The sequence below is a fragment of the Stegostoma tigrinum genome, chromosome 19, assembly GCF_030684315.1.
Source record: "Stegostoma tigrinum isolate sSteTig4 chromosome 19, sSteTig4.hap1, whole genome shotgun sequence".
In the NCBI taxonomy this organism is placed as follows: domain Eukaryota; kingdom Metazoa; phylum Chordata; class Chondrichthyes; order Orectolobiformes; family Stegostomatidae; genus Stegostoma; species Stegostoma tigrinum.
In genome coordinates, this window is record NC_081372.1 from 30,640,836 (window position 1) to 30,929,193 (window position 288,358).

A 288,358-nucleotide genomic window follows, 5' to 3' on the forward strand; every position below is an offset into this window, starting at 1 on the left:
AGTTTGATTCCAAATGGAAAATTGTGCTTAATCACACTTTGTAAAGGATGTGAAGAAGCAGAAAAGATTGATGAAAATGATTGCAGGTACCAGGAATTTCGCTTATGCGGATAGACATAAAAGAGAAAGCTGAAGAGATCTTTGATAAAGATGTTCAAAATCAGGTAAGATTTGGATGGAGCAGATCGGAGGAAATGTTTCCCTTGACAGAAATTTTTAGAACTAGGGTGCGCTAATTTAAGATGACTGATAAAAGAATCAATGGTGACATAAGGATAATGGCTAACATTCAGACTGCACTACCTGAATGTCTGCTGGAAACAGACTCAATCGGAGTATTGTTAAAGAATTTAGATAAACACTTCGTCAGAACACGAGGGCTACAGGGAAGTTTTATATTTAAATTCATACACAGGATGTGGGAGTCGTTGGCTGGGCCAGCGTTTATTGCCACCCCTAGTGGTACTTGAAAAGGTACCTTTTTGAACCACTGAAGTCCTTTTGCTGTTGGCAGATCCACTGTGTGGTCAGGAGGAGTTCACAGGAATGCCCAGGGATGCTGGCCTTGAGAACCTGACACTTGCTTAATCATTTCAGACATTCCCCATTGTAACAAAACAAGTCTCCCACCAGTTGTCCAATCAAGAGTCTGGATCCTCAAAAAAAAATTAAATGCAGCATTATCCCTCTATTCTATTAATTCCTACGTTTGTTTCGCAACATATCAGTGCCATAAACAACGTGATCTGTATTAAGTTTCATTACATTTGCTACACTGGCAACCAGAAATTAAGCATAGCTTTTTGAATAATAAATATTAGTTGCCATTCAAATTGCTTTCACCTTTGTATGTTACTCTCTGAGTTTGCTAGCATGATTCTACTCCAAGTCCGAGCAGCCACCTTTATTCGAGTTAATAATAATAAAAGCCTAATGAGCTGTGCATACTATAAATCAAAGACAAAAATAGAAATTGCTGGACAAACTCAGCAGATCTGGCAGCATCTGTGGAGAGAAATGTTTTGGGTCAATTAACCCTTCCTCAGAATGAAACATTAAGTCTAATTTCTCTCCACAGATACTGCCAGACCTGCTGAGCTTTTCCAGCAATTTCTGTCTTTGTTTCTAATAATACTTAATATTCAATCGTTTGAATAAGATTGGCAGTTGCAGAATAAGATCTTGTGAAGGCTTAGAACACAGATGATACCGCATTATTTTTAAGAAAGGTCTTACCTTTAAATTTAAACAATAAGATTAAAACATATTTCACTTCAAGTATGATTTGAATTTTAACAGATACAAATCTTTGTCAAAATACTCTGTTGTTATAAAATTGCTTCATTAATTAAAACCTTCCTCATTAAAATGCTACATGTTTGATGTTGACTATTAATAACCAAACTCTAAACTCTTGAAGTTCAGTTTATGCTGAATAATTGAGGATCATCTACAAAAATAACTGCAAAAAGCAGACAATAATGTACTTAAGAAAATAATAACACAAATATAACATTGTAAAGAAAGTTAGAAGATTAAGGAGTGATCTAATCGAAGTCTTTGAGATATTAACAGGAAAAGATGTTAGATAAACTATCTTCACAGTAAGAGAGATTCTAAAACAGGGGACATAACCTGACAATTGGGGCCAGACCACTCAGGAGAGATGTTAGGAAGCACTTCTAAACATGACAAGTGGCACAGGTTTGGAATTCCCTTCCACCAACAGCAGTTAATGTTAGTTCAATTGTTACTTTTGAATCTGAGATAGTTTTTTTTTTAAAGCAAAGGTATTAAGGGATTTAGACCAAAAGCATGGATATAGAGTTAGTCTGCAGATCGGCCAAGATCTCGTAACATGGTGGAACAGTCAGAAATCACATGACACCAGGTTATAGTCTAACAGGTTCATTCGAAAACACAAGCTATCGGTTAACACTTGAAGAAGGCCTGAGGCTCCAAAAGCTTATGTTTTCAAATAAACCTGTTGGACCATAACGTGGTGTCATGTGATTTTTGACCTTGTCTACCCCAGTCCAACTCTGGCACCACCACATCACGCTAGAACAGGCTTGTTGGGTTGCATTTTACACACAGCAGTTAATTAAATGGCCTCTACTAGCTCAATCAGAGATCAGGCAGCTTAGCACTACCACCGGGATTGGTGGTCACTGTGGGGGTGGCACCAGGATGACAACAGCCACTCACAAATCAGAGCTGGTATTGCTGGAGTCAGTCAGACAGGTTCTGTCAATGTAGGTGGAGGTCACTGAAAGTCAACAGCACTGATGATATTGGATGAACACAGCAGGCCCAGCAGCATCTCAGGAGCACAAAAGCTGACGTTTCGGGCCTAGACCCTTCATCAGAGAGGGGTATGGGGTGAGGGTTCTGGAATAAATAGGGAGAGGGGGGAGGCGGACTGAAGATGGAGAGAAAAGAAGATAGGTGGAGAGGAGAGTATAGGTGGGGAGGTAGGGAGGGGATAGGTCAGTCCAGGGAAGACGGACAGGTCAAGGAGGTGGGATGAGGTTAGTAGGTAGGAGATGCTGCTGGGCATGCTGTGTTCATCCAGCCTCACATTTTATTATCTTGGATTCTCCAGCATCTGCAGTTCCCATTAGCACTGATGATATGTCTGGCCATTGTTGTTGGCGGTTTGTGGGGGTTGGGGTGTGAATAAGACGCATTTTATTGGCCAGATTACCCAAAGAGGAGGAGTTAGGCCCCCCACAGTCCACTGGGAGAGACTTTCATCACTCTGTCCCTACCCCCAGACAGGAAATGGGGGAAGTGGTTGCTCAGACTCACAAAATTGGCCAATCAGACTTTTGTGGAGGACAGGCTGTCTGCCACCTTTCCCATTGCTGGCAAAATGGTATGGCAACCCAAACAATGTCTTCCTGCAGCAAAAACAAAATACAATGGATATTGAAAATTGGAGATTGAAACAGCAAAAGCGGTGGAAACTCAGCAAGTCCAGCAGCATCTGAAGAGTCATATTACAGTCTCACTGTTGAATACTTATACTTCCCACACTCATTCTTACCCCAGCCCCCTCTCCGCTTCTTCACCTTCCTCATGGCTAACCTTGCATGCCCTCTGCACTGCCAACTCATTCATTCAGGACATTGCCACCTGTCTGTATTTTCACTGGCACAAATCGCTGTGGTGGCCACCTTCATTTCCCTCAATCCCTCTTTCATCCCACCCCAGGAAAATAGGGCAGAGAGAGTCATGACGCAGGATGAGGTGCCCAATATTCAGTTCCATATCCCCCCCAGGATAGAATCCTGTTGCTGACTGAGAAAGATCCACAGAACTCTTGACGTGATGTCCAGCAACCAAAAAAGAAGCGTTGTCCATTGTTTAAAGACCAGGAGAAATAGAAGCAACAGCAGGCCATACGGCTCCTCAAGCCTGCTCTGCCTTTCAACAGGATCGTGGCTGATCTGATATACTTCACATCCAGTTTCCTGGCCTTTCCCCATAACTATTGATTCCCCAACTGATAAAGAAGCTACCTCAGCCTTCAATATACACAAGGGCTCTGCCTCCACAGCTCTCTGTGGCAAGGAGTTCCAAAGACTGACATTCCGCTGAGAGAAGAATTCGTCCTTATCTCAGTCTTAAATCAGTACCACTTCATTCCAACAGTATGCCCTCTTGTCCTAAATCTGTCATGAGGGGGAACATCTTAGCATTTCAGGTGCTCATCAGTTTTGTTACTGTCTTGTTACCCTCAGTGTGAACATATCTTAACATGCCCTAACTTTTACCCTTTATTTATGACACATTAGCTCTTATGTCTCCTGCAGGCATAAGTGGCATCTGCAAGGTCCTAGAGTCCAAGAAGCCAGTCCCACAACATATCTCGTCTCCCACCTGAGGGAAAAAGGGAAGGAAGCCTCAGAGGAAGCAATGGCAAGGTTGCTTTCTGCTCTCCTCTCCAGCTCAGATATTGACACTTCAACAGGCATTTCTTGCTATGGTAAAAGTAAGGAGCACGTGTTGATAATCACAGCATTGCCACATTTCCACAATTGGCTGAAGAATAAATGCCCCAGTTTGCCAGCACTTGTGGGATGACTGGAGACCAAGAACCAATTCAGCCCGGGATAGAGGTGTACCCTACTGTGTCAGCCATTAAAAACTTCACTGACATGCACACTGTTGAGAACTGGGAGGTCCCCTTAAATCAGTGTTAACTCAGCATTCCATATTTGGTACTTGCTATGTGGCATGAGACCTAATCTAACAGTGTTAAATTAGTAAATAGCCTCCTGCAAATTTAAACAAAATCTCAATATGAAAACAGAGAGGTCATAAGAAACATTTAGGTCTTAACACGTGTCAAGAATATATCAGGCTCACCCTACTCCATTATCATGCAGTGTATTGAAAGTAAGGTGGCTTTGGTCTTAGAACGAACGAAAATTAATCTTCAAAAGGAGGTGGGCAAGGGGACAGTGATTATCTGATTCAAAAGTTGATGCCCCATGGCCACTGGCTACAAGGGGTTAGACTGGTAATTGACATAGCATTAATAGCCAGTCCCCAAATGTTGAATATTAGCAGGTACAAGAGGAGCCAAAGAGACAAGATGATCCAGGGAGGTGAGCCACACTACCTCCCTGGGGGAAGACCAGGAGTTCCACTACAACAATCCAAGAGAAAAATAAAGCCTACTGGTACCAAGACAATCCCAAAAGGGTGTAAAATTTCTGGGGCATGGGAATGCACTATCTCTACTCCTCCGTTGTACAGTACAGCTCCATGGTTGGTAAAAAATCATGAGTCATGCATTCTCAATAAACTATCAGAATATTGCTATGAATCATCAACTGCCTATATTAGGTAACTGTGATCACAAACCCCTGAAAACCACCAACAAACAGACATAGATTCTGCAGGTAGTTTGTTGGAGGAACTATACAACTTGGCACAAAGGTTACAAATCTGTGAAGATTCGGCTGCCTCCACAGACACAATGGCAGCTGCTCTTGACAGCCAGGTTCAGCTCTCTCTCTTGTGGCTGAGTCCACTGGCCTGCATGCTATTGCAATAACCATTAGTGTTTACCATCAAAAGCTACGCCATAGGAGAAACAAGGGATCCTGGCCTCACTCCAAGGGTGCCCTTCATCACGAGGAAAATGGGCAGTGCCAGTAGGTGCCCAGCTAGAGGAAAAGCTGCAAACAGACGCTGCCAGACATCTCCGGTTAGCACATTCCAGAGGTAGTCAGGCCCTCCACCTTCACCCTGCCTGGAATTCTTTGGAAATTCAAGCCAAAGAGAGTGTATCTGTCTCTGAGATAATGGGAACTGCAGATGCTGGAGAATCCAAGATAACAAAGTGGAGCTGGATGAACACAGCAGGCCAAGCAGCATCTTAGAAGCACAAAAGCTTGTGCTCCTAAGATGCTGCTTGGCCTGCTGTGTTCATCCAGCTCCACACTTTGCTTTCTTGTATCTGTATCTGGGCAGGACACACACAGAATATCTAGGCCATCTACACCTAAACACCCTGATTAAAACTCCAATGCATAGAGTCTACTGTTGGGCAAGCTCCCTTCGACCCAACTGTGGATTCCATGGGAACACTGAGAATTAGTGGGAAGGAAAGAAAGGAGACCTTCTGAGGGCACATGGGTGGCACTGATGACACTTCATTGTAAGTAAGTCATCACTTTTGTAAACATATGGTCACTTTCCATGATCACCCGTTTAAGCACCTAGAAGATTGAAAGTATTGAGGCTCACAACCCTTAGCACTATATCAGGTTTTATGGTCACAAATGTGAAGTGCAGACTGAGAGAACTTGGAAGGTGTTTGCAATTTAGGCATTGGGCATGAATATTTCCAAGGCATACGCCATTGTTTTTGCATCACAGCCATTAGCTGAATTGATTTCTGACCTTGAATGGGTGGTCAAGAATGCTTTGGGCCATGATTTTTAACTTACTGAGTAAGTTAATGCCTCAGTTTACGCACAGCATTTAGTGCAGAAGAGTCTTTCATCTTTTCCGAATGAATGTGTGTCATGCTATTGCCAATTAGAGGGCCATACCACTCAAAAATGAAGCCCTCTTCCTCAAAGAACGAGACACCTACCCTGCCCACTCCAGATGTGATGGCAGCCATTTTCAGCTCCATTGCACACTGGTTATTTGCATCACGAGGGGGATACTGTAACTGTGTTGCACACAGTGAGTCACAAGCTTGGCCTTCTACCGTTGGTGAACCCCCAAATGTAGACAGACAGTCTCTTCTTAGTACCCCTCCCTGTCAATTCTATCCACTTTGAACTTCTCCATATTCCCACCCAATCTTCACCTCCACACCTTATTACCCTAGCCCCAAGTCATTAAGTAAGTACGCCAGATATAATAAATATAATTAACTTGGAGATTTTTGAAGAGGTAACAGCGAGGATTGATGTGGGCAAGGCTGTTGATGTCACATGCTTGGACTTCCAAGAGGTAATTGATACACACAACAGACCGTGAGGAAAGTGATAATTAAAATGGCAGTAGCAACATAGATACAAAATTGGCTCAGATATGGGAAACAGAGAATAACGGTTGAAGAGTTCATTTTATTAAGCCAGAAGAAGGTTTGAAGTGGAGCTCCCCAGAAGTCAGTATTGGGATCCTTGGTTTTCCTAGTGTATACATAAATGATCTAAATCTTCGCGTAGGCACAATTTCAAATTTTGCCGATGACAGTTTGCAGTTTTACATTTTCAAATCAATCAATATTTAATTCACAACTCATTTTACACGATGGCCAAAATGTGATTTCGAAAAAATAGCAGTAAGTAAATTTTGTAAACAGTTATTCTACCAAATGGCAAAGTTTGGGAACATTGCAAATTATGAAGAGGACAGAACAGACACCAACAAGTTGGTGAAATGAGTGGATAGATGGCAGATTAAATTCAGTGCAGTGAAGTAGGAGGGGATTCATTTCTAAATGAAATAAAATGGCCAGGCAGTATGGAATAAATTGAATATTTTAAGAGTGTGCAAAAAGACCTGGGTATATATGTGTATAAATTATTAACAGGGGCAGGGCAAGTGGAAAAGGCATACAGAATTATGCTATTTGCATAAGAGGCTTGTTAGATCTCAGATGGAGTATTTGTACAGTTCTGGGAGCCACACTTTATGAAGGATGTGAACTTATTGGACAGCATACTGAAGCAGCCTTTAAGAATGGTCCCAGCGATGAGAAACTTAGTTACGAGGATAGATTGGTGAATTCAGGACTATCTTCCTTGCAGAGTAAGCCGCTGAGATCAAATTTGACAGAAGTTTTCAAAATCACAAGAAGTTATGAGCTGAGTAGATAGGGAGAAACTTTCCACTTTTACAAAGGCCCAAGAATGAATAATTGCAGGTATAAGTACATGGCAAAGGAAGCAAATGTGAGGTTTGAAAACTTTTCCCACATTGAGTTTTAAGGTCTGAAATCTTGAAAGTGCATTGATAGCAGTTTCCATTGAGGCATTCAGGATGCATTAAATGAATCTTTAAATAAAAACAATGTACAAGGAAAGGGCAGGAGATTGGTGCAAAGTCAAAATGTTCAGCAAGCTGGTGCAATGATGGGCTGAATGGCCTACTTCTGCATCAGAGCAATTTTGTCTCTGAAAAGGACATAGGTTTAAACTACTAAAATATTAGATTGATTATTTTTAATTCTTCAAAGAGTGTACACTGAACTGCAAACTGAGTACTTTTGGATGGAGGACTACCAGGTGCTGCCAGTGAATCAATTCCCATCCATGTCCCAACCCCGGCTTTCTCCATGTGATCTCCTATCTCCTTTAAGGCCTATCCCACTTTGCAGGCCTCTGATGCTCTTTCCACAAAGAACCCTGTACCTTGCACTCCTGGCAACCTACAGATTCCCCAGATTTCCCATCTTCAAACTTTTCACGGTCTTGGGTTTGGTAGCTCCTGCCCCTCCCCAATTCCCCCATTCTGAGCACCACAACTTTCACTGGATCAAGACCAGGGAAATGAGTGATTAGCACAAGAAAAAGACTTTCTGATCAATATTGGAGAATAAACCTTAACTCTCTGAATTATGTTTGTGTTGGTGTTGTATTATGATCTCTTCAAACGGATGAATTCGTCCAAAACTACCTTGCGAACGAATATATTTTCAAGCAATCAAATCCTGACGAGTTCCGAAGGAAAAGGCGTCCTCTAGTGGCCAGTAAAAGTACAAAGGAACTGAATAATTTCCTTTTTGCCAGCCATTTCAATTATACTCAATTATTAAGAATAACAGCACATTTTTTTAAACGAGTTTATGAATCCGTTAGATGCTATCGCTCGGCAGTTTGCAGCTTTACATCTGCAAATCAATCAATATTTAATTCACAACTCATTTTACATGATGGACGAAATGTGTTTTAGAAAAAAATAACGGTATGTAAATGTCGCTAACAGTTATTATACCAGAAGCTGAACGAGGAGTTCAGCCGACTCAGTGATAAATCATGGGTCACAGACGGCCACAACCTGCTGGCCCGCTGCCACTGCATATGTTATTTGTTTCGCACAAATGACATTCGCCTTTTGTCGATCCTATTATTTTTAAGAACTTGCAGTATTTCTATTTTAGTTGAAAGTGCTGCAGAGCATTAAGACTCAGATTTAACAGTAATGGGCTCATTTAACAATGTGAAAATTGTTAACACAACGCCAGTAAACCCGCCAATTCAGAATGTGACCAGTTTGAACCTTTTCATCGCAGTGTCACTTAACTCCAATTCTTCTAGCCCGTTTATTTATTTGTCCCTAATCTAACTCCAACTCACGCTGCTTTCCAGTTTTACCCGTTTCTTTCTCAACCTTTAAATCTTAGTAGCTAAGCATTAGTCTGGGCATTCACGGAGATTCCCAAGATCCTGTTAAATTTCACCGCGCCACCATTAGCTTATATTTTCACACTTTACACACAGTTCAAATTGAAAGCTACAGAAAGACTGTCTCCACATCACAAGATGATTCCAGTGAAATGTGGCCTAATATTTCAGTTCGCAAACAATCCCCCAGTCACTCCTGACGTTACCTGACTAAAGGTCGTGCCCATTCACAATTATGTCCAGGGCGTTTGGAGGAAAGAAAGGCTACTTTCCACAAGGCTGCACAGAACATTGGTTGTTCAACTTTTGGAATACTGCATTCAATTCTGCCTGCTGTAGGTTGTCGTGAAACCCGAAAGGGCTCAGAAAAGATTTACAAGGATGTGGCCAGGGTTGGAAGGCTTGAGTTACAGGGAGGGGCTGAATAGCTATTTCCCCTGAAGCATAGGTGTCTGAAGAGTCACATTATAGAGGTTTATAGAAGCATGAGAGGCATGGATAGGGTGAATAGACAAGGTCTTTCCCCCATTATAGTTGAGTCCAAATAGGAATAGGTTTAAGGTGAGGAGAAAAATTTAAAAGGCAACTAAGGGGCAACATTTTCACTTACAGGATGGTGCATGAATGGAACAAGCTGCCAGAGGAAGTGGTGGAGGTGGGTACAATTACAACATTTGAGAGACATCTGGATGGGTATATGAATTGGAAGGGTTTAGAGGGAGGTGGGCCAAATACTGGCAAATGGGACTTGATTAATTTGGGGTATCCGGTTGTCATGGACCAGTTGGATCGAAGGGTCTGTTTGTGTGCTTTCCATCTCTATGACTTTAATCGTACTGAAAAAATATCTACGTTAGTTTAGGACAGCGAGATCACTCAGAAAAACTTTTGAAAGTGCAACCGTTGTTATATGGGAAATATAGGCGTAGGGCAAGGCACCACAAGCAGCAGCGTGACAAATATCAAGTCAGCTTGCAGAAGGGCTGTTTGAGAGAGAATTCTTTCATCGTCTTTAAACTACACTGCGCCATCAATTGCAGGGGTCACATGGACATCATAGGACAACTACTGAAACACGTCAAAATAGTACGAATACTAAGTGTCGGTGAGTGCACGTGTCGTCGAGCTCCCGGTGAGCAAGACACCAGGCAGAGTCTGAAAATAATGAATAGCTCACTTCAGTACTAACGCCATCGGTTTGTGCCTATTGGACTGAGGCACTAAATTGGCCCCAAGGCTCTTACTGTGTGAAGTGCATGCGCGTTTACAGGCAAAGTTACTTTGCACGATTGAAAAGGAAAGATATTACATTGTAAGCCTCTCAATCTTCAACTAATTGATGATAATCATGGTAGCCAACTGTTACAACTAGGCTGATTTAGGCAAGTTTTCCCAAACTACACACAATGCTATTTCAATTAACGACTTTTTAAATTCTCCGAAAACGGCATCATATTTCCAGCTAGCTAAATGATGTTCCTGTGAAAATAGATCTGATGAGACTGTTCACAGGACGATACACTGTTCCAAATCCACATCTCGCAACGGTAGCTTCATTTGGTACTGGAGTCAAGCCACAAACCAAAGAGCCAAAATAAAGTCCACAGATGCAAACGAAAATTTAAATTCTCATTGCAAGTTTACACAAAATTCTAGATACCTAAATTTAGATGAACTTTTAAAAAAACTGGACAAAAATACTACTTACTTGGTGGGTACAGTTTATAATAATTGTGCGTAGCAACCTGTTGAAATAATCCAAAATGTTCCTCCTCTTGTGTTTCCCGTCCCTTTCTCCAGTTTCTTTTAATTACTTAGCTACCCCACAACCTAACTTTCCGCTGACTTCAAATGGCAAGAAAATCGCGTGCTTTCTACGGCGCTACGGCAGAATTTCTAGAAAACCAATCTGCCATGTATGAATCCTAAATGATTTCAGGCCTGGCGCTGCTGAAGGTATGAGAGTGAAGCTGCATATCAATGAATTCCAACTTTGGTCTGACATATACCGTCCAGAATCCGAACAGGAAGCTCGGAGCTCCACGAGAACTCTCAGGCGCCCTGCCTGTCCCCGTATCAGCATTTATTGAGCAACCTACCGACCTGCAGATACGTCTGTGCAACCGGGGTCGATGATCAAGTGCTAGGGAATGAAGCGAGCCAGTGTATTTTTTAATACAGCCGCAAGGAACAATCTTATTTCCCCTAGCTCCTCAAAAATACACTGGGTTTTGGAACAGTAAGGACCAGCACACACTGGCTGTGAAAATTGCAGTCGGGCTTCCAGAATCCGAAACAGAAGTCCTTTAGCTGCAGCCAAGGCTGTTTTACAGATGATGGCGGGTTTCTTGTGGCGTAATAGTAGTATACCAACCTCTGATCCAGGAGGCCCAGGTTCAAGTCCCAGAGGTGTGTACTAACATGCTTGAAGGTCGATTCGAAAATATCCACAAATGATAGCAATTGCAACGTCAGCATTAACAGGTAGGTAAACGCCGTCATTCTACTTTGAGTCTGCTCCTGCCCTTGTTGGATATATGTTCCCAATCAGCCTGTTTAGAAATGTTATTACGCCGCTCTGGAGCAGGTGGCACTTGAACCCGAAAGTAGGAACACCATCACTGCACAAGCATCGTTCACCTTTGGATGAAACTAGGCTAAGTTCACACGTTGCGACTATAGTGGAAGCTAAGACCAGGAGAACAAAGTTGGGATTTTTGACTCCAAGATACCCTGAAGTAGTTTTCAAAATTTACCAAATAAACTGCATAATTATTGCAGGGACTTACGGCCATACTTTAGAATGTGTGACCGAATGACACACATTAATCTCCACAACATCGTTCACCCCGCTCCCATCCTAAACGATTAAATTATTTCAATCTTTGGTTTGTTCAGAAGTTTCAAATTTAGATATGAAGATTTTAAACTGAGTTTTCATTCTCAGTTATATATTGACGAATATTGTATGAAAAAAACATAAAAGGATACAAGGGTTATGGTGATAGGGCCAGAAAGTAGAGTTGAGGATTGTTAGATCGGCCCTGATCTAATTGCATTGTAAAGTAGACTCAATGGGTCAAATAATTTACTTCTGCTTCAATGTTTTATGGTCAATTTTGTTTAATTTTTGGACCATTCTAAAGCATACTTCTCACTGTCCTGATCTAGCTATAAATATAAATACTTGATTTAAACTACAACTGAAGAAAGCTACAGAATACTTAAAATGATATCCATGAAACCAATTGATAGAATTATCATTTCCCACATAAAATTGATTGTGACATGAATATGGGTAAGGATACAGCTCAGTGTAATGAATTGATTAGAAGTGAAGCAGTCAAAACAGATTCCTTTTAGCTAAAAATAAGCGCTAGAGGAACTCAGAGGGTCTGGCAGCATCTGTGGGGTCAGAAACAAAGTTAAAACTTTGAGTCCGATATGACTCTCTTTTCAGAACTCCTGGTTAAACTAGTTTTTCTCTGACTGTCAAACAAAAATGATCTCAATTCCTTTCTAGTGCATTTTATGAATGCTTGTCAATATGAAATTTGCTTTCCTGTACTCAACAAAACCTGTTTAATGACTTAGAGTCATAGAAGCATACAAGCCTTTAGATCAACTTATCCATGCTAGCCAGGTTTCCTAAACTGAACTGGTCCCATTTGCCTGTGGTTGACCCATATCCATCTAAACCTTTCCTATCCATGTACCTGTCCAAATATCTTTGAAACATCTACCACTTCCTCTGGGACCTTATTTCTTGTACGCACCTCCCTCTGTGTGGAAAAAGTTGCATCTCAGGTCACTTTTAAATTTTTCCCCTCTCACCTGAAACCTATGGCCTCTAGGTTTGGTCTCCCCTACCCTGGGGAAAGAACCTTGTCTATGATTTTATAAACCTTTATAAGATTACCCCTAAGCCTCTTATATTCCAGGGGAAAATGTCCTAACCTATCCAGCCTCGCCTTTAACTCAAACCCTCCAGACTCAGTAATATCCTGGTAAAGCTTTCCAGTTTAATAACATCCTTCCTGTAGCAGAGTGACCAGAACTGTATGCAGTACTCCAAATCTGGCCTTACCAGTGTTTTGTACACATGACTTCTCAATTCTTGTACTCAATGCTGTGACCAATAAATATAAGTTTGCCAAATGCCACCTTCAGCATCTGTCTACCTGTGATGCTACTTTTGAGGAACCATATACCTGTTCCTGTAGTGTTCAGCAACCCTCCCCAGAACCCTACCATTAACTGTGTAAGTCCTGCCCTGGTTTGTCTTACTAAAATGCAACATCTCGCCTTTGTCTGAATTAAACTTCATCAGCCATCCCTCAGCCCAATGGCCTGGTTGATCAAGATCCCACTGTAAACTTAGACGACCTTCTTCACTGTCCACCATACCAACAATTTTGGTGTCATCTGCAAACTTACTAAGCATGCCTACTATTTTCTCATCCAAATCGTTTATATAGATAACCAACAATAGTAGACCCAGCACCGATCCTTGCGACACACTACTGGTCAAAGGCCTCTAGTCTGATCAACAACCCTCAACCATCACTTTCTGTCTCCTACCATCAAGCCAATTTTGTATCGAATTGGCTAGCTCTTTCTGGATCCTATGTGATCTAACCTTACAACTTGAGCTAGTTAGATCTTGGGAGGGAAATACAATTATCTTCTGACATTGCATTTTGACACATTGTGCAGAAAATTACAAAGTAGCCCATTTTTGAGGTGGGGGAATGTAGGGAAGTCAAAGAAAGTAACTAAATTTGGAAAGAAGGAAAAGGCATCCAAGAGTACATATATAACCTTAAAAAGTTCAGAAATAAAATCCAGGCACTATGCTCACATGGTAGTACTGCCCATCAAACAAATTCTTTTCCTATTCACTTCCAAGGCAATCCTGTCTTCTAATTCATGCATATTTTCACAGAGAAAGCAATACATCTATCCACCAATTTCTCTTCATCTATTACATGATTATACCTGGTGCAGCAAAGGGTTCCTTCCTATCCCCTGCTCATGAAGTGTTGCTGCTAAACAATATTATACAGGTTATAGTGCAACATGTATACATAAATGCTTAGTTTCACCTTTATTTCCCACAATGGTTGCAAGTTGTACTATCAAAGTTACTGACATTAAAATGGAAAGATCTGAAATCCTTCTGGACTAAGATACACAGCAGCCGTGTACAACAGACTTTGTTTCAATTTTCCTCAACATTTGCTGGTATCAAGTTAGGAAACATTACAAACTGTAAGGAAGAACAACCTTTTAATTAGCTACCTAATCTGTGTGAGCAACTTAATGAAGATACAGGGTATCAAAAAATACACTTTGCAAAAGCTAGTAAGAGGAGATAGCTAAATTCTGAGAAAAGGAAGAGGCATCCAAGAGTGATAACATAAATGTCTTTAAAGATTCAACATCAGATACAAAAAAAGTAAATGGACACGAGAAGTATTGGATATGAATTCAAAGACATGATATTGAAATTATATGGTATTAATTAGTGACAGCTTGTGAACTACATGTGTTCAGTGTAGGCTGGATACAACATCCATGGCACAGGTATACCATAGATTCACTTGTAACTTTACAGGAATCAATTATCATAGCTTGAATAAAGGCTAAAAACATTGCCTTTTCTGACTGAAAAAGTAAATGTAAGAGGTCTCAAAGACAAACAAAAATACAAAACATTTGAGGGAGATTAGACAGAAAAAAAAATTACATGCCATATGATGCGGCTCTCCATGCAATCTGAGGCATATTTTACTCTCACAATTCATGGGGGTAGACACCAAAATTGGAGCAGATAATAAAAGCATAGAAGTCAACATCAAAATCTATTATGTATAGCAGTATTGCATAGTTTGTTTTGTTTTAGAATGCTATATGAAATAAAATAATGGTGTAAGAATTGATGTCATATGAATTTGTTTCTGGTGGGTTTTGTCTGCTACTGAAAAGAATACCCCAGATTTGGCATATGATGATTAACCTTGCATCCGTCTTTCAAAGTCCACCGAAAACATAAGCGACAGATTATCATGAAGCTCAATCAGATAATAATAAACAGTAGCAGTCATTAAAGCTAAAAACAGTAACAAACAGTCTAAAAGATAGTAAACGTATATGTAGAAAAATATGAAAATGGAATTATGTTAATGATAACGTTAACTCTGATTTTTTTCTTCACCAATGCTGCCAGACTTGCTGAGCTTTGCCAAAAACTTCCGTTTTTGTTGTTGCTAATGATAGCCTTCTTCAGGTGCCTATATCCATCCCAGATAAGGCAGGGTGAATTCACTTCCTTCCATCAACTTCTCTATAAGGTAAAATGAACTGACTCTATTCATTCTTTATGCAATACTTTACACTGAGATATTACATTGTCCATTGATTTTTCAGATAGTATATTTAATTTAAGAATTACTGACATTAATTTTTAGAAGTCTTAATTTCAGCAGCATTAAAACGTTAAACACAATTTCAAATGATTAAAGATGTTCATTCAGCATTAAAGATCAGTTATAAATGTTTAATATCTGTCAATGTGAAAATAAAACAGGTCGTTGGACAAATGCTACATCCAGCTACACAGAAGATAAAATGCTATATTCAAACTTTATTGCCAATATTCTACAAAATAGCAACAGTTCATATATTTTCAACTTCCAAAGATTTTTTTTATCTGCAGAGTTAATGGTTTAGAAATTAACCATTTATTATTTAAGCACCTTACAATTGCAATGCAACTTAAAATTAAGTAATTATATATAGAATTTAAACATAACCATTTGATTCTGAATATACAGATATTGATGAATACAAACATGGTGGATTTAAACTAATTATTTTTATTTTATGCAGTAATCTGATGTTAAGAGTGAAGTTGCTGTGTGGATTTGCTGTTCCCATTGCAAAAGCAGAAAGTAAAAGCATGCAAAACTAACTGTTAAAAGTAGCACATTTCAATTAATATATGTGATATATCATATATATCACATGGACTGTAAATGGACTGCACGTCATTGAGTTGATGGGTCAACAGTCAGAAAATACCACATGCAAACATGATAAAAATTGGACTGTGATAGCTGAATGGTGCCAAGTTTACGCCAGACATTCCTATCACCAGAACTCATAAAAGACAATTGGCATTTTTATGCTCAACAATAAAAACTAAAGGAAATATTCAGCAATGTGGATATTAATAACTAACTACAGAAGTAGGTTTTAGACATTGCATTTGGAAATTTGATCTTTATTGTCAAAATAATCAAAAAAAAATTAAAGTTACATCTAAAAGTGTAAGAATCCTGTAATGAATTAAAGAGTGTGTAGTTTATTATAATCCCAGCTGCTAGTATTGCTGGTATAAGTTGAACCCCCCAGAATGAAATTTAAGATGACAAGTCATAGTTTCTTTTATCATTGGTTAATGTGGTGGTTAGTCACTGGAATGTATTCACATGAGGTTACATATGTTCTTTAACAACAGAAAATACATTTATTGCACAAATGAAATAAACAAATAAATGAATGAATTTAAAACAAACTTCTAAAGGAAAGTTTCAACCTGTTCCCAACACTATCTATTACAGAGATTCAATCCGAGAGATATCACTGCTATTTCTTTTTTTTTCAACTTTATTTGAGTGGCATTTCACAGTTTCTTCCCTTGTACTGTTGAGATAGTTTTGTCCTACAATTTCTCTCTGTAATGGTGGCATGAACCTCTCACAATTCTTATGACTTTAACTTTTCAAGTTGTAACAATTTGACAGCAGTTATCAAAAATCTGCCAGCTTGGAAGCTCCATTGACTCGAAAGGACTTCAGCTGAGTTGACTGAATCCCCTGAACTACCTTAATTCCTTTGCTAAGGGGAACGGTTTCATGTTTGGCACTGAAATCTGGGTTGTTCTGATCCAAAAACAACTGAACCTCTGTTCCAAAGTAAAACAAAACCAATTGCCTTATTATGTTTACACTTCCTGCCATAAACCCAACAATAGTAACATTTTATTCAGTAATACTACAGGAGTGCTCCCAGACACCGAATTGCCATCATATGCTTTCTTCGAAATTATGTACTTAGGTCACTATTCTATGATGTGGAGGTACCGGTGTTGGATTGTGGTGGGTAAAGTCAAAATTCACAAGATGCCAGGTTATATCCAACAGGATGAAGGAGCTGCATTCGAAAAGTTTGTGATTTCAAATAAACTTGTTGGACTATAACCTGGTGTTGTGTGATTTTTTTGACATAGTCAGAGTTCTAAGTTTCTTCTTAACCTTATACAAAAATAAACTTCGCAGAACCATCCCATATCTATCAGCCTGTTTGGAAATCCAAAATCATATAATATACTGCTTTCATCACAAGTCATAGTTAGTTACTGGAATGTAAAAAGGATGAACTGTAAACTGCAAGCTTCAAAAATGAAGATTCTTATTGATTTCACATTTATTACTAATGCTGGTATTAGATTAAAATGCAAATTGGAAACAAAAATTCCAAGTGCACCTTTAAGCATGGAGTCAATGAAGAAACAGCTAATAAAATTGAAGAACAGCATAGGGCAGTTACATCTTTTCAGAGTTTAAGCTTGGCTCTCTGTCAGCATCCTCCTTTAAGATGGCACTATCAGTGTCTCATCTTCTGACAACGCACATAAAATTCATTTTATTTCATTTATAAGTTTGTATATGTATATTTTGATAAATAGTGTATTCATGTAAAAATAGTATTTCTTCAACAAATAAAATCACTAAAAATAGCATAAATGGTTTTGTGCATATTTAAGTCTTGTTTTTGTTCAAAACAGGACTTCAGCAGCAACTTGTTTCGAAACAAAGTACAATAATAAGCTCAACAGTTCATCAATCCAAGAAAAACTGGTCAGAACCTTTACATTTTAAAATTATATTCTCTCTTTCTTCTTGAAGTCTGTGGTCAGTAACTTTGGAATTCAGTTTGAAAGCCATTAATTATATATCTACTCGCGTAGCCTGACCAAAGATGACAAAGATAGAAAGGCCAAATGTGTTGACTATGCTGATCAAGCTGAAAACCGATGGCCAGGATCCTGAAGTTTCAATGAGATAACCTGCAAAGTATACTAAAGCAACGCCTGTAATGAAGAGAAAATAAAATTAACAATGTTGGTGTCCACAGAAGAAAGGAAGCATGGGCAGTCTCTCAAGTCAACACAAATCACTGTTGCCCCAGTTGTGTTGTTAGTTCTGCTATTTTTGCATAGGACATGATTTTCACATGCTTCGGTACAATATTGCTTTCAAAACTTGAAGTCAATAATCTGAAACTCCTATTCACTCAAGTCAAGACACAAGAGTCCATCTGCAGGAAGTAGGCACAGGACAAGTACAATTCATTACAATATTAAGCTTTAAAGAGACTTCCTTCCTCGAATGGGAGGAAGATTTATTCGCCAGCAGTCAGTGGTAGGAGCCCAGCTCTTCCTGACACATTAATGACTTAAATCTTTGTGGAGAGTACAAGTTCAAAATTTGAGGATAATCTAAAACTTGCAAGTTTTTTGAACTGTGATGTGACTAGTACAGAACTTCAAAAGAATGTTCACACATTGATGGAATGGATGGTGATGGTAGATGGATTTTAATTCAAAGCATGAAGTGGATCATGTTAGCAGAAAGAATGCAGGAAGATAATGTAAAGCCTATAATTTAAAGTAACATGCAGAAGCAGAGGAACCGGGGTGTATATCTGCATATATCATAAAGGCATCAGGATAGATTGAGGAAAAATGTTAATAAAACATATAATACCACATGTTTGATGAATGAGATACAAAATACAAAAGCAAGGAAGTAATAGTAAATGTGTTTTAAACTTTTTCTCCAGAGCTGGACATCACACTTTAGAAAAGGACGGCAACAGGTTAAAGAGAGTGCTGAAAAGAATCACAAGAGCGGTTCCAAGGTTGAGAGTCTTCAAATCCATGGAAAGACTGGAGAATTTGAGATTAGGAAAAGAGAAGGCTGAGATAAGATTTGATAGAGATACTAAAAACCATAAGGAGTTAGGTCAGCATAGATAGTGAGAAACTATTCTGGTAAAAGAATTGAGAACGCGAGGAAACAATTTTAAAAGGGTCACCAGAAGTTGGTTAAATGTCATTTTCAGAGGATTACGCTGTGTCAGGCCTAGAGAGCTTTTGGGCTTTGTTGCCTATCTATGATGCTGCACACTCATCATATTCTCGCATTTGCTACAGGTATATGTTCTTGCCATTGCCGGAACATCTTAGGATCTTTGGCCCCAGTGCCAACTCTAAAACTATCTTTAAAGCTGAGCCACACATCTGGTCAAATGCTAGCAGTCCAAACCTGCCTTTCATTGTGCACATAGTGGAAGAGTAATCGCAACCAATGCATCTCAGAGGACATAGATGGCATAGCTGACACTTCATTGCATTGTCTTACATCTATTGCTCTTCAAGAATATACACACCGTTAACATCATCCCACCTTACAATCCTGTCTAAGTAAGTGTTACTCTTTCTCCAATCCTAAGTGTAGCCCAGTACCTTCTCATTGTTCAGTGTGGGTTCATCATATCCTGAAAGTCCTTCAAATGGTTCAGAACATTCACTTTTATTCACCAACAGCAGAAGCAAACAAAACAAAGTTAGACAGAAATAGTAGGAACTGCTGATGCTGGAGAATCTGAGATAACACGATGTGAGGTTGGATGAACACAGCAGGCCAAGCAGCTTCAGAGGAGCAGGAAAGTTTGACATTTCGAGTCGATACCCTTCTGAAGACACACCGTGTTATCTCAAAGTCAAACAGAAGTTGCTTTTGATGTCAGAGCAGAAACAGAAACAGACTGCTTGCCTTTTGAGCAACAAACGCACAATCAATGAGTGATCACTGCACTCAGCTCTCATCTATTGGAACCAAATGTCAATTCAGTTCTGGCTGACTTGTTCCACTTGATGAGCAGCACTCTCATGTGAAAGGTGCTGTTCCTCCTGCTCAATGTGTCCATACCTTCGTCCTTGAAGGACAGCCCTTGCCCTCCTAGCTCAATAGTCTCCATCATATCTCGGCATTGCCTGCTCCAGTTGTGTACAGGACAGTGGGCTAGGATAAGGGTGCACATTCTGTATGCACTCAACTGCAAGCCCTTCCCCTACCAACCCACCTGAGGTGTCAGTGCCTGGTATCCAAGATGGAGGTCCAGGGGAGCAAGCAGTGAGCTGGAGTTGCCAGGTTTTGTCTTCGGAATTGTCTAATTTCTGGCAAGTGGGAGAATGGGAAACTGTGTATTCATCAGGTCAGATTGAATAATAATGATATTAATACATGCTACTACATGCAATTAGGCCTCTTGTTGCTCACTAGCAAGAATCCCTTCTCGCCGTTCAACACTTGGTTAGAAAATGGGATCTTTTCCTCTTTGTCCTCAGATACAAAGAAGATCCTCACGGCCTATCTTGTGAATTTTCTACATTTTCACCAGTGCACTATCATTCAGGGGCCGGAAAGATTACACTCACTGTAATTGAGAAAAGGAGCTGTGGTGATGTGAGGGTGAGCTTGGTCATGCAGAGAGTGGTTGGGATCTGGAGTGCACAGGCTGAGAGTTTGGTAGAGGCAGCTTTAATCACAGAATCAACAATAAGAGGAAGAATATGCAAGGTTCAAAGGAGAAGCTGGGCGTGTGTTACTAAGATTATTCCTCATTGACATGACAGACTGAATGGCCTCCTTCTACACTGTAACCATTCTATGACTTGTTTGACTATAACTAGTATTGGAAAATTTTAATTTCACAAGAATCCTACATTCCCGTCTGCAATGCACAAATATTGCAACATAATTGTCAGTAAGTAGAGTTTGGCCCTAACAGGAACTTTTGTAAGCACTGTTTGTCTGGTAATTTCAGTATGTGCGCACAGAACATCCACCCTGCTAACCATAAAACATCATGCGCTGGACTGCATGAGTCTGCCAAGGGTGTTTATAAGTGCTGCTCATTGTTTGGAATGTCATCCTAAAAGAAAAAAAATGCTGAATTCAAAGACACAAAAGCGATTTTGCCTTTTCCTGCTCCTCTCTTTTTCTTTCCACCTATTGCTTGGGATCAGGAATGCTGCAGTTAGTCACCCTCCAAAAGTGCAATTCAGGTAGAGTATACATTACTGAAGATTTCTTCAAAAACTAAAAATCAATATACAAGGATTTTTATTGAATTTAATCTTGAAAGTGTTGAAGTCAATATATGAATATATTAGAGGTAGTAAGAACGGCAGATGCAGGAGTCAGAGATAACACAGTGTGGAGTTGGAGGAACACAGCAGGCCAGGCAAATCAGAGGAGCAGGAAAGTTTTCAGGTTGGACCTTTTTTCAGAAATGGGGAAGGGGGAAGGGAGCTCGGAAATAAATAGAGAGGAGGGGTTGGGCTTAAAAGGTAAATGGGTGATGCTAGGTAGGCAGTGGTGTGGATTGGTCAGTGAGGTGGGAGGGTCCACCCCCTCACCTCACTGACCAGTCCCCACCACTGTCTCCTTGCACTCACCTATCACTATCCCACCTAATTAATTTTCTGCAGTTCCTAAAACTACATGACAACACTCAATGTACTTAGTCAAGATAGTTTCCACATTATTAATAGAAACCAATTATTCAACATGACATGCAACACAGGCTGGCACATTCGTACTGAAAAAGACCAAAACTTAGGAGAGGACAGATAAAGGTCTTTACAAATATGAAAGAGTCCATTGGGAATATATTTTCACCGAACAAATTCTCATAATTATGACAGCTACTAAAAGATCAATGTAAGAATTTAGAGGCAATTCTCTATTCAGAAAGCACTGAGAAACTAGGACATGCTGCCACTAGGTGTACCTGAAGCAGAAAGCATTGACACACTTAATAGTCAATTTGATGTAGACAGGAGGCAGAAGGGAACAGAAAGACATAGTACGAGAATTGGAAGAGATAACTGAGAGCGGAAGGATGTTTGTGGAGTATAAACCCCGGCATAGTCTGGTTGGGGATCAGTTGTTATGGCTCCATGTTGCAGCAATTCTGTGTAATTCATGTAAACGGAAAAAATCATTGTGGCCATAAATTTTAAATACAAAAATGATGAGGATCGATATATCAGCTCCGTAAATATATTACAGTTGTGCTTCTGTGGCCTTAAATGATGCAGAATATGTACGTATAAAATCAAACATGCAAAACGTTGGGGTAACCCAAATGTAAAAGTAAAAACACAACTCACCAAATAAAGCTCCACCTGTGTTCATAACACCTATGTAATTAGTAAAATTAAAGTTTTAAGATCTATAGACTTTGAATTTACTCTCCAAGAAGCATAATTAAATTTTGATGATAAAAAGACATGATTAGAAATGATGTACATCACAGAACTAACCAGTATGACAGCATCTGTGGAGACAGAAACAGAGTTACGGGGCTAAATAATACAATGAAGTTTGGTTCACCTATTATCATTCAGTCAGAAAGGCGAAGGGTGATGCATTTAATTAGGTATTAATCGCCCACTTAAGGTTATCAATTGGGTGACAGGTTGGGTGCCCATCTGACACAGCTGCCTGCCATGAGGTGGAGCGGTGGGGAGCATGCTACAATGGCATACAGTGCCCAAATTTTGGGTTCACTCACCTGGTTTCCTGCCCTCAGGTGACCCATAAATTCAGTCCGACATTTCAACTTCATGATTTTTCATTAGAGCAGTGGTGGATCATTCTGCTAAAATGTTATTTAGCTGAACCATTGGAGAATTTAATGCCCGCTTCCTATTAAAAGATTTTGTGGTGGATGAAAGCATTTAAACAGGTGGGGAGTACATGAATAAGGACCCCACTGCTGATGAAATCTAGAATGGAAAAGCTGAATAGATAACACTCCTGCATCACCCCTACTTAAATGTGAAATTAACACACACATTTGGGCCGCAATCGACTACCATCGTTAGATAGACAACAGTGGGCAACAGGGTGGCTCAGTGGTTAGCACTGCTGCCTCACAGCGCCAGAGGTATGGTTTTAATTCCACCCTCAGGCGACTGTCTGTGTGAAGTTTGCAACATTCTCTGTGTGTCTGCGTAGGTTTCCTCTGGGTACTCTGGTTTCCTACCACAGCCCAAAGATGTCCAAGCTTAGTGGATTAGCCATGCTAAATTGCCCACAGTGTTCAGCGATGTGTAGATTAGGTGGGTCGGGGTGGGATGCTCAGTGAGTCGGTGTGGACTTGTTGGGCCAAAGGACCTGTTTCCACTCTGTATGGATTCAATGAACTCATTAGTTGGCAAGTCCAAAATATAAAACCCACTAGGATCATTTTTGCTTTTGTTCGGGAAGGGGTCATGGCGAATGAAGTTATGTCTCTTGTTCAAAAGTGTTTAGTCCCTCATCAAGAGTTGTGAAAGGGCAGCCCACTAACAGCCATCTTTCTGCTGTGGCTGCAGAAACCCCTTGGCCTCTCCTTTTGTCCATTCTGATTTTGAGTGGGTGCATTACTGGCAACAGCCACTTGGCGATGCTGCTGAGCAATAACGGGCAGCTGACCTCTGATCTTGGTGTGGGACCTGTGCCCCCAGCATTCTCAATCATGGAGAAGGCCTGCCACTATCCAGGTACATGCCTAATTGGCAGTTAAATGTGACTGGTCTTTCCAAAAGGAGTGACACAAGGCTCTCACAGGCTCTCTAACTGGTGAGCAAGCTCTCCATCACCTGCACTAAATACTGCCCATCGGCTCTACTTTTATCTCCACAGATGGTGCAACACCCATTTTCAACATTTTCTCTTTATAACTGAGATTTCCAGCAATTGCAGTTTTTTTTTTGTAAATAACCAGTTTAACTATTTTACTAAATGAAAACCGAAAGAACTGCGGAAGCTTCCGGTTCTGAGGAAAAGTCACTTGACCTGAAACGTTAACTCTCATTTCTCTCCACAGACGCTGCCAGACCTGCTGAGCTTATCCTACTATTTCTGTTTTTGTAACTATTTTGCTAATTCAGCAGGACTAAAATTATTAATTAGATATTAGTAAGAAGAAAATGAACATCCCACCAGCGAATGCATGCATAATGGTAAAGGAAAATCTTCCACTTTAAAATTCCACATTTGCACAAGAATGTCTAGTGTGCTGCTGAGGTATAAACTGAATTATGAAGTAATGCAGCCTGGTCTAAAGATCACTAAATGAGTACTTTAGAACTGGCTTTGGGCAGTAAACTGGACAACATTCAATTGGTGCAGACAAAACAGATCTTAAAATACAGAACGATCTTACAAAACTCATTTTCCTGGCATACTGCAAGCTCTTTATATTATAGCCTTTCTCATATTCATTTTAGCTTCCCTGATTCTGAAAGCTATTCTGAGTATGGTAATCACTGTGGAGTTCTTGCTTTTAGATATGAGCACAAATATACAAATGTTTGTTAGATTCTACTTTGCTAATGACAATGAAAAAAATCTACTATCGAGTTACAGGTAGTTGCTTTAAGCTCTGATTCATTTTTCTGGATCTGAACAGTGTAGTCCAGTATATTCATGGCTTAGTTGATCAGTATCAAGATCACTGTTTCCTCCCACAGTCCAAAGATGTGCAGGTGAGATGGACTGGACATGCTAAATTGTCCCATAGTGCCTAGGGATTGCAGGCTAGGTGGATTAGCCATGGGAAATGCAGGGTTACAGGGTGGGTCTGAGTGAGATGCTCTTCAGAGTGTCAATGTGGACTCAGTGGGAATGAATGGCCTGCTTCCCCACTGTAGAGATTCTGTGATTTGCAAGGAAAAGGTTCTTTGGATAGAGACGTCCAGTCTACAATACTGTCATTGGGAGCTCACATAATACAGGTTGTGGGTGCAATGAATTTTCAATACAACATTAGAAATAATTTGACTAAAGAGCATCAACACATCTCTCTGTCTCTCTCTCTTTGCTTCTCTGAACCACCTCATAAAAAGAACGAGTTGAAAACACACCAGATATCTTTGTGTGTTTGGGTGCCGTCAACCCTTTAGTGATTCTAGCATGGATGAAGATAGTGTTTAGTTGAGTTAACAAAATTTCTGTGACTGTTTACAGATTGCATGAATTTTGTTCCACATTACTAAAGAGATGGCTAGGAGTACAATGCATGTCAGGTCTGCTTTCTGCAGGGAAAAAATATAAATGAGACCTAAGGGACAACTTTCTCACACAGAGAGTGGTGTGCGTATGGAATTAACTGCCAGAGGAAGTGGTGGAGACTAGTACAATTATTACATTTAAAAGGCATCTTAAGGGGTATATGAATAGGAAGGGTTTAGAGGGTTATGGGCCAAATGCTGGCAAATGGGACTAGATTGATTTAGGATATCTGGCTGACATGGACAAGTTAGACTAAAGAGTCTGTTTCCACGCTGTACAACTCAATGACTCTATTTCACAGTTCTCGTATCTTCAACATTTTGTTTTTGTCTGACTTCTTTTAGTTTGCAAATTTTAGAAATCGTGCTAATCACTGTTGCTGATTAAGCTGTGGCAGTTATTCACTGTCTACGCCACACTGCCTCTCACTATTTGGTGTTTGTGGGTGTCTTCATGGTTGCAGTGTTGTAATTTGGTTGAGGATAGCCTCTGGTCTAACGAGAAGAGGTTTGTTGAGTAAATAATGTGAAGTTTATTGCAACACTGCAACTATTTACACATTGTGGACTATGACCTACATTATTACAGAGACCACTAGGCATACACTCGCCTCAGATCTGTCTTATACAAGCTCATCTTGACTGATCAAGTCTCTGTAACATCATCACATAGGTGGTGCTTAATACATTGAAAGCTCAAGTTTAGAAAGTAAGTGAACGATGGTTGGGCCTTGTCACTGATCATTAACCTCTGATATAAATTTATTATCGTGACAGAATGTACAGGATATATACAGCTATGCAAAATGTTTTTGTAACTGTTACTTACCAAACAGTGCACCGGCACAGGATGGTGCTAAATCTTGAACATTGACAGTTACCCCACTATGAAAACAAAGAGAACAGCAAAATACTTCAACTTCACATTTTTGCACAATGCGTTCATCTGGAATAAGCTTAAATCTATTCAGCACTAACTCTGCATCAGGTAAATAAAATGTGCAAGCTTCCAAAAAAAGCTCCCTTTTCCATTTATTCAAAAATTCAATTTCAAAACTAGAACTCAATTTAGTAATTCACGATTTGTTACTGTCTGCACAAAACTAACCAGCTTGCACATTTATCACATTCTCAGGCATTCAAAAGTGCTTTACAATCAGTGGAGTTTCTGAAGGGCATTTGTTATTGTTAAAATGCGGCAGACAAATTGAAAATAGCAAGATCCCACAAACAGCAAAACCAAATAATCTGTTTTTTACTGCCACTATTTGAGGAAAAAAATAATGCCATGGAATTATCCCATGTAACCCAGACATGTAAAGCACTTCACAGCTCATGACTGATCTTTGAAATGCTATTTTCTAGGGCAATTATACCAGCCATTTTACACACAAAGGCCCAGAAACAGGAAAGGATTAAATAGCTACATCATCTAATTGAGTGGATTAAGATTAAAATACAAATGTTGTCTGTGATACCTGTCTGCTTTAAAATGAGATGTTTTATATCCATCTCAAAGGCAGAAGCAACCTCAGTTTAATGTAACAACTGAAAGGCAGCACGTCTAACAATCTAGCAATCCCTCTAAACTGCACAGTAATGTCAGATGAGATTACAAATTACAAATTCATATTCTGGAGTGCAGTTTGAGTCTATAATGCTCTCACTCAGAAGCCAGAGTGATACCATTGAGGAAAGACGGGTCAGTGCAGGAATTTAGGACAGCTGCACAGGAAACAGGGAGCAGCACTTTGGATGACGGCAACTTGGCCAGGAGGCCACTTCAGTAATCAAATCTGGAGGTGAGAAAGTTATGGAGAAAAGTTTCAGTGTTAGATGGCTAAGGCAAGAATGGTGATGAGTAATGTTAGAGGTGAAATGAAAAAATATTGAATTGAAAATCAATTCAGATCCTAAAAGTATTCCAAGATTAGAAAAAAATGAAGTTTAGCTATAGAAGGTAAACTGTTAAAGGTATGATCAGGTAATGATAAAACCAGGTAAAATGTTAAAGAAGGTGGTATGTGTACGGTGTTTTCACTACATACTAAAAGTTAATGACTATTGTTTAGATTGAGGAAAATGAAGTTGCAACCTGCGCTTACATAATGCCAGCCAGATGCACAGAAATCTTAAATGCATTTCAGAGGCATCAAAGTATCCTTTTGAAGTGTACTGTGTGTTGTCAACGCTGGGGCAGCCAAATTGCATGTAGCAAATTTCCACAAAGAACTATGAAAACCTTAGCCAGGGCATTGTGAAAAGTTCTCTGCTCACCTCTGAATAATGCAGTAAGATATTTTTACATGCATTTGGCCTGGTACAAGTAAGAGATGCTCTTTGTTTGTTTGTTGGATAGAGTCAAACTCCAATGTTTGCTTGTTTTCTTCATGTGCTATTGTACAGAACTGAACTGCGGTTGTGACAATGTTTTTTAAAAGTTTTTTTTAATAAAGTAGCGTATGTAATAAAAAAAGGATCTTTTATGTCCACATGAGATGGAGCCTTAGTTTAGTGTCTCATTAAAAGTTGGCACCTCTGCCAGTGGAATACTGATAACATAAGGTATGGCTAGAACATACAACCTCTTTGCTCAGCGATAATAAGCCAACCCACTGAGTCAAAGTGAATACCTTAAGTCTACAATATATATTTAATAGATGATCAGAGATCTGAGAATATAATGTAACTAATCTTAGCTTACCTGTGACTGAAGGTCTGAAGTCCTAAACTAGCTGATATACACATTAATGATTGGTAATAGCTGCCTGAGTAACTCAGTAATACGGTAAAGATACTGGATAATCCCATGGCAATCACCTGTTTGAAGGCAAACATAAGAAGCTGGTTTTAACTGCATTCTCTCACACAGTCAAACTATTTTAAGAATGTTTTAAATAAACTACTAGTCATCATACCTGCATTAATTTACGCACCTTAGCAGTGTCAAACCCTAAAAATAGAGTAAATTCTGTAATATCCAAATATAGAATTATCACTACAAGCAAAATTTGTATACATTTTGCATCCGTATTAATATTTTCTCCGTATGTTTTACTTCAATTTGCAGCTTATTTTTCCTTTCTAAAGCTCAATGATAATAATTCAAAACATTTATGACATCAAAACCAAAGCTTGTTTTCCATTGCTTTCTGTGATTCATAGTTTCACAAGAAAGTTCGAGCTAGTTCCTCACTAGGAAAATCATTTAGGCCATTCAGCCCTCAAGCCTGCTTAGCCATTCAATAACATAATAGCTGAACCGAGTGTAACCATAAATCCATATTCCCACCAACCTCCTACAATCTTTCAACTCCTGATTAACTGAAAACTACATTCCGCTGCTTTAAAAAAGTCACTGCACCCACACCCTCACCTCTTCACAGAGACAGGTCCAAAGACACAAAAACTCAAAGAAAAAAATTTGCTTCAACTCTGTTTTAAAAAGGCAACCTCTACTTTTTAAACAGCAACTCCCACTTCTCTATTCTTGCACAAGGGCAAACATCCACTATACATCTACCATGGCAAAACCCTTCAGGTTTTATAGATTTCAATCAAGTCACTCGTCCAAATTGTTTTTTATTCTTCTTAGGACATGGGTGTTTGTTGGCTCTGCCAGCATTTACTGCCCATCCCTAGACGCTCTTGAGAAGATGGTGGTTGGCTGATTTTTTTAAAGACTCTAGTTCATTCAGTGTAAGTACAATCACAATGTCATTGGGGTGGGAGGGTTGGTTCCAGGATTTTGACCCTGCAACACGGAAGGAATGATAGTACATTTCCAAGTTAGGATGGTGAGTGGCTTAAGATCATAAGATGTAGGAGCAGAAGTCCACTATTTAGTCTATTATGTGTGTTTCTAATTCAATTAGATCATGGCTAATCTAATAAATCTCAATTCTACCTTCCTAAGTCATCCCAATAACCCTTGATTCCCATAATGATTAGAAAGCTGTCTATTTCAAGGCTGACACTGAACTTGCAAGGCATTGGTGTTCTAATGTCTTTGCTACCCTTGTCCTTCTTAATGCAGTGGTCATGAGTTTGAAAGGTGCTGCCTAAGAAGCCTTAGTGAATTTCTGAAGTGTATCTTGTAAATGGAATGTACTGTTGCTACGAAGTGCCAGTGGTGGAAGGAGTAAATGTTGTAGATGTAATGCCTATCAAGTCAGCTGCTTAGTCCTGGATGGTGTCAAGCTTCTTGAGTGTTGTTGGAGCCTCACTCATCTGGGAAAGTGGAGAGTATTCAATCACATTCCTGACTTGTGCTTTGTAGATGGTGGACGGACTTTGCCGGGGGGGGGGGTGTAGTTCTACGATTCCTAACCTATGACCTACAACTGTAGGCACAATACTTGTATATTTAGCCCAGCCAGATTCTGTTTGATGTTAACCCCTAGTATGTTGGTAAAGGACCAACATAACCCCAAGCTTAGCCTATCCAACCCGTTCTCATAAGATAACACATCTAATCAAAGTATTTTTCTAATAAATTCATCTCTTAACTGCCTCTACAGCATTTATATCCATCCTTAAATAAGGTGACCAAAACTGTGCACAGTTCTCCAGATGCAGTATCACCAGTACTCTAAATAACTGAGGCATATCCCCCTACTTTTGTATTCAATTCCCTTCATCGTAAATTATAGCATTCTATCATCTTTCTAATTACTTGAACTATCACAGATGAACCAGTTATATTTCATGCACAAGGATCACTCTACCTCTCATGGCTTTGCAATCTTCACCATTTAGATAATATACCTCTGTTGTATCCTTCCTGTCAAAATGGACAATTTCACATTTCTCCACCCTATACACCATGTGTCACATTTTTGCCCACTCATTTACCTATTTGTACAATCTCCTTTTGTCCACTTCACAACTTATTTTCCCACCTATGACTGTGTGACCAGCAAATTTGGCAACCATACCTTCCATCCTTTCATCAAAATCATTTATATAAATTGCAAACTGTTGGGGTCCCAGTATTGATACCTGTGGCACATCATCTTCTCAAACACAGTCTGCTTCCTGTTAGCTGGCCCATCTTCTATCCATGTCATTATGCTGACCCTTACACAGTGAGATTTTATTTTTTGCAATAACCTTATTAAATACTTCCTGAAAAACTAAGTAAAGTTCATCTATTTGTTTCCCTTTAGCCACAGTATGCGTAACTTCCTCAAAGAACGCCAATACATTCGTCAAACATGATATCTCTTTCACAAAACCACACCCGGTCTAACTGATTATCTTGAACTTTTATAAGAGCCATTCTTTAACTTCTCCCATAATAGTTTTTGATATTTTTCCCAAGACAGATGTTAAGCTAACTGGCCTGTAGTTGCCTAAGTTCTCTTTTCCTCCTTTTGCAGGAAGTGGTATCAAACAGGAAGTAAACAGTAGGTATGAATAGGCCTTTTTTCAGCTTAGGAAGATGTGATGAGTGGTGTGCCACAGGGGTTAGTACTGGGATCTCAACCGTTTATAATTCATATAAATTATTTAGATGAAGGGACATATGACATATTGCTAAATTTGTTGATGAAATAAAGACAGGTAGGAAAGTAGACGGTGAAGGAAACACTAGGAGGTTATAAAAAATACAGACAGGTTAAGAGTGGCCAATTATGCAGCAACTATCACTACATTCAAATCTAAAGGGGCTGCCCTTGATAAGACCATAAGACATAGGAGTGGAAGTAAGGCCATTCGGCCCATCAAGTCCACTCCGCCATTTAAATCACGGCTGTTGGGCATTTCAACTTCACTTCCCTGCACTCTCCCCGTAGCCCTTGATTCCTTGTGAGATCAAGAATTTGTTGATCTCTGCCTTGAAGTCATCTAATGTCCCATCCTCCACTGCACTCCGTGGCAATGAATTCGACAAGCCCACCACTCTCTGGCTGAAGAAATATCGTCTCATTTCCGTTTTAAATTTACTCCCTTTAATTTTAAGGCTGTGCCCACAGGCCCTAGTCTCCCTGCCTAACGGAAACAACTTCCCAGCGTCTACCCCTTCTAAGCCATACATTATCTTGTAAGTTTCTATTAGATCTCCCCTCAACCTTCTAAACTCTAATGAGTACAATCCCAGGATCCTTAGCCGTTTATCATATGTTAAACCTACCATTCCAGGGATCATCCGTGTGAATCTCCGCTGGACACTCTCCAGGGCTAGTTTGTCCTTCCTGAGGTGTAGGGCCCAAAATTGGACACAGTATTCTAAATGGGGCCTAACTAGAGCTTTATAAAGCCTCAGAAGCACACCGCTGCTTTTATATTCCAACCCTCTTGAGATAAACGACAACATTACATTCGCTTTCTTAATCATGGGCTCTACCTGCAAGTTAACTTTTAGAGGATCCTGGACCAACACTCCCAGATCCCTTTGTACTTCTGTTTTATGAATTTTCTCACCATTTAGATTCAAGGAAGTTTTAGAAAATCAGAATCAATGCACCAAATATCTCACTAGCCACCTCTTTTTTAACCTGGGATGAAGTCCATTGGGACTCAGGCACTTGTCAGCCCACAACTCCAACAATTAATTAGTGCCTCTTCTCTGGTGATTGTCATTTCCCTCACCTTGTTCCTCCCATCTATTGCCTGGTCTATTGCTCCTTCTTGCATCCTCTTGTATCCTGTACAGTGAAGACTGATGCAAAATATCTGTTCAATTCATCTGCCATTTCCTTATTTTCCATTCTTAATTTTCCAGTTTGACTCACTATAGGACCAACACTCACTTTGTCACCTCTTTGTTTAATTTTTATATAAATTTTTCATATTTCTGAGAAGCTTTCGCTAATACGCTCCCTATTAAAATTTGATCGTTCTTTGCTTTCTTTTATATGCTGTCCAATTTTCTGAGCTGCCTCCAGTCTTTACAATATTTACACTTTTTCTTTAAGGGTGATGCTACCTTTAACCTGGTTAATGTAGTTAATCACCTTCTACCTGGTCCACCACAGACGGCAGGTCCATCCCTTGGAATTTTTTTTACTCATTGGAATGAACTATTCTGTATATTCTGAAATATCTACTTAATATATCTGCCACTGCATCTATATTGACTGATTCTTTAGCTTAATTTGCCAATTCACTCAATCTAGTATGCTTTCATGTCTTCATTATAGCTCTTTTAATATTTGAAAAATAGCCTTGGACCCACTCCTCTGTCCCTGAAACTGAATAAAAGACACAATCATATTACAGTTGATGGTACCTAGGGGTGCCTTCACTTCAGATCATTCATTAATCCATTCCCGATATATTCCCATGTTTCATAAAGAACCTGCTGTTCTCAGAAGCTCTCCCAATAACATTCTATGAACATATACGTCATGACCGATCATCTATTCAAGGAAAACTGGAAATAGATCAGGGCTGTCTATTAGAACAGTAAATTATTTATTTGTTAATGCAATTGAGTTTCTTCAGATTTCCAATGTTTCAGAATAATTTAACAGTGTTTACATTACAGCACTAATTGTTTTGGAAAGTGGAACAGGAACCTCCAAAGCCATTGTTGTGTGTCCAATGTATTCCATTGTAAAGTGGTTTGTGAAGTTTCAGCAGCTAGTTACTCAGATGGTTCCACTATACTGTCTGCACCGATCCTGAACAAATATTATGAAGTCATAGCTCGATGAATTGCACAAAGCCTGAGGGTACAATCAAGTTGTCAGTGAAGGACAAAAATTGGATAGAAACTAGGGGCAGGCAGGGTATTAGGTTAAGGGTATTAGTTAAAGGTTAAGGATTTAGAAAAGTTAGGGTACGTGGGTGAAGCAGGGTTGAGTGTTGGGAAAGTTAGTTCATTCACAAAAAACTCTTTTCTCTAAAAAAGGAAGGATATATAGGAAAGGCAAACAGTCATGGGTTTGGGTAGTATGTTCATATCTTTTTGCTGCAGTGCCAACGATATATGTAAATGTGCTATCCTTAACTAGAAAGTTGATGATTTGATTTCATTCATTTAAGTAGGTCCACAAATTGGTAATAAACAGATCAAGTTATATTGATGTATTGAGGTTGGCTGTGATTAAATTCATCAACTCGATTATTCCGTTAGAACTCAATCTTGAAATGCTGTATTATTTTCAGTAAAAGATTATTTTGTTTTCTGTTTGTTCATACAGTTTCACAAGAAAGGCTGAGCTCATTTCTCACCAAGCTTGACCAGATGATCAGTCAGAATGCCACCAAACAAAGAGAATGGGACTGCAACAGCCCAAGGAACTACATTGAAAACCCAACCCTGAAAGACAAAGACAGAATGCAATCTCAATGAGAACTTTCTTCTTCAAATTAAACCGAAAAATTATTCATTCAATCTTAGCATCTGAATGTCCAAAAAAATTTATAATCAAATAAAAACTCCCAAATTGTCAGCTGCTCACCTGTTTATACTAATGTATTCTCTTTTCCAATCACAAAGGAAGCGCAAGAGAGATTATATAAAGTTAATGCACATCTCAGAATCAAAGAGAAACCCCATCAGAAATGATAACAATACTCTCAATGAGGAGTCTTGTAATAGTTACAAAACCCTACTGTATCAACATGGATAGTTCCCTGGTGTTGTGCTGCTGGTGAAGCCTGTGGTACTGTACAATGGAAATTAGGCATGCGTGCAATGTTAAATAGGATGGTTGTTCTCTTCGTGGCTCCAGAGTGTAAATAGACAAAGGCATTTAAAATTTCAACTCCATAGGTATGTTGTGTAATGCTTTCTCAATATGAGCTGCAGCTGTGTTAACATCTTCCAACATTATGCAAAATTAAAGGAGAATTTAACAAGTACTGTGACAAATTAATGTACCTTCCTGGAACCTGACAATCAACACGAAGCAAAAAATCTATTATTTTATAGTAAAGTACACCAACTTGCTGATGTAAACAATTTCAATTACAACAAACTGTGCCTAGTAACAGGAACATCAACGAAAATAAGATAAAGCCACTGCCAGGCTTAATATTACAAGCCTTTCAAATTCTCTCAGCGAAAATGATGGTTTTGCTTTGTCTCTCTGGATAGGTTTTCCAGCCAATTGTAAAGCTACAGAAGCAGAAATAAAGTTTTTTTTTCAAATGAAAGCAGCCATATTTTGGAAAAAGTACAAAATATTCCCTTTGCTCCTTTAACTTTCCCACTGCCAGGACGACAGGTGAACAAAAACAAAAATAATCTATTTGCTTCAATTTACAATTATATGGCTCCAGTCCCTTGACGGAGAATCTCAGAGGTGAATTTACCGTATTTATAGAGCAAATCTGCTGCCAGTTTTCAGCAGTTATGTTGGGACAAGATCAGCACAGACAAAGAATTAGACTTTAATAGTTTCTAAATAAAAACTTAAAGGTCATTACAGAATGCCCTTTATACACTTGTCAAGAAGTAGGAAAAATAAAAACTGTTATGTGCTGTTCAATGATAGTTTACCAAAACGGTATGTGTGAAGATTTATCATTTCTTAACTTAAAAAATTTATTTCAACTATTCTGTACTTTAAAGATGTGGTCAAGTTTATGCTTTAAATGTTTAATATTTGTGCACAGTCACATATACCCGCCAATTAAAAAGGAACCTGTACAACTATTAGCTTTTTAATCTTGCTCTAGGTTTTCTAACATTCTTCATAAACAATGCAACATTCTTCAAAAGAAATCTGCAGTCAAATCTCTGCTAAAATAACTCTATCCATGTGCTTTAAAAAGTAGTGCCAACAAGAAGTCTAATGGCACATACTCAGGATTTTTATCTTCCTTGAGGGAGAAATGCCAAACCACAAGGGTCTGCTTCCTTTTGATGCTGTGAAGTCGATAAGAGCCTCAGAACCATGGTCACCATTACAGTTTACACCGAACAATAATAAAATGGACAGAACCATTAGAGAGATAGAAATTGTTTCTACTTTAACACATATTTTTGAAGATCCTGTTTTGGTTAGAAGATAGTATCTTACCACATGTAATCAGAAAATTCTGAATGTCTTTTTTTATTAAAATACAATTTACTTAATTCATTTTTACATCTTATAAAAGAACTAGATATGGTTCACAGGCTTGAGATAACACACCTTAGATTCAGGAAACGAATCATGGAAGAATGTTGGCATCCATGACAAAAGGCAGAAAAAAGTACCGCTGATGCAAACATGAGCTACAATGACACCCCTGTTAAAAAGACAAACATTATTAAAAGAATGACATGCAACAGATTAAATAATATAATCGTGACAGAAAAGGGCCACAAATGTAAAGGGAACTGACGGTGAGACTTCATAAAAAAAGTTCACTATCAAAGTAACACCAATGCTGAGGTAGTGAAAACTGTAAATTTCCTCCGAGATACAAAGAAGGGATGAAGTTGCTTTCCTTCTGTAATGGGGAGAAAAAAATTTGTTTGAGACTCCAGTCCACATTTTAATGGAAGTTGTTTTAATTGGAACTGACAGAGGTGTAGGATGAGAAGAAACACAAGAAAAGACACAATGTGGATCCCTCGTTTAATTCTCTAGATGTAATCCATCTACTTAATTTAGGCTGTGAGGAGAAAGCTGCAAGGGACCAGTTTAAAATGAGCATGACATAATCGGAACCATAGATAGGGGAAATGATTTGTACTCCCCATAGAACATAGAACATAGAACATTACAGCACAGTACAGGCCCTTCGGCCCTCGATGTTGTGCCAACCTGTCATACCGATCTCAAGCCCATCTAACCTACACTATTCCATGTACATCCATATGCTTGTCCAATGACGACTTAAATGTACCTAAAGTTGGCGAATCTATTACCGTTGCAGGCAAAGCGTTCCATTCCCTTACTACTCTCTGAGTAAAGAAACTACCTCTGACATCTGTCCTATATCTTTCACCCCTCAATTTAAATCTATGCCCCCTCGTGCTCGCCGTCACCATCCTAGGAAAAAGGCTCTCCCTATCCACCCTATCTAACGCTCTGATTATTTTATATGTTTCAATTAAGTCACCTCTCAACCTTCTTCTCTCTAATGAAAACAGCCTCAAGTCCCTCAGACTTTCCTCATAAGACCTTCCCTCCATACCAGGCAACATCCTAGTAATTCTCCTCTGCACCCTTTCCAAAGCTTCCACATCCTTCTTATAATGCGGTGACCAGAACTGTACGCAATACTCCAAGTGCGGCCGCACCAGAGTTTTGTACAGCTTCACCATAACCTCTTGGTTCCAGAATTCGATCCCTCCGTTAATAAAAGCTAAAACGCTGTATGCCTTCTTAACAGCCCTGTCAACCTGGGTGGCAACTTTCAAGGATCTGTGTACATGGACACCGAGATCTCTCTGCTCATCTACACTACTAAGAATCTTACCATTAGTCCAGTACTTTGCCTTCCGTTTACTCCTACCAAAGTGCATCACCTCACACTTGTCCACATTAAACCCCATTTGCCAGCTCTGCAGCTTATCTATGTCTCTCTGCAACCTACAGCATCCTTCGTCACTATCCACAACTCCACTGACCTTAGTGTCGGCTGCAAATTTACTAACCCATCCTTCTACACACTCATCCAGGTCATTTATAAAAATGACAAACAGCAGTGGACCCAACACCGACCCTGGCGGTACACCACTAGTAACTGGTCTCCAGGATGAACATTTCCCATCAACTACCACCCTCTGTTCTTCTTTCAGCAAGCCAATTTCCGATCCAAACTGCTATATCTCCCATAATTCCATTCCTCCGCATTTTGTACAATAACCTATTGTGGGGAGCCTTATCGAATGCCTTGCTGAAATCCACGTACACCACATCAACCGGTTTACTCTAATCTACCTGTTTGGTCACATTCTCAAAGAACTCAGTAAAGATTTGTGAGGCACGACCTTCCCTTCACAAAACCGTGCTGACTATCCCTAATCGATTTATTCTTTTCTAGATGATTATAAATCCTATCCGTTTTAACCTTTTCCAACACTTTACCAACAACTGAGGTAAGGCTCACTGGTCTATAATTACCAGGCTTGTCTCTACTCCCCTTCTTGAACAGGGGAACCACATTTGCTATCCTCCAGTCATCTGGCACTATTCCTGTAGACAATGACGAGCTAAAGATCAATGCCAAAGGCTCGGCAATCTCCTCCCTGGCTTCCCAGAGGATCCGACGATAAATCCCATCCGGCCCAGGGAACTTATCTATCTTCACCTTCTGAAGGATTTCTAATACCTCTTCTGTGTGAACCTCAATCCCACCTAGTCTAGTAGCCTGTATCTCAGTATTCTCCTCGACAACATTGTCGTTTTCTAGAATGAATGCTGTTGAAAAATATTCATTTAGCGCTTCCCCTATCTCATCTGACTCCACACACAACTTATCACTACTATCCTTGATTGGGCCTAATCTTACTTTTATCATTCTTTTATTCCTCAAATACCTATAGAAAGCCTTAGGGTTTACCCTGATCCTATCCGCCAACAACTTCTCAGGTCTCCTCCTGGCTCTTCTGAGCTCTCTCTTTAGGTCTTTCCGGGCTACCTCATAGCCCTCAAGTGCCCTAACTGAGCCTTCACATCTCATCCTAACATAAGCCTTCTTCTTCCTCTTGACCAGAGATTCCACCTCCTTCGTAAACCACGGCTCCCGCACTCTACAGCTTCCTCCCTGCCTGTCAGGTACATACTTATCTAGGACACACAGGAGCTTTTCCTTGAATAAGCTCCACATTTCTAATGTGCCCATCCCCTGCAGTTTCCTGCCCCATTCTATGCTCCCTAAATCTTGCCTAATCTCATCGTAATTGCCTTTCCCCCAGCTATAACTCTCGCCCAGTGGTATACACCTATCCCTTTCCATCACTAAAGTAAACATAACAGAATTGTGATCGCTATCACCAAAGTGCTCACCTACTTCCAAATCTAACACCTGGCCGGGCTCATTACCCAGTACTAAATCTAATGTGGCTTCGTCCCTTGTTGGCCTATCTACATACTGTGTCAGGAAGCCCTCCTGCACACTCTGGACAAAAACTGACCCATCTATAGTACTCGAACTATAGTGTTCCCAGTCAATATCTGGAAAGTTGAAGTCCCCCATGACAACTACCCTGTCTCTCTCACTCCTATCGAGAATCATCTTTGCTATCCTTTCCTCTACATCTCTGGAACTATGTTTAGTGGAGATGTGAATGACAACATTAGCGCAAAAGTCAATGCTTAATTTAAAAATCTTTGCAAAATTAGTGACTATCTAGCTGGGAATAGATGGAAGATAACAGAAAATTAATGGGCTGAAATGATTGGAGAGGGTAAGGTAGCCCCTGTCTTGTCAGCAGGCTGCTTTAACTGTAGAAGTTGGCTAATCAAGGGTGATGAGTTTCCAAACACAGATATTGTGGAACTTGTTTGGATCACCTTTGCCAGTTAGGGAGCATTTCTACCAACTCTTTCTTTAGAAAATTAAGTTTGGGTTTGGGTGAAGTCAGAGTACAATTCATGAATACGGGCTATACGCATCTGACCAATGAAAAGGGAGAGTTCAATGGGTTGAAAAGCTTCTTCTCACTCTGAAATTTTTACCTACAAATCCACCATAGCACACACAATCAATTTGTCAAATGTTTGAGAAAGGAAGCTACTGGCCATTCAGCTGAACAATGTCAAGTGGTAGAAGGAAGAGATGGTGAAAGATAGATAGAACATTATTCTGCAACAGTTAGATGTCACTCAGTTACTCAGGGAATCAATATAGATTTCATATTTGACAGCTGAGTTTTTGCTGGGGCTTTGAAAAAATAAAGGACAGGAATAAGGTAGAAGGGAGAAAAGATTAAATGACAAAAAGAAATGGGTATGGAACAAGTAAAAAACACTAAGATACATTCAGAGAAATGTAAATTGGGAATACAGAATCACTAGCATTTGTTATCCAAAAACAAAAAACAAAGTGCAGAGCCTATGATCTGTATTTTTTGAAATACAAAAACTCCAGGCAGGAATAGGTCATGTGGCCAATGAGCTGACTCCACCATTCAACATGTTTACTTTGATTCGCTACTTCAAAGTCTCCTTCTTATTCTCTCCCCATATGCTTGACATCTTTAGCTTCTCAAAATCTATTTCTTTCTTAAATATATTCAGCGATGCCACCTTCACTGCTTTCTGTGATAAAGAATTCCACAAGTTCACCACCCTCTGAGTGCTCATCCTCCATTCTCCTACCTTCCAGCTTTCCTTTCTACTTTTCTATTGTTCATTTTAATCCTTGTTTCTCATATTCCTGTCTCCTTTTTTACGTTCCCGTTCCCTGTCACTCTAGTTTGCATTTAATGATGAGTTTGTAAGGCTGTAAAATGTCAAATCAAAACTTGAGGCATTGGACTTGCTGCTTATGTTGACCTCCATTGAAATTATCCAAAATTGTGAAGACTAAGACATGAGAGTGGAAGTGTTGCAGAGAAATAAAACAACAGTTAACTGGAAGCTCACGTTCACACTGGCAGGCAAATGCATCTTTTTCACTACTTGTCATATTCCTGTTAACATACCCTTTCATCTCTCTTGTCACTTTATCAGTTTTGCCCTTTTTTTAAAATTAATTCACAGGATGAGGGTGTTGCTGCCTAGGCCAGCATTTATTGCTTATTCCAGAGGACAGTTAAGACTGAATGACATTGCTGTGCATCTGGAGTCATCCGTAGTCCAGACCAGGGAAGGATGGCAGTTTCCTTTCTGAAGGAATATTAGTGAACCAAGTGGATTTTTCTGACAATCAACAATGGATTCACGGTTATCATTAGACTCTCTTCCTCCTAGATCCCCTCTTTTCTCAGCTTCAATACTTGTTAAAACTGTTGCATCTCATTTTTTCCCTGTTTTGATGAAAGGTCATTAACCTGAAGCATTAAAACTATTCTCATTCTCCAGATGCTGCAAGACACATCTCCACAATTTCACTATTTTTGTCAAAAAGAAAAATAGAGTTTTCCAGAGTTTTTCAGGCCTTGCCACTGCTTAACCCTTGTGTAGTAAAGTAAATGGAGGGCAACTGCATTATCAGAGTCTGTTCTGCATAATCAGAGACAAACATCATTGTTTTTGGGCGGACTTAAAATTGGGGCAGGAGGGTAGTTGGCAAATTTCCATTCCATTTTAACTACCCTGCCTGATTTTTACCAGACGTAAAGGAATTTCAGACATGGAATATGAAACATCCTCTCAGTGAAGCAAACTGTAGGGAAACATTCTGGTTAATTGTTGGCTCACAGTCCATAGTGTAATTAGCTTTGTATTCTTCCTTCATCTTTAAATCTTGACCACCACCTTTTATCAACTAAAAAGAGGGTAAAATGTATTCAATTTTTTTTTAAATGTGGAGAAATGATACATCTCAAGTTTGTATCTAAAGTCCTTTAATGGTTTAAAACATTATGGAAAGCAAAAAAGATTCCAAATTCTGATAGCTGTGCCACAACTGAGCCACAAATATAAACTCTTTATATCAAACTACCCACTCATGAAACAATTCAGATTAGCTACTAGGCATCTGCAGAGTACGTAACTATGTTAATTATAAAGTAAATGCTGCCATCTAGAGACCAGAAAACCTTTTCTGAAGAAGGGAAATCTCATCTCAGTAACCTGGTGTAGTACAAGAAGTTCATAGAACATAGAACATAGAACATTACAGCACAGTACAGGCCCTTCGGCCCTCGATGTTGTGCCAACCTGTCATACTGATCTCAAGCCCATCTAACCTACACTATTCCATGTACATCCATATGCTTATCCAATGACGACTTAAATGTACCTAAAGTTGGCGAATCTACTACCGTTGCAGGCAAAGTGTTCCATTCCCTTACTACTCTCTGAGTAAAGAAATTACCTCTGACATCTGTCCTATATCTTTCACCCCTCAATTTAAAGCTATGCCCCCTCGTGCTCGCCGTCACCATCCTAGGTAAAAGGCTCTCCCTATCCACCCTATCTAACCCTCTGATTATTTTATATGTTTCAATTAAGTCACCTCTCAACCTTCTTCTCTCTAATGAAAACAGCCTCAAGTCCCTCAGACTTTCCTCGTAAGACCTTCCCTCCATACCAGGCAACATCCCAGTAAACCTCCTCTGCACCCTTTCCAAAGCTTCCACATCCTTCTTATAATGCGGTGACCACAACTGTACGCAATACTCCAAGTGCGGCCGCACCAGAGTTTTGTACAGCTTCACCATAACCTCTTGGTTCCGGAACTCGATCCCTCTATTAATAAAAGCTAAAACACTGTATGCTTCTTAACAGCTCTTCAAATTTCACTTTAAAAAAAACTTTTCCAAATACTTAATCACAGCATCCTGAAATGTCATTTCCTACAGATAAAATAAAATCACGAAAGATTATTTGACATGCTACATAATGTTTGGTAATAGCTGAATGTTATGCCTTTGCTAATTGGTATCCAGGATTATGCACGCTTGCAGTGTCGTGATATATCCAGCGTGTGCTGAATTGTGCTGTCAAATATTTGTTAAAAATGCCTGGTGACAAATTGGCAGATGATCAATACAACTTAACTTTTTTGTCATCAATAAAACATGCATTTTATAGCACCTTTAAAATAGAAGACTCAAGGTAAGCATCAAAAGGGATATGATCATCTCAAAAAAGGACGTGATGTCATTTGATGTCAACAGATTGTCAATACTAACAGACCAACCTTCACATGCTGCAATCATTCCTACAACAATTCAAAAGCACAAGCCTAAAGGAAGAAAATAGAACAGAAGGAAGGAAAATCCTTTTAAGTGATGAATGAAAATGTTCCTAGTGGATTTGTGGGTACATATGGTAGCTATGCAAATTAGAATATCCTATATGGTTACTTAAATTAATCGTAGTGTTAATTTCTTAAATGTCAATTGCAGAATTGACTAGATTATCTTTTTCCCTTCATATATTCAGATTTTAATACATTACAAGTCGGGTTTTTTAAAAAATCCCTTATCACTCACCTTTGGAGATACAATGCTCCCCTCCACCTCTGGTCACTTCAACGTTGGGTATATTTTGTACCACTTACTATATTTGTTTACAGAATGTCACAGAAGTCTCTCAGAGAGTGAAAATACCAATTTCTTATTCATAATAACCTCCTGTCACAAGAAGTCATATTTTAGGCTACATTTAAATTCATTTGAAGCTCAAGAGTTCAAGGCCCATTCCAGATCTTGATGCACAATCCAGACTGCTAATTTAACACCATAGCAAGGAAGCAATGCACCATCACAGGTTCCAACTTCCAGTTGAGATGCTTATTCTCATTAGGTCCTTCCAAATGAAACTTAAAAAAAACTAAAAGTGCAATTTGAAGAAGACCAGGGGCATTTCTTAATGTCTTGTGAAATATTTATATCTCATGTTTTGAAAGAAGCTATATGAAAAATAAATTCCCTTTCTTCCTTTCCTTTACTTTCTAGAAAAAAACACTACAGTCACTTACCAGACGGGAGCACTTTTAAATAGTTTTCTCCACGCGACTTTATCGTCCCTTGAATTCATTAGACTGTTGCCCAAACTTTCCAAAGATATAATCTGGTCTACATGACATAAATTATTATGAATGTCATAATGATATGAAGATAGTTGCACAGAGGAATAGAACATCTCAATGACAATAAAATTATAAGGCAGGCACTGTAACAAAATAAAAATGCATATTTACCTTCTCCATTAAGGAAATATTTCCACATACAGTACGCCCACAGAATGGAAGGGAGGCCAGAAAAGTAGAACACAGTCTCCCAGCCATACCAGTCCAACAACACTGAACCAAAAGCTCCGATTATTAATGTCCTACAGAAAAAAAATCAGCTCATCAACATACAATGGCAAATATTCATTCACTGCCAAGACGATTTTATCTCCGAGGGTTGTGTAACTTCTACATCATAATTATATGAAAATTATTTGAATGGGTAAAAAATTGCGCATGCTGCTGTGCAGAGGGACCTGGGTATCCCTGTGCAAGAATCACAGAAGGTTGGTTTGCAGGTACAACAGGTAGATAAGGTAAATAGAATTTTGTTCTTCAGTGTTAGAGTGTCTGAGTTTAAAAGTTACAGTTGTACAGGATGTGGGTGAGGCCACATCCCGAGTACAGCATGCAGTTTTGATCTCCTTCCCTGAGAAAGGATGTACTGGCATTAGTGGGGAGGGGGCAGAGGAGATTCACTAGGTTGATTCTGGAGTTGAGAGGGTTGGCTTATGAGGAGAGACTGAGCAGACTGGGGCTATATTCATTGGAATTTAGAAGAATGAGGGGGATCTTATAGAAACATTTAAAATTATGAAGGGAGTTGATAAAATAGAAGCCAGGAGTTTGTTTCCACTGGCAGGTGAAACGAGAACAACAGAGCATAGTCTCAAAATTAGGGGAGCAGATTTAGGACTGAATTGAGGAGGAACGTCTTCACCCAAAGGGTTGTGCATCTGTTGGATTCCCTGCCCAATGAAGTAGTCAAGGCTTCCTCATTGAATATTTTTAAAGCTAAGATAGATAATTTTTTGAACAGAAAAGGAACTGAGGTTATGGTGAGAGGGTGGGTGAGTGGAGCTGAGGCCACGAAAAGATCAGCTATGATCTTATTAAATGGTAGAACAGACTCGATGGGCCAGATGGCCTACTCCAGCTCCTGGTTCTTATGTTCTAACTTTGGAACTCTCTGCTTCGGAAAATGGTGGAGACAAGGTCGTCAAATATTTTTTAAGACAAGGTGGATGGATTCTTGTTAGCCATAAGAATCAAAGGTTATCAGGGATAGATGGGAATGTGGAATTTGAAACAAACAGGTCAGCCATTATCTAACTGAATGGCAGATAGGCTTAAGGGCCTGAATGATCTACTTCTGTTCCTATTTCATATATTTGTACATAATTCCTCTGTCCAAGCAGTGCTTGCAAGAAACATTTATGGCAATAACAGTTTATCTTTGAGACCGTTGACACAATGACCAAAACTGTTTATTTTCTCAAACAACATCAGAAATTTCAGTTCAATATCATGCCTTGAGACAGTTTTTGGTAACATCAAGTAGAAGAGACTGAAAATATAACGACAGTTTCTATTTATAAACTGCCTTTAACATGAACACAATCCGGCACGTATGGACACCAAAACAAACCCACAGATATTAGGATATGTTACAGAAATCTTAATCAAACCTTTTTAAACAGCATCTTAATAGAGGACAGAGAGGTTTAGGGAGGGAATCCCAAAGCTTAGGGACTTCATGGTTGAGGCATGGCTGCAAATGGTGAAGTAATTAAAATCAAGGATGTTCCTCAAAGATCAGAATTAGAGAAATTCAGATGGCCTTGAGGAGTTTTAGGGCTGAAAGAGATCATCGAGATTGTGAGCAGCAACATAGATGAGGTATCTAAAGAAAAATATAAGAATAAAAAAAGAAAAGAGGCACTGCTTGAGTGGGAACCAGTGAGGGTCACGGTGCACAAGGATGTTCAGAGACCAGTATGTTAAGAGTTAGGAAATGGGCAGCTAAATTTGGGATTACCTCAAATTTATGGTTGATAGAATGTGGGAGGCTGGTCAGAGGGATATTGGGATAGTCCAAGCCTGCAGATAACAGAAGGATTCAGAAGCTTTTCAGCTGCAGATCACAAAATTGTTACAGCACAGGAATGACCATTGTCCTGTCATATCTACACTGGCTCTCTGAGTATTTTAACTTAATGCCAATCTCCTGCCTTTTCCTGTAACCCTTGTACATTGTTTCCACTTAAATATGCATCCAATTCCCTCTTGAATATCTCAACTGAATCTCCAACACTCTTGGGGGGAGGATTGAATTCAATAACCTAACTACTCGCTGTATGAGAACATTTTTTTGTCACTTCACATTTGTTTCTGTTGCAAATCACTTTCAGACTGTCCCCTCATTCTCAGCCCAAATTTGAGTCTGAATAGTTTCTCCTTATTCAATGTCCAGGTCCCTCATAATTTTGAAAACTTCTTTCAAATCTTGTCTTAGCCTCCTCCTCTTCAAGGAAAACAGTTCCAATTTATCCAATCTTTTCTTATAACTGAGTCTTATTCCTGGAACCATTCTTTGTAAGTGTCTTCTGCACTCTTCCCAGCGTATGCAGATAATGTGACACCCACGACTATACACAATACGCCAGATGAGGTCTAACCAGTTTCATCATAACCTCCATGCATTTGTACTGCACGCTTCAATGAATGAAACCTAAAATACTGTTTACTTTATAAACAGCTCTCTTAACCTGTCCTGACACCTAACATATGTACATATACACACGGGTCACTCTGCTCTCGCACACCTTTTAGAATTGTATCCTTTGTTTTACAATGTCAATTCATGTTTTTGTACCAAAGTACCTTGTGATTCTCCACACTGAAATTCACCTGCCATGGTCACTTCACTTCACCAATGTTCATCTGAAGGTCTATACCACACCCCTCCCTATTGACAATTTTTCCAAGTTTTGTGTTGCAAAATGCAAATTTTGAAATTGTCTTCTGCATACCAAGATAAAGATCAGTTATAAAAATCAGGAAAAGCAAAGGTCCAGTACCAGGCATTGGGAATCACACAACAAACTTTCTTCTAACCCAAAAAATACCTGTTAACCATTACTCACTATTCAATATCCGTCAGCCAAATTTTCATCCATGTTGTTATTGTCCTTTGCATTGCATGACCTATAACTTTCCTCACAAGTCTGTTATGTTACACCGTATCAGATGTCTTTTTGAATCCCTGTACACCATATCAACAGCTTTGTCCTAGTCACTCGCTCTGTTACCTCTTTAATAAATCCTAACAACTTAATTAGACACAATTTCCCTTACCAAGTCATGCTAAATCTTCAAAATCAACTCAGATTTTTCCACATGACTATTAATTCTAAACTAAAGAAATGTCTCTCGAAGTTTCCACGTCATCAAAGATAGAACATAGAACATTACAGCACAGTACAGGCCCTTCGGCCCTCGATGTTGTGCCAACCTGTCATACCGATCTCAAGCCCATCTAACCTACACTATTCCATGTACGTCCATATGCTTGTCCAATGACGACTTAAATGTACCTAAAGTTGGCGAATCTATTACCGTTGCAGGCAAAGCGTTCCATTCCCTTACTACTCTCTGAGTAAAGAAACTACCTCTGACATCTGTCCTATATCTTTCACCCCTCAATTTAAATCTATGCCCCCTCGTGCTCGCCGTCACCATCCTAGGAAAAAGGCTCTCCCTATCCACCCTATCTAACGCTCTGATTATTTTATATGTTTCAATTAAGTCACCTCTCAACCTTCTTCTCTCTAATGAAAACAGCCTCAAGTCCCTCAGACTTTCCTCATAAGACCTTCCCTCCATACCAGGCAACATCCTAGTAATTCTCCTCTGCACCCTTTCCAAAGCTTCCACATCCTTCTTATAATGCGGTGACCAGAACTGTACGCAATACTCCAAGTGCGGCCGCACCAGAGTTTTGTACAGCTTCACCATAACCTCTTGGTTCCAGAATTCGATCCCTCCGTTAATAAAAGCTAAAACGCTGTATGCCTTCTTAACAGCCCTGTCAACCTGGGTGGCAACTTTCAAGGATCTGTGTACATGGACACTGAGATCTCTCTGCTCATCTACACTACTAAGAATCTTACCATTAGCCCAGTACTTTGCCTTCCGTTTACTCCTACCAAAGTGCATCACCTCACACTTGTCCACATTAAACCCCATTTGCCAGCTCTGCAGCTTATCTATGTCTCTCTGCAACCTACAGCATCCTTCGTCACTATCCACAACTCCACTGACCTTAGTGTCGGCTGCAAATTTACTAACCCATCCTTCTACGCACTCATCCAGGTCATTTATAAAAATGACAAACAGCAGTGGACCCAACACCGACCCTGGCGGTACACCACTAGTAACTGGTCTCCAGGATGAACATTTCCCATCAACTACCACCCTCTGTTCTTCTTTCAGCAAGTCAATTTCCGATCCAAACTGCTATATCTCCCATAATTCCATTCCTCCGCATTTTGTACAATAACCTATTGTGGGGAGCCTTATCGAATGCCTTGCTGAAATCCACGTACACCACATCAACCGGTTTACTCTAATCTACCTGTTTGGTCACATTCTCAAAGAACTCAGTAAAGATTTGTGAGGCACGACCTTCCCTTCACAAAACCGTGCTGACTATCCCTAATCGATTTATTCTTTTCTAGATGATTATAAATCCTATCCGTTTTAACCTTTTCCAACACTTTACCAACAACTGAGGTAAGGCTCACTGGTCTATAATTACCAGGCTTGTCTCTACTCCCCTTCTTGAACAGGGGAACCACATTTGCTATCCTCCAGTCATCTGGCACTATTCCTGTAGACAATGACGAGCTAAAGATCAATGCCAAAGGCTCGGCAATCTCCTCCCTGGCTTCCCAGAGGATCCGACGATAAATCCCATCCGGCCCAGGGAACTTATCTATCTTCACCTTCTGAAGGATTTCTAATACCTCTTCTGTGTGAACCTCAATCCCACCTAGTCTAGTAGCCTGTATCTCAGTATTCTCCTCGACAACATTGTCGTTTTCTAGAATGAATGCTGTTGAAAAATATTCATTTAGCGCTTCCCCTATCTCATCTGACTCCACACACAACTTACCACTACTATCCTTGATTGGGCCTAATCTTACTTTTATCATTCTTTTATTCCTCAAATACCTATAGAAAGCCTTAGGGTTTACCCTGATCCTATCCGCCAACAACTTCTCAGGTCTCCTCCTGGCTCTTCTGAGCTCTCTCTTTAGGTCTTTCCGGGCTACCTCATAGCCCTCAAGTGCCCTAACTGAGCCTTCACATCTCATCCTAACATAAGCCTTCTTCTTCCTCTTGACCAGAGATTCCACCTCCTTCGTAAACCACGGCTCCCGCACTCTACAGCTTCCTCCCTGCCTGTCAGGTACATACTTATCTAGGACACACAGGAGCTTTTCCTTGAATAAGCTCCACATTTCTAATGTGCCCATCCCCTGCAGTTTCCTGCCCCATTCTATGCTCCCTAAATCTTGCCTAATCTCATCGTAATTGCCTTTCCCCCAGCTATAACTCTCGCCCAGTGGTATACACCTATCCCTTTCCATCACTAAAGTAAACATAACAGAATTGTGATCGCTATCACCAAAGTGCTCACCTACTTCCAAATCTAACACCTGGCCGGGCTCATTACCCAGTACTAAATCTAATGTGGCTTCGTCCCTTGTTGGCCTATCTACATACTGTGTCAGGAAGCCCTCCTGCACACTCTGGACAAAAACTGACCCATCTATAGTACTCGAACTATAGTGTTCCCAGTCAATATCTGGAAAGTTGAAGTCCCCCTTGACAACTACCCTGTCTCTCTCACTCCTATCGAGAATCATCTTTGCTATCCTTTCCTCTACATCTCTGGAACTATTCAGAGGCCTATAGAAAACTCCCAAAAGGGTGACCTCTCCTTTCCTGTTTCTAACCTCAGCCCATACTACCTCAGTTGACGAGTCCCCAAACATCCTTTCTGCAACTGTAATACTGTCCTTGACCAACAATGCCACACCTCCACCACTTTTACCATCTTCTCTGTTCTTACCGAAACATCTAAATCCCGGAACCTGCAACAACCATTGCTGTCCCTGCTCTATCCATGTCTCTGAAATGGCCACAACATCGCAGTCCCAGGTACTAACCCATGCTGCAAGTTCACCCACCTTATTCCAGATGCTCCTGGCATTGAAGTAGAGACACTTCAATCCAATTTCTTGCTTGCCAGTGCCACCTTGCTTCCCTGAAACTTTATTTTGGACCACCCTACTCTCGACATTTTCTATAGTCGAACTACAATTTTGGTGCCCATCTCCCTGCTGAATTAGTTTAATTTCCCCCCCCAGGATATCGGCACCCCTCTGGTTCAAGTGAAGACCATCTTGCTTGTAGAAGTCCCACCTACCCCAGAAAGAGCCCCAATTATCCAAGAATTCAAAACCCTCCCTCCTGCACCATCCCTGTAGCCACGTGTTCAACTCCTCTCTCTCCCTATTCCTCGCCGCACTAGCACGTGGCACGGGCAACAAACCAGAGACAACAACTCTGTTCGTCCTAGCTCTCAGCTTCCATCCTAGCTCCCTGAATTTCTGCCTTAAAACCCCATCTCTCTTCCTACCTATGTCATTGGTGCCAATGTGGACCACAACTTGGGGCTGCTCCCCCTCCCCCTTAAGGATCCCAAAAACACGATCAGAGACATCACGCACCCTGGCACCTGGGAGGCAACACACCAGCCATGAATCTCTCTTGTCCCCACAGAACCTCCTATCTGTCTCCCTAACTATGGAGTCCCCAATGACTAATGCTCTGCTCCTCTTCCCCCTTGCCTTCTGAGCAGCAGGGACAGACTCTGTGCCAGAGACTTGTGCCCCACTGCTTTCCCCTGGTAAGTGTCCCCCCCAACAGTATCCAAAACGGTATACTTATTGTTGAGGGGAATGGCCACAGATGAGCTGGAGTAGAGTCAGGCAATATTATAGAGGTGGAAATATTCAGTCTTGGTGATGGTTATATGTGCAGAAGCTCATCACACTGCTAAAAATAACACCAAGGCTGCAAATAGTCTGGAGTAGGAAGAGTTAAAAAGTGGTAAGGAGTGAGAATGAGAAGGAAGAGTTTGTGGTAAGCACTGAAGACAATGGCTTCTGTCTTTCCAATATTTAATTAGAGACCATTTCTGACAATCTAGTACTGAATAATGGATAAGCAACCTATAGATAGTGGAATGTTGAGAAAGGTGATGGAAAGTACAAACTCAGTGTCATCAATTTATATATGAAAAATGAGTGTTTTCAGGTTTTGTAAAATGGCCTCATATATTTAAAGATAGAACATAGAACGATACAGCGCAGAACAGGCCCTTCAGCCCTCGATGTTGCGCTGAACTGTGCACTAATCTAAGCCCATCCCCCTACACTATCCCATCATCATCCATACACTTATCCAAGGACTGTTTAAATGCCCCTAATGTGGCTGAGTTAACTACATTGACAGGCAGGGCATTTCACATCCTTACCACTCTCTGAGTAAAGAACCTGCCTCTGACATCTGTCTCAAATCTATCACCCCTGTTTGTAGCTATGCCCCCTCGCACAAGCCGACGTCATCACCCTAGGAAAAAGACTCTCACTGGATACCCTATCTAATCCACTGATCATCTTTTATGTCTCTATTAAATCCCCTCTTAACCTTCTTCTCTCCAATGAGAACAGACCTAAGTCCCTCAGCCTTTCCTCATAAGACCTTCGCTCCAGACCAGGCAATATCCTGATAAATCTCATCTGCACTTTTTCCAATGCTTCCACATCCTTCCTGTAATGGTGCGACCAGAACTGTACACAATATTCCAAGTGAGGCCGTACTAGCGTTTTGTACAGTTGCAGCGTGGCATCACGGCTCCGGAACTCAATCCCTCTACCAATAAAACCTAACACACCATATGCCTTCTTAACAGCACTATCAACCTGGGTGGCAACTTTCAGGGATCTATGTACATGGACACTAAGATCCCTCTGCACATCCACACGAGCAAGAATCTTTCTATTGATCCAGTATTCTGCCTTCCTATTATTCTTCCCAAAGTGAATCACCTCACATTTATCTGCATTGAACTCCATTTGCCACCTTTCAGCCCAATTCTGCAGTTTATCCAAGTCTCTGCGCAACCTGCAACATTCTTCCACACTGTCCACCACTCCACCGTCTTTAGTGTCATCTGCAAACTTACTAACCCATCCACCTATGCCTGCCTCCAAGCCATTTATAAAAATGACAAACAGCAGTGGTCCCAAAACACATCCATGAGGCACACCACTAGTAACTGGACTCCAGGTTGAATATTTTCCATCAACCACCACTCGTTGCCTTCTTATAGAAAGCTAGTTTCTAATCCAAACTGCTAAATCTCCCTCAATTCCATGCCTCCACATTTTCTCCAATAGCCTACCACATGCAACCTTATCAAAGGCTTTATTGAAGTCCATGTACACCACATCAAATGCCCTATCCTCATCCACATGCTTGGTCACCTTCTCAAAAAGCTCAGTGAGGTTTGTGAGACACGACCTGCCCTTGACGAACCCATGTTGACTATCTCCAATCAAATTGTTGCTTGCTAGATGATTATAAATCCTATCTCTTATAATCCTTTTCAAAACTTTTCCTACAACAGACGTAAGGCTCACCTGTCTATAATTACCTGGGTCATTTCTACTGCCCTTCTTGAACAAGGCTACAACATTTGCAATCCTCCGGTCCTCTGGTACTAAACCTGTAGACAATGATGACTCAAAGATCAAGGCCAAAGGCTCTGCTATCTCCTCCCTAGCGTCCGAGAGAACCTTCGGAAAAATCCCATCTGGCCCAGGGGATTTATCTACTTTCACACCTTCTAGAATTGATAACACCTCCTCCTTACTAACCTCAATCCTTTCAATTCTAATAACCCGTAACTCAGTCTTCTCCTCTACAATATTCTCTGTTTCCTGAGTGAAAATTTGATAATGAGAAGGGGCCAAGGATAAATCATTCTCTGTGGTGAGAAATGGCAGACCTTAAGATCATTCACTAGTCATGACAGACAAAAATGGAGACAGTTAAGTACAGTCCACCCAGCCAGACAACAGCAAACAAAGCCCAACAAATCCATTGTCTGTTTCCTTGAGTGACCGCTTCACCAGCAATACCAGAGTCTCAGAACTAAATTTTTAATCATTTTCAATCCAGTGCAAATTGGACTTGAAATGTTTATTCTGTTTCTCCCTCCAGCACTTTCCTTTTTTTCAATTTCAGGAAATTACAGCATTGTATCAGAAGTAGAATCTCAATAACGCACCAATCATAGCAATAGTAATTTCTAGCCTACAATGTTTCAAGTAAGTTTGCTTGTTCTTTTTGTAATGCTGGTGATAAACCTATATGTTCAACTCAGTTTTGAGTTAATACACAGTATTCTCATCGGTTGCCAAGTCTGGTCTTTTCTAGCCCAGCCTAGGAACCTGACTTTTGTTATAAACATGAAAGATTAAACTTACCCAACCTGGGAGCCAGTGCACACTGCACTGTTGGTAAATGCTCGATCACTCTCTCGCACTTTATTGGAGAACAGACTTGACAGAGATGGGTAAAATGCACCTAAATTTTCCCAAGAAACATACAAAGTTTAACTTTTCATTCAGTTATTACTTAACTCAAATACAATGATCTATTGAAGTCAAAACAGTTAAAACATTCTCAGAATTGAAGCATTTAGAATATTTTAAAATTTCTTAAACTCTAATTGTCATGGCAGGGTACTCAACACACAAGAGGTAATTTTGCAAGACCCTGCTGCTGCCTGCTGAATCTTCATGCTGAGAACAAAGGTTTGAAGATAGGTTATCATCTCAGGGCTAATTCTGTGATTTACCTTAGCACTCATTTCCAGTTGTGCTCCAAACTGGAATTGTATGCAGTATAATCTGAAATGTTAACTATATTGATTGACCCTATTCAACAGTTTGAGCTTTGCGAGTCTTGCAACAATGTTTGTATTGTTAACATGCACTTTACTCACTTCCAAGATTCCAACATTATCTCAATTTATGAGTTGGGTTATGGTGCAATAAAATCTGGTGCATTCTAAAAACACAAACAGTGATTTTGCTTAAAAATACAAATAAATATCTACAAAAACACTTCTCCTTTTTCTGAAGAAGCGTCTAGACCCAAAGCATCAGCTTTCCCACTCCTCTGATGCTGCTTGGCCTGCTGTGTTCATCTACACCTTATTAGCCCAGATTCTCCAGCATCTGCAGTTCCTACCATCTCTCCTTTAACTCCACTGATGAGTGCATCATGCAGTGTATTACTAAACCATAATCAGGAAGATCACAGATGAAAATTTTTTTTTACTCAGTATAAAATGAGACAGAAAGCAAATCTGCATTGTTCCAGCTCCTGCTATTTAACCACTACCATAAGTGTCAAGCAAGGATACAGCTGTAGTCAATTTATATAAAGCCCAGGGGCTAATACCTGACAAATTCTCAAGCAAAGAATAGTCTTTTGATCAAAGTGCCAGGATAACAATGGAACAATAAACCACCCACTAAAATTAGAGTAAAGGGTCATGAGGGAAACCAGTACTGGAAGCGCAAGTTTAATAGACAATGACATTTTTACATATTTTTTAACTTCCAAACAGCAATGAGAAACATAATGGACTGGATTTTGTTACAAGGTTAATGATGAAGCGAACAGTACAGCAATTCTGCTGCCAACACACGTGCAGTTGAGCATTCAAAACCAGACATTTTCAGAGAAATCTTGATCCTCATCGGGGTGCACTGTTGCAGTTCTCCACAATAGATTCAACACTGAAATGAAATGAAGTCAAAAATCACACAACACCAGGTTATAGTTCAACAGGTTTATTTGAAAAAAAGCTTTCAGAGCGTATCCCCTTCATCAGATGATGTGAGAAAGGAGCACACAGAACACAGAATTTACGAGTAAAAGATCAAAGAATCATACAACTGATGAGGATATATTAAAAAACCTAAAACGTTGTTAAATCTTTAAGCAGTTAGAATGTTTTAATTGATTAATATGTGTGTGTAAATCCCTGAATTTCTTTCAAATCACTTCCCTGAGAGAACTAAAGGTTTTATCAGTGTAAAGAAGAAGTGACATTTTAGGTCAGACAATGCATGTTAGATGTAAGGTGTTGTTTAGAATCTCTTTGTGTGTTAGTTTGGAGCCAGGCTGGCTTTATTTCTAAAGTAGAAATTTATAAAATGCCACATTGACTGACTGTCTATAAATTGTGTGCTTTTTGAACAAAATAGAATGTGCCTGCAAATACAAATTCACTCCATATATGTATATATATGTGTGTGTGTGTGTGTGTGAAAGGGAGAGAGAAAGTGTGTGTGCGTGCGTGTGTGTGTGTTTGTGTGTGTATGTGTGTGTAAGGGAGAGGGAGTGTGTGTGTGTGTGTGTGTGTGTGTGTGTGTTGGGGGAGAGACACTCTCCCACAACACACACACACACACACACACACACACACACACACACACACACACTTTCTCTCTCCCTTACACAAACACACTCTCTCTCCCCCTCTCTCTCACACACACACAGACACACACGTATAAATCTGTGGGGTGTATTCTTATAAATTCTGTGTGCTGTTTGCGTCTTTCTCATTTCACCTGACAAACGGGCTATGCACCCAAAGCTTGTATTTTCAAATAAACCTTTTGGGGTATAACCTGGTGTCATGTAATTTCTGACCTTGTTCACCCTAGTCCGACACCGGAACCGCAACATCATGAAATGAATTGAATGCAACCACGAAACTTGACTTAGTTGCCGACTACCTTTCCGCTAATGACAACAGAGAAATTGAGAGCTGATGTATTTGTGAACGAGGTGTGCTTATAATGTACATCAGCTCATACGTAAAGTTAATGCTGAGGACAAGTAGGAATATGTGCTATCTCATTAGCTCTGAAGATAATCAGTGCTGGACAGCATTTTGAAAATTATTTTCCTTTACTGTTTGTGCTTTTCCTATCTCAATTAATCTTATCTGAATTTCCCAACAGTCACTTTCCTTTCTGTACATGATTTAGGATTAGAAGATTTATAACTACTTTATATTTTCTGCCTTATATTTCCTGACTTATACACTGCAGGCTGGATTTTAGTTCCAGGGTCCCAATCCCAGTAGGTTGGGAAACAGAAAAGGCCAAAGAAGGACCATGAAAGAGATTTTTAAGGAAGGAAAGAATGAAGAGGCCACCTCCAGGAACCTCATCAATCAGACGGCAGGTGGAATCTATAGCGGTTTGAGGCTCTGAGTGGCAACACTTCCAACAGGAGAAGGCAGCGTGGCCACTGCAGATGGCAGACCGGTTGGGGCTGCAGTCATCCTCTGAAGATTAGTGAAAGTACATTGTAAGCTTAGCATCCAGATTGTCACAGCAGGAGGCAAAATACTCCAAAGGATGACCAATGGTGGCAATGGCATTTTTCAGCCCAGCTGTTGCATATTGGGTAACTGCAAGATCCATCCACCCCAGCTTGCTATCTGGAGGCTGTCACCATTCCTAAATGGCCACAGACCTCGGTGGAGGGCAAGTGCAGATGATCTGTGAAGTATGCATTCAATTGTCTAGCAGTCACTGAGGAGCAGCTAAGATCATTGTCAGAAGCCACCTCCTTGAAAAGAGACCAACAGCAGGAATCTGACAGCCATTCAGCATGCAGCCAATCGTGAGAAAGTTCCAGCACATCTTTATCTGCCCATGTCCGACCTGCTTCAGTGAGGCTCTTCAAACGGGTTTGTTAAACAGCCTGTTTCTTGATACCCAGGGGAGGGTGCCACATTGGATATGTCATCAGCTGTAAATATCCACATAGCAACCAGTGTGGGCAATGTGAATACCAAGCACCATTTCTCTGTTATAATAAAACTAAGAACTGTGGATGCTGGCAATCTGAAACAAAAACAGAAATTATTGGAGAAGCTGAGCAGATCTGGCAGCATCTGTGGACAGAAACCAGAGTTAACATTTCAAATGCACTGGACTTAAAAACATTAACCCTGCCTTCTCTCCAAAGATGCTGGCAGACCTGTTGAGTTTCTCCAGAAATTTCTGTTTTGTGTATTTCACCATTTCTTCGAACCTTGCTGCAAAAATAGGGCATGTCACATGCATAATCTGTAACTGCTTTCAAAATAAGAGGTCACATATTTGATACAGAGATGAGGGAGGATTTCTTCTCTCATTGATTAGTGAATTTATGGATATCTTTACTACAAGGGGCTGCAGAGGCAGGGTTGTTGAGATAATTCAAAGTTGAGATAGACAAACAGATTTTTAATTCATAAGGGAATCCAGGGTTATGGGGAAAAGGCAACAGAGTAGAGTTGAGGATTATCAGATCAGCTATGATTTCATTGAATGGCACAGGAACCCAAGTTTGTTACAGGACTAATTTTTTAGCTATTCATCGACAGTAATAAATGCTCAGTTACAAAACTGACAAAGAATGGGAGAATGAATAGAGAAGGAGCTCCAATGACAGAATACCTGGAGTGAGGAACTACTTTAGTAAGCAGAACCTTCAAGCGGTTCTGGTTTATTGCACAAACCACTTGCAAATCGACATAAAACAGACCAATGAAGAGGACTAATACATAGCCAAAGGAATGATGCAGGGAAGAGATTTCTTTTCATGGACACTGGCTCTAGTACTGACTCAGGACATGTAGCTAATGTGATCGATTCCAACCAAACTGAAATGGAAACTGTGACCTGGTGTGCAAAGGGTAAATAGGAGATCACAAAGAGAATAGTGGAAGGAGAGGCACAGACAAGAAATGAAATAAACCTAACATATGTGCGTGTGTGTATAATATATATATATAAAAATGGCTAGGATATAAAGTCTCAAAATAGGAGATTTTAAAACCTGGTTAAAAATTGTGAGAGGAACTACAAAACCATCAGACCATAAGAGATAAGAGAAGCAGGCCATTCAGCCCATTAAGGCTCCTCTGCCATTCAATGAAATCATAGCTAATCTGATAATCCTCAACTCTACTCTGCTGCCTTTTCCCCATAACCCTGGATTCCCTTACTAATTAAAAATACGTTTGTCTATCTCAGCTTTGAATTATCTCAACAACCCTGCCTCTGCAGCCCCTTGTAGTAAAGATATCCATAAAGTCACTAAACAATGAGAGAAGAAATCCTCCCTCATCTCTGTTTCAAATATGCGACCTCTTATTTTGAGATCATGCACGTAGGGTCCTAGACTCCCCCACTTTGGAAAACAATCTACCCTGCCAAGTCATAAAGTCATAGAATCATAGAATTTCTGTGGTGCAGAAGGAGGTCCTGCAGCACATCATGCCTGCACTGGCTCTATTGTTTAGTGCTGATCTCCCGCCTTTTTCCCAAATCTCTGCATGTCATCATTATCCAAAAATCCATCCAATGACATCCTGAATGCCTCCACTGGGCTTACTTCCATCAGAGTTCCAGACAGTGCATTCCATTGTCTCATCACCACGGATGTCTTGACGAATGTGCAGGGTTGGAATATTCCTTTAAGAACCTTGTATGTTTCAATAAGTTCACCTCTTAATCCTCTAAATCCCAATGAGCACAGGCTCAATCTACTCAGACTCTCCTCATAAAACAGTCCCTCTGTATCCATGATCAGCCAGTTAACTTCCTCTGGACTGCCTCCAGTGTATGCCAGTATATCTTTCCTTAGATGAAACAACCAAAACTGTTCATGGTATTCCAGCTGTGCTCTGGATGGTGTCTTGTATAGTTTTAGCAAGGCCTCCCTATTTGAAAACTCTAGCTCCTGTGAAACGAAGGCCAACATTCAATTTGCCTTCCTTATTACCTGCTGAATATGTATGCTAGCTTTTTATGATTTAAACACAAAGAACACCCCAATCCCTGTATGCTGAAGCTTTCTGCAGTTTTTTGCCATTTAAACAATATTCATCTTCTCAATTCCTTCTGCCAAAGCGCAAAACATCACATTTCCCCACATTATATTCCATCTTCCAAGCTTTTATGCACTCATTTAATCCACCTATACCCCTCTGCAGATGGGCCAAGTGGCCTACTTTGCTCCTATATCTTACGGACAATATTCACACATTCCTACTCATTGCTTTGAAGCAATCTATTCATTAGTAGAAATACAGTTTTGTTACCATAAGTAACAAAATGCCACACACAGGTAGGAGAATGGACAATACATGTAGTTCATGAATTATTTTCACTAATTAGAACAGATCTGCAATCTTAATAGACACAATACGCTGAGCTAGCTAGAAAACAGCAATTAACAAAGTTGTTAGGATTTTGAACTACATAGCCAAGGCATTAGAACGTGAATCAGAGAGAGTAGTAATTATACAGTACCTAGTTCTGATCAGTCAAAATCTTGAACATTGTGTTCAGTTCTGTTGGTCTGCAAACAATGAAAACTGTCAAGTATTGGAGACATTGCAGACAAGAGCCACAAGAGTTGCTCCCAAATGTGAGATCTGAATTATGAGAAAAGATTAGATAGTCTTGCAATTTGCAGTTTGGATCTCAAGGGTGAGGTGATGTTGTAGAAGTATATAAAAGGTTTTGCTAAAGTAACAAAGAAAAGTTAGACTAATACATTACCTTAATGTGAGTTGAGGGGAAACAGAAACTAAAAGATACTGCTTTATACCAGTAAAAAAACAGAATTTACATCAGGAAATTTGCCTTCACAAAAAGGGTAATCAACATATGGATTAAACTTTCAGCTTGAGTAGCAGATGTAAAAACTAAAGGATCTTGTAAGAGATAATGGGAGATCCCTAGATAAATGAATTAAGATGGGCCAAGTTTCCCACTCCACTTGTGATATTTCTGTCACTTAGATGATTTTACAGACACTAAAGATACAGCTGCCTGAAGCAAATCAACAGCATATTTCTAAAATGTACAGCTTAAACTCTCAACGTAGGCCATCAGGAATCTCTTCTAAACCTCAGGCGGGGATGTGGTTTTATGAGCAGCCAGCTCATCGAGATGTAATGGGGGAAGGACTGACTAATTTTAACTGCAGGCTTCATTAACAGGTCACCAGTCAACAGGAAATGGCAGAAAGTCCCCGACTTTAGTCTCAGACATTAGGTTTGACTTGGTACATTTTACCAAGTTAAAGATATTCCATAAATGCATCTACATGTTGTTTTTTGAGTCATAATTTACCTTCTTGAGTCTGAATTAATATCAATAACAACAATAACTCATGTTCATATAATGCCTTCTACATATTAAACATTTCAAATCAGTACCATCAAAGTATGGCACTGAGCCATACAGAGAAATATTAGGGCTGATTTGGACAGAGATGGATTTAAGGATTCCCTTAAAGGATCGAGGAGCACAGGGTTCAAGCCCCACCTGCTCCAGAGATGTGTAATAAAGTCTTGAACAGGTTGATTCAGGGGGGAAAAATGTGTGAGCATGGAGGAGATTGCAGAGATAGGGAAGGTTGAGATTAAGGAGGCATGTTTACAAAGTGGCTTTCTTTAGCCATGAGGCAATTTTGGACATTGAGCAGAAGCATGAACAGTGAACTGGACTTAATAAAAATTAAGATACAGGCAACACTGTTTTGAATGATGTTTTCCAGCTCTAGGATGTGGGAAGCCAGCCTAGAGTACATTAGAACTGTCAAGCAAAAGAAATGAATGAAGTTTTCATCAGCATATGAGCCAACGCCGGATTGAAATCAGGAAATATGTGTACTGACAGTTTGGATTTGGCAAAAAAAAACACCACCAGTTCCTGGTTAATCATCAAACTAAAAGTGCAGCCTAGTCCCTACAGTCTCCTGAGAACTGATTCACTTTATTTTAGCAAGGACACCATAAACATCAGGTGGATTTCCTTAGTGCATGAAACTTAAAATGATATTCAGCACAACTGAGGTAAGATGATCAGCAGCTAGAGTTTCTGCTCCCAATTTATTGCCACTTCCCATTTTCTCTTCAACCAGGAAAAATGGCACTTACTTCTCCTTTTACAAAATTCCAGGAAATTAGGAAAGATATTCATGATACTTCAAAAGATTTGATTTACAAAGTTATGTTAACTTTGGTCCTGACAAAACATAAGGTGGCACTGTTGACATTCAAAAATTTGCAAAGATTGAAAAAGTGCAAATTATCAACCTTTTTTTAATGACCAGATAAATGATTTTGATACAAATAATTTACTATTTAGTGTGACGTCTCCATCAAGATCTTGTCCTAGAATTACAATCTCTAAACCAATGTACTTACCACTTCATAAGATGCCACAGCACAATTTAAAACTCTTTGTCTTTCCATCAACACTTCAATTTTAAAAGTCAAATGAAAAAATATTCTCACCAATTTAGCCTTGCAGTTTTATTTGTAACTTTTTGAGAATATAATTTAAATTGTGTGTATTAAAGAGATTGGTGATTTAATAAGCCAGACTACCAAGAGAACTGACACAATCACAAAGGACATAGGTCAATGACTCACCAACAATGCCTTGACAAAAGGAAAATTCAGGCCTTACCTTTCCACACCAAATTTGCTTATTAGCCAATCATAAATCTACTCTGGGTAATTGAGGTAAAGACTCTGCAATTGTTCAAAAGACTTCAGGATGTTTTGACTGAGGTGTTGCCAATACCTGCTGTTCTCAATACGTCCACTTCCTTCCTTCTAATTATTGACTCCAATCCATGTTTGTTGTTGATGCTTTGTCCAACACGTTACAGACTAAGCAATATACTTATATTTTTCACAACTCTTGCTCTGTTCTCTTCAGTTTTCTTTAACTACTCCCTACACTTTTTTTCTGCACCCTGGATTTTGATATTGCCACATATTTTGTGATTCCAAGGATGGGGAAATGATCAGCATCATTAAAATTGTGAAACTGTTAAGAACTCTAGCCTAGAGATAGTAGGAACTGCAGATCCTGGAGAATCTGAGATAACAAGGTGTAGAGCTGGATGAACAAGAAGGTCAAGCAGCATCAGGGGAGCAGGAAAGCTGATGTTTCGGGTCTAGACCCTACTTCGGAAGGGATAATGGTATCAATGTGGACTTCACAAGCTCCAAAATCTCCCCTCCCCCTACCACATGCCAAAACCAGCCCAGCTTGTCGCCGCCTCCTTAACCTGTCTTTTCTCCCACCTAGCCCCTCCTCCCACCTCAAGTCCCACACCTACTAGCCTCATCCCCCCGCCTTGATCTCTCCATTATCCCTGGACTGACCTATCCCCTCCCTAACTCCGCACCTATACTCACCTTTACTGGCTCCATCCCTACCTCTTTGACCTGTTTGTCTCCTCTCCACCTACCTTCTCTGTCCGTCTTCTATCTGCCTCCCCTTCCCTCCCTATTTATTTCAGAACTCTCTTCCCCTCACCCATTTCTGAAGAAGGATCTAGGCCTAAAACGTCAGCTTTCCTGCTCCTCTGATGCTGCTTGGCCTGCTGTGTTCATCCTTCAGCTCTTCACCTTGTTATCTCAGAATTCTGGTTTATGTATGTATACAGTAAAATAAGAAATGTAGAGGTTGTTGTCAGTCAGTCCCTGCTCCTCCAAAGGGTACATTATTGAAGACCTCACAGATAGAAGTCTTTCAAAATCACTTTTTTTTGTGAAATTACACATATATTCTGAAATGTTATGCTTTTCTGAATGGGATGCAACTAAGTCATAATTACTGAATAGCTTATTTGGTCTGGAAAGGCAAATTTGATGATTGTGAATGTCATATATTTCTATTATCATAAAATGTCATTGGCTTTTTAATCAGTTTTTTTATGCTTGCTTATGAAATTCCAGCTTCCATCTTAATCCTATTTGTTTGCCCCAGTCAATGTCCTCCAGTCTGTAAAGTGAAGGATTTCCAGTGAGCTACATTTTCTGGCTTGCTGTCTGTAAGAATTCTTCAATGCAGCTGGCTGCTAAGCCACTGATATCATCACAGTAGGCAGACATTACAGTTCCCTTGTAATTGGCACTAGAATCAAATGAAATGTCAGGAATAGTGAAATCCACATCATAAAGTTTGTGAGCCCTTTGTGACAATTTTATTCCAGGTCAGCAGAGAGCATTATCATTTCACTACCAACCATAGATTTCATGCAGCTGCATTTCTTTTTGTATTCTGAATTTTGTTTTTATCCCTTCTACTTAACGTTTGGGTGTTATAATCACCCACAAAACATCCACCCATTTATTTGTTTAACAGCCCTATTTATACATTCCGGTAGACCTGGTCCAACCAGTATCAGACGTAGCTCCTTCCTGGAATAGTTCATGCCCAGGTTTTCCACATCCTCTCTCTGGACCTCCTCAAGAACTTGGAGAGAAAAAGAATGGAGTTTTGGGACTGTTATGAAAAAGGCAGCAATTGATTTTACACTTTTAATTTGCCATGACATCATGCACTTGTGATTCGGAGTTGGCCACATGGAAAACTAGCAAAGACAAGCATTGAGAAAAAGAGTGCAGCATTCTTTCACTCTATATTATGTTTAAAATTCCAGGAAAAAATCTTTCCCATTCCTCACCTCCACCCCTGATGGTTGCTACTCACCTTGAAACAGGCCCATAAGGAATCGGGATAAGGTTACAAAAGTGATTGGTGTAGAGGTCCAGTGAACAATAAGTGGAGTGAGGGTAATTACCGAGCCCCATGCAGTAGCTGAAAGGAGAAGTATTTTATCACCACCCAATCTGTTTAAAAAAGGAAAAGTTTGTCAGTGCATTTGACTGAAAACATGGCATTTTTACCAAGAAAGCATGACAACAACTAACAACCCACACAATGTGAAAGCATTATAATGGCATCCTGACATATTAATAGTGTTATAGAATTTCCTTGGTGACATGTCCATCTGGGCCTCCTCCAGTGCCACAATGACGCCACCTGCAAACTGGAGGCGCAGCATCTCACATTCCGCTTCGGGAGCCTACAGCCCAAAGGCCTGAACATAGAATTCACTAGTTTCAAAATCTCTCCACCCACAGTCTCATCCCATGTCCAACCCTCCCTCTCATCCCTGCCTCCTTCATCTGACACAACCTGTGCATCTTCTTTCGCACTTATCTGCCACCCTTCCTACTGACCTGTCCCCATTACCCCCTACCCGCATCAATCCATCACCGTGCCACCTACCTACCCCTGGCCCCATCCCTCAGCCCTCTATTTACTTCACAGCTATCTTCCCCCTGCCTAGTCCTGATGAATGGTCCCAATCCAAAAAGTCAACTCTCTGCTCCTCTGATGCTGCCTAACCTGCTGTGCTCCTCCAGCTCCACACTGTATTGAAACTGTAATGCTCTGTCCATGTTATTTATAGACCAAATGCCAATGTGATGCAAGGTGGCGTGTGTATTGATAAAAAAAGTATGTCTTTCTTAAGCATGGTTTACTTTTGAAACTTACTTGCGAAATACAGTATATTCAGGCCAAATAATTACTATCTGTACCTACAAAGAAGTCTGTTGTTTGAGGTTAGACATCCATTAAAGATTTCTCCTGTAGCCCAAGTGCAAAAGCAAAGTGATCAGAAGCAGATTGAAAATGTTGAACATTACTTGATTATGCTGTTATATAGTATATTTTTAAAAAACAAAGGACTTATTACATGCAAGTGTCCAAATATAAAGTTTCCATGACTAAGGCAAGATATCTTTCTCACCTGTCACTAATGTGGCCACCTATGATTTGAGTCAGGCAATATCCCCAGAAAAAGCTTCCGAGCACAATTCCAGACTGTGTCTTGTCCCATGCAAATTGTTCTGCCATGGTAGCTACACAGATAGGCAGTGTTACTCTGACACAGTACACTAGGCACGTGCCCACAAACAAAAAGGCAATCCATGGCTTGGCTTCCAACCTGTTGGAATCAAGAAACGCAAAGTTGTTTCATCATTTTAACGACACCATGAAAACATTTCTGCAGGCACTGTAATGCAAGCTGTGATGTTGACTATTTTCCAACAAATATGAAAGTGAACAGTCAGCTGATTTCAAAGTAAAAACTTTATTATTCGTATACTGAAAATAGAACTCGTATTGTTTATAAAGTAAGGTGGGAATGTCCTACAAAAAGTACCTACCGTTCTCTTCTCCCCAGTCATACTGTTCCCATTTTATCCTTGCAGTCAGTGAAGTGGACTGAAATTCTGCCTCTTTTCTTACTAGTTGTACCCACACTAACAGCACCAGCAGATATCTTGACTGAACAACATCACAGGGAGGTCCGGTTAACTGTACTTACATAATGTCTAGAAGTCTCTACTTATTTCCCTGAATGGGTATCAACAGTAAGAGCACAGGCCAATTTTCTTCTTTCTCTTGGCCATAATATTCAAATTCTATTCAACTGAAAACATCTAACCATTCAACTTGGACAGGAATCAAATAGTGCTCTTCTATTCTGTTCAGTTTAGGTAATAGCAATTACTTTATTCATCGAAGGAGATTGAAATTCTCTTTCTATCTGCTTAATAATTCTCAAAACAGAAGTTTTTTTAATAAAAGTGAAAAATTTAATCACATGCACAGAAACTCACAAAACAATTATCATTGGGGTTCTGAAATATGTGGGAACATTTGCAAAATTATGCTTGTTGTTTAAAGTATATAGTATATAAAGCATAAAGTTCTATTTACTCATTGATTAATTAGGACATTATCTTCATCCAATACAATACATTTAAAAACACCATGAGCCCTTAACATGGCTATTAGCTTTTTGTGTGGCACCTTACTGAGTGTCTTTTAGAAACCGGGTATACTATATCTACTGATTCTCTTTTATCTACACTGCTAGTTACATGCTAACAAAACTTAAATCAATTTGTTAAATGCAATTTCCATTTCCAAAATCAGACTTAAATAATATTGGGAATTTCTAAATGCATTGTTAATGAAATAAATGCATAGAGGCCAGTACCCTGTCGCAAAGTCACCCTTTAATTACAAGTGGAGAGTCCCTGACACTGATCAGCTCCCTATGAGCCAGCTCTCAGAGCAAACAGGATGTCTGACTCTCCTGTTCTTATCTGTCAGCTAGGGCTCCCTGATTGGTCCAGATTAACAGCCACAGTCAGGGAACTCACCCTCTATGAGGATCACCTGGCTGGCCTCATTATAATCACTAAGGTCAACAATTCCTTAACAATAGATTCCTGATGTCAGGCTATCTGGCCTTGTCATACTCTGGAACAGCTAGATCTCCTACAATGTTACGGTGCCAATGTTACTCTTTTGGCAGCACATGACACTCACAGTGGACTCTGCAGTTAAGGATCCCAAAATTAATACTATGTCAGAACTTTAATTTTCTCCTGAGTGGAGGATCCCCCAATTCAGCTGAACCTATCTGCAATCCATTGAGAGTGTTAAAGGTAAGTTAAGAATTCCTCAGTGAGTGTCTTTTTCAATCCAAGCCTGTGCTGCCTAAGGCTTCCAAAACAGAATAACCTCACAACAAACCTCTCAAACTCACACTTCGCTTTGTGCAGAAAATCTTGTTTTAATACCAACAGTGGCCTCTGGGCTAATTGGTCTTTGTCCTCTTCCACAAGTGAGTATTTGACTCCTCCAGATTGTCTTGCTTTCTGGAATCGAACATGTACCTCTTAGGGACTGGAACTATCCTTTGGATTTTACCGAAAAGAATCGATGGTAAGATTTATAGGGAGTGAAATTGGAACGGAAAAATGAAAATGTACCTTGATAAACTCGATTATAATGTGGTTTGGCTTTTGACCCTAGCATGTTCATGCTGTTTACAACAACTTCTTTAAAGGTTTTGTTCGCTCCAATGGACTCAGCACTGTCACAAGTACTATTCTTTAATGATATATTCTGTAACATGATAAAACTGCAAAACAAAGGGGGAGGTTCAATTTAATTGTTTGTTAAAGATGTTTTGATAAATATTCAGAATCAAGTGATATCGCTAGTGCTGTGTTTGGACTTCCTTTCTGGAACAGAGGTCATGACAATGTAAAGTCAGGCAAAGATAAAAGTGGAAGTTCACTGTATTTAAATAGTCAAACTAAGTTTTACATATCATTTGTATTAGTAGAGACATGCACACAATCTACAGCACAGAAACAGACCACAACATGTATGGCAGCATTGTCTTATGATGACAGATTGAGTAGATTGGGCCAGTACCAAGTGGAAAAAAGAAGAATGAAATGTGACCTAATTGAAATATACCACAATCTTAGGGGACTTGACAGAGTAGATGCAGAGCAGTTGTTTCCCCTTCTGTGAGAGTGTAGGACCAGGGGGTATAATCTCAGAATAAGGGGTTTCATATTGAAGACAGAGATGAGGAGGAGGTTCTTCTCTAAGACAGCAGAGAATCTGTGCAATTCTTTATTACAAAGGGCTGTTGAGGCTCATTAATTACAGTGACAGCTGAGGTAGACAGATTTTTAATCAGTAAAGGAGTCGAGAATTATGGGGAATGTGGAGTTGAGGATTAGCAAATCAGACAAGTTCCACTGAATGGTGCAGCAGACTTGATGGGTCAATAGCCCACTTCTGCTCTGCTGTCTTACGGTAACTAGTCAATGCCACCATTTATGCTCCATATAAGCTTTCTCTTAACTCATCAACACATCTTTCTAGTCTTATCTCCTCATAAATGTACCTATGCTATTCATTTAAATCATAGAATCCCTACTTTGTGGAAACAAGACATTCAGCCAATTGAGTCCACACTGACCCTCTGAAGACCATCACATCCAGACTAACACCTCCCAACTCCATTCCTATAAACCTGCATTTCCAATGGCTTTTCCACCTGGCCTACACATGCCTGGACACTTCGGGCAATTTTGCATGGCCAATCCACCCAGCCTGCTCATCTTCGGACTGTAGAAGGAAACTGGAGCACACAGAGGGGACCTACGCAGACACGGGGAAAATGTGCAAATTCCACACAGACAGTCGCTCGAGACAAGAATCAAACTGGTGCTGTGAGGCAGCAGTGCTAACCACTGAATCACTGTGCCAAAATCATAACTTGTGTGGCAACATATTCCACCCCCTATACTATTTCAGCAAAAAAGCTTCACTTGAAATTCCCATTGTACTTAGAATATTTTGTATTTATGACTGATAATTTTGGACTTCCTGACAGTAGGATACTTTTTTGTTACATCCAGTCTACTGTAATCCATAATTATCTTAAAGACCTTTACCAGATAACCCCTGAGTAATGTCTTTTCTGCAGAAAGATCCTGTGCCTGTCCAAGGAACACAATTTCCTCCACTCAGTGGTCGACAGTGGCATCTCTTGCGTTTCCCACACATCAGCCCTCACACCTCCTCCCTGCAATAAAAGCAAAGACAGAATTCCCCTTGTCCTCACATATCACCCCATTAACCTCCGGATTCAACTCATCATTCTTTGCCACTTCCGCCACCTGCAATCTGACCCCACTATCAAGGATATATTTCCCTTCCCACCCTTACCTACCTTCCGGAGCAACCATGCTCTCCGCGACTTCTTCGTCCGCTCCACACTCCCCACGAGCCCCAACAACCCCAGCACCTTTTCCTGCAACTGCAGGAGGTGCTACACCTGCCCCTACAACTCCCCGTTCACCTCCATCCCAGGCCCCTAAAAGCCCTTCCAGATCAAACAGATATTCACCCACACATCCACCAATGTGGCCTATTTATCTGCTGTTCCTGATGTGGCCTTTTCTACATTGGTGAGACCAAGCCAAAGCTCGAAGACCGCTTTGCAGAGCACCTACACTCGGTTCACGACAAACAACACCTCCCAGTCGCGAATCACTTCAACTCCCCCTCCCACTCCCTGGACGACATGTCCATCCTGGGCCTCCTCCAGTGTCACAATGATGCCGCCTGGAAACTGGAGAAACAGCACCTCATATTCCGCCTTGGAACCCTACAACCCAATGGTCTTGAGGTGGACTTTACTAGCTTCAAAATCTCCAAACCCACCCCACACCGCCTCATCCCAAGATCAGCTCCCCCCTCATTGACCTGCGTCTTCGCTCCCACCAATCTGCTACTCCCACCTTACTGACCAATCCACACCACTACCTACCTACAGTCACCTTTACTAGCTTCATCCCTGCCTCCTTGACCTGTCCGTCTTCTCTCCCACCTATCTGCTCCTCCCAACTCACTGACCAATCCCCACCACTACCTACCTGCTATCACTGCCCACGCCACCTCTATTTATTTCAGAGCTTCCTTCCCCTCCCCCATTTCTGAAGAAGGCTCCCGACGGGAAACCTCAGCTTTCCAGCTCCTCTGATGCTGCCTGGCCTGCTCTGTTCTTCCAGCTCCAGACGATGTTATCTCAGACTCAGCATCGGCAGTTCTTACCATCTCTGCCTGTTCAACCTTTGTTGTTGAAAGTATATCATTTCAGTTTTGCTGGGTGTCATACAAATTTAACACTTCTAACACAAAAGCAAACCAGTGTAGATGCTGGAAATTTGCGATAAAAGTAGAAAATACTAGAAATTCCCAGCTAATTGCAGAATCTGTCTAACAGTACTGTTAACATTTCAGCTCAATGAAAGGTCTGTTTTTCTCCACAGATCCTGATTGACCTGCTATTTCAAACCCTTTTTTTGACCATATTAACCCTCCTCGCTAATTTCGTAGATTTACAGATCTACACAAACTGATGTATTTGTGACTTCACAGCATTTAGAATCTTAGAGACTGATGTTTAACTCTGTAATATATGGGTTTTGACTGGTTAAAGTCAGGGCCAAGCCATGTGCGGCATATCTACACCTTCTGCCAAAATGGAATTTCCATTACCAACACTTACTCTCCAGCTTTACGAGTTTTTGGATTATTGTACCTAATTTAAATAACGTATGCAGATAACTTTTTTCTTTACCTTATTTGTGGCAGGTTTCCACATTTGGGAAACGTTTGTTTGATTTCAGTTAGCCTTTATAGATCCCTGCAGATTCTCTGAACAGGACATATTTGTCCAGCGCTCACAGCGTCCCTAATACGTTTAGTAACTTGGCTACAGCAGACATTACATCAAATCAGTGTATAATTTCCTTGGTTGTTTTTCTTGCCCTTTTTGAAACATGGAGTTCTCGGGATTTTTAGTTACCCACCGATCAACAGGACAATCGTGAAGGCGATTGCTATTTTCTCAAAACTATTCAGGAAAGTGGAATTTCAGTATAGGGCTTTTACTTATGGGAGTCCCTCGGTAATAAGTATTTTACTTACTTGGACCAGAATTTTCCATTGGGGTTAGTTGTGGCGTTTGCTAACACACGTTGTAATTCGCCCGAATGCTTGAAGCCCGTGGTGTTGTTCTTAAGGCTATCATCGTGTACAGCAAAAGCCATCAATTGAACTTTCCGAGCAACAAGAGCATCCGATCCGGGAGGGAAGCTAAGCAACAATCATCCGCCACGGAGGCAATTCTACTTGGAGTAAAACTGAAATACAAATTCAATTCAATTTAAAACATTGCTCCTCCGATCTAAAACTAAACTCGGCTGCCTTCCTTTTCCTCCGATCCGGATCTGCCATAATACGTGTCACAACGAAAACCATTTCAGCACTTCCGGGTACATCTAAATAAATTTAGGGACTTCCGCAAAATATGGAAGCAAACGCAGCGAAGAATCACCGCTTCTAGCCACAACGACCTTTGGCAGCGCTTTCTGTCAAATACTAACGAGGCCTTGGCACCAGCACAATGTTGTTCTCTCGGACGTTGCCTAATGTTAACTTGTTGTATTACAACACTGAACATCTCTTGCTTGATCGTTGCCGACAAGAACCAACGAAGTCTCTTACGGCGGGATTACAAAGGCGCGTGTCACAATGAAACTCGCAGATATAGAAACATCCGCTCGGTAACAGTAACATCAACATGTATCACTAGCGCCCGAAGAACTTTTCTCTCACGTGGAACGTTGTTAGGTTTGAATGTCATGTACGTTTTTGTCAATTGGTGGTTTCCAAATTTCCTGGCGGGCAAGTGTTATTATTCCCGTACAATAATTGACACTAGAACCCCGTGCAAATACAGTCCAGGGAGAGATGTCATAACTGTTGCAAGGCTGGGCAATTGTTGAAAGTAGCGTAACCTTCCTTGTAGCAATACATTTGTGTACACACTTCTTAGTGCACACAAGCAACTGCAGTCACCATGCTGCGCAACGATAATTCCCATCTCCATTTTAAATGGGTACACTTTGCTCTTTTTTTAAAAAAAATCTATTTGATTTAGTTATTTTAGTTAAATTGAAAAGCAGACTTTGATAAAGATCATGAGTTCGCATACCGTCACCAGGGGCAGTGAGGGGTTACAGTGCGCATCAATAATTTCTATTATAAATGCGGAGGGAGTGATTTATTGTTGGAAAAGTTTGAAACAAAACATGACAAGAAACAAAAGCATGAAAAGTAGAATCAAAATACGGTGTTTTGTATTCTAAATATGTTAACTGAACTAACGATGCTAATGAGTGAAATAGCACAATCTGATGACGTTGCTGATCCATTGGGATCCTTTCTGGAACCCATTAGGACCCAGTGACTATATTTTGAAAATCCTGACATAAACAGTGTAAATGTAGGCATTTTGGTTTTAAAATTTCGGTGTTTTAGAATGAGTTACTTCGGGCAGATGAATAATGTGGAAAAACATTAACTAATATCAGGGCTGTATTCCGGAAAACCAGGTCAGAATAAGGAGGCCAAATCATTTTCCAAAGAAATACAAAGACTATTGTAACTTAACGCTCATACACACATGCCAACAAACGCTGTTTAAGCCAATGCATCAATAATTGCTGTATTAATCACTATGAAACATATAACTTGTTTTCTCATTAATGAATATAGACCGGTTGTGGAGGAGTCCTGTGTTTTATGTGTATTGCTTGGTGGCGAACTGGAAGAACTGCATTGTGGGATCGAGAACAGGAAGGCAAGATAGGCAATTCAGGCAAGACGAAGATTTGCTAAAATCTGTAAGTTGGTTTTTAAACTGTGCTGGAGCTGTGAGAGCAAAGTAATCTTATTGTCCAGCCATAAAAATGTTTCCTTGACTCCAGCATTTAAATTTGATAAGGGTGTTAGAGGTAACACTTCAAACAAAGGCCTGTGGTGTCATTAAAAATCAACCAAATGGTCCAAAAACATGTAATACCTTACATGGCACACAGTCACAGAAAGAAGGAAGTATAAAGAAGGGCTCTGAAAATGACGAGCTGTTTCAGTGGGTGGAGTGGTTTGGTCAGCCACTCCAAAGACATGTTTGGAGATCTGTCAATGAATGGAACTCCTGAAGCAGACCCTAACTCATAAGACTTCTAAGCAACCAGTCATTGTGAATATGCGTTATTGTTTGGTGGTTTGAGGTGCAGCGCATTTAGTGGACAAGTATCCAAATTATTTGGGAGAAAAATTACTCTAACAAACCAATGAAACCTAAGTGTTCTAAACGTAAAATTAAAATACTTTGCTTATTTCAGCTCAAAGTCTCTGTTGGCTGCTTACCTCTTGCTAGATCCTCTATACTGAAGTATTTATATTCTTGGTTACTAAGACCACTCCTCCCTGTTCACATTTTTGCAATTGTAATGTAATAAGAATGCATGCATAACCTGATTAGGGGTTGGTTAGGAAGAAAGTGCCAGATCTCTTTAAAGAATTTACTTGCAATGTCATGGTTTACTTATATCCACCAGGAAAAGGTGAATAAAATAACATTTTAAGAGACACAGGAGCATGTCAATTTTTGATGGTGAATAGTGAGGAGCTATGTAATTCAGAAGGAGTATTGCCAGAAAAAGGTGTCAATATGTAGAATTCATGGTAAGAAGTGTTCCATGATGTAGTGAGGTTGGAGAGTCCAGTGGAATGTGGAGAAGTGGTGGCAGGAGGACTGGAGAAACTCTTGGTTCCGGGAATACAGTTTGTCCTTGGTAATGCTACAACTGGATCACAAATGAGAGTGATGCCTACTGTGGTTGAAAAGCCAGCAGAAATTCAGGCAACTGAGGTGTTACATGAAGTGTATCCTGTGATTTTTTTTCTGACTTTGTGGTACCAAAATTACAAAGCCACATGTTGAAGCAGAAGGATAATTCAAGGAGGAAAGATAAGCAAGTTGAAGTTCAATTATCACAGACAATGTTGATCAAATGATTGAGAAAGAAACAAGAACAGGTGGAGGACAAAGTGGATATTTTTAGTTCAGAGAAATTAACTGAATTATAATAGAAACATGAAAAACTAAAGCAGCTGTATCAAAAGCCTGCACAGAAGAGTCTGAATGTATCACAAAATATTACTGTCTTAAAAATCACATCTTGATGAGGAAATGGAGATTGTCATAAATTCAGACAGATGAGAAATGCACAGAAGTTCATCACATTGTATTACCAATGGGTTATTAGAAAGGAGATGTTGTGAGTAGCCCATGAATTACCAGTAGTAGGTCATTTCAGAGTAATGAAAACTCAAGCCAAAATACAAAAACATTTTTATTGGTCTGGACTGCAAAATTCAACCACATCCTTTTGCCGGACATGTCATACATGTCAGGTAATGGAAAACCTCAGGCAGCAATAAAACCAACACTCTTAACAACCATTCCCACAACTGAGGAACCTTTTAGAAAGGTCTTAATTGATTGCACAGGAACGCTACTTAAAATAAAGGAAATCAGTATTTATTGACCATAATGGATGTATCTACTAGATTTCCAGAGGCCATTCCATTATGCAGTTTTATGGCTAAAAAGATTGTAGTAGAGTTACTCAATTTTTTTTTCACTAGATATAGACTACCCACAGAGATACAATCAGATCAAGGGTCAAATTTTACATTAAAATGATTCAAGGAAGTAATGGATAGCCCAGAAATAAAACAACTGAAATCTACAGTGTATCATCCAGAATTGCATGGAGTATTAGAACAGTGACATCAAACTCTAAAGACCATATTGAAGGCTTATAGCCAATACTATCCAGAGGATTGGGATAAAGGAATTCCATTTGTACATTTTGTAATTAGCAATGCACCAAAAGGATCTACTAAATTCAGTCATTTGAATTAATTTTTGGGCACAAGGTGAGAAGATCACTGAAAATAATGAAGGAAAGATTGCTGAGTCTGATTTCAGAGACCACATATTTGGACTATGTGTTAAATTTCAGGGAAATACTAAATACAGCGGGTGAGTTGGCTAGACAGCATTTTAAAATAACACAGCACATGATGAAACAGGAAACAGACAAGAACTCAAAAATTCACCAGTTTTTAGTTGAGATGAAGTGTTCGTGTTACTTGCAGTGGTAAGTGAACCTTCAAAAGCAAGGTTTAGTGGGCCTTATCAAATTGCAAGGAAGTTGATTGAGATTAATTATTTGATAAAAATTCCAGATACAAAGAAAAGCCAAAGGAGAATGTTAATGGTTACAACACAGAGTGAAGAACCAAGTTCAGATGATTCTGAATTGGATATTTCTCAAGTTAAACTGAACAATGAGAATGTTCTCAAAAATTGGGATAAATTACTATGTTAACTTCCAGAGGAAAATCAAAATGACGTGAAAGAGTCATTACAATCACATGGGGAGAAATGTCAGAATATGCTGGGTAGTACTAATCTAATTACGCATGTTGTAGTGCTAGGGAATACTGTTCCAATTAAGCAACATCCTTATAGACTTAACCCTCTAAAGTTGGCACAGGTTCAAAGGGACTGAACGCATACTCAACAACAACATAATCAAAGTGAGTGCAGCAACTGCAGCTCACCCATAGTACTGGTGCCAAAACCAGACGGTACCAACGATTATGAGTGGACTATCGCATGTCAAAACAAAGTCTGATTCATATCCTATTCCACATTTGGAAGACTGTATTTCGGAAGGTGGGACAACCAATTTATATTTCTAAGTTGGACTTACTTAGAGGATACTGGCACGTACCTTTATCCAAAAAGAGTGAAGACAATTTCAGCTTTCGTGACATGAAATGGACTGTACCAATTTAATGAAATGCTATTTGGCATGAAAAATGCACTAGCCACATTTCAAAGACTAACCAATAAAGTCATTTTTGGATGACCCAATTGTGTGATGTACATCAATGACCTTGGGATTTTTAGTCACACATAGAAGTAACATTTTCACCATCAATCGGAATTTTTCACTCAACTTCAGATGGCAGACTTGATGACAAATCTGGCTAAGAGTGAGTTCACAAAAGCCCAACTCACATTCTTGGGCCATGTCATTGAACATGGATTGATTGCCCCATGGGATGTGAAAACAAAGGTTAATGGAGAGTTTTTCATACCTTCAACAAAGAGGACAGTCCAATAATTTCGGGGAATGAGAGGTTTTTTATCAGAAATTTGTACAAAAGGTTAGCAGTGTAGTTGCCCCACTGCTTATTGAAGTGCAGAAAATTTCAGTGGACAGCTGACTGTCGCAAGGCATTTGACAGCCTGAAAACTGTGTTAACTCCTGCCCCAGTGTCAACCAGACCTATCACAAGCTTTCAGAACACTGCTCCTTCATCAGGTGAAGTCACTTCAGAAGTGAAGTCACTGCACTGAAGAGCAGTGCTTTGCAAACTGGTGATTTCAAATAAACATGTCGGACTATTATCTGGTGTCATGTGACTTCTGACTTTGGGATAACAAACAGCTTGTGAGGTCTTGGGCTTTTTTTTAAAGTTAGAACAATAGAAGCAACTGGCTGACAGACCAGGATTTCTGTTTTTTCTTAAATTATATTAACTTTTATATTCAGCAGAAGCAGAAACTACTCTTTTCCCATTCTCAGTTACAGCTAGAAGCTAGGGTTTATGTTCTTAATGTGGGTGTTGCATGCAAGAAAATCTGATTTCTGAATTTGCCTTTATGTTAAGGGGTGTGTTTATTGGATGTTATTATATTGAAAGTTGATTAATAATAGTTACAGTATCTATTATTGTTGTTTCCCATCAGTTAAGTTACTCCAACTACTCCTTTAATTTGTTGTACTTTGCCTAGTTTGTTTGAATAAATTGTGTTTTTCTTAACGTCAAATAGTTTGACCAATCAAATTGAATAAAGTTAGAGTCGAGGCTACCTTCTTAATATATTTTGAGGGGGTCTGGTCTGTTCCATAACATCCTGTATCTTTGGTTGAAACACAGCAGTGCAGGACAGGACCGGACCTCACATCCACAAGGAAAGAAAAGGTAGATCAAACTACCTGTCTTCTGGGTAATTTTTACAATTTGATGCATTTATTTCTCAGACCTGAGTTTTGCAGCTACACCATTCTGGCCTGTTTGAGGTTATGCCTGGAGTTTATCTGGATGGTCCTTATACTCCATGCATCTGTATAAAGAACCGTTATTAAGATAACGCACCTACCATGTGGTTGAAAGTTTTACTCACTATTTTTGTCTTTCCCTTTTAACAATACTATTCTATTAGTCCGTTTATAAAAAGCCAAACACTACGGTTTATTCAGACAGATAGAAATGAAAAGTAGAAAAGGTAATTTTTTTTAAACAGTAAATTTGTTAGACCACAAAAAATTAATTTGCATAGTTTTGCACTTCATAAATATAAATAGAGGGGAAGGTTCAATAAATATTCTTGCGAATGATACCACAACGGAGTATGTACTTAGCACATAAGGCTAAAGAGACACACTCTTTTTCCTACAATTGCTGGGTTGCCTAATAGTGGGGAAGCTCAGTTTGTACTTGAGGGAGGAAGAAATAAGGTATGCTGATGGAGTGAGGGGAGTTAAGATGGGAAGATATTTGCATGAAACATAAACACTGGTATTTTCCACTCAGTCGGATTAATCTTTTTCTGCCTGTAATTATCCAAACGATCAATATGTCGCAAGAATAGTGCAAATAAAATTACCATTTAGTTTGAAATTGAACAGAAGGCTGGAGTAGATTTGTAGCAAAGATAAGTTTCTGCCTCCGGACTGGTCTTTGTCTTCAGCCACGAGCAAAAATTTGACCAATCCAGACTGTCCTGCTTTCTTGAATGGAGCACGCACTTCTTAGGCTTCGGTACTGTTTGGTTTTGAATTTTATTGAAAAATACTTATAGTAAGCTTTATAGAGTAAAATTGGAACAAAAAAAAAATTCAATGAAAATGGGGCCTGCCAAATCCAGTTATTACGTGGTTCAGCTTATAGCCCTGTCATGTTAGTACTGCTTGTAACAACTTCTATAAAGGTTTATTTTACTCCCCATTGACTCCACACTGCCACCAATACTACTCTTAAATGTGCAACCAGAGGGGTAGGTTTCAGTCAATTGTTTGTTGAAGAATTTTTGTTAAATATTCACAATTAAGTGACGTGACTGGTGCTGTGCTTGGATTTCCTTTCTGGAACACAGGCAGTGTAATGTAAAGTCAGGTAAAGGTAAAAGTGAAAGTTCACTATATTTAAACAGTCAAATTATGCTTTACATTTGTGTTCATAGAGACACAGTCTACAGCACAGAAACAGACCATAACAAGTATGGAGGGATTATCTTAGGAGGACAGATTGAATAGATTGGGCCATAATCATTGGAATATAGAATGAAACACAACCTTATTGGAACAGCCAATAATCTTAGTGGACTTGACAGAGTAGATGCAGAGTGGCTGTTTCCCCTTGAGTGTGTGTCTTGGACCGGGGACGTAATCTCAGATGAAGGGATTTCACATTTAAAACAGAATCAAGGAGGGAGTTCTTCTCTCAGAGAGCAGAGAATCTGTGTAATCCTTTATTATAAAGGGCTGCTGAGGCTCAGTCATTACATAAATTTATGGTTGAGACAGACAAATTTTTAGTCAGTTAAGGAAACAAAAAATATGAAAAACAGCAGGAAAGTAGATCTGAGGATCAGGAAATCAGCCATGTTTTCACTGAATGGTAGAGCAGACTTGATGAGCCAAATAGCCCACTTCTGCTCCACTGACTTATGCTAGCTGGTCAATGCCACCATTTATGCTCCATCTGAGCTTCCTTTTACCCTATTAATATTCCTTTCTGGCTTATCTCCTTGTAAATATATCTATGCTATACATCATAAATATTATGTGGCAACATAAATCACATTCTTACACTATTTGTTTAAAATAGCTTCTCAAAATCCCCTGTGTACTTATGATTATTTTGTATTTATTACTGAGTTTTGTACTTCCTGACAGTAGGAAAATTTCTTATATATTTACTCTACTTCAATCCTTAATCATCTTAAAGACCTTTATCAAGTCATCCCTCAGCCATCTTCTTTGTTCTTGAAAATGTATGCTTTCGGTTCTGCTGGGCTCCTTACAAGTTTACTTGGTTTATTTCAGAAAGGACAGTTCAAACCACCTACATTTTCATGTAAAATTTCTATTCTGATGTATTTATTTCTGAGACCAGATAGCTTTGCAGCCATACCTCAGTAATGGCTACTGTGCCATTCCAACCAGGTTGAGGTTATGCTTAAAGTTCATTTAATGTTCCTTATACTCCATGCACTTGGACAAATGGACCCATATATGGACTACACAGCTTCCAGGTGCTCAAAAGTTTTACTCACTATTTTTGTCTTTCCCTTTAGCGCAAGCACAAAGTAACAATACTGTTTAATAACAATTTTTTTTAAAAAGGCCAAGCACTGCGGTTGATTCATAGACAAACATAAAAGTGGAAATATTAAATCACATAATTACTTTGCATAGTTTTGAACTCCACATTATAAATAGGATAGAGGAGAATGCACAGTAAATATTCATGGGCGATCCCATAACTGAGTATATACTTATCAGGTAATGCTAAAAAGACAAGATATTCTTTTCCCTAGAATTGATGGGTTGTCTACTAGCAGGGAAGCTCAGTTTCTACGTGAGGAAGGATGAAACAAGATATGCTGATGAGGTAAGATGAGAAGAGGCTAGTTTGAAGCATAAATATTGGCATTGACCAGTAGTCAGAGAAAAGATCCAAACTATCAATAAATAGCAAGAATAGTATGACCAAAAGTACCACTGAGTTTGAAATTAAGTACAAGGTGAAGTAGATTCGTAGCAAAATGACTTTGTACCAACAACAGCCAGCAAAGAAACTGGGTTGCAATTAAAATACACCAGAATCAAAAAAAATGTGACCATGACAGCTGAATGAAATTACAGACCACTGGAAACTTCAGGGCTATGAAGCGAATTAAGACTTTGATCTGTCAGTAGCTGGAGGTAAGTTGGAAACATATTGGTTATTGATTTTATTTGACTTAGATAGAGGTATTCAGGTGCCCAGGATGGGAATGAGAAATGCCAACAGGCAATACAGCCAAATTTGCTGGCTTTGATCCAACAATACTTTCTGTTTATTACTTAATCCATTCAGCTGGACATAAGTTAAAATAAAGTGCCCAAATTTTTCAGCAAAACTTGAACTATTGTGCACTGGAACTTGCTATTCCTTAACCCCACTGATCAATAAATCAATGGATTAAGGTCCATTGTAAACTAATTTCATAGGACAGTGAAAGTAATCAAATTTTTTTTTCAAGAACCAAAAGAAAGGATGCAATAATTAAATCAGTTTTCTGACAAAACCTTGTTAAGATATGCTAGCTTTTAAAAGAAAATGATGAAACTTTGCGCTTTGAAATATTGTCATTATTTTATTTTTAATGCTATGTTATAGTAATTGTATTTACATTTTTACAAGCTTGAGAAATATCTGTAATTAGCAATAGAAAATTAATATAGTTAGAAAATTCTGTATCACCATTCAAGTTTGCAAGTTCTGCATAAGTTAAATTTAAATATTATTTAAGCATTATCTTTTGTAATATGGAAAAACTGTCACTGCTATTTTGGTAAAGAAGATGCAGAATGGTTCATTACAGTACATTAAGAAATACCAGATTCCTAACTGATACCCTTAGCAAGAAGCTGGTTTTCCATTAAAAAGTTTACTTACACAACAACAGTATGAGGTATCAATTTGTTCAGTCACTTGCCGTGGATAAGGAAAACAAATCTATTTGCAATTTGCCCATAAATGATTATTAGTCCCCCTGTTGCACCCCACAGATAAGATAGAGTGCATAAAATGATTTTCTTTTGTTTAAAGTGCAATAGATTTTGAATTTGGGGCACATGAAATATGACAGTTCTTTCCAAAGTTTTTATATATAAAAGCCAATCTACCAAGCTCACTTCATACATGGATTACTAATTTTCTAGACAGTGGCATATTATTAAGCAAGTATTCTGCAACTAATGTGGAAATAGCATGGCTCTAAGACCATCAGAATTCACTATCATCATCAAACACAGCCTTCGGTCATTTTCCTCTTTAGTACAGGGATTTTATAGATTGGAAAATCTTTGTGCTTTTCCATTTCCCAGACAAGGCTGACCGTTCTTTCAATTTAGTAGGCTCCTACCATTGCAAAGTAAACTATTACTCCTGGGGATAAAACATGGTTGGCCTTGCATGCATCTTCAGCTGTAATATGGATGTAAAACATACTACTTTAACAGCAGAACTGTATGAGTCCAATGTATAGAAGCCCCCACTGCAAAATTCTTAGGGTCTACATTTTAAACAAATTAAGGATATGACTAAAGCAGCGAAAACCAATGGCCTGGATACTAGCAGCAAGAATGATGAAACTGTTAGTATTCATTTTAATTACTCATCTTAAATCAACAGTAATTTCTGCTGACAGAGATAATAGGAATTGCAGATGCCGGAGAACCTGAGACAACAAGGTGTACAGCTGGATTACACAGCAGGCCAAGCAGCATCTTAGGAGGAGGAAAGCTGATGTTTCAGGCCTAGACACTTCATCAGAAATGGGAGAGGGGAAGAGGGTTCCAAAATAAATAGGGAGAGAGGGGGAGGCGTATCGAAGATGGATAGAGGAAAAGATAGGTGGAGAGGAGACCGACAAGTTAAAGAGGCGGGAATGGAAATAGGAGAGGAGAGTGTAGGTGGGGAGATAGGGAAGGGATAAGTCAGTCCGGGGAGGATGGACAGGTCAAGGGGACGAGATGAGGTTGGTAGGAAATGGGGGTGCAGCTTGAGGTGGGAGGAGGGGATAGGTCAGAGGAAGAACAGGTTAGGGAGGTGGGGACGAGCTGGGCTGGTTTTGGGATGCGGTAGGGGGAGGGGAGATTTTGAAGCTTGTGAAATTCACATTGATACCATTGGGCTGCAGGGTGCCCAAGCGGAATACAAGTTTGCTATTCCTGCAACTTTTGAGTGGCATCTTTGTGGCTCTGCAGGAGGCCCAGGACGGACATGTCGTCTGAGGGATAGGGGGAGGGTGAAATGGTTCACAACTGGGAGGTGCAGTTGTTTATTGCGAACCTAGCGTAGGTGTTCTGCAAAGCGGTCCCCAAGCCTCTGCTTGGTTTCCCCAATGTAGAGGAAGCTAAATGGATACAGCGGATGCAGTATACCACATTAGCAGATGTGCAGGTGAACATCTGCTTGATGTGGAAAGTCTTCTTGGGGCCTGGGATGGGGGTGAGGGAGGAGGCGTGGGGGCAGGTGTAGTACTTCCTGTGGTTGGAGGGAAAAGTGCCGGGTGTGGTGGGGCTGGAGGGGAGTGTGGATGTACACAGAATTATATGTGAAAATCAATAAGTTGTTGTCAGTGTTTCTACACTTCCGTACAGGCTGCATTATGTGGAACCCCAAAAAGCAATTAGTTAGAAGTCATTGACAAGTGCATCCATTATTAGGTTAATCATAAAAGCACTTGAAGGACTACTGTGACAATGGTAATGTCTCTACCTCAGGACTAGGAGGCATGGGGTCCAGTCCCACCACCTCCAAATGTCTGTCATAATGTCTCAGAACAGATTGATCAAAAAATATCTAAAGGCACTTGAAAAACGTCTTGTTGAATGAAATTTTATTAAATTTTAAATTAAATTGAATGGGATTTTAAATTACTTTGTAGTCCATGATTGCTGCTTAAGCAGGCCCTAAAGGGCTGCTTTGATATTTATTGAGTGCCAAGTTTCTCCATGATATAACATTGGTTTTAAATTTCAGTTGCTATTTTGGCTTCTACTTTTATATAAATGTGCATTTCCTAATATTTTGCCATCTGGAAAACCTAAGCAAGTGGGTCTTGGTTTGTTATCTGTGTTAATACTTCAGTGAAATGAGCTGTTTGCCCTGCTTGATGATATTGTCATCACTGGATGGCTGGAAATGCCATTGACACAGTAAACATCAGGAAAGTGGAAACTAATTCCGAACAATTATTGGGTCTCTCTGAGCATCGTTCTGAGAGTTCAGTTAGGAGTGTCATTGCCATGGTACTGATCATGAATTTCAGTCCATTATAAACATATCAAGAACTTACTAGCTGTTGATGGAAGTTGACTCAAAATTAGCCAATCAGCAGGACAAGTGTGCCCTATTTAGGATTCTTCACTGGCCCACACAGCCATTTACAAAAGTTAAACTCAGGCAGCTTGATTTTAGTCGTTACTGACATCAACGGAATAGAGGGAAGTCAGTTAGGTCCTTGTGCTAGCCATAAACAGATACCCACCCCAATACAGCTTTTGGTCCATGATACTGTAGATTGCTAATCTCCAAGTACATTTTGAATACATTTCAGAGTTTCTTCCTCTCCCACTCCTTCAGTGAGTTCAAGTCTTCCACTGTACTCCTAGTGAAAATCTCAACTCCCCTTTCATCTTTCTACTGACTTCTCATCATCACTAATTTGACAGTTAAAGGAAAAATGGGTTCTTTTTCGAGACCTCAATTAAATCACCCTACAATTCTCTCAGTTCCAAACAGAACAACTTTTGCCTATCTAAGCTTTCCTCAGCAGTCCTGGCAACATGTTCTTAAGTCTCTTCAGTGCATTTACTAATTCTATCACATGTTAATCAGAAATGGACACCATATTCTTGCTGCGGCCTAACCAGCATTTGAAATTCTAGCAATCTTTCTAATCTCACTTTCTCTGCCTCAGCATGTAAAAGAAATTACTTCTATGTGTTCTTAACCATTTATTGTCCTTGACCTGGTATATTCAGAGATAAAGATAAACACTCAAAGACCCTTCTGCTTCTCTACACTTCTCAGTATTCTTCCCCTTCCCTGGTTTGATCTCGCCGATCCCTCCCCTGCCCCCCCCACCCCGCCAACAACCACAGACACAACTTTTGAATCATCTTCAAACTTAATCGTGCCTTAACATCTAAACCATTGGTATGTAATGCCGAAATCAAGGTATGTAGTTCTGCTAAAAGTTAGAGAGAAATTTACACCATAACAATGCATTAGAACGTGAAAGAACTGAAGAGTTTTTAAGAATACTGATCAAACATAAACAAAACTTTTATTTGTAAATTGTTATATCCAAATGACAAACTATGAAATCTAAAAGGAAATTATGTAAATTTTAGACTCTTATTTATTAATAATTATCTTTAAGCGTTCATGGAAGGTTTTGCCACCAAAATAATGTCAACACTCCTGTTTTTGAGGAAAGAATATAACCTTTTCAGTTAATTCTAAACATGTTTCCAATCATTCAAAATTGTACGTTAAAAATAATATTCTGCAACGTACAATGTTTCATAGCACTATCTTTCTCCCCAGTGACCAATCTAATTCACAGAGTACCAAGTTCATTCATCCACATTCTTTCTAAAAAAAAATGTTTCTGCCCTTCATGATTCATCTAATGAATTTAAAATCTTTTGTCTCCATCTCTCTAGCTAGAACAATCCAAGTGGGAATGATTCATTAATATTACAAATTCCTTCTGACCTCAGTCACAAATTGTCTTTTCACCAATTCTTGTATATTTGTATTGTAGTAGTGTTCTGGATTTACCATAATTTTATTTCTACCTTATGCAATGCTAAGTTCCCTCATGTTATTTTCTACATGAAAACTGGGAATAACAAAAAGAAAAATGATTTAAATGCATTTTTAAAGGAATTTTAAAATTAAATTAAAAGAGAGGATGAGATTAAAAACTGAAGTAAATGGTAGGAAAAAAAGCATGTTAATGATTTAAAAATAAGTTCTGAACAAGGTTAAATGATTTTTGTGGAAAGATTGATCAAAATATAGAAAAGCTTTCCAAGAAGACAGCAGATACAACGTTTTAGCACATTCAAGAAGCTAGATACATTATTTTTGGCTGCAGAGAGGGGGACTTAAAAGACACTCATTAACTTTTATGTTTAGGTCAATGAATCATAATTGTTCTTCTGGTCTTGTGTATTCCTCAGCATTCTGGTATGTACTCAAGCAAAAAAAAAACCTCCAGTCTATACACTGCTCATGACAATACAATGCATGACACCATCTTAAACAAGAGTTGCTGAGAAGCCAGATTTTTAAATTTTTCCATTATCTATCCAAATAGTTTTTACAATGGATAAATTGCTAATTATGGGTTTTCATATTTTTGTATTTTAACCAATTAATCATCTTGTACGTTTTTTTTAAATTGTACAGTAGCTGCCTTAATCTGCAAACTATGAGAAGGCCTTACCATTTGTAAGAGTAAGTTGTTATTTAGTTCAGGTTATGGCATTTTGAAACTGTAATCTCTGGGAGCATGCTCAATTTTCTCAGGAAGCTAAAAAAAATTAGTATGCTGCTGCTGAATTCGCTAAAAAGACGTTCATATCTATCAGATGAATTGAGAGGCAAGACAGCATTACTATAAAGATAGAATGACTGGGTGTACAGTCAAACCGCCTATATAATGGTTTATCTCTTAGATATGCATTTCGGGTGATGGAAACAGATAAATGGTACATATTTTAGATTGAAAAGATAATGCATGTTTGCTGAGAAAAAAGTGTTAAAACTACTCAGAAGGGAACTATTTTCCATAAAATCAACTTCAATGGTTTCGCTGCAGAATCTTAAATTCATAACAGGGTTTAGAAGATATATCCAAGATACAAAGCATTCTCAGTGCCGTGGCAAGCTTCCCTGGTATAAGCCCCTACAGTATTAAATTGATTATGAGCAAATCTTAAAAACAAGTGTGGTGGGTGCAGGGGGTTAGGGAGAAGTAGTGAACATTTAAAACAAAAACAGAATTTCTGTTTTTGTTTATGATTTCCAACATCCGCAGGTTTGTTTTTTTTTGTTTAATAATGAAAATCTGCATCTATTTCTGTAAAAACGATCTCATTAGTCTTGGATCAATATTCATCTATGCTTCAGTTACATGTTTAAAATCAATCTAGGGAATATTTACAAGACAGATGTGGAGTTTTTCTTCTAAACTAACAATAAAAAGTTCTGGAAAACTAAATAAGTACCATCAACTATGTTTTCTGAAAAATACCTAAAACACACAATCTGCATTCCTTATCTATAAAACTAATTAAAATAGTTGTCAATGTCTTTTCATTGTACACTCCCAAAGTATTCGCTGATATACGCAATGATAAATTAACATCTTAGGTTTCTATTTAAAGAGCAACATATCAGTAAGTTCAAGACACACAATGCACACACAAAAGAAGGGCTTAAAAGCACAATGGATGAATTTCAAAGCGTAAAGCACTTGTGTATTGGGAAATCAAACTACTCATCTCTGCAAGGAATTGCATTATATACAAACAACTCATATTGAAATGACTCATTGCTACAAAATATACAAAACCTTGAGATTAAATAATATGACTTACAAGCTTGTGCATTTTAGTTTGATAGCATGGCTACTTTATGAAAATGAACAAACATTTGAACTTCTTCTCAAACAGTGGAAAAATTTTAATGAGACTGAGAAAATATAAAATGAAAAGTTAGTTTGTACTAATTACATTCTTAGTATCCATGTTACATCCACAACTAGCTCCAAATCATTTCAATATAAGAAAGATACCATATTAGGAATAAAGACACTAAGGATATTTCGAAAGAAATAAATTATGAGGTCAGTTTCAGATGTAATATGGATATTAATCAAAAACAGGCAGATATTTAGCAAAGTTGGTTTGAAAATATATAAACATACACTTAGGAACCATTGGCATATGAAGCAAAGAAACTGTGAATAGAAACCCCACACAGCAACCAAACGTAAATACTCAGTATTTTCAGTCCAACGTGTGAAGTTGGTAAAGTTATAAATTACCATAAAAATGAATTTAGGACTGGGGTGAATCTTGCACTCTCTTGACCCTTCAGCAGCCATTTGATGGCATTCCCATGTAATGTGTTGGTGATGCTTTGGATTTCATCCCAGCCTTAAATATGATTATTCTTACCCATAAAGTCATATTCACATGTTCTGTCATTTATTAGTGGCCTTATTATAGTTCTCTCTCATATACTGTAGTCAGTAAATGTACAGCAAGCTGCTTCATAATCCTGTTCAGTCCCACCGTATTGCCTTTACTTGGGTTCCTCAATTGTTCCCTTACTGAGGTCTGTCATCTTAGGATATTTAACTTTCTTGTGGTCCAGCTCATTCTGTGCCCATAATAGAAGTTTTAGCAGTTTGGCTAGCTTAGGTGTTGATTCACGATTCTCATAATCCAAAATTGCCTGATTCACCTCACTCCAAACCTAGATTTAAAAAAAAAAGAAAGAGAGTCTGTAGTCCGTTAATTTCAACATTCAAATTCAGTTTCATATAAGACACACAACTGGATACCAGAAGCTTTCTAGTCAAGGTCACATTTTACTGGCAAAATAAGTTAGCATTTTTACACTAATTCATAAATAAAAAGGTTGAATTTTCAAATACTTATTTGGTGGCACAATACTGGAGTCTTGTTGAGAAAAAAAATACAAAGACAAAGACATTCTGTTGAACTATTTTGTCTTGCACTCATCAGGAAACTTGCAAGAATACCAATGTAAAGGGAACAACATTTCATACTTAAACAAAAATAGAAAATGCTGGAAAAAGTCAGCAGGTTTGGCAGTATATGTGTAGAGAAAGCAGTTAACATTGAGTCCAGTCAGCCTTCTCCAGACTGCTGAGCTTCTCCAGCAATTTCTTTCAGATTTCCAGCATTTGCACTTCTTTGCTTTATTTTCATACCGTATAAAATGACAAAATAAAACGCTAACTGGTTGGAACATGGATTCTGATTGGTAGAGGACTGCTACGGAGAATGCAACAATTAGATAGTGACTAATAGTTAACTGTCAAGCTTGGTTTAAATTTACACCAAGCAAGTTGCCTGATTGGTCAAGGCATTGTCCCAAGGAATGAAACAGAAATTTTGTTAAGATTAAACAGATACAATGTGTATACATATTCTGTCTATGAACAGTAATGTGGCACACAAAAATATATTTAGACTTTAGTACAGGCAAGTGCACCACACAACAGCCAGATTCAACTGACAAAGTGGTTGCAAGTGTAATTCTCAGTACAGATGATTACTTAGCAAATAATGTTGTACAAACAGCATATGCTCAGTTATGCCATCCTATAAAAAGTTGGACAGATCCAACCAATTACCACCATATTAGTCTATTCTCAATCACGTTTAAAAACAGTCATTGATGGTGCCATCAAACAGTTCTTGCACAACAAGATTTAACAGAATTTCACAAATACAATTTTCAATTAATTCAAAGGTTATTACATGCAGAATAACATAACTTCATTCGAGTCCAACGTGCAATTGACAGTTTCATGGCAAGTTTTAGCAGACATTTTAATTGCACAGAAGGACATTTGTAAAATTAACAAATATTTCTTAGCATATACAGTTAACCAATCTTTTTATTAAGAATATTTAAATGATTCAACACAGAATTGAAGTTATTACCTTTTGCCTTTGCATCATATTAAGCAGATCCCCAAACGGCGATTCTTCTGGATTATCAAAAGCTAGTAGAGCCAGTGTACGTTCCATCTCAGTCAGACACTCCCGACTCTCTTCTCCCTGCTCAGCAAGCTGGGTCTGGGCAAATTCCAAAGCTGCCTCTGTCTCACGCTGGCGAATCAACTCGATTAAATGCTGTTGCTGAAGAAAGCATATGTAATAATGTTAGGCTAACTAATCAACAATATAGCCAATAATGTTATTGATACACAGTTGTTCAGCAAAAACATTCCAGCTCCAGTAGTTTTCCTCTTAAAAATTAGTTTTCTGGAGGCGCTAATGCTGTACATATTATTTATAAGTAAATCGTAGAGCTACACCTGAAGCTGATATTCATACCTTGAAATTTGCAGCATGTACCCTTTCAGTTAATGATAACTGTTGACCACTAAAAATTAACTTCACTGAAAACTATTTATTAAAAGTGTAGAATCATAGTCCTTCAAGTTTTGAATTTCAAAGATATTAAAAAAAATTAACATGTCCCTTGATTCCTATCTGTCTCAATCCAGTCTTAAGTTTCCCCTATTTACTTTTTTTTAAAATCTCGACTTTGATATTTGAACATTCAATCTCTTTCTCAATTTTATTTTCCAGTTCTTAAATCTCACTTGTCAAGGAGATATTCTGTTGTTTCTCTATTCACTCCAGTCCTGGATTCCCCCTTTCCTATCACTGCATTATCATCAGCACGGTGAGCAAAAATTGCTTTAAAATGCAGAGATATAGGGCCAAGTCTAAAACACCGTTATTTGCCTCGTTATACCAAAACCTGGTCAACAGTGTCCTGCTTAATTTCTAACAATGGTCACAGATTCTTTGCCCAACTTGTCCATGTCGAGCACGTTTCCTAAAGTCAACTAGTCCCATTTGCGTGCATTTGGCCCATATCCCGCCAAATCTTTCCTATCCATATACCTATCCAAATGACTTTTAATGCTGTATTGTACCTGCTACTACCACTTACTCTGGCAACTCAATCCATATACACACACTCAATCCATATACCTGAAAGTTCCCTTTCAGGTTCCTTTTTAAATCTTTCCTCTCTCACTTTAAACCTGTCTTCTAGTTTTGGACAACCCTACCCTGGGGAAAAGACCTTCACAATTCACCTTATCCATTCCCCTCATGATTTTGTAAAGCTTGATAAAGGTCACCCCTCAGCCTCCAATGCTCTAGGGAAAAATGTCCCAGCCTATCCAACCTCTCCTTACAACTCAAATCTTCCAGGCCAAGTAATATCGTATAAATGTTTTCGGCACCCTCTCCAGCTTAATAATATTCTTCCCACAGCAAGGCAACCAGAGTTGTATGCAGTACTCTAAATGTGGCCTTACCAATGTCTTGTACAGCTATAACTTGATGTCTCATCTCCTGCATTCAATGCTCTGACCAATGAAGGCAAGCGTGCCAAACGCCTACTTCACTACCCTGTCTACCTGTGACACCACTTTAACTGAACTATGTACCTACACCCCTAGGGTCACTCTGTTCAACAACAGGGCCCTACCATTAACTGTGCAAGTCCCACCCTGGACTGTCTCACCAAAACACAACACCTCACATTGATCTGAATTAAACTCTATCTGCCATGTCTCAGCTACTGACTCAGTTGATCAAGATCCCGTTGTATTCTTAGATCACCTTCTTCATGGTCCACTAAACTGACAATTTTGATGTCACCCACAAATTTGCAAATGATGTCTCCTTCATTCTCATCCATATCATTTACATAAATGACAAAACAACAGTGGACTCAGCACCAATCCTTGCAGCATGACGCTGTGGTCACAGGTTTTCAGTCTGAAAAACAACCTCTATAACACCGTGTCTTATTTAAACTCTAGGTAATTTGGAGTTGGTGACCTCATTGCCTGTTTTTCTTTGTAGTGGTGTGCATAACGGGTCTACTAATGAGTTTATTGATAGCCTTCTTGGTGAAAAGCCAGGCCTCGAAAAATTCCCGCACTTGTCTCGGTTTGGCTTGCCCTAGGATCCTGACATTGTCTCAACCAAACTGGTGGTTCTCCTTGTCCATGTGTATGGAGACAAATGAGTATTGGTTATGTGTTCTTGTTGCTAGTTAGCAAACTAGCTTCGTGACTCACTTTACCATTAATGGCCAGATCTACCAATAAAATTGGCTTGATAATACAATTGGCTAAGTCTCCCTGGATCCCACGTGATCCAACCTCACTAACCAGTTTACCATGCACAGCCCTGTCTAGGGCATTGCTAAAGACCAAGTAGATAACCTCTACCACTCTGCCTTGATCTACCTTCTCGGTCACCTCTTCAAAAACCTCCACAAAATTTGTGAAACATGATTTTCCACACATAAAGCCATGCTGACTATCTCTAATCAGTCCTTGCCTTTCTAAATGCACATAGATCCTGTCTTTCAGAAGCCCCTCCAACAACTTAACCACCACTGATGCTTGCCACCTGAAGATGAAGTAGAAATGTAAGGCTTAATATATTAAATAGGAATCAAAACCGTTTTAGATCACTGGAAAATATTAATTCATGTTGAAGTAACGAAATAACACTGTAGTTACAAAGTGCTGCAGCAGTTTTTAAAAAAAGTTAAAAACTAACAATTGAAAACAATGCTTGAAAAATGGCCACCAGAAATGCAGATTTCACTTTTATCCAGATTATTTTAATTGAATAGTTTATCTTTAAATCATTAAAGCACCCTGGCCATAATTGTAAAAGATTGCAGCAATAAATTGAAATAAAAGAAAAGCCAGAAAATCAAGAACTTGCGTGAATAAAGCAGCAAGATTAAACTTTTTGTCAGCATTGAAATATTTTAATCTGGACTGTGAATGGGCTCCCAGAATGGCTTGCATGAGATAGGTCAAACAGATTTCCTTAGTGTTTTACATAAAGTGTAAATTATTGCACTTCTGGTACTGACTGTCTGAAAATACACTATTTAAGTCAGCTTTTAGTCACCTTCAACGTAGATGGGTAGCACAACCAATCATAGATTTATTTTTTTAAAAAAGGAGGGCAATAGCAGTTTCAATACAATTGCTAAGTTTATTTTTTGGGTTGACACAGTGGCTCAGTGCTTAGCACTGTTTCCTCTCAGCATCAGGACCTGGGCTCAATACCAGCCTCGGGCGACTGTGCGGAGTACATTCTCCCAGAGTCTGTGTGGGTTTCCTCTGGGTGCTCCGGTTTCCTCCCATAGCCCAAAGATGTGTAGATTAGATAGATTGGCCGTGCTAAATTGCCCACAATGCCCAAGTATGTGCATGCTAGGTGATGAGGTTGGCCCGCTCGCTAATCTGGTTTGTTAGTATGCAGACATTTCATTACCCTGCTGGGTAACATCAGTACAGCCTCTGATGGAATGTTGTTTATGTTTCCCTGCTCGTTATTTAAGCTCTGGGATCAACTGGAGTTGATTAACTCATTGCCGGTTTTTCTTTGCAGTGGTGTATATAGGGTTTAATTCTACAAGTTTCTGATGGCCTTCTTGGTGTAGAAATTCCCATGCTTATCTCTGTTTGGCTTGTCCTAGGATCCTGACAGTGCCCCAATCAAACGGTTCTCCTTGTCTGTGTATGGGTTGTGTCTTTTTGTTGCTAGTTGGTGTTCATGTATTCTCGTAGCCTGTCTCCTCCCTGCCTGTCCAATGTCATGTTGGTCACAGCCCTTCCATGGAATCTTGTATATTACGTTGGTTCTGTCCATAGTGGGAAGGGGGTCTTTGGCTCTTGTAAGTAGTTGGCATAGGGTTGATGTAGGTTTGTGTGCTACTCTGATGCCCAGTGGCTGTAGGAGTCAGAGATAATAGGAACCGCAGATGCTGGAGAATCCGAGATAACAGAGTGTAGAGCTGGTTGAACACAGCAGGCCAAGCAGCATATTAGGAGCACAAAAGCTGACATTTCGGGCCTAGACCCTTAGGAGTCTTGTGGTGAGTTCAGATACGTTATTGATGTATGATAACGTGACAAGTGCATTGAAGCGTATTATATCTTCATGTTATTTATGTGACAGGCACGATCAGGCCCAGCTGTTTAGGTATCCGTTGTCTCTAAATATTTGGTGGAGGTATTTTTCATTTTGGCATAATTCTGGGTTGCTGCAGTGTGTTGTGGCTTGTTTGAACAATGTTTTTATGTAACTCCAATTGCGGGCGTTGGTATGGTTACTTTTGAAATTTAGGACTTGATGCATGCACGTACCCTTTCTGTATACTTAGGTCAGAAATTCCCCGTTGGCCCTGCGTTCTACCATCACGTCCATGAATGGGAGTTGTTTGTAATTTTCTTCTTTAGTGAATTTGATACCAGTGAGGATATTGTTTTTAAGTTGGTGTGTTTCTTCTAGTTTAGTCCATTCAAATGATGACGAAAGTGCATTCCACGTATCAGATCCATAGTTAGGGTTGGATCTGTGGAAGGGTCCTGCCTTCAAGTCTCTGCATCACCGGTTATGCTCTTAGTCCAGAGGTGGGTGCCCCATAGGTGCCCGGTTGATTTGTTGTAGATCTGACCATTAAAGGTAAAGTGAATCATGAGGCTAGTTTGCTGGCTACCAACAAAAACAACCAATACTCACTTGTCTCCATATACATGGACAAGGAGAACCACCAGTTTGGTCGGGACAATGTCAAGATCCTAGGACAAGCCAAGCAGAGACAAGTGCAGGAATTTCTACAGGCCTGGCTCTTCACAAAGAAGGCCATCAATAAACTCATATAATTAGACCCTATGTACACACCACTGCAAAGAAAAACTGGCAATGAGGTCACCAACTCCAAGTGACCTTGGAGTTTAAATAACAAGCGGGAAAACATAACAACACTTCATCGGAGGCTGCACTGATGTTTCATTACCCTGCTGGGTAACATTGTCTACAAACTAACGAACCAATCAAAGCATCCTCAATTTAAGCTACAAATCTACTCAAGAACCTTATAACAGGCTAGATGAGTTAACCATGGTAAATGCAGGGTTATGGGGATGGTTAGGGGCAAGGGGCACATCAGAGGGACAGTGTGGACTCCATGGGCCTGTGTCCTCACTGCAGAGATTCTATGAATTCTATGCTGTGCCTTGAAAAAAATACTATTCCCACTTTAACAAAGGATTTGTTCAGTTTGTGTAAGGAACAACCAAAATCAAGACACAAAGAGTAGATAAGAAACACAGAAGTTATGGAAATATTCAGGTCTGGCAACATCTGTGGAGAGAAGAGTTTCCCAACCCCACCCAGCCTCAATCCACGACAGGATTTTTTTATCCCCTACCCAACCAACCTCCACACGGCTCTGCTATTTCCTCTATCTCTAGTACGATGTCACTAGAAACACTTTCTATCATCTGTTCTTCAAAAGTTCAGATGGCACATGTGATCCAGTACGAGGTCAGATAAATGCCTTCTTCCCTTCCCTTGACACCTTCCCATATAGGTATATTAGCGGGTACCTCCATTGTCCTCAGCATCAAAGGCCACAAATTCTTTACTTCAATGAAACAGAAATTCAAGTACTACTTTCAATTTTAGCCATATGAATATTTGATCTATAAAATAGTATCCTTCCAGGGGACTTATGCACTCAAAATTCAGAAAGTTAGTACAAAACATTAAAACTCACGTCAATTATCATATGAAAAATAATACTTTTCTCTATTACATAGAACATAACAGCACAGTACAGGCCCTTCGGCCCTCAAAGTTGTGCCGACCTGTCATACTGATCTGAAGCCCATCTAACCTACACTATTCCATGTACGTCCATATGCTCATCCAATGACGACTTAAATGTACCTAAAGTTGGCGAATCTATTACCATTGCAGGCAAAGCGTTCCATTCCCTTACCACACTCTGAGTAAAGAAACTACCTCTGACATCTGTCCTATATCTTTCACCCCTCAATTTAAAGCTATGCCCCCTTGTGCTCGCCGTCACCATCCTAGGAAAAAGGCTCTCCCTATCCACCCTCTGATTATTTTATATGTTTCAATTAAGTCACCTCTCAACCTTCTTCTCTCTAATGAAAAGAGCCTCAAGTCCCTCAGACTTTCCTCATAAGACCTTCCCTCCATACCAGGCAACATCCTAGTAAATCTCCTCTGCACCCTTTCCAAAGCTTCCACATCCTTCTTATAATGCGGTGACCAGAACTGTACGCAATACTCCAAGTGCGGCCGCACCAGAGTTTTGTACAGCTGTAGCATAACCTCTTGGTTCCGGAACTTGATCCCTCTATTAATAAAAGCTAAAACACTGCATGCCTTCTTAACAGCCCCGTCAACCTGGGTGGCAACTTTCAAGGATCTGTGTACGTGGCCACCAAGATCTCTCTGCTCACCTACGCTACCAAGAATCTTACCATTAGCACTGTACTTTGCCTTCCGGTTACTCCTACCAAAGTGCATCACCTCACACTTGTCCACATTAAACCCCATTTGCCAGCTCTGCAGCTTATCTATGTCTCTCTGCAACCTACAGCATCCTTCGTCACTATCCACAACTCCACCGACCTTAGTGTCGGCTGCAAATTTACTAACCCATCCTTCTACGCCCTCATCCAGGTAATTTATAAAAATGACAAACAGCAGTGGACCCAACACCGACCCTTGCGGTACATCACTAGTAACTGGTCTCCAGGATGAACATTTCCCATCAACTACCACCCTCTGTCTTCTTTCATCAAGCCAATTTCCGATCCAAACTGCTATATCTCCCACAATTCCATTCCTCTGCATTTTGTACAATAGCCTACTGTGGGGAACCTTATCAAACGCCTTGCTGAAATCCATGTACACCACATCAACCGGTTTACTCTCATCTACCTGTTTGGTCACCTTCTCAAAGAACTCAATAAAGGTTTGTGAAGCACGACCTTCCCTTCACAAAACCATGCTGACTATCCCTAATCAATTTATTCTTTTCTAGATGATTATAAATCCTATCCCTTATAACCTTTTCCAATACTTTACCAACAACTGAGGTAAGGCTCACTGGTCTATAATTACCAGGCTTGTCTCTACTCCCCTTCTTGAACAGGGGAACCACATTTGCTATCCTCCAGTCATCTGGCACTATTCCTGTAGACAATGACGAGTTAAAGATCAATGCCAAAGGCTCGGCAATCTCCTCCCTGGCTTCCCAGAGGATCCAACGATAAATCCCATCCGGCCCAGGGAACTTATCTATCTTCACCATCTGGAGGATTTCTAAGACCTCTTCCTCGTGAACCTCAATCACACCTAGTCTAGTAGCCTGTATCTCAGTATTCTCGACAACATTGTTGTTTTCTAGAGCGAATACTGTTGAAAAATACTCATTTAGTGCTTCCCCCATCTCCTCTGACTCCACACACAACTTACCACTACTATCCTTGAGTGGCCCTAATCTTATTTTTATCATTCTTTTATTCCTCAAATACCCATAGAAAGCCTTAGGGTTTACCCTGATCCTATCCACCAAAAACTTCTCATGTCTCCTCCTGGCTCTTCTGAGCTCTCTCTTTAGGTCTTTCCTGGCTACCTCGTAGCCTTCAAGCGCCCTAACTGAGCCTTCACATCTCATCCTAACATAAGCCTTCTTCTTCCTCTTGACCAGAGATTAAACCTCCTTCGAAACCACGGCTCCCATGCTCTACAGCTTCCTCCCTGTCTGACAGATAATTACTTATCTAGGACACACAGGAGCTTTTCCTTGAATAAGCTCCACATTTCTAATGTGCCCATCCCCTGCAGTTTCCTGCCCCATTCTATGCTCCCTAAATCTTGCCTAATCTCATCGTAATTGCCTTTCCCCCAGCTATAACTCTCGCCCAGTGGTATACACCTATCCCTTTCCATCACTAAACAGAACAGAATTGTGATCGCTATCACCAAAGTGCTCACCTACTTCCAAATCTAACACCTGGCCAGGCTCATTACCCAGTACCAAATCTGATGTGGCTTTGCCCCTTGTTGGCCTATCTACATACTGTGTCAGGAAGCCCTCCTGCACGCACTGGAGAAAAATTGACCCATCTATAGTACTCGAACTATAGTCCCTAGTCAATATTTGGAAAGTTGAAGTCCCCCATGACAACTACCCTGTCTCTCTCACTCCTATCAAGAATCATCTTTGCTATCCTTTCCTCTACATCTCTGGAACTATTCAGAGGCCTATAGAAAACTCCCAAAAGGGTGACCTCTCCTTTCCTGTTTCTAACCTCAGCCCATACTACCTCAGTTGACGAGTCCCCAAACATCCTTTCTGCAACTGTAATACTGTCCTTGAACAACAATGCCACACCTCCACCCCTTTTACCATCTTCTCTGTTCTTACTGAAACATCTAAATCCCGGAACCTGCAACAACCATTCCTGTCCCTGCTCTATCCATGTCTCCAAAATGGCCACAACATCAAAGTCCCAGGTACTAACCCATGCTGCAAGTTCACCCACCTTATTCCGAACGCTCCTGGCATTGAAGTAGACACACTTCAAACCAACTTCTTGCTTGTCGGTGCCATCTTGCGTGTCTGAAACTTTATTTCGGACCACCCTACTCTCAACTTTTTCTGTAGTCGAACTACAATTTTGGTTCCCATCCCCCTGCTGAATTAGTTTAAACCCACCCGAATGGCCTTCGCAAATTTCCTCCCCAGGATATCGGTACCCCTCTGGTTCAGGTGAAGACCATCTTGCTTGTAGAGGTCCCACCTACCCCAGAAAAAGCCCCAATTATCCAAGAATCCAAAACCCTCCCTCCTGCACCATCCCTGTAGCCACGTGTTCAACTCCTCTCTCTCCCTCTTCCTCGCCTCACTAGCAAGTGGCACAGGCAACAAACCAGACACAACAACTGTTCGTCCTAGCTCTCAGCTTCCATCCATTCCATACATTCAAATGTATCTTTAACACCAATGTCAAAACATTGGCAACGACTTCATCAGTCATCCTTACAGCTTCTCTCAAGAACAACATTGGCATTTTGTAAGCATTTTTGACTGATAATCCTGAAGTGACAACAAACAGACTGCTCAGATTTATTTCAATGCTGTTCAGCTGCTATACAATAAACAAGTTCTACTTCTCTACAAACATTATTAATGCACCATTAGATATTTACCATAAAGTTAAGAAAGTGATTTCTTGACGACCAGGTAAATACGATAATTAATTCTTCTTGAGCAGATTTCAATGAAAAACACAATAACAAACAGTTTACCAAAGCTGCTGTCAATCATTCAGCAAACATTTTGCTGACCCAACTACATTCTATTTTACTATTCTTTGTAAGTAGCCACTACTTTTTTAGAAAAAAGACTTGGTCCTGATTTGGCTGAGACATACAGACTAAAAGAAAATGTCCAGTTTTCTGGTCAGAGCTAATTTTAATGGAGATTCATCTAATCATCACTCAGATTATAGAAATATTTTCTATACAAGTGTGTAGATCACCGATTAATCCTTTTTTTTTGTTTGCCTCATACAAATTGGATTCCATCCAATAAGTTTACAGCACAAGACAAAGGTAGAGTGGCCAACGTCTGCTTCTATTGAGTCTGTTCTGCCATTCAATGAGGTCATGGCTAATCCTCAAATCTGTTTTCCTGTCTTTTCCCCACAACTCTTAACCTGTTTACAGACTAAAAATCTCTCAGTTTTGAATACCCTTCAAAACCCATCAACTACAGTGCTCTGTGGGAAATAATTCCGCAAATTCATCATCATGTAGGAAAGAATATTCCTCATCTCTGTCCTAACTAGGTAACCCTTTACTCCGATATGCTACCCTCTGGTCCTAGATGCTCCCACAATGGGAAATAATCTCTCCACATCTACCCTGCCAAGCCCCCTAGGAATCTTGAATATTTCACCATTCATTCTTCCAAACTCCATTAAGTACAGGCCCAAAATACTTAACCTCTCCTTATAAAGCAATCATTCCATACCAGGTGAACTTTCTCTGAACTGCTTCTAATGCCAATATAACATTCCTTAGATAAGGGATCCAAAACTGCTTGCAGTAGTCCAGCCATCATCAACTACTGCATTGCATAGATTTACCAAAACCCCTCTACTTTTATACTCCATTTCATACAACTTGCATTTATAAAGCACCCATAACATAGCAAAATATGTACATGATTCAGAGGAGGGTGGCATTACTGGCTGGGTCACCATTTATTGCCCATCCATGGTTGCCCTCAAGAAGATGGTGGTGAGCTGCTTTCATGAATGTTAGTTATTTGGTCTAGAAAATAATGTCAGAGAGGCCATTTCAGCACATTGCCAGATAAATATATTTCTACTGTTTCAGTGTTGCTAAATGAGAATGGCAAGTGTCTCACAGGGGAACTTGCAGGAAGTGGTGTCCCCACGTATCTGCTGCTGTCGTCTTTCTAACTGGTAGTGGTCAATAGTTTGGAAGATGCTGTCTCAGAAACACTGATGAATTTTTGCAATGCATTTTGCAGATGGTATACACTGCTGCTACTGGAACATCAGTGGAGGAGGGCGTGAATGTTTGTGGATGTGGTGCCAATCAAGGCTGCTTTGTCTTGGACGGTGTCATACTTATTGAGAGTTGTTGGATTTGCACTCATCTAGACAACTGGGGAATATTCCATTACACTCCTGACTTTTGCCTTGTAGATGGTAGACAGGTTTTGGTGAGTTACTTGTTGCAGGATTCCCAGCCTATATTTGTTCTTTTAGCCAGAGAATATTTATGTCTCATCCAATCCAATTTCTGGTCACTGGTAATGTTGATTTTAGGGGCTTTGTTGACAGTGGTGCCAATGAATGTTGGCGACAATGGTTTCATTGTTAGAGATAGTCATTGCACGCCACCTGTATAACACAAATGTTATTTGTCACTCATCAGCCCAAACTATCTACATTTACTACATTTGGACACAGACCACTTCAGTATCTGTAAAGTCAAAAATGGTGTTGAACACTGTCGTCGAAAGTGAACATCTCCACATCTGACCTTATGATGGAGGGAAGTAAATTGATGAATCAACCAAAGATGGTGTGTCATTAGGACATTCTCCTGAGGAACTACTGCAGTGATGTCCTGGAGCGGAGATGACTGACCTCCAACATCCATAATCATCTTCTTTTGTTCCAGGTACGAGTCCATCCTGCAAGAGGTTGCCTCTCATCCCGATTCTCATTGGTTATAGTTTTGCTAGGGCTCATTGATCCCATACTCGGTCAAATGCTGGCTCATTGTCAAGGGGAGTCATTCCTACCTCATCTTTCTGGTTCAGCTGTTTTGTCCACGTTTGGACTGGGGTGAAAGTGACCCTGGCAGAACCCAATCTGACTATCAATGAGTAGATTACAGCTAAGCAAGTGTCACCTGATAGCACTTTTTTTAAAATCCACTCATGGGACGACAGCATTGCTGGTTAGGCCAGCATTTATTGCTCATCCCCAATCGCCCAGAAGGCAGTCAAGAGTCAACCACTTTGCTGTGGGTCTGGAGTCATATGCAGGCTTCTCGAGGTAAGGATGGCAGATTTCCCTTCCTAAAGGTTGCTAATGAACCAGATGGGTTTTTCCTGACAATCGAATATGGTTTCAAGGTATGCAATAGACTCTTAAATCCAGACTTTTTTAAAATTTAATTCAAATTCTATCAGCTGCCACGGTGGGATTTGAACCCAGGTCCCTAGAACATTAGCTGAGTTTCTGGATTAATAGTCTAGCAATAATCCACTGGGCCGTCACCTCCCCAATACCACTAGGCCATCACCACCCTGTTGAAGACGATTTTACTGATTGTCTCCCTCTGCTCCAGGTCCCACATATTCCATCTGATGCTCTCCTCCAACCCCAGCCTGTCCCTGTCTCCTTTTCCTCCAGGTGCAACCTATCTCAAGTTTCTCTTTACACACCTATGTCCTATTCAAATTCTCTGATCACTGATTTCACTTGTTTCCATATCCAATGCAACTCTTCACCCATCAGTCACATGCTTCTTCCCCACACCTTTCCTAACACAAAAGTTCACACTTTCTGGAGAAATGATGAAATGTGACAGCAGCAAGAAGTATTAACACAAGTTGGTTTAGCACAATCTCAAAAATCCACTCATCTCAGCAAATGATGAAATGGCATTCATTTGTTCATCCAGATAGCTTCAATTCATATGTTGTCTCCACTTTGATACATGCTGCCCAGTCAGCTTTAAAAGTAGGTATTTAGTAACCAAGCAATATACATGTACGTTTAATAGATAACCCAACCTGTTCACAAAACTGCAGGTCACAAAGCCTGAGGCATCCATGGAGATTAAATCAACTACTTCATATCCATGTGAATAACACAAGTACATTGGATGATGAGCTGTGTTCACTGCATATATATAACTTGTGTTAGCCTTTCTGGGCCATCCTGCTGCAGATTGTATCACAGGCTATTGAAAGCTGCTGAGTAGGAAGCAATCTTAAACCTGGCTATAATCCAATGTTGGCAGCAAATACTCCATTGCCCCTCCTCCAACAGACCAAATCAGCTACAGGGAAATTTTCCCACATCCTAAGCCAATCACAAATTTTGAACAGTCTATCCTAGGATTCTGAGGTGGTATCCAAGTCCTCAGTTCCAGACACACGCCCAACTCCCAACCTTAAACCCGACCAGTTAAATAGGTCTTTGATTAAAGACCAGCTCCTCTAAGGGCAAATTTCCTGTCTCCCATAGTTACTGCTCCTTCAATCAATGCTGTTTTCATTCTTGCACCAGGTATCATACTTGCCTGCTGAAGATAGGGTGTAAAGAATGAGATAGAAAAGGTTATCACGTTCACTATCACAAAAAACAGCATTTATGACTTTGAGGACTGTTTCAGTCTTCGGCCAGAAAATCTGTCTGCAGAAATTTGTATATGGAATTGAATGTATGTAGACAACGATTTGGGAGGCAATGAACACATTCAAGAATTTGAGAAAAGTAGGGTTAGCGATGGGTGTTAGTTTACATGCACAAAGAAGTAGCTGCATAAAATTTAATTTTATATATAGTTATGAAGCCTATTATGATCTGAATTATGGTTGAATAGATACAAATCAAACTTCTAAATGCATGTTTTAACAAACTGTTCATCAAATGCTACTTATAATTTACAAATAAGTAGGACCTAGATTTCGAATCCACCAACACTCATTTTTGACATTTGAATGTCAAGATTTCCCTACCTGTAGGTGGAAATAAAGATAACGATTTGTGTCCAACAGCTCTGGATGCAGACTATTGATCAGTGCAATGGCTTCTTGAATTTGTCCATTAAGTATCACCTCACGAATTTTAATACGTTCGTCAAGGGTGTCCAAGTCAACACTGGGTTCTATCCCTGATTCCACTCTAAATTTTTCTGCTGCTTCCTTAAATCCTTCTGAAAAAAATTATACATAAAAATATAATAATTGCATTAGCAGGTATAGTGTAAATTATCCTGAAAAATTTTTCGCGAAACATTTTATTATTCCTTAAGATTTCATTCGAACTGTAAAATCAAACTTTCATAGTTTTTCATTAAATTTAATCATCATGCACACATATACTTTGAAAGAATGTTTAACATGAATATAATGTTTCTATACAAATCGATCCGCTGCATCACCATAAAGTACAAAACAAGACATGCGCTACTGACTGCATGATGGCCAACCTCACTTCCATGCCCTTACTAGTGCATCCTTAGCCTGTCACATTTCTATAATTTGAAACTACAATATCAAAGCATTTCTGATATGTCTACAATTAAAAGTGAATTTCGCACTCTATCGAGATTCATGTTAACTTTAGGTTTTCCCCCCCGCTCAATCTTAAATCCCTCATTTCATTTTCTTTCTTCTTGATGAATGTGGCCTTAAGTTTTAGCAGTTCAGCTTGCCTACACTACTGACTGATGTTATGCCCACACTTAAATGCTACAAAAAGTATCACTGACCAACCAAGAAAACTGCACAACTTTTAGTAAATTTGAAACAATAGCAACATTTATTTGTTACAGAGGCAGTAGGAACTGCCGATGCTGGAGAATCTGAGATAGCATGGTGTGAAGCTGGACGAACACAGCAGGCCAAGCAGCATCAGAGGAGCAGGAAAGTTTGACGTTTTGGGTCGAGATCCTTCTTCTGAAGAAGGGTCTCGACCCAAAATGTCAAACTTTCCTGCTCCTCTGATGCTGCTTGGCCTGCTGTGTTCATCCAGCTTCACATCCTGCAATATTTATTTGTGTGCCTAATCATTCTATCCCTATAACAGTCACCATATCTTGGCCCTGGCCCAAAGTTAACTGCAAAACAAAATACCAAAGATGCATAAACTGAGATGCAGTACATATTCTGAATGTTGAATCTTAAAGTTTTGATTATGTTGCTATCATAAAATGAAGTTGGATTCACTGCAGATGACTGATTAGACAGAAAGATGTGGTTGGTGCAACCTATCAAAATAAAACGTAGCACAACACAAGTAGCTTTTACTATTGAGGTTTGGCAACCTCTGTGGAGAGAGTTAACATTCCTGGTCACTAACCTTTCTTAGTAATTTCAAACTAATTAAGAGATACCTATTTTAAGAGGTAACTAAACTGCTTTGTCCACAGATACTGCTGGGTCCGCTGAACATTTGTCAACCACAGTACTTTACTCATGTGATTTCTACGGTTTATGGGCAGGGGTTAAGGAAAATCGGCATAAGTATGTCAACAATTTTCTCAACATTACATGTTTCTCTCAACAAAGTAACAGTTGCAAACATCTGCAGAATCAATAACTATTCTGCAGTACTCTGAAGGGCTGCAGCAAAAACTTTACAGTCACAAGCAATGTGTTTTAATTTGTTCCAACTTCTGATACCATTGATAAAATCACAAAGAAAAATAAGAGCAATTATTGAACTACACCCTCAAATCTTTGATAAAAATTGGTATGGCTGTGATATTTAAATGTCCATTCACTTAACTATAAATGTTCAGTGTAAAAAAATCTTAATTTGATTGATCAATAAAGAAACAAACCTCGAATTATTTTGATGTAGCTATCTCATATAAAGACTCTAAAGTCCAATAATGTAGGGAATTATAGAAATATACTGCACAGGGAGGTCTGTGCGTCTGGAAAAATTATCCTATTAGTCCCGTTGAATCCCTATTGCCTTGTAACTTCTTCCTTCAATTTTTTCTCCAATATCCTTTTGAAAGTGAATTTTGAATCTGTTTCTATCACCACTTCAGGCAATGCATTCCAGTACATACTTTGGATCATTTAAAAGAAAAATTATCTTGCCTCTAACTCTTTTGCCAAGTACCTTAACTCTGATCAGGTACAAACCCAGCTACCATTAGAAGAAGCTTCTCTCAAAAGTTAATCAAAACCCTCAGATTTTGAACATCTCCATCGAATTTCTCTTTATTCTGCTCCAAAGAGAACAATCCCAGCTTCTCTGGTCAATTCATAGACTTTAAGTCGCACATCACTGGTGTAGTCTGACAAAGTGCATTCAGGACCTCTCATGTCTCAAAATGTTTCCTGACTTTTGGTGCTCAGAATTGAATGCAAGTGTAGCCCAAAGAGAGGTTTATAAAGATTTATGTACTGTAGATTAGGGTTAAGGTTGTGAAATGCCTTTTGAAAGTCCATGACCACTCTTCCTTGAAGATTATATTATTTAACTGATGATGAAAAATCATTTATAAATGTGTAATGTAATTCTACGCAGCATCCCACCCCATAAGTAAGAGAAATATATTATTTTACACAGGGTATCTAAATCTGACATGTGTTCGTGATGCCACTATTTACAAATATTCACTGAAAGCCATTCCAAACAGAAGAAAGAAGCAAAGTATACTTGTGACCCTCAATAGTGCATTATATACAATTGGCATTGACAGTTAAACATAATTGTAAAATAAATACTTTTACACACACATTAGCCTGCTTCTTCATAAATTTGGACATATTACTACTTTAGCCATTTTCATTATTTGAAGCAGTTTACTTCAAATTAGCTTCGATGAAATATAAACCTTTACATGATCCAATTTCTTGTGAGGTTTCAAAACTAGGAAAATTAATATACTTCAGATGAAGAGACAACACAATATGGAGCTGGAGGAACACAGCAGGCCGGGCAGCATCAAAGGAGCAGGAAAGTCGACATTTCAGGTTGGGATCTTCTTCAGAAATGGGGAGGGATAAGGGAGCTGGGAAATAAATAGAGGAGGGGTGGGGCTGGAAAAGTAGATGGGATGGTGATAAGGGAGTCAAGGAGGCGGGGATGAATGGGAGGGTTGGACATGTACATCTGCGCTCTGTATGCAACAAATGACAACACCTTCCGGTCACCAAACATTTTAATTCCCTCCCTCATTCCCTGGGTCACAACCTGGGCCACACCAGCGTACAATGACACCACCCTGAAACTGGAGAAGTAACACTTCACATTTCACCTTGGATGCTTTCAGCCCAATGGCCTAAACATGGAATTCACCAGTTTTAAAATCTCCCCAATCCGGCCTCATCCCATGTCCAACCCTCCCTCTCATTCCCACGTCCCTGACCTGACACAACCTGTCCATCTTCTCTCCCATCTAGCCACCACACCCATCCCACTGACCAATGCCCACCACTCCCTCCCTGCCCTCACCTATCACCATCCCATCTACCTTCCCTAGTCCCACCCCTCCTCTCTATTTATTTCCCAGGCTCCATCCCTCCCCCCATTTCTGAAGAAGGGTCCTGACCCGAAACGTCAACCTTTCTGCTCCTCTGAAGCTGCCTGGCCTGCTGTGTTCCTCCAGCTCCATACTGTGTTGTCTCTGACTCCAGCATCTGCAGCTCTTGCTACCACTTCAGATGAAGATTCTGTCTTGGCAAAACAGATTTTTTCATAAAATTCTGCCTGCAGAACAGGGCTCTTGATATTATCCACATTATATCTAAGTTATCTTTTGTGTTAGTCTTACCAGTAACTAGATAATTCATTATAAGTCGATTCATGTCAGCTCTTTGGATGTGCAAGTTATTGAGTTTTTCCATCCATTCATCTTTAGTAATTTCATCCGGTTTTTCTGTATAACTCATTGTGAATCAGCTACAGGACAAAGATAAAACACATAAATATGTTACTGAGGATCCATTAAAACAAGACAAGGTAAACCTTAAAACTTCACAATTAATTATCAAAAACAAAATGGAAACCAAGCAAGAAAAAAAGACTTGCATTTACAGAGTGCCTTTTACAACCACACACAGACATGTACTTTACAGTTAAATAACTTGAACATAGTCACTAATTTTGCCTCTCAACTGTACAAGTGCAAGTCCTGCAGCAACCATGATGTGGGTGCACAAGAGACAGTTATGAGGGTAAGATTCCTTTTAAGATGTATGCACGTATGGGTGCTCTTCAGTGCACATTAGAGGAGGGGAACAAAATACGAATGTTTCCGAGAGTGCCATGGGTGACCGTTATTTCTAACACAAGCTCACTTTCATGTATGTACTACTATCTTACATCATTACCTGTCTTATCAACAATCACAGTAACTGCAGCTACAAGGTTCAGGTTCACTGTCCTCATGTCATACCACCTCAGAACCCTCTCCAAGAGATTTCTACTTTCTGTGATACCCTGTGTAGCATTACATATTCTCAGTGTTCAAAGCTTTCACACTATGTGAAAATACCTCAGAAGTTACATCGGTAGACATAGTTTTAATGCAGGAAATGTGATAGCCAATTTAAGGACAGCAAGCTGCAACACAGCAATAATACTGATATTAACCCAGTGAACAGAAAAGCTGTTTTTATGATGTTGAAGAAGATATTGATTTCCACGAAACAGTAATTTGGGACTGAAGTTCACCAAAAATCAATTAAGAGTCAAGTTCAGGCACTTTCATGAAGGGGAACTTCTCTTGTTAGCAAAAGCTTCTTTCTCCAACATATTTCTCAGCTGCTTATCTGATTATGTATGCCCTGTCTCTCTGGTGCTCCATTCATGTGACTATTGAGTGAGCAAAGACAGAAATATATACCATTACACTGACATCATGCTACCCTATTTAAAGTCAGTCATTCCAGCAGGTACAAAATAGGAGATGCTCTTCAGCGCACATTGGAGGAGGGGAACAAAATACGAATGTTTCCGAGAGTGCCATGGGTGACCGTTATTTCTAACACAAGCTCACTTTCATGTATGTACTACTATCTTACATCATTACCTGTCTTATCAACAATCACAGTAACTGCAGCTACAAAGTTCAGGTTCACTGTCCTCATGTCATACCACCTTAGAACCCTGTCCAAGAGATTTCTACTTTCTGTGATACCCTGTGTAGCATTACATATTCTCAGTGTTCAAAGCTTTCAAATCGTTAAAAATATTCACTTTATCTAACAATAGCAAAGGCTAAGAAAAAAACACAAACTAAAATAGAAGCTATGTTTGCTTCTGAGAATGGACAGAAACAATCTTTCAGGCAACTACAAACTTGCTGTCAATGATCACTGCACCCAGTTCAGTTGGAACCAGCGTTAATTAAGTCTTCTCTGGTTTGCCATGCCCAACACTGCAGCACTCTGTCATGCCAGGACAAGGTCCCACCAAACTGATCCATCAGAAAATCTATCACCTGCTGCACACCAGCCTTGGTGGAAGAATGAGCTGAACTGCATCTATGCACTGCCCCAGTCAAGAGGTTGTGTAATACAGTCATTTGCCATGGCTGCAGAAGGCAGTCTTCGTCCCACTGCAACTAGCCTTGTGAGGAATTCAGCCCTTGAAACAAAGCAAGAACAAAAGGTATCGAGGATACAGGCATCATGTCAACTCCTAGAGTACATCATACAGACTTCTCAGATCACAGAACTACTATGGTGCAGAAAGAGGCCAATTGAATCATCATTCCTATAGCTGTATCACTAACTAGTATCATTTGCATGTTTTTTTACCCCATATCTATGCATACTATCTCCATAATATCCAAATAAACACCCAATGCCCTTCTGAATGCCTCAATTAACCTTGTCTCCACCACATTTCTAGACAGCACATTCCATACCCTAACAATTTGCTGTGCGAAAACGTTTTTTCTCACAAATCTTTGCATCATTTGCACATCCCTTAACCCAATACAGATAATCATTGATGACTTGTACATTGATGGAATGGAATCATGTACTCTCAATGCGTTGTGTGTATAGTCTGTAGCACACTGAACTTGGGGCAAGCTAAGTTGACAATGCCTACTGCCTGAGCTGCAGTGCTGACTTCATCATGGGGAAAATGAGATAAACCTGTGACATCTGCCATAAATTGCATTGGCAACAGTGTTAACAGATTTGTAGGTTGAAGGCTTTGAGATCCCACACAGGGTCTCACGGTATTTTTTTCAAAGCAGCCAATCGCATTAATGTTTAGTGCAACTGTCACTTTGGATAGCCACCCACAACTCAGGTCACAGATCACACATCATCTGTTGGCACAGTTCTGTGACAATGTCTCAGGATCACCTCAGTCTGTGGCAACAATGCACCTCGTTCATCTAATGGAAACAGCACAGGATGATAGGCTGCTTACTGCGTGAGCTGCGGCACTGACTTCATCATGGAAAAATAAGATAAAGCTGTGAGATCTGCCACAAACTATATTGCTAACAGGATGACCACCCACCCTTTCAGGCAACATATTCCAAATCAGCAGCTGGCATACTTCATAGCAGTGTCTTGAGACATCTTTAGTCTGTGGCAATATACCTTGTTCATCTGGGGGAAACGGCAGATTAAGAAGTATCTGGAGCTTCTGCACCTCTCTGCATCCTGACAGGCCCTTCAGCTGTGACTTCATAACGAGGAAGCTGTTTGGCAACCACAGGAGGTTCTTGCCACTATCGGAATTGCTGGCACATCTGTTCCACCTTCATTTATCTGCATCTGCAAAACACTGCTGCCATAGCAATGATGACCTCTGCCGTGATTAGATCCATTGGATACACTTCCAATAAACCTATGATCACAAACAGATTAGGTTCTTAGCAATGTGAGCAGTCAGCACCACGCCAAAATGATGGGTTAGCACTGCATCAGAGTGGGACATGGAGTACTCCAACTGTGAGGGCCACAGAATGACTCTGCATGGATCTTTGACATAGGGAACCTGCTTCGAATGTATGCAAAGCAGCACTGCATATAACAGCACGTTGGTGACTACTTACTGTTCAAGGTGAGACAGAAGTTGTGCAGGTTAGGTGGAGTAGCCATGGTAAATTGCCCCAGATAGTGTCCAGGGATGTGCAGGCTAGGTGGTTTAGCCATGTGCTACAGGGATAGGGTGGGATGCTATTGAGAGGATTGGTGCAAATTCGATGGGCTGCATGGTCTTTTACTAAACTGTACGATTCTTTGATTCTATAATTAGCTTCATGCCTGATTTATTCAAATTCCCCTTGAAGGGCTTTATAACACTAATAAGTGGAGCACATCTTCTTGTACAGAAAAATAAAACATCTATTTTGCCCATTTCAGCTGTGGTTGCATCTACTTTCCATTTCCATTGCATATTTAGAGCTCATAAGAGGAAAGAAGGCAACTCAGGATTTGCTTGCCAGTGAGAGTTGTAGGCTAGGCTGGTAATCAAGAAGTCTCAACAAAGCTCAACATTCCTTTCTTCCTGCACTCCCTGTTGACTTTCAACAATGCCCACTGTTGTTAATTTCACTTAGACTTTCATCTCTGAAATTACCCCTTGAGCTCCAGTCCTGCAGTTGAGCCATGCCAACCGACATGCTGCACCATCCTGCCAAAGCCAGGGTGGTTGTGACAGTCAATGACCAACCCATTCCCTCAGTAACTCATGCACCATTGTCTCACATCCCTTGTCTCCCTTTATTGCACCCTCAGAATCCCAGCATGATGCCTCCAATCTCCACAACTGACTTTCCCAACTGCCCTATTATTGTAGTTGCTCCTTACATACCCTGCCATAAGTTGACTCCCAGGGCTGATTATGGCTCATCCCCAATTGAGATGGACAATTAACCCCTGTGGATGAGTGACCAGACCTCTGACTAATCTATGCCATTCCCTGACTGACTGACAGTAAATCCCCAGTCTGGTTACACTTGACTGAATACATTATTCAGCTAGCTGAAGAAGGGTCCAGACCCGAAACGTCAGCTTTCCTGCTCCTCTGATGTAGCCTGGCCTGCTGTGTTCATCCAGCTCCACACCTTGTTATCTCAGACTCAAGCAGTGGCAGTTCCTACTATCTCTCATGGTCACAATAACACTTTTTGAAACTACTGAGTATAGTCAATCTTAGATTGTTATTCAATTCAAATGCAGAGCTGGGCAAGACACTTTAAAAAACATGTTAAAATTATATTTCCTCACATTCTTAAAGAGAATACACTTGAAAGGTTAAAATTTTCTTTCTCATTTCAAATAAGTTTGGAGTTTATCAATATATACAGTAAAAGGGGAAGCATTAGTGCCTAGTAAATCTCAGTATCAAATTCATGTTATAGTGTCAGTGAGGCCTCCAGCACAGAAAAAGGCCCTTCAGCTGACTGAGTCTACATGAGCTGAAAACATGCACCTAACTATTCTAATCCTATTTTCCCACACTTCTTGGAGACATGGGGGCAAATCCTACAATTGCAGGCTGTGAAAATTGAATTCAATTAAAATCCTGAATTAAGAACTAATCTAATGACGACCATGCAATCACTGTCAATTGTAGTAAATACCCCATTTGGTTCATTAATGTTCTTTGGGCAAGTTCATCTGCCATCGTTGTCTACTCTGGCCACAATGTGACTCCAGACCAATGTGGCTGACTCTTAAACCTGAAATATCTTAACAAGTTCAAAGGCAATAAGGGATGGACAATAAATGCTAGCACATCTCAGATCCCATGAATAAATAATTTTTAAAAAAGCAAAATGCTGAATGTGCTGGAAATCTAAAATCTAAAGTAGAACCAAGGGGAATCACTCAGGTCTGATTGCATGTGTGAAGACAAGGACTGAGTTAACTTTTGAGCTTGATAATGAGCTCGATAACCCTTCACTAGCTCAGGTAAACCTGAAATGGTATAATTCGGTTTCTCTGTTTACAGATGCTGCCAGATTTGCTGAGTATTTTCAACGTTTACTGTTTGTCATTAGCATGCAATGTTCACAAAAAAATTTAAAATGCATTTGCTACTCCAAACCAAATCAGAATGCTACCATTAGAAATGATTTTTGCCCAAAGAAAGACGGAATATATAGATATTTAGGCACAATCTGAAAATGCAGTTTATTGCTAAGTTTTCACTTTGTAGTCAGCTGCAAATAACTATTGCTAGTTTTTACACCCGTACTTATTTTCTAGGTAAGGGTGCAGAAGCCTGCAGTTATTAGATCAAAAATGCATAGTATCTTTACTGGGAATCAGACTTTTGTGTCGCTGTAGTGAATTAAATGGAATAGTCTGAACAATAAAATGTGAAGTAAAATCGTCAATTTCACTTCAAATCATGTACAGAAAGTAAGAGTGAAAGCAAAAAAGGGGTGGACAAAGTGTATGACAGGGATAGAAAGAAAAAGTAAAAGTCAGTATTTTCTGCTCAATTTTGTTGTCACATTGAAATCAGAGATTGGGGCTCACTTCTCACTCTATCACTATATCGCATGCAAATAAAAGCAATTCACCAACTGACAGCAGTCAATACCATAAGTAACTCACCAATATCTAAAGGGTTCAAGTCATCATACAAATCTCACAGAAGATGCTGCAATGAAGGGTTTTTGCAAGATCACAAACAATAGTTACCAAAGTTATTTTTGTCGGATGAGTTTACATCTTCTATCTGCTTGTTTTACTTCACTGTGTTTACAATGTTTCCATTTCAAGTTATAGATAATTATTTTAAATATTGGACGCTACTAAACTATGCTACACTTCTCTCATAACTGTGTTTTGCACATTGCCCGAAGTATATACCAGTATGGCTAAAATATTCGAACTCCTTTGCATAATGGTTAGACAAGACACTTTTTCAGTCTTGGAAAAGCACATCCTGACAGATCAATGAGCAATTTTAATTACTGTTCAAATGTAACAGATTTCAACCAGTGCAACAAAGCAGCAATTACAATTCTGTACTGCAAAAGTTTTGAGTTTGAAGTAAACTATAAACCAGGCATTACAGCTTTAAACAATTATCTTCTCTTTTTTAAAAATTAGCTCACTTTCATTATTTCTTATTTTCTAAAATGGTCTGATAAAAAGTCTTCCAAACTATACACAAAGATATTTAATACAGGGCAAAGCCTGCCAATAAAGTTTTTTGTGGTGCAGTGGTGGTGCCCCTACCTCTGGATGAAAAATGTGTGTTCAAGACCCACTCACCCAAGGTGTGTGTTGCAACATGTCTGAGTTCTTATGATATAGTGGTAGTATCCCTATCCCTGAGCCAGGAAGCCAAGTTCAGATTTCCCCCTGCTACTGAGCTGTCTCAGACTATGTCTATACAGATTGATTGAAAATAAAAATATTTTAAAGTTGTACACATAGTTGGTAGCTACTATTCATCTATTTTGAAATTACCTGCATTTTATCATCAAGAATTTGCAGATCCATCTGGAGAATTGTGTCTCCTTCAATTCAATCTAGTTAGGTAATAGCTCGATATTGCGCAAAGTTCTGGTCACCATACTATCGAAAGAATGAGATTATTGCAGAGAGGGTGCAGAACAGCTTCACCAGAACGTTGCCTGGATCACAGCAATTCAACTATGAAAACAGTCTAGTCAGACTGGGGTCGTTTTCCTTAAAGCAGAAAGGGTTGAGGGCTCGATCTAACTGTGGTGTGCAATGTTCTTAGAAGCATATATCAGGATAAAATTTTCTCTTCAGTACCGACATGAATAACCAGGGGCACAGTTTTATGGTAAAGGATAGAAAGTTTAGGTAGATGAAGAAATTGTTTCTTCCTCAGATTGTTGGGGTATCTACAACTCACTGCCTAAAATGGTCATAGACGCAGGAACCCTCAAGATATTTATAAGTAATTTAGATGAGCCTTAGAACACCATACCATAGAAGCTGTGGGCAGACTGTTGGAAAATAGGATTAGAACAAATGAACATTTGATTACAGAAAGCAGTACAGTGCTGGTCTGAGGCAAAAGAGCTTTTACATTACAGTTTGGAATCAGTGGACTTGACTATATTCAAGAATTCAGTAACCAATCTAAATGAGTATGCCATGACTGTTACAGACTTTATTACCAAGTGTGTAGAAGACTGCATGCCAAAGATGATGATCCAAATGTTCTCTAGCCAGAAACCATGGATAAACCAGGGGATCAACTGACTACTGAAGTCCAGGTGTGAGATGTTCAAGTCAGACTACCCTGACTTTTACAGGAAATTCAGATACGACCTCCATAAGGTCATTAGAGGCACCGAGAGGCAATACTGGACATAGCTGGAGACCTGAACGAACCACAGGGGCATCCCCCCTTCCCCCATTTGTAGCAAGGCTTACGTGACATAAAAGGCTACAAAGTGATGCAGAATTGAATAACCAACAAAAATATATCCCTCCTTGACATACTCAATGCATTCTACACTCATTTCAAACGGGTGGTCAGTGAAACCATATCTGTTCCACCAGTCACTGCTGCAGACATCAGATCAACCTTTTTGAGTGAACCAATGGAAAGCAATTGGACCAGGTGAAGTCTCCGGCTATGCACTCAAATTCTGCACGTGCCAGCTAACAAGAGTATTCACTGACATCTTTAACCACTCCCTAATATGACCTGAAGTCCCCAGCTGCTTCAAGAAGATCACCATCAACCTGGTGCCAAATAAAACACATAGAGCATGACTCAATGACTACCACCCCATGCCTCTGACTTCCATAATTAAGTGTTTCAAGAGGTCAGTCATGGTTCACTTTGAATCTAGCTTCCCAGCCTGCCTTGATCCCTTCAAATTCACCAAACTTCACAACAGGTCCACAGCAGATGCCATCTCCCTGGCTCTGTTATCCAGATGTTCCAGGGATGAGTACAATGTCAGCCTCCTACTTATTGACCACAACTTTGCCTTCAACACCATTACTGCAACAAAACTAATGTCCAAGCTCAAAGACCTCAGTCTCTGTTATACCTTCTCCAATTGGATTCTTGACTTCCTGACCCATGGAACACAATCAACAAGAATATGCAACAACATCTCTTCCATGATAATCCTCAATACTGGCGTCCCACAAGATTGCATGCTCAGCCCCTCATTATACTCCCTATTCACTCATGACTGTGTGACCAATTCATGTCCAAACTCCACCCGCAAGTTCATCAACAAGACTGTTGTCATTATTGAGATCTGGTCTACAAGACAGAATACAGGAAAGAGATAGAATGCTTGGAAGCATGGTGTAAAAATAATAAACCTCTCCTTCAACGTCAGCAAAATGAAAGAGCAGGTCATTGACTTCAGCAAGCAAGGTGCAGGGCATGCCCTTGCCTACATCAACGGTGCTGACGCGGAGATGGTCTAGAGTGTCAAGTTCCTAATAGTGATGATCATCAATCTATTCTGGTCCACCCACACTGATGTTATAGACCAGAAAGCACAACAACATCTCTATTTCCTCAGGAGGTTAAGAAAATTCAGCACACCCATTAAGATGCTTATCAATTTTTATAGAAGGACCATAGAAAGCATTCTATCCAGATACATCACAGCTTGGTTTGGCAATTTGCTTTGTACACAGGAGCACAAGAAACTACAGAAAGTTGTGAACATAGCCCAGTCCATCACACAAGCTAACCTTCTATCTACTGACTCCATTTATACTTCTCACTGCCTTGAGAAGACAGCCAACATAATAAAGGAACCCTCCAACCCGAGCTAGACTCTCTTCCATCAGGCAGAACATACAAAAGCCTAAACACACATATCAACATAGTCAAGAACAGCTTCTTCTCTGCTGTTATTAGACTTCAGATTGGGTCTCTCAAATTTTAAATTTAATATTGCTCTCGCCGTTTGTGCGCCTTCTCTGCAACCATAACATTGTATTCTTTGCTGTCTTCCATTACCCTAATGCATTTTGTATGGTATGACCTGCCTGCACTGCATGCAAAACTTTTCACTGTACCTAGGTACATGACAATAATAAATTAAATCAAATTCCTTGCTGCAATACACTTGACTCTAATCTTATGATCACCTTAACTTGGGAATACTGGCTTCTGCAAAGAAGGTCCCTAAAAGGCAAATTTGAAATCTGAAGAAGGTTCCAGACCCAAAACATCAGCTTTCCTGCTACATTGTTATCTTGGAATGTGCACTGATAAGTTTAGAGAGGCAAGGGTAGGAGAAGGCTTATTTGAAGCATAGATGCCTGTTTTGTCTTTAGACTTGATGAAGTTACATAAATAAATAATGGGGAACCACTGATTATACTAACTGGCACTTTTAATACAAAATGCAGCAGAACAATACCTTCAGGTTAAATCATACATTGACAATACCAAAAAAAAAACTGGATATGTAACTTGAAACATTTTCTGAAAAGGCAAATTTTACTTTTGCGACATCAAAATATCAAACCTTTACCTTGGAGACTTCACTGGTCCATTAGATCATGCAGTTTTATCTTATTACAACTTACAGAATTCAAAAAAATTAATGTAGAAAGCACATTGGATCAAATTCCAAATGGACATAATAAATATCATCACAGACAATCATAGTATGCAAACAATGTATTAACAAATAGTCCAGGCATACCAACAATATTATTGTGTGCACACCACATGCAGAGCAATATTAATACTGGTTTTGCTAAAACTACTCATATTTTCAGAAACTTATTCAGAGCAAATGGTCAGAACTATTATCTAGATTGATTATCAGAGCTCAAAGGAATAAAGAAAATCAAATACCTAACTGAATTGAACTAACTGAGTACTAAGTACTCAAAATTTATGTTTCAGATAATAAAAATACTTTTGTTTTAAATGTGCTTTACATTAGAATGTTGGTCTTGCCACAACACAATACCCATCCATTCTGGCCTTTAGAAACTGATGGTAAACCACCTTCCTGAACCGCTGCTGTCCAAGTGGTACAGGATACCCATAGTATCTTTTTTTCGCTTTGGCAATGTGACATAAACGAGCAACTTCTAACTTGCGTCTGAAAACCATAAGCACACCTCCAGCTGATGAGCAATTTTAGTCCAGAAAAAAAAAACCACATGCTGTCATATGTAGCAGTTCAGGTAATGATGGCAGATTTTCACCCCTGAATGGCATTACTGTATGCAACAGTCTTATGAAAATCGATCAATTTCACAATAATCTTTAATAGGACTACCATTTTATTTATGATTTAACTAATTGAAATGTAACTACTAAATTTAAATTCGATCAACTAGGGGATGCAATGGGCTGGTGATACTATCACTGGGCTATTAATCCAGAAACCCAGGTAATGTTCTGGAACCTGGGTTCAAATCCTGCTTTGGCAATTGGTGGAATTTGAATTCAGTAAAAAAATTTGGAATTAAAAGTCTGATGATGGCCATCAATGCCAATTGTTAGAAAAATCTGTCTGATTTACTATTGCAGGAAACGGCCATCCCTAGCTGATCTGGCCCGGCCTACATGTGACTCCAGACCACAGCAATGTGCGTGACTTTTAACTGTCCTCTGGGCAATGAGGAATAGGCAATAAATGCTGCCCTAGCCAGAGATGCCCTCATCCAGTGAATGAAAGTTAAAACAAAAAACTGCCATTGGTGTTACACTAATAATGTTGTTGACAAATAATCCATAGGCACGGTCTAATGATACACAACTGCAACTAAATTAATTTAAAATCCACCTGTTACTAGTCATGTAATATTACCACTGTACTGCCAATGGTAGAATTTAAATTCAAAGAATAATTCCAAAATTGAAAGCCATTCTCAGTAATGATGATTGCAAAACAACAATCAGTCATAAACTCATCTGGATCACCAACGTCCTTTAGGAAAGGAAACCTCACCTTTATCTGGCTTGGTCCATGTGCACTCAACACACGTGTTGATATGGTTAACTCTGAACTGGCCATTGAAACTGCTTAAAGTCACTCATTTCAAAGACATTTAGGGCAAATGTTCAGTAATGCCATGCAAGGGAGAAAATCTGCTTTCAGTATCTGATCAGACTAAAGATCCTTAAAGCTAGATGAACAATTGTCCTTGCTCAGTCTAGTTTGTATGCGACTCCAATTCCACACCAATGTTGTTACTTTAGAGTCAATTACGGATGGGCAATACCTTGCCAGTGATACCCATTTATGAAAGAATACATTTTAAAAATGCTACTATTCTATGAACAGAACGTGTTATTTGGATAAGCATATTAATTCTCAATTCTAATCTGTACTTGCATAACCATAAGGCACAGACCTCAAACTGATGAAACTTTCAATGTCTGTCAGCATAAATTGGTGGTGAAACTGTACAAGCTACTGGTAGAGCAATATCCCAGTATCCAGTGCGTAACCCTTGTCATATATGACTACCGTAGAAGGCCAAGTTCTGAGAAAGATTCAGATTAATAATATAGATTTATACTTTGTATGTAACTCGATACATTCAAAAACATGCAACAAAATAATTCCAAACAGTTCAGCATCTCTGATTCAAAGACAAGTCATTTCTTGTATTCTGAAAGAAGTGTTACAGGAATCTGTTCCTAAAAACTGGACTCAAATCTTCTGCCTCAAATTAGCTACAGTGTCTGAAAATCATAAGCAAACCTCCAGCTGATGAAAAAACATTATACGGTCGGTCGCAGACCGACGAAATTTGCATTAGATTCAGAACCATTGGTAACAGGCAATGCAGATACACTTTATTATAAATGCTGTACTTTACAATGGATTAAGTGGAGTTTGAATATCTTGTCCTGAAAGCATATAAAAGCTATGTTGTCAAAATCAGCAGATTCTTCTGTACCTACGAGTCTCAGCTTTTGGGTCTGTCAGCCTTCCGACTGGAACATCAAGTTAAGTGCAGAGAAACAGCATCTTGACAGGTTAACCAATTGTGATTTTGTTTTAAGCCTTCATTCCAATTACTGTTTCTGTTTCTCATTTTCATAAAACCTAAATTATTTCTCCAACCTCTCTAGCTTGCTAGTACCAAAATTGTAATCCAGTCTCAAGGATTGTAAAATATAATTTCTTAAATATGTTGACAGCCTCAAACTCACATAAATTACCATTAATTCAGAACTTGTATTACCAGCTGTGCAAGCAAAGTCCAGCGCTTAAATCATCAACCTGTCAGCCCATGTCCTAGCAAATTTACTTTAGCACCATTGTTCTCACTCCTCCCCATCTCACCAAGCACTTCCATCTATGCTTTGTGACCACCCTTTTTCATGTCCAAACTTCACCTTCAGCTGCCTTTCCTTCTGCTACTTCAAGTCTTAAATTAACCCACCTTGACAGTATGTTATAGCAATGCTATTACAAAATCTATAATTTCATTTTCAACTCAATTTCCTAACTATTCTTTACTTCTTTCCCACATCCTTCTTCATGCTTCACAGTAATCCAGGAAACATTGATGTATCTCTAGCACAGAAAGTAAACTGAAAAATGCAGGTTCATTCACGTCTAAGTAGGACATTCTGTTTGCTTACATTCAAAAAATGTAAACACACACATTCAAACTCTTCAAGTTTCTACATTTGAGAAATAAATTTGTCCTTTAATAAGATGACATACCGCTGTTCAAAACGGCCCCATTTTCATAAACTATAAAAAGGTACAAAAGTAACAAATGCCTCGACGTAGGTACATGTCGACCGTTTGTATTTCCATTTCAACAAGCTGAATCAATTCCTGGAATTTTTAAGCATAAAATTCGAATAACAATATCAAGATGCTCATCCCGAAAACTGTACATTTTCTCATGACCTTAAAGCGTGGGTTGTAATGAAGCATTAAAAACAAACTACGACAGAACAAAGTTTATATTGAAACCAAATTTGTAAATAAAGTGAAAGGACTATACTGCCCGATAGGATTTCAAGCAGAGCGTTAGAGAAGTCACTGCGTCGCCGAGGCCTACGTGCACTGGACACAAAAAAAACTTATCCCAGGTAAAAAAAAACAACATTCGCAGCAAATACAGAATCACTATAACATTTAGGAGCTCCATTTATTTTAATTTACACACGGTAGTTAAAAAAATGATAGCGGTTTTCAGGCATTACCAGAATTTTAAAACTAGCGCACCTACCTCAAACGTGGGAGATTTTTGTTTGTACCCAGGAACCGCAGGGCAGGAAAGCTCGCGATCTTTCAATGAAAAGTTTGGTTGAACATCCCCGAGGCTCAACCAAACTTGCCTGCTACCCTTGCCTAACACTGATTGGTGCTGTGCCCCCTCCCCCTTCGCGGGAACGGAGGCCGCCGGGCCGCCCACTCAGCAAATGCAACTGACGATTGGCAAATACGTTTGTCATTCATTCGCCTCGTTGGGGTCCGAGGTAAAGGAGGCTTGATGGAACCCTCCCCCACATGGAAGGGTGAATAACGCGTGCACGTCCGCCAGCCAGGCACCCGGCGCAACCGCTCAACGGTCAGCGCGCGGGAGTCCTTTTCCCAGGATCCAGCAGGAGCGTGGCTTTTTTTTCTCTGTCTTTGCCGACAGTAAATGAAGTGCCGGCCGGCTGTTGGGGGTGGGGTAAAGGGAGGAAGTGAAGAGACGCAGACGCTGTGCGATAGGTGAAGTGCTGACGGAAATCTCTGATATGGTTCATGTCGCAAGAGCTTGAGGAAAGCCATCTCGCCAGAAAGAGAGAGAGACGAGTAAAAATAGGAGGTAGTAAAATCTGACTGGTTTTAACCTGTGTTGGTTTTGCAGTTCGCCGTTGCTTTGCCCCATTGCCGGTGTTTTAGTTGTTGCTTGCGATTTGAGCCATTGCATGATGGCGTTGGGTCTAATCCGCTGCCGCAGACAGCGCTATAAATCTGAGCTGCTCTGGATTTGGAGAAGGTTTAGTTCGCCTGGACCATTATAACATTTTTTAAGCCTGCTACTTTGTATTGACTTGTTAATGTAGCAGTGGTGTGTCAATGCTTATTTGGAAGGGAGGATGGTTAAGGGGATCCAGCGGACCAACAGTCACAGGTTTAGAATGAGAAGCTCCAGGGTTTGGATCAAGCGCAGCAGCATTGCAGTTTTTTTTCCCCCTCCATCGCACGCACTCTCACCGTGATTGCAAGCTTCTGAGCTGTCTCAACGGGTTGTTGTTAATGGGGGCAAATCCGTCTTAGCCTTGAACTATTATTTATTTCTCAAACGAGGGCGAGGTTTTCATCGCCCTTCCGCATAAAATGCGTCGGTGACCAGGAAGGGTATCCCGGATTTCTGCAAATGGTGAAATGCCGAGTTGAGTAATCCCAGCTCGAGGGACGGCGAGGTGTGTGTGGCGTGAGTTGGAAAGGTTGTTAATCATTTTTTTTCTCCTGAGCCTTTCTGTTTTCAGATGCGTATCACATTCAAGGAGGCTTTACAAATATTTCACCTTTTTAATGCCGTCCTTTTAATAGCTAGTGCAGATTCATGATGAAGTATTCATGATTCATATGTTTAGCGCGGATGACGAGAAATTGTCTTTTTTTATGTAGAGCATTAACGGTTTACTGCGTTAGTGGCTTTTCTGCTGCAACTCCTGATTATTTTTGGTCTAGATTCGTAGATATCTTAATTGTATTGTTATGTAGAATTTTGCTATTGAGTATGGGCAACAGGTTCCTTATGAGATTTTGGGCTGAATATAAAGTTGAATTTGATATAGAAATGCCTAATGTTATTAGCCAAAAATGAATGAATAGATTTTTTTCCATTATAAATTGTTATAATGTTTAATGTAAATGATCTAGTGCTTGTAATGTGGCTGTAAGCATACAGAATTCTGACTTTTCAGAATTTAATATGTAAGCATATTATCTAATTTCAATTATTATAAATTGCACAACACAGAATGAAGCCATTTGATGTATTATACCTGTATTAGCTATTTGAAAGAGCTATCCAATTAATCTGGGGTGTACGCTTTGATCATAGTCTGTATATTCTCCTTTCCAAGTTTATAAAAAATACCCTTTTCAAAATCTGGGTAAATACGAGTTGTGTTTTGGTACAACAAACAACGATAGCGCTTAATGATAGCCCTGGGTAGTGTTGTAGAATAAAGGGAACCAGGACTGCAGATACATAATTCTTTGAAGTTTGTGTCACATTTGGACCAGCTGGTTTAAAAAGGCATTTGGCTCATCTGGCTTCATTGTTCAGTCCTTTGGGTTTGGAACTCGTGTTGAGGTTGTACGGGACATTGAGGCCCCTTCTGAAATACTATGTCCAGTTCTAATTGCCTGGCTGTAGGAAGGATATTATTAAAGTGAGAGGGTTCAGAAGAGATTTACTGGGATGTTGCCGGGCATGGACAGTTTTATTTGTAAAGAAAGGCTTGATAGGCTGGGAGAGATAGTAGAAACTGCCGATGCTGGAGAATCTGAGATAATGAGGTGTACAGCTGGATGAACGCAGCAGGCCAAGCAGCGTTAGAGGAGCAGGAAAGCTGACATTTTGGGTCTGGCTTCTTCTTTAACTTTCCTGCTCCTCTAACGCTGCTTGGCCTGCTGCATTCGTCCAGCTGTACACCTTGTTAACTCTTGATAGGCTGGGACTTCTTTCACTGCAGTGTAGGAGGTTGAGAGGCAATTAGATAGCTTAAAAATAAGGGGTATAGACAGTTAATGGGAGTTGTCTTTTCCCTCAGATGCAGAATTTCAAGACAAGGGGACACCTTTTTAAGGTGAGAGGAAAGATTTAAGACAGACATGAGATGCAACTTTGTTATACGTTGGGTGGTTTGTGTATGGAATGAAATTCCTGAGGAAGTGATGAATGCAGGTACAATTACAATGTTTAAAAGATATTTGGATAGGTACATGATTTTTTTAAAAATCATTTTGTGGGATGTGGACCTTGCTGGGTGGCTAGCTTTAATTGCCCATCCCTAGTTGTTCTTGAAGGTGCTGCTGAGCTGTCTTCTTGAACCACTGCAGTCACCTGCTGTGGATTGATCCATAATGCCATTAGGGAAGAAACTCCAGGATTTGGACCCAGCAACAGTGAAGAAATGGTGATATGTTTCCAAGTCAGAATGGTGAGCGGCTTGGAGGGATAGTTGAAGGTGATGGTGTTAGCATATATCCGCTACTGTTCTTCTAGATTAAAGTAGTCATTGATTTGGAAAGTGCTGTCTGAGGATCTTTGAATTTCTGCGATGCATCTTGTAGAAAGTACACACTGCTGCTGCTGAGCATTGGTGGTGGAGGACATGGATGCAGTGCCAGTTACGTGGGCAGCTTTACCCTGTCAACCTTCTTGAGTGGGCTGCACTCATCCAGACAAGTGGGGAGTATTCCATCACACTGCTGACTTGTGCCTTTGTAGATGCTGGATATGCTTTCAGGAATTGGGTGAGTTATTTGCCACAGTAGTCCTAGCTTATGACCTGCTCTTGTTATCACTGTGTTTGTGGTGAGTCCACTCGACCTTCTGATCAGTGATAACTCCAGAATGTTGGTAGTGGGGAATTCATTGAACGTCAAGCAGTGATGGTTAGATTGCCTCTGTCTCTGGTCACAGCTTGGCATTTGTGTGGCACAAATGTCACTTGCCACTTGTCAGCCCAAGCCTGGATATTATTGAGATTTGTAGCTTTTGGGCGCAGTGTCAGAGGAGTTGCAAATGGTGCTGAACATTGTGCAATCAGCAAACATCCCCACTTCTGACCTTATGATGGAGGGAAGGTCATTGACGAACCTGCTGAAGATGTCCGGGCCTAGGACACTACCCTGAGGAGCTCCTGCAGTGATGTCCTGGAGTTGAGATGACTGACCTCCCAAAAACCATGACCACCTTCATATGTGTCAGGCATGACTCTAACCAGCAGAGTTTGCCCCCTGTTGCTCATCAATTCCAGTTTTGTTAGGGTTCCTTGATGCCATACTTGGTCGAAGGCAGCCTTATAATTCAAGGGGTGTCACTCTCACCTTACCTCTGGAATTCAGGTTTGAACCAAGGCTGTAATGAGGTCAGGAGCTGATTTATGTTTTTCCCTGGTGGAGACTGAACAGTTGCTGCTTGTTAGCACTGTTGATGACCCCTTCCATCACTTTTTTTGCTGACGTTTGAAAGTAGATTAGGGTGGTAATTGACCAGATTGGATTGGTCCTGGTTCTTGCATACAGGACATGCTTGGGCGATTTTCCACATTGTCAGGTAGGTGCCAGTGTTGTAACTGGACTGTGCTGGCTAAGGAAGCAGCAGGTTTTGCAGCAGAAGTCGTCGGTACTATTGCAAGAATCGTCAGACGCTATAGCCTTTGCAGTGTTTCTCCAACTATTTCTTGATATCGCATGGAGTGAATCAAATTGACTGAAGACTGGTATCTGTAATGCTGGGGACCACTGGAAGAGGCCAAGATGGAACATCTGTTTGGTACTTCTGGCTGAAGACTGCTGCAAATGCTTCAGCCTTATTGTTTGCATTGTTCAGCTGGAGTGTTCCATCATTGAGGACATGGATATTTGTGGAACTGCCTCCTTCAGTGAGTTATTTAATTGTCTGGCACCGTTCGTGACTGGATGTGGCAGGACCTCAGAGCTTAGGTCTGATCTGTTGGTTGCAGGGTTGCCTAGCCCTCTCTATAACTTGCTGCTTGTCTGCTTGCATGTCAAACAGTATATGTTTGATGGCTTCATCAAGTTGATACCTCATCTTCAGGTGAGCTTATTGCTGGTCCTAACATACTCTCCATTGAACCAGGGTTGATCCCCTACCTGAATGGTAATGATTGGGCGGGGGTGGGGTGGGGTGGTGGGAGGGATATGCTGTGCCAGGAGGTTATAGATTGTGCTAGGGCACAATTCTGCGATTGTTGGCCCACAGTGCCTTATGGATGCCCAGTCTTGAGTTGTTAATCTGTTCAATGTCTATCCCACTTAGCGGGTGATAGTGTCACATAACTTGGAGATTATTTGGATGTATACTTAAATAGGAAAGATTTGGAGGGATGTGGGATTATGTTTGGCATGGACTGATAGACTCTTCAGTCCAGTTTCCATGCAATATGACTCAGTGGCTGTATAAAAGCATTATTCGATCTCCTTTCACTGCTCACTCTTGTATTTTCCATATTATAACAACTTGTGTATTTTAAAAAAATACTGTTTCAGACCTCAATCTGGCAGACTGATCTCTTGCCAGTGAAAATGGCTTCTTCATATTTAGCAAATTCATCATTACAGAAATCTGACCTTAATGTTCTTAGTGAGGATAACATTCCAAGCTTCTTTAGTCTTCTGAATAACTGTTACTGACCTTTTATAGTAAACATCCTCTGATTATACTTTGTGAAATTTGGTGTCCAGCTCCTGTCTGAAGCTGAACAAGTAACTTTTAAATAGGCTTATCATTACTTTTGTACTGTGGTCAATTTATAAAACCCAGCTCATTGCACTTTTTCTTTTTTTTATCTTGCCACCATCAAAGATTTGTGTATGAATTTTCCAGTTCATACACTCTCTCTGTAAAATTTTATTTAACTCTTTTTTTTTTATTGCATCTCACTTACAACAAGCTACAGCACCCAGTATGTCCTTTGTTGAATTTTATTTGCTACCAGTCTGCCCAGTTCATAAACCTATGTCCTCTGAAGTACCTTAGCTTTGTTCATTGCAGTCACACAAAACTTGGAAATATAGTAAATAAACTTTTAGTTCTGCCTTCCGTAAGAAATAAGAGTATGCATAAACCATTTGGCTTCTCAGACCTGCTCCCCTATTTAGCAATAATCTTATTAATCAGATAGTGACCTTAACTGTTCAGCCACCCATAATCCTTGATTCCTTTAAATTAAAAATCTATCTCACCCTCGCTAATATTCTAAGGCTACTCTGCTCTTTGATAAAGAGAATTTCCCAAACCATCAATCTTTTAAGAGAGTAAATCCCGATAGCAAAAATTGTTTCTAAACCGACCTTTGGGTGTCAAATCAGAGCATACTTTTACTTTGTCTAATAAACATTTGTTTATCAGACCATTTTCTGTGGTTCAGCTAGCTGCCTATCCTTTTTCCCCTTAATCCAATGGTTTTTAATTTTGCTAACAGTTGTATTATATGGCACTCTTGCTTCCAAGCAACTGTGCTCTTAGTTTTGTCCACCTTGAATTTTGGATGGAGGAGCCTATAGTTAAGGAGCTCTTTTTTTTTTGTTTTGAATGGGGTGTCAGATTTGCTGTATTCTATTATGGGCATGACACCAGATCTAAGGGAGATTTGGAAGGTTGTGACTAGAGCCTCTGCTAATTCTACCTTTTACTTCAACTATGTAGTATGTATCCTATCTGGACTTAAGACACTGGCAGCAGTAAAAGCTAGTAAAAAGGCACCCCATTATCTGAGGATAGATATCACCAGACCGAAACGTTAACTATGTTTTCTCCACAGATGCTACCAGACTTACTGAGCTTTTCCAGCAACTTTGTTTTCGTTCCTGATTTACAGCATCTGCAGTTATTTTGGTTTTTTACCCTATTATCTTTTCTTTTCATGCAGTTTGTTTCCTTTCACATTCAGCAGCATCCTTTACTTAGTGAAGCTGTAGACAATTTTGTCGAATTTAATGTATAAATGTTTCCGAATTTCCCCCTTCCATTTCAAGAAATGGATTGATGCCTTTTCTTACTGAGATTTGTATAATTCCTGAATAGCAAACTTGAAGAGTTGCAACATGTTGGGAGTCCATTCTTGGAAAAAGTTTGTCACAGATTTTCAATGCACATCTATTAGCTGTTTCCTTGCATTTTTTTTGTCAATGGACCGCACAATGTTCTTTATTTTTGTTTTGATGGGTGTGGTAGTCAATGTAAAGTTTTTAGCATTTATTGTCTGTTCATAGCAGATGACCATGAACAGCTGCCTTGAATGCGAGGATGGTTTGATGGGCTATTTCAGAAGTGTTAAACACCACTGTAGATCTGGAGTCACTTTTTTTATTTCAAAAACATAGTTTGTTCATGAAATATCTTTTTATGATTATACGCAATTCAATTCTGTACACAAATAGATCAAGGAAACAATCCAACAAACTCTATCTCACAAACTAGAGACATCTCTTGTACAAAACTACATTTACTTGCATTTGAGGCACCAGAAGGGTGTGATTACTGAACGGAGCCCTGTTTAACTTTGGTAAAATGACCCTAGATGGTCGTCTTTCCCCACTGCACCATATCTAAAAGTCCATTTTAAATGCCCCTATCATATCTGACTCCTCCACCACCCTGGCAACGCATTCCAAACTCGTGTCTGTGTGTCAAATTCATGCCCCTCCCATCTCCTTTAAATGCGTGCCACCTAGTATTAGACATTTCCACTCTTTTGGTCGGGGTTGGGGGTGGGGGGGTGGTCGTAGGGGGAAAGGTTCTAATCGTCAACCCTATCTATGATGGGATTCAAACTCTAGTCTGCAAGGTCGATAAACTTAGCCCCTGTCCTGTGACACAGCACAATTAGGAGAGGTTTAATGTTAAAATATTCACCGATCTCTTATTCTGTTGTTCTGGTACATGCTTTTTATTTAACAACTGCAAGTTAGAACAGTTTTGTGTTGTGAACACTTAGCAGGAATTAAGTTGAGATAACCATGAAATCTTGCACAAGTGTAGTTAAGGGTATTTGTATGGAAGATGTGGTGTTCCAAAATTGGCAACCCATCCATCATGGGCTAATAAATAATTAAGGATGCCTGAGGAAGGTTAACATGGTTGTAGGCCAGTAAATGTGCATGGGATGTTTTCTTTTTAAAAATGCTTAAAATTGTGTTGGGGCAGAATGAAGGGTTTTACCACTAGAGGAAGCCATTGACTGCCCCATATCATTCAAAAGTCATAATCAGGTCACTTTTTTGTTCGAAAAAGATCTCAACTGTATGTATTATGTTTTGAACCTCATTTCACTGAAGATAGTGTCAGCAGACAATAAGCATAAGAGTAGAGATAAGTCTGCTCTGGTATTCAGTAAGATTATACCTGATCTAAATCCTTAACTTCACTTTCCTGACTTCCAACCTCTCCCCAGGTTATCCCAAAAAAAGCTCAAAGGCCCTAAGCTTAACTGGATCCAGATCCGTCAGGTGTGACTGCAGCCCTTGTAGTGCCCGTTATGGTGCTGAGTGTCTACTGGGCCTGTTTGTAGCCACAGGCCTTTGTTTGTTTGTTTCTTGCGAGCGTGGGACATCTCTCAGTGAAGGGTAAAATTCCCACTGAAAACACATTTAGCCCATCTGCTGTTTGGAGTGGGCTTCTAACTGGCTCGCTGACTTCTCTTCTGCACATGACCTTTGCAGTAAAGCCAGTAGGTGGAAATTTCACTGTAGTTGGGGCAAAATGGAGTTCAAAGCTGCAAGCCTGAAGTCATCCTCATCATAGAATCCCTACAATGTGAAAGCAGGCCAGTTGACTCATTTGAGTACGTACCTAGCATCCCACCCAGACCCATTTCCTTCACCATCCCTGCATTTCCCACTGTAGACAATACGGGCAATTTAGCATAGCCAATCCACCTAAACCGCACATCTTTGGACTGCAGGAGGAGGAAACCCACTGCAGACACAAAGAATGAGCAAACTCTGCACAGGCAGTCATCTGAGGCTGGAATTGAACCCGGCTCCCTGGGCCTGTGAGGGAACTGTGCTAACAGATGCTTGAGGGGGAAGTAAAGTTTGCCAAGATATATTTCAGTGAAGCAGAAGGGTTCGAGGAAGGGAATAAATCTACCATTGAAGAAAATAAATACAATCCATAGAAATTGATACTATGTGAGAAAGGCCTCTTGTAAATCAGAGGATTGTGAATTTTAATAACCAACAAGAAATTACATTGAGAAAGGGAAATCGCAATGAACAAACTTGCAAAGAACTCTCTTTTTAATGGAGATAACATGCAGGGTAGATAAACTGGAGCAATGAAATGTTAGATATTTGGATTTCCAAAAAGCATTTAAGGTATTTAAGTAAGTATTGCAGGTAGTATTCCAGTAATGATAGTGGCTTGAATAGAAGAAATGGGGTATAAAAACAGGGAAGTCTTGCCAAAACTATACGAGGCACCACTTGAATACGCAAAGATAATAGAAATAAAAACCATTCAGTATTCTAATGAAAGACATAACTGGCATTGGAGACAGTACACAGAAGGTTTACTACGTTGATCCAAGCCATGGGATTTTATTTTGGGAGAAGTTGAGTTGTCTGGGCTTTGCTTCATTTCGAAGTTACCTCTCATTCTCTTTTTTTTGAAGTATAAATGCATGGGTGACTTGGCAGTGTAGATGATGAGATCATTTTCCTTGCAATTCATGCCTGAGAGACCTTTTTAATCAGTAACTATATCAAGCGTGAAGTAGGGGGAGGGGTTGGAAGTCAGGAAAGTGGAGTTGAGGATTATTAGATCAGCTATAATCTTATTGAATACCAGAACAGACTTGCTGGCTTACCTCTTTCTTTTATGTGTTATTGTCTGCTGACACCATCTTCTGCGAAATCCGATTTGAAACATAATTCATACAGTTGAGATTTTTTCAAACAAAATGACTTGAGTATAATTTTTCTGTCATGTGTTAAATAATTGTTTAGTTGTGAATTTTTCCTGCATATGCTGAGTGAATAATTGAAGATTGCATTGTGGAAAAAAAGCATATTTTTAATAATTTGAAAACAATAACCAATGCTATAACAAAATAATAAACCTGAACCCAGCTTTTCTTTGTATAAAGAATGCTATAAAAAACTTTTTTTTTGCTTATTTTTTCAGTTCAGTGCCAATCTAGTTAACATTAGAGTTGCAACTTGTGGCTCTAGTATCTGAAGCTAAACATAAAATTGAGGTGCAAAAACTAGCAATAGCAATAATGTGCTTGATGCAGCTAACAAGTGGAAATATTTAAACAGACTTAACTTTTGCAGGATTTTTGATTTCAGCTTCATGAAAACCACATTACAGTAATTATTTTAGTTTTTATTTTTTCAGTGTGCCCATAACTTGTAATAGCATGTTCTAGCCATAATTTTTCAGTGTTCTCTGGATTCAGGAATTATATCTCTGGATTGGAAACTTGTTCATGTCATTCTACTCTTGAAGGGTGAAAAAGGGAAATCAGCAAATTGCACACCAGTTAGTGTATTATCTATGATAGGGAAATTGTTGGAATCTATAATCAAGGTTAGGATAACTGATTAATCAAAGTTTTTTGTTTGAGGTAATCGGGGATAATCAATATGGATTCATGAAGAGTAGGTCAGCCTGACAAACTTCAGTTGTTTTTTATTGAAGATTTAGCAAAGGTAGTGAATAGAGGTAAGTTGACGAATGCTGTTTATGTGGACTTCCGGAAGGCCTTTGTAAATCTCTTGTGTAGACCTTTAACAAAGGCGGAAGGCTACAGAATTAAGGGCAAATTACTGGCATGGATAGGAAATTGGTTGAATGGCAAGAAACAGTTAGAATAATGAGTAAGTACTCAAATTAGCAGGATGTGACTAGTGACCCATGGTGATCTGTGTTGGGGGGGCCTCAATTAATCACAATTTTCACTAATTCCTTGGGTAATGGTGTAAAAAGGCAAATGTCCAAATTTGCTGATGACACAATTGAGCAGCATTGGAGTCGGTGGTGATGACAGCCTAAAATTATAACATGTTGATAGATTAGCTGAAGGGGCAAAACTGTAGCAGGTAGGTTTTAATGTAGACAAGCGTAAGGTTATCCATTTCATACTGAGAAAAGACAGCTCAGGTTTTTTAGAAGGTACAACATTAAATACGGTGGATGACTAGTAAGATTTGGGGTTCGGGTACATGGTTATTTTCTGCATTTGTGGCATTTTAAATAGCTAAGAAGGCAGGCCAATGGAGTTTGGCGACAATCATCTATGATCTTACAGAAGAGTGAAGCAGGCTGGAGGGGTTGAATGGTTTACTGCTGTTTCAATGTTCCAAATGGTCCTGCAGTCAAGCTGTTTCACAGCTTTAGCTTTGATCTTGAAATCGTATGTGATCTGCTACACATTTTGTAACCTAAACATTAAAGTGAAAGCAGCCTCACGTGAAGTTTATTAACAAAATGGTTATTATTTCCTTGCCAGTCCTACTGATAGAATGTTCACAAACCAAAAATAAAAAAAAATCAAATTTAGTGATATCTTACCCGCTTGAGATAGTTCAATCCTTATTCCAGGATTTGGGCCCATTAAACCTGGCTGAAAATTAGGGCAGTGCTAATGAAGTACAGGATTGTCATTTGATGTTAAGCTAAGCTGTTGTCAGTATTCCTCAACAAACATCAATTTTTATTGATATCATACTGTACGCTAATTGTACCACCCCAAGGAATTCATAGTAATGTAGTAGAAATCTGAATTATTAAATGATTTATCTTGGTACTTTTGGAGATGAATCAACTCATCTGAAATAGCTTAACTGTCATAGATCTCATGAGTTTTGACATTACTGGATTTGATACCTGATCATAGAGGTGAAAAGTCACTTGCTACGTGCTATTTTCCCGAACATGTTTTTCTTCATCTGTACTGAAGTTGACAGCAGTACTTTTTCCTGATGATTTAAATAATGTTCTGATTTAGCTGCAGAAGAAGAGTCTTGAAGAGGTCAGTCATTCATTTTTATCTGCAGTATTTATTTACAGTGACTCTCAATTGTCATGTCTGCTGCTGAATCACACAGTTACATGGGCAAAAAAGCTAACTAAATAATGTATTGTATCCTTCTCATGAAGAAACAGATGTGCAGGTAAAAAGGAAGTTTAGTATTTTTATAGGTCTCTTTGGTGTAAGTTTGTCATATTCCCAACAGACAAGGTCAGATGTTCTAATTTGGGATTAATTTCTACTTGGCCTGAGAAGAAGATGCATTTAAATAGTACTGCTAGGAAACATCTCTGTTCCAGTGCACTTTTTAAAGCTCATAAAATAAATACTCCATCTTTTCAACTGTTACTGCTACTTTAGTGTTGCTTGGATGTAGCAAGGAAATAAATGTTATGCTAATATAGAATGGGGTGTCCTTGTAAAGCTACAGTATGGAATTAAGAAAGCTTTACACAACATTCAATGCCGATGGTAAGTGCTTGGAGTATTGCTCATAAAATTTTAAAAACTTATGGAATTTTAATTAATTAATTTTCAGCCAGTTAGTTGAAATTAAGGCATTTCTGTAGTTTATGAACTAGAAATTTGTTTTTTTTTGTTAGCCAGAAATTGCACCACTTGGAGCAATAAGGAAGCCCTGTATCATGTTGACTTCTACCCACCCCATATTTTTATTTGTTTTAAGGATCTCATGGTCACATTGCCTCAAGCTTACACTGTGACATTTAATTGCAGGAAGTAGAACTTCAGTATGATTGAATTGTATAAAGATTTAAAGCTACTTAACCAAGAAACAGAAATAAACTGACTTCTAACCGTTGTTTGTCCGTCCTCACCTAACACCAGCACTTGGGGCTTTCTTTTTCTCTCCCCAGTTTCACCAAATCAACCTATATCTCTCTCTTCTCTCTCCTCCCTCCAATCATGTCCTGCTGCTCACCAGCCCTACTATCCCATCTCCTCTACCTTTTGTTACCCCATTCCTATCCTTCTGTTCACTATATCCTACTCCCATTTGTAGGATTTTTTTTATTTCTACCCATATTATGTCTCAAACTCAAGCAAGAATTATTCAAAAGCAATATTTTAAGATCAAATTTATCTATGTTTGGTTTTGTTTTTAAGGTTGGTACCGTCCTTCCCCCTACCTATTGTCCATGCTGCAGCAACTCACCAAATCGCCTTTGATAGTTCTGGATGTGAGTTTGCTCGCTGAGCTGGAAGGTTAGTTTTCAGATGTTTTGTCACCATTCTAGGTAACATCAGTGAGCCTCCGATGAAGCGCTGGTGTTATGTCTAGCTTTCTATTTATCTGTTTAGGTTTCCTTCGGTTGGTGATGTCATTTCCAGTTCTTTTTCTCAGAGGATGGTAGATTGGCTCCAAATCAATGTGTTTGTTGATGGAGTTCTGGTTGGAATGCCATGCCTGTAGGAATTCTCGTGCATGTCTCTGTTTGGCTCGTCCTAGGATGGATGTGTTGTCCCAATCAAAGTGGAGTCCTTCCTCATCTGTATGTAAGGATACTAGCGATAGTGGGTCATGTCGTTCTGTGGCTAGTTGATGTTTGTGTATCCTGGTGGCTAGCCTTCTGCCTGTTTGTCCAATGTAGTGTTTGTCACAGTTTTTGCAAGGTATTTTGTAAATGACGTTCGTTTTGTTGTCTGTGTAGGGTCTTTTAAGTTCATTAGCTGCTGTTTTAGTGTGTTGGTGGGTTTGTGGGCTACCCTGATGCCAAGTGGTCCCAGTAGTCTGGCAGTCATTTCGGAAATGCCTTCGATGTAGGGGAGAGTGGTTATGGTTTCTAGGCCCCGTTTTGTCTGTTTCTTTTGGTTTGTTGCTGAGAAATCGGCAGACTGTGTTCATTGGGTACCCGTTCTTTTTGAATACGCTGTATAGGTGATTTTCTTCTGCTCTTCCGTAGTTCCTCTGTGCTGCAGTGTGTGGTGGCTCATTGGAATAATGTTCTAATGCAGCTTCGTTTGTGGGTGTTGGGATGGTTGTTCCTGCAGTTCGGTATTTGGTCCGTACATGTTCGTTCATCTACAGGAAAACAACACATATGGACCAAATACTGAACTACAGGAGCAACCATCCCAACACCCACGAACGAAGCTGCATTAGAACATTATTCCAATGAGCCACCACACACTGCAGCACAGGAGAGTGTGCTCCTGAGATGCTGCTTGGCCTGCTGTGTTCATCCAGCTTCACACTTTATTGTGATGTTATCTAGAATGGTGACAAAACGTCTGAAAACTAACCTTCCAGCTCAGCGAGCAAACTCACATCCAGACCCTCAACCTGATCTACAAGTCTTCTCAAAACTCACTAGCCTTTGATAGTGTTTTCCAAAACTAATCTCAACTGCCCAGAACAACAGGGATTTTTTTTTTACATCTTCCAACATGTCTTTTCCTCAACTTGTTAATTCTGTCATTCCTTCACTAATTCTTCTCTTGGTAACTTATTGTTATTTGTACCTTTTTTTTGAACTTTGAGAATTTCCCCCTTCATTTCAAAACAGCTATCATAATTTTCCACCAAAAATCCTCACACTCATGCATCCGACCTATTCCAGTAACCACCATCCCATCTCGAACTCCCTGTCCACACAAATTTGTTCCAAGCTACTTGCTTATGCCAAAACTCTTTTCTGATTACAGGAGGCGACCTGAAGCACTGTTTAAACATTTATGCTGCCCTGACCAAATCACAGACTGCACTATTGCTAAAATTTCGTGGCCTTTAACACGCTTTTTTTAATCACGCGATCATCTTCCATTACTGTAAAGACTGCTTCTAAATGAGTCATGCAGATAGTACTGTATATGAGGTGTGTTAATCAATGAAATAACTTTCTGCAGCTGTCTGTTACAATGACAGTTGTTTCAGTTGGGATGCATTGTCAGAAATAGTTATTTGTTCTGAATGTCCATAATTTGATATGGAAGGATTACTTCCAAATCCACATTACAGATGTTGGCCATCTGTTCCAGTGCTATGAAGACTGACTGATCAAAGCTATTCCTGGCTTATTCTTTGCAGTGAAGCTGCCATGACCAAACAGATGGTGCCTGTTAACATGCAAGGAGTCTCTTTATTTCACCATAATTTCATTTTTTATCTTCTCCACATTTTTACCCTGCCCCACCTTCAAACCATTTTCAGTGGCAAACCATGTTTTTACATTCTAGTAGGAATTTTAAATGTCAAAATGTGAAAGCACAGGAGCAATTACGTAAAAGCAATCTTGCCACATTTATGCTCTGCCCCAATTTAACATTTTATTGCTGACACTGTTTTGATTCCTGTTCTGATATCTTAAATGTACGAGATCAGTTACATAAAAAATCTCTCAGCCTCTGGCATTGTATGAACCACAGTAGCTTTTTGGTTTTGAAGCCCTTGGCAAGTCAGTTTAATTTTATTAATTGCCATCCGAAGGAAAATTGTTACAGATCTACCCGCTTGTTTTAATCTGGTTCAAAAAATGTTAAGTTCTTATCTATTGATTTGAGAATCCATTGTTTGCACTCTGTGGAAATGCTTGTAATTTGTAACGTACTTGAATATTGTCAGTAGAAGCATTTACTGACTTATTCAATTAAATTCTTAGCCCAGTGGCATTTTTTTCAAACAAATTCATGTTTAACTAATGAATTTTGTAATTGAAGATTGCCAAAACGGTGTTTCCCCTTTTTTGAGAGAGGCCAGAACTAAGCAGCTCATTTATAAGTAGTCTTCCATTTTAATGAGCGGAGGAGGAAGAATTTTGAGTTGGAGTCTTTTGGACTTCTTTCCACACAGTGGAGGCAAGGTCGCTGAATATTTTTAACAGCAGATGTAGAATCTTGACAAACCAGAGGTTCAAAGGTTATCTCGGATAGGCAGGAATGTTAAGATTGAGGAAATGATCAGATCTGTTACTTTTGTTGAACAGTGGAGCATGATCGAGGGGCTAAATTGCTGTTCTTCTTAACTTCTGTTTGTGTAGCTGAATTAAGAACTGGTTTCTACTTTCATTATATCTGACCAAGGTGTGTTGCACTGGTAGACTAAACTGCGTTGAAGAAATTGTGCAGCAGGAAAGGCCTCAAATTTCTGGGGAAATGGGCCAGTTTGGGGAGGTGCATTGTGTTTGAGGAAGTGGTTTGTTTAATCTGACACAGCTAGTACCACTGTTCTTGAGAATAGTCGCAAATATTAAGAGGGATGGTTTAACATAATTTTGCAGAGGTGGAAACTGGGATAAAACAATTAAGCAGGGAAATGAGGTGCGCAGGAGACCGGAAGATGGAAATGGCATGGTTAAACACAAGGTGGGTTTGGTGACCATGTTTGTAAATACCACAAATTGGATCAATACAGTTGATGAGCTGCAAGTGGGTTAAGAGCAGGCCTTTTTCTTTTTAAAAAAAATTATTCCTAACTATAATATTCAGGAAAGCTGATGGAGGAGATTTGTTTTTGTGGCATTTGTCAGTGCTATAATTTTATTTTGGAAAAGAGGTGATATAATTGAGCTGTAAAAAGTTGATTTGGGTTTGTATTAAGGAGCTATTATGTGGCATGCAAATTGGTAGCCATCAAATAGTGGAAAGGATAGATTGGAGCAAGGTAATGGACAAATTACCTAAGATGTGAGAACTCCAAAGTGGTGGTGATTTAATCTGGTTTTGATTGGGGTATCACAAAGGCTAAAGGAGAAGAAAATCATGAATGTGTGCAGACCTTTCTTAACCAGTGAGTAAAAAGAGAAGGAAGCCTTTCGAGAATGAAATGGCCCATGTGGACATATGTTTAGTTTTGAGCATTTGTGGAGCAGTGTTCAAAATCTCAAATTTTAGAATAGTTAGCAGAAATGATGTTACAATTAAGTGCAAAAATACTTTAGTGGAGGAGGGCTAATTTCAGTGAGTTGAAAAGGAACCTAGTACATGTGGACTGGAGTCAAAAATTTCCTAAAATGTCATGCAACAATGGGATCCTTATTAAATACTAGATAGTTTGGGTAGAATAAACACATTTCTAGAAGAGGGTGAGAAAGGGAATTGAAAGTTCAAGCTCTCCAGATAAAAACAATGGTGGTTAAAATTAGACAGGTTTATGGCAAATGTAAAGTTTTTAATGTGGATGAAAGCCAACTCTATATGGGGAAAATAGAGGAAATCGAAAAAGTGGTATAAGAAGTGAGAAGTAAGAAAAGAATCTAGAAGACTTAGTAAATATGTAATAAGTAAGAGGATTGTCAAAAGAAGGATGGGGGCTGGACAGGGACTGAAAAGCACACCATCTTGTGAACACAGAAGCCAAGTCTTAGATGCAAAATATAGGGCCATACAGCATGGAATCAACCCCTTTGGACTCACTCGTCCGTGCTAACCAAACATCCCAATCTGACCTGGTTCCATTTACCAGCATTTGGACTGTCTGTCCAAACATATCTTATTTGTATACCCATCCTAATGCCTTTTTAAATGTTGCAATTTTGCTAGCTTTCACCACTGCCTGTGACAGCTCATTTCATACATGCACCATCCTCTGTGTGGAAAAAGTTACTCTCGGGTCCGTGTTTTGAATCCCTCCCGTCTTGCCTTAAACCTAGTTTTGGACTCCCCCCACCCTCATGAGAAGACCATGGCTGTTTACCCTATCCATGCCCCTCATGATTTTATCAACCCGTAGAAGGTGATTCCTCTGCCTCCACTCCAGGAGGAAAGGATCCTGGCCTATTCGGCCTCTCCCTATGGCTGAAATTCTCCAGTCCTGCCAAATCCTTGTAAATGTCTTCTGCACCCTCTTCCTATAGAAGGGCAATCACTTATATGCATATTCTAGAAGTGTGCACAAGCACTTTGCATCTTTCTCTATCAGAGCACTGGTGGATTGCAAATGTTACATATCTGCCTTTATTTCTTTAAAAAGATGTGAAAGCTTGTAGGTAAAAAGACCAGTTATCAGTGCTTAGGCTGTGGTTGGAGATATTAGTCCAGGATTGTGGAAAGTGACTATAGACAAATCTTTGAAGGTGGCAGTACTTTTCATACCACCAACCTCTGCATTCGAAGGATCATTTCTCTGCCATTTGAGTCAACACATGCATCTTTATCCCCCGCCCCCCCCCCCCACCCCCACCCCCACCCCGCCCCGCCCCGCTTGCACTTTGTAGGAATCGTTCCATCCAAGACATCCTGGCCCGTTCATCGACCACTAACACCACTCTCCTTTCCACGTAACTGTCAAAGATGCAGCACCACCTGCACCATCTCCCTGCTCAGCATCCAGGGCCTAAACCGTCTTTCCAGGTCAAGCAGTATTTCACCTGTACCACCTCTTGTGTATTGTACACCTCTGCATCCAATGTGGCTTACCGTATGTTAGAGAAACCAAATGCAGACTGGGTGACCTTTTTATAGAACAGTCCAGCCACAAGCATGACCTTGACCTTCCCATTTAACACAGCGTTCTGCTCACATGCCCAATTTTCTGCCCTTGGTGTGCAATCAGTGCCCCAGTGAATCATAGTGCAAACTAAAGGAAGAACTTCAGCAAGATCGGTAGGGCTGACTATGTGTGGAACCGCAGGAGATGGGGGAGTTATTAAACAAGTATTTTGCATCTGAGTTTACTGTGGAGAAGGATATGGAAGATAGAGAACATAGGGAAGCAAATAGCAACATGATGAAAAATGTCCATGTTCCAGAGGTGGTGATGCTGGATGCCTTAAAGTGCATAAAGGTGGATAAATCCCAGGACCTGATCAGGTGTACCCTAAAACACTCTGGGAAGCTAAGGAAGTGATTGCTGGGCCCCTTGCTGAGATTTTTGTCATTGGTAGCCCACAGATGAGGAGCTGGAAGACTTGAGGTTGACTCGGGTGGTATGGAAAAGCTAAGGAACTATAGACTAGTGAGCCTGACATCGTGGAGGGGAAAGTTGGATGCAATCCTGAGGGACCAGATTTACGTGTATTTGGAAATACAGTGATTCATTAGACATAGTCAACATGGCTTTGTGTGTGGGGAATTGTTTATCACTAACGACTTAGAAGAAGTATCAAAGGAGATTGGGGGCGGAGCAGTGTACATGATCCATATGGACTTCAGCAAGGAATTTGACAGGGTCCCTCAGTAGATTGGTTGACAGTTCGGTCACATGGAATACAGTTATTTGGATCCAGAGCTGGCACAAAGATAGGCAGGGTAGCGGTGAAGACCTGCTTTTGAGACTGGAGACCTTTTGGCTAGAAGTGAGTTGCAAGGATTGGCGCTGGGTCCACTGCTTTTTCTCACTTTTATATAAATGATTTGGATGTGGACATAACTAGTAAGTTTGCAGATGACACCAAAATTGGAGATGTAGTAGACAGTGAAGAAGGTAAAACAGGGTCAATGGGCCAAGGAGTGGCAAATGGAGTTCATTTTAGATAAGAGGTGCTGCATTTTGAAAAGGCAAATCAGGGCATGACTGGTACACGTAATGGTAAGGTCTTGGCGAGTGTTGCTGAACACAGACCTTGGAGTACAGATTCATAGTTCCTTGAAAGTGGAGTGCCAGGTAGACAGGATAGTAAAGAAGGCATTTGGTATGCTTGCCTTTATTGGTCAGTGCCTTGAGTTATGGGGTTGGGAGGTCTTGTTGCGGCTGTACAGGACACTAGGTTGTTTTTGGAATACTGCATTCAATTCTGGTTTCCCTGCAGTAGGAAGGAGGTTGTGAAACTTGAAAGGGTGCAGAAAATATTTACAAGAATGTTGCTAGGGTTGGAGGGCTTGAGCAATAAGGAGCTATAAATAGGCTGGGGCTATTTTCCTTGGAGCATTGGAAGCTAAGGGGTGACATTATAGGGGTTTGTCAGATCATGAGAGGCATGGAAATGATGAATAGCCAAGGCCTTTTCTCTAGGGTGGGGAGTCCAAAACTAGAGGGTATAGATTTAAGGTAAGTGGGAAAGATTTAAAAGGGACACATGGGGCAACTTTTTTTCATGCAGAGGATGGTACATGTATAAAATGAGCTGCCAGAGGAAGTGGTGGTGGTTGATACAATTGCAATACTTTAAAAGACATCTGGATGGATATATGAATAGGAGGATTTAGAGGGCTATGGGCCAAATACTGGCGAATGGGAGTAGATTAATTTAGAATACCTGATCAGCATGGATGAGTTGGACTGAAGGGCCTGTCTCCATGCTGTACAGCTCAGGGTCCATGACCCTATAATATCTCTTCAGACTAGGCACTTTACAACTTTCTGGACTCAGTATTGAGTTCAACACCCTCCCCAAACTGCAGCATAAATGATGTTCCCATCACACTTCAGTTCTGATGAGTCATCTAATTTCACATTGTGAGCATCTAGATTCAAAATGCTGCTTGACTTGCTGTGAACTCCAGCATCTGTTGTTTTCAGACACCACTGCGATTTTGAAAGTCTTGTAAAGGCCTTAGCTGAAGGCTGGTTCTGGTCAATGCCAGCAAATGACTTGCTAAAAACCTGATTGCAATTGGATTTTGCATTATCTCCAACATTTATTTCTACAGTTTTTTTTTTGTGACGTGGTCTAGGGTTTAACGGAGGTCAGTAACATGCCCAACATAACTGGTGTCCATAAGTCATCGTATGTACCTCATATATATTTGCCATGTTATGTCAGTAGCTACAATTCAAAGCTACACCATTAACTGTGATTGAGTTGAGATATCCAGAAATTTTGAAGAGCAGTAAATAATGCAGTTATTTAAAAGAAATCCGTTTTTTTGTTATTCAAAACTATTTAATCTTAATGGTTTGTTTGAACTTTTTTAAACCACCTCCTCCCTCCCATATTTTGGATATTTTAATCAACCAGTTTAGATGTGTCATGACATGCCTTGGAGCAGTTGGAAGTTGAACCTGGGCCTTCTGACCCAGAGGTAGGGACATGATCACAGCAACATGACCCACTGTTCCACTTCTTCTGTTTTAAGATGAAGATAAAACCTTTGTGTTTTTAACAAGATATTAAGATAGAAACTACTTGAGAGCAGTATATTTTTGCTGTTCCTCATTTAGAAAATTGTGGTTGGGAAGTGCAAGGTACATATGGTTTACAGCTGCAGGAATAAACTTAAGTTTTTTTTATTAAATTGTTTTCATTAGTTAAAATATACATTGAAAGGTATTTCATAAGCATTGTTACTATGCATCAAACCAGCGCACCTTGTGGCTTTGAAACAGTATGTCCTTGTTCTTTTGTAACTTAACAGACCCAAACAATTAAATGGCACACTGTTGCTCCTCACCTTAACAATATTGCACAGATTAGATATAGTATTTCTCCTTTGTAAGGCTGGATTCTACTGCATGCAAATAAAAATGCAGTTTTCAAATTGCTAAACTTCTAACTTGGTGAGAAGTACTGTTTTTTTTGGAATAAGATAAATTCATTTTTGCATAGTTCATTGGCGGGACAGCTGGTTTGCAATGCAGAGTGGTTTCTTTTAATTCTCTAAACGAGGAACAGCAATTTCACTCTGCATTTGCTTCCCGAATTGGCTAAAGTTACCGTGAGGTCCCCCCTCCTCAATGTCTCCCCTTGTCTTGAGGTGTGGCAACCTTCGGGTTAAACCACCACCTGTTGCCTCACAGGGATCAACCCTTTGGTCCTCAGGGACTGTAGTTACTACAAGCTATCCAACAGCTAATGATAATGTGAACCAACTGTTATGCTGCCTGCATACTTTCTGGTTTGATTTTTAACCAGCCTGCCAAGATATCATTACTTTTTGTTTATTCAATCATTAAACACAAAATACAAATTGAGCAAAGACAAAATATATTGACCTCAGTAAAATCAAATGAGTCTCAACGTTACAATCAATTCCACGTGGAATGAGGGTTAAAGAAAGAACTCAAATTTAAAATCCATGAAAGCCTTGTTTTTAATAGCCATTTTGATCTCTTCACTATAGAAGTTCACTGAAGTTTATCAGAGGGCAGTCAACACTATTAGAGCACTTATGGTTGCAAATCAGTATCTTTAGGAATGGAAACAGGTATAAAATTCTCAAAGTGCTAATTCACTGCTGTTGGGACCACGACTCTACTGATAGCTGTTCTTTTGTAAATGTTGGCCTTTGGCCAAAAATCCAAACCCATTACTTACTGCTGAAGTCCAATCTCTTAATTAAAAGGCAGCTGTTCTGTTCCTTGTGTTAGCATTTGTGCACAAGCAAGTTTGCCACCTCATCGGTGTGCACTGTGTTCCTGAGAATCTTACTGTGTAATGTGACAATATTGAATCAAGAAGAGACAGCGTCTGGAGCAATCCAGTTCAAGTTTAATCATTTAGATTTCATAGACCAATAATTGGGCAGCAGCTAGAGCGTTCAAGTTATGATAGAACATTTGAAATTGGAGGAAGCAGTTGGCTTCAGCAGATGCCTAATAAATGCAGATGTGGAAAAATCTAGTGTGTGGCTGCATTTAAAGATTATTGCAAACTACATGTTAAATTTGCCAGAATGGACATTGTTTGCAGATTTATTTGAATCTTTGCCCTGAGAAAAGTGGAAAAAATTAAGTGTTGCTGATTTTATCTGGTTTATGACAAAAGCAATGTCTGTCCACATGGAAGTTACTGATTCATAAATAATGAATATTAATTTTTGGCTCTCTTTGCACATGTTATGGGGACACAGTTGGTGGCAGTGGTCTCTGACCTGTCAATTCTGTAGTCAGCTGACATTCTGCCATAAGCAGATAGCAAAATGATCAGAAAGTGTACACTTCAGTCCCTTTTGAAAGTGCTGCTTTGTGTATAAGTTGGCCCCCACTTTCAACTACACTGGGTAGAGCTGGATGAACACAGCACGCCAAGCAGCATCAGAGGAGCAGGCAAGCTGATGTTTCAGCCTTAGACCCTCTAGAAATGGGGGTGAGGAACAGGATTCTGAAATAAATAGGGAGAGAAGGGGAGGCAGACAAGATAGATAAAGGAGAAGATAGGTGGAGAGGAGACAGACCAGTCAGAGACAGGGAAGGAGCCACTGTAGGTGGGGAGGGGGCAGGATGAGTTTAGTAGGTAGGAGATGGGGATGGGGCTTGAGGTAGGAGGAAGGACAGGTTAGGGAGGGGGGGACAAGCTCAGCTGGTTTTGGGATGCGGTAGGGGGAGGGGAGATTTTGAAGCTTGTGAAGTCCCCTCCTCCCTCTCCTGTCATTCACAAACTTCAAAATCTCTCCTCCCCCTACCACATCCCAAAACCAGCCTAGCTTGTGTCCTCCTCCCATCTCAAGCTGCACCCCCACCTCCTACATACCTTGACCTGGCCATCCTCCCCTGGACTGACCTTTTTTATTTAGATTAGATTCCCTACAGTGTGGAAACAGGCCCTTCAGCCCAACAAGTCCACACCGCCCCTTGAAACATCCCACCCAGACCCATTCCCCCTATAACCCACACACCCCTGAACACTACGGGCAATTTAGCATGGCCAATCCACATAGCCTGCACATCTTTGGACTGTGGGAGGAAACCGGAGCGCACAGAGAAAACCCGCACAGACAGCCGCCCAAGGCTGGTATCGAACCTTGGCCCCTGGAGCTGTGAGGCTGCAGTGCTAACCACTGAGCCACCATGCTGCCCCAAAACAAGACTTCACGAGGCTCAGCGCTAACTGGACCAGGAAATAGGCTGCCTCCAGGCTTGAACTCAGATTGCATCATTCAGAAACCAGCGTGCTCGCCATTACACCATAGCAACCAGAGCGCAACCTATCCCCTCCCTACCTCCCCACCTACACTCTCTCACCTTTTAGTGTCTCCATCCTCACCTCTTAGACCTGTCTGTCTCCTCTCCAACTATCATCTCTTCTATCTGCCTCCCCCTCTATTTCACAACCCCTGTTTCTGGAGAAGGGTCTGGATCCAAAACATCAACCTTCCTGTTCCTCTGCTGCTTGGCCTGCTGTGTTCAATCCATCTCTACATCTTGTTATCTCAAATTCTCCAGCATCTGCAGTTCCTACTGTCTCCTAATTTCAGCTGGCAGTTTGGTTTCAGAACGTCTTTACAGGAGTGTGTATGGTATATTTCAACATTACCTAAATATTAGTGAGGGAACTGCAAACACTGGGGAGAAGATAAGTACAAATATGACACTGGCTAAGTCCTTATAAACTGTTGTGCTTTTGTATGCATTGCCTTCAAGCAGTTAGCCAATCATTTGCTCAAGAATTTGTTTCTAGTAATATTATGAGGCAGTTTGCATAAATATTTCTTCAAATACAATAGTGCACACTTAAGACTGTATGTGTGTGTGTGTGTGTGTGTATTTTAACAAATGGTAACCTCTAAGTTGCTAATCTTTGCCGCAAAATTCTTTGGGCCTATGTCCTGCATGTTTAAGCATGTAATCAGTAAGAAATGGAGCTGCATCACTTCAATAAAAGTTTAAACTAAACTGGCACATAAATGCGAGTGCTCAGTATCTGCATTTAGCAGCTAATTATCTACGTTTATACCAGTATAATCGTTTTGTAAAAAGAGGCCAATGTTGACATGTTTGAAATTCAATTTCATCTTGACTATTATCTTTAATTGTCTTCAAAATAATTTGGAAACTAATCAAAGGAATCATTTAGCTTAGTTTCCTGGGAAGGAGTGTTTCAAGGATACCGGCCATGGTGGTATTATTTACTGCAAGCTGGTGAAGATGTTGCTGTATTCTGTAACAGTATAGTTCTGTGCACTGTCAGGATGTTTGGAATACAGTGGGGAGAAAAAGAACCTCCCTCTTTCCAGCCTGCCCCATGCAACTAATACGTCACATTTTTTTTCCAGCATGCACTCCAATTTTGTTTTGTGCCTAGTCTTTTTGTTTTAAACAGATGGTAGCATTGCTGTTTGCATGGCTGAACATGGTGTGGTATCTTAAAGTGAGCGCCTTTTATGAGCGCCTTGCCCAGTATCATCCAGGTTACTTGCATGGTCACCCAAAGCCATATGATCCCCAAACAGGGGTCGGAGTGCAAGGTGAGTTAGTGGAATAAACCTGAGAAATCCTCCTTGACTTTTAACGGATTGAAACCGTTCCAGGAAATCACATTGCTCCTGATTTATTACTCTTTAGTACCGTTCCTTCTTTTAAAAGATGATCTCTACACCAGCCAAATATAGGTCTAGCTGTGATGTTAAAGGATTCAAAGAATCCATATTCATTATATGATTGTCAGCCTATTCTAGTGGTCCACTATTCTCTGGGAATTGGACTAATTCTTGACATTTTAGCTCAAAGCCTTCAACAACTGGCCTGTAAACCCCCACTTCCGCCCCCCCCCAGATGTAGGATCCTACTCTTTTTTTGCTTGATAATTAATGTCAAACCCCTAATATTGCCAACTATATGAAGAGATCAAAACTGCACAGTATTGAGATCTAACCAAGGTTTTAATTTGAAACACACCATTGTACTAGTTTCTCTTATCCAGTCTGGGGAGATTTTTCTCCCCAATCTGAATAATCCTCAGTACTACCATTAATTGGAGCAGATGCTGGAGTCCAAGGTAGACAAACAGGAGGCTAGAAGAACAGAGCAGGCTAGACAGCATCTGGAGGAAAGAAGGTGATGCAGTCTGGCTTGCTGTGTACTTCCAGCCTCCTGTTTGACTGCTGTTAATTAACCTTTTTAGTAGAATGCACTTCAGTTCTTTTGTAATGCTTCTTGTAAAATGCCAAATGCTGTGTGCGCTGAGGTAACTAAGTAATTGAAAAGCTAAGCAGCAGTTAACAATATTTTTTGTATTTGCAATTGCTTGATTTGACTACATGTGCTACTAATATTTGTACAGAAATATATCAACCTCCTTTCTTGTGTGAAATATATTTTGAAGCAGGAAACATTGCTTTGACACACCCTGTGATGGAGAAATAAATAAAATTAATTATAGATGCATATGTGGATGTTACAACATGGAAACTATCTGGCCCACTCAACTATTCACAGTTTTTTGTTTATTATCTTCATCAGCAAATTTTTCACCAACCCATTCAATGGAAATAAAAAACCAGGACAATGGAAATGTGTTACCACATTGCTATCATATTCTACATAAGTGCACAATTTGGCCCCATTGGAGTTCCCATGCTTTATTTCTGGTATTTTTACTTTGAACCAAGTTTAAGCTTTTGAAATAAATACTTCCATTTTTAGCTTGTAGCATCCTCAACCCAGATGAATCTTTTGTGTTCTACATCAAATTTTGAGTGGATGTCAGCAACATATAAAACTGTATAATTCAACACCAAACCAAAAATTGGAGAAAAATATCGATGGTAGGAAAAACAGAAACATTAAAGTGTAATAAAATGTGCCACCCACATTGGGACAGAATAAAGAATGCATTGAGCATGCCCTTAACAAGTAGCAGTCTGATCAATGAAATACTTGATTCTGAATTGTTCTATACTGGGGTGTAGAGAAACATCCCCAGGTGTTTCTACCATTTTTCTCCTCTTGATTATTTTTAGCCTTTGTTCCCAAGAATAATGAAAGTTCAAATGCTGACCCCTCCATAAGGTCACAAGTGTCAACCTTGAGCTCCACATGAAGGCAAACATTTATGTTAATATCCCAGGATAATGAAGCCAATTTTATTAACTACTTCCAAGTTTTAATGTCATCCTTTGAGATTACATGAGTATTTTTCACAGTTTGTTATTCCACGGGTACGTATTATGATTTCATGGTTGATTTTCTGAAGTTGTTGATTATGGACACCTTTTCAGTTCACTGACTGAAGTCTGTGATTCTTGTAACTTATTTTCTATTCTCTGAACTTCCAATGGTTTGATTAATGGAGGTCAGGCAGAGAGCTCTCAAATTGTCATGCTGTAACATCAACCGCAAACACCTCCCAGAAAGCCTAGTGCTGAGCTCATCTATTGGACCATACATGTCTCCCAGGTGGAAACAGTTCCCAGTGCTGACCATATTCATGGCCAGAATCTGCCATCCATTATCTGTTGAAACATACTCTTCTCCCCGGGTGGAGAAGCATCTGTAGAACCTCTTAATCGAGATCATGATTTCCTTACTAATTGCAAAATCTGTCTGCCTCAACCTTGAATATGCTTGATGAACCAGCCTCTGCAGAACTTTGTGTTAAAGAATGTTAGAAGAAATCCGAAGGAATCCTTCCTCGTGAGCCTTAAACAGGTGACCCATTAGACTCGCAGAATATTCCAGAAGGGAAACCCAACTTCTCCAACTCTGCTCTGTCAATAAGATCTTTTCTCATTCCTGTGAATTCCAATGAGTATAGGCCTAACCTACTCAACCTCCCCTCATAAGAAAATCCCTCCATACCCGAGATTGAATATGAATTTTCTGTGCTCCCTCCAATACCAGTACACCTTTCCTTGGATATGGGGCTAAAACTTTTTGTAGTATTCCACCTGTGGTCAGACTAGTGCCATGCATAGATTTTAGCATGACTTCCCTAATTTTGTCATCTTTTTTGACCAATGGACTACAATCAGTATTATAAAAATGTCCATGCTTGACAGCATTTTTCCAGTGCTACAGTGGCTATTCTTGTACAGCTACCATGTTGTAGGTCAATTTTGGTGGGTAAGCCCTTAAAAAAAAATAAATAAATAAACCTGATGAATATAGTGGAGGGAAAAGGGAGAGAATGCAAAAAAAAAAGTTATGCAGATTTCTAGACTCCAACAAATGTTTTGCTCAATTTTCTGCCTTTGTTCTTAAGACTGTCTGGAAGCACTATTGTGCAAGATAAGAATGGTGTGTAGCCTATATCTTTAGGTTTTATACATTAATCCAGTCACCCAGTCTCTGGACTGATCGGTGTTTTGATATTTGTGGATTAAAATCCAAATATTCATAAACAGTATGTTCCTGCTTGTTCGCCATTGAGTTTCCGTAATGATTTGGTGAGTGAAAACACCATATGCTACTATATAGAAGCCCGCTAACAGGGAATATCCCTGGGCCATGTTAATAAATTTCAGCTCAAACAGCAGTTACCTATGATGTTCAACAGCAGAGAGACCTTAGAGAAAGAGATTGCTTAACCCATGCATCCACAGGTTCTAAGCAGTTAGCCATGTAAAGACACTTACAAAAATCACAAAGATGGCTGGCACATTATCGAATTCCAGACTCAATGTCATCAGGTGGCTATACAGTAACAAGTGATTGAATTTTGGAGACTGTTATGCATATAATTTGATGTGTAGTTTGTACATGGCCTTTTGTACTTGGTTACAAAAGCTAAAGTAATAGCCAAAACCTTCATGTTGCATAACCAACCAGTTGCACTAGGTACCAATGTTTTGACCATCATTGTTGTCATGTACTTTGATTCCTGTTATAGTTCACCTTGCCATTTGGTAGGAGTCCCTGTTGCCTACTGACGTTTTTAAGATATTAAGTCCCCTCTATTGTGTAATAAACAGCCAATGACAAAGCAGCTTACTGGATGATTGTAGTAGAGAAACGTGCAAAGTAATGTTCATTAAATTGACCCCAAGATGTTTCACCTAACAGTAAAGAATTACAACAATCAATCATACTTGATCAATTTCATTGTTTGCTGTTCCTGATTAACTAGGCAGGTTTGTTCATGAATGGAGAGTAAAATGAAGTTGACATTTCAAGTTTGATGTTGCTGTTCTTCAGAACGGAGGATGTGATGTATTGCTTCACCATTTGTGCTGTTCCTCTGTCCACAGGTGCTGCCAGACCTGTTGCGTTTCTCTGGCATTGATTTTTAGCTTCAGATTTTCAACATTGTGTATTTTACCTTTTGATAAATTTGATATTAAATCCCAATGATGGGCAAAGACTTAGTTTCTTCCAGTTAGACTCAAGTGAATCTGATTTGGGGCAGTTTGAAGTCCTAGCTAAACAAACAGGAACAATTTTTTTTAGTCACTGGTAGTGCTAACAGATACAAAATGTTCTACTGTCTAACATAGTGCAGAATGTTGACTTGTCATTTATTTCTCTAAAAGTTTGAGGTACTGTGGTTTTTTTTTGTGCTGTTCCTGACCCAACCTGCTCCCAAGAACGCACCTTTTTTGTTTCTCTTTTCAGGTGTCTGCCTTCTCCTAGAGCAGTTACTTCATAAAATGGGGTCGTTTCAACATTTCAACACTATTTACAATCCCAGACCACCTAATTTTTTTTCATTTTTGCAGATAAAATCTGCTTGCAGTGCAAACTTTGATAGTTGATTTTTCATTGATCTTAAGCTTTTCTCTTTTTACTGAAGATGGAACATTTGGTGACAGTTGCTTCATTTGCTTGTGGTTAGCTTCCGTGGTCTTTGAGGGCCTTGCTGGCAGGGGCCCTGTCAGAGTTCAGTGACAATATAGGCCAAGGGTCTGTTTGTTGGCTTGAGTGGTGAATGTGAGACACTGTTCCAGACAGTCGTCAGAAGTGATATCAGTACTACTATCACTTTCTCCTCTGGTAAGGCCATTTCTAAATATCTTTCGAGCCAACTCTTCTGAATATTCCTTATTGTACTAATTTTTTCACTGCTAAACATTTCTCCATAGAATTTCATTTGTTCTCCCCACTTGGAAACTGATTCACTTCCTGGAATAGGTGTTTCAGAGTGAAATTGTTTAAAGGCTGCAAGAACTTGGGTGCTTAGCTTCCTGTTACTGTTCTTACAGTCTTTGAAAGTCACTAAATTAAGGCAGGAATCATCAAAAGATCAGGAACATTGAATTATTCATGAACCCAACTCTTGTACAACGAGTCTCAAGTCTCACTCTATTTTAAGGTCAAAAATCACAAGGCAATTCACAGTTTGCATATTAATGAATCGAAACCTGCATTTTCTTTCTAACTGATTAAAGATTTAGCAGGAGGGAGTCAGCCAGCCAATTTAGGGCTTTTAAATACATTAGCATTAGTTGTATAATTCTTTGATCTTTTTACAGAGAATTTCTGTACCTTGATACTTCCTCTGTCATTACACTTGAGGAAGGGGCAATGCTCCAAAAGCTTGTGTTCAAATAAACCTGTTGAACTATAACCTGGTGTTGTGATTTTTGACCTTGTTCAACATGGCACATCACTAACACCTCCACATCACTCTATTTTACTATCTGCAGCCCTTTCAAGGCCTAACATTCCCATGCTGTTTGTCAGGATGACGTATTCCATCAACAAGCATAGTGGCTACTTTACAGACAGGCTATTGGCAACACACATCTGGAAGAGCAACCATCTTAATCTGTATATCAAGATTGGATTTGAACCCAAGTCGTCTTGTGCTATCTGAGTCTATTGAGATCAACCCTGCCGATTTCCTCCAATTACCTAGGTGGATCTTTGCCAGTTATAACTTGTGCCTTAGATAAAGACAGGTTTTGGTAAATGCTGTCATCGTTCTCAAAACTATATCAAGATACTTAATCACATACTTGGATGTTATTGATTATGCCTTCAGGAATGATTGAAAGGATAGCATCCATTTCCCTGACATTACTGTCTTTCTGAGATACATCTGTTTGCTGAGGTGGAAAATGCAGTTTCACTTAATGTTTACCTAAGCAATATGTGTTTTAAATGCTGGAAAAGGATATGGGGTTTCAACATTTTGTTTTGTATCCTTAACTTGGGGAAAATTTCTTTAAACTTAAATACCTTTTGTTGAGCTATTTGGAAATATCACTCCTGAAAATAAGAGGTGGGAGACAGTACTGGAAATTTTTTTCACTGATTATTGAAGGTTTTTTTTGGAAGGATTAGGATAGGTGTGCCAAGAGAATTTTAATGATATCCATGGGTGATGCATGAAGAATTTTTTTTTGTTTATCTAAAATTGCCTGCAAGATCTTTTGCTTCTACAAAGAATTAACAGTATTCGATTTGAAGGGTGATGCATGACCTTGCTTTAAGTAATAAATGGTATTCTGAACTTTAACTGATAATGTGATCAACAGTCTGAACAGAGTCTTTAATGGTTAATCTCACTACATAAGGGTTGACCATCATGGCGCTGCATGACTTCTGCTTCCAGAAGCCGCATAGCTAGAGAAAAAATGCTTCCTCTTAAACTTTGCCAGCTTGTTGCATCGTGTTTCAGTTTAGTCCTAATGGACTGACATTGCAGGGTAAAGCAGGTTTTGTGATGATACTGCAAACAAATGAATAAGAAATATACAGGGAACCTATGTGTTCTGTGTAGACCTGAAGGGTTTTTTTCTCCAGCTGCTTTTGTAATAGGCCTATGCAAAAAGAAGAAAAAAATTCAGGATATGCTGCCATTCCCCTGTGTCCAGTATCCAAGCAACACTATAAAAGCAAGTAGCAGCATTCTGAATGTTTGTGTTGCGGATCCACAGGCTTACCTGCAGTGTGACCAATGGCGGTGTGATGTCACAAATTGCAAGATGAAGCAACAATGATCAGTGATGAACCTAGACAACCTGAAGAGAATCCAAAAATGTACAGCTTCCAATGAGGATGTGAAAAGAATTTCTGTTTTCACAACTGGTAAAAGATGAGAACAGTTTACTTGAACACCACCGAAGAATGTCAGTTAGTAAAACAGAATTGGAATGGTACCAAATGGCGATGCACAGTGAATTCAGGATAGCTTTCCTAGAAAAGTTTGTTGCAGACAAAGAAATTTGGTGAGCTGAAGGTCTTTGAAAACTCAACAGTCGTTGTTTTGTTTTCCAAAACGAGTAACAAAAGGTAAGGCCTGCATTGAAGAAGCATTTCATGTTTGCCATCTTCTGAACAGACACAAACCTTTCACAGATGAGAAGGTTGTTTTTATTTTGTTTGAAAGAAAAGCAGTAACTATGACTGTTTCCAAAGACTTATGAAGCAAAGAAGAAATAATGAAAATCCAAAGTATGTTACTTGGAGCTTCCGCAGTAATGAGTCAAGTGGAACCTTTCTCTAAATACATCAGCAACTACAGCAGGACCTGAAGGACTGAATGCCTCTCACTGCATTTCATTGAATCCTCCCACAATACAGACACTGCCAAGTTGATTTTTTTTTTGGTTTTTGTGCTTTTCTAAAGGACATAACTAGAGGATCCCTTCACCCTTTTTGCCCTTGGGAGAACAAAGGATAAAGATATCAACTACAAATTCAAAAGGTAAATGTCTTGCAAAACATTCTGATCAAGAAATTCGTTTCCATCTGTGGTGTTTGGAAGCAGGTAATCTTATCAATAAGATCCTTGATTGGGGTTGCTAACGTGGGTCCATTAGGAACTCCTGGCTGGCCAATATTAACAAGAGGGGAGAAAAATATAACCAGGGGATTTAGAGTCTCCTCTGTTCAAGGGACTGACTCCGAGCTGGCTTGCCTCAGCCAGTGTACTGTGCATAAGTAAATAAAGTTTCTTGGTGACAGGATATCAGCTTCTGTGCAGTTACTTCAGTGGTGTTGGGAGAAAGCAGTATGTGCCTGAAGAACATTTCACTTGCAGCAGTCATCTTGGAGTTGGGGTAATCCTTTCTGGCATTCTGCCTTCATTTGGGAAACTTGACGTGTTTGATCCTGCAGTGAAGACTGATCCCGGTATATAGAAAATGCAACATTTTCTGGGGCAGATGAAAAACGAGTAATCCTTCTGACTTCTGCAGTATTTTCGGTTATGACTGGCTTGACTTTCCGACAAGCACCAGACACAAACCTTCCCAGAGCCAATTGAGTTGGTTAAGGAATATTACTGCCCCAAACCACCACCAATTTTGAGATACTGTCAGTTTTCAGCTGTTAGAGAACAAGGGGAATCCGTATTGGGATTCTCGACGAGCTTGAGACAACTGGCAGACGCATGTGATTTTTGGGTTAACCTTGAACAAGATGTTGAGAATCAGGCAGTCATGGAGGATTAATGACATAACCATGTAGAAGATCAACTGGATTTCAAACTGGCAGTGCATCTGGCTTTGTCATAAGAAACTGTAGCAAGTGGAGCATAGGAGCTACAGAGCCGTCCCAATGGAAGTGACTCCCTCACCTGTCCAATTGGAGCTTGGGGAAAACCATTTGAGAATAGGCAATTGCAGAGTCTCTCACAGGGCATATCCCTCAACAAAGACAGGGCTCTGCCGAGTAACTTAAAAAGCTCTTCAGGATCTGGCCCAACAAGGCATGTAGTTGCATGGTATACAGACTCGAGTCAGCATGGGAGGTCTACAACGCCTGACTTGAATTTTAAAAGTTGTATGTCAATACCCAGGAGAGTACACACCCTGGAAGGTCTCCCAAATGAGAGTTGGAACAATTGAGTTGCTTAGTGACATCCAAATCAGAACCAATTAAAATTAATGTTTGGGAACTAGGTGACCATTTAACCATTGGGGTTGATACCAGTGCAGCTATATGTGATTGCAGAATCAGTCTTTAATGAGATTCTCTTGGAACTCCAACCCTTAAGACTTTAGTCAAACTGAGAACATACACCAGGGAACTGTTTAAAATTGAGGGTACAAACTTTGGTTCTGGTCTCCTATGAGAAGCAGTTGGTGCCGTAATAAGAAGCTTGGGCCCTAGCCAGTTGGGGCAGAATTGGTTGAAAAAGATTCACCTACATTGAATCAACATTTTAAAATTAGAAAATAGCTGCCTCAGTGAAGTCCTAGAGTAATACCCAGGAAATATTTCAGGAAGGGCTTGAGGCTAACAAAGGGCCCAAAGCCAGCTTGTGTTGACTGGGAAACAATTCTGCAGTTTGCGCAATGCACAGTTAGCGCTGTTTGCCTTACAGACAAACGTAGAAGCGGAAATCAGGAGGCTGGAGAGCAAAGGAAGAATCAGACTAGCACTATTTGCACAATGGCAGCTCTGGTCATACTGATTGTGAAGCCTGATCGATCAGTTCGCCCTTGGGGTTTTAAGCAAATGTTAGCCCACTTCTGGCAGCTGGATAAATACTTGATCACTAGCAGAGGGGACTTTTACACAAAGTTAGCAGGGGGGCTGTCACTTATGGCTCATGTCTAGTTTCATGCCAATCTGCAACTTTGACTAGATGAGTCTCAGAAGTACAGTACAGTTAATACCCATAAAGATTTATGTCCCTATATGAGACTGCCATTTGGGGTATCATCAGCTTGTACCCTTTTCCAGCAGCCAAAAGCAAACATTTTACAAGAGCCATTTATCTGGATGATGTACCAATATTGGGGAAGACCAATAAAGAGTCTTGGAGAACTTGATCATAGTGCTTATATATTCTAAAGGCGTACACACCTTAAAGAGAAAGTGAGGGAGATCAAAGGAGCCCCAGCTCCATCTTCTGTACCAGAGCAATGGACTTTCCTAGGGTTAGTGAATTATTACAGAAAACTATGTAACCTGACCTCCCATCTTGGCACCCTAACATCTGCTATTGAGAAAGAATAAGCCTTGGAATTGGTTGTGTAGCCAAGAAGTGAAAAAGCAGCTATTGTCATCTTAAGATGTTGGCCCACTATGATGCAAAGTGAGAAATGGTGCAATATCTCCCCGTATGGTATTAGGATAGTGCTGGCTGCCAGGTGGCCCAACGGAGAGGAATGCCCTATGCAATATGCTTCCTGGATTTTGTTTGGCATCAGCCAAGTATGTCCAGATGGAGTAGTAAGATTTGGTAGTCATCTTTGGTGTGAGTAAGTTCTACCAGTACCTTTTACAGATAGGAATTTGTCGCTTTAACAGATCACAAACCCCTGCTAGGGCTAGTGAAGAAAGACCAAGATGGTGCTGCCCCCAGCTTTCGGGAGAATTCAGCATTTGAGTCGTCCTTATTCTCAGAGCATGCAAGTAAAAGTTAGAACGCTGTCCAGGAAGCCAAGTGGCTAACACTGATGCCTTGAGCTGCTTCTCACTGGAGGTGATTCTCCTGGAAGATCCATTTTGGCTTTAAACTTCCTGGATGCCCTTCCAGTCATCACTAACAATATCTGACTATGGGCAAAACAGATCCCATCCTAGCAAAACTAAAACAGCTGATGGTAATGGGAAAGACGAGAGGATCGCCGCAACCAGGATTGAAACCTTCTGGACCTGGTGAGATCGGATCACTGTAGGAGACAGCATACTACTTCTGGGAAGCAAGAGTGTTTGTTTATCTTGAGTAAAGGTCACCAGATGCTGATCGAACTGCACCAGAGTCATCCAGCAGTTTACGATGAAGGTGCTGGCAAGAAACTGTCTGATGGCCAGGTTTGGATGCTGACATTGCTGTGTTGGTGGGGAGGTGCAAGAGTTGAAAAAGGACAAAAGGTGTTACCAGCATTTCTCAACAATAAACCCAAAAAGACAGCGAAAACGGGGCCCAGAAACCATAACCTCTCTCCCCTACATCGAAGGCATTTTGGAAATGACTGCCAGACTACTCAGACCTCTTGGCATCATGGTAGCCCACAAACCCACCATCACACTAAAACAGCAGCTAATGAACTTAAAAGACCCTATACAGACAACAAACAAAACGAATGTCATTTACAAAATACCTTGCAAGAACTGTGACAAACACTGCATTGGACAAACAGGCAGAAAGCTAGCCACCAGGATACACAAACATCAACTAGCCACAAAACGACATGACCCACTATCACTAGTTTCCTTACATACAGTTGAGGAAGGACACCACTTTGATTGGGACGACACATCCATCCTAGGACAAGCCAAACAGACACGCACGAGAATTCCTAGAGGCATGGCAATCCAACCGAAACTCCATCAAACACATTGATTTAGAGCCCATCTACCATCCTCTGAGAAAAAGAATAACAGTAAAAAGAAAAAGAATAGGAAATGACATCACCAACCCAAGGAAACCTAAACAGATAAATGGAAAGCAGGCCATAACACCAGCGCTTCACCAGAGGCTCATTGATGTTACCTAGAATGGTGACGAAATGTCTGAAAACAAACCTTCCAGCTCAGCGAGCAAACTTGCATCCAGAATCTCGACCTGAGCTACAAAGCTTCTCAAAGCTCGCTAGACTCAGTTGGTCAGATTTTTTTAACCATTTGAAATCCTTGCCAATTTCATACTGCACCCTTGTTAATTACTGGCATTTGTTATTCACTTTTTAATACTTCAGATTTTATTGTTTCTTGTCCGCATAATATGTCTTTCATATTTATTGCTTTTTGTCTTTGAACTTACTGAATTTCAAGAGTATTACTGGCAGGCAGCAATATGGCCATGTACTTTTTGGTAATGATGACTTGCCTATAAATCCAGCAGAGGACTACTTGTGATGACAAATATTAAATCAGGATTGTTTCTACCCATGGCGAAAGCTATGCTATAACAACTTAAATGTCTGTCTTCTAGTATTTAATATGAGCACACTGTCTTCATTATTTGTAAATAACAATTCTTCTAATAAGTGTTAAAAATGTGAATCACTTTTGGTAAAACATAAGATGGACATGATGGGGGGGGGGGGGGCGGGAGGGGAGAGAAAAATGTTGAATATTTAACCATGACAGTCATCTAAGATTCATGAAATCAAAATCTAGTTTAAAATGGCATCGCCAGAAGTGTAATTTTTATTTAGAAGGCTATTGTAAATGTGCAGCCAAGATGAATAAATGCATATGTTTACTGTGAGTCATGTTTTGGCTGCAATACGGTAAAGTTAACTAAGGGGCACCATGTTGTGTTGGTACCTTCAATCTGCATCTGCCCATAAAATTTGCAGATCAGATGTAGTGAAATCCACTTCTGTACAGTTTTACAGATGGGTGTAGGGAGGTCTTTGTTCCAATTTGATAGATGTTTACAAATTTTCAGTTTTTGTTTCTGGACAAATAACAACAATTCAAGTGTAACTTGAACCTCCTTGCACATTGAAATGTAAGAAGTTGTGCAATGCAATGATGTAGAATATAGCTTGTGAAATACTTTGTAAGAACTAACATCTGTACATGTTGTGACAATCCATTGTAAAAACATGAGAAATTGTAGTTTCAGTCATCACCTGGTATTCAGCAAATTTTAATGAATTAAATGTAATGCATTTTGCCATAACTTACAGCTTTGGAGGTTTTGAAGTTACAACTGACATCCATGTTTAAACAGTAGAGTGTGCAGTTTTTAATCAGACAGAACAGATACAATGCGCTGGAAAAATTTTAGGTCAATTTTCTCTACGTTTGTTTCTTTCACTAAATAATTTCTAAAATAGTGCTACTGTAACATTTTTCCAGTGGTTAAAAGTCATTATTTGCTTTGAAATGCCATTTAACTAAATCTACGTTCACTGAGAAATGTCTGTCTGTGTTTTCTCATTATCATTTTTCTCCTCAGTGTAAAATGGCTGACCAAAGGCAGCGGTCATTGTCCACCTCAGGGGAAACACTGTATGTTGTTCTGGGACTTGAGAAAAATGCTACGCCAGAAGACATTAAGAAATCGTACAGGTAAAGCATTTAAATAATGTGATTTCTACACCTCCTGTCTAGTGTTTATTTACCATGTTGCCTTTCAGAGCTATCACACCTGAAAGTGTGGCCTGTGAAATAAGTAATTGTCAGGTTATTGCACCACCAATAGTAAAACTAAATCAGTTAAATGAGAAACCAGAAATGTGAACAGGTCAGGTAGCTTATTTCCATTAAGATCGTTAAGAAATTAGTAAAATCAGAAAGCAAGATACTTTTTGCTTGTCTCTTTTTAAGTTAATTAATAATTGGAAAGTAGCTAAGCCAACAGTTGAATAAATGTGTGAAAAACCATTATGGCGAGCTGAAGAGGTCTTGGAACAAAATTCAGAATGAAATACTGCTTTTCACACAAATTGGAGAATCTCTCCAGTGAAGATTGTTTTTGCATTTGAAGCCTGTGACTTGATTCTGAAGTATTTGTTTGTAGTTGAATTTTTGGAAACGCCTTTTTTTTCACTCCATGTAATTATCAACATGGTTGAGAAGAAAACAAGCCAATCTCATTTTCATAATGGCTGCTTTGAAAATTCTGATTAACCGCACCTCCTAGTTTGCATCAAACTGATCCAACCTTGACATCTGTGCGCTTTTTTAAAATTCTAGATTGACTGTGGTGCTCCCCTTAGCAGTGCGTTCTTTCCCTTTCCATACACTTTGTTAGTCATTCCTGTACTGCAACTGGTGTTCCTCACGCACTTAGAGAATGCAAATAAGGAAACATGACTCTATTTCAGTTTTCAATTCAACTTTCAACTTCTGCACTTGAAGATGGAAACAATGATGGAAAAGGAATTTGATTGTGAGAAATGAGCTGATTTCTTTACGTCAAAAGAACAATATCATGACTAGTCACTTATATTGTAGGATGATAAGATGTCTTTTATTCTGTGCTATGACATTACATCTAAAATTACAGCGCCCATCACACAATTTATACCATGGTAAAAGTGTTTTTTGACAACAATGTAGCATTCTTTAGAGTCAGAGTTTTACAAGTATAGAAGAAAACCCTTCAGCCTCATCACGTCCTGATGGGTCATCAAGCTCCTATCTATTCTAGTCCCATTTGCCAGTACTTGGCCTGTAGTCATATATATGCTGTGGTATATATGTGTTCTTGTTCAAGTGATCCATCTAAAGACTAAAATATTGTGATCATTCCTGCCTCCACTACCTTTTAAGGGAGTGCGTTCTATATACCTACCATCCTCCAAATTTAAAAGAAACTTTCTGTATTCCCTGTCAACTTCCTCCTCTTGATCCTAAAACTGTGCCCTCTGGTAATTGGTCCCTCTACTAAGAGGAAAAGCTGTTTCCTACCTCTGCCCGTAATAATTTTGTACACCTTGATCAGGTCACCTCTCTGCACAAGGAGAACAATCCCAGGCTATCTTATCTCCTTTTCTTAATAGCTGGAATGCTGTAACTGAGGCAATACCCTGATAAATCTCCTTTGCATGCTGTCTTATGTAAAGACATTCCTATAATGTAATGACCATAACTGTACGCATTACAACTGTGGTCTTGCTAACGTCTCCATCATAACCTCCCTGCTCCAGTATTCAATGCCTGGACTACTAAAGACAGATACCCTATATGCCATCTTATCAGTCTGTTTTGCTTCAAAGAACCACGGACATGTGCACCAAGATTTCTTTGATCCTCTCTACTTCCTATGGTCTTGCCATTTATAATGTGTTCCCTTGTCGCCTTAGTCCTCCCAAAATGCATCACCTCACATTTTTGAGGATTAAATTCCATTTGCCATGTTCTACCCATCTGACCGACCTGTCTGTATTGTCCTTTTGGCCTGAGACTATTCTCCTCACTACTTATCACACCATGAATTTTTGTCACCTGCAAACTAACTGATTTAAAACTCCTGCATTCATGCCTAGATCATTAGTGGGCACTTCCACAGCAAGGAACAGGACACCGAACCCTGTGGTATGCCACTGAAACAGGCACATCGCCTCTCAAACAATCTCGCCCTCTTCCTTCTACCACCTAAACCAATTTTGGATCCAGTTTACCAAATTACCTTGGATCCTGTTGTTTACTTTCTTGATCAGTATCCTGTGTGAGACCTTGTCAAAAGCCTTACCGATGTCCAGGTAGACGGGAAAGTGGGACTAGAATAGATAGGTACTTGATGACCCATCAGGACGTGATGGGGCTGAAGGGTTTCCTTCCATACCTGTAAAACTCTGACTCTAAAGAATGCTACGTTTTTATTGAAAAACACTATTTTACCATGATATAAATTATTCTGTGATATGACATTACATCATCTAAAATTACAGTGACCATCACAAAAAAGACATGTTATCATCCTACAATATAGTATTGTAATTGCATTACCTTCATGCACACATCCTTTCTCGCTTTCTCAAAAAAAAATTCTCAATCAAACCTATCAGACATTAGGTCCTTCACTGGGACACACTTTCCCTGGTTATCTGCTTGTCCCAAATATTTATAAAATGCCTTGGATTTTCCTTTTTAGCTTTTATTCGTCAGTGTTTTTCTTGGGTTTTCCCCCTCCCTTCTCTTTCCAGCTTCCTTTTCCATCTTTTATGCTCACACATCCAGTGGAGTCAATTCTGAATGCTCACAGCATGGACAAAACGTCAGGATCACCTCTCCAGTTATTTGCTCCCAGTACTTAAACATTTCCTGGACCAACATTCCTAGTCAGCCAACAATGAAACCACATTTTCCCCTCTCTCTTCTGCAACATCCACCATTTATGTACTACTTATCCTCTTTTGTCCAGAAGATTTCCCAACATGTGCCTGTGCATCTTGACCTCTTTAAAAACAATTCGAAGCAAACAATATAGTACTGAACTTAAAATTAATTTGTAGTAACTAATTTTAGTAATTTTATTGTTGCAGGTGGGGAGTGTGGTTTTAGTGATTGTGCTATCTAGCAGTTGCACTTTAGTGCTTACTAAATTCAGAATAAAGATCATCATCATCATCATCATTATCATTTAGTGGCAACTTTGGGATAGGAATGGAGAATGCCACTTTACCAGATCAAATAATTTGGAGCAGTGGTCCTGATTTTATTCACGTGTCACTTAAGACTCCAGCTGCTTGCAATTCTGGACAAGAAACTTAACCTGATAAAATACAGTTTTTTTTTTAATTTTTATTTCTGCAGCTCTGTCACTGAAAGTGTTAGTCACTGAGCATAAATACACATTTTCATTTGTTAAACACGTTATCAACAAATATATTGCATATAAAAATGAATCAAATCTACATAAAGCACTTTGAAAAGATTTTGTCACAACAGGCAAATGTAACCATTTTTCCAACAATACCCTTCACAGCCACTAAACCTGAATTTGAAGTATTGCTCCTGTTGTCTTTTCAAAATTTCTTACTCAACTGGTGAGGTCAGAAATCTTTCCTATCAGTGACTTTCTGTACATTTCACAGTGATTCTGAGTGTCTTCCTCCAATGGGTGCAAAAGCTAACTTTTTTCTTTCTTTCTTCCAAAAACATTAAGTACTGTTCAAGCAGCTTAAGACTTCTTTCCAGCTCTGGCCTAGAGATTGCCAGATCTAGAACTAAAACAAAAATAGAAATTGCTCGAACAACTCAGCAGGTCTAGCGGTATTTGTGGAGTGAAAACAGCCAATGTTTTGGTCTATTGTCTCTTCTTCAGAGCTATTAAACACTTCTAATGAACGGTTGCTGAACCGAAGCATTGACTCTCCATTCTGTCCATTGATGCCTGAGTTTCTCCACCAATTTCTTCTGTTTCACATTTGCAGCACCTTGCCGTTCTTTTTGATGTTATTGTCAGAAGTAAACTGGCTTTCTGTTGGCTTTGAAACTGTTCTGAATTGAAACAGAACTTGCTTTTGGCTTTGCTTCTGTGTGTTTTCACAGTGCACCCCCCCACCAGCTCATAATTATAAATTGTCTAACGGAAGTATGATGATGACTATATTAATTCCAGAATGGGCAGATCAGTCTGAGAGGAACAGTTTTAATAGACTGGGCCTATGGTCTCCATTTGGGAAAATCAGAGGTTGTCTAATTGAAGTATATGCAATCCTTATTAGAATGCAGATGACCCATTGAGAAAATGCATCCTGTGGCTGGGAACCTGGGACACCGGTTTATAGTCTCCAAAATAAGGGGTCAGTTGATTAAAAACGGAAATGAGCTTTTATTGACAAATGGGTTGTGAATCTTTGAAATTCCCTGTTCCAGAGAACTTTGCATGCCTGTTGAGTATATTCAATTTGTGTCAATGATAGGGTGCTAATAGAATTGGGGATTATGGGGATAAATGCAGGAAGATGGAACTGAGGAAAGGGGTCAACCATTATCTTGGTGACTGGAGCAAGCTGAACTCTGGCTCTTGTTTCTTGATGTCGTTTAAATACTGTTACTACAAAACAAAACACTAGAGGGTGCAATTTATTCACTAAATGCTATCAGCGTACAGTAAAGATGTTTAACATGTACAGTACAATCAATTCCGTTCCACATGCTTGTCTTTTTGAATTATAGTCATACAGTATGGAAGCAAATCCTTCAGTCCAATCAGTCCATGCTGACCATAACCCAAACTAAACTAAACTAGTCCTGCACTTGACCTATGAAACTCATGTCTTTAAATGTTACAACGGTCACATATCCACCGCTTCCTGTGGAAGTTCATTTCATACACAAACCACTGTGTGTAAAGCAAAAAAAGTTGCCCCTTAATGTCTTTTTAAAAATCTTTCTCCTCTCATCTTTAAAAATATGCCCCCTAGCCTTGAAATACTCCATCCTGTGGAAGAGGCACCTGTTATTCACCTTATTTATGTCCCTCATGATTTTATAAAACCTCTTAAGCAGGAGGACAAAAGCCCCAAACTATCCAGCTTCTACTTATAACTCAAACCTTCCATTCCTGGAAACATTCTGGTAATTTTGTTCTGAACCCTCTCTAGCTTAATATCCTTCCAATAATAGGGTGACAAGAGCTGGACACAGTACTCCAGAAGAGGCCTCAGCATGACATCCCAATTCCTGTAAGTCCTGTCCTCATTTGTTTTACCAAAATACAACACCTCACTTTAATCAAATTAAGATCTATTGCCACTCCTCAGTCCATTGACCCTATTAATCAGTGATAGTAGGAACTGCAGATGCTGGAGAATCTGAGATAACCAGGTGTAGAGCTGGATGAACTCTGCAGGCCAAGCAGCATCAGAGGAGCTGGAAGGCTGACATTTTTATGATATGACAAACAAAAGTGGATCCAGCACCGATCCCTGTGTAACACTGCTGGGATCAGGCCTCCGGTTTGAAAAACAGCCCTCCACTACCATTCTGTCTCCTGCCGTTAAGCAAATTTTGCATCTAGTTTGCAAGCTCACTCTGAATCCCATTTGATCTAACTTTACTGCTGTGTCTATCTGACAAAGGCTTTAGCAATGTCGAAGTAAGCAATTTTCTTGGTTACTTCCTGAAAAATCTCATCAGGTTTGAGAGATGTTACACCCTGCCACACCTCTCCACCCACCCCACAAAACTATCCTGACTACCCTTAATCATTCCTTGCTGCTTCAAATGCATACAGATTTGTATCTTTCAGATCACCTCCAACAACTTACACACCACTGAAGTCAGACTCAAGTTTATAGTTTCCAGGCTTCTCCTTGCATTCTTAAATGAATTATTTTCATTAACCTCTTGAATTGTTTCTGACTTTGTATATTAAAATGTTTCAGATATCCTAAAACAGATCAACTGAAGAATGAGGCAAATGTAATCAGATTTTAAAGAAGAACATGGCTTAAAAATGTTTAATTCTGATAGTAAAGTGTTTTTGCCGGGTGACATTGTTTCATAATTATGATGTATCACAATGTAAAGGTTAATATATTAGCTACAAATCAAATACGTAGTTTAGCCTTGACAAAGGGCAGGTCAACTTTGAATGAAATATACAATTTTTGTTAAAATGCCATTGAATTGCTGCTTGAGGGAAACTTGCAAATTGCAAGTAGTTTGTACATTTCTGACTGTTAGGAATTAACTGCCATGAAATGGACTGCAGCAGAAGGTTTTCTTGGGTTAGGTAGTACATATCCAATTTTTTTGAGATGCTGTTTCTTAAGTTTCATTTTTTATTGATACAAGCATCGTGGTCATGAGAAAATTTTAGATGTTGCTTTTTTTCCTTCCTGAGCTTTGATAACATGACTTGAGAAGACACTCCCGCGGGTTTTCAACTGCAGACTGCAACTCCTAATCGCCCAGCCTTTACCCTCTTCTTTTTAAATTCATTTTTAAGATGTTGATGTTTCCAGCAATCTTTGTGTGTGTGTGTGTGTGTGTGTGTGTGTGTAATAATTGCAACCAGTGTACTGTACTCAGTCCTAATCTCAATTTCTGACATCAAATCCCCTGTCAACAATTTCATTTGTTTGCAGTTATGAAAAATCATCACCATTTATTGATTTACTTCTGCTCATTAATAAGACCATAAGATGTTTGTGCAGAAGAAAACCATTCAGCCCATCAAGCCCACTCCATCAATCAGTGAGAATATGACTGATCTGATTACTCACATCATCAATTTCCTGCATTTTCCCAGTATCCTTCATTCACTTACTGGTTAAAAATGTGTATCTTGGTTTTGAATTATTCTTACCCACCAAACCTCAACACCATTCTCTACTCTGAGGGTATATATTATCAACTGTATTCAAACTTGGCAATGTTTTTCACTCCCCCTGAGATTGTCATCTGGTCCTGCACTGCCCCACAGGGGAAATAACCTCTCAGCATCTAAATCTTATTTTCGATAAGGTCACTTTTCTCATCCTTCTAAATACCTCCAGCCTCTCCTCCATAAGATCTTTTCTGGGTTGCCTCCAGTGACTGACAGCGTACCTTTCCTTGCATAAGGGGACCTTATTTTTAGATGTGGTCTAACTCATGCCTGAATAGTTTTGGCAAGACTGCATTTCCTTCAAGATCTACCCCACAACTCAGTAACCCCTACATTAAATTTTGACAAACCAGTGCCTCAATTTTTAAAATTCTCTCCTTTGTTTTCAATCCCTACATGGCGTTTTGGCTCCTTATCTTTTTAATGGCCTCCAGCCCTACAGCCCTGTGGGTTATCTGTGGTCTTCTCCAATTCTGGCCTTTTGAACAACTCCGATTTGTTTTCAGTTGCTCCATTGGTAATGACTGTGCCTCAAGCTCTGAATTATCCTCTGTCTGTTTTTGTACCTCACTCACCCCCACTTTCTTCCTTTTTAACTCCTTAAAGACTACCTATTTTGTTTACTTAGTAGTCCTTACACTGCAATATTTTTGTTTTATAATGTTCTTGTGAAGCACTTCGGAAGCTCATTTCATCAAAGTAGCTATAAATGTAAGAAGCTAATGCTGTTGACACCATTTGGCTGTGTTTTTAATTAATTCCAATGCTAAGCTCAACATCCCTCCCTAAATCCCTTTCTAAAGTGTACCTTCTTGATCAAAACTTCCTCTTTTAGTTTGCCATCCATAATTTACTTGTCTTTACTGAATATTTTTGGGGTAGATGTGTGCCTTATTGTTTGGTTTCACTGTAGCGCAGGGCCCTGATTAGTATCCACTCTGTGGGCATCCATGGATACAGTTTGCTGTTGGAGTATGTGTAACCTTGGCAAGAAATTTTGCAAGATTCCCAGTCCTGATGAAGGGTGTAAACCCAAAACATTGACTTTCCTGCTCCCCCGCCACTTGACCTCCCTGTGTTCCTCCAGCTCCACGCTGTATTGAATTTCACAAGATATGTATAGTACAGTGTAACATTGGATAACATACTGAAGTCAACAATTTTTAAAAAAAAAACCTGTGGTGTTAGCGATCAATCTATTCTGCAACTTGACCCAGATTTTTAATACTTATGGTAACTAGTTCAAAACCGTTTTAAAACTTGCACCATTCTTCGGTGTTCACACAAGTGAATTACGCTTCCTAACTACTTGTAAATATGATTTTTTTTAATGCAGAAAACTTGCACTGAAATACCATCCTGACAAAAATCCAGATAATCCTGAAGCTTCAGAGAAGTTTAAAGAAATAAACAATGCTCATGCAATTCTGACTGATGCAACAAAACGAAATATCTATGATAAGTATGGCTCATTGGGTCTCTACGTGGCAGAGCAGTTTGGTGAGGAGAATGTAAATACGTATTTTGTCCTGTCAAGCTGGTGGGCAAAGGTGAGACTTTATGATTATACTGAAATATTCTAGCGAAAGTTTTTTAATCCATTTAATGAGATGCCTGGCTACTAAAGCATTGCAGTCAGCAGTGAAAGGTCAGCACTTGCCTCTGGCCTCAAAGAACAGGTGATCAAAAAGATCTGGTGGACTCAAGAGTATCCATTTCCTCTGTCGTCGTTGTTTTAATTTTTTGCAATATATTAAACCTAATGCAGGCAGGTTGATTAGTGAACTAGCCAACTAGATTGAAACACAATTGTTACTGAAGAAAATAAGACTTCATAATCTGCATTTTAATATTTTTACAGAAAGTGAAATAAAGCTTAGGACGTACACCCAACAGATCAAGTTAGAAACAAACACTGAGAATGCTGGAGAAACTCCATAACTGCAATATCTGGAGAGAAAACAGAGTTGATGTTTCAAGCCCAGTATAACTCTTCATCAGAATAAGACTCCCAATACCATTCTCTGTTACAGATTTCCAGAATTCGTAGTATTTTGCTTTAATCTGGATTAGGTTAGAAACTGGTTATAACACTAAGAAAGTAAATAGCTAATTTTCATTTTAAAAAGAAACAGTTTTTAAAATGTTGTTTTGGACGTTGATTTGCAGGGCCAAGAATGTGTTCTGTCAAATTGGTGTGGTCTCTTAAAATCTCTTAACGTTCAACAAGGCTTTGTTTTCTTGTTTGTTTTTTAAGAATTGTGTACAAAAAGTTGAAGGTCATGACATTGCTTGTGTCTCCAACAACTACAACACCACATCCTGAAAGGAGGAGGATATCGCAAATAGTAATTACAAGTTCCCATTAACTGTGCATGTATAGATGTCCGACAATGCTGTCATGTTTGCCTAGATTGACAGTGACACTGACTATTTTGTCGTTAAAACTCAAGTTCCAACTTCTAAAATTTTACATTTTTTATATCATCTTCAGACCAACTAAACAATCGCTAAATCAGGAACATTTGCTACATACCAGTAGCATCTTGAGTACAAACTTTTGGCAGACACCAGTCAAGAGTGCTAGTCTTTTGGATGTGATACATACCTCGGCCCTTTCTACTCTCATAACCCCTCTTGAGGCACGTGATGAGGAAACGATCAAGGGACCACTCCTGGCTGTATACATTCTCAACAAGCACCCAAAAATAGTTTTCTTAGTTATTATCGGTGTTTGTAATAGGTACTAAATAAATGTAGGACATCTCCTCTCCTCTTTGCTGTTTCCATGGTCTCACTGCAGTTCCCATAAACAGGTTTTCATGTCAATTTTGAATCTGAAGCTGCAAAATCTACGTTTTGCCTTACTGATATCTCATGCCCTCTTTATCGTTTTCATTTGTCAGTGCCTGCTGTGGTTTGTTTATTTTCAAGCCACTTCAATGCACCTTGTTTACTTCAATTTAAGTGTGGAGCTGGAGGAACAGGCCAGGCGGCATTAGAGGAGCAGGAAAGCTTTTGTTTCGAATCAGGAACCTTCAGAAAATTTGAAGGAGGGTTCTGATGCAAAATGTCAGCTTTCCTGCTCCTCTGCCGCCTGGCCTGCTGTGTTCTTCCAGCTCCACACTGTTATCTCAGACTCCAACATTGGCAGTTTGCTTTGGAAACTGACTGATAAGTTGAGCAAGTAAAAGACACGATCACAGGTTTGGTAGAATAATATCAGTAAATATTACCGTTTGTTTTGTATGTTTGCACAGATTAAAGCAGCAGTGAATAGACCTATATATCACTAATCTGTTCAATTCTGATTTTTGCATTAGATCAATAAATGTTGTTTTCACATTTCAATAAGTATTGTAACACATTAATAAAGCAACCTGGAAATTAAGGACAGAGGGTCCCCTTGGACTGGAGTCAGGCAGCCAATTTGAGTCTTCCCTGTATTAGTTTTAAATTTAGAATCCAGTTTTTCTGCATATGTATACTAGTGAGTTTTGAGAAAATTTGTAGTTCAGGTTGAGATTCCGGATGTAAGTTTGCTTGCTGAGCTGGAAGGTTCGTTTTCAGACGTTTCTTCACCATTCTCAGTAGCATCATCAGTGAGCCTCTGGTGAAGCACTGGTGTTGTGTCCCGCTTTCTATTTATCTGCTTGGGTTTCCTTGGGTTGGGAAACCTAAGCAGATAAATAGAAAGCAGGACATAACACCAGCGCTTCATCGGCGGCTCACTGATGTTACCGAGAATGGTGACAAAACATCTGAAAACGAACCTTCCAGCTCAGCAAGCAAACTTACATCCAGTATATGTATACTCTCTGCCTCTCCAATATATGTGATTGAGAATGGCAGAGCAGTGGAAACTGCATCGTTTTAAATGTTATAAATTTTAAAGCACAAGCATATCAAATTTTTCTTTTCCTTTTATACTATATAAGCTCCTAACCCCCTTTTTTACTTACCCAATATGCAATTAGGAAAGTTGGGCATATCTGTTTGGCAGAAACTCCAATTTACTTGCATCAGCTGAAGAATGTGAAAGTTTCATGCAAGATAATGACTGAAAGCATTTTCTGTTGGCATTCACTGGTTACTCTCCAAGCATCTTTTATCAAAATCAAACGGCTGCCCTTTGTTTCTGAATGTTTAGTTGGAACTCCCCAAGCACATTTGTGACTGAGTTTCTATCACAGTCAACCTTGAGGTTGTATGTAGAGCAAAATGTTGTAATCTTTTAAGTTGCTTTCTGGGCAAGTGCATTTTCAATTCATCTCTTTTTTTTTAAAACTTTTGACCATAACTTTCCAGTAATCCATTTAAATTTATCTATTTCAATACCATCCCATCCTGAAGAGAGAGAATTAAAATTTTGCTGTAGTTACAAACATGCATGTAGTGCCTGTGACTTCATCAGAGTCCCCATTCTAAGGAATGTTTTGACAACCTACTTAATTAAGGGGGTCTTCAGAGCTAACACCAAGGGGCTCGTGTGGTGCAGCAGCAATGAACCTACCTCTGGACCAGGTGGCCTAGGTTCAAGTCCCACCTGCAGTGAATGCCAACAGAAAATGCTTTGTCATTTTCTTGCCTGAAGCTTTCACATTCTTCAGATGCAAGTAAATTGGGGTTTTTGCCAAATAGATATGCCCAGCTTTCCTAATTGCATATTGCGTAGGTAAAAAGAAAGGGGGTTAGGAGCTTGTATAGTGTGAAGGAAAGGAAAAAAAATTGACATGATAGTGCTTTAAAATTTAAAACATTTAAAATCTTTTTAATCCAAAGATGTGTAGTAAATCTATAAATATGTTCATTAGAAAATATCTTAAAACCAGCATCTGTGTTTGTGATTTCTGAATTGAGGAACAGTTTAGGTTTTTAAAAAGTAATCAATGAATATTGTAGGATTTACTGGAAAGTTGTGGTACTTAAACATTGTCAGGTTGTTTCTAACCTTTTATCAGATTGAACTATCCGCTAATGACTGTGTTTTTATTGTAACTACAGGCGTTGTTTGTCTTCTGTGGAGTGATTACTGGCTGCTACTTCTGCTGCTGCCTCTGCTGCTGCTGTAATTGCTGCTGTGGGAAGTGTAAACCAAAGCCTCCCGAGGGGGAGGAACACGACTATTATGTCTCGCCAGAAGATCTGGAAGCACAGTTACAGTCGGACCTGGAAAGAGGTATCTGGTAGAAGTTAGATTCTCACTGTCAAACGGTCTTTCTAATAACGAGAAACTTTATGCCAGTATTTCTAGACGTGCTTGAATTATTACAGCTATCAAAACATTTAAATAACTCCATGCTTAACTGTGAAGGTGTAAGGTATTGTAAGAATTTGAAATTTTGCTTGGTAATTTAACAAAACAATGAAGAGGAAAAAATGTCTAAATGAACATGTATCATTATAAACATCTTAAACTTCTCTTTGTTATGATCAAAGTTCTCCATTAATGTGCAGTTTTGCCATTTTATAAATGCCACAAGTGCCTTGTTGGGGCCTACGAATGCCCTATTTTATTATGTGAAATTGTTATTTAGATGAGCTTGCAAGTATCTGGCCAAGGTTCATAGCACTGCCTTAGATACTGCTAAAACAGCCAGAATAAAGAGTTTGTTGCAACAATTCTTCAAAGCAAGTTTTAAAGAATACAACAATAATTTGGTTTGTGTAACAACTTTTGTAGTAAAGCATCCTGAGCATAGAATGAGCAGTAAGTTTGCCAGTATCTTAACTAATTTTCCTTTCAATCAGCGTCCTTAAAATTATTTGTGTGGGATCTTGCTGTGTGAAAAGTACCTGCTCAGTTTACCTGTTTTGCAACAATATCTGCATTTCAGAGTACTTGCATGAAGTGCTGCAGGACATCCTGACAGAGATAATTGGCATGATGTACTCCTTCAATATGAAATCAAATACTGTCACAATCGAGCTTGGAAGTTATAACGTTTGATTCCCAAACCAGTGAAGTTAACTTATTGCTTAAAATTTGCCTGTCATTACTGATTTGAGGTGTATTCAGTCTTATGCAAAATATCTCTGCATTATTTATCAGGGGAAGGAAAATGATTTGCGCTAATCCTGTGTAGGAATTATGGGTTGCTAGCATTTTCTCAGCTAGCAACGACAGTCATGGTCTGGAAGCTAGGAATACAGTTTATGCATTCGTAAGTCACAAAACGATAAGCCAGATTTTCCGAGGACACATTTGCCACTCTGGCAGTTTTTCACAAAAGAAGGGTGCTCTATATTTCTGAAAGGAAGTTGTAGCAGGTCTTTTGTAGCCCAACTGTCAGGGAAAGACAATTAACTACGTTGTTTTGAAATTAAAGTTCCTGATAACCTCTTTGACCGCTGCTATCAAACAACAAATACATAAGTGTGATGTTAGGTTGCTGGGACAACAGGTGCTAGACAAGTAGGATGCAAGGTGGTAAAGGTTGGTTCTGCAGTGTTTACGATGGATGGGAAAATTCAGTTTGGGGGCTACAGGAAAGGTGAGCCATGGATATGGAGATGTCGAGGGTGGGTTGAGGGTTATGTTGGAGTTCTGTCAGGACGGAAGTGTTAGATTAGGTTCATAGGGGACACTGGCTGTCTCGTGAGGGGGTTTTTTGGCTGACCCAGTGGTGACGTCTGCTCAGGTTGGTTTTGATGGGAGTGATGTCAGGCCGGGTTCAATTCAATGATGGGAAATTCAGTGGAGTCCAGTTATGTTACAACTATTCCTCTGAAGTTAATTACCAAGTTAAGTATAGTATAATTTTTGAGCTAAGCTGCCCAGTTGATGTAGACAAAGAGCTCAATGTACCCAAACAAGAAGCTTTCATCTTTAAGGCCAACCTTACAGACTTGGGTTTGCAATATAAATTAAAAGTTCTATTTATCACCACTTTCATTGGTATGGGTGGTTTTTTTTTAAAAATCTATATATATCTTTGCCTTCATCTGTAAAACAGGATATCCTGGGAATTTAAGAAGAGTAAAACATCAATCTGCATATTGGAGATTTTATTTCATAAGTTGTTTGTAAATTTGTGAAAGAACTGCGGGTATGATACTTGTTAAAATATGGTATGGAAAGTTTTGACTGACAGTGTAAAATTTATGATTTTATTGATGCAAACTGCTGATACTTTGGTAGCCTAATTCAGTTTGCTTTCAATTTATGGTTAACGTAAGTAGCGTTATGAGAGTTTCTAATATATGCTCTGAAATCGGTTTCCTCAATTTCTTTAATTTTAATATTCAGGATGCTAAGAATACTGCCCAACTACCATCGTGCACCTTGTCAATTTTTAAATGATCTTGAATGTGATGGAACTTAGGACTTGAGAGTGCCGTTTCACAGTGATGCTTGCCCAAACTAAACGTTGAATAGTGTTCCCTTGTTTTGGACTCTAGGAATAATCAGGGAAAAAGAAAATGGTGTTGCTGCTGTTTTTTAAAATAATTTTAAAGATTGCAATTGTAATACGTTTACCAACTACCATAGAATACTTTTTCAAAATTGCATTGTGTTTGACGTATACCTTTTCCCTTACAGAATGTATAATCACAAAAATGTCAGCTGCTAGTTTGAAATGGGCAGACAGACTGGGAACAATTGGATCAGTGCATGTCGCAGTGTTTTAGCAGCTGCTGTCTCCTGAGCAATCATTCGTGAACACTTCAGTCTGGTAGTTAGTGTCATTCTGCATCTGTTACCTGGGGAAAAAAAAATTTTTCAGAGAAACCAGTGTATACACCTCACTGGTCATTCATGCATCTGGATGTGATGCAGCATTCAGAATCCTGGTGAATTTGGATTAGAAATTCATAACAGTACCTGTTTTTTGAAGTTTTCTTTTACAGATGACAAATTTTGTAACATAGCTCTGATTATAAGTGTATGTTAATCTTTCAAGCATTCTTTATAATAAATATCTGCAGTAGCAGCTTTTAACCAGATTATTCATTGCACAAAATACACTTCTGCGGATGATAGGCTGAAGTGACATTGTCCTTAAGTTTATGCAAACATTGAGAAATTATAAAACAATCATGATCCTGATGTTGTAGGGCTGTACTAAATAAAACCTTAGAAGTATTTCTGTGATAATGGAAGGATAAGCACAATCTCTTTTTTTTTTAAATGGACTGATGGGTGAAACACAGAAATCATGGTCAGAAAAGGATGTTTGGTTTTCTTGGATTATTGTAAAACATTTTTTTCAACTCATTTAATCCTGTAATCGCATGGCCTGAATCTTACAGCAGCAATGAATCTAGTGCTGTAAATTTAGATATCTAGGGTACACATCTTTCCCTCACTTTCTCAATATTTTCCAGAATTTCTGATCAGAATGTGCTGTAGTGCACATAAGTATGAGTCAGAAATGAGGCAGTCTTCCGAAGAATTTGTTGCTTTTTGTTGTGCTTTTCCACATCATTGATGTAGTGTCCAAAGCGATTACAGACTCCAGAATGTAAATATGTTGTTTCAGGGAAGTGGGTACATTAGCTACATGTGGTTTCCATAGAATCCCTACAGTGTAGAAGTGGGCCACTTGGCCCATCGAGTCCCACTGAGCCTCGAGCATTCCACTCAGACTCGCCCCTACCCTATTCTTGCATTTTCCACCCTAGACACTATGGCCAGTTTAGCATAGTCAATCCACCTAATCTGCAAACCTTTGGACTGTGTGGGAGGAAACTGGAGCACCCAGAGGAAACTCACGCAGACATGGGGAGAACATACAGACTCCCCACAGGCAGTCACCTGAGGGTGTAATTGAACTGGGTTATGCTTTTGTCTTTTATGACACCCCCATGGATATCCCCAAATTAAAAGAAACAAAACTGCCATGTAACCCCATTGAATGTATGATGTCAAGATTTCATCATAACTATGGAACCAAAGATCAACATGAATTAGTAAGCAAATTATGCTGAATATAAATGATGATTTATACATTAAATTCAACAAAAAAATCTCTAATTTACCCAGCAGCCCACTCAGTATATATGCACCAGTTTCAGCTACAAAATCCTTCAAGAATTTGATTTAGAGTTCCAGTTTTATTTCCTTCACATTTGCTGCTACTTATCAGGCAACAATTTGCATGTCGCTAAGGTTCCACAGACCATCTTCTGCAAAGTGATGCACTTGTCCAGAACCCCTTTAGCTCCGCTCCCAATAATCTCATTTGTGTGGTTCCAGCAGAACCTTGTTAGTATTGTTGGTAAAGATTCTGTGCGCCATTGGCTGATTTATGATTTTTTTCAATTACTTCAAAATAAGAGCAACAGTAGCATCAACCTTGTGTTTGCTTATGCCTGTTTCAAGATACAGCCTTTGGGTTTCCCTCATTGAAACTACGCCACTACCTTTTTCACGCCATAAACCTCATTTGCATAGAGCCTGTTTCCATGCCACAACATGTGGATCTGTTTAATCACCTTTGGAGGCTGGGCCAGTGTCTTGTTTGTTATGAAATCTCACAGTAGCTGGTTTCACTTCTTTCCTCAGGTGGTTACTGATTGTTGTGTGCTAGATAAACACTGCTGACCTCAAATAGAAAACATTTAACTGTTTTCAATCTAATCCTTTGCCACCAGGCCATAATCTCCCACTGTGTACTTGCTCATTACAAGCCTTTTGAGCTGAGCGTCAGCCTTCACGACATGTGCTATTCCTATCTCTTGTTCTGGAGTTTTGGGTGCCCCTATGGACATTTGCGATACGTAGCTTGAGAAGCCATCTAACAGTTAGTTGATAGCCATGGATGTTTACCATTCAAAGTATGAGAACTGCAGAGTCTGTTGGTCTCTGTGCTGGCAAAAGTCTTTTATACTGATGCCATATCCAAATATGGTAAGTAGAACAAACTGCTGACTTGACTGTTTGTTTACATCTTCGTGCGCAACCACAAGTAATCTGAGAAAAATGTGTTCAATAACTGCTTGACTTGAAAGTAAGGATCCTAAATTAAGCGCCTGTCAATGACTGACATGAACCTGAAGAAAAACACTTTTTTGGGGATTTATGGAAAAAATTCTTAAAGAAAAATTCTGTAATTAAATCACTTTTAAATGAAATGTCAAAGCATATCTTATTTTCTTTTACAGAGGGAGACGGAGCAATTGTGGTGCAGCCAACATCGGCCACAGAAACAACTCAGCTGACTAGTGACAGTCACCCCAGCTATCACACCGAATGATTTAACTAAGCCAAGTTTGTTCTTGTAATTAAAAATTATATTTAAAATTCATTTCAACACTGGGTTAGTTAAAGCTATAGATAGGGAAAGAATTTTCACAAGATTGCCTGCAAAGATGAGAGCAGCCACTAACATTGCAGAGACCACCTTCCCTTTTTCTTGCCTTTGCCACTGAACGTTACCTTCATAACAAAATGCTGTAACAACCAGTATTTGAAAATATTAACACTTTTTTTTTGTTTGAATTGCAAAATTTAAGGTGCATATAGGCTGATGTCTCATGATTAACTTCCAGTTGAACCAGTCCATGTAAACAACCAAAGTAGATTCATCTAGAAATCCACTGACACTCCTGTCCTTTCTTCCTTCTGTTAGATTTTGTAGATTGTTGCCAATCATGAGTTTTGTTTTGACTTATTTTTGGGGTGTGGAAATCTGGGTAATTATGGACAATAATGCACTTTGTGCTCAAATTTCAAAGAGTTTGGTTGTGCATTTACTTGTTTGTAACCGGGATGGTGTTCCATTTGTTGGCCTCCAGTTCATTTAAAATTTCTAAAGTATTATTTGCAGCCCAATACTGAGGCCCAAAGTAATAGTGACACCAGGTTATTGAATTGTTGTATTTTGCTACATGCTTTACTGCCAGATTCTGACATTCATGTAATAATCAAAAACTTTGTTGTGAAGTATAGACTTTGTCAGTAACTTTGCTCCAAAAAAAATTCGCCAAAGAATGAGAATTGGTTTTGAAATGAAATTTTTTTTTTAGTGTTATGGAACAAATATTATCCGATTGCACTCATGATCAGTGAGCCAGTGTAAACAATTATGTTCACGTGAAAAGAGCAGGATTGAGACAAAAATTAGGAAACTGTTGACACTTCTAACGTTTCTTGAAAATGACATGGATTCTTTGCTTCATTAAAGAAAATAGAATGCTAAATAACAATGCATGCCAAAACTGCATCTGACAGTTAAAATGCCAGTGCATACTGTCAGCGTGAGCTCTTTTTTTATTATTTGATCTAATTTCCTATCCTAATGTTCATTTTACAAAACCATGTTTCCCTCTGCAATTTCCCTTTTTACCTTGATTTGGTATATGATTGCTATTAGTTTAAAAGTAAACTTCCATAATTATCCATGTCCAGTTTGTGATATGGTGATATTTAAAGAATGACCTTTGTGAGTAAACTTATCTCTATCAACTTAGCACTTTCTGCACAACAATGTTAAGTATTTCGAGTGTAAACAATTTGTGAATCTTCCCTTTATGAAGTTGAAAATAATAAAAACAAATCGGTTCTAAAAGAAACCTAACCTATATGGTGGTAAGTGTAGCAAATGCTAGACCAAGTCCAGAATCTATACAAAGTCAACAATTTTTTTTTGAGTTGATGCTGATTCTTTTAGGTATTTAGATTTTTTTCATAAAATGTTTAAAAGTGCTCTCCATTCATTTTTTAGGAGGTGAATTTGAACTCTGTCCAGACTGATGAAAAATTTATGCTGTTGTCTGCTGACTGTAAAACTTCCAAGTGAAATAAGTCTAGCGCTCAACACAGTTTCTAGGAATTTGGTCTCCCATAACTGGTCAAAAGTCAATACTAACAGACCCTACAATGAAGGTGTCATTCAGATCATGTTAGTTGACATAAGGAAATAACTAAATTAATATTAAGTGTTATGAAGGGACTGATATTTATTAGCACGTTAATATTGAGAGAGCTGGGAGCTGTACCAAAGCAAGGGGGTACTGTGGTTGTAGCTTTTACAACATCAAGCATTGATAATGGTATTGTTTGTCTTTCTATCTTTTCAAGTTTCACAAATGGATCAAGTGTTTAGCACTAGATAGGATCTAGAGAAAAGTTATCCTCTGCTCACTTTTACTCCCTTGTGTTGTGCTGTGTTTTGTTATGTTTGAAATCCACCTTTTTGTTTTCTTGAGTTTGCTCACTTGGGGGAGAAAATGTGTAGCTTCCCAAGTTGAAACTATTTACTTGTTGTTGAAATGAGAGATGGTTATATTTGGCTTAAAGTAAAAGTGAAGCTTAATTGCTCTAAGACTATGAAGTTGCATTAACTTGAAGATTTATTACTACTGAACTGTACAATTCTTTTCCCACAAAATTCTCTGTTATGACATGCTTTATATAGGTTTTAATTAATCCCCATCTTTACTATCCTTTTCACAAATTATCTTCCCATTATCATTGCATTTAAATGAGAAAATTTCTAAAAGAATTAAAATTTGAAAATTGCTCCTTTTACCATTTCAACATTGAAAGACCTAGATTTTGGGAGACAGCATTTTTTTTGCAGCATGAACAAGTTCCAACCCATCCTGAATTAGTTGTATTTCATTTCCTAACCCTCTCTTTGTGGGGAAAAAGTACTGTAAAGCTAGTGTATTTAATTTTGACCATAATTAACGTTCAGCAAGTTTATCTAGATTTTAATAAATGTTGGCAGTCATTTGTGAGGAGGCACTGAACAATTTTCAGAAAAAAACTTGAAATTTTGAAATAAAATCTTATTTTAATTTTTTAAAAGGTTGCACCTTTTAGGCAAATTACTTCAGTACAGATGATTCGTTCCATTGTTACATTGGATGCATGTTCCTTTAGTTTTAGTCTGTATAAAATATAACATCATTAGAAGAAATAAAACTGTGCTGAGATCAGTAGTTTGAACATTGTTACATAAAAGTGAGATTCTGGCAGAACAAATTTGAGTTGTAATAACAGATTTGTATTCTTGAAGGCATGAGTCATTCTAAACATTTTTGTGTTGAAATTTTTATACCTCATTGCTCAAGTCATAACTAGCAGAGAAGGCATATTTATGGTATCACACCTTTTCAGATAGAAAGCAAGAATAAGAATATTTTACTTCAATTGTTTTATTAACTTTATTTTTCCCTTTCAAAATGTACAACTTTTTTGTTCCTGTAGTCAAGTCTAATTCAAACTTTTGTGCTGCTAGTTACAATTACCTTGCATATTGCATCTCCAGGTTATCTGATAAATCAGGGCTCTATTTGCCTGCCCAGGTGTGTTTTAAAAGATTCCATAGCACTAGTTCAAAGAAATAAAATTATTATCTCCCATTTCTTGACCAATATTTATCCATCAATTGATATCACAAGAAACTGATTATTGTCATAGTGCTGTTTGTGGGAGGTTGCTGTACATCAATTGGCTCCATATTTCCTATATTACAATAGTGACCTACCCTTTAAAAGTATTTAACTGGCTGTAAAATGCTTTGAAAAGTATGGAGATCATTAAAGAGTGTTAAGTAAATGCAAGTCATTATTTCTTAACATTAATTCTGCTTAGTGATGTCATTGCTTCTAAATGCTTTTGAGGTGTGGTTTAATCTGATATTTTAGTAAATTTGATATTTTTATTAATTCAGTATACAAACCAAAACAGGTAATATTTAGAAATTGATCCCCTGGAATATGCTTCTGTATTTAAAATGTCTAGACTTCTTCTCTTTTCCCCCCCCCACCCACCCCGGTCAATACCTTGAATAGCATATTGAATTTTAGCAATCGTTAATGGATTTAAGTTAACTAGTTGAATAAAATATTGAAAACTTGCATATTAATTTATAATCAAGGTGATCTAAGTCAAAGTGTGGTCTCTTGTGACACTATGGTAGTGTCCCTATCTCTGAGCTGGAAGATGTGGGTTCAGGTTCCACTTACTTCAGAAAAGTGTAATAACACTTCTAAGCAGATTTATGAAAAATATTTGAGCATAATGATGGAGTAACTCCGGTCTGGCAGTATCTACAGAAAGAAAAAGAGTTAATGTTTTAAGTCATTTGATGATTTTTCAGCTCTAATGTCAAATCTCTGTCAGCGCAGATGCTGCTAAATTTGCTGAATTGTCCAGCACTTTGTTTTAATTTCAGATCTTCGCCATACTCAGAACTTTGTTTTTTAATTGTATTGCTTGATAATCAATGGGAGATATGTCCAACATTGAATGATATCTGTGCATCAAGTTATCATAATTTTAAAATAGATAACAATGGACCGAAAAGACATTGACATGGAATTGGTATTGATATTCACAAGATGTAGTTTAGGAAATGCTGAACCCAGGTGGGCTGTTCTGGAGCAGTCAGCCTAGAAAACCTGGTGATTGCAGCATTTGCTCATCTGACAGCTGTTAGTGTTTCTGTGTGTATAATGTATCCGAAATCTTTTCTTATACCACCTTTGTCCTTTCTGTGTTTGTTTACTGTAATAATTGATAGATATGGAAGTTGCGGTGTCCAAGGATCTTTGAACCTGCTGGCTGTAATAAGGTGCAAGATGGTCTGATCTGCATTTCGACATGTATTGTTAAAAATGAGATATTCATGAATAGTAATACCCAACAATGTGAGCCCTCTGAGCTATGTCCATAGAATTATTCAACTATTGTCCCTAAGCTGGCTATCTCTACAGTTCACTCCTAGTTATGGTAGTCAGCAAGAATTTATTGAAATTGGTAATATTAAATAGCTTGTATGCACTGTTTGTTTCTATTCTCAAAAAAATTCAAAGTGAACTACCACTTCCAGCATGGTTTGCTGCATTTAAGTTAACGTGTGGCTTCAGTCTAGTTGGCTGTCACAGTAGTAATCGTCTGCAGTAACATGTTGAAATGTAATGCTATTGCGCAGAATTTAACTGCTTTCTTCTGTAATGATTCAGCTTCAGGTGCACAAAATATAGGAGTAATTGATTTTTTTAAAATAGTATATCATAAATTTTTTGTTTATATATAGCAATTTTCATGTTATACATTGAAGTTTATATTTAGCAATTATATTGTGAATTAAAAGAACAGATTTTTAACACTCGGTATCTGGTGCCGAATGATGGAGTACAGTACTTTAAATATTTTTGTTCATTAGTCTGGAAGCATGAATGATCTACAGAATCTTGCAATATAGTTAACACATTCCCAAGAATTAGGTAAATGACATCTGAGTGAAGAAATCAGGCACTGAATATAATTATGTATTAGTTTTTTCTGCTGCTTGATATTTCTGAGACTTGTTAGATATGCTAGCATTGGCACAAGGTATCTAATTCAACAAATTTTAGAAAACAAAAGGTCAAACATTCAGGTGGTCTATATGACTATAAATGGTTTGCAGTCTCCTTTATTTAAATAGTTATCTATCATTGTAAAAGTTGCTATATATAGGAGTATAATTTTTATTGTGCCTGCTGGGGATCCTGTGTGACTGAAATTCAGATGAATTTTGCATAGGTACTTCCCTCTTTTATTTTGTAAACATTTTAATAGTGATTATGCCAGATAATAGTCTAATTTTATTAAGCCATTATCTTTATAGAAACATAAAGGAAAGCAAAACTGGCTCATGAAACAAGGATTCTAGCCTGTTTGTATTTGTTGAAGGATGAAAATTTTATGTTGCCTATTGTTGCTTTCTCTCATTGCTCTGCATCTGTTAATTCAATTAAATCCTTTGTATTCTGCAATTAAGTTGTAAAATATAGTGTTGTCTAAATGTTGGTTTCACAGACCAAGGGTGTAATTTTTTGTCTGAAATTGAATCAAGATTGTATGTGTACTTTTTTGTAACATAATACCATGCTGAAAGTTGCATCTACAGAAGAAATGTTTTATCATTCAGTACGTTTATTATCAGTGATCAAATAAGCTGATACTTTTTTTTCCTTAATGGGTTACCAAAATTAAAGTGAATAACACAATCTTGTTTTTTTTTATTTGATGCATACTGCTCTCATTTGGTATAGGGATAACACTGAATTACAGATTGTCCCAGATGTTGTTGAATGTGGCTGCTGAGAAGAAAAATGTAAAGCCAGAATGCATTGTGTGAACTGTATTTGAAGTTTGACATTCTTTAAAATTCAAATTATTGGTGTAAAAATAGAATAAACCATTGTTATGCAACATTTTTGGTATATTCTTTAAGGACCATAGTTAAAATTGATGTAAGTAGATGTGGTTATGTTAACTACAGGACTTGATGCCCATGGACTCCTGTACATAAAATAAACTGTCATGTTTGTTTTAGCATGATTATTTATGTACTGTATTGCTGAAAATCATTGGTAATTTATTTGATTTGCAGTTGTAAAATAAATGTCTGTTGCTTAAAAACAAATGTTTGTATTTGCTTTATTTCCTGTACCTATCACGCACCCATTCTCCTGCATATTTTCTACAGGAGGATGTAGCTACTTACCATGCACAACTGCCTGTTATTTTTGTTGATTTGTGGGGAAGCCTGTAACCTCATCTTAGGAATGACTACTTTGCCTGTCTTCCCCATGACAATGTGAAATGCAATGATGTTGCGTTCACCTAAAGGCTAATTTGCTAACCGTAATCCTAATTCCTTTGCATTTTAGAATTAAATGGACAATGTAATTGCTGGTACACCATTTGTGACTCCTTGGATGCTGAAGCTGTCTGTATGCAGAAAAACTTGGACAGCACCCAGGTTAGGACTGATGAGGGTCAAGCAATATTCATGTCGAAGTAGTACAGGCAATGACCATCTTGAAGAATTTAACTATTACTACTTGACGTTCAGTGGCATTACCATTGTTGAATCCCCCCTATAAGCATCCTCCAAGTTACCATCGACTAGAAACTGAAATGGGCCAGCGAAATAAATACCATAGCTACAAGGGCAGGCTTTTCTGTGAAATTTTGTGGTGAGTAATTCTCCCACCATCTCCCCAAAGTCTGTCCATCATCTGCAAGCACAAGCCAGATGTGATAGAATACCCTTCATTTGCAGAGATGGTGCAACTTGAACAATACTCATGAAGCTTAACATTAAAGGCAGCCCACTTCACTGGCAGCATTGAACATTCATTTCCTTTACAGGTAGTAATGTGCACCATATGAGATGGTCCTCAGTAACTCTCCTAGGCTCTTCCAACAGTGCCTTATCCTCTACCACAGACCTGCCGTCACCTTCACGTTCCCTTCTGAGCCACACTCAGTGTTGATTGGGAACCATATCCCCACTCCTCCATTCCTGGGGCAAAGCAACAGGAACTCCTTTCCCAACAGCTTTTTGGGTGCCCCTTGAACCACTGCAAACTTTGAGGTTTAAAAGGCACTCACCACCTATACCTTCAGGAATCAGTTATAAATAACAACTAGCCAGTGGCACCCACATCCTATGAATCAATTAAAAGTACCAACATCATCTTTCTGGCCCTTTTAGGGGACAGGTCTATCCTGTCCCGCTGCAGCCTACAACAGCCCTCTACACTGTCAACGACACCTCCGACCTTTGTGTCGTCTGCAAACTTGCTGACCCATCCTTCAATTCCCTCGTCCAAGTCATTAATAAAAATTACAAACAGTAGAGGCCCAAGGACAGAGCCCTGTGGAACCCCACTCACCACTGACTTCCAGGCAGAATATTTTCCTTCTACTACCACTCGCTGTCTTCTGTTGGCCAGCCAATTCTGTATCCAAGCAGCTAAGTTCCCCTGTATCCCATTCCTCCTGACCTTCTGAATGAGCCTTCCATGGGGAACCTTATCAAATGCCTTACTGAAGTCCATATACACCACATCCACAGCTCGACCCTCATCAACCTTTCTAGTCACATCCTCAAAAAACTCGATAAGGTTTGTAAGGCATGACCTACCCCTCACAAAGCCGTGTTGACTGTATTTGATCAAGCCATGCTCTTCCAGATGGTCATAAATCTTATCCCTCAGAATCCTTTCTAACACCTTGCAGACGACAGACGTGAGACTTACCGGTCTATAATTGCCGGGGATTTCCCGATTTCCTTTCTTGAAGAGAGGAATTACATTTGCCTCTCTCCAGTCCTCAGGTACGACTCCAGTGGAGAGCGAGGATGCAAAGATCTTCGCAAGTGGCGAAGCAATTGCATTTCTCGCTTCCCAAAGCAGCCGAGGACAAATCTGATCCGGGCCTGGCGACTTGTCAATCTTAATGTTTGACAAAATTTTCAGCACATCAGCTTCCTCTATCTCTATCCATTCCAGCATGCACACCTGCTCTTCAAAGGTTTCATTCACTACAAAGTTGGTTTCTTTCGTAAAGACAGAAGCAAAAAACTCATTTAGGGCTTCCCCTACCTCCTCAGGCTCCACACACAAGTTTCCTATGCTATCCCTGATCGGCCCTACTCTTTCTTTGACCATTCTCTTATTCCTCACATAAGTGTAAAATGCCTTTGTGTTTTCCCGGATTCTTTCTGCCAAGCCTTTCTCGTGCCCCCTCCTGGCTCTCCTCAGACCATTTTTGAGCTCCTTCCTTGCCTGCATGTAATCCTCTCTAGCTGAACTTGACCCTAGCTTCCTCCACCTTATGTAAGCTACCTTCTTCCTTTTCACTAGAAGCTCCACCGCCCTCGTCATCCAAGGTTCCTTAATCTTACCCCTTCTTGCCTGTCTCAGAGGGACATATTTACTCATCACTCCCAACAACTGTTCCTTAAACCATCTCCACATGTCTATAGTTCCCTTACCATGGAACAACTGCTCCCAGTCCATGCTTCCTAACTCATGTCTAATCGCATCATAGTTTCCTCTTCCCCAATTAAATATCCTCCCATTCTGCCTCATCCTCTCCTTCTCCATAGCTATGTAAAATGTGAGGCAGTTATGGTCACTATCACCAAAATGCTCTCCCACCACAAGATCTGATACCTGCCCCGGCTCGTTTCCGAGCACCAAGTCTAGAATGGCCTCTCCCCTCGTCGGCCTGTCAACGTACTGCGTCAGGAAACCCTCCTGAACACACCTTACAAAAACAGCTCCATTCAAATCTTCTGCTCGAAGGAGGTACCAATCAATATTAGGAAAGTTAAAGTCACCCATTACAACAACCCTACTGCGTCCACACTTTTCCAAAAACTGTCGACCTATGCTTTCTTCAATCTCCCTGCTGCTATTGGGGGGCCTGTAGTAAACCCCTAACGAGGTGACTACTCCCTTGCTGTTCCTAATTTCCACCCATACTGACTCAGTAGGCAGATCTTCCTCGACAAAGGAAGCTTCTGTAGCTGTGATACCCTCTCTGATTAGTAGTGCTACACCCCCTCCTCTTTTCCCCCCCTCCCTATTCTTTTTAAATGTTCTAAACCCTGGAACATCCAGCAACCATTCCTGCCCATGAGAAACCCATGTCTCTGTTATGGCCACAACATCATAGCACCAGGTACTGATCCATGCTCTAAGTTCATCACTTTTATTCCTGATACTCCTTGTATTAAAGCAAACACACTTTAACCGATCCCTTGGTTCCTTCCCAGGAAAATCCTTCCCACTAGCTGGTCTACCTCTTGCTACTGCCTCACCTGCATCAACGCTCACCTCTGGTATACAGCTCAGGTTCCCACCCCCCTGCCATACTAGTTTAAACCCTCTCGAACTACTCGAGCAAACCTTCCACCCAGGACATTGGTCCCCTTCCAGTTCAGATGCAACCCGTCCTTCTTGTACAGGTCCCATCTTCCCCAGAAGGCATCCCAATTATCAACATATCTGAAGCCCTCCCTCCTACACCAGCTGCGTAGCCACGTGTTCAGCTGCGCCCGCTCCCTGTTCCTCACCTTGCTATCTCGTGGCACCGGTAGTAAACCAGAGAACACTACTCTGTTCGTCCTGCTCTGCAGCTTCCATCCTAACTCCCTGAAATCACTTTTTATATCCTCAAACCTATTTCTGGCTATATCATTTGTGCCAATATGTAACACGATTTCTGGCTGTTCGCCCTCCCCTTTCAGAACTTTATACACCCGATCGGAGACGTCCCGGACCCTGGCACCAGGGAGGCAACATACCTTCCGGGAATCCCGATCTTGCCCACAAAATCTCCTGTCGATTCCCCTAACTATCGAGTCTCCTACCACGAGTACTTTTCTATTCTGCCCCCTTCCCTTCTTTGCCACAGTGTCAGGCTCAGTGCCAGAGAACTGACTACTATGGCTTTCCTCTGGTAGGTCATCCCCCCCAGCAGTATCCAAAACAGTATACTTATTGCTGAGGGGAATGCCCACAGGGGATCTCTGCACTGTCTGTCTGTCCCCTTTCCTCCCCCTAACTGTAACCCATCTATCCTCATCCTGAGCCTTAGGAGTGACCAACTCCCGATAACTCCTCTCAATTACCCCCTCTGCCTCCCGAATGATCCGTAGTTCATCCAGCTCCAGCTCCATTTCCCTCATCTTTGTTCATGGTAACCCCTAAATAAGGTGACCCCCTTTTTAAAACTATTTTTAAACTATTAACCTATATTCTGACACAAGATGAAAAATCCCCTCAAGATTTTACATGTCTCAAATGTTACCTCTGACTCTTCTAAGCTCCAGAGAATACAAGTATACTAGCTTTTCCTCATAGGACAATTTGCTCATTTCAAGTATGAACCCAGGAACCTTCTCCTCACAGCTTCCAACACGTTAACATGCCTCCGTAAGTATGGTGATTAGTATCGCACATGCTATTCTTGCATTCAATTGCCCTCGCAATAAAACATAACATTCTATTAGCTTCCCTCGTTATTTGGTGTGCCTGCAGAGTTACATTCTGTAATTTGTGCATCACAACATCGGATCTCTACATATCAGAGCTCTGCAACCTTTCACCATTCAGATAATATGCTTTTTTAAAAAATTATTTCTCCCATTATGGATAATTTCACACTTTCCCACACTTACTGTGTTTTCTAGATTTTTGCCCACTCTCTTAACCTATGTGTACCCCTTTGTAGGCTCTTATGTCCTCTTCTCGATTCACTTTTCAAATTATCTTTGTGACATCAGTATTTTTAGCTACCATACCTTTGAGCCCTGCATTCAAATCATCATATGTAAATTGTAAAGCATTAAAGCCCCAATACAGACTCCTGTGGCTCACCACTCATGACAACACTTTTTATTCATTTGTTGAATATGTGCATTGCTGGCTGGCCAGCATTTGTTGCCTGTCCCTAGTTCCTCTAGAGAGGGTGGGGGTGACTTGCCTTCTTGAACCATTGCAGTCGTCCTGCTGTGGTTGACCTACAATGCTTTTAGGGAGGAAATTCCAGGATTTTGACCCAGTGATAATGAAGGAATGGTGACATATTTCCAAGTCAGGATGGTGAGTGGCTTGGAGAGGTACTTCAAGGTGGTGGTGTTCCTGTGTATCTGTTGCCATTGTCCTTCTAGATGGACCTGGCTGTGGATTTGGAATGTGCTGTCTGAGAATCTTTGGTGAATTTTTGCAGTGTGTCTTGTAGGTAGTACACACTGCTACACCTGAGTGTCAGTGCTCGAGGGAGTGGATGCTTGTAGATGCAATGCTAATCAAGCAGGCTGCTTTGTCCTGCATGGTGCCAAGCTTCATGAGTATCATTGGATCTGCATTCATCCAGGCAGTGGGGAATATTCTGTCACACTCCTGACTTGTGCCTTGTAAATGATGGACAGGCTTTGGGGCCTGAGGTAAGTTAGTTGCTGGAGCGTTCCTAGCCTCTAACCTGTTCTTGTAGCCACTGTGTTTATGTAGTGAGTCCAGTTTCTGTTGATTTTCAGGTCAATGGTAACCCCAGGCTGCTGATAATTGGGTGTTTGGTGATGATGACATTATTGACTATCATGGGGCAATGATTAGATTGTCTCTCATTGGCAATGGTCAAAGCCTGGCAAATGTGTGGCACAAACATTACTTGCCACTTGTCAACTCAAGCCTGCTTTGTTTTGGCCAGATCTTGTTGCATTTGCACGTGGACTGCTTCAGTATCTGAGGAATCACAGATGGTGTTGAACATTGTGCAATAATCAGCAAACATCCCACTTCTGACCTTATGATGGAAGGAAGGTCAAAGATGATTGGGCCAAGGATACTATCCTGAGGAACTCCTGCGGAGATGTCCTGGAGCTAACCACAACCATCTCCCTGAGTTTCATGTGTTACTTCAACCAGCAGATTTTGCCCTCAACACCCACTGGTTCCAGTTTTGCTTGGGTTCCTTGATGCCACCCTTGGTCAATTGATGCTGAGGGCTGTCACTCTCACCTCACCTCTGGAATTCAGCTCTTTTCTCAATGTTTGAGGCAAGGCTGTAATGAGGTCAGGAGCTGAGTGGTCCTGGACGCCCAGTTTGGTTCTGTCTTGAGGAGGTTATTGCTGAGTAGGTGCTGCTTTATAGCACTGTTGATGACATTTTCCATCACTTTATTGATGATCAAGAGTAGACTGATTTGGTAATTGGCTGGGTTAGATTTGCCCTGCTTCTTATGTTCAGGACATACCTGGGCAGTGTTTCCATATTGTCAGGTCGATGCCAGTGTTGTAACTGGACTGAAACAACTTGGCAGGTTCTGGAGCACAAATCATCAGTACTATTGCAGAATGTCATCAGGCCCCATAGCCTTCGCAGTATCCAGTGCCGCCAACTGTTTATTGATATCTCATGGAGTGAATTGAATTTGCTGAAGACTGGTATCTGTAATGCTGGGGACCACTGGAAGAGGCCAAGGTGGATCATCCACTCAGCACTTCTGGCTGAAGATTGCTGCAAATGCTTCAGCCTTATCTTTTGCACTGACGTGCTGGGCTCTTCCATCATCAAGGACAGGAATATTTGTGTAGTTTCTTCCTTCAGTGAGTTGTTTAATTGTCCACTGCCATTCTCAACTAAATGTGGCAGGGCTGCAGGGCTTAGATCTGATTTATTGTTTGCAGGATTGCTTAATTTTGTCTACCCCTTGTTGCTTATGCAAGTAGTCCTGTTTGGTAGCTTCATAAGGTCGACATTTTATTTTCATGTATGCCTGGTGCCGGTCCTGTCATGTCTCCCTGCAATCTCCATTGAACCAGGATTGATCCCCTGACTTGATAATCGAGAGGGGGAAATGCTGGGCTATGAGGTTGCAGATTGTGCTGGAGCATAATATTGCTGATGTTGATGGCCCTCAGTGCCTCATGGATACCCAGCCTTGAGCTGTTAGACCTGTTCTAAGTCTGTCCCATTTTGCACAGTGATAATGCCACACAACAGGATGGGGGTTATTCTCAATGTGACAGTGGTACTTCATCTCTACAAGGACTGTGTGGTGATCATTCTTACCAATACTGTCATAGACAGATGCATTTGGAACTGACAGATTGGTTAGGATGAAGTCAAGTATGTATTTCCCTTGTGTTGGTTCCCTCACCACCTGCTGCAGACCCAATCTAATGGCTTTGGCATTTAGGACCCAACCAGGCTGATCTGTAATACTGTTGCCGAGCACTCCTGATGGTAAACTTTGAATTCCCCACCAGAGTACATTTTGTGATCTTCCCATCCTCAGTGCTTCTTCCAAGTGTTGTTTAACATGGAGGAGTATCAATTCATCAGGCAAAAGAGGGCAGTACATGGTAATCAGTAGGAGGTTTCCAGCCCGTGTTTAATCTGAAACCATGAGACTTCATGGGGCCCGGAATTAATATTGAGGACTCCCAGGGAAACTCACTCCTAACTGTATACCACCATGCCAGCACTTCTGCTGGGTCTGTCCTAGCAATGGGATAGGACATATCCAGGATGGTGATGGTGGTATCTGAGACATTGTTTGTCACGTTTGACTCCATGACTATGACTATGTAAGGCTGGTGACTGACTAGTCTGTGAGACAGCTCTCCCAATTTTGGCGCTAGACCCCAGACATTAGTAAAAAGGATTTTGCAGGGTTTACAGGGCTGTTTCTGCCATTATCTTTACTGGTGCATAGGTTGATGCCAAGTGATCCAGGCAGTTTCATGTCTTTGAGACTTTGTAGCAACTGTTACAACAGAATAGTTAGCTAGGCCATTTTGGATGGCAGTTGAGAGCCAACCACATTGCTGTGGGTCTGGAGTTACATGTAGGCCAGACCAGGTGAGGATAGCAGACTTCTTTCCCTGAAGGAAATGAGTGAACCAGATGGGTTTCCCAACAACTGACAATGGCTTCAAGGTCATCGTTAGATTCTTAATTCCAGATTTTTTAAAAATTGAATTCAAATTCCACTATCTGCCATGGTGGGATATGAACCTAGGTCTTCAGAACGCTAGCTGAGTTTCTGGATTAACAGTCTAGCCATAATACCACTAGGCCATCACCTCCTGCTGCCAGCCTGAAAAAGTCCCATTTATTCCTACTCTTTGCTTCCTATCAGCAAGCCAATCTTCTAACCGTGCCAATATGTTAGCCTTTACACCATGACCTTTTATTTTCCATAATAACCTATTATTTGGCACTATATCAAATGCCTTTCAGAAATCTAAATCCAAAGCATTCTCTGGTTCTCCTTTATCCACAGCATAAGTTAATTCTTCAAAGTACTCCATTAGATTAGTTAAACTTGATTTCCCTTTGACAAAACCATGTTAGCTCTGCCTGATTATAATGCACTTATCTGATATTTCTGTTACGACATCTTTAGGACAAAAAAATACAACACCAGGGTATAGACCTATGGTTTTATTCAAGGACACAAGCTTTCGGCATCTTGCTCCTTCTTCAGGTGTCAGTGACAGAGATGTGGCAAGAGAAACAGAATTTATAAGCAAATGACCAAAAAGCACTCCAAGTTAATACACAGCCAGATTCCAAACAAGGCCTCACATCTAAAATGTATTGTGTGACCTGAGATGTCACCTCTGGTGTATTGATAAAACCTTTACTTATCTTGGGGCAGGGGCTTGAAAGAAATTCTGGAATTTGCATATTAATCCTTTCTAGCTGAGTAAACATTTAACAGCCTTCTTAAATTTGTTCAATACATTTACATCAGTTCTATGACCCTTTGATTTTTTGGTTATTCTGTGTCTGATGCCAACTCTCTCACTAACACCTGAAGAAGGAGCAAGACTCCAAAAGCTTTTTCTTGCCATGTGATTTTTGACCTTGTTTATCCCAAGTCAACATTGGTACCTCCACATCATAACATGTTTAATAAAGCTTTTAACGTTTTCCCTATGGTAGATATTAAGCTAACTGACCTTTGTTTTGCTGCTTTCAGCTTCCCTTTTTGAAGAAAGGAGTTACATTAGCTATTTTCCAATCCAAAGAATCCTTCCCTGAATGTATAGTGTTTCAGAAAATTCAAACTAATGTATCAATGATCTCAGTAGATATTTCTTTTAAGACCCTGGGATGAAAACCGTCAAGAGCCGGGGACTTGTCTAGTTGCAGCTCCAACAATTTTCTCTATAATTCTCCAGAAATTGTCATTTTCTTGAGTACTTTTCTCCCTTTCAATTTCTGATTAACAGCTATTTCTGGGATGCTACTTGTATCCTTTCTAATAATACTCAGTTTATTTTCCCCCAGGGTAGAAATGTCAATTGCTTTAAGGTAAAGGGAGGAAAGTTTAACGGAGATGTGAGGGGTAAGCTTTTTACACAGAAGTGCCTGAAATGCGCTTCCAGAGTAAATAATAGAAGCAGATACAATAGCAAAGCGTAAGAGGCATCTCAACAGATACATGAATACACAGGGAATAGAGGGAGCCAAATCATGTACAGGTAAAAGATTTTTAGTTTAGAAAGGCATCGTGGTCATTACAGACTTGGTGGGCTGAAGGGCCTCTTCCTGTGCTGTTCTTTGTTCTTTGTTTTCAACCAGAGAGGGAAGTGGGCAGTAAAATATAAAGGACATTGTTTGTAAATCCAGAATTGTAAAAGAATGAATATTTGATCTAGTACAGTACATTTGATCTAGTACAATACATTTTATAATTTATTGACTATAAATATACAATAGATCTGCTGGCAAGAGGAATTCAACTGGTAATCAATTTCAATTTGTATGTATGTAACGTTTTATGCCATAAATATGTTTTGTCTTAAAGGCCTATAAAGTCATGATCTTAAAATTGCTATGATCCCTTGAGATATGAATGGAAGTAACATGAGATGAGTGTGATGATTCTGATGCAGCATTCTAGACTTTTCATATATGGGCAATGGCATGTCTTCTTGCGCAACATGTGATGCCTGCAACTTTAAATTTAAACACAATGACAGATTGGTGAAGCGCAGCAATGCACTGCGAAGCTTCTAATTCTCTGTGCCTCTTGCTAAAAATACTTTTCAACTGAGAGAATCTGTACAAACAACGGGAAAATCATATGCTGAATCCTACCATTCAGTCTTGAAATTTCTGTGACAAATTTGTTTTTGACATGTCTATCTCAATGGAATATAGCTTAATCTACAGAGATTCGCAAACTATGGATAATCTGAAGAAACAGCTGATTTGCCCAATATGTTTGGAAATGTTTACTAAGCCTGTTGTGATCCTACCCTGTCAGCACAACCTGTGTAGAAAATGTGCAAATGACATTTCTCAGGTAAGAGATGTAGTGGTACTCTAATTCAAAAACTCATGTAAAACAATCAAGAATTAATATATTTAAGCCATAATTTAAACTTGTGGAGATGCAAGATTGATAGAAGTAAATTGCTGCTTAACATGTAAACACTGGAGTTCGGGGATGGGAGATGGTCTCTGTTCTAATGATGATTAGAAGAATTTTGCTTTCAGTATCTTCAGTACAATAAGAAACCAGAACTATTTCAATTTCACTCTGCTTCACCACATGTAATAATTCTAACAGTAATTCAATACTAGCAGATCCTTAAAGAATAAACCAGAACTCCACTTCTCAATATTTACATATAACACTCTTTTGAAGGATGTTTAATTATCTTCGGACTTTTTAAAAAATATGTAGTTGTTTCATATTAAATTGTAAATATGATTCAAAAATACTTTTAATTTTGATTAACAGTGTGTTCCTTTTGAGAAATAATGAAATAAAAAAGAATATGTGTGCTTCAAGATTGAAAAGCACCTATGGAACACTTGGTATTTCCAGAATGACTGTCATATTTATTGAACATCAACAGCAATAAAACTAGTCACTGTGGGTCACTACATTAATGTTGTTTAGTAAATTTCAGGAAACTATTATTAGTCATTTGAAATAACCCAGGTTAATAACCAAGAGCCAACCTGGGTTTGTTGAAAGCAATTTGACTCTAACTAACATAAGCTTGTAGCTGAAATAATGAGGAATGCAGTACGTGTACCTTTGAAAAGGTATTTAATTAAGTGCCTTATTATAGACCTGTTAGCAAAATTGAAGCCCCTGGGAATGAAGGCTGTTGACAGCAAGGACACAAAATTGGCTGTGAGATGGAAAGCAGAAAATAGTTGTGAAAGTCTACTTAAGAAGTATTGTACCGCCACACCGAATACGCACACACACACACACACACACACACACACACGATTTAATATTAGGGACACAGCTACTTTTGATTATATATTAATATTTAGGACTTGTGTACTGGAGTCAAATTTTCAAAGTTTCTAAAATGGTACAAACTTGGAAATGTAGATAACAGTAAGGAGATACCAGTAGACTAAAGCAGCCAATATGTATGACTGCCTTAAAAACAGAGTATAAACTTCTTTATTTCAATTATTTAGTTATCACATCTTCAACATGAAACCCAGAGTAATGGCTTACTTTTTGGATCTAGTTTTATTCTCAAATATTCTATAATTTTGCAAAGTAGAAGGTCCTTAGTTGGAAAGAGAAATGCTGTGGAATGTATAATCACAAAAATGATTTTAGTCCTTTTAAATAAACAAATTTGTTTCAAAGAGCTATTTATAATTGATTGCTTTCTTTATAATACCTGGTGTGCTTTTACTACAAGGGCCAATTTTGCAATCCCTAATAAAATGGCTGCTGGGAGACAGCCAGATCCTGGTTGAAAGCTAAGTAGTTTTGCCAGATTTGTGACATCAGCCTCTGTAACTATTTTAATCTGCTCTCAGCATAGATTCCAGGAGTGCAAGAAGCCTGATAACTGCTAAATGGATGAACAGAGATCAAGTTAGGTGTAACCCCAGAAATTTTCTTCGGACTTATTCCAGATTCGATGAGCTTAGGTGGCTTCAGGCCAAACAAAGTTTAAAAAAAAATTCCTGGTGATCAATATGCAATACTCCAGGAAGGCTGAATTCCAATGAATTCAGAAAAGTGGAAAAACGAACTCAAAGATGACGTTAGAAGAGAGTGAAAGACCACATAAAAAGGAATTCAAAAAGCCTTCCATAAGCATGTGAGCAGTGAAACGTTTAATGGGTAATCTGTCTTTATCTTCGCCAGGGCTGAAGATTTTGTTCCGCTTATTGAAGAATGCAGAGACAAATGAGAAAATGGATGAGATAATTGATTCAAAAATGTTTTTAGAATAACTAACTTCAATTTAATAAGTCATTAGGATTGCGTAGGTCGAATCCAAGTCCTGCAGGGAAAGAATAAAATTTGCTCTCATAGAGAACTGGCATAGCCACAACAGGTTGAATTTCCACCACCTGTGCTGTAACTATTTTCTGGCTAGAAGTCACTATGCCAACAAAGTATATTCTTTCTTTCCCAACTATAGCACCATAAAAGCAATCAGTACTCATCACTGTACAGAAAAGAAAACTACAAGTATCCCTCCCTAAAATTACTGAAATGCATCTGCCGGATAAATACTAGTGAATCATCAGGCAATACAGACATGACTTTTAAAAGACATTACTCAATGTATGAGCAAACATGTCTGAAATGATAATGTTAAAGTTATTACAGTTAGGCTACTTCGAAATTTCAATTCAATTTACTGGTCATCCTTTTCTATCATTTCATAGTTAGCCTTTACATTTCACTAAAAGCCAAGTTTTAAAAAGGGAAGCCATTTTATTATTCTTCATTACTACAATTTATGCAGCGACATGCAAATTCAAATGCATGCTTGTAAAATGTTTTATTTGATGCATTGCCAACATACTTGTGTTTATGAATGCTGTTTTATTCAATTTCTGTTTCTGGCTGTAAGAGCTGGATGTCCAAATCCCAAATGGTGTAATCTAAATGTAATTTTCCTTTGCTAGTCTCGTGGCACAGCTGGAGTTTCAGGAGGTCGTTTCAAGTGTCCATCCTGTCGTCATGAGGTTATTCTAGATAGACATGGAGTTTATGGACTCCAGCGAAATTTGTTAGTGGAAAATATTATTGACATTTACAAACAAGCGTCTTCAAGGTAAAAATTATGTTATTGCAAATCAAATGCAAAATTACAGGGTATCTTTTGTTCAATTTTATAATCAAGAATGGTGAAGTAACTCCACAGAGGCTGGTGCCCCATCACCAAGCCACCCTTTATTTATATGTGGAGATTCCTTGACATTGATCCAACTCTGTCAGAGCCAGTCTCTGAGAATGAACAAGATGTCTGACATTCCTGTTCCTATCTGTCAACCAGGGCTTCCTGATTGGACCAGATTAACCACCCTAATTGGAGAACTCATATTCTATGAGGTCTCTCTGGCTGACCTTGTTCAAATCACTATGTCCCTCCCACTCTGGGTCTGAGGACATAGGCTTTTTATTGTAGCTCCTCCTGAGATATTTTAGCACGGGCAGATTCTTCCAACCTTGCCTCTTGCACCTGGAGCATCTCAGAAGAAGTTCATTCTCCACTTTAGGTGTCAAAGAGGCACTGTCATGTCAACCTCCAGCTTCTGAGCTATCTGCAATGCTTGATGGAGAGGGAGAGCCTGTGGGTTCCGGAACAGTTGGAAAGGCTGTCAAGGAACCGCTATGTGTTGCTCCTGCATCATTTGCGAGTTTGCAGCTTTCATACGGTTCACGTGCTTGCACAGGGCTGTTATACCTGCCCGAACTTGACATGTCAGCAGACCTAATCGCATGTCGACTGTGCCACTTACACAGAGACAGGGCCATTCCCATGGTTCCGACACCAACTTTGTCCCCTGAAATAGCCTGTTTCTTGCTTAGTGGAGTCTTGTGTCCAGCATTGATGTTCCAATGCCGTTTCACTCTGACCACAAACACACACACTAAGGACTCATACACACACGTGCACATGCGCACACGTGCGGACTCGTCTCCTCGTTAGCAACTCTGCTGGAACTGAACCTGTAGGTGCATGAGGACTGGGCCTACAATCAAACAGGCACGGGCACAGTTTCATAACGAGTGAAACTGTAGGCTGTTTCTTTAGGCTGCCTTCAAATACCATTCAAATTTAGGAAATACTGAAATTCTTTGCTGTAAATGATGGCCTGTTATCTGTGACCAACACTTCCCAGAGTCTATGTATTCCAAAAGTTGTGCACAGTTTTTTGATCGTCATCCCCGTATTTGATGAATGAACTCGATGCACATTCCGACACTTTGAATGGGTGTCCACAATGTCGAAGAACATGGAGCCCGTGAAAGGAACTGCATAGTTGACATGTAGTAAGTCCAGGGTTTACATGGCCACTCACACAAATGTGGGGGAACTGCTGGTGGTAATTTTCATCCTTATTGACACTCTGGGCACTGCCTCACCAACATGGGTTATGCCTGTATCCAACCCTGGTTACCAAACATAAAATCCCACCTACATCTTAATTTTGGAAACCTCTGGATGACCCTGGTGGAGTTCAGCCAGTATCTGGCAATGGCCTTTGCTCGGGACAACACTCTTGCTCCCCATAATACTATGTTGTCACTCAAAAGTCATGTCAAATATATTTTACTGTGCGCTTTGTGGACTCAGTTAATCTTAGTGAATAGAAATTGAAGTGATAAGTTTAAGTGAGCTTTGGTGCAATTTTTAAAATTTTGAGACTGACTGGTCAATTTATACAGTAAATGTCACACCCATTTTTCACACAATCAATCTAGGTCTACCGCAAAACCTGAGCAGCCAACATGTGAAGAACATGATGAAGAAAAGATTAACATATACTGCACGTCATGTGAGGTCCCCACCTGCTCACTCTGCAAAGTTTTTGGTGCACATAAAGATTGTGAAGTTGCCCCTCTTCTAACTGTCTACAAACAGCAAAAGGTGATTATCAATTTTAAGTCTATGCTACTGAGCGAGAGTAGCTGTACATGCTGTTTTAAAATGACAATCTCGTATTTAAGCACAATTTCAAGTGTCTCAACTTTTCCTTCAAATGCAGAAAATTGTTACATTTTAATGCCTCCTGATGTCTGTTACATTTTGTAACACGACAGCACTAAATGCTACAGCAGCATCTGTGGAGGGAAAGCAGAGTTGACATTTCAGGTCCAGTGACTTTTTTTTTCAGAATTGATTTTAACCAAGAAAAGTTTGGTGTATATGCTGACAACTAGGGAGGGATGAGGTGGTAGTAAATGATAGGTGGGGATGGAACCCAGCGAGAGAAAACAGCAGTTTGCTAGACAAAGATATGGATAATGGTGAGCCGGGGAAAAAGAAAAGCTGCTTATGGGGACAACTAGGGCATGAAAATGGGTTGGCTGAGTTGAAAGCAGCCCATGTGATCACAAGGCCTAATTAAGTATCGGCCCCTTAAAAGATGAGGCTGAGGAATGAATAATTGGAACTTAAGAGTTGGCAGATACTTTGCATCTATTTATGAAAACATAACAATCACCCTGAAAATAGCTGAAAATGAAGGACGCAGAGGAAGAAACCAAAGGCTCGTTCTATCATTTGATTTTGAGTTGAAAGTTTGTACAGCATAGTTCTCTGTCTGTTGCTGTTGGGCCTTTCATTTAATGAAAATGAGTAATTAGTGAGTATTCACAAAAGGAAATATGGTCACTCAATGCAGAGATTGCTGAATATTTAAGAACATTTTAGAAATGTTGAACTGAAATGTAGGACTTCTTGTCTTTGTTTCCTAGTGTGAACTTAATGATGAAATTGGAGCACTTGCTGCAGCCAATGATGCAACTCAAACATTCATCGCTCATCTGGAAGAAACAAACAAAAATATCGAGGTAGTAATTTACTTAAATCCACGTTCTAGATCTTATAGTTTCTCTATATGTCAGTTTTGCCATCATAATCATTGAGATTTGAAAATGAAGCAAATTAAATTGCAACCATCTGCACAGTTCCAATGTGGTCATTCTACACATTAATCAGTGGAACAGTTGAACATCAACCTAGGCTGTGAATGCTCCAACGCACAAGATCTACAGAAAGGTTGCAGGCAAACTGATGTGCTCAATTAATTTCAAGGAGAGCTCATGCTTTTTAATTACATTATGAGTTGGATTATGCTGGAAAACAATATTGCATTAAGGATGAATCTTGTTATTAAAGAACACATCAAGCATGTCAATTATAGGATTGTGAAAGGTGCTGAGAGTTTCAAATCTCCAGTACTTGCTGGTCAATTTATGCAATCGTACTTTTGATTTGCACATCATTTACCAGCAAGGAATTTCAATCGTTTTAAGAACCTGTTATGTTTACCCATTAAATTTTCCGTAGAAATTAAGGGCTATAATTTAACAGCAGAAGAACCCTTTTTATTACCCAATCATTATGAATACAATGTCAATGAACCTCCAAACAATTTAAAACATTTAATTGCAATCTTGCATGTAATAAATTTTTGTTAGAGATTTTAAAAATGCCACGTGAGAGAGTGAGATACCTAAAGACCCAGGATGATTCCAAAATGGATGAACGTTTCACTGACAGGTGGCATAGAAATGTTGGTACAAAATGTCACAAAATTAGAAATAGGTGGTTTTGGTTTGGGAATTTAAAGCACAGAGGGAAAGAAAATCAGTGAGAGAGTAGGGAGGATAATTTGCAGTGGTGTTCACTGAGCTGGGGACTTCTGCGTTGTGGGGTGAGTATGGGTCCAGCATTCGACCCAGCATCGAGGGTGGAAAAGCATTCCTTGAAGGAGCTGTATGAGGTAAATAAGAATGTAAGGACACTTTGGCAAGACAATCACTGAATTTCTTTGGAAGTTAGGATGCAAAAAGTGTGAGAAAGACCAAATTGTATAGGAGATGCTTTAATAACGGCAAAGACATGTCCAAGACAGTGGCACCAGCAAGGTTGGCAGCATTTGGGCCCCCGGGCCCAGCTGCTCCAGACCAGTTGCTTCCTCCCTTCTTTCCCTACTCTTTTTGTCTTCTTTCTTTCAGTTTTTCTTCATCTTCTTCCTGTTGGCGGTGGTGGGGAAGGTGACATCAGGGAAAAGGGTGGACAGAGTGGGACTCTTGGTGAGGCAGCAGCCTGGCCTGGCCATAGAGCCAGAACCTCCTGGTTGTGGTAGGCCCAGAGTGTGGACTCATGGTTACTGGGGAGGTGGTGGCTGAAGTAGCAGTGCTGTGCTTGTCCTGGAGCGGGGACTCCACATGTCAATGAGTTGACAGCTCCAGTGGAGACAAAGGACTCCTAGTCATGGTAGACCCAGAGTGGGGGCACAAGGCATCATTGAGGTGGTGGCAGCAGCAGCAGAGCCAGTGGCTCTTGGTTGTAGTAGGCCCAGAGTAGGTACTCTTGGTTGTCAGTGAGGCGGTGGTGGCAGTTCCCGGTTGTAGAAAGTCTGGAACCCATGGTCTCCTGGTTATTGTTGAGGTAGCACTGGCAGCTCTTGGTTGTGATGATAACTGATCTGGGAACATCTGGTTGTAGGGTGTGTGTGAGTCCAGCATTGGTGAGCTGGGCCCAGAAATGAAGTGATGGTGCCCAAAGAGTAGCAAGTCTGAAGTTGGTGGGTTCGGCAAGACGGCAGAGGGGTAGCTGTGCAGGTGTCATTGGTCAGATGGCTCCAGGCTCAGAACTCCTGGTGGACTCACTCTCAGTTATATCTTTTTATTCTTAACCAAATGGTGCCAGAATGCGGTGATAGTTGCAGCTTTTCACTGTAATTTACTGTGTTGTTCATTGTAGAGTACAAGTGACAATAAATCATCATTCATCATTCATGAGAGGAGTAATGTGAATAAATGTGAAGATGAGAGGCATGCTGCTGTTACAGGAATTTGTTTGGAACACATGGTGAAATTTATAACTGAGAGCTGTATCTCCAGTAAGCAAACAAGGGTTGCCATGATAATTAGGTAGATGCAGAATGCTAATGTGGGGACTGTGGTAAGACAGATGAATGGCTGATTTGTGTCAGTTAAACTGGGAATTAAAGAGTAAATTGGAAAGTGAGCTGCAAGACAATTATTCTATTATTATTATTCATGCATGAGAATGCAATATGAGTTTCAAAGTACATTACCCATCCCTAATTGCCATTGAGAAGATTTTGGTGAATTTTCTGGAAGCATTGTGGTCTGTGGTTGAGACGTATCCATAGTCCAGGAAATACCAAGATTTTGACCCTGTACCTACAATGTGTATTTTGTTATGATCTTTGTCGGTATCTATAAATCTTAAAAAGAGATTTGAGCTTCTGGTAACCAGCTGACAGTATGGCATGGCAAGATTTTCCATTTTAAGACATTTACTGAACAAACGTATAAAACGTATAAAATTATAAATTTGGAGTCAACCGTAAATTTTAGGAGTGATTCCAGTTATATTAACATACCACTGTCCCCATGGAATTTAAGAGCTGATAACTAATTAGTGCTCCCAATTTTCAAATCGGTCCCCATATCTCTCTTATGCCAAGTAGTAACTTCAGGTGACTAAGCTCAGATACTTCTCTCAGCTTTTGGGTAGACCAGCAATAAAGTTTGTCTAAATAATTCCTCTTTAATTTGGCCATGCCAAGACAAATTTCTTGGAATCTTTAGATGTCAGAGGGTCCATGTCTTTGGCTAGCGATTGTATTCCTTCAACAATTTGCTGGGCTGGCTTACAAAATCAGAACAGCACTTTTGCCCACACAGAACTCCTATTTCTTTAAGATATTCATTGTATCCTATAGGGAAGTCTATAGTCTAATCTGAAGAATGCCAGATTTTCAAGGATGATACCAGGACCAGATAGTTTGAGTTATAGGAAGAGACTGGATAGACTGTGACTTTTTCCCTTGAGGTTGAGGGGTGACCTTATAAAGGTTTATAAAATCATGATGAACATAGGTAAGGAGATTAGCGAAGGTCCATGTCCGAGGTTAGGACTGTTCAATAATTGAAGGCATAATATTGAGGTGTGAGGAGAAAGATTTAAAAGGGACCTTAGGGGCACCTTTTTCATGCAGAAGATGGTTCGTATGTAGAATAAGCTGCCGTGGGAAGCAGTGGATGCAGGTGCATTTACAATATTTAAAAGACTTTGGACACGTACATGAATAGAAGGATTTAGGACGATATGGGTCAAACACAGGAAAATGGGATTAGTTTAGTTTGGGAAACCTGGTCAGCATAGATGAGTTGGACCAAAGAATCTGTTTCCATGCTGTATGACGCAATGACTCTGTCCTTTTTCCCTTCAGGTAGAAATGCTAAATACCTTTACTTCATCCAAACTGTGTTCCGTTATAGAATTTAATGTTCACAGCATGACGACAGTTTATATGCAGGACAGGCAATGGCCCAGTGGCATTATTGTTGAACTGTTAATCCAGAGATCCAGGTAACATTCGGGGGACCTGGGTTCAAATCCTGCCATGACAGATGGTGGAATTTGAATTCAATAAATATCTGGAATTAAGAATCTATTGATGACCATGAATCCATTGTCGATTGTCGGAAATTTACCTGATCTGATCTACGTGTGACTCCAGTCCCACAGCAATGTGTTTGACTCTTCACCGCCCTCAGGGCAATTAAGGATAGGCAATAAATGCTGCCCAGCCAGCGATGCCCCCATCCCATGAATGAATAATGAAAAAGAAATGCCTTCAGTACCTTTCTGAGACTGACAGATTCAGAATCTACTCATTGTAAACTCAGGGATTGCTACCATTATTTTCAAGTGTAAATGTTTCACTGAGAAAGATAAAGGCAACCTAAGTCTGCCTTTTATCTCTAGCAATCAGACCACTCAAGCTTGCTGCCAAACTGCAGGACAGGTTGCGTGACCCCATGTTTATCCTCAATTTAAAGCATCGGTCCCAAAATGTATTAATTTTATTAATGTCATAATTTAAACAGTTTCTTATTCAAAATGGGGCATGACTTGGAATAGAAGGTAAGGATGATATTTTGGAGGTAGACAGATATGTTGGTATGTTTGGATATGTTTGGAGATATGTTGGTAAACGCGATGAGGAAGTTAAAAACTGAAAGAACTGCGAATGCTGTAAATCAGGAACAAAAACAAAGTTGCTGGAAAAATTCAGCAGGTCTGGCAGCATCTGTGAAGGAGAAAATAGAGTTAACGTTTCAGGTCTTTGATGAAGGGTTCTGACGAGATTTTCTAACAACTTTGTTTTTTGTTGAAGACGGGAAAGTTGCCTGGCTCTGTCAGATCTGCAATATATACCACTACTCGTTCTCATTTAACCCATTCCTCCTCTGTACAAAACACTGAAGTCTCATGTCTTAACTACTTGTGCAACTGGACACATTCTATCTCTGCTATCTACACATCCTCCCTCTCACACCATTAGCACTATTTCTTTCTTCTGGTGCTTGAAACAACTGTAAGATTATCCCATGTGGAACTGATATACCAACTTCATGAAAACCTGCATTGTCTCTATTTTTATAAGGTTAAATTATCAGCAGAGCATTCATTAAATAGACCATCAAAATATCTGAATTCTCAATTTCTGTCAACAAGTCACCACATTTCCACATGTCAACCAATCCTGTCTTCCATCTGTATGTCAGAATACTACCCATTTGCCTGAACAAGTGCAGCTCCAACAATACACAAGAGGCTAGACACCATCCAGGGCAAAGCAGTCCACTTAATTGGCACCATAAACATTTACTTCCACCACTGATGCTCAGTAGCAGCATTATGTAACGTACAATATTTCCATGATGCGGAAATTCACCAAGGCTGCTTAGACAGCATCTTCAAAATCCACAACTACTATCATTCAGACAAGGGCATCAGATATGCGCAAGTTCGCCTCCAAGCCACTCAACATCCTGAATTGGGAATATATCACTGGTTCCTTCAGTGTCATTGGGACAAAATGCGAGAACTTTCTCCATAACAGCATTGTGGGGTTAGCTACACAAATGGTCTAAAGTGGTTCAGGAATGCAGCTCACCACCACCTTCTCAAGGGGTCCTAGGGATGGCCAATAAATGTTCACTTAGCCAGTGATGCCCCATCCTATATGTGAACTAAAAAAGGAGGAAAAGAGTTAATTAATCCAGATCAATCCAGTAGTTTCCCTGTTCGGTCAGCTGTTTGATTGAAATGTCTCCAGAGAATATTCAAAGGTGATTTTGTCATGCAGTTAGATTGAGATTTCCATTTCGACTGTCTCTATGAAATTGTACAAATACGAAGTGCTGTCATTTTCTACAAGAATTGTTCCTATTTTTGTTTTAAAGGATAACTGTAGAAACCAAAAACAAATTGTGTGTGAAAAGATTGACTCCTTAATTTCAATCTTGGAAGGGAAAAAACAACAGATGTTGCAAAAAATCACAAGTGAACAAGATGAAAAAATGAACCACTGCAAGTCCTTGATTAAATCATATGCCGAACGTATACAATCCATGTCTAAGCTTGTAGAATCTGCACTACAGTCACTGGAAGAACCGCAAATGGCAGTCTTTCTGCAGGTATTAATATATTTTAATATTTAACTTACGCCTGTTTTCCTTGTGTAGAACTTCAATCAGAAAGTTTCAGTTTAATTATTTTTCCTTTCCAGAATGCAAAGATATTGATAGCTAAGTAAGTACATACAATAGTTTACCAATTATCAATTTAAGAAACCAGTTTGAATGTAATTAGTAAGGTTTCTTCTATAATTAGACTTTCAGAGGCGACGCGAGCATCAGTGATTGAAGATTTGGAACATAACTATGAAAATATGAATCACTACAATGTAGATGTTGAGAAGGAACAGAATCTGCTCCATACTATTAATTTCCTCAAAGGTAAAGGAATCTTTCTACATAAATTATTTTCACAAATTGTTTTATAAATTTGTTGCCTTTCTTACTCAACTTAAACAGCATTAATTTTGTTTTGAATGATATAAGCAATGTATTAATACTAACTAATCCTTTGTGATGTTTTCACACCAAGACCAGGATGTTTAGTTGATGAGATGGAAATATCTTTAGCCTGCTGTTTCCTTCAAAGCTACTTCGTATTTTAGGTTTAGTACTCATTAGTAGGTGAGTTGTTTTTATTAAACTTTTATCTGGTGATTCCAGTCTGGCCCATTACTGCTCCATCAGTGCACACTCAACCATCAGCAAAGAAATAGAAGGTGTCGTTCACAGTGCTATCACATGGCACATTAATGACCTTATCATTGATCCTCAGTCTGGGTTCTATAACTCATTACAGCTGTGCTCCAAAATGAACAGGAAAGCAAAATTCCAGAACTAAGATGAAAATGATTATCCTTGACATTGAAGCAGCATTAGCTCAGAGTGACATCAAAGATCTCTAGTAAAATTAAAGTCAATGGGAAATCAAAGGAAAATTCTTCACTAATAACAAAGTGTGGAGCTGGATGAACACAGCAGGCCAAGCAGCATCTCAGGAGCACAAAAGCTGACGTTTCGGGCCTAGACCCTTCATCAGAGAGGGGGATAGGGAGAGGGTTCTGGAATAAATAGGGAGAGAGGGGGAGGTGGACTGAAGATGGAGAGAAAAGAAGACAGGTAGAGAGGAGAGTATAGGTGAGGAGGTAGGGAGGGGATAGGTCAGTCCAGGAAAGATGGACAGGTCAAGGAGGCGGGATGAGGTTAGTAGGTAGGAAATGGAGGCACGGCTTGAGGTGGGAGGAAGGGGGTTGGATTGAACCTCACACAAGGAAGTTGCTTATGATTTTTGGAGGTCAATCATCTCAGCCCCAGAATATCACTTCAGAAGTTTCTCAGGGTAGTGTCCTAGGCCCAACTACATTCAGCAGCTTTGCCAAAGACCTTTCTTTCAGTAAAAGGTCAGAAGTACCATGCTTGCCGACAATTGCACAAGTTCAGTGCCAATTGCGACTCAGCAAGAACTGGCACATATTCAACAATATCAGTCTTGCTGAATTTCCTCATCCTCAACATGTTAGGAGCTACCTTTGATCAGAAGCTTAATTAGACCAGGGCAGTAGGTTGGCTCAATGGATAGCCTTGCTGCCTCATAGTGCCTGTGACCCGAGTTCGATTCCAGGCTTCAGGTGACTGTGTGGAGTTTGTACATTCTCCCCATGTCTGCATGGATTTCCTTTGGGTGCTCCAGTTTCCTCTCTCAGTCCAAAGATATGCAGGTTAGATGGATTGGCCATGCTAAATTGCCCATAGTGTCCAGGGATGTATGGCTTACCCATGAGAAAAAGCCGGGTTATGTGAATTGGGTTGGGGCTTGGAATGCTTTTGGAGGGTCAGTATGGATTCGATGGGCTGAAGGCCTGCTTCAAAGCTTTACGGATTCTTTTCTATGATTTCTTTCTAAATTCTGTAGTTCAAAGAACTGTCAGAGGCTGAGAATTCCAAAGTAAGTACCTCACCTTCTGACTAGCAATTGATTGTCCAATGCCTACAAGGGAAAAGTCAAGAGTGTGATAGAATACTGTCCTAGATGTGTACAACTTCCTGGCAACAACAAGTTCAACACCATCCAGGACAAAGCAGCCTACTTGACTAACCCATCCACAAACTAAAACATTCATTCATCTTGCAATAGCTATAGTGGGTGTAGTGTGTACAATCTTCAAGAGGCACAGCAATAAACTCACCATTCCTCCCTTGAAAGCACAATTGAAATTCGTTATTTTTAGCCCCTAAAAGATCAAGGGCTGCGGACATAAGGAGCACCACTTCCCTGTTTCACTCCAAGGAACACACTATCCTGATGACAAAACAATATTTCCATATTCCTTCATTGTTCCTCAATCAAAATGCTGGAACTCTCTGCCTAAATGCGTTATAGTCACTTGCTGATGCCATCCTCTTAGGAATGTTTTTTCTTTGCCATGTTCTCTGATGTTTTCCAGAACTGTGATCCTGACATTGAAATCAGATAATTCATGGATGAGAAGTACTCAATCTGTGACAATGGCAACAGCGATCAAATTCTCTTCAGGACATGCTTTGCAATTTCCTAATAAAATACTATGGATGCTGGATATCTGAAATAAAAACAGAAAGTGATGGAGAAACAGAGCAGCTTTGGCAGCATCTGTAGACATTAGAAACAGAATCAATGTTTTAAATCTTCTGAAAACAAGTCATTTTGAATTTTAGCTCTGTTTCTCTCTGTCAGTACTGCCAGACCTACTGAGTTTCTCCAGCACTTTCTGACTGACTGATTTCCTGCTTGCCAATGATCCCGCACAAGTTATCAGTTCAGAGTTGGGCGTACAATGTCGTTTAAACTTGTTTTCCAATGCATGTGACAACTTCAATCTAACACTCAGCATGAAGAAAACTGAAATAATATACCAGCCTACTTCATAAAATTCTTACCTCAGGCCCGAGTCTTCAGCCTAGTATCTATCAGCAAGGGATAAATTTACTTACTATACTTATCATGCTTATGCTTGAGCAGTCTGCGTGATGATGCGATGCAAGCATAAATCACTGAAGCAAGTGTAGCCTTTGATTGCCTTTCAACATTAGTCAGGGGTTGGAGAAGAATATGTCTGTGTATGAAATTGAAAGTCTACAAATGGTAGTCCTGTTTATTCTGCCCTACACAAGTGAAACTTGAATTGTGTGTCAGCACCATACCAGGAAGCTCAATCACTTCCACATCAGCTGCCTTCAGAAACTTCTAAAGTTTAGGTGGTAGATCAAAAAACGAATCACTCGGCTGTTGAACTGAGGTGGTATGCATTCACACATCTTGAAGCTGTCATAACTAAGACGGGCTCTTCACTTAACCTGAATTCTGACATTTGCTTACTAAAGTGATTTTCCATGAAGAACTTGAGTCTGAGGTGCACTGTCAAGACGATCACAGGAAATGATACAAAGCCCTCTGAAGGCTTCACTCAGGAGTTTGATTTTGATCTCTGAATCCTGGGAGAAGCTCAACCATAATCAGTACAAATGGCACAACCAGGCAAGGTATGCACTCCCTTTAAAAGCTAAATGTATATCATAGGTAGAGAAAAACAAAAGGAGATGAAATTTTGAACTAGCAGCTTATCAAATCATAACTATCTGTGGTATCCCATTTTCAAAAGTATCTTTGAGACAAGGTCATATCAATCGGGAACCTATCAAATGTACCAAATGAAAGTCATGGTCTTCATCTGGAAGGACAGCAGACATATTGCAGCATATCAGTTTCAGTTTAAGAAGGCCATTTATCACTACCTTCTGGAAGGCTTCTGGGGATAGACAACATATTTCTTTGCCAGCGCCACACCTGTCCTCAGAGTATTTTTAAATATGTAGTATATTTTAAAGCCTACTAACAATGTATAAAATCAGAACAGTAGTAACTATTTGACCCCTAGATTTTTCCTCACCACTCAATAACATAACGGTTTGAAACATCTCAAAGTGCATCACTTCAATGGGCTACTTTATGATGTGTAGCCACTGTGATAATGTAGAAAATGTGGAAGTTAATTTGCATACAGCATGTCCCACAAATAACACTGCAATGATGACTGAATAATCTCTAGACTAGGACACTTCAGGGAACTTCTCTGCTCTTCATACAAATAGTGCTTTGGGATCTTTTGCATTCATGTGAAAAAGATAGGAATTCAGTTTAATATCCTTTCTGAAAACAACATTGCTGACACTGCAGTTCTCTCTCAGTTTTACATGGGGAGTATCAACCTGGATTTTGTGCTGAAGTGTCTGGATTAGAACCTGAGTCCACAAGTTTTTGACATGGAAGAAAGAATGCCATCACCGAACCAAGACAACTTTCCAGGCCACGAGCCACACATTCAGTCTTTGCTACTTCTGCTCAGTTAATGACTAGAGCATTTCCTTAAAACCCAAACATTATGACCACTCCCTATTCTTGCATTTCTATTTCTAATCTTTACTACCACGGTGATATCCTAAACCAAGCTAATCCTAAACATTTCAAATTGGATACCACTTTAGTAATAGATTCTTGTGCACTCAACATAGCTGAATTTCATTAATTTTTAAGAACAGTTCAAACATTATTCTGTACAGGCAAGTAATAGTAGTTGAATAATACCACTTCTCTCATGCAAAACGCTTCGCTGAGGTTGAAGTTTAAGATAGATTGAGATACCAATGTGTTAAGGATGATTCTACATTTTAGTAGCGTAGTTAGGACATAGACATAGAAAAGTACAGCACAGTACAGGCCCTTCAGCCCAAGATGTTGTGCCGTGGAATAATCCTAATCCAAAAATAAAATAACCTAACCTACATTCCCCTCAATCCACTGCTGTCCATGTGCATGTCCAGCAGTCGCTTAAATGTCACAAATGACTCCACTTCCACGACTACCACTGGCAACGTAATCCATGCGCTCACAACTCTCTGGGTGAAGAGCCTCCCTCTGACATCTCCTCCATACCTTCCTCCTAACACCTTAAAACTATGACCCCTCGTGGCAGTCAATCCTGCCCTGGGGAAAAGTCTCTGGCTATCGACTCTATCCATGCCTCTCATTACCTTGTACACCTCGATCAGGTCACCTCTCTTCCTCCTTCTCTCCAGAAAGAAAAGTCCAAGCTCAGTCAACCTCTCCTCGTAAGGCAAGCCTTCCAGTCCAGGCAGCATCCTGGTAAACCTCCTTTGCACCCCCTCCAAAGCCTCCACATCTTTCCTATAATAGGGCAACCAGAACTGGACACAATATGCCAAGTGTGGTCTCACCAGGGTTTTGTAGAGCTGCAGCATAACCTCGCGGCTCTTAAACTCGATCCCCCTGTTAATGGAAGCCAAAACACCATATGCTTTCTGAACAACCTTATCCGCTTGGGTGGCAACTTTGAGGGAGCTATGCACTTGAACATCAAGATCCCGCTGTTCCTCCACACTGCCGAGAATCCTGCCTTTAATCCTATATTCAGCATTTAAGTTCGACCTTCCAAAATGTATCACTTCGCATTTATCCAGGTTGAACTCCATCTGCCATTTCTCAGCCCAGCTCTGCGTACTGTCAATGTCTCGCTGAAGCCTGCAATAGCCCTCGATACTATCAACGGCACCTCCAATCTTTGTGTCATCAGCAAACATACTAACCCACCGCTCAACCTCCTCATCCAAGTCATTTATAAAAACTACAAAAAGCAGAGACCCAAGGACAGAGCCCTGCGGGACACCACTCAGCACTGACCTCCAGGCAGAATACTTACCATCTACAACCACTCTCTGCCTCCTGTCAGCCAACCAATTCTGAATCCAGACAGCCAAATCACCCTGTATCCCATACCTCCTGACTTTATGAATGAGCCTACCGTGGGGAACCTTATCAAATGCCTTGCTGATGTCCACGTACACCACATCCACTGTTCAACCCTCGTCAACCTGTCTCGTGACCTCCCCAAAGAACTCAATAAGATTTGTAAGGCATGACCTGCCCCTCACAAAGCCATGCTGACTCCCTTTAATCACGCTATGCTTTTCCAAATAGTCATAAATACTATCCCTCAGAATTCTTTCCAAAACCTTGCTGACCACAGACGTAAGACTGACCGGTCTGTAATTTCCAGGGATTTCCCTATTAACTTTCTTGAAAAGAGGCACACAATTTGCCTCCCTCCAATCTTCCGGTAACACACCTGATCACACCTGATCTTCAACCTTGGCTACATCATCTCATGCTATCCTCATTTCTCTTGATTTGTAGCTCAAAACCCATCGAATGCAGTTTCGAATATGCTCAATTAACTCAATGAGACTTGGCAATGGGATAGTTGTCAGCACATAAATCAAATTTTGATGTCTCAAAAAATTCCTGAATAAATAAAAGATTAACTTATACACTGAGTATAAAAATGAGCCAAAGGCATCGGTGTGTGGGCTTGCCATTTGAAAAGTTGTTGACATCTGATGCACAGTCTTAAACAACTGTGCTTCTTTGCAACACAGCCTATATAACCTGCTGGATCCTGTCTACTCAATTACAAGATTTTAGTAAATCAAGCACACACAGTGGGCTGAGAAATTGAGGCCAACCACTAATGCAAGTTGTGTCTGTAAAGGGGATGCGTAGGTGAACTTGTATGCTGAGTGTAAGCAATAATGTAAGTTTTGTGGCCTGACAGGTTTTGTTGTGCACTCTGTTGACTCATATGCTGCAATTAACCGTGTTCCTATGGAAAAGATGTAATAAAAGCAGTAATTGACATGATTGTAATAAGGTTTCACCAGAACTGAAGCCTGTTAATTGTATCACATTGGATTACAAATGCGCAGATGTGATAAATGTGCTGGACGTCATCACACTTTATCATATTTTAATTTCTTTTTTTTAGGCCTGACGTTGCGCTAATTTTCAAATAGTAGATTAGTGTAGAGGAAGCTAAAACTTTTGTCGAATAACACAAGACAAATACAAAATAAGTCAACACATTATGGAGCTGGAGGTACACAGTGGGTCAGGCAGCAATCAGAGGAGTAGGAAAGTCAATGTTTTGGGTTGGGACTCCTCTTCAGAACACTTCAGAAGTCCTGACCCGAAACATCGACTGTCCTGCTCCTCTGATGTTGCCTGACCTGCTGTGTTCCTCCGCCTCTACATTGTGTTGACACTGACTCCAGCCTCTGCAGTTCTTTCTCTCTCCGAGTGACAAACGCTGAACAAATTAGGTTTGATAAATCACTGATGAAGTCATTGTGCTAACAAAGATTTACCATTACTTTCAGAAGTAACTTATTGTTAAGTTGGTCTTTGGTAAATTGAAACAGCCATAAATATAAGTTTCTTTAAGATCTAAGCCTGAAATTATGTTGATGTTTTAACAATAATTGATCATTTCTTATAAAATAGCATACCTAATTCTTAATATTTACTTTTTAAATGTTAAGTGGGCTAAAATCAATTTTCATTACTGCCTTTAAAAGCAAGTACTGTATCAATGTTGTTCATATATTTCCTTCATTGACTAATCAATCCAATTTACAATTCTCTTATTAGAGTAAAATTATACTTCCAAAACTTGATTCACAAATTCCAGGAACTCATAAGCCTAAATAATGGTGTATTAACATTGGTTTAAACATTCTAGCAAAAGAAATAAAAATGAAAGAAACCAAATTACTTCCATAGATGCAAATGTTTTTTCAGAGAATATCGCCTCAAATAATTTGAACCCTTTTCTTTCAATGTTATCTAAAAATAATGTAAAGAATGTTGAATTGCAGTTGAAGAGAAATCTGAAGAACGGGTTGAAGATGAGGAAGATGCAGCAGAGAAGAATGAAGACACTGAAATTGCGGCTGGACATTTAGAAATGCCTGGAACAGAATGTTCAGATGTTATCACTAAAGTCCTTATAATGGAGAAATCTAATGTTGAATCTTTAGATATTGTGGCTAAAGTCCATTTAACAGAAAAACCTACCACTGAAACTTTAGGAACTGAAGATATTTCTTCTTCAAACCAAGATCTGCACACTGCAGGTTCTGTGGATAAAGTTCGCCAGGAGGAAAAGCCTGATCCTGATGTGTCAGGTGCAATGTTTGAAGTTCATGAAGTGGAAGAACCCAGTGCTGAGTGTTCAGGTCCTTTATTTGAAGGTCAGGAAGAAGAAGAGTCCAGTACTGAGACTCCATTTGTTGTGGTTGAGGCCGTTGAGAAAAGAGAGTCCAATGCTGAGTTTTCAAGTAGGGGGATCGATGTCTTTGAAGACAGCAAACTCACTTCTGATTCTTCAGGTACTATGGCTGAGGTCCCTGAAGAGGAAAAGGAACCCAGCCCTGAGTCTTTAAATGCTGAGGCTGAAGTCCCCAAAGAGACCAGAGCTGTATCTGTAGGGCCTGTTGCTTTCATCCATAAAGAGAGAGAACCTACCTCTGAGTCTCCAGGCACTGTAGTTCAGGGCCCAGAGGACAGAGAGACCAATTTGGACTTTCCAGGTGCTATTTCTGACCTCCCAGAAGAAAAAGAGCCCACACTTGAGTCTCTAGGTGCTGTGGCTGAGGTCCCAGAGGAAAAAGAGCCCAGCTCTGAGTGTTTGCATGCTGTGGCTGAGATCGCTGAAGAGGAACCCAGCCCTGAGTCTTCAGATGCTGTGCTCAAAGTCAATAAAGAGGAAGCACTCAGCTCTGAGTCTCCAGATGCTGTGGCCAACATCCCTGAAGAGAAAGAGTCTAGCTCTGAGTCTCCAGGGTGTGGGGCCAATGTCCCTGAAGAGAAAGAGACCAGCTCTGAGTCCCCAGGCACTGGGGCTGATGTCCCTGAAGAGAAAGAGACCAGCTCTGGATCTCCAGGGGGTGTGGCTGATGGCTTTGAAGAGAAAGACACCAGCTCTGAGGCTCCAGACACTGGAGCTGAATTCCCCGAAGAGAAAGAGTCCAGCTCTAAGTTTCCAGGGGGTGTGGCTGAAGTCCCAGAGAAAAAAGAGGCCAACTCTGGGTTTCCAGGTGTTGTGGTTAATGTCACTGAAGAGAAAGAGACCAGCTCTGAATCTCCAGATGCTGGAGCTGATGTTCCTGAAGAGAAAGAGACAAGCTCTGAGTCTCCAGGTGCTGGAGCTGATGTTCCTGAAGAGAAAGAGACCAGCTCTGAGTCTATAGTTGGTGTGGCCAATGACCCTGAAGAGAAAGAGACCAGCTCTGAGGCTCTAGGGAGTGTGGCCAGTGACCCTGAAAAGAAAGAGACCAGCTCTGAGTCTCCAGGTGCTGGAGCTGATGTTCCTGAAGAGAAAGAGACCAGCTCTGAGTCTATAGTTGGTGTGGCCAATGACCCTGAAGAGAAAGAGACCAGCTCTGAGGCTCTAGGGAGTGTGGCCAGTGACCCTGAAAAGAAAGAGACCAGCTCTGAGTCTCCAGGTGCTGGAGCTGATGTTCCTGAAGAGAAAGAGACCAGCTCTGAGTCTATAGTTGGTGTGGCCAATGACCCTGAAGAGAAAGAGACCAGCTCTGAGGCTCTAGGGAGTGTGGCCAGTGACCCTGAAAAGAAAGAGACCAGCTCTGAGTCTCCAGGTGCTGGAGCTGATGTTCCTGAAGAGAAAGAGACCAGCTCTGAGTCTATAGTTGGTGTGGCCAATGACCCTGAAGAGAAAGAGACCAGCTCTGAGGCTCTAGGGAGTGTGGCCAGTGACCCTGAAAAGAAAGAGACCAGCTCTGAGTCTCCAGGTGCTGGAGCTGATGTTCCTGAAGAGAAAGAGACCAGCTCTGAGTCTCCAGGTGCTGGAGCTGACGTTCCTGAAGAGAAAGAGACCAGCTCTACGTTTCCTGGGGGTGTGGCTGAGGTCTTAGACGGAAAAGAGGCCAACTCTGAGTCTCTAGGTGCTGTGGCCGATGTCCCTGAAGAGAAAGAGGAACCCAGATCTGTGTCTTCAGGTGCTGCAGATGGGATCTCAGAGGAAAAAGAGTTGAATCCTGAATCTTTAGATGCTCTGGCTGACATCTTAGACAAAAAAGAGCCTAATTTTGAATATACAGTTGCGACAGCTGAAATTTCAGAAAAAAAGACCAATTTTGAGTCTTCAGGTGCTGTGGCACATGTCAATACAGAGCCTGTAGGTGATTTTCCTCCAGGGGAAAATTCCAATGCTGCAAGTTATTTTGTAAAGGATGAAGGCCTTTTAACAGAAGAGTTAAATACTATGAATTTAGATGTTGCAAATGCAATTTCTGAAACAAAAAAATCCAATGAGACATCTCTAGATGTTCCAAATGCAGCCTCTAAAATGGAAGATACTAATATATTGACTGTAGACACTGAAGAACCAGCAGAAAAATCTCTTATTCCTGTGGCTGTGCTTCTTCCAGACCAAGCCTTTGTCATAGAAGAAACTATGGTTGAACCTCCAGGTGGTATAATTGCCACATCTAAAATGCAAGAGATCAATGATCCACTTTCAAGTACTGTCAATGCTGTTACTTCAGCAGTGGATTCCATTATTGCAGCTCCAGTTGTTATACATACTGTATGTCCAGTGGGCCAATCAGAACTGGCATCTCCATGCACTGTGGATGGAATTCCTCCAGGAATAGAGCCAATGGTTCAACTGATAGATGCCAACGCTTCTAAATTAGGACAAGAGAAGGCTGAAGTTGAGGAATTTGGAAGAATTGTACAACAGGTACTTATTTCTGAATTTCATAGTATTAACTGAGCAATAATGTCAAATGGACAGTGCATGTGTAGAAAGCGTTCACTTTGTCTTATCCTGAATGCTAATTTGAACATTATTTTTATAGCTGCTCTCACTTTACACTTTGACCTTGAGCTAGTTAATATGTTCCTATTGTAACTTTTGATGGAATGGTTATGTAAGGCTACAGTGCAGTTGAATGTAATGTGTAGTTTTGATTCGTTGCTGTTCATGTTAAACTCAAACATTTTAACAGAACAAGTACCAATGTTTCATAAAGGCTTTTGATTGTTACTGATTGAAAAAATTGTAATATTGTTGACAACTACTAACATTGCCTTTTAACCTATGTTTGTCCTTGCTAAGGATTCTCTGTTAAGTGGAAGTCATGATGCTGATGATTTAAAAATGGCACAATTGTTGGAAGTGGTTGATGAAGAAATCAAGTTTTACCCAGGGGAGCAAAAATGTGATTCCTGGCATGTCATGAATCCCTCAGGGCCAGCTACAAGCATCACCCAGCGTGTCACCTCTCAAGATCAGATTGGACTAACATCAACAGAAAAGAATGAGCTGAAGCCTGAGCCCAACTCTATTGTAACTATTGATGGTTCACCAGGTGTCGTAAAAACATCTGCCAGTGAAAATGAAATGTCATCACCTGTAATACAGGTCAGTGGAGAATGATTTTAATGCCTGTTCTGCAGGAATGGTTATCTTCCATTGTAGGACTGATATGGTTTCCTGTAACATCATGCATTTCATTGTCAACGTCACCTGTGATTTGTTTTATACGTTCAGTCTGTCTGCATTCCTTTCAGCAAAGAGCACTATTTGATTATAGTGTCATTTGTGGAATTTGAGAGCATTCAATGAAAAATAAATGTGTGAATTATGAATGGTATTCTTATTGACTTATTTGGATGACAAATTGATTTTTTACATATGTTTGATGCTTGTCTGGAATGATGGTGACTGAAAGGATGGTGAGCACCCAATTAAATAAAAAAACTTTCAAAAAGAAATTCGAGAAAGGCATGAAGGGAAAATTAGAATGGGAAAGTGCAAGGGGGTAAGAGCAAATGGGTAACTCATTTGAATAAAGACAACAAAGTGTAGAGCTGGATGAACACAGCAGGCCAAGCAGCATCTTAGGACCACCTAGGCCTAGGCCCGAAACGTCAGCTTTTGTGCTCCTAAGATGCTGCTTGGCCTGCTGTGTTCATCCAGCCCCACACTTTGTTGTCTCGGATTCTCCAGCATCTGCAGTTCCCATTATCTCAGCTCATTCGAATAGCCAGCATAGTCACAAAGATCTGACTGTCCTTGTTATATGCCAGTATCATTTTATACAGTACAAATCAACGTACAAAATGGGAACAGAAGTAGGCTGTTTGACTCCTAAATTATTTTCAGCAGCCTGTAGACTATTCCCACCAGTGACTCTTTTCACCTACTATTTCTCATTTCCATAGAAGTCAATTCTACACCCTGATCTCCTGAACCAATGTCATCTCTAACTATTGCATAAATGTTTTCCTTGATTAACAGTATTACCTTTATCCAGCTTTCAATTTTGCTGACTGTAATATGCTCTCCCAAAGAGTCAGGACATAATTCAGGTCATCCTACAGCCATGCCTCCAATATGACTATCAGTTACTTGTGTATTTAGGGGAATGCAATGGTGCGGTGGTATTGTTGCTTGACGAATAATCCAGAAATCCAGGCAATATTTTAGGGACCTGGTTTTGAATCCGATCATGGCAATGGTTGAGGAGGCTAACACGCTAATGCAAAAGACAAGGTGCAATATCTGAAACAATCGTCAGCTGGAATGCAGAGTGGATGTTTGATTATGGCATCATTGAAGGTCCTGAGCACCACAAATACCAGTCTTCAGTCAGTTTGATTCTCTCCAGTGCTATGAAGAAATGGCTGAAGGCGCTGTATACTGCAAAGCCTATGGGCCATAACAAAGTTCCAGTCTTAGTACTGAAGACTTGTGCCTCGGAACATGCTGTGCTCCTAACCAAACTCTTCCAGCACAGTTACAACACTAGTATGAACCTGATAATGTTGAAAACTACCCAGGTACATCCTGTGCACAAAGGCAAGTCAAGTCTGACTCAGCCAATTACTGACCCTTAAGTCTCCTCTCAATCATTAGTAATTCAACCATTCAGTTCCTAACGTCATTATAGTTTTGGTTCAAACATGACCTAAAGTGCTGAATTCCAGAGATGAAGTGAGAATGACTGCCCTTGACATTAAGGCTGCTATTGACCAAGAGTAATATCAACCATAATTAGAGTTAATGGACATGAGGGGAAACCTTTCTGTTGACGTAATACCTGGAACAAAGGAAGATTGGATAGTGGGTATTGGATGTCAGTTGTCTCAGCTATAGGAGATCTCTGTAGTAGTTCCTCAGGGTAATGATATAGGCCCAACCATGTTCAGCTGTTCCATCAATGATCTTCCCTCCATCATCAGGTCAGAAATGGGTGTTTGCTGCTGATTGCATTATGTTCAGCACCATTTAGATATTGAAGAAATCTATGTTCAAATAAAGCAAGACCTGGACAATATACCTAAGTGGCAAGCAACAGTTGCATGAGCCAAGTGCCAGGCAATCGCAATCTTGAACAAAAGAGAATCTAACTATCACCTTTGATGTTCAATAGCATTACCAATGCTAACTATCTCAATATCTACTTCCTGGGGTTACCATTGACCGGAAACTAAACTTGACAAGTGATATAAATGCTTGGCTACAAGATAAGGTCAGAGACTGGGAATCTTGCAGTAAAAAACTCACCTCATGGCTCTTGAGACCTGACCACTGCCTACCAGGTATAAGTAAGGAGTGTGATAGAATACTCCTTACTTGCTTGGATGAGTACAGTTCCAACAACTCTCGAGAAGCTTTATACCATCAAAAACAAAGTTGCCCTTTTGATTGACACCACATCTACAAACATTCAGTCCCTCTTCCATCAACACTCAGCAGCAGCAGTATGTACTATGCACAAGATACACTACAGAAATAGATAACACCTTACAGACACACAACCACTACCACCTAGGGCAACAGATGTATGGGAACAAGACCATACAAGTTTCCATCAAAACTACTCATCATGAAACTATATTCTTGTTCCCTCACTGTTGCAGAATCAAAATCATGGAACTCCCTCCCTAATGGCATTGTGGGTGTACCTCCACCAAATAGACTGCAGCAGTTCAAGAAAGCAGCTCACCTCCACCAAGGCCAACTAGGGATAAGCAATGAATCTTGGCCATATCAGCAATGCTCATGTCCTGTGGATGAATTTTTAAAACAATTTGTCTAAAGTTCATTAACAATTTGTTTACTTTGTTATGAATGCTGTGCACTTTCAGATTAGAAGGCTTTAGTCTGTCATCATGTTATCTCTGTAACATCTAGTTTTGGTTGATGTATTCCTAAGCTTTTTTTCTGTCATGCCCTGCCATTCTTTGAACCTTGCTCCCCATATTACTACTTCCCTCTCAGATCTTCTCTCTGCTCTTTGATGTGTCATATCTTTCAACATTTGACCCAGGGCCTCCACTATTCAGTTTAGAAACCTCTTTACTTTCCTAATATAGTTCCGATGAAGTGCTCTATGAACAGATGTGTCATTTTTCAGATAGGGCATTGAACAAAAGTTTTGTCTGCCACCTCGAAGTGAATGCAAGTGATAGTGCAATAGTAAGTGAAAATCCAGGAGATTTCCATGATATTCTGACCATTGCTCCTTCTCATCGCCTGTTTGTAAACCTTGTTAAATGTTACTTTGCTGCTATGTTTTCTTCCATTAGCACTATAGCAGTTCATCAGCTGCATGGCACTTTGGAGTATTGTGAAATCATCAGAGGTGCCTGAAAGATGTGTGGTCTTTTATGTATCATTCTGGTGTTGTATTGTTCATTCATTAATTTTATCAATAAACCAGTTAATGGTCCAAAAGATGTGCTTCATTTTAATGGAATTCTTACTCAATTCACCATCCTTTTAAAAAAATCACAATGTTATACAATGGGATACAATAACAGTCTGAATGGACACCTTCGGTCTAACAAGCAACTTATAATTAATTTCTGGCATTTCCAATAAATCTGAATTTCATTTGGCATTAAACTCCTGTATAATTCCTGATCAAAATTTATTAGAGTTTTTTTTTTAATTCCACTACCACTTCAGTTAAAACATTTTTCCTGCATTTCCTATTTTCCTAGTGCCTGAATTTTGAACATCGCAGAAATGTTTCGCTGAATTCAGTGTGGCCGACCTTCTTTAATTTTAAACATTTTATTCTGTCACCTTTCACTCTTCTGCTTTCATTTTCTATCCTTTGGGATCAGGTATGTAGCTGATCTCTGTACCTACTTCAATAACCGAGAATTCTTTAGGAACTGGGGAGGCCAAAACTGCAAACAATACTTTGCACGCGGTCACCCTGGTTCCAAATACCATTGTAGAGGTAATTTTATGGATTTATAAGTCTGGTCCTTATGTCCGAGCCTTATGTTTGATTTTTTAAGAACTTGGATATACTGTATTGATGGTTTTAATAGCCTGTTACTCCTTCTACTCCAATTCCTAAAGTAGGAATACAAAGATGGGTTTCCAAATATTGCATCACCGCCGAAACGGATTACTTCCAGTTCAACAACATTGTCTCAACTTACCTGCTGCTGAAATCCTCAACAATGCCTTTTTTTTAAATCTCTAAGACTGTCTATTCCAATACTCTCTTGATTGGTTGGCCATCATTTACCCTCCATAAACTTAATTCCAGCCAAATTCTGCTACCTGTAAACTATCTTGCACCAAGCACCATTCACCTTTCAGTCTCATGTTCACAGGACTACATTGGCTCTGAATTAAATTGTGTCTTGATATTGTAATTCTCATACTTGTTTTCAGATTTCTCCAAGGCTTCACCCTTCTTTATCTTGATAGCTTCTTCTATCCCTACAACCCTCTGAAATATCTGCATTCTTCCAATTCTGGACTCTTGTGCATCCTTGCTTTCAACTACTCTACCAGTGGTAATCCTACCTTGGATTTTACTGTATTGAAGGTGCAATATATGTGCAAATTGTTATTGCTATTGGCACATAAACTGCATAGACCTGCTTTCAGCCAACTTACATTACATTTTACAAGACAGGTAACCAAGCTGTTTAAACCTGTTCAGCTATTCAATTTGATCTTGAGTGATTTGTACCTAACTATATTTGCCAAACTTTATTGATCTTTTGATACCCTTCCTTAACCAAAGAAATATCAATCTGAGTCAATCATTTTAGCGTCCGTAAGTTTTTAGATTTCCACTACCTTTATAGAGGACATAAAAAGTGCTTCTTGATTTCAATTTTAAATTATCTATTTTTAAACTTTTAGAAGTTGCACTCTTATTTTGGACTCCATCAAAGGACATAACATCTCTATATTTGCCCTATTAAATACAGTCATCATTTTAAATGTCTCAAATTGATCAATTTTCAACTTTATAAATACAGAAGAATGCAGTCTACCCTCAACTTAATTCTTAAACTTGTAGCACAATATGATTTACCCCTTCTAAACCAAATCATTGCGGTAATATTTTCAAATTCCATCTCTTCTGTCATAAAGACCAACATTCCTGTGCCACTTCATTAGTTATGACAAAAGATTGACAACCGCAAATCTGTTTCTTAGAATGTTGTCTGGTCTGCTGAATATTTCGAGCATTTCTGTTTTTAATTCAGTCTTCCAGAACTTTTTGTTTCATTGATCATTTTAGTTATCATGTGCAGCTGTTCACTCTGTTTTTTAGCAATTGTGTACATGACACCTAAAACTGTGGCAGATGGAGTTCAGACACGCAAGCTAATACCATTCAGCACACCGTATCTGCTTTGCTAGAGCAAAATTGTGACCATCCTTATAATCCAAATTAATTTAAACTTGCTGCTGCAACTGTATCTATGGACTGTGCTAGTCGTGTTGACAAACTGCATTGTTATTCACTTCATGAAGTCTGTTCACAGAGTTAACTATGCAGTGTTTTTGAGACTGCCCTGTCAAGCTTAACCCATTCTGAATGTGCTGTTTTTCTATCTCATCTTCATTTGAGTAGCTTTCAGAAAGTCCTGTATACTTCATATTAACATTCTAGTATGCAGTCTATAGAAAAAGACTATCTCTTTTGAATCCTGCAAACATGATTGTTGTGGTGAAAGTACCATTTTCTTATGCATTGTTTTTAACATACTCATTTCTCAGTATATTTCATCCCCAAGTTTCTGTTTACATAACTTTGTTTACATAATTTCAAAAAATTGTTGAACCACTTACATTATCAATATCTTCCCACTCCTCAAAATCCAAACATCAGAGATAGAGAATTGTGGAGCTATCGCTGCTCGCCCTGATCTGGTTTGTTTTATTGCTAAACAAAGGTGACCATTTTCTACATTCCTGAAGCTGTTGTCTCATTCTGCAAAGTAGTTGATACAGTGCAATTGTCCACGTCCCACACTTTGTGGTAATTATGTAACATCTTTCTTCTTGTTTTTAGCAGATTCAAATATCTTATTGTATTTCCTGAATTTTCCCTAATGTGTGCAAACAATACACAATTGTGATTGTTCTATTCTTCTGAGGACTGTACCTTCTGTTTGCCAGTCCCCTATCAAAACCCTCTAAACTGTTGGCACAACTGACAATATTTTTGCCCTGAATGTGCAGCTATGTCATTCCTGTTGCTTCCTTCTGTGTTCTTTTCCTCTCTCAACTTTCTCACAATCTCAATATGTTATGGTGGTCTGACATTATACCCCATTAAAGGAATTTGTCTTTAATCTTCTTTCCATGCATAGGTTCACCAGTGAGCATCTGTTGTTTCCATTGTTTAATGGTCTGGAACTGTGATTTAATAATGTTTATTCCCAAACTGTGTTCTTGGCCATCTTTATGGTTTGGACCTTACTCTGCATCTCAATTTTTCTGTGAAAGGACTGGATAACTTGAGGTGTGGTTAGTATCAGCCTCTGTTGTACATTTTTTGAACTCCCTTTTCGCAAGTTGTGTGTGTTTTCTGAAACCGTTTCATCTGGCAAAACAGTATGTAAAGAAGAAAATCACTTAATCACTGACTGTACTGTAGCTTTATGATGTGCAGGAACTTCAAGCCATCTGGAATAGTAATTCATCTGTGCTAAATTTGTCTTCCCTCAAAGTTGAATAAATCTGTTCCTAGCCTTTGTCAAGTTATATCTGGAATCGTTGAACACATTAGGGGTTCTATTGATTATTGTTTGTACTGGTTTGGAGCACAATTTAAAATTCCATATTTTTTTGAAATGCCAGGACACAGTATGAACTTGTGAACCCAGCTTCTACATTAAGTGATCCCTATCTTCCCTCCTTATTTTAGTTTAAGATTTTAAATATTTTAGGATTTCTTCTGCCATAGATTTCACAATTACCAGCCTGTGATCACATCTGCTTTTGTCATTTACTACTTTCAGGTATTGTTTCTGTTTATGGTAGCTGTTTAGAATGAAGTTGGTTGGACAATATCTGGAGCAATATTCCAGACAAAGTTCTCTGATTCTGATTCGCGCTTTATCTGTTTTCTAAGCAGCACAAATTTCTCTTAGTTTTATCTCTGTAGCTCATGTTTCACTTGTTATCCCAATGGAAGATGCTTCCACCTGTTCAATGAGGATTGAGTTTTCCCTTTCAGCCTGAGCCGCCATTGCACTTGATAGTGAATCAGTTGTAATCAGCATCTCCCTTGGGATGTAAACTGTTGAATATTTATATCTCATTAATTTGATTGGAGCCTTCATACTCGAAATGGCATTTTCATTATTTATTTTGATCCAGACAATATGACTAGTGGTTTGTGGGCTGTTTCCACTCAAAATCTCAATCCTGTAAGATGATCTGAGAAGCATTCACAGTTCCATGTAATGGCTATTGCTTCTGTCTCCATTGTGGCGTATCACTTCTGCTTCTATCAATGCTCTTGTTACAAAATATATGGGTTTCCTGCTCCCATTATTATAACTTAAATGCAAGCTTGACCTAATCCTAAGGGAGTTTCATCTGCAGCTACTATTGTAGACAATCCTGGGTTAATGCGTGTTAATTCACCAAAAGTGGTTCTCGAATGCTACAGTTTGATTTGGCCTTTAAACCCATTGTTGCTCTTTCATTTGGCCCTTACTTCGTGGCTGTGATAATATGGTTAGATCCGGAATGATCTTCCCCACCAGGTCAACCATTCCTAATTGCATTGAAAATTGGCGGCATGTTTCGGCTGTGGAATTTCAATTATTACCCTTACTTTTCTTTGCTAAGTCATTGTCCACTGACTAAATTGGGTGAACATCTCTCTGAATACCATTGTTCAGTTGTGTGGGGTCTATGCCTCACACAAACTCCTCTATTGAGCTTGGAACTGTTACCAATGCTTGCAACCAATTTGTTGGCCTTGTCACTGGTGATATTACTTTATAGCATGCTGTCGAGCTGTACCTTCTCTTTCTCTGGCAGTGAGTGGAGCACTTGTCTAGCAACATCCAAGCATATTGGCATAGCATACACTACTTGCTTCAGTAAATTTGGCATTCCTGTGTGAGCTTTCCTAAGCCTCTTAAAAAGTCATGGAATTCTTGACAAAATTATTTGCAATTTCATCAAGTAACACTATGCCTACACTCTCTCTCTAGGAGAATTGATTGGATACTTGCATTTCAGTTTAACAATAATGTACCTTTGGTTCCTCAAGACATAGAGATTCTTATTGACCCTTCACTCCTGTGGCTGTGTGCAGGGCTGAACTGTCTTCATTACTGAAGATCTGTAACCCTTATACCTTTCAGTTCGATGCTCGCTGATGAAGCATTCACTCATTTAACCCAAGGCAAGCTGTTAACCAGTATTGAAACCACTGTATCTTAATAAATTCTTAATTAAAACCTTTTCTTCTGTAGAGCAATAGCACAGAACTCTGCTGACCCCCTTTTATTTACCTCAAAATGTTTGTTTGCCTTTCTAGACTTCATCTTTAATGTCTTGGATCACCTCTTTTGGAAATTGCTTTTCTTCTGCAGGAATTTTCTTTTCATTGGGTCTTGTTTTTTGCTTAGTGATACAATATTTGCAAGTTGGCAAGATTCTTCAAAGTGTGATAAACCTCATTGATTACACTCAGCTCATACCCTGCTGGGCATTTGTTCTGTTGCCTTGAACAACATCTACATCCTGTATGTGATGAGATTGTGTCTCACTCTTTTGCCACTTTGAAAACCTTTGAGGAGGGTAATAATGCTATCTTCTGGCCCACTCATTCAAACACATTGGAGCCTCAGTAGTGCCTTGAATAATGACTCTGTTCTGGGCCCTAAATTCAAATGATGTTGCATTCTGAATCATTTGCTCCATCATGGGCTCCTAGAGTAAATCCGATTTTGTTTATACCTACCACCTCTGACCCAATCTCTCATTGGCCCATCTTCAGGTACTTTGTAACCACAGCATCCCAGTGACCTGGAAAGAAGAGCTTAAAAGTTTTTCAATTGTGTCTCCTTGCTTCTGTGACCTTTGATTCAATGTTTTCATTCTGTCACATGATTCCTCTTTAGACTAAAATATGCTTGAATAACCTGACAATGGATTTTTAGTCAGTAGCACTTACTTCTACGCATTTCCTCACCAGCATGTCATCAGCTATATGCCTGATTGCATTCAGAAATGTACTGTTCTGATGACTTTGTTCTTTCACATGTAATGCTATTGCTGTCCTGTATCTCTGGAGCTGTTGCATCCATTGTTCCTTTTCATTTTTGAATTCACTGTGGGCCTTCAGCATTCTCAAACTATTTTGGAAATAGCAGTGTTTCAGCAGGAGCTGCCATACCTCCGTGGTCCTGAGAAGTGGAGAAATGATGGGATTTTTTTCTCATTTTTTGTTGAAGTCTTTTGACTTTTTTTTCATTTGCTGAAGATTTCTCTTTTAACTGTTTTGCCATTGAAGTCTTTCACAATTTTCTTCTGGTTTGCAGATGTCTTCCCTCTTGTTTGTATTCTCTGCTTCAAGGACTTTGGCTTGGCTTCAACTCTCTGATAATGAAATTTCCCTGGTGACCACCATGCTTTGAGAGAACATTGCCTTTATCATCCTTCGAACAAATACTGATGTAAGCATGCTCTGTGCTATCACAGCTGTATGTACGGACTGTACTACTCCCATGACTGAAGCCAATGTCATTGCCTTTCTATAGATTTATCTACCATGGGTTCTCTTGGGAATTTGGTGTCTGTGCTGCAGTCTTGAAGCTGTGCTATCTAGCTATCTGTTGCTCTGAATCTGCTACATCTCCATCTTGCTCTTATCCCAGAGTAATTTTCTTTTCATCTCAGTAAGTTCTTTACAAATTATTCTGAATACAGCTCTCTAACAAAGTTCTTCTTTTCTTTGTGTCCTGTAACTGTGAAAGTAATATCACTATATATTATTAACATAAACAAATTCCTTTCCCACAGTGTTACAAAGTGCAAACCAACTCTCTGTAAATTGGTCCAGTCAGCCCCATATCTGTCACATTTTCCCTGTAGCACCTCAATTTTATTTCCTTCAGATGCCTGTCCAATTTGTTTCTGAACTTATTGATCGACTGTTTCTGTTGAATCAACTGTGGAGACAGTGTGTTCTAAGTCATCACCACTCTAAGTGACCAGTTTGATATTGGAACTAAATATGACGACAGTGCATGATAGACTTTATGTTTTAAATAATGGCTGCACACAGGTACGTACTGATTGTACCTTGTGTTCATTGAACTTCTCTTTCAAACCTGCAATTTTCAAAGGCCCACCCAAGCACAATTTTAAAAAATGTTCTTGTGCAGGGTGCCTTTTTTGATTTTTCTCCCTTGGCCTCTGCACCAAATAATTTAATATCTTTGATGATTTCAACCTCCATCTCAACTCATCATGCTGTCTCATCTTAGAGTTAATTGTCTTCATATCCTCTCTATTGCTCCCTTTATGTGGAATCCCCAAACTACCTGAATAGCTTACCCTCTGATCTTGACACTTCACTTGGTCTTGACGGTCCCATCATATCAGTTACAGATTAGACTACCTTTAATCACCGCCAATATCACTCACAATCCACTTCCCTTTTTACATCCCAATACAACTGCCATTTGTATCTGTCACCGAGATCAAAAGCTATTCCCCATGTTAATTTACAACAACACTCTTAAAATTCCATCTGTTTACTATCCTGGTGGTTCTTCACCACAGCATTTCTACACCTACTAACTTGCTCACCTACTTTTGATGCCTTGGTCCCCAGCAAAACTAATGTTCTGATTCAGGCAATGCTCCCATTACAGGTAGTTCTCCTATAACACAATATTTGCATTTTTTTTGTGACTTTGCTATAGAAAATCGCCATAGAAACCACATTATAGGGAAATCACTATAACCCATACAGCAGAAAGTTTGAGCTATCCAAACAGTGTCCACTATTCATCTCGTGCATTACAGCCAATTCACCTTAATGAAGCACATGGTATAGCAGAGTTACCTGTAGTTAGTTTCTCACTTTCCTGGAACATGCTGGCAAATCTCCACTGCACCTTTTGAAGGATTCTTTCATCCTTTCTAAAGTATAGTGACTAGAATGCCAAACAGTGCTCCAGCTGTGGCCTACCAACAGTTTAATAGCTTCAGTGTAACCTCCCTGCTTTGTACTCAACACCTCTATTTGTGGTCGTATTTGCTTTGCTAACTGTTCTCTCAATCTGTCATGCTACCTTCAAAGATTTTTGAACATGAGCCCTAGAGTTGCTCTGTCCCTGAATATACTTTAGAACTTTTAAATTAGCTATACAGAGATATGTGTTCATAACGTATCCTATCTCTTCTGTGAAAATGCACCATATCTCAATTCTTTACAATACGTTTCTTTTGTCACTTGCCTGCACATTCTGCAAGCGTATCAATGCCCCTGATACAGTTTATTCACATCATCACCGTTTGCTGCACCTCCATGTTTGGAATAATTAGAATTTTATTCCAATATGCATACCACCCAAGTTATTTAAAAGCAGTGAACCTAGCATTGAACACTAGAGATCACCATCGTCTCTCATTTCCTGTCTGTGCAAAAAACACCATTTATTCAACTCAATTTCTATCCAGAAGCGGTTTTAATTCAAGCTGATGCTGAGTCTCCCATTCCAGCCTTTTCATGTGAAATTTAATCAAATATTTCAACAAAATTCATACAGCCAACCTCCACTGCTTTCCTTGAATAAAGCTTTCAGCACGTTCAGTCTGACACTGTTCCTTTATAACTTTCTTCTCTTACATAGCCAACACATTGTGCCTCCAAATTAGTGTATTTGCAAACTTAGATATGACTCTCTTTATTCTCCATCATGTCATAAATACATGTTGTGAAAAACTGAGGCTCCAGAACAGACCTACTGGTACTTGTTTCACCTTTCTACAAGCATTACTATGTTTTGCATTAAAGTGTTCAAATGAGAGTTCTCATCTTGCCTGTGTTGCAAGTTGTAAGCGCTGGGTAAAGCCACTAGTTTTTGGGAAGAAAATTGACATAGTCATTTTTAAATCAGTAAATATTCCTGATAGATTGGTTATGGAGCAGAGTTGGCAGAATGTTAAAATCAGTTCATCTGTCCACTTTATTATTGAAGGGAGAAATAAAAATCATAAATTATAGGGAAAAAATTAAGGTGTTTATACAATAACTTGTCTGCGATTGTGATACCAATGTCAAATGGTGCTTTTTGACGTCAGGACTAAATGGTTTCAATTCATTTGTCTTCATTCCAATGTACGTAGTACTGGTCTGTTATTCTTCACTAGGCTCTAGGCTTCTGCCTTTCAATGTTGACACTGATGATCATACTTCACAACCTTTGGAATAGGATTGAATACATGACTTGTACAAAGAAGGGTTGAAAGGACTTTTAATGCAAAAGGTAACATAACGATTATTCCACATTCTTTCACAGTCAACAATGTAACAAGCAATTTTGTTTTACTTCCGCACTTCGGAAAAAAAAAATCTCTACTCCATTCTATATGCTCTGGTTTAATGTTCATATTATGGAAAATTGCCCTCTGCCATTTGTCCTGTTGTTTGAATATAAATAAATGTTCCATTCATTGATAATTATTCCAAATGTCTATTAATAGCTGAAAATATGTAATGTTGCACATGAAAAATGTATAATAACTTATAAAATATTAAAAAGGTAAGATTTTTAAAATTAGCATTTGAATATTATTTAAATACAAATAAAAGTAACAGGTTTAAACATCATAATCTGTTCATATTATTGATGTTTAATTTGCTTTAGATTTTGGAAAGTCAATGTCCTTATTTATAGATTTAAAATATGTATTCTTAACTTTGCATGAAGTTACTATGTTTACTTTTCCAACCCCACCTCCCCAACCAGATGGAGCGCCCAGGATCTGCTATAGAAGTCTCAGTTCAACAGACAAGTCGTGAACCCAGCACAACTGACTCTCCTCGCCATATCTTTTCATTTTCTTGGTTGAATGCTCTCACGAAATAGAGAAGCAGAAGGATTTTCCAGTGATTACTTTGCAAGGAGGCAATTTTAACCAGCAACTGTCATTCAATATTTGTTTGATGCTTAAAGTGACAAGTGGCACTATACTGTCAGACTATGTACAAGACGGCAGCTTATTAAAACAGAGATGATCTATGTTTATTTAGTTTATTCCAAGAAAAAGAGAATGGGTGTTTACATGTAACTGTTTTATAAAGCTAAAGCAGCTTCTCAGCTTTATATGTAAATTTCCCTTTTGCCAATGTTCTCTTGTTATAAGCTGTATTTTAAAAGCAAATTACATCACAACAGGCAATTTGTTCAGTTAGGCTCCACAGCTCTGTGTTTCTTTTGTAACAAAATGACTGGTAGTTGTATCTCAGGGTGCTGTGTCATGATACTGTAGAGGTTTGCTACTTAAATGAAGAATTATTGAGAACATCAGTTCATGGTATTTTGCAGTAATGTTTTAATACTCTGCTACAGCCAAATAAGAAGGGGTGAATAAAATCTCCTCGGTTGGCTGTAACACAGATTTATGTCCTTTTTCTTAGCATGGGAATAAACCTCTCTAATAAAAAGGTAAGTACTCAAAGTCTACTGTAGCAGCAAGGAGTCAATTGCAAGGCTTTCTTGAGTGAAATTAAAGACAGTTTTAATATCTATCAAAAGCAAGCTGAATATTAAAGACACAAAATCATGTATAAACACACACAGGCTCATAGTTTAGAAATAGGGATAGTGTTCAGTACAAAAAGGGCAATGAAAGGAATATGCTGTCTATCGAGCTTAGGGTGTCCTTGATGCATGTGGTTTTCACCTGTGGCTACAGTTGTTTAACTGATGTCTCTTCAAGAAATGTGAATATATCAGTTTTCCTTTGAATTTTTTTATGCTCTGATATTTAGTTCAAACAGTTCAGCCATTGGGCACTTTCCTACTTGACAGACTGTGTTTTTGTTTCAGCTGGTTCCTGTCTCAAATTGATCTTCTCAGCTCTGAAAAAGCAAATCCCTGAAATATAGCTGTTCTGTATTCCTGTGTCTGAGTTCCTTGTTTCTAAGCTTTATACTTGCAGACGTTGCCTTTTGCCTCCAATATGTGAAACTTATCGTGTAGGTATAGATGAAAATAGTAGATGAGTTTTCCTTCATGCCTGAATGAATGAACTAGTTTCACTGGCTTTTCATTTCAGGTCAGACAATTTTGTTTACTTCACCTTGGTTGCATGAAGCTTGGCTAACCTGACTGAGCAGGCTGCAGAGACTGGGTCATCTTGTATATTCAAGACTGATTTAAATGTTTTTTTTAGCAGTAAGGAAATCAAGGGTTGTAGAGAAAAGCCTGGAAAGTAGAGTTGAGGGTTACCAGATGAGCCATGACCTCATTGAATGACAGAGTAGATGATAGGCTGAATGGCCTACTTTTGCTTCTACGTCTTATGGTCTTATGGTCTTATGGTATTCACATTGCTTTTTCAGTACCATATTTTGACTCTTGCATTTACTGGAACTGAAAAGGGATTTCACTTTCTCACAGTTCAGCTAGCATGTGAGCATAGGCATGGAATAATGCAGGCCAATGCAAATACTCTGGATACCAAGATGCTTTCATTGTGCAGGATCTGCTGTGCAATAAATGCATTTAAGCTACTGTGAACAGCTGCAGGTTGTCTACTAGGTGGTGAGTGTTATCCATTCACTATGTACCTGATAATTCATATGCACAGTCTGCATATAATAAAGTTATGCTTCCACACAAAGTTTAATGGAACAGACCATTGCCTTCCACTACTTAGACTGCCCTGAAAGATTTTTGCAGCACTCAGCAGAATAGGTGCAAAGATTTGTGATGGTGCATGACCTCACCATCATGGGGACGGCCCTGACCACCAGCTATAGAGCAAACAACTGAGGAGCAAAAACGTACAACAGAAATGAATAAATAGGAGGAAAAGGAATGGAGGAGATGGCACGGATAACCCATTTCTGGTCACTTTCTTTTCAGTGAAAAGCTTGCATGCTCAGTATCAGTAACTTTCCATTCACCAAGTTTCACATCAGATTTTCCTCTGTCACTGACAGAGACTGATTTGCCAAAATTCAAAAAATAAAGTCACCATTAAATAAATAGCAAGGGCACTGGGAAAGTGATGGTGTGAGGAGAGAAATGCCACCTACCTTGGAGTATGCAGTAAGTTTGTGTTCCATAACACTACTCCAAGTCAATTCCTTGACGATACCAATAATTCCCTACAGGACAGATTGCTAGACTTGTGATATTCTGCACCCTGCTTTGAAATTGGTTGCAGTGTAAAGGGAAAAATTTCTGGAAAATCTCAGCAGGTCTGGCAGCATTTTTGAGAAGAGAAGCAGAATTAACATTTTGAGACAGATCTGACTCTTTTTCAGAACAGTTTTCTTCAGCACGTCCTCTTTTCATTTCAGATTTCCAGCAACTGCAACATTTTCCTTTTAACTGGCATCAGCATTCCTGCATAGTTGCAAGGTGACCTAATGCAGCAGTAACCTGAGCTTCCCATACAAGCATTCTGGTAAACGAAACAAGGAAAGAATTTATACAATTAATGGTAGGGGCCTGGGTGGGTGTTGTAGAACAGAGACATCTAGTGGTTCAGGTACATAATTCTTTAAAACTTGCATCACAGGTAGACAGGGTGGTTAAGAAGGCGTTTAGTATGCTTGTCTTCATTGCTCAGACCTTTCAGTAAAGGAATATAGATACTGGATGACTGTTACTTATCCTGTAATGTAAGATGCAGCATTTGCCATCAGATATTGCATCATAATAAAATGTGAGGCTGGATGAACACAGCAGGCCAAGCAGCAGATATTGCATCATGTTTGGTTCCATGTGCATGTGAGAGGAGCTGGTATCCACTTCCATACTGGAAAGCATGTGTTCCAAGTTCTTTGCGAAGCCTTGTGCCAAATTGGTGCTGAAATTTTCCGTACTCTTTGACATATCCGCCGATTTTCAGGTAGACTTTCCAATCATAATTTGTTTTAAAATTTGTTCTTGGGATGTGGGTTTTTCTGCATCATTTATTGCCCATCCCTTAATTGCCTAGAGAGCAGTTAAGGGTCAACCACATTCCTGTGGTTCTGGAGTCACGTGCAGGCCAGACCAATTAAAAATGACAAATTTCCTTCCAGAAAAGACATTAGTGAATCAGATGAGTTTCTAGCGATGACTGTATCCTTAAACCTAACCTGCACATCTATAACCCACATACTTATGAGTTACAAGATGCACATGGAATAAACATACAACTCTTGTTCCACCATGAACATGTGTGGAATAACTAGCATGTGGGATGTAGATGTGCAGATTAGGTTTAAGGATGCAGTCATCATTCATGGCTTCAACCCCACTGCTGAACACAACCTCAGCAATATACATAGCAATAATCGCCAGCTCCATTTGGTTGGGACATGCAGGTGAGCATCTGTCCCTCTGGTTAGTTCTTGCTACTCCTGTGTGCCAATTTGCCCAGCAATGTAATTGATATTTACCAATGAGTGCATACAACTCTGTTTGGCTGATATAGTTATCATGGTTGAGCAGTTGATTGTACCTGCAACCTGAAGAATATGAACCTAAGGGTTCAAGGGATGTTTATTATGTGAAGGCGAGGTGAAGTATCTGAATGTTACGAATAATTTCTCATTCCTAGATTGTTGGTGGATGAGTGAGGGTGCATAGTGATTTGAACCATGCCCGAGGCTAGTGTTGCAATTGACAGCACACAGAATTGAAAATATATTTGCTGACCTCGACCACTTGTGTGAGGTCATCAAACTTCTTGCCCACAGCAACTAAGTCATCATGACTTAACTTTTAGCGTTGACTTCTAATGCTATCTACTCTCATTGTCTTATGAGTTCTTCTCCCACTCCCAGATGGAAAAATTCTCACTTCTTTTCCACCTGCTCCACTAAGGTAGGACAAAATGCCAAAAATCTTGAGTTGTGCCCATTGTCTCCCAAAATACCTGTCCCATAACCTTTCATTCTTTCTCTAGTCCTTTCTTGCACTATTGCCACCAACTGCTCCTACAACAAAGTACTTTAAAAAATACAGGGTAATTTTAAGCAGTACAGACTATCTTTAACTATTGTGAGCAAGATCAGATTTTTTATGCTCAGAGGGTCATTAATCTGTTGAATTTGCTTCCTCAGTGGAGGCTGGTTCATTTCAATTATTGAAGGTTGAGTTAATTTTAATAAGGAAGGAATTTGATTGTTATAGAAAGCGGATGGGAAAATGGAATTGAGGTCACGTTCATATCAGTCAAAGTCTTACCAAATGCTGGAACAGGCTTACTGGCCTACTCCTGGCCTAATCAGTATGTTTACATGTTCATATGTAAATCATGATTTTAGCTTCACTGTTAATGTGTATATAGTAAATAGGGTAGTTGTGAATACATATGTTATTAATGCATTGTGATCTCTAAGTCCACTTGACAGCAATCCAAAGTTGTCAGTTTGCTTGCTGTCTGTGATTCAGAAGTGTTTTGTTTGGTTTTAATGCTTTTCTTGGGTTCAAGCTCCAAAACAACACCTAAAACGTATTGAATACCCAGATACAGAACTGTTTCCTTGCTTAATTATTTATCATAGAATTCCTTTCGTTTAGGCTAGCAAAACGTATGCAATTTCCCCAAGTGGTTTCCCTTGTATATACAAAGCTATCTATTTCATACATACATAGTTATTAATACTGCCTTGTAAATAACATTCATTACCACTGGGAACTCCAGATTAAAGAAAGATTCTTTTTTCTCCTGCACGTAATGCATACTGTATATGGCCCAATGGCCAAATCTACTCTGTAGAAGTGCTTTATCTAAGACAAGATACACACATTTCCTTGCCTTCATTAAAAGAAAAGATTTCCCTTTGGAAATAAATATTTTACAATACATTATATTTCTGTTTACTATTAAAATTCTTAGCAATTTATTGGATGCATTCAGTGTAAATACCAGACAACACAATTCAGCTAAATTAAGAGCTGACTCTTGATTATTGGTTTGGTACAGCACAAAGAATATTCTCCACATTCTGAGTCAGGAGTCACCATTAATTTGCATATATATGAAATCTGACTGCTGCTGTTGATAATAGTTCACAGTTCTGGTTCCAGATTTACGCAGAAATAATTAACAAAATATGTCCCATGGAAACCACTAGACAAAAACAACAACTTGGATTTATGTCAGAGATAGAAGAAACTGCAGATGCTGGACAGTCTGAGAAAACAAGGCGTAGAACTGAATGAACACAGCAGGCCAAGCAGTATCAGAGCTTTCCTGCTCCTCTGGCTGCTTGCCCTGCTGTGTTCATCCAGCTCCACGCCTTATTATCTCTCTACTTGGATTTATGTAGTGCCTTTAACAAAGGACAGCATTCCATGAGACCAGATTTGAGGGATGTCATGCTCATGGAGGTAGAATAAGGTTCCTGTGTTAACGAAGAATGAGGTGTGAAGGTAATTTAACACAATAGCTTTAAAATCAAGACATTTGAGGAGTGAGAGGCATTGTAAGATGACAAGAACATGACTTATTATGGGGGATGGGTGGTAATACTGTGAAACAACTCAATGTGTAGAAAGGGAGTTTGGAAGTCAAACAGGAAAGCATTAGAATAATCAAATCTGGAGGAAACAAAGATATTATGGAGTGTTTTTAGCAGCAGAGTCTGGAAATATCATGAAGATTGTTGTTAGTGACCTTTGTAATGAAGAGATTACCATGTTAGAAGATTATGTTAAGGTCACATCAAATGCTGAAGATGTGAACAATTTTGTTCAATTTGAGACAATGGCAAGGGAGTATGATGAAACTGGTAGTGAGTTTATGTACTGATATATCTTCCCTGGGGCAAAAATCCTTGAGTTTTCCAAAGCAGGGTAGGAAGATGAACTATTGTCAGATATTCTCTGACTATGATTGGATATGTTGAAGGAGAAGAATGAAATTGTATAGTAATCCCTGGTCAGGGTTGTGTTGGATGTAATGCATGGATTGGAATAGAGCTGTTTCTGTGTTGGGGCAGTCACTGAAATATGTGCTTTAAGCTTTTTTATGCAGGGAATATATGCATGGATCTGGGAGGCCAAACATGTTCAAGGACCTGAGACAAAAAGAAGAGATTGGGAGAGGTGACATTAATTCACAAGATGGGTGTAAAGACTGACTACTGATAGCTGATTCGAAAAAGAAAGGACAAGAACCTAGGGAAAGGTAACCACTTCTGTAAAAACTAGCACAAAGACCAAGAATGGACTTTGACTAGTCTTCAGTTTAGTGAGAAAAAAGTCAAGAGAGCAGAATATAGGCCTGAGATAACATGGTGTAGAGCTGGATGAACACAGCAGGCCAAGCAGCATCATAGGAACAGGTAGGCTGATGTATCGTGCCTAGACCCTTCTTCAGAAAAGGTGCCAGACCCGAAACATCAGCCTTCCTGCTCCTCTGATGCTGTTTGGCCTGCTGTGTTCATTCAGCTCTACACCATGTTATCTCAGATTCTCCAGCATCTGCAGTTCCTTCTATCTCAGAATACAGGTCTATAGGCTTTCTAAGCAAGCTGAGCTCAGAGAACACACACAAGCAAAACAAAACAAGTTAATGTGGTTTCAAATAGAACTAAGTTGTTTCAGTTTCATGGAGGAGATTTCTATGGCTTAAGAGCAGCACTTGACCCAAATGTTGTCTTTTTGGTAAACCTAATACTTCCCTCTCAATGACTGGTCATGCAATGCAATATGCCTGATGACTTTGTGACAGTATTAACTAATGTTGTATTATGCTGTAGATGCCAACGTTTTCTTAGGATACTTTCAACCTGATATTGATAGCGCATTGCAACCAAATTGCAACACTGATGCAAAACATTGCAATTTAACAGTAGGCTGCCTATGGCCATTCTCTGCAAGTGTTTTATTCTTTGATGATTGGTCTAGCTTGGACATCCCAAGGCTTCCTAGAATACTCTTGTTGGGAGACAAGGAGAGCCAAATGTGAGAACCCCATGGCCCACTAAGGGCAAACCCACCTCCATTGGCAATGGATCCCTGGCAGCACCGGAGCCACCAAAGCACCAGGAAACATATATCCCACCAATGGTTCTAGCTTTCACACAATGTTTATATGTCTTTGCTTGTGTCTCACCTCATCTGAGAGCTGCAGCCTCAGGTCAGACACTGCTAGCAACTGGGCTTCCAACCTGCCATTGGGGCGGCAGCTTTTGAGATGAGCTAACATCTTTAACTGATTGGCGGTTGATGACAATCTCCTAATTATTGACCACTTGCAATATGCTGCCTGGGTCTTATTGCTGGCCAAAGCACAGTCGGCTTCCACTTTCATCCCTGGTCACAGATCCTCACCATCAACAACTAAATTCAGTTCAGAGTGTCCAGAAAAGTTGCAGCACTCAGGTGGGAGAAGCACTGAGTTAATTCCCAGAAATCTTTTCTTTTTAAATTTAAATACATAATAAAAATCATAAAACTAACTTTAATCTGAACTGGCCATTTACATGATGCATTTGTGGTCCAACATCCATCAATCTACATTATAATTACTAACCAAATCAAGCACAATTTTAAATGTTAGCTCTTATCTAAAATTCATTCTTACTGACATGTAATAAATGTACACCACATTGAAATTCTGTGCTAATGTAAATTTACAAATTTATGGAATATTGGCACGAGTAACGATTATAACCTGTAATCCTGTCCTAAATAACCTAACCTGGCATAAGTTTATATCTTAATTGTATATTTTCTGCCTACTATAGTTTGGAGGAAGGGTTATTATTAATGTAAATTATTTAGCACCGTATAGATACAGGGAATCTGGTTCTAAAAGTCAATTAATTGATGGCCTATTGAATTCATTGAGTCTTTGCCAACTAGAATGATATATTGAGAAGTAATCAGCCTGCAAATTCACAATTGAACCTTTTTTCAGCATCTTTGTGAGAAGTGACATTAATCAAATTATTGAATAACTGATTTTTTTCTGATAAAGTTAATCTGAAATGCCTTGGAACATTTTACTACATCAAATGCAAGTTATTGTTATGGCTTCATTGAATTAGACTTCCTGTTTTAAGTGGGTTAATTAAATATCAGTGAACCCATGGTCAAATCTTTTCATCATGGATGCATCAGAACAAGTGAACGAATATGAATTTTCATTGATCAGAACAAATTATACTACAGGAGAAAAGAGTATTCATTAGTTGGCAAATTGATTGTGATTGGTCAAGGCTTTGCCTTAAAGAAAGCATCAAGAAACTATAGACTAGTCAAGCTGCTGGGTAACTTTGTTTGCAGAGACTGAGTTCATATATGCATGAATTATGTTATGAGCTCAACATGAGCTTAATGTTTTTACTTGTTTGTTACTGGCACTATCAGCATACTCAGTGTTGTTCAGTAAGTGTTGTCTAATCACAAAATCATATTGAATGGTACACAGTCTGCTTTCAATTTTGGATGTATGTGTTTGTTGAGTTCTTGCAATTGTCCTAAGGAGCACAACCTGAAAAGCTTCAGCACAATGTTACTCTTTCCAGTAATATTACAGTTGTGTACCATCAAATGACTGCATGTTAGTTAAATCTTGTTTGAATATTTTGTGTTGCTGTCGAAGAAATGGGTGATTTTACTGATTAAAGAATCTTGAAATAACAGCTTCTTTTATTGTGCCATGAAATTGCAACAAAATAATCACAAATTGTAACAGTTGTACTAAATATTTACCATTATCACCATTGTATAGATGAAACAGTTAAAATAATTTCATACAACACTCAAAAATACTTTTCTATGAAAAGAAGCTTTCCTGATTGTGTAAACAAGGCATAGGAAAGAAGCTGGGTGGTGAGATAGTGGGAGGAGGGGCATTCCCACTTATTTTGGCTCCATGTAATGATGTATGTATACATTAAGGCAATAAAGTAATCATCTTAACTTGCCTAGGATTGTTAGCCCTGGAGACCTTCGATAAATCCTAAGTGGGCATCACAGACAAATTTCTTGCTGAGACCCTTCTTCCTATTCACGCCGTCTAATAGGTACTTCATTGCTACACCCATATAGTTTAATAAAAACAGCCAAATATATGAGGGAATTGATGCGCGTTTAGTTTGGGGCCAAATCACTTCTAAATTGGTCGCCGTTACGTCTGTATATACGTGCATAAATCTATTTCAAACTTAAACAAATTTCCACTTTTTTTGTGCGGCCAATTGCAACAAAGTAGTTTCAATCTACATGATGATAACAAGCTACAGGACGGATGGATTCCAGTTTGTGCTCATTGCCTCACTTGCTGGCAGTTTTTAATTAAGTCTCAGAGGGAGACTATTGTCATCCAGAATATCTGACGCTTTGCTGAGGTCGATTACCGGTTGCAAATTGGAGCCTCATGTTGGTACAGGCCGCTTTGTTAATTTGGGTACGTTTACTGCTGCCACATCAGCCAAGCCAGCGAAGTTTAAAGGGGTTACCGGACGCTGACACAGAGCGAAAAGTACACTGTGAAGCTGGGGGTAGTCCTGCTAGTTCCATGTTAAAGCAATGGTATACTGTCAGCTCGCGTTGCCCTTCGACTCGTATCCTTATCACCCCCTCCGAGAGGTCGATAATATGAGGCCGACACACCTATTTCCAATGCACCACTTCAGACAGCTGCAACAACTATTACACTCAGATCAGGTGAAGGCTAGGGCTGGTAACGGGAATTTGAACTCAATTCTCTGAACAAGCTGGTCTGTCAATTGTCAACTGCCGGAAGATGCGGTCCCTCAAAATGCTGGGATATTTCTCTTCTCCACGCAGGGACGGCATCGGCACTTGTGCCGAAATTTCACACGAAAGCACTGACATTGCACGATTAATTTGACCAACTAAAATCCCTATATATATGTTTTCAAAAAAAACCGACCTGGGTAGCTGTGGCGATGGTGGTGGCGGTGGGAGAGGAAGAAAACGAAAATCACAAGCAGGAAAACTTTCTGAAGCAGTTTAAAGCATCGAAGCCATTTACTTTTCTTTAAGTGTTAAACTACAAGCACTAAATACTACAGAATACTGTGGCATGTCACGAAACCTGGCAAGTTACACATTTTTAATGTTAAGTTCCGTAATGCGAAATGGTCTCATAACACAGTTTGAACAGTAACAATACGTGTTGTATGGTTTGAAACAAGTCGGATTTAACAAGGTTAAATAATATGGTGTAACACACGATACATAAGTACTGAGCAACTCGTTGTAGTAGACTTATTGTCAGTCAAACATATCATTTTCCTATGCTTTCCATAAACAACCTGTTACTCTCTGCTTTCTGAGCCAATTTTTCAGCTTTGGCCATTCCCAGGAATTCCCTCAATAGGTGAAATGTGAGGTCGAGAGAGTTGGGCTTAGAGCTGTATCTTTTTGACCGATCCATGTGCCCGCTGTCTTCCTGATGTTCGCCGGCGCTCTGGCTGTTTAAAAAGATGTAGCCCGGGGTTACCAGAGACAGCTCTTGTCTTTGTGCCATGGTCTTTGGGTCATCAGGAGGTGCTTTGAACAGGTTCCGTTGAAACGGGAGGCGAAGGCTGTGATCCCACGGTTGCAGGTCCAGCCCTGGCTCTGCACTGCTATAGGAGTCAAATCGGTGGGCGTTCATTATCGGATGCGACTCTTTCGCAGGAAGAAAACCGAGCACAATTAGGGATGTTGCCAAGACTAGTTTATTCATCCTGACAAGCTGTCAAGCTAAGTCTTGGATTCTAAAAATACAAACAAGAAACAAAATCTCTCAAGCACAAAGGCATTTTCGTGTGCTCGTCAAAGTTAGATGAGACAAACAGAATTACACAAAAGCACTTTAGTTCCTCCATTAAAGCCATTCTCTAAACAGACTCGCGTCTCTGTTGCGTCTAGCATCGCCCTCAACGCAGATCTGAGAAGGTAATTATTAACAGAAAACTTTTCATCGATTGTCACTGAATGTTATTCGTTTTCTCCAGACTAAACAATTTATATCCTTAGCTATTAGCAAAAGTGCGTTTTTCAAATATTTGAAATTTATTTATATTCTACCATGTTTTATTAATCGCTCAGTTTATCTGTTCTCAAACCGATGGCAAACGATGCCCATGGTAATAATTGATATTTGAGATGGCTGTACAATGTGTCCTTTAACCGAATTCGCTAACGCTGTAAGAAAAGGAAAACCTGCTGGAAACTGTAGAAACATGGTAATCGAAACATTGGAAGTTTCTATGTGAAATGCTTTTGAAAGCAGATTTTAAATTTGCAAATACAGCATGGGGTTTGCTAAAAAATAAGAGATCATCAAAATGTCTGGTACATTGTTTTCATGACGACAAGTATCGCATTTAGCTCAGTAGTTTTCTATGTTTTTGCCAATGTTACTCATTAAACCGTATGTTTGCATTCATGATGAACTTACAGAGCTGACTTCGAGAGTTCTTGAATGTTCTTGACTGTTTCCCCCTTCAATCCAAGTTCTGGAAGGATGTGATTCCAAATGGATAGCAGCAGAGTTGCGACATTTATATAGAAGTAAAATCCTACAACTTTCACAATGTCGTTGAGCTTGTGTCCCAAGTGAAAGTAGTGCGTGCTAGAGCGTAGAAATCAAGACATTCCCTAAGTGACTTTTGCCATTTCTAAATGAGTTTAGCTCACAGTGACGCCAATCAAATAGAGTTCGTGGTTCTTGACGTAAGAACTCGTTTCCCGGTTGTCGAGTTGCAAAATTCAATGTTCTGATTATTTTCATAGCAGTTCCCTGTGGAAGGGATAAATTGGAAGAAGCAGGTTTCTGATCGGACAGTGGCTTCAGGTTGAGTGCTGTCCATGGTCCTGAAAGGGGTCTCGCAGGGTTGTGATCAGCTTGAAGGCCGGCTTTCAGCTGAAAATAGAAAAAGAAACATAAAGCCCTAAATACTGTTGGAAATCTGCACAACATAAATATTGCGTTAGATAGAACACGTTATTAAAGCAGATTAGGCTTCACTTTCTATTCCAAAATCCGACGCATTTGCAAGTTTAGACCCTCCATGCATTAGGACTAAAATGTAATGTTTTTCTCTTCCTCCGTCGCCCCCCAACCTTGCACCTTTTAATCCTCACATGACATTCCAGCAGTCTATGCATTGCTTCAAACACGCTGAATGTAACTAATAAAAGAAAAGGAACCAACAGCTTGGAACAAGCAAATTCTAATTATTTCAACACAATAAGCAGAATTATTAAGGTAAGATAATTTCTCTGTTACAACGTTAGAATTCCCAATCCTAGAAATGACAGGATTTTTGAGTGTCTGAGCACTGGGAGAGTGAATACACACCTCACATGAATCAATAAAAATAAATTCTTTAGGAAAATTGAACTGAGAAAAATTGAATCTAAAGTTAATATTTCATATCCTAACAATGAGGTGATCAGAACGTAAAAGTATATTTAATTCCAAGTGCATTAGAATTGTTTTAAAATGGCCTTAGCAAATGGAAACAATCTCTTCCCCTATACTGTTTTCTTGGGGGTTACCCAAGCTACTGGCCAGGAACAAGTGCAGATGTAATAATTATTATTTCACTTGTCTTTATCCAGTTATGCTAGAACTATGCAACCAGAATATGTGTTCCATATAATTCCAACCAATGATTCCCATTGACTTCAGGTTTGCTCGGGATCTTTGCTTTTATGTCAAGAACAATCCTTCTCACCTCACCTCTTGAGTTCGATTATTGTTAGGCCAAGGCTGTAATTGGGTCCCGGTCCTATTCCATCATTAGACAAAACCCAAACTGAGCATTGGTGAGTGTTATTGGTCTGTAAGTGCCACTCAACAGCACTGTTGATTACACTTCCCATTATTTTGCTGGGAGTGCGTGTAGACTGATGGAGCAGTAATTAGTCGGATTGGATTTGTCTTGCATTTTGTAGACAGGACGTATCTGGGTAGTTTTCCAGTTTACTGGGTAAAAGCAATAGCTTCAATTGTACTGGAATGGATTGGTTAGGGACACAGTTAATTCTTGAGCACAAATCTTTAGTAATGCTGCTGTAATATTGTTAGGACTCATCACTTTTCCTACATTTCACACCATCAGCCATTTATTGGTATTCTATTTCATAGGCACACCCTGATCCACTCCCAACACCATCTCCTGTAGACCCATGGCACCTTCCCTTGCAACTGGAGAAGGTGTAACACCTGCCCATTTACTTCCTCCCTCCTTGGTATCCAAAGGCCCAAGCACACCATACAGGTCCAGCTCTTCACCTGCACTTCATCCAATCTAGTCTAATGCATTCGCTGTTCACAATGTGGTCTCCTTGTCATTGGGGAAACGAAGAGTAGACTGGGTAACTTCTTCACAGAACATTTATGTTCTGACCACAAAAAAGATCCTGAGCTTCCAGTTGCCTACAACTTCAAAATACCCCATGTTCCCTGGCCAACATCTTTTGTCTCAGGCTTGTTCCAGTTCTCCAGCAAAGCTCAGCTCAAGCTGGAAGAATGGAACCTCATTTTCTATTTGGGAATGCTGCAGCTTCCTGGACTTACAATTGAGTTCAATAATTTAGGACTTTAGACTCCTTCTCCCATGTCGCCATAACAACATCAACTCCAGGCCTTGTTATCACATGGTCTGCTATTTCACACCACCCATTAATAGAGGCTTAATTAGAGGCCATTCATTTTCCTAGCCTGACTGTTAGCCAAACTTTGGCAACTGTTCTTTCGACTCTATCTCCACCTATCACTTACTCCATAGCCCCTCCCTCATCTTAACCTCTGCAGAAATCCCAACTTTTACCTAGCTACCATCAGTTTTGAGGAAGGGTCACTAGACACGAAACATTAACTCTGACCTCCCTCCACAAATGCTGCCAGACCTGAGCATTTCCAGAAATTTCTGTTTTTGTTTCTCATTTCCAGCATGCACAGTTCTTTTGGTTATTATTCTGTCTATTGTATGCTGCTTCTGCAGTTTAGCATTCATACAATCTTGTGTAGTAGCTTTGAGTATGCATTTAGCTGCTTCTGGTAAGCTCCCTCCATTCTTAATTGAATCAGGGTTGGCTCCCAGGCTTGACTGTAATATTAAAGTGATAAATATGATGAGCCGTGAAGTTACAGATTATGGTTGAATACAATCCTGCCATTGCTGATGGTCTACAGCATCTCCTTAATACACGGTTTCTTGAACTGTTTGAATCTGTCTGACACAGCACAATGGAGGGTGTCCTCAGAATAAGGGCAGAACTTTGCCTCCTCAAAGACAACGTGTTGATCTCTCCTACCAAATCTGTTATAACTAGATTTATTTGAGAGAGCTGTATTGGTGATAATGAAATCCCTCCCTGTTGTAGGCCCAGTTTAAAATATCCCTTTATATATCCTTTAAGACTCAGCCAACTCTATTGGTATTCATGTTAGCAAGCTAGTCTTGGTATTGAATATTAAGGTATCTCTACATAGAATACATTCTGTTTTTCTGTGCCTTGGTCCTTTTGTGCAAGTGATGTTCAACAAGAAAGAGCACTGATTCAGTAGCTCAAAGACTGGAGTCAGCAGAAGGTTTTCTTGTCAGTGTTTGTCCTGATTCCCTGAGACTTCATAGTTTCCAGATAGAAGTCTGTGAACTCCCTGGGCAACTCCCTTTAATCAATGTACCATAATACTGCCAGCTCTAGGGAGCTGTCTGGCTGGTGGACTAGAATTGCCCGGGGACTGTGATGGAGAAATCTGAGACATTGATTGTGAAGAATGATAGAGTGAGTACTACTATGTGAGGCATTTGCATGATGACTTTGTGGAATAACTATCCTAACTTTGGCACTACTCCCTAGATATTAGTAAGGTCAACTTTGCAGGATCAACTGGAGCCGGGCTTCATTAATCATTATAGCGTTGGGTCATCTATCCAGTTTTTTATTCTAATTTAAGTTTTCTATAGCAGTATGATAAAACCAAATGGGGTGCTAAGCAATTTAGAGGTCTGTAGAAAAGCAGCTAGATTGCTTTTGTTCTAGGAAATTGGTTGAGTGGCAGGCAACGAATGTGGGGGTAATGGGTATGTATTGAACTTGGCAGGATTTGACCAGTGTTGTCCCACAAAAATTTGTGCTAGAGCCTCAATTATTCATATTATTTATTAAGAGTTTGAAAATGGCATAGAAAATCATACATACAAATTTGGCGATGATGAAATGTTAGGTAGCATTGTAGACAGCGGAGAAATTAATTAAAATTACAAAGTGTTTTCATAGGCTGGGTCAAACGGTGACGAATGGAGTTCAATGTAAGCAAACATGAGTTAATCCATTTTGGACAAGAAAGGGTAGGCCAAAGTGATTTCTAGATGGTATGAATTTAAATACTGTGAAAAGAAAATCCAAAGAAACATGGGGGTTCAGATGCATAGCTGTTTAAAATGCCATGAACATGTACCAAAAATAATAAAGAAATTTAATAGAATGATGACCTTCATACCTGGAAGGCTGGAGTTTAAGAATGCAGAAGTTAAATTGCAGTAATACAGAGCTCTGGTTGGACACCACTTGGAATACTGTGAGCAGTACTCTGGGCACCACACCTTAGAATATATTGGCATTGGAGGCAGTAAATGGCGGTGAATGCTGGATCAATTATTATTTTAAATCTGAGATGCATTTTTTTTGTTAAGTAAAGGTATTAAGGGATATGGGCTCAAGATTGGGATATGGAATTAGGCAGCCGATCAGCCATGATCTCATTGAATGCTGAAACAGGCTGAAGGAACTAAACAGTCCATTCGTGTTCCTATGATCCTATGTTGGCACATGTAGGCCAGACTAGGTGAGAACAACAGACTTCCTCCCCTAAAGTTCTGGTGAACCTAATTTCCTAGTGAACCATATTGAATTTTAATGGACACCATTATTAAAAATAGTTTTTGTTAATTCCTGATTTATTCATTAATTGATACTCATTAGATTAAGCACCAGAGTATCAATTACACCTAAAGCCCTTTGTATTTTTGAAGGGTATGAAGAAATAAATTGTCAGAACGCAGATTTCAACAAATTAAGCTGTCACATAATGTGACTTGATAAATTATATAGTAATTTTATCTAAAAAAAATGAAAATGTCAAATGAAATATGAAGAGGAGATATTTAGTCAGTTATTAGAATCTGCTCTAATTAAATATACTGAACTCTTTTTAATAAAATCCTATTACTCTACAACTTGTGCAGACAACAACCTCCCTGCACAATTATATTGTAATTACTATTTGAACTGTCAGTCCTGAAGATTTCATACTGTACTGAAGTAAATGCTTCAGTGAGCTACCACCCCCACAGAGATGGCCATTTGCTCAGAATATCACTCATCAAAAGTTTAACTGAGCAAACAAATCATGAGAAGGGCCATTCAGGTAGTTTAAACAAATTATTTTATTTATTTTCATGAGCTGCTTTGAAGACAATGACTAAAACAGGACAATATTTTACAGGGCTCAACCTCAATGTGTTTTCTTGCAAGTACATGTTTCATAAATTCAAAATATAACATATTTCCATGGACTCCATTATTTTAATACTGACATTTGATAGATGACAATTCTTTATTTTTTTTTTCTGTTGTACACTATTAATAATTCTCTTGCAACATTAAGGAATTCTTCTATTACTGTCAAACCTACTATTACGTTGTCTCAATGTTGATTGTGGCATGGATTCATTCATTAGTTCCTTTTCATGCCTTCTAACTGCAAAGATGTCAGAAATTACAAGACTGGTAATTTAAAGTTGCTTATTCAGTTTAGTTTTCTACTTATGTGACCTACTACACACCAACCGTACTTTGTCTCTCATTGGCTTTTCCATTTTTATAATGTGGATAGTTTTTTTAACCCCCTAAAAGTTAGTAAGTGGGATCATTGAAGTCAAGACCTAAACATCTGAAACATATAGATTCTCCTACCTTTGAACTGATTATTGGGTCATCCGTCCTCCTGCCCTTGTTCACTTGCACTCATGCTCAGTGTACCTCTAGGAGTAAACTGCTCCAAATGTCACTCAAATCAGTACAGGATATTGCTTTCTTGCCTAGTGTACTCAATCAAATTTGGGTTCTTTATTCATCTTTCTTTATCTCAAATGGATCCATTATATAAGATATATCCTTACAGCCAAATCCCTATTTGACTTCCCCTCTATCTCCATCACCTACTCTAGTGCATTGCTCTACAAAGAATAGTCATATCTTAAGATGCTAAACTCTGGAATTTCTTCTCTGAATACCCCCCCAGTTCTATCTCTTTCCCTTCCAAAGATATTCCTTCACACCTACTTTTCGGACAAGATTTTGGTTACCTATCTTAGTGTTTCTGTTAATAATTTATGTTTGATCACGTTTTTGTGGCACATCTTGTATTGTAAAACAATGTTAAAGACTTGATTTAATATAAGTTATTGCTGTTGTTCATAAACGTGGAAAGCGAGAAGAGGGATAGGATTAACAGACAGATGAGTGATAGTTTAAAACACATTGCAATGCAAATTATTGAGGAAGGATGTTCAGTGTCAACTGAAAAGAAAGATAAGTTGTACTGTGCAATTTGCAGGAAAAAAAACACCTGCTTCACTAGTTATAACCATCCTGATGCATTCGCTCTCGCTCGCACTCTCTCTTTGTGCTGATTCCAGGACACCTTCTCTCAAGGCATTGGCCTTATAGAGGCAGTAACCGCCTTCATGTGCTTGCCTGCTTCTTGACATTACATCTTAGTTTGGCCTGCAAGAGAGAAAAGTGGTATGTTACTGCATGATTTGCTGAAAAGTTGAGAAGGTGCCTAAATTTTTTTTGCTCATCTGTGGGATGTGAGCATTGATGGATGGCCCAGATTTATTGTCTATTCCTGGTTGCCTTTGAGAAGGTGGTAGTGAGCTGTCTTCTTGATTCTCTGCTGTCCATTCGGTGACCCATAATGTTGTTAGAATAGGATTACTCGAATTTTAACCCATCAAATCTGAAGAAATGCTGACATATTTCCAATTGAGGATGGTGTGAGGCTTGGAGGGGAGCTTGCAGCAGTTAATATGTATCTGCTGCCCTTGTCTTTCTAAATTACAGGTTCCATATATTTAGGAGGTGCTGTCTAAGGAGCCTTGGTGAATTTATGCAGTGCATCTTGTAGATGGTCCACACTGCTACTCCTGAGTATTGGTGGTGGAGGGAGTGGATGTTTGTGGACATGGTACAATCAAGTGAGCTGAATGGTGTCAAGCCTCTTGAGCATTGGAGCTGCTATCATCAAGCAAATGGGGAGTTTCTATCCCACACCTGACTTGTACCTTGTGGATGGTGTACTGGCTTTGTGGAGATGAGTTATTGCTGCAGGATTCTCACTGTTTCACCTGCTCCTGTTTCAACAGTATTTCTGAAGTCAACAATAAGCTCAGGATATCCATAGCTGGAATTCAGAGATGGTAATGTCATTGACTCTCCTGGGGCAATAGTTTTATTCTTTCTTATTGAAGATTCTCATTGTCTGGCACGTGTGTGGCATGACTGTTATTTGTCAGCCTAAGTTTGGCTTTGTTCAGATCTTGCTGTATTTGAGCTTGGACTGCTTCAGTATCTGATACTTTGCAAATAACACTGAACATTGTGCGCTCATCGGCCAACATCCCCGCTTCTGATCTTACAAGGGAGGGAAAGACATGATGAAGTAGGTGAAGATGGTTGGGCCAAGGACACTACCATGACAGATTCCTGAAGAGATGTGCCAAAGCAGAGATGACTATCTTCCAGCAATCATGACCATATTTCTTTGTGCTAGGGCTACTGCACTGTTGCCCCCGATTTACATTGACTGCAGCTTTTCTAGAATCAAATACAGGTTTGATGTTAAGGGCTTTCACTCTCTCTTCACCTCAAGGGGCGTAGTGTCATTATTGGTAATGTCACTAAATTAATAATCCAGAACCCCAGGCTAATGTTCTGGGAACATAGGTTCAAATTCCACCATAGCAGATGGTGAAATTTGAATTCAATAAGAAACAAGAATAAAAACCTAACAAAACAGCAGCCTGGTAAACCCTGTCAATTGTCATTAAAAATAGCCTGCCTGGTTCAGTAATACCCTTTAGGAAAGAATTCTTTCATCTTTACTGGGTCTGGCCTAAATATGATTGCAAATCTACAACTGTGTGGTTGATGCTCAAATAGTCTCTAAGCATTTAGTGATGGGCAATAAATGCTGACCTAACCAGTGACGACTCTGTCTCATGAACAAATAAAACAAAGTCCTGCCTTTTACAGTTAGTTTGACCCTTTCCCACCTAATTTGTATAAACATCCTATTTCTTGCCCTATCAATTTTTGAAATGCAAAAGCAATTGCACATTAAACTTGTTTCCAATAATGTTCAGTCCTACTTGACTATGACTTGGAGAATCTAATAATGATTGTTCACATGTTGGAATCATTTTAGAGTAATGTATCAGCTTAATTGGTATTTTTGTTTTGCAAGAAAGGGTTTTTTCTCATTAATGGAATTTTGTTCCGTGCTGTGACATTCACACCTAATGTAACAAAGAAACTTGTCTACTGACGGATTAAAAAGTGACATGTTTGGAATTGTTTATCCCCAGATGATTTCCTGTACCCCACTAATGGGCTCTGATTTTGCAGGAGATTGATACCTGGCTTCATGTACTGGGAATAATTAGTACTGTTCTAGCTGTTAAATCACGTCATGCTTTAACTCAAGAAGAAAAAAAGAAAAGCACACAAAATGAAGGAACAATTGAAGCTGCCAAACTTGTCAGTACTCTGTATTCAGGGATTTCTTTTAAATGCCTAGTTAAGTTGTCTTAGATCACAGCAGCGACAGGATACCTGACTACCCATTAAGTTTGCTATATCCATAAAGAACCCACCACTGTTAGAAATGATAGAATTGAACAATACATGATAATTTTATCACAAGGTATGTTCTAGTTAATAACGTTATTGTATAGAACTGACATGACAAATTCACAGTTAAGTTCCAAATTTCTTTGCAAATAAACTGATGTTTGGTGGTATTGTTCACAATGTGTGTACTGATTTGGGCTTCCAGCAATATGTGGGTGGGAGGTGGGCAGGGTGAGAATATTGCTGTTGAGAGCAGTGTGCTTGTGGGTCACCCCTTATTAGCATGGTTGAAACACAACACAGTGTACCTTATTTTTCTTTTTAGTTCTCACTAAACTTCTTTCCTTAAACATTCACATGGCTCCGTGGCTCTCCTTTTAAGTTATCACTCACCTGTCTATTAATCCTGTCCCCCAAATTAATTCAGAGGTGGGGCATCTGGAGTCAATTCCTTAACAGTCTGCATTGAAAGAGTGGTCCTTCTGTTTTTAGGTTTTGTCTCCTTCAGAGAACATTGTTGTAATCATTAATGATCTGAGTGAAAATGCCAAGGCAAATCTCCCCTTCACAACTGTTACTCTACCAGCGCAGCCTCTATCAGTACTATCAACCCTCCCTCTTACTGCTTCCACTGGCTCCTCATCTTTCAATATGACTCCTTTCTGCTTGCATTTAAGCCTCACCCTAATCTTAAATTAGCTTCTATTGCACTTATGATTGCTTCTGCCCATTGCACTCACTTGCTACTTCATCCTGGCCACTATGGTAAACAGGGCAGCGTACATAAAAACCCATATGCACTTCTGCATAAATTAGTTTTTGCTTTCAATGTTGATCGTGCCTCTGGCATTGTTGTCAATGGAACATTTTATTCTTTTAAAGTGGCACAAGTAACAACAGTTGAAAGAGATAGTAAGAACTGTTGGTGCTGGAGCCAGAGATAAGTGTGGAGCTGGAGGATCACAGTGGGCCAGGCAGCATCAGAGGAGCAGAAAAGTTGACGTTGCAGGTTGGGGTCCTTCAGGAAATGAAGAAGGGTCCTGACCCGAAACGTTAACTCTGATTCTGCCTGGCCTGCTGCGCCCCTCCAGCTCCACACTGTTATAAATAGCAACAGTTGAAATGTTCGTTTCAGCAGATGCTAAGTTCTGGCTGTTTTAAAATTACCAGTGACTAAAAATAATACTGGTGACTGTTATCCATGAAGTTTGTGAGGTTTAGGGCTTTTGATGAAGAGTGAAATGTCTTTTTCTGAAGTTCATAAAGTGACAAAACTAGACAGTACAGCCATCATTAGGCTTGCCTTTGCCTAGATTTATCACATCAATTTTACCCTGCAGCTTTCTTCTCCGAATTAGGTGACTTTCGTGGGATTACATTATGTAACATTATCTCTGATGAAGGGTCCAGGCCCGAAACGTCAGCTTTTGTGCTCCTGAGATGCTGCTTGGCCTGCTGTGTTCATCCAGCCTCACATTTTGTTATCTTATATAACATTATCTGTTGCTTTCAGGAGAACATCATGTGATTAATATAAATGAGAATCCCATAGCATTACATGACTATGAATCAAGTTCAATAATCTCTTTAAGGCTTCTTATGGCTCAGTGGTAGTATCCCGACCCCTGGACCAAAACGCCAGTTTCAAGCCTCACCTGTTCCAGAGGTGTTTAATAACATGTCTGAACCGGTTGATTGGAGAAAAATAAAATCTGCTTCATTGAACTGTCACAGTCGTTAATATTTTCCACCAGGTGGCATTGCACCAATGTTATTTGTAACAGTGTGGCAGATATCCTTATAAAGTAGGGAAGTTAAGTATTTTGTACCTTCTCTCTGGCCTTCATTTCTGTCCCATCTGCAAAAATAATTTATATGCCTCTTTGACAAGTTTCTTTTTTAATTCTAAGTGACAATGCTTAATCATTCTCTTGCAGCATTTCAGTCCTTTGAACTATGCTGAATTGTATCCTCAATGCACAACCAAAAACAATCCACAGGGCCCTGCTGAACTCTCTCTGCTTTCAATGTCTATGCAAAAGAAACTTCACACCTAGGTTCAGACTTCTCGATACTACAGCCAATAGGTCTGGGTCCATTCTTCTCTCTTGGCAACTTCTTAAAATTGATGAAAATCAACTTGTGTGTCCTAAGGCTTAAAGGAAAGCATTCACCCTCACCCTTCTCTAGCCTAATATCTCTCTCGGGTAAATAAATGTACTGATACAAATGATAGTCATGGTATTAACAATTAATTTTAGATTGAATAAGAAATGTAGGCACTTTTTTGTGAATACTGTTCCTGAAATGAAACATGGTTTATGCATGTGGACCTGAACTTATTGCTGTGAGTGAAACATGAACACCAACTAGGAGATCTGACTGGTCCAAGCATGAGGCCTTTGGGCTCCCCACTTCTTTTTGGATGAGTACCTGGCACATGAAATCTCCAAAATCATCTCGTGGTTTTTGGGCTGCTTGCTTAATTTGTATTAGCCAAAAGTTAATTCTTAGGAGATGTGGATTGAACAACAACAGAAGGGGTGTGATTGAGAAGAGTAGTATGAAGTTATGAAGTAGTCTTAATGAAAAATACCTTCTGACAGATACAGAGCAGCATGGGTCTGGCTCCTATTGTGCTCATCACCATCCAATTTCTCGTGGAAGACCTAAAACAAACATTAGCCCCTTCATATATATATATAATTAAGGCACCTAATTTTACGTAACTGCCAGGGATATTTGTAAAGTGACCCATCTAACATTGATGTACAAATCTTTAAGTTGTGTTCTAGGCATGGGACCTTGGTATTTGAAGTTGTCTGCCATTGCATTTGTCTAATATGTGTACAATTGGAAAAACAATATCTAACTTTTGTTATGGATGTTAGAGTACGTGGCCTTGTTCAATGAGGAGTGATGGGGTCTCTGTGGACCTTTTTAAAATAGTGAACAAGCTTTGATTCAGTGGACCATCTCCCAGCTATAATAGCTCCCATTTTCACCAGTATATGAAAGGCAGCATGTAAAGTGTACAAGTGTGACTTGAAAATTAGCTGGGCCATTTAATTTCAGTGCCAGGGACAAGCAGATCACATTTTCATAGACGAATTATCTCAATGTAATTTAGTGTGTTCCACTACTTTACAGTGGAGAAATAAATGATTTTGGAGCATGATAAAGAATGTGGAACTGTCAAGTCATTTAAACACCCTGTCCTTTAAAATTATCTGTTTTCACTCAGGAAAAGGAGAATATTGTAGAGGAGAAGACTGAGTTATGGGTTATTAGAATTGAAAGGATTGAGGTTAGTAAGGAGGAGGTGTTATCAATTCTGGAAGGTGTGAAGGTAGATAAATCCCCTGGGCGGGATGGGATTTTTCTGAGGATTCTCTAGGAAGCTAGGGAGGAGATGGCGGAGCCTTTGGCCTTGACCTTTGAGCCATCATTGTCTACATGTTTAGTACCAGAGGACTGGAGGCTTGCAAATGTTGTTGTGCCCTTGTTCAAGAAGGGCAGTAGAGATGACCAAGGTAATTATAGACAGGTGAGCCTTACGTCTGTTGTAGGAAAAGTTTTGGAAAGAATTATAAGGGATAGGAATTATAATCATGTAGCAAGCAAAAATTTGATTGGGGATAGCCAACATGGATTCGTCAAGGGCAGGTCGTGTCTCACAAACCTCATTGAGTTTTTTTTGAGAAGGTGACCAAGCATGTGGATGAGGGAAGGGCAGTTGACATGGTGTACATGGACTTCAATAAAGCCTTTGATAAGGTTCCACATGGTAGGCTGTTGGAGAAAATGTTGAGGCATGAGATCGAGGGAGATTTAGCAGTCTGGATTAGAAACTAGCTTTCTATAAGAAAGCAACGAGTGGTGGTTGATGGAAAATATTCAGCCTGGAATCCGGTTTCTAGTGGTGTGCCTCATGGATGTGTTTTGGGACCACTGCTGTTTGCCATTTTTATAAATGACTTGGACGCAGGCATAGGTGCATGGGTTAGTAAGTTTGCAGATGACACTAAAGTCGGTGGAGTGGTGGACAGTGTGGAAGAATGTTGCAGGTTGCGTGGAGACTTGGATAAACTGCAGAATTGGGCTGAAAGGTGGTAAATGGAGTTCAATGCAGATAAATGTGAGGTAATTCACTTTGGGAAGAATAACAGGAAGGCAGAATACTGGGTCAATGGAATGATTCTGCCAGTGTAGTTAACTCAGCCACATTAGGGGCATTTAAACAGTCCTTGGATAAGCATATGGATGATGATGGGATAGTGTAGGGGGATGGACTTAGTTTAATTCACAGGTCGGCGCAACATCGAGGGCTGAAGGGCCTGTTCTGCACTGTAGCATTCTATGTTCTTTGTTCTAACTGCATGCCTCCTCATTTAGAATAAAAACTTCTTGTATCACTTTTAGTAGATATTTGTTTACATAGCCCTAACAGTTATCATTATTACTGCTTGGTTGCTTTCCACAATTATTTCATTGGAGGCATTTTTTAAAAAAAATTCACTCATGCGACATGGCTGGCTGGCCGCATTTATTGTCAATCCCTAGTTGCCTTTCAGGTGGTGATGGTGAGCTGCTTTCTTTAACCATTGTGCCAAGGTTGGTCCACAATCCCTTATGAAGGGATTTCCAGGGTTTTGACCCAGTGTCAGTGAAGGAACAGCAATATATTTCCAAGTTAGGATGGTAAGTGGGTTGGAGGGGAACTTGCAGGTGGTGGTGTTCCCAAGTATCTGTTGCTCCGTCCTTCTAGATGGAAAAGGTAATGAGTTTGGGAGGTGCTGACTAAGGATATGTGGTGAATTTCTGCAGAGCATCCTGTAGTTAGTACACACTGCTACTAAAGAGTGGTGGTGGTGGAGGGAGTGCATGCTAGTGAATCTGGTGCTACTTAAATGGGTTCCTTTGTCCTAGATATTGTCAAGCTTCTTGAGTATTGTTGGAGCCGAATGCGTCTAAGCAAATGCGGAGTATTTCATCACACTCCTGACTTGCACTTTGTAGATGATGGACAGGTTTTGGGTAGTCAGGAGGTGAGTTACTTGCTGTAGTATTCTTAGCCTCTGACCTGCTCTTGTAGTCACTGTTTATGTGGTGAGTCCAGTTTTGTAATGGTCAATGGTAACTATAAGGATGTTGCTAGTGGGGGATTCAGTGGTGGTAACGCCATCGAATGTCAAGGAGTGGTGATTAGATTGTCTCTTATTGAAGATGGTAATTTCTTGGCATTTGTGTGATATGAATGTTATTTCCCATTTGCCAACCGAAGCCTGGATGTTGTCCAGATCGTGTTGCATTTAAACAGGGACTGTGAATTGTGCTGAAAATTGTGTAATCATCAGCGAACATCCCCACTTCTGACCTTATGATGGAGGGAAGGTCATTGAAGCAGTTTAAGATGGTTGGACTTAAGACAAAGGTCTCAGCCTATGGAACTCCTGCAGAGGTCCTGGAGCTGACTTCCAATAATCATGATCATTTTCCAATATGCCAGGTATGACTCCACCTTGCAGAACTTTGCCCCTGATACCCATTGATTCCAGTTTTTCTAGGGCTCTTTGATACCACACATGGCTGATAATGATACCAAGGGCCGTTACTTTCACCTCACCCCTGGAATTCAGTTCTTTTGTCCACATTTGAAACAAGGCTGTAATGAGATCAGGAGATGAATGGCCCTGGTGGAACCCAAACTGGGTGTCACTGAGCAGGTTACTGCTGAGCAGGTGATGCTTAATTGACACCTTCCATGACTTTACTGATGGTCAAGAGTAGACTGGGTGGTAATTAGCCAGGTTGGATCTGTCCTTTTTTAGCATACGTGAAACACCTGGACAATTTTCCACATTGTTGGGTAGATGCCAGTGTTACAACTATACTGGAACTGCTTGGTCAGGGGAGTGGCAAGTTTTGGACCACATGTTTTCAGTACTATAACCAGAATATTGTCAGTGCCCATAGCCTTTGCATTATACAATGCCTCCAACTGTTTCTTGATATTGTGGCATGAATTAGCTGGATGCTATGATTCTGGTGACCACTTGAGGAGGCAAAGATGAATCATCTACTTGACATTTTTGGCTGAAAATTGCTGTGAATGTTTCAACCTATCTTTTGCACTTTTTCTCTTCTATTACTGGGGATTTTTGTGGAGTTTCCTCCTCCATTGAGTTGTTTAATTGTTCATCACTGTTCCTGACAAAATGTAGTAAAACACCGGACCCTAGATCTGATCCATTGTTTGTGGGATCAGGTATGTCCTTTAGGACCAGATCAGCTAACTCAGTGATTCTGCTGCTATGCCACTCTTGATGGTGGGCATTTAAAGCTCCCATGAAGAACACATTTTGAGCCCTGTTACCCTTATCAGCTGAGGGAAATGGTACATGTTAAGCAGCAGAAGGTTTACTTGCCCATTTTTAACCTGAAGCCATGACACTCCATGGTGTCTGAAGTCAATGTTAAGGACTCCCAGGGCAACCCCAACATGATTGCATGCCACTGTGCCAACACCACTTCTGGATCTATTCTGCCAGTAGGGCAGGGCATATCTAGGGATGTTGATGGTAGTGATAATGGGAACTGCAGATGCTGGAGAATCCAAGATAATAAAATGTGAGGCTGGATGAACACAGGCCCAGCAGCATCTCAGGAGCACAAAAGCTGACGTTTCGGGCCTAGACCCTTCATCAGAGAGGGGGATGGGGTGAGGGTTCTGGAATAAATAGGGAGAGGGGGGAGGCGGACTGAAGATGGAGAGAAAAGAAGATAAGTGGAGAGGAGAGTATAGGTAGGGAGGAGATAGGTCAGTCCAGGGAAGATGGACAGGTCAAGGAAGTGGGATGAGGTTAGTACGCAGGAGATGGGGTGCGGCTTGGGGTGGGAGGAAGGGATGGGTGAGAGGAGGAACAGGTTAGGGAGGCAGAGACAGGCTGGACTGGTTTTGGGATGCAGTGGGTGGATGGGAAGAGCTGGGCTGGTTGTGTGGTGCAGTGGGGGGAGGGGATGAACTGGGTGTTCTAGCCTCCGCTTGGTTCGCAATAAACAACTACACTTCCCAGTCGCGAACCATTTCCACTCCCCCTTCCCATTCTTTAGATGACATGTCCATCATGGGCCTCCTGCAGTGCCACAATGATGCCACCCGAAGGTTGCAGGAACAGCAACTCATATTCCGCTTGGGAACCCTGCAGCCCAATGGTATCAATGTGGACTTCACTAGCTTTAAAATCTCCCCTTCCCCCACTGCATCCCGAAACCAGTCCAGTTCATCCCTCCCCCCACTGCACCACACAAGAGAGATGCTGCTGGGCCTACTGTGTTCATCCAGCCTCACATTTTATTATGTTGATGGTAGTGTCTGCCTGTCTGTCAGGTACAATTCCATGAACATGATTATATCAGTCTGATGCTGACTAGTCTGTAAGACCGCTCTCCCAATTTTGTCACTAGCACACCCCGCCCCGCCCCGCCATTGTTGTAAGGAGGACTTTGTGGCATTGACAGTACTGGCTCTGCTAATGGTTTTCTGCGGCATTATTTAAATGTTTTACTTTTATCAGCAGCTGTAACTTTGGAATTCGCTTTATTTAGGCAATCATGTTAACGAATCGTTTTTTAATGTTGTCATTCAGAATAATTAATTGTTTATTTCAGTTACGATGTGTACTAATATTTCCAGCAAATTTAAGAGTGGATAGCTGTCTTTCATTTTCAGAAATAAAGTCACTCTCCAGATATTGTTTGTTTGTTTTTTGAGCCTGTGGTTTGGTTTGACATTTATTCTCTGACTTTATGGCAATTCAAATAAATCTGTGGTATATAATGAAATGTATTAATTAGCTTAAACTGGAGCCCTGTATTTGAATGCCTAATCTGCTTATAACACTGCAATGTGGTGGAAGTATTGCATTGCATGAAATGCAACACCAGGTAGTCCATCCGGTTTCATTTCTTTTGAGACTTTATTGCAATTGCAGTTGGTGTGCAGTGATTATTTTATGAGCAAAAATTGAACAGGTTGGGATTCTACTCATTTGCATTTTAAAAAATGAGAGGCGATTTCATTCAGGCATGTAGGATTCTTAAGGGGCTTGACATGGTACATGCTGAGAGGATGATTGCCCTCATTACAAAGAAATATATTTAAGAAGCATGGACACATGAAATTTCTTTAGAGGGCCAGTTAATACAATTTTTAACAATTATATTTTACAACCTAAAACAGCTTTGTTGAAAATTTGAAACAATATTAAATAACCCTTACCAAGAACCACACTTTGGTAAATGTGCCAAATATTAAAAGATGCCAGGTGTTGTTGTTGGGGAAGTACCACAGAACCTTCACAGTATAGCCTCCAATACAAGTATACCCTTCCTAAATCATGGAGACCAAGACTGTGCACACTATTCCATGTCTGGTTTCACCAAAACTTTGTACAATTGTAGTAAGCCTTTGATATTCTTGAACTTCAGTGCCCTTGCATTAAAAGTCAATGTATCCTTTGTCTTTCTAATTTCATAGCCCTCTTCCCTTTTCTTGTACAAGTACCTCCAAATCCCTCTAATCATCAACATTTAAAAGTTTTATCTTTTTAAAGAAAAATTCTACTTTTTATAATTGTTGCAAACATAATGAATGCTCCACCACAATACTCCATCTGCCACATTGTTGCTCACACATTTAATCAAATGCCTTTGCAGTTTTATTGCATCCTGCCCACATTTAGTATTACCGCCTAGCTTTGTCTCATTGACAATATTATACTTTCTGCTTCTCTTACTCATTGATATTGTTATGGTTGTGGTTAATTGAGACCCACGATCCTTCTAGTGTGCCATTAATGTAGCCTGCCAACTTGAAAATTCCCTTATGATCCATACTCTTGCTGACTGTTACAAAACTGATTTATTTTCTTGTATTTCCTGTGCAGCATGTAACATCATGTAATTACTGCTTTGGTGCTATCTTGTTTCCCCCAAAATAAATATCTTTTTGGCCTTTTTTTTTAAAAAAATGAAGGTGACAAAGTAAGTAATAAGGATCACTGAGCTAATGGGAACTGCAGATGCTGGAGAATCCGAGATAACAAAGTGTGAAGCTGGATGAACACAGCAGGCCAAGCAGCATTTTAGGAGCACAAAAGCTGACGTTTTGGGCCTAGACCCTTCATCAGAATCACTGACACCACTTTGTTCCATAAGCAGATGTCAAAGATATATCACCATATATACCCTATTATCAATGCAGTAATCTGGAGAATAAAAACTTTCTAGGAACAGAAAACAGAACTAGAAACAAAACAAACCTTCATATGCATAAGGAAAAAGGGACAATCATTATTCTGATATTGGGAATAGTTGTCTGTCACAATTCGCTAGAAGGGTTGAAATGGTTGATTGGCTTAGTGTAAATTATGAGAGCCTAGAAATGAGGTATATCAACAAGCACTGAGGTGCAGCAATCTCTGAAAGGTGGCTGACCCTTTCAGATGGAAGATGTACTGGATGAATGAAGAAAACCCAGGAAAGAGTTCTCTAAGACTTCAGCTAGAGAACCGAATGTTGCTTTCACAAATTCGGTGAAACTAACTTGCTCTGTGCCAACCATCTGTTTGTCTTCAATGAACCATGTTCAACTGTCACAGATCATTTACTTTTTGTCTAATTAACTAATGTATCATATCAAAACTGTGGCCTCTTAAATTTAGTACACTGCAATCTTCTTATGGCTGACTTGTCTATATTGACCTACCATGGGCCCAAACCTCCAAAATGTACCCATGCAATCAATTAAACCTTAACCTGCATATTAACTTTTTTTGTATGGTAACTTCATCAAATGTCATTTGGAAATTCAGATACACTATATCTACCGGTTCCCTTTTATCTACCCTGCTAGTTTCATTCACCAAAAATGCTAATAAATTTATCAAACGTGCAGCCCTGTTGATCTTGTTCTTTTATGACTTTTGAAATGTACTATAAAAACTTTCTTAATAGGTTCCTATATATTAGTGATGACAGGTTATCTGGCCTACAGTTTGTACTATTCCCTTAATCTCCTTTATCGAAAGGTTGAGATGTAGTTTTCTATTTTATGACACTACTTGATAAGTCGATAGCTGAGTTTGTGAGAATGTATTGGGAACAGGCATGTATGAGTGTCTGTGTTTGGCGAGTTCTCTTTTACTAATTGAAGACACTGAGCTATTTGTTCCTTTTTCTATTTAATAGATGTGCTATTATATATATCATCCCCAGGGACACTCATTTTCTTTTTCACAATTAGCTTCAGCTTCAATGAGAACTACATTGCACTGGTTTGCAACGCTTGCAATGTTTTGCTCAAAGACCTCAAACATGATTTGATCATTTTTATGTTCATCTGTTCAACAATATTTCAGTGGCATAGGTCTTACTGTATTAAATAACAAAAGAACTGCAGATGCTGTAAATCAGGAATAAAAACAAAGTTGCTGGAAATTCTCAGCAGGTCAGGCAGCATCTGTGGAGGAGAAAACAGTTAACATTTCAGGTCCGGTGACCCTTCCTCAGAACTAAAGTCTCACTGTATTGTTTGACTTCTATCTGTAGAAAATTTACTTGTATCATGAAGCATTATTCCTGGAACAAATCCTGATTTACCAACAAACCATGTAATGTCTGACTGAATCATCACAGCTGGTTGTGTAGATTGCCATCTGATGAAATTGCCTCATTAGTTCCAGGGAATCTAATGCTGACGTGCTAGCTGAGGTAATTGGCATTGCACTGTAGTTGGAAATAATTGTGCAAAAGCTTTTTCTAGTCATATAATTTAAGGAATTATCACCAGTTCTCTTTTTCTGTGAGTAGCACAATTGCTCCTTGTACCTATCTGAATCTGGCCAAACTGGAGAGACTTAGATAATTCACTTTGCAAGTCTCTGTCGAAGTTGATGCTAAAGCAATATTTCTTAGGGTTGAGAGAGGTGACCTGATAGAAGTTTAGGAAGAGGTATAGAGAGAGTTGATGCTAGTTGTCTTTTCCCCAAGGTGGAGAATTTTAAGACAAGGGAGCACATTTTTAAGGTCAGAATAGAGAGATTTTAAAAAAAGACATAACGCAAATATTTTACACAGATGATGGTTCACATGTAGTATGAACTTCCTGATGAATTGGTGAATGCAGGTGCAATTACAGCACTTAACATACATTTGGATGGATATATGAATAGCATAGGTTTGGAAGGATAAAGGCCAGGAACAGGCAAGTGAGACCACTTTCGTTTGGGACTATGTTTGGCATGGACTGGTTGGACCAAAGGGCCTGTTTCTGTGCTGTATGACTCTAAGTTTTTTTTTCTTCTATTGAAGATGGAGATGTGAAGAATTGCTTTTCTCTCGGTTTTTGGAACTCTCTTCCTCGGAGAGCAGAGAAGGTGGAGTCATGGATTATTTTTAACGCAGTGTTCATAGATTCCTGACTAACAAGGGAGTTAGAGATTATCAGTATGGGTCGGAATGAGGAGTTCAGGCCACAATTATATCAGCCATGATCCTATTGAAAGGTGGAGCAGCTTTAAGAGAGTTAAATGGACTACTCCTCCTCCTAATTCATATGATTGTATTTGAAAAAATATCGATAGGTAATATTATTTTTGTACTGGGGGCAATATCCTAATTATAACATAGCAAAGGTTACCCAATATTGCACCAGGATTTGCTGTAAAGAAATTCAAAATGGTGAACTTTGCTGGTATGTTAATGTTTCATGACTATTAATACCTAAAGAAACAATGATACCCACAGCCCTCAACTAGACATCCCTGAGAACACTGGAGACATTTGATCATGCAGCCTGCAGACTTGCTATTTTTATCCAGGTTAGGTATTTCCCATAGGTTTTCTAAATAGGCCCTGGGGTTAGTTGGAAAAAAGGTGTTTGTTTTCATTGAAAATATCTCTAGTTGACTTTTCTTTTTAGTGAGAGGTATCAGGTTATCACAGGCTCAAAACCTATAACATAAGTTTTTTTTCATAACTTTTAATTAGCTGTGATGTTGATAGCTACCACACTTGCAACAACTATGAAACAGTTTATTCAAAGTTTTTGAATCAGGTTCACGTGTTCCAATTTGTAACATAAAACCTAAAGAAATCCAAATAAATTGTCTATTATTTCATATATTTATATACATATGTGCATGTAAAATTCATTCATTTGCAGTTTCCAAATTATGTCTGGCCTGTATTAATAGGTGTTTGTAGATGTTCCTAAGTTTAGTCAGTAGTGACATTTCAGATCAGTAAGATCTGTTGCAGAAGCTGCCATACGGATGTTAATCCACGAATTCAGGCATAACCTTTTTAATAATGGATATTTATTATTAGATAGCAGAGATGACAGCCTATAGGCTGGCTGAGAATTAGCGCCTGAACTTGTTAATAGCCAGCTCATCAAGTTAATTTGTGTGTTCCATGGAAACAGGCTATTCAATCCAAGTAGTGTCTGCCCCTGTTTCTGCTTGACAAGAACTTGCACCTAAGCTACACTGTCTAATGCTATTAGTAAGTGCTTCTATTCTTTTATCCCTCACATGCTTAAATAACCTCCCTTTAGATATGTTTATGCTTTTTCCTTAAATCTCCCTGATTTCCATGTTGTTACTACTCTTTGGATAAACCCCCATTTGGATTTGTTAGTGACTTGCTCAAATTTATGACTTCTAGGTTTGAATAGTCCATTGGTAGAAACATTTTCTCTGTTCATCTGCTATTAAACTCTGTTGATGGTCTCAGTCAGATCATCTATCAGCCATCTCTTCTCTAGACAGCAGAGTCCCAATCTATTACACCTTTCATCTGAAGTGTATCTTCTCAGTTTGGAATCATCCTTGTGAATTTTTATTGCACCTCCATGAATACATCTGAATCCATTAAATAAAATGGAAACCTAAACTATGCAAATAGTCCAAGTGGGCAAAAGATCAGGGCAAAGAGCTGATGGAGTGTGAAAATGATGATAATTTTCTTTTATTAAGAGATGTAGATCTGGAGTGAACAGTGTTGAAATGGAGGATAGAACATGCTTGGAAAGATGCAAGGCTCTTTCTGGTGTATGATTAAATACATTCTTCCAGCTACAGAATGACAATTTCATACAGGAAGTGTGCACAAAGATATGTTTTGCTGGAGACTGAAATATTCTTCATTCTGAATTAAAACCTGAATATATGGAAATTAATTAAAAGGCAAATAGAAGTTCCTGTACAAGTATTCTAATAGGCACAAAAAGATCTGAATTGCCTGTGTTTTTGTCTGGAGGACAATCCCACAATTAGTTGTATGTTTCCCACCAGACTGTCTGCCCAGGATTTGTGGTAAATTGAACCCTTAATCTTTTCTGAGATGGTTTTTGAAGTTCACTGTCAGGTGCAGTTGAATATTAAGCCACACAACTTCACATAATTTCAGTACTGGAAACATTAGCAGTTGGAACCAAAAATTAAAGCTGACAAACTATTACATGAGATAACATGATGTGAAGCTGGATGAACACAGCAGGCCAAGCAGCATCGGAGGAGCAGAAAAGCTTGATCTTTCTTCAGAAAACTATTACATGAATCAGTTTTATTTTGCAATATTTGCATCAAAGTTCTCTACACTAAATATAAAGGGGAAAGATTGTAATTTCCATGCTCTGTAACAAACATTCTGGCTTTCTAAACATGATCTAATTGTGCTGCTTTTTGGAAGACCAGATCCACACATTTGCACTTTAATTATTGTACGTGTTTTATAGAATGCATCACACTTTAAAATATGGCAAACAATCTGTGCTTTTCTGATGTGCTCAAAATTTCTGAAGTCAATTAAAGATATTAGCGTTTTACTGAGATCATAACTTGCAAGACTATTCCCAAATCTTAAGTGGCCTTGCTGTTAATGAATTGTTTCCGTAACAATGTATAATAAGTTTACACTTTATACTGTAGCTCACAGTGAGCAGCACCGTATGGATACTTCCTTTTTTGTTAAAGTGAGAAGCAGGATCCACATTTTAAATATTGAACAAAAAAAATGTGGATGCTGAAGATCTGAAATAAAAACAGAAACTGCTGAAAAACTCAGCAGATGCTGCCCAATCTACTAAGCTTCTCCGACAATTTTGTCCATTTTTAAAAAATGTTTTGCTTATATCAGCAGCTGTAACTTTGGATTTCCTCTTGTTTAAAGTTATTTTGGGTATAATTCCAATCAATAATTTTAAAACATCTTTTAATGTTATCATTCAGAATAATTAATTGTTTATTTCAGTTACGATGCGTACTAATATTTCCAGCAAACTTAAAAGTGAATAGCTGTCTTTTATTTTCAGAAATAAAGTCACTCTCCAGATATTGTTTGTTTTTTGGGCCTGTGGTTTGGTTTGACATTTATTCTCTGACTTTATGGCAATTCAAATAAATCTGTGGTAGTTATAATGAAATGCATTAATTAGCTTAAACTGGAGCCCTGTATTCGAATGCCTAATCTGCTTATAACACTGCAATGTGGTGGAAGTATTACATTACATGAAATGTAATTTTTTTATATGGGATGTTTAAACTGAGAGCTATCCTGTTGTCTTGAGTGACTTTTATCTCTCAACTAACATCACTAATAAAATGTACATTAAAATTTCTTTAAAGCACCTCTTTGACTAATATTGTGACTAATATTGTATGTGATCTCATATTGGACGCTAATTTCACTTTTGCGTAAAGTCTCCAATGAAATTTTCAAGAAAATGGCTAATTAGTAGAAAGCTAATGTCTTGGCCATCCAAATACAAATGTTCAGTGGGCCACTGTAATTCCAGTGATTCACCTGCCAGGAAGCCAACTCCACCCATTGCTGGATTTTGGTCACAGTGGGAAACCTGCATGCTGACTCAAAAATTTGGGCCAGTAGCCATCATCCCTGAGTCAGTTAACCTCCAAAGCTCCCCAGAGTTGGCAACTGGCTGAAAAATTGCATGCAGCTCTGCAATGCCAAATCGTCTAAATGTACGTTTCTAAGACCAACCAATAATCACCCCATCCAATTTGTAAAAGAATACTCTGCTGCAAGATGTCAGCTAACAAAATCTGAGCTGAGGAACACTGTTTTATTGATTCCAAAAATAACGATTTGTATCACCAATTAATAACAAGCCCAATATTTCCTATGATGGAAAAATATTGGTGGAGTACAACCTAAGATACAGCACTTTTAAAACAGATTGTGTATATATCCCAATAACCCTCCAATAATATTACATTTAATAAACTTTGTAAAAATACCACAAATTGGAACTAATATTAAAGACTCAATATTATACTGTGAACAAAGCTCTCAATTTTTCAAAGCGAGAGCCATAAGTATGATAAATGCCCATGTTATTAATGTAGAAAAGTACATCAGAATAGATTGCAGGAAATGTCTGATTTGTAGAATGTAAAATAGATAGACATACACACTCTGACATGGATGAGAATGCTGTGAAGATGGCATTTTTCTTAGCAAATGAGAAGTGTTTCATGGGCTGACGAACCTGAGATTGACCTTCATCTTCACCATTCTCAGGTTAGACAGTCCTTGAGGCACATCTCTACATTATCTTTCAGCTGATGTCATTCAGTGTTCCTTTGATCCTGTATGGGATTCATACAAACTATAAACTTGTACATTCAGATGACAAATCCTCAGCATTACCAAGTAATGGTGAAAGGCAAAAACAAAAATGAAGGGGAATAACGTTTTGTAGTTAGTGAAAATATTACCAGAATGATTTTCAAATACAATTCACAAAATGTTTGTATACACACAAGGTTTTTTGATATTAAAATGTACCCATTATAAGATTTCCTCATAATTTTTGCATTTTGTTTTAAGCTTTAAAAATCGTGATGCACCACAAGTGGAATAACTTCATCGAACTTACAAACACCTCATAAAAAAGTAATGTTAATTCTACCATTAAGTTCCTTCCTTTAGTTACAAAGCTTTGTCTGGGAATATTAGACAGGCTAGCCTATATGTGATTGTACTGTATGGTTAAACATGTAACAGATAATTACTAAGTGTGTTCCAATTTTTATCATTGCCGTTAACAGTTTATTCTAAACTGATGACCATCTCTGCAACAATTGCATACAAGTAATTTTACATCAGCTGTGGGAAACTTACTAGAAGCTGTTTGTCTTAATGCTTGAACAAGCATGAACTGTTACAGGAAATGAGAATGGATTTGTGATGAGTAGCTAACATCTTACTATTCTGGTGGACTGTTATTTTTGTGGGGATCATAAGCAGAACACATAAGAGGGCTAATGTCCATTGGTAACATGGATTTCCAGAAGGCTTTTGATTCAGTGCAAGAGATCATTAGCAAAATAATATAAATAATTAAAATTAGGTAGGTAGGTGACAGAAAGTAGGATTAAAGAACTGCTACCTCACAGCTCCAGGGATCCGGGTTCAACTCCAGTCTCAGGCGACTGTCTATGTGGAGTTTGCACATTCGCCCCGTGTCTGCGTGGGTTTCCTCCTGGTGCTCCGGTTTCGTCCCACAGTCCAAAGATGTGCAGGCTAGGTGGAATTGCCAAGGTGAATTGCCCGTAGAGTTCGGGGTGTGTAGATTAGGTGGGTTGTAGGGGGATGCTCTGACACTCAGCACGGATTTGTTGAGCAGAAGGGCCTGTTTTCACACTGTAGGGATTCTGTGATTTTTATGATATTGTTCTCTGATTGGCAAGATGTTTCAAATGCTATTACACGGTATTATATATTGTAGCCCAAACGTTTCAACATATCTATCTGTTAATGACTTAGACAATTCCTTGCTCCATTATCCATCACAATTTTAAATGATACTAAGTTATAAGGCACAGTCATTTGCAGGAATGGAGTGAGGATGTTAAAAAGCAACGTAGAATCATGTGAGTGGGTAAACTGAGTCAGAAGGAGGAAGTGTGAGGTTATCTACTTTCAATTTGAAGGTGACAAATTTGGAAAATTTTCTTTGTTTAGAGACTAGGACCTGTGGTGGAACAAAGGGATTTAAGTGTTCATGCGCCCTAAGTAATCAAAAAGATTAATGGAACATTTGGTCATTATCTCAAACAGTCAGAATTCAAAAGGAAGGGACTGATATTTCAAATCTTCAGAACTTTGGTCAGACCCCACCTGGGGTAATCCTCCCAGTTTCAGATTGGCCTTAGAATTAAATCCAAAAAGATTCATGAGAATAGTATGGAGGCTTAAGGAAGCAAGCCCAGCTTTTGCACAGAAAGGTGATAACAACCAGGTCACTTGTCTATGCACTAATCATTTGGGGGATAATTATCAGCCAGCACACTGAGTCTAATTCTATTACTCTGCTTTGAAAATGTGTGTTTTCTTACATCAACTGGAGTGTGGAGTGTGTATTTAAAATGTTGAGGGGTAATTTCAATTTTTGAAAATGGAAGATTCGATGAGGTAGTAGATACAGATAGACTCTTTAAACATCTGGGTGGACCTGGAATAAGAGGCCATAACCCTTGGGCAGCACAGGAGCTCAGGGGTTAGCACAGCTGCTTCACAGCACTGGAGGCCTAGGTTCAATTCCAACCTCAGGCGACTATCTGTGTAGAGCTAATACATTCTCCCTGTGTCTGTGTGGGTTTCCTTTTGGGTGCTCTAGTTTCCTCCCACAGTCCAAAGATGTGTAGGCTAGGTGGTTTGGCCATGGTAAATTGCCCAGAGTGTTCAGGGATGCATAGCTTAGGAGGATGGGTCTGGGTGGGATGCTCTGGGGGTCGGTGTGGACTTGTTGGGCTGAAGGGCCTCTGCTTTCCTCATTTTGATCATAGATGCTTAAGCTCTAATTTTAAGGTTATACATGCCAATTTTTCACAAATATAGTAGAAATATTAACTTGATTCCTGAAAAGCTCTGGGTTCTGTGTCGAAGGAAATTGTCAAGGTTAAAGGGTTGTAGATTTTAGTTAAACAGCAACATGATTAACAATAGCAGAATACAAATGAGGAGCTGAATAGCCTACTGTTCCTCTGTACAAAGGTGCCAAAGGTGTTAGTTGTGCTCAGATTGTAGCACTCTTACCTCAGATTTAGAAGGTTGCGATTCAAGAATGACATTCCAATAGAGTACCAAGGCAGGACAGCAAAGTTGAAAAAGTATCATCTTTTGAACCATCCACACTCCGGTCGATGTAAGAAAATGGACTATTTCAAGGCAGAGTAGTGGAATTCGACTCAGTGTCCTGGCTGATAATTATCCCCCATTGAATAGTGCACAGACAAGTGACCTGGTTATTATCACCTTCCTGTGCAAAAGTTGGTTGCTAATGCTTACTGCAACAAAATCACAGAAGGCTTACACTTGGGCCCATCATACTTGCACCAACTCATCTAATGAGCGTTATTATCTATTGCTGATCACCTGCTTTTACCCCATACCTTTGAGCATTATTTTTGTCCAAAATTCTTCCAAGGCTCACTTAAACATTTCAACAGAACCTGTCTCTTTGACACTTAAGACAGTGAATTCCATTCAAAAACTACTTGCTGAAGGAAAAAGGTTTCTCTCGTACAACCCTTACTTTTTTTGCAAATCATTTTAAAACTTTCTTCTCATTTTACCAGTTTCTTCCTATCTACTCTGACAGCCTGCATGTGATTTTGGAAACTTCCATCAGATTTCCTTAGTCTTCTCCCCAAGGAAAGCAGTCCCCACTTACATAGAACAGTACAGTACAGGCCTTCAGTGCACAATGTTGTGCCAACCTATTATCCTACTCCAAGATCAAACTACCCTGCAAACCCTTCATTTTACTATCGTCCATGTGCCTATCCAAGAGTCGCTTAAATGCCCCTAATGTATCTGACTCCACTACCACAGCTGGCAGTGCATTCCATGCACCCAACACTCTGTAAATAAACTACTCTGACATGTCCCCTATACCTTCCTCCAATCACCTTTAAAATTATGCCTCCTCTCAATGGTCATTTCTGCCCTGGGGAAAATGTCTCTAGCTATCCACTCTATCTATGAGTCTCATCATCTTGTACATCTCTATCAAGTCACCTCTCATCCTTCTTCACTCCATTTTTGCTCCAATTCACTTCACGTCTTCAATCTATCCTCATAACCAAAGTTTCTCATTCCTGGAAATATTCTTGTAAATTGCTTCTGCTTTCTTTCCAATACGTTCACAACATTCCTCTAATGTGGCATGAAGAACTACACACAATAGTCTAACAGAGATCTAACAAGTGTTTTATACATTTCAACACCACCTCCTTGCTCTTGTACTGAATGCCTCTAGTAAGAAAGTCAGGGATACTGTGTTATTTACTTACTGCTGTCTCACTTGTCATGCTAACTTCAATGATCTGTGCATGCTTGCATCCAGGTCCCTCTACTCCTGCATACTCCTTTAGAATTGTACCCTTATTTTGGTTGTCTTTCAATGGTCTCCCTACAAAAATGCATTACCTCACACTTCTCTGCATTGAAACCCAACTCACCACCTATCTGGTCACTTCGTCAGCTTATCTATATCCTTTTTGGAGTTCTACTTTGTCCTCCTCACAGTTCACAATTCCTTTCCAAGTTCATGTCATCTGCAAACTTAAACTGTCCCCTGCACACTAAGGTCTAGATAACAAATTTATATCAAGAAAAGCAAGGGTTCCAACACTGATCTCTGACAAACTCCACTACAAAACTTCCTCCAGCAAACATCCATAGACAATTGCTTTTTGATGCTGATCACTCAGCCAATTTTGTATCCACTTTCTACTGATCTTTTTATTCCATGATCAAGGTAAAGTCATCCCCATCTTAGAAGACCACACTCTCAATTGAGACAGATGTCTGGTAGTGAATTTAAACTGAGAGCCACTACACTTCAGATGAGGAATGCAATTGAAAAGGTTGGATGCATCTCATATGTTCCTGGTTCCTTGTCAACTTTAAATACTAACAGCCTATCCAATGTTTCTTCCTTATCCATTTTGAAACTCTTTTTTTCCCCTTCTCTTAATTTCTATCTCGTTTGTCATCCAGGGAGCTTTGGATTTGTTTGTCCTACCCATCCCTTTTGAGAGAATACTTCTTGATCGTACCTGGACCATCTTCTCTTTAAAAGTAACTTATTGTTCAGTTACTGTTTGTCCCGCCAACCTTTCATTCCACTCTATCCTGCCAAGATCTGTTCTCGCTCCTTTGAAGCCCACTCTCCTCCACCTGATTTTTCCCTCTCTGGTTTGTTACACGTCATTCTCCAACATCATCGTAAGCTATTCAATACAATGATGAGGAACTACATTTCAACAGTACACCAATGGCACTTCATAAAGTGCATTGGGATGGCTGCTAAAGCATTATTAAAGTATACTTGCCTTTCAAAGAGCATTAATTGTTTGATGTTCTTTGGTTACTGTTTCAAAGCAATATAAATTAAAATGCAAATTTTATATATTTATGTTCCAATCACTTAACCTCACCATCAATAATGGTTATCAGGAATTTGGTGAAAGAGGGCAGCATGCCAAGCATGAAATTCCATCTAGTTAAATTCACGGGAAAAAAAAATCTTGTGCAGCTGACTGATTGCTACGCCTTAGCTCTAATATGTCCTCTCAATGGCCAAAGAAATGTATATTTGGTCAGAGAACTATAATCTCAGAATGAAAAATTATTAAATGTGCTTACAACTACTGACAACAAATCTTTAACAATAAATATTAAAAATTATTAATGACAATTCTCCAACTGCTAGCAGAAATGAAAACCGGAGTATTTTTGTACTAAGTATCTAAAAACAAGTCAGCACTTTAATTCTAAAATGGTGGACTGAGAGTAGCATGGATCTTGCAGCTGCTCCTGAGATTCAGTCTTATTTCTAGATTTATTTCTAGATTTCTTTATGAAGAAGAAACGCTTGGAGAAATATGCACCAAACACAGACTGGTGGGATTAGCTTAGTTTGGGATTATGGTCAGCATGGACTAGTTGGTCTGTTTCTACACTCTGACTCTGACTCTGACTGGTAGGAAGTTAGAGGATGATAATCAGATATTATTTTATTTCTAACAATTGTAAAGGTGGGCAATAGGGCAGGGCAATAGGACTGAGCTGTCAGTGAGAGAGCACTTTAGGGCCAGTGATTATAATTCTATTAGGTTTAAATTAGTTATGAAAAAGGATAGATCTGATCTAAAAGTTAAAGTTCTAAATTGGAGGAAGGCCAATTTTGACTAAATTAGGCAAGAACTTTCAAAACTTGATTGGGGGTGGAAATTTGCAGATAAGGGGATGGCTGAAAAAGGGGAGGATTTCAAAAATGTGATAACGAGAGTCCAGAAACAGCATGCTCCTGTTAGTGCGAAGGCCAAGGCTGGTAGATGGAGGGAATGTTTGATGATTAGAGAAACGGAGGCCTTAGTCAAGAAAAAGGAGGAGGCATATGTCTCGTATGGACAGCTGGGATCAAGTGAATCCCTCGAAGAATATAAAGTGAGTAGGTGTATACACCAGACGCTAAAAGGAGGGCAAAAAGGGACATGAGATAGGTTTAGCAAATCGAGTGAGGGAGAATCTAAAGAGATTCTACAAATGCATTAACAGAAATAGAGTAACCAGGGGGAGAATAGGGCCCCTTAAAGATCGGCAAGGCCACCTATGTGTGGAACTGCAGGAGATGGGAGAGATAGCAAGTTAATATTTTGCATCAGTGCCTACCGTGGAAAAGGATATGGAAGCTAAAGAACTTGTAGAGATAAACAGTGACATCTTGAAAAGTGTCCACATTACAGAAGAGGAAGTGTTGGGCATCTTAAAATGCATGAAGGTAGATAAAACCCTGGACCTGATCAAAATTTTGTGGGAAGCTAGGGAAGTGCTTGCTGGGCCCCTTGTTGAGATATTTGTACCATTGATAGCCACAGGTGAGGTACCAGAAGACTGGTGTTTGGCTGACATAGCGCCATCATTTAAGAAAGGTGGTAAGAAAAAAAACAAGGGAACTATAGATCGATGAGCCTGATGTCAGTGATGGGTAAGGTTTGGAGGGGTTTATGAAGGGCAGGATTTGCATGTATTTGGAAAGGCAAGGGCTCATCAGGGATATTCGACATAGCTTTGTGCATGGGAAATTGTGTCTTGCTAACTTGATTGAGATTTTTGAAGAAGTTACAAAGAGGTCTGATGAAGGCAGAATAGTGGGCATTGCCTGTGTGAAATTCAGCAAGGTGTTTGACAAGTTTCCACGTGGTAGACTGATAATCAAGTTTAGTACATACAGAATAGAGGGAGATCTAGCCATTTGGATACAAAAGTGACTCAAAGGAAGGAGACAGAGGGTGGTGGTGAAAGGGTGCTTTTTAGCCTGGAATACTGGGCCCACTGCCTTTTGTCATTTATATAAATGAGTTTGAATGTGAACAGAGGAGGTACGGTTAACAAGTTTGCAGATGAGTGTGTAGAGGAGAGTAAAATGTTACCTTAGAGTACAATGGGACCTTAATCAGATGGACAAATGGGCTAAGAAGTGACATATGGAGTTTAACTGAGGAAAATGTGAGATGCTGCATTTTGGAAAGGCAAATCAGGGCATGACTTACACACCTCATGGTAAGGCCCTGGGGATTGTTGATGAACAAAGAGGCCTTGGAGTGCAGGTTCATAATTCATTGAAAGTGGAGTCACAGATGGACAGGGTTTCTGGGTAAGTGTATTGAGTATAGGAGTTGAGAAGTCATGTTGCGGCTATACAGATCACTGGTGAGGCCACTTTGGAATACTGCATTCATTTCTGGTCTCCCTGCTATCGGAAACATGTTGTGAAACTTGAAAGGGCCAGGAAGACTTACAGGAATGTTGCCAGGAGAGTTTGAGCTACAGGAAGAGGCTGAATAGGCTGGGGCAATTTTTCCTGGAGTATCGGAGGCTGAGGGGTGACCTTATAGAGGTTTACAAAATCGTGAGGAGCATGGATTCGGTGAATAGCCACGGCCTTTTTCTCCCAGGGTAGAAGAGACGGAAACTAAAGATTTAAGATGAAAGGGGAAAGGTTTAAAAGGTACCTAATGGGCAACTTTGTCATGCAGATGGTAGTGTGTGTATTAAATAAGCTGCCAGAGGCGGTGTTAGAGGTTGGTAGAATGTCAACATTTTAGAGGCATCTGGATGGGTATATGAATTGGAAGGGTTTAGCGGGATTTTGGCCAAATGCTGGCAAATCAGAATAGATTAATTTAGGATACCTGGTTGGCATGGACAAGTTGGATCAAACGGCCTGTTTATGTGCTGTACGACTCTATGGCTCTGTAAATCTATAATTCTGAGATTTATAAATAGCAAATAATACAGAAAAATAATCACTGTTTTTGACATTATTTTAGCCACAATATAATGGTGCTAACAAAGCTATAGTTATAGTCAGAATATGCAGTTTGGTTATATGTATGCAGGGCCTATTCAATCTGTCGTCGATTTAATGTAGCTGAATGCAACTTAACAGCAACAGATTCACTGTCCAAATTAACTTTGCTCTTGATTCAGAATTCAATTTTTGTTGTGTGAGCACATTTCTGTTTTGGTTGATTGTAAGTTAAGCCATCTGAGAACCTAATGAGAAACACATAGCAATGTAGTAATAAACAGAAGAAGGCATGTTATTTTTATCTTTGGTGGTTTTATTTGACTTTACAGTCATTTGAATTCCTTAAGGAATCACATGAAGCATTAATTTCTGATAAAGTCATCCCTTTAAGAACAATCTGAAATGCTACGCAGAGCAAAAAGATTTATAGAAAAACATTAAAATGCTGGAACACTTAGTAAGTCAAGCACAGCTTCTGTGCTTGGTAAGTCACAAATCATTTCGGGATCGACTTGTATGAGAAGTAGAAGATGCTTCACGTGAGCTCATAACAAGCAACTGAGTAAAGGAAAATATGAAATACAATATCAGAAAAAGGTGAATTAAGAAATGCTTCAGTGTATTATAGGTGGCGGATGACAGACTGAGTGATAAATGTGAGACGGAAGGAAACATGCTGTGTGAAATCATATTAATATCAGACAGACATGGGACCATGAAAATTGCTAAAGTGAGCTAGTTAAGTTGCAGAGGAGAGTATAAAACCCAGGAAAAGTACAATTTGCATTTTCAATGGTCAAAGAAAAAGCCAAGTAATATATTTCGTGGGTGACAATTGTATAGAATTTCAATTGGCAGCCTGAGTGCAAACGGTCTACAATAGTACCTAAATAATCAGAATTATATATGCCATTAAGCAACATAAACCAACACGTTTGGAAAAATTCAATGAAGAAATCATGGCCATAGTTTGTTAATTAATACAAAATATGCAGATTTGTGTCTGTGCAAAACAGCCTAGTAATGCTCATAATTGTTTTACTCAGAAAATCTTGTAAAATAATTGTATAAAACTCCATGCATGAACTGAAATCACATTTGTCAATCAAGAAGGCCACAATAACGAACATTACTAGTTTACTGACTTGTTTGTTTTTTTAAAAATAAGGCAGAAGATCCAAATCAGTTTGCGCATAATTCTCGCACCTTTATTATTCTTGATTTGTACTAAGACTGTGTCATCACCAATTAGAGTTTTGGAACTATTCGTCAGTCTACATTTGACATTGCATATCAGTTTGAATATCTTTGAAAGAAAATACTTGTATTTTTATGGCCAATAACCCTATGGTCAACTAGGATTGCTCTAGAAGCTCAGTCACTGTTGTTAAGTAGGCATAACTTGATCTATTTATTTTAACACGTTTGGTCCGTATATCACACTGTTAAAACACTGTTTAGTGGATGTCAATTTGTATTTTAACTGTAACCCAGCCAATCCTATCTCTGAAATTGATTGTCACAAATTGGCACCATGCCAGCAGGAGACAGGAAGTTTGTTAAAAAAAATTAGTACTTGTCATTGAGTTTAAGGGTAATATTTTCCTCATTTTGCAATGGGTTTTCCAGCATTTTAGAGTTGATAGAATCAATTAGATGAAGGCTAAATATTTCTGCAAATAGTAGTGTGCACATATTGTTAAAATTATTTATTTGCACAGGCATCAGATCAGTGAAAAGTTGCATTTTGCAGAACCCAGAAGAGAAAGATTAAGATATTCTAGCATCTAACTTAAATTTCTTTTGTTCAAGCTATTAATTTACTTTGATTTCTGACTTATTTTCATTTATTTGTGTTATACTTGTTTCCTCAATTAAGTGGAATATCCAGTTAAAGATAATGAAATGCATAAGATCCTCACAAAAGACTTTAAATTATTACTGTAAACCTAAAATGATCTTTGGTGATTTTCTTTTCCACAAAGTAGCTCTGACACAATATATCAAGATCTTAGGTATTGCTGCTTCTTATTTTATACATATTAGAGATATACCTTTTGAAAGCTCAACATGTGCTAGGTACTGGATTGGGAAAAATTCAGCTCTATATTTAATTTGTTATTAAGTTACTTCACATTCAGATATCACTCCACGTGACATCCAGATTTCAAAATTATGTATTTTTGTAGTCCTCCAAATCTCCTCTTCACTTTCCTGAAAGGACTGACTTGTTTTATGGTATAATTTAATGTGAAGCCGCTACCGTGATACATTTAGACTAATGAATGAATATAATAAATGATGTAAGTGCACATGGGTTATTCAGCTGCAAGGGTCTGCCATTCCTGTTTCCTCCCAACATTAAGACATTCAAGTTTCAACAGCAATCACTGGGCCATGCATAAAGTTAGAAGTAGGACCCATGGTTTAATATTTCATCCCTACCCAGGGTGTGAAGACCAACTGGAGATCATTCAATAGAGAGCAGGTATCAATCTGGGGTCTCCATTTGTGGCTTACTTTCCCTGCTTATCATAGCTCGGATTGTTTGGTCAGTTCTTTTTAATAGAAATTCATTAATTACAGTTTACTGACGACGATGAAAGTTTTAAGATCATATTTAATGAGATGAAGACGAGAATAGAAAATTCTAGGAACCAGTTTCTGAATGTTCCATAATAAACTGCACTACGGACTTTTTTATTAAATATAAAATAAAATCAGCTCTTGGAAATATAGCCAAATTAATAATATGGAATACATTCATTAAAAATTAGCAGAACATCCACGTTATAAGTTCAATTCCCAGCCTGCAAAATCCTTTTCTTAATCAAATGTAGAATCATTTTGCAGAGCTTAAAATATAAAGTCACTTATTTCAACTTGCTTCAACAATACTGTTAATGTCAGAATGTTCCTTTATAGCTTGTGTCTTCATGCAATGTCCAATATTTATGCTTTCTCTCATGCAGAAAGGATTTTGAATGATGCCAAAGAAATTCTGCATTTAACCTGCTTGGAACTAATTTAATCCACTGTCCACTGTGTCTCATTTTAAGAAAGGACAAACTTGCATTCACACAGCGCATTTTGAGTGTCTTTGGAGTCTTCAATTGTTTCACAGTCAAGAAAATAATTTTGCAAGTGTGGTTACTGTTGGATGTTGTCAAAAGAGCTTTATGTAATAACATACCTGTGGAATGCTTTGGAATGAAATACTACATTGCTCTTCATACATACAGGTTAGGTTTATAATTCTAAGAAATGGCAATCAAATTATATAGTGTTAGGCCCAATAAAGTGCAATTAAAAGCAACAAATGTTTTTGTTTTGCTTCATTATTAATGGCTAAATTTTGATCAGAACACAGTAAGAAGCCTCTTTATTTCTGAACAGTGCCATGAGATATTTAACACTCACTTCAGAGAATAAATGGGTCTTAGTTTAATACCTTGTCCAAGAAGCAGCACCTTTTTAACAGTAGCACGTTGTTTAGCGCTGCTCTGGAGTATCAGCCTAGACTATGCGCTCGAGCCTTGGAGCTGGTCTCACCATGCAAAAAGATATAGGACACTTCTGTTAATGCCACTCTCACTATTAATTCAATCGGAGGTAAATATCTCTAATTCATGTTTGTTCCAACTGAACTGTTAGAAAAAGTATAAAGAGACATTTGTATTTGAACTGTTCTGCCCCAGAATTCATTTTCTAATCATAGTTGCCTTCAATATCTTTAAAATGTGCTTGAATAGAATCATAGAACCCTACAGTGCAGAAGCAAGCCTTTCGGCCGATTGAGTCTGCATCAACCCTCTGAACAGTGTGCCACCTAGATCCGCTTCAACCCCACATTTCCCATGGCTTACCCACCTGTTTTATACATTCCTGGACACCATGGGCAAATGTACGATAACCAGTCCGCTCAGTGAGCAAGCCAACAACCACACTATGGGCAACTTAGCATGGCCAATCCACCCTACCTCCACATCTTTGGGTTGTAGGAGGAAACCCAAGGACCGAAAGGAAACCCACACAATCACGGAAGAACGTGCAAATTCTGCACAGTCATCCAAGGCTAGAATCGAACCTGGGTCCCTGGCACTGTGAGGCAACAGTGCTAACCATGTTAGGCAGTGTTACTAACTTTTATAAAATTAAGAACTTCAGTCAGTCTCCTGATAAACAGTTAATTGAAATGATATGATAAAAAAAAAGTGGAATTAAATGCTTAAAATGTGTAAATCTTAGTCGATACCATGCTGCATTTGTATTACAGCACATTTTAATTATTCATACTTATTTTAAACAACTAAAATGAATGACTAAAAGTTTATTCTGGTAATATAACTACATATGATAAATACATCTTACCTGTTTACCTGAGTTTATTCCAGGCTGCAGTGCCTAATGATCAGATTCTCAAAGCACCTAACAATATTTACCTATTTAACAACTTCCACCAAAGTGGGATATAAGTACTAAGTAATATGTGCACGCTACCGTGTCCTTTGTATTATGTCTCCAAAAGGCCCTGATGATTTGAACTGGCTACTATATACTATCACACAGTAAACTCACTTCCTGTTTACCAATTATAGTATGGTTTGTGGTGAATTTTCCATTACACCCAAAGAAGCTTTTCAATGCTTTTTTAAAACAATTCTTTAATTAACTAAAAGTAGATGTTTTATCGCAAAATCAATAAAATTTCGTGAACAGTGCAAGTGCAAATGAACTGTATGGTACAGAGAAACACTGCAGTGTTAAAATATTTTTGTGCAATATTGTTCCTGTAAGAACACAACATATACAAAGTAAAGAAGCATAAGACAGCTGTCTTATAGAGTAATTCTTTCACAGCCATTGGTTCCGGAATGTCTCAGAATTCTAATTTTACATCTTTTTCTCAGTGAACAGATTCCAGTTTATCCTCGCTATATGGAGATGTACTCACGTTGCTTAGCATTACAATAGAAGTTAAAGTTAAATTAATGATAATCTGTGGCCTGGTAACTTATCACATCAAATGAAGCAATTTAGAAGTTAAAGACATAAATATTGCTAATGCAGATCAATAGTGCATGTCAATAATGTAAGTAAGATGTACCTATGGAAACTGATCACAGCGATTGTTAGTTTCCATGTTGTGAGCTGAACCACAGCATCCTTCCTGTCTTTACTCTGAATTAAATCTTTACACACTCTTCATCTGTTTTTAAAAAAAACCTTGACTTTAAAAAATATTTAAAGATAAGTGCATCTATAATGAAATCTGAATAATCTTAGTCATTTGCATTTATCTCTCTGGTGTAGTATTCACAATGATGGACTCACAACCCAACCTCTTGAGGTATTTAAGAATGGAAGGTCTGGTAAACGACTGCACCATTACAGGCACTGACCTACTTGAATTATAATGGCTGATTCAAGTAGCATTGCTTAAATGAAGAATGCCACAACCAAGTAGCAGTAATTATTTGAATGGGAAATAAATACTTTTAAATTATTTAGCTGTATTAAATCTTCAGTGTTATTGCAGACTTGAGATATCAGACATAAAGGATACAGTTCATGGAAAAATGAACCACTTGAGATATTAGCCACATATTCACCAGAACCACTGGGTTAAGTCATTCATGTTGGTTGTGGTATCAGTGGTTTGTTTTTCCATGGATTATTTCAGCTTGGTGTGTGTTCTATTTATACACACATTAATTTAATTAACATATTTTCAAAAGTATCACTACTACTACATTCCGATCTGATAGCTCAATAGTGATGATGGGGTGAATTTTCAGATCTAGAACTCATCAAGTTGTCTAACCATTATTTATTGGCTACTCTGACCAAATTTTCAGTTTAAGTGGTTAGCACGAGCTGAGTGATTCTGATTTACAGCACCTGCTGTTCTTTCAGCTTTTATACAATTCCAGAAGTGTCATCCTGTAGAAAGAGAAATTACACCTCTGGTTTATTTATCTTTATATATTCATAGCTGCCAGGAATTTTCTTGTTGCTTCTCCCGTGCTGCTGTTGTGGCTTTGGTAAAAGTTCACTGGAATGACATTTACATGGGCTTGCGCTGAATATCCACTAATGGTACAGTGAGAGAACAGAAAGAAAATCTGAGGAAATACACCCAAATCATTTTTATGTAACTTCTTCCCTTTGCTTCTTAACTCTCCTGAAGTTGTGATTCCATGCTGGGATCTGGTTCTATACTTGCAGCCATGTCCTGATGATCATGCTTCAAGTGAGAATCTGGGCTTTGAAGATTGGGAACCATTGCAAATACTAGGGTGATTTTGTGTTACATTTTAAATAGTGGTAATTAGAAAATGATCACATTAGTTTATAGCCTTCCTTTAAATAGGTACAATCAACATTAAAGAAAAATTTGTAATACTGTAGTACTTTTTACATAACACATCCCATGCTGCTTCACAAGAACATAATCAAACAAGCTGAGAGGATCCCTGATAATTACATCTGCAGGGCACATACCCAGCTTCAGTTGCTGGATAACTCCCTTCAGTATTTTGACTTGTCATTGTTAGATATCCGTCCCACTTCGGTGGTGTTGTCAGCAAACTTGTAGATGGCATTCGTTTGGAATTTGGCAATACAGTCGTAAGTATACAAGGAGTACAGTAGGGTGCTGACGACACCCCCTATATCAGATATCAGTCTCCATTTTGCTGCACTGTATCCTTTTGCAGAGCACAAGACAGGAGCAGAATTAGGCCCCTAGTCCAATCAAGTCTGCTCTGCCATTCAATCACGGCTAATATGTTCCACAACACCAGTCTTGCACCTTCTTCCTGTAGTCCTTGCCCTCCTTACTAATCAAGAACCTATCTGTCTGCTTCTTAAATACACTCAATGACTTGGCCTTCACAGCTTTGAATCATAAAGAGCTCCAGAGATTCTTCACTCTCTGACTGAAGAGATTCCTCCTCATCTCAGTTTTAAAGGGTTGTTTCTTCACTCTGAGGTTGTGCCCTTGGGTCCTAGTCTTTTCTACAATGGGAAATATCTTCTCAATGGCCACTCTATCAGGCCTTTCAGTTCTGCAAGTTTCAACCAGATATCCTCTCATCTTTCCAAACTCCATTGAATACAGACCCCGAAACTTCAACTGCCCCAGATATGACAAGCCCTTCATACCTGGGATCACTCTTGTGAATCTCTTCCAGACCCCTACTAAGGATACACATCATTCCTTACATACACAGGGCTCAAAACTGCTCACATTATTCCAAATGTGGTTTGATGAGAGCTTTATACAGCCTTGGCAGTTCATCCTGCTTTTGTGTTTTAGCCCACTCTAAATGCTAACATTACATTTGACTTCCTAACTGCCAACTGAACTTGCATGTTAACCTTAAGTGAATCCTGAGCCAAGACTTCTCGATCCCTTTGCACTCAGCTTTCCAATGCATTTTCCCATTGAGAAAATAGTCTATCCCTCTATTCTTTTGATCAAAGTGCATGACCTCACACTTTCCCACATTGTATTCCATCTGGCACTGCTTTGCCCACTCTCCTAGCCTGTCCAAATCTTCCTGCAGTCTCCCCACTTCTCCAACACTACCTGTCCCCCCACTTATCTTTGTGTCATCTACAAACTTAGCAACTATTCCCTCAGAGATAATGGGAACTGCAGATGCTGGAGAATCGGAGATAACAAAGTGTGAAGCTGAATGAGCACCACAGGCCAAGCGGTATCTCGGGAGCACAAAAGCTGACGTTTCGGGCCTAGACCCTTCTTCAGGGGTCTAGGCCCGAAACATCAGCTTTTATGCTCCTAAGATGTAGCTTGGCCTGCTATGTTCATCCAGCGCCACACTTTGTTATCAACAATTCCCTCAGTTCCTTCATCTAATCATTAATGTATAACATCGATACTTATGGTCCCAGCGCAGAAATCTGCAGAACTCCTGTAGTCACCAGCTGCCATACTGAAAAGTGGTAATAAAGTGTGGAACTGGATGAACACAGCCGGCCAAGCAGCATCTTAGCAGCACAAAAGCTGACATTTCAGGCCTAGATCCTTCATCAGAAAAGGGGGAGGGGGAGAGGGTTCTAAAATAAATAGGGAAAGAAGGGGAGGCAGCCCGAAGATGGATAGAGGAGAAGATAGGTGGAGGGGAGACGATAGGTAGGGAGGGGATAGGTCGGTCCAGAGAGGACAGACAGGTCAAGGGGGCGGGATAAGGTTAGTAGGTAGGAAATGGAGGTGCGGCTTGAGGTGGGAGTAGGGGATAGGCGAGAGGAAGAACAGGTTAGGGAGGTGGGGACAAGCTGGGCTGGTTTTGGGATGCAGTGGGAGGAGGGGAGATTTTGAAGCTTGTGAAATCCACATTGATGCCATTGGGCTGCAGGGTTCCCAAGCAGAATATGAGTTGCTGTTCCTGCAACCTTCGGGTGGCATTATTATGGCACTGCAGGAGGCCCAGGATGGACATGTCATCTGAGGGATGGGAGGGGGAGTTGAAATGGTTCACGACTGGGAGGTGTCCACTCCACACTCCCCTCCAACCCCACCACACCTGGCACTTTCCGCTGCAACCGCAGGAAGTGCTACACTTGCCCCACACCACCTCCCTCACCCACATCCCAGTCCCCAAGATGACTTTCCACATCAAGCACATCTTCACCTGCACATCTGCCAATGTGGTATACTGCATCCGCTGTACACGGTGTGGCTTCCTCTACATTGGGGAAACAAAGCGGAAGCTTGGGGATCACTTTGCAGAACACCTATGCTCGGTTCGCAATAAACAACTGCACCTCCCAATCACAAACCATTTTAACTCCCCCTCCCATTCCGTAGACAACATGTCAATCTTGGGGCTCCCTTGGTGCCACAATGATGCCACCCAAAGGTTGCAGGAACAGCAACTCCTATTCGGCTTGGGAACCCTGCTGCCCAATGGTATCAATGTGGATTTCACAAGCTTCAAAATCTCCCCTCCCCCCACTGCATCCCAAAACCAGCCCAGCTTGTCCCCGCCTCCCTAACCTGCTCTTCCTTTCACCTATCCCCTACTCCCACCTCAAGCCGCACCTCCATTTCCTACCTACTAACCTCATATCGTCCCCTTGACCTGTCCATCCTCTCCGGACTGACCTATCCCCGCCCCACCTCCCCACCTATACTCTCCCCTCCACCTATCTTCTCCTCGATCCATCTTCGGTCCGCCTGCACCTCTATGCCTATTTATTTCAGGACTGTCTCCCCATTCCCCTTTTCTGATGAAGGGTCTAGGCCCAAAACATCAGCTTTTGTGCTCCTAAGATGCTGCTTGGCCTGCTGTGTTCATCCAGCTCTACACTTTATTATCTCGGATTCTCCAGCATCTGCAGTTCCCATTATTTCTAACCATACTGAAAAGGATTCCTTTATTGCCACTCTCTGCTTTCTGCCAGTCAGCTTGTCCTCTATCCAAGCCCGTGCTTGCCCCTAACACTGTGGATCTTCTCTTATTTAGCAGATTCCCTCAGGGCACCTTTTCAAAGATCTTCCACAAATCGAATGTACATTGGCTCTCCTTTGTCTAACTTGTTCATCACCTCCTCAAAGAATTTTAACAGATATGCCAGACATGGCCTCCCCTTGACAAAGCCATGCTGACTCAACCCGATACCTTTCATATTACTTAAAAAAACAATGCTTCCAAATCCTCTGTTATATGCTACAAGAGTGCTATGCTATGCTATGCTAATATATGCTAACAACCATGTCTGTTTTCCATTAATCCTTTGCTTCAGTCTTCTGTTATGCACTACCATGTCCTGAAAGAGTCAGAGAAGAATGCCAGTGAATATACTCATTGTATTTGGACAAAATACGTGTCACAGCTGGTAATCTTTGAAAGCTCTGAGATGTGAATCTTGCAACAGTGGCCAGTATAAGATGATGGTTAGTATGTGAGGATATAAATGGTTAGAAATCTGGATTGCTAAAGATTGTTGGTGGGAATATCAGAGTTAGTAAGAACTGCTGATGCTGGAGTCAGAAGTAACACAGTGTGGACCTGGAGGAACACAGCAGGCCAGACAACATCAGAGGAGCAGGAAAGCTGACATTTCGGGCCAGGATTCTTCTTCAGAAAAAAGTATGGGAGTATGGTGCATTGTGTGCTTTACGATTCTGGATTAAACTTAATTAGAAACCTATCATTAGAAATCTATCATTGCATCTTGTTGTATGATGCTAATGCATTAAAGATTAAATTCTGTGCTAATACAGATAACAGTGTGGAGCTGGAGAGAAGAAGGGTCCCGACCCAAAACGTCAGCTTCCTTGCTCCTCTGATGCTCCCTGGCCTGCAGTGCTCCTCCAGCTTCACACTGTTCTCTGTGGCTCCAGCATCGGCAGTTCTTATTATCTCTGACTGAGTTAAATTCTGTGCTTGTTGATTTCTGTAATAATCTATCAAACACTTTGATAATTGGCCAGAACGTTTCCTGCCAGAGTCCTGGCCTATAAAAAGTTAACTGATCTCACTCAAGGGAATGGAATGAATGTACAATTGGCTTCAGTGACTGCTGAGCAAACAATTTTTTGTCCCGATTGCTCTTCAAAAGGGAATCCTACAAATCTAAGTTGGTTAAAAACATTATTCAGCTCAGTCAATTATCAGTCCAATGGCCAAAATCTAATGCAGATATTTTGACTAACCTCTGTTCAGACATGTTGTGATACATACCTTGGGTAGGTATGACTAGAATGCAGACTTATCTATCTCAGAGGTGGGCACAAAACCACTGTGCCATTCCCTCAAGTAATTTTAATCAACATGAAGAGTAATGTTATGACATAACTTCCAGACTAGGTGGGATTTGAATCTGGATGGTCTGATCTCAAAGTAGGGACTCTACCACTGTGCCACAAGACCCTTGGACCACGAGCTATTGTATTCTTGTGGTTTGTTCTTTAGCACAGAATGATCATTTTCACATTAGATTGATAAAAAGCGTAGGTTTAATTTAGCCAAATTCTTTGAATTGTTTATTTAGCAAACAGACTGATAATTTGCAGTTAGAGAGCAATGTAGACATATACCCTTATTGTAGCATGCTGCTGCTGCTTGGACCTCTGAGGGCTGCTGGTCATATGGGGTCATCCTGGCCTTGAGCTTGTTAGCATAGACAGGCCTTGAAGCAGTAAGACAACATAATAAAGGGCCCTAAACAAGTAATAGTTGAAAATCTTCAGGCCATCATCACTGCAGGAACTGTGTTCCATGAGTTTACTACTGCATGAGTGGGAGTACTGTTTCAGTAAACAACATCTATAATAGTCTTAAATAGACTGCTATTCAAAGACAATATGTGAATGTTGTAATGGATACCTTCAGTAACTATGGTACCAAGGAAGATAGAGAAGTGCTTCAATTATGAAGGTAAGGCCTTTGTACCTTACATAACATGCTGACACTAATCGTTCCTCTGTAGGTGATAGCATTACATTTGCTGGGTTAACCAAAATGAGAAAAAGAAATGCATCTTGCCCCATTGAAAGGTCAATCAGTCTGGTGATGACATAATCATTGGAAAGTCACTGGGCTACCTCTAAATGTTTTGCGTGTTTTTCTGAAGGGTTATGTATGTTTGATTGTTACAATTCAATAGAAGATGGACTGAGCTGGTGACCATTTACAAGCAAAACAAATTGCGGTTGACCACAGGACCATGCTGTATAAATTTCATACGGTTGACTGGAAGATACAAATGCTGCAAGGAAATAAACTATATGTGCAGGCTGGAGTAGGGCTGAGGTTTGTTAAAACTAGAAATAAGCTTCCCTCCAAAGAAAATAAGCAAATGTCCCAGTAGGTGACAGATCAACTAATCGTGGTAGCTGTGACACACTTGGGATGTTTGCCAATGGTCAGTTGTAAATTGAAACAAAGCATCCCAAAAAAGAGAATTATAAATTGAAAGTGATTAGTAGCAACATCAAAGCAGGTAGGAGAATTGCGACTCAAGAAGTATTGTTAATAGAAATCTTAAAAATTCGAAGCTTTTAGAACAAAAGTAGTTTAGTCAGCAGTAAAAGATCACCTGCATGAAACAGGCAACTTGCACATATGGTGCCAAATGACACAATAATCTAAAGAAAAGTCAACTGCAATATAAAAATATTTAGGATGATGGTGTAAAAACATTTAAGTTTGTTAACTATCGATTTCTAAACTTTGATCAAACCGGTCTGTATCCTTCATCTTCTGATGGCTGTGGCTCAGTATGTAGCATTCATGTGACTGCATCAAAGGTTGTAGGTTCAAGTTCCACTTGAGAATGTCAAAGTTCGTTCTCTAGTACAAGCATAAGGGAGCTCTGTACTGTCACTGTCTTTTGGATGAGAAGTTAAACTGTAGACCTCTATCTGCCCTCGGGTGAGCATACAAGGTCTGTTGGCATTATTTCAAAGAAGGGTAGAAGAATTATCGCTACTTTCCTGGGAAATACTTATGTCTTGAGCAACACTATGAAAGCAGATATTGGATTCTTCCTAGCTCCAGAGCAAAGTTGAGTATTGACGAGTCGGTTGGAAAAATAGGGTGCAATTGAGAACCTTACTTCAGCCAATCTTGAAGAAAAGAAGTCAAATTCTGTATCCAAGTTATCAACAGTGAGGTTAAATTCTTGCTAGTAAACAGTAAGATCCTATTTGCATGTCATTATTACCTAATCTTGCCTCAGTAATATGCAGTTTCCTATTCTCTCACTTGCTGGTTAGGAAGTAAATGCTGACAATCCCTGACATGAAAGTCAGAGGGGGTACACTGCCCCTCTGAGTCTCCATCTTGGTCAGTAGTCAATAATGTGCCAGGGAATGCTCTTTGAGAAGTGACCACCCACCATCATCCATCGATAGCATTGACCAAGTTAAAATGCAGTTCTGCACTTCAATGCTGCATTATGAAGTTCACCAGCACCTTCAATTGTAATACTGCTGCCAAGACTTTGTTCAAAGCACCCAACTCCTGGATTGGATCAGGGTGCACCTCAGAGATCCTCACTTGCTACTTTGGTGCTTACTCACTTTGCCGTACATGGATGCTCATAGCATGTTTGCCTTGCCCTTTTTCACTTAGCATCATCAGACAGAACTTAAAAATTCACAATTATTCTGTCTTGCCTTGCTGTTTAGCAAGCATGGGAAGTTTATTATGATTTTCAGCAGTCATTAGTCAAGGAGTGGACATGTTGCTGTATGGCACTGTGCTACATCAATCATGCACATATATGGCATAAATACACTGCATATTTATCAATCAAATGGCTAGGTATCAAAGTTTAAGGTGGATTGGTCTCAGTCACGGGAGACAGCCTTTAACAGGGGATACTGGCATAGAACATTGAGACCATTGCCCAGTAATAGTCTAGCAGCTGTGATAAGGTCAGTCTAGCACTTGGGTCAGAAACAAAAACAGAAGTTGGTGGAAGAGCTCAGCAGGTCTGGCAGCATCTGAGAAGAGAAGAGAAATCATGGTTAACATTTTGAGTCCAGTGACGCTTCCTCAGGGTTGGCCAGGAAGGTCTATAATAAAACAGTCTGAGGACTGAACCATTGTCAGTCATGTCAGTACATATCTGTTTGACACATCTAACATTCTTTGGTTACAATGGTATTGATATGACATCAGACTATAAAAATAGTTTATCTCTTAGCTACTGTAAGTTGTACCAAAGAAGATCATCTACTGCTCATGAAAGTTTTTTGTTCAGAAATCACATACCAAAGAGTCAAAAGTATAAAAAGATGGTGATTTCATACTTACTTACTGTTATGATTAGCAGTTGAACCTGTCAATCTGTAAAATTCCCTCATAGCAAGGTCTGACCTATAATTTATTTTAGGATACACAAGTTGTATCAATTGGATTTTACAGCCTTTATGGACTGAATCTTGCTAAAAACAAATGCATTGAAAGCCAACTATAAACAACGAATCATTCATTGCTGATTTAGCTTTTGAATACTGAACCTTCTTCAACATTTTTAACACTTACAGTTTTTAACAATATATTTATTCAACTTGCAACTGTTGGAATTAATTGTTGTTCTGGCAGTATGGAATAATTCAATAGAAAAATTGCAAATAAACTTTGAACTTTCACAAAAGAACTCATTTTCAGCAAAATCAAATTATAAAGCTTATATAAGCTGAGTTTAACTAATGAAGTGTGAGCAGTCAGGCAGCCCAGTGAGATTGAACCATAATTCATGGATGATGATGGAAAAGCACAAACCTACTGCCTGAATGGATGTGATCCGCCATCTTTATATTTGGAACAATACAATTTTATTAGACAGTTATATCAGATATTACTTACGCTATTATTCATCTATGGGGTAGCAGTATCGTTATGGAGATGAGTAATTGCTCTTGAGAAGATGGTCTGAGCAGCCTTCTCGAACCACTGATGTCATGTGCTATCGGTAAAGTCACAGAGCTGTTAGAAAGGAAATTCTAGAATTTCCACCTAACAACAGTGAAGAAAGAATGATATAAGTCCAAGTCAGGGGGGATGTTCCCAAGTATCTGCTTCACCTTTTCCTTTTAAAATAAAAGTGGTTGGAGTTTGGAAGATGGTCTCAAAGAAACCTTGGCAAGTTACTCTATCTTATATGATACACTCACCAGTCAATAGCTGCAATGTGTTTAAAATGATGGATTGGGTGGCAATCAAGGTATCTGCTTTGTCCTGGGTGATACCAAGCTTCTTGAGTTTTGGTGGAAAGGCACTTATTCAGCAAGTGGACAATATTACATCATACCCCTTACTTTGTCTTATAGGTAGTGGACAGCTTTAGGGAGCCAGGAGATGAATTACCCTTGATAGAATACACAATCTCTGTGCATCTCATGTATTTAAGTAGCTGGTCTAATCAGGTTTTTACTCATTTTGTTCATTGTAATTCCCAGAATAGGGACTCAGATGGCACTAATATCACTTGTCACCTAAACCTGAATGCCCTCCAAGTCTTGATGTATGTGGGCATCGACTAATGAGCAACTGGATGGATCTGAGAACTGAGCTATCATCAGCAAACATCTCCATTTCTAACATTATCATGGAGGAAAGGTCATTGAAGAAGCAACTGAAGAGGTCTGAGCCAGGGCGTAATTCTGAGCCATTCCTGTGGCTGTAACTTACAACTAAGAGACTAGCCTCAGACAACTGCAAGGTCAATCATCTTCATTAGTGTTATATCTAACACTAGTGAGTGGAAAGTTTTCTTCTCATTCCCATTTACTGTGATTTTTTTTCTATTGTTATTTGTGTAGCCACAACTATTCTGAGAAATTTTTGGCAATGTTTAGTTATACATCAATTATCTATTCCATAAATCATCAAGTAGCTGACACTGTAGATCAACTAGTCTTCTGATCCCTTTTCTGTACTGCATAGATAATTTATTTAATTGTTTAATTCCTTTAATGTTTTTAAATTGCCATGGTAACCTAAGTGGTTGAAGTTTGTTGGGCTGTATACAAATCTATGGATTGACAAATGGATGCACAGCTTAGCAGAAACTTTCCTCTAGTTAGTTTCTGTACTAGCCTGAAATAAGCCATAAAACATACAAATTGTACCCTTTTAACTTTGCCTAGTATGGGTTATAAGTAGACTTCTGCCATACTTGTCATTGTCATGTGGATCTGTCAAGACAAGTCTATAATTTATGATATGTTACAACTATGACAATACAACTTGGTGATGGTATTATATGAAATCAGAGGGTTTTACTACCTCGAGTATTAGATGCAATGATAAGAAACAGTCCTGAACATTAATTTGACATCAGTTGACAACCAGTGCTCTATACAATGCCGCTGTCTGGGATGGAATAAAAAAATAATTTTGAAGCATTCCTTTGGACTGTAATCTTCTTACCAATCCTAGAATAATGATCCCAACACTGGGGCTGAACTCTGGCCTCCCTGCTCAGATGTCACAACAAGTTCCAAAAGAAACTTTTCAAATGGGCAGCCAATTGAAAGGCCACCACTGAATATCAATGGGTGTTGGAGGTGGTCACTTGTGTGGCACAAATATTACTTACCACTTGTCAATCTAAGCCTGAAGCTGTGTCTTACCTCATGTGGACATAGATTGCTTCAGTATCTGAGATGTCACAAATTGCATTGAACGCTGAGCAATCAATGCGAACCTCCTCACTCTGACCTTATGGTAGAGAAAAGGTTATTGATGGACCAGGCTGAAGGTGATTGACCTTCAGAAACTACAGCATTCTTTATCTGTGCTGGTTAACATTCAGACCAATGGGGACAACCCCACTGCCCCACCGCCAACTCGCATCAATTATGGTTTTGCGCTGACTCTTTGATGCTACACTCAGACAAGTGTTGCCTTGATGTCAAGGGCAGTCTCCCTTCTAGAGACCAGCTCTTTTGTCCATATTTGGATGAGATTGTCTGAGGTTAAGAGCAGAATGGCCTTGGTAAAACCCAAAATGAATATTAATGAGCAGGTTATTCTTTTGCAAATGCCTCTTGATATTGTTGTTGATGACCCTGCTGTAACTTTACTGATGATTCAAAATGGTTTACTAGGCTGGTAATTTGTTTTGTCCTGCATTTTCTTTTGCAAGGGAGCAATTTTCTACACTGTCCCGTAGGTATCTGGACTCGTACAGCCTGTCTGGGGACAAGTTCTGGACCAGAAGCCTTTAGAATTATTGATGAAACATTGTTATAGCTTTTGCTGTATCCTATGCCTTCAGTGGGCCTCTGGTAAACAGTTGGATGGATCATCCACTTAGTATTTCTGGTTGACTATGGATGCAAATGCAACAGTCTTATCTTTTACACTGATGTGCTGTGCTCTCCATTGTTGAGGATGGGATCAGTGTTCAGGAAGTTAATTGTCCACCACCATTCTTGACTGGACATGTCAGCTCTGCAGGGCTTAGAATTAATTCGTTGGTTGTGAGAATGCTTAGCCCTGTCCATTGTATGCTGTTTGTGCTATTTAGAATATTGGCCAAATGGTGTGGTATCTTCACCAGATTGACACATTGTTTTTAGGTACATTGAGAGCTATTCCTGATGACTGTCCTGCAGTTGTCATTGCCATTAAGCCTGGAAATTAACAATGGTTCAAATATTTCAGTGGGGAATATGCTTAGTCATGAGGTTACAGCTTGTGGCTAAATAATAGAAATTTAGAAAATAGGAGGAGGTGAAAGCCATTCAGCACTTCGACCCTGCACAACCATTCATTATGATCATGGCTGATGATCCAACTCAATAGCCTTTTCCTTCTTTTCCCCCATATCTTTTTGATCTCTTGAGTTCTAAGTGTTACATCCAACTCATTCTTGAAATAATACAATGTTTAAGTCTTGACTGCTCTCTGTAGTGGATAATTCTATGGGCTCAATACTCAGGGTGAAGAGATTTCTCCTCATTTCAGACCTAAATGGCTAAACTGTGACCTTTGGTTCTGGACATGCCCACAAGAAAGAACCTACATCTGCTTTGTCCAGTCCTGTTTAGAATTTTGTAGATTTCTGAGATCTCCCACCATCCTTCTGTGAATACAATCTTAACAAATTCAATTCCTCCTCCTACTTCAGTCCCTACAACCTGGTAAACGTTTGCTGCAATCCCTTTTATAGCAAGAACATCCTTTCTCAAATAAGGAGACCAGGACTGCACACTATATTCTAGGTGTGGCCTCCACAAAGCCTCACATAATTGTAACAAAACATCCCTCCTGCTGTATTCAAATCAAAGGGCCACATACCTTTCGCCTTTATTGCCTGCTGCACACGCATATTTACCTTCAGCAACTGGTGCATGAGGATATCCAGGTCTTGTTACATACTTCCCTCTTTCAGTTTATGGCCATTCAGATATAGCTTGCCTTCCGGTTTTTCTCTAAGAAGGTGGATAATCTCACATTGTTTCACATTATACTGCATCTGCTATGCATTTGCCCTTTCATTCAGCTTGTCCAAATCACATTGAAGCATTTCTGTATCCTCCTCACAGCTTATTTTCCCATCCAGTTTTGTGTCTTCTGTAAATTTGGAGATATTGTATTTAGTTGCTTCATCCAAATTATTAATATACATTGTGAATAGCTGGTATCCAAGCACTAATCCCTTGGTAGCCTACTAGGCATCGCTTGGCATTCAGAAAAAAGACACATTTATTCCTATTCTTTTGTTTCCTGTCTGAAAACTAATTTTATATCCATCTCAATACAACACCCAATAATTTTATGCAGGTTGGCCAGAGCAATTCCTTTTCAAAAGCATATTACTCTGCTGCTACCTTTTGACAGGTTTATCCTGCCAGTGTGATGGGACATTTCTAGGGATGATGGCGGTGGTATTTGGTTCATAATCTTACTTATGGAAACATACCTTTTACAATGTCAGTTTGTTGTTTGAGTGGTCTGTGGGATAGCTCTCCCAATTTAGGCACAAATCCTCAGATATTAGTAAGGAGGATTTTGCAGGTTTGACAAGGTTATGTTGCCATTTGTTATATTCAGTGTGTGAATCACTGCCTGGTGGTCTGTCCAGTTTCACTCATTTTCTGTAAGCTTGGTATCCTACTGCTACAGATGAGTTCCCTGTCAGTACATTTCAGAGGGCAGGTGAGAATCAACTACATTGCTATGGGTCTGGAGTCACATGCAGATCAGATCAGGTAAGGATGACAGATTTATTTTCCTAAGGGATGTTTGTGAACTCAATTTTGTCTGTCTATTTAGTTAGTTAATGACAATCTTTTTAATAGTTATATAAGAATATAAGAAATAGAAGCCAGAATAATCCATTCAGCCTGTCAATCTTCCCCACTATTCTATACAATGATGTCTAATCTGCCCCGGGAATCCTCTCTTCTTTCGTGTCATTCCTCCTTGTCCTCAACACCCTATATGGCTTCAACAACTCTGGTAGAGAATTTTATACATTCCACTATCCTGTAAGAGGAGAAATCCTTAACATTGTTTTAAATAAGTATTCCTACTATTCTGTATCTCTTGGACTCCAGAATGCTGAATCATGACATTTGAAATGATCTAAATTTGCATCTTCTAAGTAAGAAGTATCAGTTCTAGCAAATAAAAGGTACAACTCTTTACATCTGGAAAATTGAAATAGAACCTATTTTCTCTGGTCAACATAAAAGAATTGTGAGAGTTTGAAGGAAGTTGCTTACACTGTAATGCTATTCAAGGTAAGTTTAATGGTGTTTGACAAAGATGAGATACAACATTCCACATTCTGAAGTGCAGTTGTCTTTAGCAATATTCAATCTATAACAGCCACAAAATTCAACTAATATAGGTTGTGTATCTTAAAATAAATTGGAAGTTGGTTGCTGTTATTGAGGAAAGTTTACAGATTGACAGGGTCAACTGTTAATCGTAACAGGCAAATATGAAATTACCATGTTACACTTCTGACACTTTGACATGTTACATCTGAATTGTGACAAACCCAATTTTCATTCACACTAGACATTTGTCCATGATACTGTTCATAGTAATTAGAATATGTTTTACACTCAGAACATCATACCAACAACCATTATTACCAAAGCGTGGTAGGTGTGTTGAACTCTCTACCCGGAAGTGGATGAAGTGAAGAACGTAAATGCATTTATAACCTCCAAAAAAACAATTTGGGGAAAATTGAATCAAGTTAGAATGTTGATGGAAACGAAGGAGACTTATGCAGAGCAGAAAACGTAGCATGGACTGGGTGTGTTGAATATGTCATTTCTGTGCCATATGTCCTACACAATCCAACATGCCCGCCTAAAATATAGGATGTGAATTTTCTGGGAATTTTACATTTGTTGATAGAAACTTTAGTAGAAATGCACGCTTATTCTGGGGTAGAGAAATAACTTTACTGCAGAAATTCAACCTCTTAGGCAATCTGTTTAGTGTTAGCACAGTTTTGTAACCTCTACTCCTCATAGTAGGACTTGTCAACAGACTTTCCTAATACCTCTCCAGTATTCCGATTTGAATCCTTCAGCTCCCCAGCACTTACTTCCTTCATTATCCAGTTCACAATTCTCACTCTAAATTCTCACTCAATTTTCTTTTGGTCCCTTAACAACAGTTGTGAACAGCACTCTTTCTCACATGGTAGACTTTGCAGAAAGGACACCTCGCAGTAATCCTTACTCTTTACACTCCAGATAAAATGCTTGAGACTCATCAGATCTCCATCCTGTCTGTAGTTTATATCATCTTGTGGGCAACTGACTGCAAACATCTTTCTATCCTCTTTCTTCCTTTAGCATTCTTTGTCATCTCTCCCAGGCCCTTGGATACATGCTTTATTTTGTACTTTTATATGTGCATTCCTTTAGTTTTATGTGCAACTCTTTTGCGCTATCTGTGAACTTCTGATGAGGTACTCTGTTGGGGACTACTGTTTCATTACATGCAAACAATTGTACAATGTGTCAATTTGAGTACATCAAGTTGTATTACAATGCCAACTCTCATTGACTTTCTAACTAATATCCCTCTTCTGTGTCCTTCTGAATTACTTGAGCTGCTGCAGGAAGAAACTACTATGAAGGATAATTCCAGATGAGGAGTTGAACTTGAGACAATCTTTTGACTTCTGTGCCATTTTAAGGGACACTGGCACCAATACAATGACAAGGTGTGGTATTTGGGTCAAGCCATACTTGAAACAGGGTTGAGTCCAAGACTGTAACCAAAAAGGGGTACATGGTGAAAAGGAATCAAATTAACAAATGATGACTGCAGAGGACGCTCAATCTAAAAGTCACTCTGGTAAAAATGGAATAAAAGAGCAAAGTACAGGTTATAAATCAAAATCTTTATACTCCAGATGAAGGGATGATTAAAGCTAAAGTTATTACAGTGGCAAGAACAACAGTAAATAAATTGACATGGGAAAGGCATCATTAGTTCTTTTGTCTAAATGTGAGACTTACAGACTGAAACATGGAATTTAAGCCACAAATTGAACATCTAATTGACTCCACTGCAGCATAGAGTTGTGTCATGGTGGTCGGTACTGATGTTCAGTTGCCAGTTAGTACTATAAGAGAGTTTAATATATTCAGATTACAAGGGGCTGATTTTATCAGAAATTGTCCATGTCAATTTCGGGAGGTTTCAGTGAAGTCGTGAGTTATCTCATGCAATTCTCTGCAGCTTGCCTCTTTATGTATGTACCACGCCTTTATAGAGCTCTGCAAAGTAAGAAGAAAATCACCAGTGTCATATTTATAGCCCAGTCGTGCACCAGGTCAAGTGCTGACAGCAATGAGCTACCCTTTGCAGTGTAGATGAGAGGGGAATGAAAAAAAATGCCTCTGAGTAAGGGTCACGTTTCATTGCAAATACAAATTCAAATTTGATACAAGCTAAACATTTTTATATTAAACAATATGGGACATCCCATGCTGGAAAGCCATCAAACAGTTGTGACATTAAATATTATTGAACAACATTTAAAAAATGATAAAAAACAAACAAAAAGGAGTTGCATTAGCTCCTGGGGATAAAGAATAAGCGTTACTTGCCTTCTGAGCAAAAATAAATCTACAGTCAGTGAATTGATACAGACTGCAACAGTTCTAGAAGGCAGCTCACTATCACCTTCCCAAGTGTAATTAGGGACAGGCAATAAATGCTGGCCAATGCCCATATATCTTCAGTGAGTAATTTTTAAAAATAATTGCATCCAGATTGCATTGTTTTGGAACTGTTGATTAAATCCTTGTCTGGCTTGTTGTGCCTGCCATTGCAGTATTTGATCAAGTAGAAGATGATAGTACTCCACAGGAGGCTGCTGCCACTCTTCCAGCTCTTCAGCATTCACCACATCTGCTCTTTGCCTGCTCCAGTTGCAAAGAAGCATGCCAGGATTATGTGGTGAATTCTGTCTGGACTACACTGCCAGGCTCCCACCAGCCCAATGTAAGCATCAGAACTTCATCTTCAACAGGTCCTCATCTACTCCATGATGGCCCTGGTTGAAGAATGCATTCCATTATATCAATGTTTGGCTTCTGTCAAGGACTTGTCTAGCAGAGCCAAACATCTTTGTTATAGAGGGTAATCCATGTTTCCCTGTAACCATCTTTGTAAGGCATCCAGCCCTGGAAAAAGGGGAAACTGAGTTCTCAAGGAAACGGGCATCGTGGAAGTTCCCAGGTTACCTTCTGCAGACTTCTAAGAGGTGGCACCAATGATGACAAGTGACTTATACATTGATGGAATGGAATTCTTTCCTGTTGATGTATTTAGCTGTGTTGTGATATGGTATATGTGCATAGTCTTTAGCACCCTGAACCTGGGGG

General features: G+C 39.5%; 4 protein-coding genes and 2 long non-coding RNA genes across 10 annotated transcripts; 3 read left to right on the forward strand and 3 right to left on the reverse strand.

Annotated features, from left to right (window-relative positions):
* Nucleotides 1-15,456: 15,456 nt before the first annotated feature.
* slc17a9b (solute carrier family 17 member 9b) lies at nt 15,457-69,577 on the reverse strand. 3 transcript variants are annotated; one of them, XM_048549875.2, is made up of 13 exons: nt 69,024-69,577; nt 63,454-63,651; nt 62,346-62,485; nt 52,227-52,326; nt 42,790-42,920; nt 42,568-42,664; nt 35,172-35,268; nt 33,262-33,349; nt 27,999-28,033; nt 27,785-27,900; nt 25,910-25,965; nt 22,192-22,221; nt 15,457-18,039 (listed from the first exon to the last, which is right to left on the reverse strand). In XM_048549875.2, the coding sequence occupies exons 1-13, from the start codon at nt 69,143-69,145 to the stop codon at nt 17,897-17,899; spliced, it is 1,353 nt and encodes a 450-aa protein (XP_048405832.1). In that variant the 5' UTR covers nt 69,146-69,577; the 3' UTR covers nt 15,457-17,896. The 3 variants fall into 3 exon arrangements, with proteins under 3 accessions (XP_048405832.1, XP_048405831.1, XP_059508785.1); XM_048549874.2 differs by having other exon boundaries at nt 27,999-28,051; XM_059652802.1 differs by lacking the exon at nt 69,024-69,577 and adding an exon at nt 66,983-67,078 and having other exon boundaries at nt 27,999-28,051.
* Nucleotides 69,085-74,907, forward strand: LOC125461291 (uncharacterized). The gene is made up of 3 exons (XR_007249465.1): nt 69,085-69,741; nt 70,656-70,783; nt 73,505-74,907. It is a non-coding gene; the product is annotated as an uncharacterized LOC125461291 (long non-coding RNA).
* A 9,431-nt stretch (nt 74,908-84,338) lies between these two features.
* On the reverse strand, nt 84,339-117,085 carry LOC125461289 (glucose-induced degradation protein 8 homolog). 2 transcript variants are annotated; one of them, XM_048549876.1, is made up of 5 exons: nt 116,955-117,085; nt 103,610-103,737; nt 99,831-100,027; nt 86,588-86,785; nt 84,339-85,367 (listed from the first exon to the last, which is right to left on the reverse strand). In XM_048549876.1, the coding sequence occupies exons 2-5, from the start codon at nt 103,725-103,727 to the stop codon at nt 85,194-85,196; spliced, it is 687 nt and encodes a 228-aa protein (XP_048405833.1). In that variant the 5' UTR covers nt 103,728-103,737; nt 116,955-117,085; the 3' UTR covers nt 84,339-85,193. The 2 variants fall into 2 exon arrangements, with proteins under 2 accessions (XP_048405833.1, XP_059508786.1); XM_059652803.1 differs by lacking the exon at nt 116,955-117,085 and adding an exon at nt 115,110-115,130.
* A 128-nt stretch (nt 117,086-117,213) lies between these two features.
* On the forward strand, nt 117,214-176,962 carry LOC125461290 (dnaJ homolog subfamily C member 5). 2 transcript variants are annotated; one of them, XM_048549879.2, is made up of 6 exons: nt 117,214-117,539; nt 153,762-153,874; nt 161,929-162,142; nt 165,597-165,771; nt 170,700-170,815; nt 175,070-176,962. In XM_048549879.2, the coding sequence occupies exons 2-5, from the start codon at nt 153,768-153,770 to the stop codon at nt 170,789-170,791; spliced, it is 588 nt and encodes a 195-aa protein (XP_048405836.1). In that variant the 5' UTR covers nt 117,214-117,539; nt 153,762-153,767; the 3' UTR covers nt 170,792-170,815; nt 175,070-176,962. The 2 variants fall into 2 exon arrangements, with proteins under 2 accessions (XP_048405836.1, XP_048405834.1); XM_048549877.2 differs by having other exon boundaries at nt 117,215-117,539; nt 170,700-176,962.
* Nucleotides 176,963-186,923: 9,961 nt separating this feature from the next.
* Nucleotides 186,924-209,746, forward strand: LOC125461577 (uncharacterized). Its single transcript, XM_059652631.1, has 9 exons — nt 186,924-187,162; nt 189,769-189,917; nt 191,573-191,738; nt 192,569-192,664; nt 198,110-198,343; nt 198,436-198,458; nt 198,540-198,664; nt 206,048-208,935; nt 209,314-209,746. The coding sequence occupies exons 1-9, from the start codon at nt 186,995-186,997 to the stop codon at nt 209,632-209,634; spliced, it is 4,170 nt and encodes a 1,389-aa protein (XP_059508614.1). The 5' UTR covers nt 186,924-186,994; the 3' UTR covers nt 209,635-209,746.
* Nucleotides 209,747-233,191: 23,445 nt separating this feature from the next.
* LOC132210725 (uncharacterized) lies at nt 233,192-270,502 on the reverse strand. Its single transcript, XR_009446905.1, has 4 exons — nt 270,367-270,502; nt 240,298-240,455; nt 234,109-234,573; nt 233,192-233,422 (listed from the first exon to the last, which is right to left on the reverse strand). It is a non-coding gene; the product is annotated as an uncharacterized LOC132210725 (long non-coding RNA).
* Between the last annotated feature and the right edge of the window lie 17,856 nt (nt 270,503-288,358).

Coding starts and splice junctions, on each gene's coding strand:
- slc17a9b (XM_048549874.2), bottom strand. CDS start 69,145: ATGGCTTTTGCTGTACACGATGATAGCCTTAAGAACAACACCACGGGC. Junction 28,052..33,261: donor TGATCATCTGGTCAAGCTTG/GTGAGAAATGAG, acceptor TGGATATTACAG/AATTTACTCTATTTTTAGGG. Junction 25,966..27,784: donor CTTCAGACCTTCAGTCACAG/GTAAGCTAAGAT, acceptor TTGTTTTCATAG/TGGGGTAACTGTCAATGTTC.
- LOC125461577 (XM_059652631.1), top strand. CDS start 186,995: ATGTCTATCTCAATGGAATATAGCTTAATCTACAGAGATTCGCAAACT. Junction 187,163..189,768: donor GTGCAAATGACATTTCTCAG/GTAAGAGATGTA, acceptor TTCCTTTGCTAG/TCTCGTGGCACAGCTGGAGT. Junction 189,918..191,572: donor TACAAACAAGCGTCTTCAAG/GTAAAAATTATG, acceptor CAATCAATCTAG/GTCTACCGCAAAACCTGAGC.
- LOC125461289 (XM_048549876.1), bottom strand. CDS start 103,727: ATGAGTTATACAGAAAAACCGGATGAAATTACTAAAGATGAATGGATG. Junction 100,028..103,609: donor AATGAATTATCTAGTTACTG/GTAAGACTAACA, acceptor AATTTTTTTCAG/AAGGATTTAAGGAAGCAGCA. Junction 86,786..99,830: donor ATCTTTATTTCCACCTACAG/GTAGGGAAATCT, acceptor TGCTTTCTTCAG/CAACAGCATTTAATCGAGTT.
- LOC125461290 (XM_048549879.2), top strand. CDS start 153,768: ATGGCTGACCAAAGGCAGCGGTCATTGTCCACCTCAGGGGAAACACTG. Junction 162,143..165,596: donor TGTCAAGCTGGTGGGCAAAG/GTGAGACTTTAT, acceptor TTGTAACTACAG/GCGTTGTTTGTCTTCTGTGG. Junction 165,772..170,699: donor ACAGTCGGACCTGGAAAGAG/GTATCTGGTAGA, acceptor TTTCTTTTACAG/AGGGAGACGGAGCAATTGTG.